At 34.2% G+C, this 268,295-nt stretch overlaps 10 protein-coding genes and 1 long non-coding RNA gene across 26 annotated transcripts; 3 read left to right on the top strand and 8 right to left on the bottom strand.

The window, feature by feature from the left end:
- Nucleotides 1–8,545: 8,545 nt before the first annotated feature.
- On the bottom strand, nt 8,546–9,252 carry LOC145312832 (uncharacterized). The gene is made up of 2 exons (XR_013877140.1): nt 9,034–9,252; nt 8,546–8,823 (listed from the first exon to the last, which is right to left on the bottom strand). It is a non-coding gene; the product is annotated as an uncharacterized LOC145312832 (long non-coding RNA).
- Nucleotides 9,253–83,041: 73,789 nt separating this feature from the next.
- On the bottom strand, nt 83,042–131,178 carry LOC145312031 (uncharacterized). 4 transcript variants are annotated; one of them, XM_080151131.1, is made up of 33 exons: nt 131,084–131,178; nt 130,614–130,730; nt 130,205–130,326; nt 126,337–126,439; nt 125,932–126,042; nt 125,484–125,553; nt 125,310–125,352; nt 124,733–124,830; nt 123,395–123,479; nt 122,927–123,001; nt 122,443–122,516; nt 121,921–121,989; nt 121,282–121,395; nt 120,443–120,507; nt 119,914–120,025; nt 119,108–119,167; nt 118,753–118,803; nt 117,286–117,342; nt 116,904–116,999; nt 115,410–115,455; nt 112,612–112,653; nt 111,976–112,069; nt 106,680–106,767; nt 104,921–105,001; nt 101,026–101,191; nt 100,542–100,764; nt 99,951–100,004; nt 99,811–99,867; nt 93,918–94,056; nt 86,641–86,756; nt 85,791–85,937; nt 85,073–85,175; nt 83,042–83,246 (listed from the first exon to the last, which is right to left on the bottom strand). In XM_080151131.1, exons 1-33 carry the CDS (start codon nt 131,176–131,178, stop codon nt 83,169–83,171), a joined length of 3,051 nt encoding a protein of 1,016 aa, XP_080007257.1. In that variant the 3' UTR covers nt 83,042–83,168. The 4 variants fall into 4 exon arrangements, with proteins under 4 accessions (XP_080007257.1, XP_080007256.1, XP_080007259.1 ...); XM_080151130.1 differs by lacking the exon at nt 99,811–99,867 and adding an exon at nt 99,645–99,701; XM_080151133.1 differs by lacking the exon at nt 99,811–99,867 and adding an exon at nt 99,562–99,618.
- On the bottom strand, nt 131,140–137,629 carry LOC145312032 (uncharacterized). The gene is made up of 13 exons (XM_080151134.1): nt 137,525–137,629; nt 136,557–136,637; nt 136,028–136,135; nt 135,089–135,186; nt 134,774–134,969; nt 134,185–134,451; nt 133,948–134,027; nt 133,546–133,603; nt 133,361–133,445; nt 132,625–133,033; nt 132,214–132,310; nt 131,717–131,854; nt 131,140–131,358 (listed from the first exon to the last, which is right to left on the bottom strand). Exons 1-13 carry the CDS (start codon nt 137,627–137,629, stop codon nt 131,326–131,328), a joined length of 1,755 nt encoding a protein of 584 aa, XP_080007260.1. The 3' UTR covers nt 131,140–131,325.
- Nucleotides 137,617–149,110, bottom strand: LOC145312033 (uncharacterized). Its single transcript, XM_080151135.1, has 10 exons — nt 148,875–149,110; nt 148,433–148,546; nt 148,030–148,089; nt 147,655–147,771; nt 147,159–147,314; nt 146,713–146,814; nt 145,935–146,227; nt 145,522–145,669; nt 140,607–140,752; nt 137,617–140,255 (listed from the first exon to the last, which is right to left on the bottom strand). The coding sequence occupies exons 1-10, from the start codon at nt 148,971–148,973 to the stop codon at nt 140,153–140,155; spliced, it is 1,338 nt and encodes a 445-aa protein (XP_080007261.1). The 5' UTR covers nt 148,974–149,110; the 3' UTR covers nt 137,617–140,152.
- A 4,126-nt stretch (nt 149,111–153,236) lies between these two features.
- Nucleotides 153,237–167,703, bottom strand: Karybeta3 (karyopherin beta 3). 10 transcript variants are annotated; one of them, XM_080151120.1, is made up of 25 exons: nt 167,455–167,703; nt 166,546–166,658; nt 165,936–165,975; nt 165,379–165,617; nt 165,013–165,148; nt 163,813–164,085; nt 163,429–163,527; nt 162,817–163,073; nt 162,392–162,630; nt 162,028–162,145; nt 161,347–161,485; nt 160,903–161,121; nt 160,576–160,691; nt 160,065–160,260; nt 159,579–159,750; nt 158,790–158,881; nt 158,219–158,381; nt 157,779–157,918; nt 157,268–157,428; nt 155,454–155,673; nt 154,515–155,225; nt 154,308–154,386; nt 153,976–154,090; nt 153,556–153,631; nt 153,237–153,441 (listed from the first exon to the last, which is right to left on the bottom strand). In XM_080151120.1, exons 1-21 carry the CDS (start codon nt 167,527–167,529, stop codon nt 155,142–155,144), a joined length of 3,291 nt encoding a protein of 1,096 aa, XP_080007246.1. In that variant the 5' UTR covers nt 167,530–167,703; the 3' UTR covers nt 153,237–153,441; nt 153,556–153,631; nt 153,976–154,090; nt 154,308–154,386; nt 154,515–155,141. The 10 variants fall into 10 exon arrangements, with proteins under 10 accessions (XP_080007246.1, XP_080007241.1, XP_080007240.1 ...); XM_080151115.1 differs by having other exon boundaries at nt 153,556–154,090; XM_080151114.1 differs by having other exon boundaries at nt 153,237–153,700.
- Nucleotides 167,704–168,067: 364 nt separating this feature from the next.
- On the bottom strand, nt 168,068–180,423 carry LOC145312025 (uncharacterized). The gene is made up of 22 exons (XM_080151121.1): nt 180,281–180,423; nt 180,085–180,150; nt 179,578–179,679; nt 179,279–179,403; nt 179,039–179,115; nt 178,201–178,343; nt 177,579–177,709; nt 176,603–176,693; nt 176,054–176,111; nt 175,897–175,939; nt 175,623–175,716; nt 175,178–175,317; nt 173,026–173,202; nt 172,843–172,920; nt 172,355–172,447; nt 171,037–171,364; nt 170,795–170,866; nt 170,394–170,500; nt 169,547–169,890; nt 169,208–169,479; nt 168,836–168,937; nt 168,068–168,602 (listed from the first exon to the last, which is right to left on the bottom strand). Exons 1-22 carry the CDS (start codon nt 180,326–180,328, stop codon nt 168,501–168,503), a joined length of 2,793 nt encoding a protein of 930 aa, XP_080007247.1. The 5' UTR covers nt 180,329–180,423; the 3' UTR covers nt 168,068–168,500.
- A 1,111-nt stretch (nt 180,424–181,534) lies between these two features.
- Nucleotides 181,535–186,077, top strand: LOC145312026 (uncharacterized). The gene is made up of 8 exons (XM_080151122.1): nt 181,535–181,651; nt 181,974–182,104; nt 182,551–182,686; nt 182,895–183,133; nt 183,392–184,028; nt 184,836–184,929; nt 185,505–185,677; nt 185,798–186,077. Exons 2-8 carry the CDS (start codon nt 181,975–181,977, stop codon nt 185,946–185,948), a joined length of 1,560 nt encoding a protein of 519 aa, XP_080007248.1. The 5' UTR covers nt 181,535–181,651; nt 181,974; the 3' UTR covers nt 185,949–186,077.
- Nucleotides 186,078–186,435: 358 nt separating this feature from the next.
- NHP2 (NHP2 ribonucleoprotein) lies at nt 186,436–206,177 on the top strand. Its single transcript, XM_080151128.1, has 6 exons — nt 186,436–186,586; nt 187,161–187,301; nt 203,801–203,870; nt 204,227–204,297; nt 204,751–204,822; nt 205,837–206,177. The coding sequence occupies exons 1-6, from the start codon at nt 186,539–186,541 to the stop codon at nt 205,888–205,890; spliced, it is 456 nt and encodes a 151-aa protein (XP_080007254.1). The 5' UTR covers nt 186,436–186,538; the 3' UTR covers nt 205,891–206,177.
- Nucleotides 187,724–199,988, bottom strand: LOC145312027 (rho GTPase-activating protein 17-like). Of its 4 annotated transcripts, none has more exons than XM_080151123.1 (20): nt 199,970–199,988; nt 199,791–199,859; nt 199,402–199,494; nt 198,926–199,002; nt 198,810–198,861; nt 198,585–198,710; nt 197,817–197,861; nt 197,371–197,430; nt 197,062–197,142; nt 196,868–196,919; nt 196,437–196,565; nt 195,979–196,059; nt 194,987–195,087; nt 191,696–191,735; nt 190,992–191,059; nt 190,724–190,793; nt 189,747–189,835; nt 188,526–188,584; nt 188,066–188,128; nt 187,724–187,886 (listed from the first exon to the last, which is right to left on the bottom strand). In XM_080151123.1, the coding sequence occupies exons 1-20, from the start codon at nt 199,979–199,981 to the stop codon at nt 187,838–187,840; spliced, it is 1,416 nt and encodes a 471-aa protein (XP_080007249.1). In that variant the 5' UTR covers nt 199,982–199,988; the 3' UTR covers nt 187,724–187,837. The 4 variants fall into 4 exon arrangements, with proteins under 4 accessions (XP_080007249.1, XP_080007251.1, XP_080007250.1 ...); XM_080151125.1 differs by having other exon boundaries at nt 188,070–188,128; XM_080151124.1 differs by having other exon boundaries at nt 188,535–188,584.
- Nucleotides 199,970–202,111, bottom strand: LOC145312028 (uncharacterized). The gene is made up of 6 exons (XM_080151127.1): nt 201,982–202,111; nt 201,535–201,575; nt 201,355–201,416; nt 200,893–200,956; nt 200,561–200,658; nt 199,970–200,307 (listed from the first exon to the last, which is right to left on the bottom strand). Exons 1-6 carry the CDS (start codon nt 202,032–202,034, stop codon nt 200,137–200,139), a joined length of 489 nt encoding a protein of 162 aa, XP_080007253.1. The 5' UTR covers nt 202,035–202,111; the 3' UTR covers nt 199,970–200,136.
- Nucleotides 206,178–244,502: 38,325 nt separating the features above from the next.
- Nucleotides 244,503–258,037, top strand: LOC145312022 (uncharacterized). Its single transcript, XM_080151109.1, has 5 exons — nt 244,503–244,813; nt 250,069–250,198; nt 250,338–250,428; nt 250,732–250,859; nt 256,720–258,037. The coding sequence occupies exons 1-5, from the start codon at nt 244,804–244,806 to the stop codon at nt 257,729–257,731; spliced, it is 1,371 nt and encodes a 456-aa protein (XP_080007235.1). The 5' UTR covers nt 244,503–244,803; the 3' UTR covers nt 257,732–258,037.
- The last annotated feature ends 10,258 nt before the right edge of the window (nt 258,038–268,295 follow it).

Genomic DNA, 268,295 nt, shown 5'->3' with positions numbered 1-268,295 from the left:
AGTTTGGTCTTTGTCTAATTAAACTTCTAAAAGAGTATATTTTCTGAACCTCTAAATAGTGCCTGTAAAAAATGAAACTATACAAAACAAATGATAGGCCAATACACAGACTAAATTACCAATGACAGGCCAGTATACATTTGATGTGACCATTGGTAGGCCAGTATGACATCGTTTTTTATAAGCTTCAGATCTATTTATCTATTATTTCATATGGTATGTTAGGTTTCGCATTTATGGATATTGAAAATTTTCATACTTGTTTTAATCAATATACAAAACAATTATAACTTATCTAAATAACAATGGAACACTTGTATTTACTAAAAACATAACATTAATATATCGATTATTTTCGTCTGTTGTATTTTTTTAGATTGCAATCTTACTGTTTTATTAAAAAAGATTCAAATTAAAATGACATTGTTATTTATTTCAAAAATCTTTCTTTGAAAGTCAACAACTTAGCTTAAACCATGTCATTTTTATTACACATTTTTTGTCCTTTAAATTTAATTTTTAAAATCCATTTACTTTATTTGCTTAATAAGCAATTAATCTATATTATAGAGTGCTTTGCAACGATATTTAGAATATTTGGCATGGATATTTGTAGTGCAGCTACTCAATAATTTTTAATCCACAAACAGTAAAAAGTATGAAAAAAAATATTTGCATTGATACTTAGAATCAGTGTTGCGGAGCCAGAGCCGAGAGCCGTGTAGCCGCCATATTTTTCTGGAGCCGGAGCCGTAATTTTCGTTAAAACGACTCCGGCTTCGGGCTAGATAAATAAAGAGATTTATTATAAATTATAATTTGGTACATCTGTTTTGTCATGTGCAAATGCCCTTTATAAGTTTTTCAAGTCAATTTTTATCAAAATTTGGACTTTTAAAACCTTCAAAAGTCAAAAATAGACGTGAGGGAAAAAAATATGTCGAGTTTTTCTTGATTTTTAGTCGGAGCCGGAGCCACACCAAAATCAAACGGCTCCGCAACGCTGCTTAAAATAATTAAAGTATTGGCACGTGGCGCGGATACTCTTCTACAGAGCCATGTATGTATGTCAAAATTCTGAGCATATACACATCGTTATTAATATCAAAGTTTCTCTTAGATTAGCCCGTTGCCAATACAAAGTACATATCGATAAATCCATACGACCATCCTTGATGGTTAATAGTCAGAGAGACTGTTTATTACACTAGTCCCCAAAATTAAGAGGGTGCAGATAAATAATTAATTGACTTGCTGATTAACATATTAATAGTAAAAATTATTTATCATTCAACTCAACATTTGTATTCCTAACCTTAAGTAACAAATTCTGGTTAGAAATATTATTCAAAAAAGTTTTATATTTTAACCTAAGTTTAGATGAAGAATAAATATCTTGATTTACTTGGAATTTGGTGGAATCTCTGCCTGAGAGAACTTAATAAGTGCATTCAACAATCACACCTATGTGCAACAATAATCTGGTTATACGTGGATATATGATATTTGTGGATATATATACAGGGTCAATTTAGCTTGGCAATATGGACCTCATTTGATAGTCAGTTCATTGTCCAGTAGGATGGGAGGGGATGTTAAAAAGGGAGTGGATGGGGGTATCGTTATTTTCTTCAGCTTCGAACATGCCTTTGTCAGAGAACATGAAAACCTGTTGGAACAATTAAATAATAATATATCGCTTTGTTCAATCAAATTTATTTTTAGGTTAGCCAAAAGTAATTTCATAATTAACTGAATAATATTCAAATCATTTTTTTATTTTAGGATTTCTATGATCATGTTTTAATATTTTAGCAAAGTGTTCAATAAAAAAAATAAAACCTTAAAATTGTCCAGGTAAATGAAAATTATATTCTGAAAGTTAGAGTTTTAAAGATAACCAAAGAATTTTAGGTTGTTATTTTTCATTATCTAGTTGTATTATTAAAAGATTAATTAAATTCTAATAATAATTTCAATAACTTGAACACCAATAAAATGCCAAGTGAAAGATTATTTCCATAGCTTTAACAATAACATACTTAGTGAAATAGAGAAGTTTTGTGACTTAAACTGTGCAAAAATTTCTAGAAATGCTTATTACACAAAGTATTATCTATAAATAAAATAAAAAAATAAAACAATTAAAGTGGTTAGTCTATGGCCTACTCCAAGGCTTAATTACTTATTGCTATGCAATTTGTAATAGGATTTTATTATGTATAATCAATATTCATGCGCATACATTACTTGATAAATTCTATCAATTTAATTCAGGTTTAGTCCTTTTGGAGAAAATTACTTTCAAAATATAAAATTCGTTTTTCAAAATCCCATTTTTTGTTGAGGAGTAGTGTATTTGTTACTTGTTAGAGAAGATATATAGTTGTGGGTGTGGGGGTGGTGGGGTGTCAAGATATCAAGGTTAGGAAAGGGCAGGTAGCTAATTGCAGTGGAACTGTGTGGAAACTAATTATTGATTCTGCATCATATTCATTTATGTCAAGTAATTGCTTTCACTTCATAGATAAGGAATGTAGATATCATTTCAGTCAATATAGGATTTCATTTTTTTTAAATACTTGAAAGATTAAAGTAAAACAATAGAGGGGAAAGGGGTTAAATCACTGCATTTTCTAACCCCGTGTTCCCTGTGCCGACTTTGAATTGGGTCTTTGAATATCAGCCAATAGCGTCGGGAATATTAACACACTCAAGTCGCCACTAAAGTGCAGAAAGCAATTTGCTAGTAGCCGATATATAAGGTCCACAACACTGGACCCAGTTAGTTGTCTGGGTTATACAATATACATATTATTAATAGAATTATAGGGTAGGTATTTTTTTTCGCACAATTGCTTTCATGCATAAATAAATATAGCTTAAATGAGCAGGTCATGTCAGGTAATGTAAAGCTTATTTATTAATTGCAAATGCCTGGTTATAATCCTGGTTTACAGAACAAAAAATCACTTAATTAAATGAGGTAGCCTTTCTGATAAATAATTATTCTATTAATATGTAATATGTATTTCAAAGTTTGCTTGCTAATTCTCCTCCCCTTACATCTGCCTGAATAAACATGAACCAAGATAATTATGCATGGGTAACCTGTTTCAAAAACTGAATGCAATGAAATTTTTTAATTAGCGACAATAAGCATATGAAAAAAATACCCAATGATGACTTAAATATAAGTAAAAATACCCCTTAAGTCTGTTTGTAAATAACAATTAATCCAAGATAACTTTTTGATACTAAAAAGTCGACAAAAACTATTGAAAGTTAAAGTTACCAGATTGATTAGCAATCCACCTAGTAAAATTTTGTGAATGGGAGTAAAGACAATGAAATTCAATTTGCTTGGAATCATTTAAAGCAAGGAACCAACCCAAAATAAAAAAAAAATGATATCTTGAAATTTTCAAAAACAATACTAAAAACTAATTTAACAATATACTTAAAAAAGGATAAGGAAAGAAGTTTTTAATACAAGTTTTTTTTAGAGGTTTAGACTAAATCTCAATAGGTGATGTAATTAAATTCTGGAGAAGGAAGGATTAGAACCAATGCTCGAACAGCACAATTTTTTTATTGCTGCGTTAGTTATGGACAAAATATTCCTTGTTTTATATACATGACCTTTACTTTTTACTTTTTTTATTATTTCAAGTGCAATGTGTGAGCTTAAAACCAGACGAGAACAATAAAGTCCAAATGTTATTTATGAGCGTTGTAATTTGATATCTTATATTTGCAATTATTCATTACCACCCACTCAACTCGAGGATAGTGATAAATTTTAAACAATTTTTGTGGAAATACTTAAATTTTATGCTACATTGTATTTATTCAAACAAGAAGAGACTAAAAAGATCCTTTACTTGTCCAAAAATTTTAAAAATTAAACACAATCTCACATTTTTATTAAATCTTGGAAAACCAATGATTTTAATCTAAATAAGGATTATTCTAGTTTATAGTATTAGTTTTCAGGATGTACAAAGATTCATTATATGTTGTTTTATCCCTAATTAAAACTACATAATGTCTGTCCCTCTCCTTGGTATAGTTTGCAAGCCAAATGTTTTTCTTATTACAAGAATGGTCAAAGAAAAGGTACCAAATATCAACAACAAAAATTGCCGTCAACTTTTCCATGTGTCTACATTTTTCATAATTAAGTAAAATCAAATGTTTAAATGGGAGTATAACTTTTACAAATAAAAGATCAAATATTTCTTCAAATAGTTTTCTTTGTTTTTAATTTACTTCTTTTTTTCTGTATAAGGACAAACAAATAATTATCAAATCTTGATGAAGGATTTTTATGACAAATTACTAGAATTCAGGAATATGAGGAGACGGAGCCAAAGATTATATTTTCCGGTTAATATCCGCTAAATTAGAACCGATTCTCAGCCATAAGAAAAATCATGAATAGCATCGTAATGCATACAATTTTCCACGAACAAAACTGGTTTTAATCTTATAACTTTTTATTTTTATATCCGCGGAAATATGTCTATAATACGATGCGATGAAAAACTATTATATGAATCGGACGAATTTACCTATGTTAAAGTATAATATTCGGAAAATAAAAGCAATTTATCGCTGGCAAAATATATTGATGATTGAAATTGATTTTATTCTTGACCACAAATTTTTCATTGGAATTTGTCAATTCTGTTTTTGTTACGATAACTGTTTTTGATGTTTAAAAATCCACATCTAACTTGTAACTGCTCTGTTGTTTGGTCTATCAGTTAGTCAGCCAAGAAAAAAGCAGAATAAATAAACTGAATAAATAAATGAATGAAAAAAATTTTCACTATTTTTTGCTTGCATTTATATAGATTCGCTTGTTTTAGCGTTTCTGTATAAAATACGCAATTACTTTACATAAAGATAAAAATAAAATATGATGTCATATTTTATTTTTATTTCATTGATTTTTAAGGTGCGATACAGCCAGACTTAAAGGATTCATTTATGACTGCTTTTAATCATTATCTAAGAATGTACTTTCTTATTAGTAGCTAATCTATAATTCCCAAAACCATATGTCTGTCCTTCCGAATTAAATGTAAGAAATTGTATATTTCTCGTCTGCTATCTTAGATAGAAAGCTGAGTTTTTATGTGTATGATATTGCTATCCAATAGAAATCTACTCTGTTCATTACTTGGTTCCGTCGGGCTGTCTGTAAGACTCTAAGGGAACAAATGGCATCCCAGAATTCTCAGATATCAGTTAATTTTTAAAGACGAAAAAAGTCGCTCAAAAATCAACATGTTACGTCATAAAAATGAGGGATTATCCATCACTTTTTAGGGGTTTTCTTTCCCACTCCTATTCTCCTCATCTCTCATTTTTAAGACGTCAGAATTTTTTTTTTTGAGCGACTTTCTTCGTCTTCTTAATTTTTATTACTGCGCTATTTATGGACATTATTGTTCTTGTTAAATTATTTAAACAAAACATTTAAAATCCAATGACTCATAACTTTAAAGCCATGTACTTTAGATAATATATAACAAAGGACAGAGAAATATAATCAACAATTTTGCTGGATCAATAAATCTTATGTTATGTTAAAATAGACATTGTTCAATCATTTTAAAACGTCCAACAAAAATAAATTATTTAAGTGTCTTTCGAAGATACAAATGCTTTAAAATCACCATAAAAATAATTCAAAATTTAGAATTACTAAGAAAATCTTCCAAATTTAATATTGATTTCCTTAATTATTGTTTACTTTAGTTTTAGCTGAAATCTTTTTTGAAAAGGTTTTAGAAATATTAAAGTAAAAGAATGTTAAAAATAAAAAAAAGTAACCCGATGCATCAAACAGCTGAATTTTGAAAGCAAAGTTTAATGAAATTATTGTTCGTCTGCTAGCAAAAGGATCTCCGCGATTTGGGCAAAGTAGTCTGGAATATTCATCTATACTAATACATTTATTTTAAAAACCATGAATTTGATTGTAAAATTATACTATTATAATACATTTCCTTATCCCAAATAGTAACAGGTTTATATGTGTATTTGTTCAAAAAAAATACTATTGCATGATTAAACACCAATTATCTCGTTAACATTTAACAAGAACAAAATAAAGGTTGGACCAAAAAAATCAAAATTATGTTTTAAAGAAATAACTTTGTAAAAGTTTGAAAAAGAAATATAAAATGAAAAAATCCTATCAACATATAACAACTATTATATTTAGCAAAAAAACATAAAATATTACTACTAGTGTTATGTATCATATTTATAATGCTTTATTTAACCTTCCGAGATAACTGATGATGTTTTTTTCTGAATCTGCATGATAAAATTTCTCATACATTCATTTGACCCGCCATAATCACTTACACCCACCTTAGATACTAACCAAAAATGTATAAATTATATGGATATAGAACATACGTAGACATATTGACAGAGGAAAATTTGTCGTTAATTTAGCTTGCTAATATGGAACTAATTTATTTGTCAGTTCGTTCATTCAGTTGGAAGAAAGGGGATACTGTAAAGGAGTTGGAAGGGAGGTATTATTATTTTAGCCAGCGGCGTGCATCACTTTATCAAGGTACATCCAAGTATCAATAAATCACCTATTATCATAGGCTTCAAATAATTTTTTCTTTCTTTTTGTAATTAAAAGGGTTACCAGTCATGTTAGACAATCGTATTTTCTGTATCTTTTGTTAAAATTCGCTTGTAATGATTTTTCATCCCTGTTTTAATATAATTAATTAAAAACAGATTACATAAAATTAAACCAGCCTTTTTTAACCAGGAAGGAGGGGAAATTGGGCTGTTTATTTTATCAGTCCCTAAAGTTGATAATAACGTTGACCTAACAACTTTGAGGACTTTTATTAAATTTTGTTTCGTTGGTTTATTAAGTTGAGGTTCCAAACGTTTCAACCAATAATAGTAATCTAAAAAGAGGTGATTTTGTAATCATTGTTGGGGATATATAATAATTTATCGGCCAATGTTTTATCAATATATCGCTGATTTTAAACTCTTTTCAAGGAATAATAATATAATCCTACGAGTGGTTTATTTTATACCATTAACATTACATTGTGTGGATATTATAGATAATATTGTTATCAGGTATAAAAATATTTATAAATGATATGGAATCATATCATTTTATCATTCGCCAACCAATAAAAAGAACTATACATCATTCTTTCATCTAGAATAAAGGGAATGATTTTGCTTGTCAGAAATTTCATGCTATTTCATTTTTGGGTGAAAAATATCTATAAAACTATTAACTGTTTAGAGCTGGTTTTCAACCAAATTAAATCAATCATATTCTGAGCTTAACTTGATTTAATGGATTTACAGAAAACTAATTAATATCAAGCTCCTAAAAATGCCATAATAGATAACTTTTTTCAAGAAAAAATAAAGCTTAAGAAAAAAGTGATCTTTTATTTCATAGGTATTGGAATAAAAAAAATTTCTCTACATATAATATCTTTTACAACAGATTTATTGTTCCTTGGATCTTAATACACCAGATTATCATGTACTCCGCTAAAGTAAAACTAGTAGCTGGCTTAAATAACAATCCCCCGATCCAACCCCTTTACCCAATCCCCTTCCTTCCTAAAGGATGTCCACGTTAGCAACCTATATTGATGACAATTTTTCCCCTTTCATAATATCCACATATATTCTATATTCATTTCTCTTACACACCTTCTTCCTAGACCTCTGTCTTTAGCCTCATTTATCCAATAAATTTACTATTGTTTTTATTTTTATACTTTTTTTCAAGACTCGACAGCCGTCAACCAGCCGCCATTTTTTAAGTTTTGCTACTTTAAAGGGACTCGTTTTTCTTTATCATTTATTTAGAAGTAAAGACGAAAAATATTAACGATATTACCATTTGTAGCATTTGTTTAAAAATGATTTAATGATTGTGTATCAAAGTGGTAGACAAAAAAATTTTGTGGCGGCTCTACGTACGGATAGCAATTTTGAAGTCATACTTTTCATATTCAAAATCTAATAAATATCTAACGCATCGTATTATAGACAGCTTTCCTCGGCTATTTACCAAAAATTATAAATTTAAGATTTACTAGCCCCGAGGGATCGAAGGTCCGGGCTAACAAAACTGGTAATAATCTTATGATTTTTATTTTAATATTCGTGAAAAATGGTCTGAAATACGATGCAATTATTAATTAAAGGAGCATTACCGACCGCCAGAGTACATGGCGGACTGCCATTTACACATCCAGCAAATTTACAGTGGATGTGTTTTTGCCAGTGCATTGGATGTATTTATGACAAACTGAATTTTTACTGTATAAATGACAGTAAAATCGATTCTCATGCCATAAATACATCCAACACTGGCAAAAACACATCCTATATTTTTATACATATGTCAAAAATACATCCGACACTGGCATTTACACATCCATACTTTTTCATTTATATGTCATAAATACATCCAACACTGGCATTTATACATCCATAGCAATTTAACACAAAATAATAAGAAAACACACTTGTATATTATTTAAGTTATGATATATTTGTCAGGTTAAAATAAAAAGCATTTTAAAGATTTAAATTAAAATATATTTGTCAGGTTAAAATAAAAAAAAACATTATGTGATGGATTGTTGTGACGATCTTGACCTTGTCACAATTCTATATATTGGTCTACCAAAATCATCAACCAACAAGTCAGACATATCCCCACTTCCATATTGATTGTGGGGTCTTGGATGTCCTGTCCCTTGAATCCCTGTACTTCTATTGTTAAATCTCCTTAATAAATAAAAAAAAAGATTAGTTTTTATTGTTTATTGAATTTGATTATTAACCCTAAACTTTATTTTATACCAATTAAATATTCTCTTTTTTAAGAAGCGTCGATACATTTATGATGAAAATACTAGATTATATATTCTATATCTACATATTTTATTCTTATTTTATACAAAGTAGCTTCGCTACATATAAAATGAAAATACTCACCAGATGTTCTGATAGAATTCAGTGTGGTCGCGACACAGGCTTCGTAAACTTGGGTGATGAAGGAGAGCGGATCGGATTCTATAGCTTCCCGGATGGCAAATTTGGTCTCTGTGACTTTTGATTCAGCAGGGCTAGGTAGATGTAATCTCCCATCACTCATTATATGCACAGTTGGAATACTAAAAAAACAAAACGCAATTTACAATGTGCAAAGGAATAATATATATTTTACAAATAAATAACAAGATCTGATGTAATTGTTTATAACCCCCAACTGTTTTGATATATAAGTACATATATAATATATATATTAATTAAAATACAAAACGTAAATTACAATTATTTTAATCCCAATATTATATATTTTAAATCGATAACAAGATCTAATGTAATTGTTTATAACCCCCAACTGTTTTGATATATACATTTTACATATTTATATATATACAAATATATATTAAACATAAAAATGTAGTAAACTTTTACCTAATAAATTGAGATTCTTCATCAGTCTCTTGGGCGGCTTCTTTTGAAGTATAACGTCAGCTTATCGTGGCCTAACAAAGTGCCTCACAGCAACTAAAGGTTCCCAGTTGTTTTTGTTGTCACAAAAAAGTAGCCTCTGGCTCTGCCATAATAAAACAATGAACTAACATAAATATCTAAATTATAATATTATACAGTTAGGGAGTTGAATCTATTTTTATAGAAGCAGAAATATAATCTATGATTATGGTTTAGACCCTCTAAAACTGTAATCTACCCTTCCACTTTCCCCTCTCATGGTGAAGATATCTTCAACGCCGAAACGATTTTTGAAATATAAGATTCCACTTTTGTCTCTCTTGTTGAAGATATCTTCACCAAGAGAGGCAAAAGTGGAATCTTAAATTTCAAAAATCGTATCGGCGTTGAAGATATCTTCACCAAGAGAGGGGAAAGTGGAATCTTACATTTCAAAAATTGTATCGGCGTTGAAGATATCTTCACCAAGAGAAGGGAAAGTAGAATCTTACATTTCAAAAATCGTATCGGCGTTGAAGATATCTTCACCAAGAGAGGGGAAAGTGGAAAGGTAGATTACAGTTTTAGAGGGTCCAAACCATAATCATAGATTATATTTCTGCTTCTACAAAAATGGATTCAACTCCCTAACTGTTATATAGCAATAATTTGACCACCTGCGGAAATGTATTGATGTTTTGTAGGGAGCATCTTGAGAAAAAGGGAAGTAAATAGGGGAGAGTAACTAAAATAGGGTAAAAAGTTTAAGACCTATACATACTGTACAAAATATAATTAATTGTAAATAAATATTCATATAAATTAATTTAGATGTGTATTTGCCAGTGTTGGATGTATTTATGACATATCATCGAAAAAGTATGGATGTGTAAATGCCAGTGTTGGATGTATTTATGACATATAATTGAAAAAGTATGGATGTGTAAATGCCAGTGTTGGATGTATTTATGGCATGAGAAAAAGTAAGAAAACATTTTGCCAAAAATACATCAACTGTAAATTTGCTGGATGTGTAAGTGCTATAGCCCCGAGTACATCTATGCAACTACGATATCTTATTTTTCAGCCTAAAAAGGTGGGATTATATACAGATGCCATTGAAATGGTAATTTTTTCTTTGAAATATATTTCGTTATGAAGCAGCAGTAGTTACTAATTTTAAATGTTATTTATTTAGATAGATTTATAACTTTTAAAAGTGCAGCTAAAAAAGGAAGGTAGTAATTAAAAAATCTTAAAATTTGAGTAAATAAGATTGTTAAAAATTATGCATCAAGTCCATAAAAAGACTTAAATTTGATTTAATGTTATAAATATGGACATATGTATCATGAACTTGCCCTATTATGGTAATATTTTTTGATGGTGGTCCTAAGTCAAAATAAGATTTTTTACAAAGAAAATATTAAAATAAGGCACTTTTCTACATTTTAAAATTATTCTATTCTAGGACAGGACACCCTGGGCCTGCAGGGATAATTCAAAATTAGGGGAAAAGGGGCTACAGCGCTCTATAAGCACTTTAAGGGGAATCAACAATTAAAATGTGATTAAATTAAATCTCTAAAATACCTTAAATTTTGTTTAATATGTACAAAAAAGAATGTCTAACTAAATGTTTATTTTATCTTGCTGTTACCCATTAAAATGTCTTGATTTGTTTTAAAAATGGTGTATTTAACTTTATACCATATTACATTTAAATAACTACATATAAATGCATGATCATACATGGCTTTTATGTTTAAAATACATTTGAAGAGAAGCTACTTGATAACTTCAATTTACTGTGAAAGGTTATTACAATATGGTACTATTAGTTTTTCTGTCAGCCTAAATTATCAGATTCGTACAAGCATTGGCGTGCGAAAGGGAGGTGTCAACACCCTCTTTCAGATAAAAATAAGAAAGGCCTGTTTTACCCTTTTATTACCCACCTCAAGGCTACACCCACCTGACAAAACTCTCTGCATGTCGTTGCTTAGAAAAGTTGATATTTTGTCATTTGTGATAAAAATTGCAACATATTTTTTTTTTTTAATTATATTCATAGTTAATTACTTAGCTCTTACAAAGCAGGTTAATAATATGTCAATAAATGTCAAGTGTTCGACATAAACTAATGTCATTGTATAGTATATTATATCTACAGGGTAAACTGCCGTAAATATTTTGTTTCTTGTTACATTATACATATATTTTATGTTATGGGTTGACCTATAACCTTAGTATATGCCAGGGATCTAAAGGGATAAGAAAATGGCCGATAAATTGATGTTCATCCTCAATAATGTTACTTAGAAATACCTCGTCTGTAGATTACAATTAGTGATTGAAACATTAGGGCACTCAACTTAATGAACTAACCAATAAAATTAACCAAAAGTTGTAAAACTAACGCATAAGAAAACATATTATAAAACTTTGGGAACTAGTATAAATAAGAACCTAATGTTCCCTTCCTCCCTGATGTAATACCCACCTCATGAAGTCGCTGTTAGAATTTCGGTGCTATTATTATATCGACATATTTTAAGAATACCAACATATTGTTGATATGGATATCTGGTCATACCGAAAAATCAAGAATCGCATTCATAAGCTTGCGGATTTGGGTGTAGGAAATTGCCAATCTCTTCCCCCCACCCACCCTCCTTTTATATTGCACCTTATATTACAATTTAAAATTTAGTAAAAGTAACTATTGTACATTCTTATATAAAAGTAAATTATTTTTTATCAAAGCAAGCTAGATGAACGAGGAAAACACAGTTTAAATAGAGGCAAATTACAGAGGCACTGCATTATTATGTAAAAATATTGTTTTATCCTCTAAATTGAATAAAATATGCATTTATATATAAAGGTGCGCCAATGTTTAAGTATTATTGTATAATAATTCTATATGCATGGTGTCACTCGTTATAATAAGCGTAGTACCTCTATAATTTAATGAAATACTATGTATTCAAAAAACATAATTGATTCTCCATGTTATATTTGATTTTAATAACTTTTCTATAAGGCTTCGAAACCGAAATATCTGCTGGATTAAAACCGGTTCTCAGCCATACTGAAAAATCATGTAAAGCATCGTATTACAGACATAAAATGAATAATCATAAAAGTAATACCAGTTTTTACTATAGGCTTTGAAACTGGTGAACGTTATCCTACTTGTTTTTAAAAACCATGCCGTACAAACAACAAAACATTGAAAAATTTGATATAGAATATACGTGGATATTATGACAGGGCAAAACATGGATATCCATATTGGTAAGTTCGTTCATCAAGCAGGAGGGGATGGGGTAATATGAGAGTAATCGTTATTTTAGCTAGCTACTTTATTAAAGAACATTATAATCTGGTGTAAGATCCAAGTAATAATAAATCCATTATTTAAAAACCACATAAATAGTGAAGTACAATACATTCTAAAATGCAATACAATAATTCTAAAGAAAGGTTATCTGATAGTTTATTCTTCAACTTAAGATATGTTTATATTAACATTTAGTGCTTTCCATCAAAGTGTGTAGCGAGCACGAAGCTTATTTTATGTTTATAAATACCTGTGGTGCAGCAACCCTGCATGGCTAACCTATATCAAATATAACCTAACCTAACCTGAAGTATCAAACTAAAACACAGGAAAATCACCCCCATTTATCTTTTATTTTAAAATTATTTCAGAATATGTGGAGGGGGGGGGGGGGGTAAGCGCCGAACATTCCCTGTATGAATTATGGTTTCGTGTATCATTTTATTTCTAACAAAATTAATTTATTGTTTATTATAGTTGCGCTAGTTATATTTTGTACTATTCTTAATTAGATATGCTTTGATGAAGAGATATAAAGGGATAAGACAATGACTGATAAATTGATGTACATCTCCAATAATAATACACAACATTACCCTTTCTGTAAATTAAAATTAGTGGTTGAAACGTTTTAGCACTCAACTTAATGAAACGACCAATTAAAATTTACTAAAGACCCTAAGTTGTTACACCAACGAATAAGAAAACGTTATTATGAAACTAGGGGGACTAGTGTAATAAACAGACCATTGTCCCCTCTCTCCCTGGCTTTGATGACATCATTCAACTACGAAACCATGGGTCATTATGAATGAGTCATACCACACACACACAAAACAATATACTACATGTAAACTTCTAATCTTAAACCCTTTGTATAAGAATCATTACTATAACTTAATTGTTTGATTTACTAATCTGTTTAACTAAAAGTCACTTGTTTTTTATTCTTTTAACACTTGTTTGAACATTTTAAACTGCAAAGGTGTGAAATAAAACTAAAATAATAAAATATTTTCCGGTGCCCCAAAGATACAAACACACACACAAACACATGAGTAGATTGAAGCGCCCCCGGCGCGCTCAAAAGCGCTCAAACAAACACACATTCACACACCCCTTTCATTGAAGAAAGAAAGATATTGGTTGATGATTTACAGAAATAGAATATAGATGCATAGACCACTAAGACAATCTTGCAATGTTTAGAAATATATGGTAGAGTCTCTTCTGTAAGTGAACACAAGTTGCTCCGTCCACAGCCTCTTGGGAGGGGCGAGGGACGCCAGAAAAAAAAACAAAAATGTTGATTTCCGAGATCTTAACGTAACCAAAAACCTTACTACTTTATATCATAGAGTGACAAAAAAAACTTAGTTTGACTATTTAAAGAAAAGGTTTTTAAATAATAGCTTTTAAAACTGAATTAATGTTTCCTGGTTATATTATTTAACACAGGGACGTCCAAGCTTTTATTTTCAGGAGTTACCTGTATTTTTTTAGCCCATTAGGGGGGGGGGAGGATAAAGAATGCAAGAATAAAAATATTGTTGATACACCAGCTTCCCCCCCCCCCCCCCCAACACACACGCGTGTGTACATGGCTTTACAAAGTCTAATATGTAAAAAGACCAAAGTACACCTACGTGGGACACCATGCAAATATATACATAAACAAGGACAATTCAATACAGTTTTAGGACTTTAAGGGATAAGACAATTGACGATAAAATTATATAAACCCCTTCAATTAGATATACAAAATTACCACTTCTGCAGAGCTGGATCTTTAAATCATTTTAGTGGTGAGCCAGATCAGGGTGAGCCAACTTTCCACCAATGAGAGCACAGCATTTTATGAAATGCCGCGCTGTGATTGGCTAAAATTCGGCTCACCCCGATCTGGCTCACCACTAAAATGATTTAAAGATCCAGCTCAGATTAAAATAAATGGTGAAAAAGTTTGGACCAACCAACGTTACGCTTTTTAAATAGTAGCTAATTGTTACAGAAATCCCCATGCAAGGTTTCCAATGTATAGGAAAATTTAAACATACCGGAAGTAACGTTACGGACGGACAGACCCTAATGTAAAAAGCTACGTTTATAAAAATGTTAAATATTAATTTTAACCATTTATTAACACAAATCTACAAATCCGCCAAACAAAGAGACAGATCGACAGACATATTTATACTTATAAAATCGCTATACTATTAAATAAAAACGTAAAACCATGTGACAGAACGAATAATAAAAAAAAACGTATGAGCTGAGCATATATGGCTTTTTACTGCCAAATACCCTTTCAACTTTTTAGTTGTGATGATATTCTATGTTTAGGGTATGACTGTACGTCTGACTTTTTGTGCATATGACTATAAACTATAGAGTTCATATTAATCTATGCCAGTCAGAGCTAGGACAATGGTAAATTATTATACCTACTAATTAAAAAGAAACAGAATTACTACTTAAGTAGATTGAAAAACACAGAACAAGTTCTTTTTGCAATTTGGGTGGAAGAATCAATTGCTGATGCACTTGTCATTCAACAGTCCCGAAACAGCATAAAATGCCGCCAAAAAAATTAAGTCTTACAATAAAATGACTAATGATAGGCCAGTATACATTGTAATTGACCAATAGTAAAATTTATACTGGCCTTTTATTGGTCATTTCATTGTATGACGACATTTTTTGGAGGCACTTTACGATGTTTCAACAGGCCCGTAATCAGACACACTCGCCTTCTACACAGATAATGAGAATACTGTAACATATTTTAATGTATTGTAATTATCTTTTGATTCCCTGTGCTTTTATTTTCATGAACAATTTTATTCGGGGAGGGAGGGGACATTGATTTGTTTATTACAAAGTCCCCAAAGTTTTATAGTGCCGTTTTCGTATTCGTTGGCTGAACAACTTTGGGTACTTTTATTTTGATTTGTTGGTTCATTAAGTAGATTGTCCAAACGTGTCAACTACTAATTGTAATCTACATAAGATATAATTTTGTGTATCATCATTTGGGATGTACATTTATTTATCGACCATTGCCTTATCCCATTACGTCCCTGAATACTATTAACTACTGTTTTCAGTTTCCTGTTCTATATTATCTAAAACAACCTTATTTGGTTGTTACTGCGCCTTTCTTAAATGTTATCATCCTTGTTTTACTTCTTGCTATCTGAGTTTTGAGTTGTGAGTGGGTGTTTAATAACCAAGGCGAATGTGAAAGTTTTCTTATAAATCTCAAACCCTAAAACCTAAGAACCCTAATAATAGAATCCCGTTCACGCCCTTGTTTTTCTTTGAATTTTCTGAGTTATGACTTTACAATTTAAGATTTTTGGAACCGAAGATACTCTGCATGATTTATCTACAATTTCAGCTCTATGCGTCTTCTTTTTTAGAAACCTAGGGTCATTTTTTTCGCCTAAAAACAACAGGCGCGTTTCGTTACAATGTACGATATGGACTTTTAATAAAATCTAGTTTTGATAAAGATACCACATAATTAGGAAAATGAAAAACTATAGTGAACAAACGTCGTTAAATTTATTTGTCTTTTACAAGAAAGAATAAGTTTAGATGTAATTTTCCACATTTTTCTGTTTTTTTTTTAATTTTATTTTAACATTTAATTCTTATTATTGAATAAATTTCAACAATAATAACTATTTTTTAAGATGATTTCGACATAAATATTAGCCCCCAAAGAATAAATTACAAAGGACTACGTCTGTAACATGAAAGGCATATCCCCCAACATGTGCAAACAATGTAACAAATATTTGGGCAGTTTCCCTCAAGGTGCGTGGTCGAGCGCAGAACCCACCGCACACCTTATTAAACATACCATACAAATGATAAATGATAGGCCAGTGTTACATTTATATTGACCAATGGTAAAATGAATACTGGCCTATCATTGGTCATTTGTATTGTATGACGTCATTTTTTACAGAGTTTTCGAAGGTTAGGTAAGGTTTTATTGGGTATAGGGTAGCACAGCCGTATATGACCAACAAGGGTTTGGCATGAAGGAAAATAAAGCTTTTTAAAGTATTATAAACATCAATTATATAAAATTTGAGACGCTTTTGCTGATTTACTAAAACACCATCTCTGGTTTAAAATGAATCAGCATGACCTAATATGGACAGGACTTGTCTTAACCACAAGACTCCATAAGAAAACTGATCTATATACATACAATTTAAAGAAGGTAAAATTACTTATATTGAATTATGAACCACCTAACCCCCACCCCTTACTCTAATCCTTGTGGTTTAAACGTATAAACGAAATCTTTTTGGCCTTACTAAACTAAGCTTAAAATGAAAGAATCATAATAATTATTTGTTTAAATAATCGATACATGATTACTTGGATGTTGCACCAGATTTACTGTGTTATTTAAAGTTATGCTCACAGCTGGCTAAATTAACGTTTCCCATTTCCACCCCCTTTACCCCATTCCCTCCCCTCCTACTGTATGAACGAATGACCAATAAGTGAGGTTCATATTAGCAAGCTAAATTGACAACAAATTTTTCCTCTTAATATATCCAGTGATCCACCTTTATCCTATATCCTTTGTTTAAATTTATGGGGGGGGGGAGATAAAAGTAGTTTTATAGATTTTAAAAGGCTCTTACAAAAAAACATTGTAAAATTAGTTAGAAATAGAGCAAGGACGATCACCTAATATATAGAAGCTAGGCGATTTTGACAAATAAAACTTTGTTTATAAAGTAGTAAGTTTTTTTTGTTTCTCCGAACTGATAAAATAATCTATTTTAGTAAGGCTTCATATTGGTGTTTTCAGGCTATATCATTTTTACACCAAGTCTATAGTTTTTTACTTATTTACACTTTAACCCTTGATGCAGGTGCTTTAATATTATGCGTTACCTAAGTCCTAAAAGTCTATAAAGACGGAAAAAAATGTTCATATTTTGTTTGATAACCAGTCTCTCACATTCTATGATTAGTCTAATGTCAACCACCTTGATAAGGGCGTTAGAAATAAAAAATTGTTCAATTATTTTGACATCAACTACACGTTTATAACATTAAACAAAAGCGTATTATTTTTATTCGTTTTTAAATTGGATTTGAATATTTCGAATATTTCTTTTACCCCCCCCCCCCCCTTCCTAAAACCACAAAAGAAAAAAAATCTTTCAGGGATGTAAACACCCCCTTAACCCACACCCCTCCCACCCCATCTTGGGTGTTCTTGACAGGAATTATCATTATAAGTTTGAAATCGATATTACCCTTCTAAATTAACGATACGAGCTATTTTTTACGTATAGACAGATAGACATTCCTAGTTCCGACCGCCCTAATTATCGAAAAGCTTCACTTGTAAAAATCCAACGCTGGTGTCTGGAATATGATTTGTGCATATAAACACAGATGTGCGAATATGTGCAAAAATATGCTGATATGACCTCCTACACTACACACGCTCAAAAACGCACAGACACATACCACACACACTTACTCAAATATATATGGATTTGCTATTACTTGGATCTTAAACCAGACTATCATGTACTCTAACAAAAGGAAACTTGTAGCTGGCTAAAATAACGTTCCACCTTATCAATGCTTTTTACCCCATCCCCACCAACCTTATGAACTTACCAATAAGGGATGACAATATTGGCAAACTAAATTGACGACGATTTTTCTCCACGTATAGTCTATATCCATTCAAATACTAAATTTCTCCGACCTGTCAAAAAGGAGAGAGGGGAAGAAAATGCTCTCCTTAAATTTTAAAAATTGTATGGTTATATGAGCAGTGGGGACGTTGCCGTTCCTGCAACTGGCAGAAATACAGTGGATGTATTTTTGTCAAAATTGTTTGTCTGGATGTAAATTCGACAGTAATTTGCCATATATCGAAGGTACCCTGACAAATATACATCTAACACAGGCATTTAAACATCCAAAAATTGTCAATTATACATCTATTTCTTGCCAATTTCACATCTAATTTTTTTTATATGTCAAAAATACATCTTGTACATTTTTATCAATAATAAACAATAGTAAACTTTATAGTAGATATTTATACTACAAGAATATACATAATTAATATATTAGATTATGGCTAAATGTTTAATATTTTTATTCCTTTTTCTCTGTTTACCCATTTCACGAATTATTTTTAGAATGTCATTTATTAATTAGTTTGATTGTATATATTTGTATTTTTTTATTTAATTTATTTCATCTTAATATTCATGTCAGAAAATGTACAGTACACAAATTTCAGTAATTCGTTGTATTAATTGAAAATTGTCTAATTTGAAAAAAAGCAAAAAATAATCGGCGGGAAACGGCGGTTTTCGGCGAGAGCGGCGGTTCCACTGCCGTTTTTTCACAGTTTCAAAACTAAGAGCTGTAACTCTTTATTTATTTGAGTTCCTTTGACTTTTAGTTTTGGTTTCAAAAAGTGTCACTTCCGCCCCCTCCCTTTTTTCTATTTAGGAAGTGTAGCAATTCTATAGTCTTAACCGGAAATTCCATTCCTCCAAGCAACACATGCAGATATTTAACTTTTTAAAGCTAAGCTTTTCTATGATTAGGGTTGGTCTGTCCGTCCATTTATAAAGGTTAGCTGTTTTCATTAACTTTGACATGTTCAAATTGTCTTTTGAATTCAAACTTTGCCAGATGATTCCTATAACTGATAGGTGCAATTTAGAAAAGGTGCAAATAACATTGTATCATATCGACCCTAAAACAAACCTTGTATGTCTGACTACTAAATGTGTATTACCTTGTAAAATTATATTTAACTCACATTTATACATTTAATAATGATCAATGTCAAGGTCATCACAATCATTAACTGTATAAATTCAATTTTGAAGATTTTAAACATTTAACTATAATTTTAATATAATATGTACGCATGTTCTTGTATTGATAATAAATGTCTACTATACAGTTCACTATTGTTTATTATTAATTAAAATGTATAGGATGTATTTATGACATATAAAAAAGTTTAGATGTAAAATTGGCAAGAAATAGATGTAAAATTGACAATTTTGGATGTATAAATGCCTGTGTTAGATGTATTTATGGCGGTTACTTTAAGTATGACTGTATTTTTGGCAGAGGTTTTTACATTTTGACAAAATTACATCCAGTTGTAATTCTGCCAGTTGCAGGAACGCCATGTACCCGAGCAGTGCCTGTCTTCGAGTCAAGGCATTCTTTTTCTTTTAGAGGCACGCATCTGGTGATTCAATAAAATTATAAAATGCATTTACAGACAATAACACAGAACATGAAATGAAAGGATAAATATTAACCTTGCTTTTGACAGTACCATTTAACTGCAGAGAACTTGAGTGAACTACTTCTTACTGAATCCAGCCATATACCTCACTATAAAAATTACATATAAACTAAATATTAAGATGAAGTACACTAAAAAATGAAGATTAAGTTCACTAAAGTCGAGTCATAAACCTCACTGTTTTAATTACATATTTGCACTTAATATTTATTACAATTAAATACACTGTAGTCCAATCATAAACCTCACTTTATAAATAAAATATTTGATCAAAATATTAAGATTAAGTACACTGAAGTCTAGCCATATAGATATACCTCACTGTTTAAATTACATATTTGAAATTGATATTAAGACTAAGCACACTGAAGTCCAGTCATAGCCCTAACTGCTTAAATTACATATTTGAACCAAATATTAAGATTAAATGTATTAATGTGAACTCAACTAACTAATACAATCTGCGGCGTGCTTAGAAGTTTTCAAAAGGGGTGCACAAATTTTTATTTATTCCGTGCCAACAATTCTTTATATTTTTATTGGGCATTTATCCTAAGAAACTATTAAAAATATTAGTTGTATGTATGTATATGTGTTTATTATGATCTCGCAAACAGCAAGACCGTTTTATCCACAAAAACTTGAGGAAAACATACATAGTATTGGCCCAATCAGGCTTTCAATTATTTAGATTGGTTAGTGGAATGACGTCAACCCCGTTTGTAAATTTATTAGTCAGGTAAATTTATGTAGGATTGGGTACTGGGTAGCCTCGCAGTATTAGTGCATTGCTTGCATCCCTCCCTCCCCCCTCCCCTGGATGGATATGATTAGGCATAGGAAATAGACTTCCCCATCCTAATTTATCCTTTATTTCAATAAAAAAGAGGGGAGGATTCAGTGCTTTATAGGTACTTTCAGAGTAAACACCATTACTTTGGTTGTTTGCCTAATACCACCTTGTAGGATGCCCCCCTCCCCCCGAATACAATATAAATCTACAAGGTCAAGTAAATATGTCCCACGCCATCCTGTGGCACGCCCTTTGAATACAATATGAATTGACAATGTCAACCAAGTTAGTTTCACACCACCCTGTGGCACGCCCCCCCCCCCCCCCCCCTCCGAATACAATATGAATTGACAATGTCAACCAAGTTTCAACTTTCTGTTGCCAACTATACGGATGCAGGGATAAGAAAATAGAAGAGAAAAAATAATACCCCCCTCCCCCATAATCATCATTTCAGTATAATGTTGTAGAAAGAGAGGATTGTAGATTATTAACTGTTGCTGTCCTCCTACTCTCTGTCTGACAACATATCAAAGTTATTCAAAGTTTTCTGTAAAATTTAGATATTTTTTGTCTAGGACATCTTTCTTGGCTTGTGTTTGTAATAATGGATCTAAAGGGATATGACAATGACCGATGAATTTATGTACTTCCCCAAATTGGAAACTTAACTTAATGAACCAAGCTCTCAAAATTCAATAATAGTCAAATAATAATAATTGAGCCAACGAATAAAAAAACGTTACATAAAACTTTGGGGACTGGTTTAATAAACAGACCAATGTCCCCTCCCTCCCAGGTTTGTAATTCCTGTTTAACTAATAGTGTCGTGTTGACACTAGAAATCTTAATGGATAAGACAATGGACTGTGATAAGATATACATCTTCAAAAAGGATAAACAACATTACCCCTTTTCTAAATTATGATTATTGGTTGGAACAGTTTGTAACCAACCAATCAATAATCCATAAAAGTTTTTAAGCCAACTAACAAGATAGCGTGTAATAAAATTTTCAGTACAAGTATAATGTCCCTTCCTGTATTGACATAAAATGAAACCAACAACTAATATAACCATTAGAAACCCCCTTCTGTAAATTACAATTAATGGTTGAAACGTTTGTACACACAACTTAATGAACAAAAAAAATAAAATTAATAATTGTTGATGTAATAACAGCAATAAAGATTAACAGCACAGCTTCTTTATAGATATTTTTTGTCTAGAAAGTGACTTTCATAATTTTAATTAACGCAGCTACTCTACATATTTGAACATAAATTTTATACAATCTGAAATATTTTCATATATGCATAGTCATTAGTCACGTATAATCCTGATATAAAAGATGTATTACATTTTTTTTGTATGTGAAGATCTGACTACCTGCTGTTTATAAATTTCAGGAAAGCGCGATATATGTATTGTTAAATATGGTACAAAAAAATGTCTAAAAATCAAGGAAAATTAATTTAACTCTATTTACTTTTAAAATAACTAGCGACGACGCCCCTAGCATCTAGGGGCTCTGTAATCAAAGGGATAGGGGTGCCATAAAATAGATTAAAACCATTCCAAGATTGTAATCTGAAAATAGCATAGCCTATAACCATCACAACCTATAAAACCTTTATAAATATTACTTAAATAGAGAACCTAATTGATATAGTAGTTACGAAGATCTTAAGCTTTAAACATAGAGAAAAAAATAAAAGAGAGGAATCGAAGCAATTAGAAGACGAAAATAGGCAGTGGGCCCAGGGGCCTTATTAGCGCTGTTGCCGCGCTAAATTTTATTGCTATTCCACCACTTTTCAAATGGGAGGATTACAAAATTAATATGTAAAGTTTTAATAATTAGAATATGATATTTAAATTAAAAATAAAAAGAAAATTTTGTTATTAAATATAAAAAATACTAAAATAACAACATCTAAAAAAATATTTTTTTATACTTTTTACTTTTAGATATTGTCGTTTTAATGTTTTAATTAAAAATTAAAAAGAATTTATTTTTATTTTAAAAAATTGTTGCATGAAAGATGAATCCTTTCATTTCTAAAAAGGGGGAAATTTTTTTCATAATAAACATTCAGCTGATTCTGACCGCCCACGGCTGTTTGCTAAATATCGCTTTTCTTTTTATTCACATTATTATTTATGATTGACATACAAAAAGCCCTGGGCGGCTTTTGATTTTCGTCTGCTAAATCATCTTTAAAAGTTTAGGGATGGGGAAGTAGTATTTTAGCATGAAAAGGGGGTGAGTATTCATCCTCTTATCCTTTTTCCTTATGGCTTTAAAAATAAACTCTTATTACTTAGGATTAAACAAAAGATATTTGAATGTAAAGAAAAACACGTTAAATGTAACATAATATGTCTTTTTGTGTGTATATTTTTGTTGGTTTAGCTAGCTAGATGTATAATTGATTATCCTTATAATTAGAAGACTCCAATCTCTCTCAAAACCTCATATATAAAATTACAGTATGACTCAAAAAAATACTTTTTTTACGATTATTTACCAATTGTAACCATTATAAAAAAATATTTGTGATCAAATCTGTTTTTTTTTAGTTCAGAAAGCTTAAATCTGTCTGTTTTTAATATCTCGACATACAATTTTAAAAGTTTTATTAGCTACATGCAACCCTCCCCCCCCCCCCAAACTTTTAAGCAAAAAATTATTCTTTAACATGACTTTTCAGGAGCCATGTCCTATCAAAAACTTTTAAAAGAAATACAAAATATGAAAAACAATATTTTTTACAGCATAACATGATTTTTAACCCATTAGTGATGAACCGGCTATTAACACCCGGTTCCAGAAAATGCCGAAAAAAAACGGTTTTCAGTTTCAGGATTGCATCATGCTCAGTTTGAATCCCCCCTCTACTACCCTGGTTTTCATTTCCCCCTGGAGCAGGCAGTTTGGCTTACTTCCCTTTGCCGGTATAGCTCAACAAAATTTGAAAACCAAGAAAAACGAGGTGATTTTAAAATACCCCTCCTAACTTTTTTGTTTATGAAGAAAAGTTAGTGATTTTTTTCGTGAAATTTAAAGTTTATTGGCAACTACATTCATTTGTGAAATCGTTTTATTCAAATTATTATTTTTTATATGATTTTTTTATCGTTTAATTATGTTCTATATATAACTCCGGTTCGGCGCGAGTAAAGATACCCGCTAGTTTTATTGCCCGGCTCGGCGCGAGTAAAGATACCCGTCCACATATAATATCAAAGTTTTAAAACTTCTAGGAAACGGGCTTTTTTAACTGAAAAGGGTGGCACCTATAGCCAAAACACTAAATGTGATATAAATCGTTTTGTATCTTACTTGTAGCTCTATCAATTACATGAGGTTATGTAGTTTTCTATTGCGGATCGTATCGTAGTATTAGCTACTCTACAACTCACTTTGGACGTTCAAAAATTACATTTTTAATTTTTTGGGCCAAATAACCGGGTATTTAGGTCGAAAACGGGCTTTAATGCCGGGGGAAAGCACCAAAAAAAGCCAAAAACGGTTATCAATACCAAACGGTTTCTTTACTCGCGCCGAACCGGGTTTTATTGCAACTTTCCTGTGCACGCCACTAGAGCAAAACAAAAAAATTGGAATTCCGTTTCTACCATAACAAAGCTTCCCTGAAATTTTCAGCTCGATCGGTCCATAAAAGTGGCGCTGCGCACTAATGGGTTAATGGGGCCATGCTGTGTCATATATACCACAACCTTAAATATCGTTATTTATCCCTTAACAAATTATTTTGCATTTTTTAGCTGGAGAGGTAAAGGTTGAAAACTAGAACAATTAATCAGAATCAAAATCCAGGAAGGGCGAGGACATTAGGCTGTTTATTACACTAGTCCTAAAAATTTTATTATGGCGTTTTCATTTGTGGCTTAACAACCTTTGGGACTTTTATTGAATTTTTAGTGCTTGGTTTAACGTTGTCCTAACGATTCAACCAATAATCGTATCTACACAAGGGATAATTTTGTGAATCATCATTGGAGATGTACATTAATTTATCGGCCGTTGTCTTATCCCTTTAGATCCCTGATCAAAATCATTTTCCACAGAGGAAGGAATTAGCTAAAGATATTACTTTCTTGCAATTTTTTTAGCTACTCTATAATTTACTTTGTTTGTCTGTCTGAACGTAACTCTATGGGAAAAATCTAATTTTCTTGGCTGCTATATAATATATATTGCTATATATGTTTTGTTAACTACCTCTTTTCAAAGAGCATCCAGAATACAACTTAATTTGTCTGTCGGTCGTTGGTCATGCAACAAAAGACAAAAGTAGGTTTTGTGATTTTTATCATTCATTTGTCTTCTATTTCTATATCCTTCTTGTTTTACACTCTATTTTGTGACCTAAGAAAAATTTCACACTTTGTTTGTCAATCTATAAGTTTATTTAATCCCCTACCTACTAATGGAATATGTTATCCTTGTTTTGAAGTTTTTATTATCATTAAAAGCAAAGCAACGCTTCTTGTCTCATAGTCATGAAATAATTGTTTATTTTGAATGACAGATACTCTAGCAAAGATACTCTAAAAGAAACCAAAAAGGTATGTCCTCTTCCAATTTCTATGCAATTCTGAACCAATGCAGCTTCACTTTGAATTTCGCCATCCTTGTTTTCTGAAATCAACATATTGAAATTGGAAAGAAAAAGTAGATAGTGTTGCATCAATTTCTCATAATCATCAAAATATCCATCACATATTGTATAATATGAATCTTTGTTTATATTTCCAACGCTATTGTCTGATTTCCTAGACCCAAAACAAAATCTGGACAGGATCCCTGACCTGTGGACAGAGTTAATTACATATAGCTCGTGTCACCTCTATTCTTTTACTTTAATGTTAAAATGATACTGATTTTAAACTAAATTCAATTTCAAAGCTAGATCTAGCATTGTCGTTTTTCTTTTTCTCAAATCCATTTCTCCATGGTTAGGGCTGAACTTTTCATTGAGAAGAGGATCTATAGAGAGAGAGAGAGAGTAAGAATGAGGAAAGGGAAGTAGATAAAGTCAGGGAGGGAGGGGACAATGGGCTGTTTACACTAGTCCCCAAAGTTTTATAATAACGTCTTCTTATTCGTTGGCTCAACAGCTTTGGGGACTTTTATTAAATATTGATAGGTTGGTTTAATAAGTAGAGTTTCAGAACGTTTCAACCACTAATTGTAATCTACAAAAGGGGTAATTTTGTGTATCATCATTGGGGATATACATCATTTTATCGACCATTGTCTTATCCCTTTAGATCCCTGAGATAAAGTAGCTGGGTAGAAGGTAGATAGATATTTAGGTAGGTAGGAAGGTAGGTAGGTAGGAGGGTAGGTAGGTGGGTAGGTAGGTAAGAGGAATTCCATTTCATTCCAAATCCAAGATTAGAAATATTTTTGTTTCAAGTTTCTGTGCCTCAACGCAAAGGTGTACCAACTTGGGATCAAGTGTATCATACGATCCATAATATTTAGCAAATGTTGAAGATCAAGTGTACAAAACAACCACCCTGTACAGGTTTGATTAATAAGTATACAAAACAATCTTATGAAACAAGTGTAAAATTCACAATAGAGAGTTGAATCAGGGCTCGGCATCCGCGTCCTATTAAATATTATCCTTCAATTCTAGACAGATAAACTATACAAAATATAAAAACTATAGTCAAATAAATAGTAGTCATTTAAAAATAAAACTTCTATCCACTTCTTCTCACAAGATACTTATAAATTTTTCCAAACTTTAAGTTAGGTTTAGCATTTGATAAAGCTAGATGTCATATATTTCATGAAATTAGCAAAGCAGTTAATTCAAAATGAGTCATTGTTTTAACTACTTTTTTAGATACTATAAAGTGCAATTAAAAAAATGTATTTATTAATGATATATTTAGAAAAAAGTGAACCAAAAATCAAATTCCTATGCAAATATATTTTAATATTTTCTTTGCTAATATTCTAGGTATATAGATTAACAAATAGTTTCATAAATTCAATATACCTAAACCTAAATATATACATCAATCATTAAGGTCTAAAGATTTTTTTTTTAAATGTGATTTTTTATGCTACTTGGTTTGAAAGTTTTAGTGAAAGTTGCATCAAAACTTATCCTTCAAGGACAGAAAGAGAGAATATACTTTACAGATATATAGATGGGAAGATAGATAGTAAGATAGAAAATATATATGTTTTTGGTCAGCCAAAATTGGTAGGTCAGTCAACATATTACAAATATAAAATTGATGTGATGTAATTATAGTTTTTTTTTTATTTAAAGAAGTTACTCTTAAAGTATTTTTGTATGTTTGTCTTTTACATATTATTTGAACACTTCCAATATTTCCATCTATAATACAAAGTAGAATGATGTCTGTCTGTCTGTCCGTCTGTCCGTCCGTCCCTTAAGATCTCGGTAACCTCTGAACCTATCGGATTTTACTCTTCGGGGAATATACCTACTGGTCCTGTGGTGGTTTTAGGCTATTTTCTTGGGGGGTGGGACACCCCCAACCACCCCAAAAACAAAAAAATCCCCCAAATTTTTTTTTATTGCTAAAGATTTCCTTGGTCCTCTTACGAATTTCACCTTAATTTTTTTTATCACCTCTTGGGGAAAAGCCCCTAGAGGCTAGGGGCGAAGCCGCTAGTAAATATATAATACATTGTATAACTTAATGAGTCACAAGACTTAGATGTCTTTTTTGTAAAGAAAAAGGTCTTCTATCAGCTCGATAACATAGTTTAAAGAGATTTTAATTGATTGATATAAAGTCAGACGACCTTTTTTTCTTGAAAAAACTACTTGATTCTATCAAAAAAATAGCTTTTTAAAAACTAACCAAAAAATTTATAAAGCATTGAGAAATCTTTAAAATTTTAATTGAATGGCACTTCCTATTCAAATTTGTACTAAGGATCATTTAAATACTTCAAAACAGGGATTTTTAGAGATAAGACAATGCACCTTTACGATAAACAAAATTATTCCTCCTGTAGAATAATATTATCGGTTGAAAAGTTTGGACACTGCAGGTTTGTAACAACCAATCAAGATTAAGCCAAAGTTTTTGGGCCAATGAGAAATTGGTTTGTAAAACTTTGGGTACCAGTAAAATTTTCCTGGCTTCAAGCACAAAACTTAAGGGAGAAAGGAATTATAAATTATTAAAAGATTTAGATATTTGCACTTTTTGTGGATTTTTATATAGAAGCACATATAAAAAGGATTAAAAGTATATATGGCAGGGGGGGCACAGTAGAATTTTTGGTCATTTTTTATTTTTCCTAAATCTTGAAAAGGCTAGCATTACCATTTAAAAGTTGCCATACAACAGATTTTTTGTTATGCTACAGAATTAGGCAAAATACAGCCATTTTGCTGAACATATGGTCAAAGAAATATTTAAATAAAGTGATTTTTTTCATTAAAATCATCTTACATTGCTTTTCCTACTTTTTCCTAAAATAAATTGGTGTAAAAAGCTGATTAAATTATATGTAACAATATTACATTGATATAGACAGATGTTTCTGCTTTACAGTTCACTAAATTTAAGTTTTAATGCATTTCGTGCAACTACCCCCTTAAACATTAGATAATAATAATAATAGAACTTTTATTCAATAACTCTTCAATCCTGTTATGAGTAAATCACATAGACAATTAATTATTATATTGAAATTACATGTTAATATTTCATACTATATCGATAATAATTATATGTTTTTATTATTACTGGTAAACATAATTGCGGATTTTGATAAACTAGGTGATTTCTCTTGGCGGCCCAGGTGTGGCTGAGCCTACTTCGGGCTGGACTGTGGTTGGTGTCGGTACCACTTTCGCCGGCCGGTAACCGCCAAATAAATGCGGATCAGAAAGTTATCCGCTCGTGGTTCCACCGCTTTACCATCTGCGAGCTCGCCTTCACTTCAGCTTTGCCTGCACCTCCCTCTCCATACCCTCCATATGTCAACCTTTACAGCAATGTTAGTACGTGACCGGTCAACGAATTGACCGGCTAGCGGTTAGACAGATAGATAAATTCTGCGCCCGACATGGGAATATGAACCTAATCATGACATATAGACATTTCGTGTGACTTAATATAAAAAAGAGAAAGCAAAAGAAAAAAAGGTAAAGAAAAAGAAAAGGAATTTGCGAAAAAAAGAATTTTGATTAAAATTAGAATAAAAATGGAATAAAAATATGAGATGGTTTGATTCTATTCATTGACATTTTTATATTTTAATTGTAGTGAATTTAGTATTCATAGAGGATCATATAATTTCAACCTAACACGTTCATATCAACTCGCTATTGACGGTCTACATAAAATAACTACTATTACATAGAGTGAGCTGCGTTACTATAATAACAATTAAAAGTAAGTGTGGTATCCGCCGAGGAGAAATGGCAGACACCGGAGTTCAATTAGATTACGGCAGTGTGACAGACGTGGACACCTTACTATAGAGAAGCTACGCTTCTCTAGCTTTCACTAGATAATGATCAACATCTATTTTCAGTTGTCACTTTATTGAAGGGTTAAGAGATACTGCAGTTATATACAACAAACAATAATTACATGGATAGGAATAAATAATCATAACATAAAAGCATAAATAATACATATACAATGGTCAGTTTGGGCAATAATGATTCCCCCATCCCTGGAAAGGGTGGGGGAGAATTAAGAATACAGTTAACCATAATAAACATGACAGATTCAAATCATTAATTCTAAGCGTAGGGAGGGGGTCACTAGACCCCTTCCCCAGGACTCGGGGGAGGGCCATTGACCCTCCACCGAACCCCAGATCAGGGGTGCCATAGACATGGCTCACGGTTGCCGAATACCACAACTCTCCCCTCGGAAGGCTGGGAGATGGTTTCCCTACCAGACTTCCGACAGTGGTTGAGGCCTTCGGCCCGCTCCTTAGGGCTAAAATATATACAAACGATAATGATTCAATGGAATCCTAGTGGTGAGTATCTTCTTAGGGTTGATGGGCTCCCAATGTGGGATAGAAGGCAGAGGCTGACTTGGGTTGGATCCGTTGGTCAGCGCCGGCAGGCATCAGGTTTGCTGGTGGCACAGTTGTTGCTGGAACGGTCAGCAGTGGGGCCTGCGGGTTGTTGTTGGCAGCGGCTGGGGCACTGGCTGCCAGATTGATTGTCTGAGCAGCGGCCTGTCCTCCTGAGGGGCCGCGGGGTCTGCCAGAGGGCGGTCCTGGCCTACCTGGGCGGTCATGCCCGCTGTCCGTTGATTTCATAGACACCATTTCCTCGGCTGCTTCCCTGCCGATGGGAATGGCATCCCAGTCCACTGAAAAGTCCCGGGACTTGGCATGGTTGAGCATGGCTCTAGCCATCGCCTTCTTATACAAGGCTGGGTGGTACAGGAACACTTGTGATATCGCATTCAGGGCTGCCCGGACTCCTCCTTGTGCTGCTGCCAGAGAAATGATGGTTAGGTCCCCCAGCAGTTTGAGGATCAGCAACAGCAAACACAGGATGGCGGCGCCATCTCCCCACTCGTGGATGGCTTGTCTAAATCCTGCCCAGACATCCAGGGCTGCCTCTCCTTCCTCCGCCAGTCGGTCAATGTTGTAGGACACTATCCCATGGTCTCCTGTGGCCGAACAGCTGCCTTGCTGAACGCAGGAGCCATAGGATAGGCCGGTCAGCATGGCACTCTTGTATGCTGGGAACGCCAGCAGTTGTTGCCAGTCGTTCAACTCAGCCTGCGAATACAAACCACCTGAACTGAAGTCATCTAAGGGGTCTGTCAACAACTGCTTAGGCGTATCCAGCGGGGGTGGCCTCTTCTTGGGAGCAGGGGTTAACTCTATCCAGCCTTCCTCCGCGTGCACAGTCAGGGGGTAGGTGGAGGAACAGGGAATCTTGGTGGCGTGCTCACTGTATACCCGCGTCACAGCGTCTACAAAACCTGTGGGCTCCACTGGCACTTTGTCCCAACACTCCTTGTGTTCGCGGACAACATACTTGTGCCTTTGGCAGGTCAGCTGCAGCAGGATGTCTCCCCTCAGTACCGAGAACGTGCTCCCCTGGACACGCACCGGGTGGGCCGGATCTAGTTGCTGGAGCTTCCAGCAGTTGGCCGCTACTTCTTCTGCTGCAGTGCTTCTCATGCGTGTTTCCAGGGTAAATCCAATATAACCTGCATGGATCTGTGCTTGAAGGGGAACGTCAACATCCCTGGCCGACACTCGGGGCAGCGCAGCCGCGGCTGGGTCAGCTGCCACGAACAACGCTGGATGGTTGGTGGCATGGGCCTCGAAGTCGCAGTTCACAATTGAGGTGGGGTTGGTCATGTTGATGAAAAACTGGGCCTGATGGTCAACCAGATATGCATCCCTCACCAGGCTGGGCTGGAGGCTGCGGATCAGCCTCAAGGGGCAATCTCTTCCCAGGTGGTCCCACACGTAGGTTGCTTCCCCAGTGATACAGGACAGCTCAGAATGGGGACAATCGAGGGTCAGGTGGTCAGACTGGGACTCCACCCGTCCATCCTCCACCACATAGGTCTCCTCCTTGACCAGCAGCCGCCGCTCCTGGAGCACTAATTCATTGCGGTAGAGCTGGCCCTCAAAGTGGACGTCCTCCCCCTCGCAACCCACCCCCTCGGGGCTGTTGACGAGGGCGCCCACCATATCAATGGTGAAGAACAGGGGGTGGTTCAGCTGGAACGTCAGTGGCTGGGTCTTGCCTGGCAACGTGTATACTCGGTTCCTGGCCAGGTCTCGGCACGCTTCTGGGTCTATCTTGGTGGGCCTCATGAGGGTGGGGACCGAGGTCACCTTGAGGTGACCCCATACCCCACACCTGAATGTCCACTGGGACACGGTGAGCTGACAGCTGAACCCAGTGGTTTCCCTCACCTTGACTTGCTGCAGGACGTGGATGTCATGGCCCAGGGGCACCTCCTGGTGTAGGGGCTCCGTGTCACACATCTTTTCTTTATTGTAAGACGTGACATGGGTGGGGTTGGCACAGTCCCACCCCACCAGGACGTAGCTGGTTGTAGGCCACACGGCTGCCAGCAGGAGGCCCCACAGGACCATCCACCAATGGGAGAGGCTTCCAGGTAACCATCTTCCTCGTGCACGCGGCTGGGGATCTCCGGCTCTGGTCACGGCTGCTTCTTGGGGCTGGACACGGCTGGGCTGCTCCTGGCTAGACACAAATTTCCATTGAGCGTTATCTGTATGCGGCCGAGGCACCCCGATACCCTCCCCAATGACAGACTGGCAAGCGACTGGCACTTGCCTGGGTGTCGGCTCCCCTAGCCCTAAATGCTCCCTTCCCTGGTCCAAGGCATGCCCAGTGGGATGGGGCTGAAGTGCATGTGGCACAGGCTCGCCCTTACTCAATGCCCTCCCCTGCCCTAGGAACTCAGGTGCGTGTGGCACAGGCAAGTCCTTATTTTCCCAATTTTCAATCTCCCCAGCCTCAAGTGCAGGGGGCACAGGCAAGGCTGGGTGTTTACAAGGTTTTGGATTCAATACATTTAACAAATTCAACTTATCCTGATGGTGAGCCGCTGGGTTCCCTTGGCTGGTAGAGGGCTCTGGATGGCATGTAGCTGGACTCTCCCTGCAGGCTGGTGGCGCTGGCTGGCATGTAGCTGGGCTCTCCCTGCAGGCTGGTGGCGCTGGCTGGCTGGGGGTGACGGGTGTCACCCCTTCCTCTGGGACCGCTGGCTCGTTCCAGGACTCAGGTCTCTCGGTGGCGGTGACGGTTGTCGCCCCAGACATCAGGTTGGAGGCTGGCTCGTTCCAGGATCCAGGTATCTCGGTGGCAGCGACGGTTGTCGCTCCAGGCACAAGGTGGGGGGCGCTGGATAGCACCCCCCCATCATCCCAGGTGGCGACGCCGGGTGGCGTCCCATACATCGATGCAGAGGTGCTGGCTAGCACCTCCTGCCTCTCTCGTTCAGCGGCTGCCAGGGCCTCCCCATACACCGTCTCAGGAACGCTGGGCAGCGCCCCTCCACTCTTGCTGGGTAGGCTCAGTCGGGCAGGTTCCATCATGTTGAGGCTGAAAGGCTGGGGCCTCAGCACCTCTGGCTCGGCTATGTTGTTGGGCTGTACCAGCTCTGGCCCCAGATGGTTAAGACTGAAGCCTAGGCCAACCCGGTTGGGTTCAGCCGCGCCGCCCAGTACGTTGATCCTAGCTGGGACAGTTCCGAACTGCGGCATTCCATCGGCTCGGTCCGCAGCTCTGGGGGCGGCTGCTTGCGGTGGTGGTGCTGGGGGCGCGCTACCTTCCATATGGGCCACTCTGCTGGGCTTCCCCGGAGGGGCACCCTTGTCGGCGGTGCGCCTGCGGCTGGCTACCTGGGCCCAGTCAGCTCTACAATCGGCCGCCGTGTGACCGTCATAGTGGCAACGCTCACACTTGGCAGAACGGTCACGGCGTGGCTGGGTGCGCCTCTCCTCTAGGCTAACTTCCACAGGCGTTGGACAGTCTCGAGCTCGGTGGCCTCTCCCCTGGCAGCGGTAGCAGCGGCCTGGAACCTTGTCATCTGGAGCTACCTTCCCCATCTGGTGGAGACCCGGAGCCAAGGAGCCAATCTCCATTGGCTCCGACTCGTCATATTGGGGCAACTGGATGCAGGCAGATCCAGTCAGCCCGTCGGTCGAGTCCACTAAGCACACGCCTTCCTTCAGCTGCTTAGTAACCATGGTCACGGTGAACATGGCCTTGCGAGTGTACTCAGGTACACTCGCAATTTCATGGTTCATCATGAGGCGTTTTACATTGGCGTTACGAATTCCACGATTTAATTCGTCCACCAACAATTCAAGATCCTCATGATTGTAGGCGTCCCTATACAAGGCGCACTTTGTTGATATGTACGCCTGTATAGGTTCTGTCGAGTGTTGCTTGTAATCCCTAAACGCTTGTTTAAGCGTTTGGGATTCAAAAGCAGGGCGAAATAGCAATTCACACTCGGTCTTGACCTGTTCGTAGGTCAAGGCTTGGCCTGCCTCGCCAAACAGATGGGACGCCATTTCCGCCGCTTGCCCTACCAATGACAGTAGTAGGGCGTTGCGGCGGTTGAGGGAATCATGAGGTGGCACGCGGTAAGCCGCCCATGACATCTCCAGTCGGCGGATATGTGCCGACCAGGACTGTTTGGGCGGCCCTCTAAACTCCGGCAGATTGCTCAGCATCAGCTTGCGGTACTCGGCTGGGGCCGGCTGAGGGTCATCCTGGAGCCATCCTGGGGCTTGGTCACCTCCTGGGACTTGATGCTGGTCCATTGGGTCAACGGTGAAACGGCGGGCACAAAGTTATACAGTACTACAATGAATGGGTTGTCACTTGAGGCTTCCTAGCCTAACAGCCAACACTGTTTGTATCACTAGGTTGGGAGTTTTAATTGCAAATATATAACTTAGCTGTACTTATCAATAATTAGGTGTTGAGGTAGATAGATGTTGAGGGTCTGAACTGCTGTCAGGAACTGATTGGGTTTTCCCTTATCACACTAGAGCTAGGAGGAAAGAAACTTGCAATTCTTTATTTGCTAAAAATACCCCTGTTAAATGCTATGGAGTAGCTCCGCTCTGGTGTGAAAGTGTGTGTGTGTGTGTGCGTGGAATCTTCTGTCCTTGTAACGCGCGTTCGCGCCGTCAAATCCGCGCACACGGGGAAAACGCGCTCTCACCCCTCAGCTCGCTCTCTCATTGGTCCGCTGCGTCCGTTGGATTTATGATATTTTCCGCACTCTGTTGCGCTACCCGTGAATGGCGCTCTGTGTATCCGATCGCTAGCTCCACACTACAGACGGACTTAGTCTAGTGTGGGTAGGAAGGGGGGAAGCGCGTGAGGGGACGGGGGTAACTCCGTCCGTTCCCACTGTGAGGGAGGGGGGTAACTGTGTGCTGGTGTAATGGGGCCTTTGCTTCTTAATCTTAGGCTTATCTGTTATATCACCCTGATTGTATTTGCCTTCAATGGAGAGGGGCCCCTCCCCTTCCCTTGGAATAAGGGGTGTATTGTTATTGTGCTGTGGGCTTGAGATTGTTTTGATTATATTACATCTAGCTTTATTTTTGTCCTTATCACAATTGCATAACAGATTTGTTGACCAACTCTGTTCTATTTTTAGCTGTTATCACAATACACAGTAATCCAAGCCTGTTCTATTCTTAGATTTATCACAACACAACAATTTGTTTGCCAAGCTTTGCTCATAAATCTATTGTTTGGCCATCACATTAGGGTGGTAATCCCTGCAAATGTGATATAATATCTGTTTTCTAGATGGGTGGCTGCGTTGTAGCTTCTCAGGATACTCGGGGTTGACGTAGTTTTTCTCTGTTCTGGTGCACTACACCCGTATGTTAGCTCGCAGCTTGCAGCTATGTGGCATGTTTCAGCCTATCGGCGGCAGGGAATGTCCCGTCCTGCTAGCGCCACTGGTTCGGATCCTGCTATTTCTTGCAGAAAAGTTGGCCTATTTTCAGCCGTCTACACGTATTTGGCTTGTTTCAGCCGGTCCGCAGGCCTGTTTCAGCCCTTTTGGCGCTCAATTCTCCATTAGATATCAGCGCTGCTCGCGGTTATTCGTCAGATTTCGCTGTTTCGCTTCCACAACTGCCGGATGCAGAGTTAAACTGTGCTGTCCAGGGTGGGTAATTCAGGTTGCTTGCGTCAGTTTTGCCAGATTCACTGCTGGGAGTACCTTAGCCTCAGATGCGCGTCTGCTCTACACTTGTGGTTCGCCGTAATCTCACACAGCTGTCACCAAAGTTGTGGTATCCGCCGAGGAGAAATGGCAGACACCGGAGTTCAATTAGATTACGGCAGTGTGACAGACGTGGACACCTTACTATAGAGAAGCTACGCTTCTCTAGCTTTCACTAGATAATGATCAACATCTATTTTCAGTTGTCACTTTATTGAAGGGTTAAGAGATACTGCAGTTATATACAACAAACAATAATTACATGGATAGGAATAAATAATCATAACATAAAAGCATAAATAATACATATACAATGGTCAGTTTGGGCAATAATGATTCCCCCATCCCTGGAAAGGGTGGGGGAGAATTAAGAATACAGTTAACCATAATAAACATGACAGATTCAAATCATTAATTCTAAGCGTAGGGAGGGGGTCACTAGACCCCTTCCCCAGGACTCGGGGGAGGGCCATTGACCCTCCACCGAACCCCAGATCAGGGGTGCCATAGACATGGCTCACGGTTGCCGAATACCACATAAGAACAACTCTGTCTATAAGTAGCGCAACAATAACAAGCTGTAAAGATCTATTAGTATTTTTTTTAATTGGTTTGTTGTGATTTATAAATTTTAACTACCCTTTTTTTGTTTTGAAGTAATTAATTTTAAAATAGTTTTCTTGCTTTATTTTTATTTATTATAAAGCATTTATTATTATTAAGAAAAAAAATTACTGAAATCTAATAAAATTGAATTTGCATATTTTAGTTTAGCAATACCTAGCGGCAAAATTATTTACTACATAAATAGAAGTTTGGTGATTTTTATTGAATTCCTAACTTATAATGTTGTGAAAACAGCAAAAAATGCAGCCATATATTTTTTAATAGTAAATAAAGAAGGGATAGTTTCTTTTTAAATTCATAACCACTGCATGAGTCACTTTCGTGGCTACACGGACTTAATATAACCTAACATAACCTATATGAATAGAATAGAATAGAATTTATTAACTAATGCAATACATTTAATTATTAAATAAACATAATCATATTAAAAATTGCATAGCAAGGGGTAATTAAGCCTTGGAGTAGGCCGTAAATTTACCCCTTATATGAAGTTATAATCAAACAATTAATATATCTTGAATTGTTTCTTGTTTCTGTGTTTTATTATCTTAAACTAAACATTATGAATATTCCTTTACCCCTGCATAATCTTGATATTGAACTTTATATATATAATTATATATTCCTTTACCCCTGCATAATCTTGATATTGAACTTTATATATGTATATTCCTGTATCCCAGGCCCATATAGAATCTTGATATTGAACTTTATATATATTCCTGTATCCCAGGCCCATATAGAATCTTGATATTGAACTTTATATATATTCCTGTATCCCAGGCCCATATAGAATCTTGATATTGAACTTTATATATATTCCTGTATCCCAGGCCCATATAGAATCTTGATATTGAACTTTATATATATTCCTGTATCCCAGGCCCATATAGAATCTTGATATTGAACTTTATATATATTCCTGTATCCCAGGCCCATATAGAATCTTGATATTGAACTTTATATATATTCCTGTATCCCAGGCCCATATAGAATCTTGATATTGAACTTTATATATATTCCTGTATCCCAGGCCCATATAGAATCTTGATATTGAACTTTATATATATAGTCCTGTATCCCAGGCCCATATAGAATCTTGATATTGAACTTTATATATATTCCTGTATCCCAGGCCCATATAGAATCTTGATATTGAACTTTATATATATTCCTGTATCCCAGGCCCATATAGAATCTTGATATTGAACTTTATATATATTCCTGTATCCCAGGCCCATATAGAATCTTGATATTGAACTTTATATATATTCCTGTATCCCAGGCCCATATAGAATCTTGATATTGAACTTTATATATATTCCTGTATCCCAGGCCCATATAGAATCTTGATATTGAACTTTATATATATTCCTGTATCCCAGGCCCATATAGAATCTTGATATTGAACTTTATATATGTATATTCCTGTATCCCAGGCCCATATAGAATCTTGATATTGAACTTTATATATATTCCTGTATCCCAGGCCCATATAGAATCTTGATTTTGAACTTGGGTACACTTGAAATTCAGTAATTAGATTTCAGATTAAGTCTTCACAATTTGGAATTCACAACAGAGCTTCATATTTATAGACTCATCAAAAAAAAATAGTAATATCTTGCAGTAACTGACCAAAAAATGTGTATAATATTATCCTATTGTATAAAGTAGTAGGGTTTTTTTGTTTAAAGTTTAGGATTTAAATAACTAGTAAACTGAGTGAGTTCCCCTTTTTTGGGTGCTTCACATAGGTCCCGGAATTGTTTTAACTAATTCATTTTTAAGTTAAGCATTGCAATGGTTTAGGCTTTTTTTCTGCCCACTAATTACACATTTAAAAAAGATACCCCAGTTGTTTTTAAAAATAAAGGCATCAAAATAACTTAAAGCTTCAGAAAGGCACAATTTATTCGGTTTTACAATTTTAGAGATCTGAAATTCTAGAAATGAGAAAAAAGCACATAAATAATTGATTACCCATGAATTTTATGCAAGTTAGGCCTAATGATATATAATTATTCTCTGAATAGTTTCTTAAATATAAGCAAAGTTACAGAATGAAATTAGATAAAATGACAGAAAAAGAATGCAGCTAACTCTCTCTCTCTCTCTCTCTCTCTCTCTCTCTCTCTCTCTCTCTGTATCTCCCTCTATCTTATATAGATGAAAATTTATTACCCATTTCTTCTCTCTTTCTATTTTTTCTCTATATTTTCTAGGATATATGTTGTATGCACAATTTTTTTACAGCAAAACTATTCACTAAAAAGTATCTGTGCGTCAATTATCAATGAAAAAAAGCTTGAAATTCTGAAAATTTTGATTGTTAATGATTTGACTTCATTTATGGTGATCATGGATTTTTAATAAATTCATCAACATGATTTTTAAAAGTATAATAAAATTATGTAAATATCTATCGCAAAATTATTTTAATACAGGATCTTAGAATATAAATACTTACATTGTAAGACTTGATTGAATAGATACTTCGATTAACATTGTACCTCTATTAATATTTGAAAAATTATGTTAAAAAGGACAATAATGAGCATTGCTGTCAAAAAAATTTAACTTTAAATAAATTTTGGTAATGATTATGGAGTTTCTAACTTAGACTTAAATGTTACGGGAATAATCATGCAATGTTAAAATTCACTACTTTGCTGCCTCTGATTTTGAATATTTGACATATTCGTCCTTGTCACACTTTTCATAGAAGTTTATGCTTTTATGAATATTGTCGTCTTTGTTTCTTTCAACATTAAAATTTTAGTTGCATTTTTTTCCCAGGGTGATAAATCATTTTTACACAGTTTTGGAAATTATCCTATTTTCTTGTGAAATGTTTTAAATCATCACTTTTCCATTCTCAAAAAATGTTTTATAACATAAAAATGTCCATTCAGTTTTTAAAAGGGAAGCTTTTCTAAAATTAGGGTCGGTTCGTCCGCCCGAATGAAGTAGCTTTTTTTCGTTAATTTAGGCATGTTAGAATTATAGTCGTTACCAAAATGTCCATGCTGATTTTTAACTTTTTAACAACTAATTTTTATGTGATGTAATCATTCGATTAATCTCGTTTTTAGAATACTGATTTCTAGGACAATAAAGTTCAATTTATAAAGAAAGCATCTCTATAATCAAGTCATAAAAAAGTAAGTAGGTCCTTAAACAGTATCTTGTATTTATGCAGTTTTGCAACAAATTTATTTACAATTTTGTTTCGACTTCTATGCATTCATATTCTAATAATTCAGTTCTTACACTCTACGTTTGTCCTAGCGTTTCAGAGCTTCGCTTTTGTGGATGTTGTCAATCTTGATTTTTTACAAATCCGTATTCTTCTATCATTCTTTTACAACAAATATATATTGCCATAAATACAAACATTTCGTTGGGATATTGCAATTCTTTAACATACATACAATAGCAATACAGAATTATAATAGTTTTAGAGTATACACAAAAAAATATTCTAGTTTTAGTCTTTTAAGATTGCTCTATCTTTATCTCTACGTATATAGGCGGCGGCACATGGTTGGAAAACGGGGGCGGATTTTTACCAAATTTTAATATGTAATGTAGACATGATAGTCTCTAAGCCAAACATTGCGTTCACAGGAGTTTAAAGGTTAGTGGAGACCTGGATGATGAGGACCTGCTAGATTATACCTGAAATCTGAAATTTACTTGAACACCTATATATCATATTGTCTTTTTATATTATAGGATAATTTAGTATTTTAGCGACACATAATGCTTTGTTTAAGTCAAAAGAATATTTTACTCTTTAGCTGGATGACCTTGGCTAAAAACTGGAGGGGGCCGTTTAACGTTCTCCCCTCCCTCCCCCGACCGATAAGGGTTAAGTAAGGGAAAGTTTGGGCAAAGAAAACTGTCTGCAATTAAATTTAGGGACTATAAAAAATAGGGATACCTTTAAAACCTTTTGGCAGGTCATATTAGAATAATGGACTATTCTAATATAACGTCATTTTTTAGGCATTTTATTGCTACAACTCTACAACTAACTCTATGCAACGTGAGCACATCTGAATTGAGTAGATACAATTATTATTTGCCTCTCTCACCCCTGTGGTGCCCTCTGCTGCCCTTGGCTGCCTTCCTATGAAATTGAATACTTGCACTATTTTCATATCAAATATTTACTTACCATCCACGGATAACATGGATTATACCTGGAGGACAGAAACATCAGGATATAATATAAAGAAGTAAGTTTTTTTTTCCGATGCTTAAGATCTCAGAATTTGCTGGTTCTGTTGGGTTGTTTTTTCAGGAAGCCCTATAAATGGATAGTTTTAGGTTTTTCTGGCCTGTAAACCCTTATAATCTAGAACGAAGCTAGTCTAATCATAAAGTGCACTATGATATATTTTGGTATTTTAAGCTTTTGCAACGGCCAACCCAGATAATGTAAATACCTAACAATGCATAAAATTTGATAATTATATAATTTTTTTGTATACTAATGTTAAAATACATATCTATCTAAAAAGTGCAGCATTATTAGAGGAGCAGACACATTAATTTTGGAGCATTGCATGATGTCATATTTTTAAAGGCAATTAAACAGCTTCACAGTAAAATGAACCTGAGTTCCAAGGATCATACCTCATATCTGTTATCCTTGCAACCACCACTACAATATATTTTCATCACACAAAATCTTATATGGTGTGGAATTTCAGTTGATTATCTTACACTTTAGCATTGATCTAACCCTTTATATTAATAGGCCTGAAATTTGGACAAGCTTTTAATCTTATCCAAAATAAGAATAATGTTGATTTATAGATACTTACTCTTCCATATTGTCTAAGTTCTCTGAAAATTGGAAATTATGAAACAATTTACAAAAATAGCTTAAAACTAACAAAGGTCCTATATATATATTCTTTGAAAAGCACAACATAATCAATTCATTCGTTTGCGAGATCTTAAGGGACGGACGAACAAACGGAGTGACAAACGAATATCGTTCTACTTTTCATTACAAATTATATTCTGATCTTTGTCAACTCATCAGCTCCATTAGTATATTTCCAATAAAATATTTTGACAAAGAAATTGTGGTAAAAATATTTCTCTTAGATCTATGTTCAATTTATATGGGCTCACAAAACTAGGCCCAGTTTTTAAACAATTGTATTTTTAAAACTCCAAGTTTGTTCTATAATGCGTAGTTTCTCTTGCTGGCTTTATGTCTGTAATTATGATGCTGATTGATAGTAGTTATAAATATCGAAACTTTTCTATGATTAAGAAAGAATAGATAAAATCTAAACTGGCAGGGATTGTTATTAAATTACTAAATACAGCCTAATCATTAGATTTTCAACTGATTCTACGTTTTAAGATTTTTAAATAGCAGTGTTTGATGGTCTTTCTTACAGTGTAGGGTAAATTAAGTTTGTCCTATAGTTGTATGAATTACGTTTTTACTTTTTTTGTTTTTTAAAAACCTGCACCTCTAGAGCATTCCTTCATCCTGTGTGGATTTATGAAAAACTATAAAGACACACTTTGTCTCAATCAATTATACTTGATACATAATCATAAAATCATTTCATATTTTATGATTAAAATACTGTTTGCGGCCATAACACACTATGAAAAGTATGTATATCTTCCTATCATTAATAACTAGTGACTACGCCTCTAGGTGCATATAAAGAGGGGGGGGGGGGAAGGTGGAAGTCGACCTACTCAACTTAAAATTTTGGTTTCAAAAGAAGTAAAAAAGTTCGGGGGAGTCACTTTTTTGTGGCGATTTCTCTTGGGTGGTTGGTGGTAGCCTCCCACAAAATAGTTATAAAGCTTTCCTTGGACCTATGAAAAGCTACACTGTAAAGGAGAACCGAATCGGACACACACAGATAAAGATCCTTTTAATTTAATATAAGGATAGTATGGTCTTTTAAGCTAAAATTGCTGGTCCTAATGACTTTTATTGAAAGCTTTCAAAATGTCTTGGAGTAGTTTTGGAAAATTTATTTGATATCCTCCCTTCCCTAGAGGCTAGAGGCGTGGAACTAGCCTTTTAATAGTAGTAAGGTTTTTTTGTCTGAAGCTTAAGATTTTGAAAATTTCAGGTTCGAATGGGTTGAACATTTTAAGATAGCTTTATATAGAGAAGGTTTATATATATATATTTGGACACTGAACTTTATGAACCAACCAATCAATAGAGGTCCCGAAAATTGTTAAGCCAACGAATAAGAATTTACCCTCCCTCCCTGGAGTGGATACAAAACCGCGACAAACAAAACCGCTCCAGGGACAAAACCGCGACATAACAAAACCGCGACAATGACAAAACCGCGACAGTGACAAAACCGCGACAGTGACAAACCGCGACAATAACAAAACCGCGACAATAACAGAAATATAACTATGTAGGATTTGTAGGAAGTGAAGATTAACAGAAAATTATTTGCATGTCGATAACTCAATAATATTATAATTGAACAGGGGCAGACATACTTAAGTGCTGTTATTGTGTCGACGTACCACAAAATGTTTAACATTATTATTAGAAAAGCGTTAACTGGTATGTATAGGTTTCTAAATAGAGCTTAATGTTAGACACAAATAACTTCTAGGTTATGATAAAGAGGGTCATTTATTCTCGTGATTCCGTAATATTGGGTGTTGGGTTGTCGTCAAATGCTCTTATCAAGTCAAAGTGTTCTTAATTATAACCAAATGTATATAAATGAAAATCATCCATAAGTAAGAATAGATTGCCTTAATGAGAGCATACGACTACAACCCAACACCCAACTTTACAGAATTACATGAATATCGACAATCATCTATGAAATAGTGTGTCAACTAAATGCCTTCCAGTTGAACAGAGGAGGGGCAGGGCGTGATGATATATTCTGTCTATATTGAGACCCAGAAGAATTAGAAACCCATAAATCATCTCACCACACCCTCACACCTCCCTACATCCACAGGGATATAGAGGGATAAAATAATGGACGATAGATTTATGTACATACTTAATAATGATACTCAAAATTACCCCTTCTATAGATTACAATAAGTGGTTGAAACGTTTTGACACTCAACTTAATTAACCAAACCATCAAAATTCAAAGTCCTTAAAGTTGTTAAGCCTCCGAATAAGAAAACGTTATCATAATACTTTGAATACTAGTATAATAAACAACCAAATATGCTCTCCCTCCCTGCTCCACTCGTCTGACGTCTCAGAGAAAATATGAAAGTACGCTATTTACACGCTGTGCCTCAATGTAGTCAGGATAATTTCCATCCTAATACATAAAGTAGTAAGTAGACCCCCCCCCCCCATTTTTTTTAATTTTCTTTCCAAGACTAAAATTGAAAATGAGAAAGGGATCGATTTACTAACCCCACTCTCAAGGGCCCCTAGAGGACTCTCGGGGTGTATCCACTAGTCAGATAAAAACGGTTTCTTCTGAAGCAAATGTAACAAAATATCTTAACTAATCTTTTATAAAAAAAAAACATCTAAAGACTAGTTCATGTGCCAATATTCATATTAATATCCTAGCAAAATAATTTCGATATCAAATTTTCTGGTTTTTGTGCGGCGATTTGTAACCACAACAAAATCTGTTTAAAACAATAGAAGTAATAATAATTTTTTCATGTAAAGTTAGCTGTCTAGTGATAAAAAAAATATTAAACATTTTATGAATATACTGATAGGTATCTAGTTTAATAATGGATATAGAATATACATGGATTTTATGAGAGTTGAAAAATTGTCGTCAATTTAGGTTGCTAACATGAACATCATTAATTTAATGTATTACTAAAATAATTTGGAGCATAATTAAGATAATGTTTTGATTAGTATTAAAAAGAGTGTGTATTATTCTCTTCACATACAGTGTTGTGCCATGGCTTCCGCAGAAATGTCACAGCAATGGATAAAAATATACGTGGATATTATGACAGGAGGAAAATTAAATAACTACATATACAGATAGATGTCAAGGAATAAGGTGTGTAAGATAAATGGATATAAAATATACGTGGATATTATGACGGGGAAAATTGTCGACAACTTAGGTTGCTAACATGGAACTCATTTATAGGTCTGTTCGTTCATCCAGTAGGAGGAGAGGGAATGTGTTAAAAGGGGGTGATGATGGGTATTGTTATTAGCCCGATGCAAGTTTCACTTTATTATAAATATTATATAAATATAAATATTATAAATTTATATTAAATATTGGTCGGAAAGTGTATATAATTTGGTATGAAAGGGCAGTTACTATTTCATTTCATCCATATAATAATTCAGCTAATTTTAATGATAGTTAAATTTCTTAGGATATAGCTAGCTTTTCTGAAATTATACAATTCAAAACTTTATTCGCTCGTATTATTTGATAAGTGACATGTGACTATTTAAAAGAAATTCCACTTTAAGTTAGAAGGCTCATTATGTCCGACTGACAATCTAGAGTAATAAATCTTTTTGATTTAGTTTGCTCTGGTAGTAATTTGTAAATAGATATATCATTACCTGGATCTTACACCAGATTTTCATTCATGTTTCCTAATAAAGTGAAACTGGCAGCGGGCTAAAAACCGATTTCCCCCGTTCTCCCCTCCTACTGGATGAACGAATGACAAATAAATGAGGTCCATAAAGCCTAATTGGTGACAAATTTTCCCCTGTCAATATATCCACGTATGTCCTATATTCATTGCTTCAAGGCTTAAATTTTATTGCAGGGGTTGCCCTTCCCCAAAATAGTTAAAAACTTGCCTGGGACCTATGAGATGCTACACTGTAAAGGTGAACCGTATTAGTTCTGCGGTTAGCGAGATCTTTCGGTTCAAATAGACAGACAGACAGATATCCTGTTACTATATAGGGGTGATTGATGGAACTGGAGACTTTAAGCGTAAGTGATGGATTCCATCCAATCCTCTGTATTATTACTTTTTTTCTCAGGATATTTAAGCTTTTTTGTGATCTTCACACACAAAACAAGTGCTATTATATTCATAAGTAGCGCAGCAACAATAAGCAAGGGTATCTTTATTATAAAAAAAAACATTAAATTGTAATGCTATAAGTTAGGAAGTTTTGTTACATATGCAGTAAATGTATTTTTAAAATACTATAGCTCATACCTAAAACAAAATCTTAAAATAATCTCTTAGTGTTTGGAACTCTTTGGAACATACATTTTAATTTTGACTAAAGCCCAGGTTTGTACGTCCGAATCGAGATTTAGATAAAGTCTCTTAAGTGTTTAATTGAATCAGTGAACATTTTTATTAACCGTGTGCACCCAGGGATAAGGGATGGGAAACGTAAGAAAATATTATTCCAGGCCTATTTTCCAACTAGGCCTAAAAAACTAGTTTCGGGATGACGCAGTAGTTAGATTTGAAAACTATGAACAATGATGAAATAGCTATTATATGAATGCAAAGAAAAAAAGTATAGAATAGAATTCAGGTAGTTGATTTCACCAATCATAAAATATAATAAAAACTTTCCAAAGAACCAATATGTTAGTGGCTTTAAGTAGAATCCCGTTATTACTTCGCCAACCCCCCTCCCCCCCCATTTAAAAAAAAGTTTTTTTTGAGATGGTTAAATCTGATTTATTTTCAAACATTTTAAGGGGGGATCTACTTCACCCCAAAATTTGTATTTAGAAATAAACACCGCTTTAGCCCCCCAGCTTTAATAAATAAATTAAGTAGATTTGAATAAGTACATGGGTAACATTCTATCAACTAATTGTTCCATAGCATACATATTAATTAAGAATTTTTTAAAAAATTTATTTTACGTTAAATATTAACAGAAAAGTTCAATTAAGTGTGCAATAATTTTTACCAAAATTAATGAAAATTTTTTTTTAACAAAACACAGTACACTTTTATTTACATATTGAACTAGTTTTGTATTTGTAATCATTTAGGTGGGTTATCAATTCCACATGAAATGTAACTTTTAAATTGTCTAAAGACAATGAGTTTTTCACATTGTTCTAAAGTATAAAATGTTGAATCCTACTCAGTCTTCAAAAAACGATCTCTCATTTTATGTTTTGCTATATGGACATTTATTAATGTGTAGATTTAATAATAAGTTGATGTGATTGAACGTCATATATATTGTTGTCCTTCTGATAGCAGAAACTTTCCATTGTTGTCTTTCTAATAGCAGAAATTTATGTTTGCTTGAATTAATTTAGCCAATAATGAACTGGGGGACGCGTTTGTTATTAATAATTGGTTAATGCTAAAAGCAAGTTTCAGGCTATTGGATATTAGCCTACAGCCAATAATGAACTGGCGAAAATGAGTTGATTTTATAGGCAAAAAAGAAAAGTTGCCCCATCACTTTAAAAAGGAGGCTGAGACCTAATTTTCGGTCAGGTTTCCCATCCCTTATCCCTGTGTGCACCAGAGCTGGATTTTTAAATCACTTTAGTGGTGAGCCAGATCGTGGTGAGCCGAATTTCAGCCAATCACAGGGCGGCATTTCATAAAATGCTGTGATCTCATTGGTGGAAAGTTGGCTAACCCCGATCTGGCTCACCACTAAAATGATTTAAAGATCCAGCTCAGTATAATTTACAGTCCAATGTCACTTTCGTCTCTGCAAATATAGACTTGCTTGGGAATAAAGGAAATGAGAAAACATGTTTGATTGATATAAGATGGACATTGAGTTGACTCTTGCCCTTGTTAAATATTTTTTATCTATGTTTGTGTAATAAATGGGTGTTTGTCTGGTGGTGTTTTTGACCTTAACCTTGACCATTTAAGGTAAAAAGTATGCTAAAATTTTTAAGTACTTTTGAAGTTTTCTTTTAAATTAACCTTAACCTGTTGAATGCTTTGTTTTGTTCAAAGATACAAAAAAACTGATTTTTAAAAGAATAGTACCAAAAAGTTAGATTATTTTTTTCAAAAAAAATATTATTACTCACGTTTTTTTATCACCTTGTAAATATATTGAAAGTAAACCAATACCTTCGCTAAACTTTTGAGTTATCTAAAACAAATAAATTTTTTCTATAGTTTATGTAGAGTTATATTATATAGAGTTGGGGGCTATGATATTGCAAATTCTTGTACCAAAGTTCATGAATACAATAAAGCTATAAAGAAATAGAGGAAAATAATATTTGATCAATAATGAAATGATCATTAATCTCTTATTTCATGTAGAAAAAAAGGAAATCTGGATTTCGTAGGGTACATCTAGCCTAATATTTTTATTAATCTAATAATTTTATGATTTTAGTACATATAGCTTAATACATCTATAATGAATTCCAAGCACCATTTAATTCTAGTTTAATATATCTATTTAAAATACCATACATACTTTCTACATTTTTAGTAGTGTACATCTAGTCTAATATATCTATTATGAATACCATGCACAGTTTCTACATTTTGGAAATGTACATCTAGCCTAATATATCTATTATGAATACCATGCAAACTTTCTACATTTTGGTAGTGTACATCTAGTCTAATATATCTATTATGAATACCATGCAAAGTTTCTACATTTTTGGTAGAGTACATCTAGTCTAATATATCTATTATGAAAACCATGCAAAGTTTCTACATTTTTGTAAGTGACATCTAGTCTAATATATCTATTATGAATACCATGCAAAGTTTCTACATTTTTGGTAGTGTACATCTAGTCTAATATATCTATTATGAATACCATGCAAACTTTCTACATTTTAATAGTGTACATCTAGCCTAATATATCTATTATGTATACCATGCAAACTTTCTACATTTTAATAGTGTACATCTATTCTAATACATCTATTTTGAAAGTCATGCAAAATTTCTACATTTTGTTAGTGCACGTCTATTTTAATACATCTATTATAAATTCTATTTTCCAATTTTTTGTAGTGTACATCTAGCCTTATATACCTATAATGAATACCATGCAAACTTTCTACATTTTAATAGTGTAACTGAAAATCTAGTTTAATATATCTATTTTAAATACTATGCAAACTTTCTACATTTTGGTAGTGCACATCTATCCTAATATATCTATTATAAATTCTATTTTTCAATTTTTGGTAATGTACATCTAGCCTTATATACCTATTATGAATACCATGCAAACTTTTCCAATTTTTGCAATTCTTTGCAAAATTAATTTGCAAAGATAAAAGCTAAATCCAGAGAGATTATGTAGAATGTCACATATACATTTTCTACGAAAATTATTTTTTAATATTTTTCCTAAAAAGTTCAATTCCATTATCTTATCAAGGATATTAAAAAAATATGTTATAAAACTTTAAGCTAAAATGACAATAGCAAAATTTTGCCTTGTCATAATGTAAACATATATTCTACATTTCTATGAATAGTTTAAGTTGATAAGGCAAAGAATTTAACTAAGACTGACTGGTAGCTCCGTATCAGATTTTTAATTACCTGTTGCTTAAAATCAGTGAAAATTTTAAATATACATTTTCTAAATTGCTCGGCCTATGGAATGGATGTAGAATATACGTGGCTATAATGACAATGAAAAATATACCTTGCTAACATTGAACTCATTTATTGGTAAATTCGATCATCTAATAGAAGAAGAGGGGATTGGGTTTTAGGAGTGAGTGAGAGGGAATCATTATTTAGCCCGCTGCGTGTTTCACTTTATAAGAGAACATGAAAGTATAGTTATTTCTCGCATCTTATTATAAACGGCTTTCCGCGGATATAAAATGTACAATTATAAGATTTTAATCTTTTGATTGTACATTTTTATATTTGTAGAAAGCTGGATATAATACGATGCTAGACATAGTTTTTTTCGTATGGATGAGAACCGGTTCCTATCCACCGGATTCGAAGGAATACGAGAAATAATATATCCATTGCTTGGCAACTACAGCATCATTGATCTAGCTTATCGCGGATAAAATGCTGTTGTTCATCACAGACCGTCTAGAACTTTGACAGTCGACAGTGTATTAACTGCTATATTTTTTAATACTTTTTATCATCTGCATTCTGGCTTAATGTTTTCATTAATTAACAACCGTCCCTAACCAGGAAGGGAGGGGACATTGTTCTGTTTATTACGATAGTCCCCAAAGTTTTTATGGGCTAAACAACTTTGGGGACTTTCAGTAGGTTGAGTGTCAGCGTTTCAACCACCAATTGTAATCTACAAAAGTGGTAATTTTGTGTATCGTCACAGGAATTGTACATCAATTTATTTGCCTTTGTCTTATCCCTTTAGATCCCTGGCATATACTTGGCGGCTGTCTGTCCCTATTATGAAAGATTAGTACCGATATTTAATATTTATGCATTAAATATTTCTCTTTGTTGACTTAGGCCACTCAAATATTTGGTATGTGTGTGTGCTGTGTGTGCGAGTGTGTGTTTTGCTGGGATTTTAAGTGAATATTTTTGTACATTGTGATAAATGACGAATTCTCCCCTATCTACTAATGACAATAAATATATAAGTATTTTGTCTTCTAGCAAATTGCTTTTTGCTCTTTTGTATATATTAGTGACGTTATTGGCTGACATTCAATGACCCAATCAAAATTCGGCACAGGGTCCCCACCCAGCGTAGAGTTATTTATAGCTTGTGCCCCCTCCCCACTATATATTACTAATGACTTGCAATAAAAAAAGAAATTTAAATGGCTAGCCATTGTAAAAGCTGATTTATCTGATTTAAAAAAATATATTCGACACTTTCGGATTGATATCTTTCAAAGTTTTATAAAAAACAAGAATTCAGTTGAGAAAAAATTTAAAATAATATAAGTTAATATTTATTTAATACCTTGAAAAATGATTAAATTCACCAACTATTAGCTTTTTTATAACATTTTCTGCCTGTATAGTTCTACAAATTTATTTTTACTTATCTTTTAATATGTAAATTAAATTAATATGATTTATGTCATTTAGACTGAAGAGGGTGCAATTGTGGTAAGCCGAACGTTTCAGCTCACAGGGTTGCGAGTTCGAGTCCAACGAGCCTTAGCCTTGAATTATTCTACCAAAAACAAACTAGCAGGATTTAGTCATACAGAAATTATATATTTAACTGAATAATATTTACAATGAATGTTTACTATTTATATACAACAGATTATAACAATGGTTAGGTTTGAAGGGGGTGTGGGGACACAAGGCTTAGCCCCACGGCGGTAGACAGGCTGCGGGGGCAGCCGTGGTAAAAGGGGAGGCAGCGCCTCCCGGTTATATAATTGCGTGAGGGGCGCGTGATAGCTGCGTGTTTGTGCCCCTCCCCCTATTTAGGCAGGCCAGTTTGACCGCTGGATAGCGGGGTCACCGTCGGTCATGAGGTGAATGGTGATATAATGGGGATTAGTGCAGAGGGCTTGTTATGATAAGTCACTGCATAGCAATTCTGTAAACTGCCCGTCCGTCTGGTTGTCGTATTACCACAACCTCCCCTTCAAGGGTTGCGGGGCTCTCGAGCCACCAGGCCTTGAACCTGGGGATACGACAACCTATGTCTGCGCAGGACAGGCTCTTCCTGGGGCACAGCTCGGTGGAGGACAGCTCTGGCTACACAGGCTCCGCGGGACACTCGCTGCTCTGTCTGGCTGTGGTTGGATATCAGCATTGTCAACTCCTGGATTCCAGCCGTGGGTTAGCGACGGCCAAGCCCCGTCGCTGGAAATTTTGCCTCGTCTGCAGAACTAACTCTGTCTCGGCGGGTAGCTGGACACGGAGGCCTAGGCTAACTCTGGTGGTTCCCAAGGGGGGAATGGCGATGGAGGAAGGCGCATAAAATTCCATGGGGGCGCCTGCTTGGTCCAGGTTACTTGGCCTCCTAGCTCCTACCCGGATGGGGATGGCTGTCATCAACAGGGGGCACATTGCTTCAGCTTCGTCCTCTGGGGCTGCCTCTTCCATCGCAGTGGCCGCTTCTCCTCCTTCAGGCTCGCTGCTGGCCGGCAGGTTCTCCATGTCAGTATCAGGATTCCAGATGGCATCTCTGGGTGGCTCTGGAGCTGGCGGCGGCGGCGGTGGTTCGTTGGGTTGATCCTGCAGGTTCTCTTCTACTGGGTCACGATCCTGGCCGCTAGGCTGTGGGGCGGCTGCGGCTGGCTGGTATACTGGGAACTGCCCTGGGTCACTAGCTGGCGGTGCCGCAGCTCCGACAGGCAGCTCAGTGGCCTCCTCATCGCCGTCCAGGTCGCCTTGAATGTCTGTTGGAATCTGATGGGCAGTTACATCTCCCGTGTATTTGCGCAGTCGGCCTACATGCGCGGTGACTTCCGAGATCCTGGCTGTTGGAGAGGCAGGCTTGATGACGTAATGGACGTCTGTAGCTTGCCGCACTATCTTCCAGGGGCCAGTCCACCTCTTGGTAATCTTGGCTGCCTTCCCTGGCACCAGGCGGGGGGCCAGATACCAGACCAAGTCTCCAACCTCGTACTTGGCCGTGCCTTCGTAGGCGGCCGCGCTCCTCCGGATGGTTCCCTCCTCTCGCTGCTGGATGGCGTCATACACGGCATGGTAGCATTGCAGGAGAGCTTGGACGTTGGCTGGAACCGAGGCATACTCTGTGTCTGGTAGCCGGAGCACCATGTCCACCGGAAGTTTGGCCTCTCTCCCAAAGTAGGCCAGGAACGGGGTCACGCCCGTGGATCTGCAGGCCTTGGTGTTGTAGGCGAAGGCAATGGCAGGCAAGTGTGGCTCCCAGTTGTTGTCGTCTCTGTCTAGGAACAGACGCATGCCTGTGTTGAGCGTCCGATGGAACCTCTCTACTCGGTTGGACTGCGGGTTGTAGGGCGGTGGATGTGTCAGGCCAATCTCAAGCTTGGAGGCCACTTCCTTGGATACCTGGCCGGTAAACTCCATCCCGTTGTGGGAGTGGATCTTCAGGGGGCATCCGAACGTGGCCAGGTGGCGGTGCAGCAGGGCCTCAGCCACCGTGAGGGTGCGCTTGTTGGGAATGGCGTAGAGGCTGACAAACCGGCTGAACCCATCCTGACAGGTGAGAATATAGCGGTTTCCAGCTGGGGTCTCTGGCAGCGGCCCCACCAGGTCAATAAACAGGACTTGCTGTGGATACCCCTGGCGGGAGGGCACGTGTATTCCTAGCTTCAACCTCTCCTTGGTAACCTTCTGGACACACTCAGGGCAGGTTTGAACCATCAGGCGGACGTCACGGGACAGGTTGGGCCACCAGAAATGCATGGCGACGCGGGCAATAGTAGCGTCCATTCCAAAGTGCCCGGCCATGGGGGTCCCATGGGCTAAGAAGAACGCGTCCTGCTGGAGGGCCGAAGGCAGCAGGTATCTGGTCCTTTCTCCTGTCAGGGTCTGGTCAGTGGTGGTGAGGCAGCCATGCTCGTCAAGTCCCAGGGCTGCAAAGCGGCTGGCGTACTGCTGCTCGTCTCGTTCCTTGCCGCGCAGCTCAGCCTTAGTTGGGGCTCTGCCATCGGCCACCCACTGGCGGACACGGAGCAGGAGAGGGTCCTGTGTCTGGGCTTCTAACACTCTAGCCGGATCCAGTCGGGCGGCAGGGGGCCGGCTAGCTGCGGACTCCCCTAGCTGGCAAAGGTTGTGGATGTACTCAGCTTGCTCTGCTAATTCTTCAGCGGTAGCTGTCGGCATGTTGGCGTCCTCCCGGCGGCTGAGGGCGTCGGCGTTGGTGTTCTGGGTGCCAGGACGGTGGCAGACAGTGAAATCTAGGGCCGCTAGTTCCTCCTGCCAGCGGGCCACCATCCCTGTGGATGTGTTCAGCGACTTCATCTGTAGCAAGGCTGAGGAATCAGTGTTGATCTGGAAGCTGCGGTAGGACAAGATGCCGTGAAATTTCCGGATTCCATACATAATGGCGGCCATCTCTCCCTTCCAGGACGGGTAGCGAGTCTCGGGGTCGGTTGTCTTGCGCCCCACGGCAGCAATCAGCCTCTCCTTGCCGTCCTGGCATTGACTCAGGATGGCAGAGATGGCGCGGCTGCTGAAGTCTGTGGTGAGCTGGAACACCGCCGGCAAGTCAAACCTAGGCGGCGCTCGGATGGGGGCTTGGCGGAACTTGTCCTTGAGCTGTAGCAGCTGGGCTTCCATCTCAGGCGTCCAGGCTAGGGTCTTGGCCGTCTTCTGCCGATTCATCTCGTAGGTGAGGTCGGCATACTCTGGGATGAACAGGCGGTAGTATCCAAAGAACCCCAGGAGCGCCAGCAAATCCTTGGGGGTGCTGGGGGCCGGCCAGTCCAGGATACGGTCAATATAATCCTCTTGCATGGCTATCCCCTCACGGCTGAGGGTGTGGCCCAGATAATCCACCTTGGCTCGAAACAGCTTGGTCTTAGCTGGCTTGAGGCGGATTCCTCCCCTGCGGTGGGCTTCCAAGACCTCCCGGAGCCTAGCCAGGTGGGCCCAGGTATCCTGGTGAAAGGTCAGGACGTCGTCAAGATATGACTGGAGGTTGGCCGTACCTAGTGGATTTAGGACCCCTGCAATAAACCTGGAGTAGACAGACGGTGCCGTAGCAAGGCCAAAGGGCATCCTTTTCCATTGGTACAAGCCCCTGGGGGTGGTGAAGGCGGTGCAGGGCCGGCTGTCCTCAGACACACAGATGGTGTAGTACGCGGCCACCGCGTCTAAGGCACTGTAGACGCGGTGTCCCCCCGCTCGTTCTACCAACTGCTGGATCCTGGGCAAAGGGTAGCTATCCAGTTCCAGGCACTTGTTGAGGGCTCTGTAGTCGACGGCCCAGCGGGTGCTCCCGTCCTTCTTCTTGATGGGCACCAGGGGGCTGCTCCAGGCGGAGTCTGAAGGCTCTATGACTCCCTCTTGTAGCCAGGTGTCCAGTTGTTTCTCCAGCTCAGCCTCCTGCCGCGGGTTCAGATCCCTAAATCTCTGGCGGATCGGCTGGGTCCCTGGTTTGAGGCGCAGCTGCAGCTCTACTACGTCAGTGCAGCCGGGGGTAGAGTTGGAGAAGACGTCCCTGTACTCTGATAACAGGGTCCAAACCTCCTTCTTGAGCAGGGGGTCCTTACGCAGGAACTCGTTGTCCTCCATCTCAAGGGCCTCCCACAGCTCCTGCATATCTGGGGGCTCAACAGGCTCTTGGAACGAGTGGAGACGAGGGGTAGGCTTATCAGAAACCTCTAAAATGTCAGGCTTGACCAGCTCCCCAGCCACGGGGAGGCCAGCGTCCAGCAGGAGGGGCATCTCCCCTTCATTTACCACCAGTACTCGAAACACGCTGGCGGAGCCAGGCCTGTGGGCATACAGGCCTTCTGGGATGACAAGATCCTCCCCAAACCTCTGTTCTGGGGCAGCTAGTTGGATGGCATCCTTAGTACGGTGCCCTACTAATTCAACAGGGACAGCCATGACACCGCGGCCAGGCAAGACCACCCGCTTGGCCGTGCGGAGTTGGGGTGGCTGGCCGTCAGTTGGAGTGACAGCGCTTAGCCTATACGTGGCTGGCGCGGGGTCAGCTTCGGCTCCGGGACCCACCGGCCGTGACTTGACGGGCTCGGCCTCGGGAGGGGCTGGCGTGTCGGAGCCAGGTGTGGCTCCGAGGGCGTCCGGCCACGATTTGACGGGCTCGGTGCTGGGAGAGGCCGGGGCGCTGGGACCAGCCTGGGCTCCGTGGGCGTCCGGCCGCGACTTGACGGGCTCGGCGCTAGGAGAGGCTGAGGCAGCGGAGCCATGCGTGGCTCCGGCGGCACCTTGGGCACTGGGGGCAACCCCATGGCTAGCAGGTTGGTCCCCCTATGGGCGTTTAGCGCAGTATCCACCCAGTGCGTGCCTTTCTCGACTACACGCGGTTGCTCTGGCAGTGGGCCTGGCAGAGGCCCCTCATAACTCAACTCTCTCTCGGCGGTCTCCCGGTCGATGGGGACGCCACGGAGTGGGATGAACTCCCCACGCACCCACAAGCAGGGGGGTTGCATGTCGAAACAGAGCCTGGTTCCGAACTCCTTGAGAAAATACCCTCCTAGGTTCAGAGGGTGTGAGAGATTCCGTACCACAGTCACGTGGTACAGATGGAGTATAAGGGTGTGTGAGACTGCCATATATAATTCTTTTAATTTTCCTATTACCTGGAGGGGCTGGCCTTCCTCGTTAGCAGTCAGGATTTGGGTGTTGTCTGGAACCAACATGCGTTGCACGCCCATTGCGTGCATGAGATGTTCAGAAATTACAGCAGACCCTGGTACACGGTTGCCAGAATCGACCATGGCATCAACCTGTACATGTTGGGCAGGGTCAGGAGTGGGGAACCTCACCCTGATATGGCAGGGGAAGTGGAGGTCCTGCCCTTGAGACAAGGGGGCCTCCCGTTCGGCTGGGGTTGGCAGAAACTTCGGTGGTGGCCGAACCGCAGCTATGGTAGTATCGCTTACCATGGTGGCTTAGGCTGTAGCTTCGAATCACTAGAGCTTATCAATTATCACTGGGTCAACAATTTTATATTTCTTTTTATCACTTGGTTGACATTTATACACACTTATGTGTTGTTATCACTAGGAGCTCTAGGTGTGATTCTGGAAGCACTGGCAGCAGGGAATGTCCGTCCTGCAAGGTTCAGAGGGGTGACGGCGGCAGGGAATGTCCCGTCCTGCAGCGCCGCTGGTTCGAATCCCGAAAAATGGCGGCAGGGAATGGCCCGTCCTACAGCGCCTCGGGTTCGAATCCTGGAAGGCAGCGGCAGGGAATGTCCCGTCCTGCCGTGCCTGTGGCTCAAATTCTGCTATCCGCCGCAGTGGTAGGCCTTACTTGTGTGCTGAAGCTTCGCAGCCACACATTGCCTTCTCAGGGAGACCAGCACCTAGCTGTCCGTCTCGTAGGTTTGGCCTGGGTGTCCTGGGGCTTGTCCCAGCTACACTTGCCAATTTAGACTCAGTTCTATAGCCGTTTGAGCTAAATTATCCGATTACCGTGGCTGCGCACCTAGCGCTACTCCTACACGGTACGGAAAAAGCGTCGTAACTGGCGCTTTTAGCAGGCTAAATCTGCTTGCCGTAGGCCAAAGGCCCACATATTGCATTCAAAATGATGGAAATTTGACCTAAAAAGGCCGTCTCACGGGTCAGTTGGCTTCTCAGTTGGCGGCTGATTGTCCCCTTACTTGCCAAAGGGTCCAATCAGAGGTAGAATAGGCTAATTTCTGTAAGGCTCGATTGAAACACGCTGACACCAAGATGTGGTAAGCCGAACGTTTCAGCTCACAGGGTTGCGAGTTCGAGTCCAACGAGCCTTAGCCTTGAATTATTCTACCAAAAACAAACTAGCAGGATTTAGTCATACAGAAATTATATATTTAACTGAATAATATTTACAATGAATGTTTACTATTTATATACAACAGATTATAACAATGGTTAGGTTTGAAGGGGGTGTGGGGACACAAGGCTTAGCCCCACGGCGGTAGACAGGCTGCGGGGGCAGCCGTGGTAAAAGGGGAGGCAGCGCCTCCCGGTTATATAATTGCGTGAGGGGCGCGTGATAGCTGCGTGTTTGTGCCCCTCCCCCTATTTAGGCAGGCCAGTTTGACCGCTGGATAGCGGGGTCACCGTCGGTCATGAGGTGAATGGTGATATAATGGGGATTAGTGCAGAGGGCTTGTTATGATAAGTCACTGCATAGCAATTCTGTAAACTGCCCGTCCGTCTGGTTGTCGTATTACCACACAATGTCCACCGAAATATGTTTCAATAAATAACTAAGAAGTATCAAAGACTTTTTCACTCAGTGAATTTATCATTTACAGAAAAAGTTTTCAAATATTACCCTTGAAAGAAAAACAAACTTATTTTAATCAATATAATCTTTTTTTATTTATTTGCTCCACAGTGTGTTGTAGAAAAGCTACAAAAAACTAAAATATCATGACTTAAATTTAAAGACCTCGCAATATAAGGATTTTAAACGACTAGCCGTTATAAAAGCTGGTTTATCTGATTTTTTTTATCATATTCGATACTTTCGAAATGTTCCATAAAGAAAATAATAAACTAGAAAAGGTATAGAAACAAAATTAGTTCGTATTTTATTGATACCTCGATATATTCATAAATTCATCAGCCATTGGCCTTTTTCAAATTGCAGAAAAGTTTTAAAATGATAAAAAAAAATTATTTTCTATATATATCACTACCACAGGTTATTAACCAATATAATTTTTTCTCGTATTCATTCAAATTCGATGTCTAGTATCGTATTATATCCAGCTTTCTACGAATATAAAAATGTACAATCATAAGATTAAAACCAGTTTATTTAGCCGGTGCCTTCGGCACATCGGGGCTAAAAAAAACTAGTTTTGATCTCATAATTGTACATTCTATATCCGCGGAAAGCCGTTTATAATACGATGCGAGAAATAACTATTATTTAAGTGCCCCACTGTGAACTGTATAAAAGCTACAAAAACAAACTAAAATATCATGACATAAATGTAGCGTATGAAACTAAAGTTATAGCAAACTATAAAATACATTTTTGGTGAAGGTTAAAGATTTAAATCTAGTATACAACATACTTTTATGTGAACTTTTGGGAAAATACTTTTTTTTTACCTTTGAAGTGAAGCCCCTACTTATTTGTTTATAAAATTTGAAAGGGACAACTATATGGAATCAAAATGGTCATTGCTGACATAATAATACTATTAATCCAATGATACTATTGTGTTAAACCTATAGTATTCATTGTTTATAAAATAGTTTATTTAATGCAATGTAATTATCATTTATGAATGTTGAATATTAAATGTATATGTTGTTTTGTCCCAATAAATATTTGAATTTGAAAATATTTGAATTTGACTATTGAAATTTATCGACTAATTACATAAAAATCGTCCTAACTAACATATTATCGACATATATTAATTTGGCATTACATTATATTTCTAGCGATTATATGGAATGAAATGAAAGTAGGGGGGGAGGGGTGACTAAAAGCTTTAAGAGATTAAACTATATTTTATGTTTGATGTTTCCATATAACAGATTTACATGTCTAACAAAAATAAACAATAGAGTTTTCTAGAACTCTTAGAATATGCACCTTAAAATATGCAATAATAATATTTCTAAAGTTCATTGAATGTCTGTCAGTTTGTGCTTGCATATGAAGTAAAATGTCTGTAATTGTCTTATTTACCCATTATTTGAAAATATCATTATGGCATTATGCTGAACACCTGCTATATAACTTACTTGTTCCGTTTGTCTAGCCATAATTTGTACTTGGATGTTCTCATTCTTGTTTTTTTTATAATAATTTTACAGAATTTTATGCGCAAATTCTTTTTCTAAACTATACTTAATTTCGCGGAGGGTGTGACTGGTGACTTGTTACACCCCTTAGCTGTATTATGGTGGTGTATCAGGGGGTGTAGACCAATGTCAAGGTGTATCAGGGAGATGCAGAGGGTGTATCCACCACTCCCAATTTTGCAAGGGGAGTGGATAAACTGCCCTTCTTCACGCCTCTAAAATCAAGTTATAAATAGTATTAATTTATAATCAAAAGTTTACTGTATTGCGATTTCTATGAAATTTGAACTATTGTATATGCAAGCTTAACTGATATTAAGAATATGTAAATATAGAAAATAGGTCAAATTTGTAGTACCTATGGACGGGATTATAAATATCAAAGTACAATAGTATAAACTGTAAAATCAAATAGACTGTAAAGTTTCACATCATGTGTATACTTAACTTATTTATGGTCGGTTTGTAACAATTACATATCTTCACTTCATCTAGTTTGACGTTTCAATTCAAACATCCATAAATAATTTGGCTTATTAAGAATATAAAGAATTATAAGATTTAAATCTCTTAACAAAACAAAATCACTCCTACTTCTTTATTATTGAAATTAATGATTTACAAGTTTGGACACTGGTGGTTTGAACCAACCAATCAAAATTCAATGAAATTAAAAATGAATTTGAGTCAACGATTGTTTTATTTCAATCTGGTCAGATAAAGGGATAATACAATGGTAGATAAATTAATTTACCTATACAATTGAGGATATACAAATTTACCCCTGCTGCAGATCAAAATTGTTATTTTTATAAAAATAATATTATTTTCGGTCCAATATATCCTTCCTTCCCGGTTGTCAGCTGACCATTTGACCTCTCATAAAGTATTTTAAGCAACAAAATTTTGTATTTACCCATTTATTTGTCTAATTAGTAAAAATGTCTCAATAGAGTTAACTTAGATAAGACGGGAATTTTGTTGAATTGAACCTCAATGCATTTAAATAGTTTTTATCCATGAAACGTGCAATTTTAAATGTTTAAGACGACTATTTGGTAACATATTATGTACCTATTAGTATTCAATTTTCTTTTACATTATAAGACAAAAATAATTTTTAGAGATGTACATTGTACATGTCCACACAAGGTTAATCCTGGTCTAATATTTGTATCCACAATCCTCGCCAAATAGGCTCAAAGTGTTTTGCATAATATTATGATTTGCCAGGATATTTGCAAACTAATACATATCATACAGGGTGTCTAATAATATTCTAATTTGCCAGGATATTTGCTCACTAATATATATCATACAGGGTGTCCAATAATAGTATGATTTGCCAGGATATTTGCACACTAATATATATCATACAGGGTGTCCAATAATATTAATTTTTTTTTTCAGAATAGTTGAAATATATATTACTTGGATGTAATAGATTTCAAGATACATAAATTTGGACACCCTGTATTTATACACATATCATATATTGTACATATCATACATATATTATGTATTTGAGTCTTTTATACCTAGTGCTCAGCTCACCCAAAACGGTAATTTTAGATTCAATCTCCATAAATTTTTATCAGTCAAATATATGTTATCGAAATCTGATTGAAAAAAATTAACTATAGGGATAGGGCAACAAAATACAGGACAATAATACTCACCTCAGAAAACTTTAAAAATTAATATGACTTTATTTTTTTCAAGTAAGGCATCGAATTACAGACAATTAATCACGAAATAAAAATCATAAAATAAATACCAGTTTTGTTAGCCTGATCATTCGGTCCCTCGTTGCTAATAAATCTGGTTTTAATCTTATAATTTATAATTTTAATATCCACTGAAAGCAGTCTATGATACGATGAGATAGATAACTCTGTATTTTTTGCAATTTTGCAAAAACACCATTTTAAATATGTGCAAACAAAACCATCACTTGCAAAAAGATCTTTCAAAAATACTTAAGGAAATTTTAGTTGTAGGTGTCCGGTGAATATGTTTTCAAATATATTTGCACACAATGACAATAATGTATGTACTATAATCTATAATACAAAGTAACCTCTGAACCGATTGGGCTCTACTCTTCAGGGAATACACCTACTGGTCCTGTGGTGGTTTTAGGCTATTTTCTTGGGAGGTGGGATCGACACCCCCAACCCCCCCCAAAAAACAGAAAAATCCCCCTCATTTTTTTTAGTTTTTTAAATAGAAAGTAGTGGGGGTAATTAATTTTTTTTAATTACCTCTTGGGGCAAAGCCCCTAGAGGCTAGGGGCGAAACCGCTAGTAATGGATAAAGTATATGCGTGGATATATTGAAAGGGGAAAATTTGTCGTCAATTTACCTTGTTAAAATGAACTTCGTTCATTGGTCAGATCGTTCATCCAAAATTTGGTCAAAAATCCAAGTAATAATGTATCGATTACTGTATTTCTATTTTTTGGGTATTTTCTTATCTTTAATTCTAAACAAATCAACTTATTATATGGCTTCAAAACCGATTAATATCCGCTGGATTAGAACCGGTTCTCAGCCATACTGAAAAGTCATGTATAGCATTGTATAACAGACAATTTTCTAAAAATATTAAAATAGAAATTATAAAATCAATAAAAGCTTTGTTAGCAAGTGCCTTTTGCCCCTTGGGGTTACCAAAACTGGTTTTAATCTTAACAATTTTCATTTTAATATCCGCATAAGGCTGTCTATAATACGATACTATTTATGTAAATGACTTTTCTACAATCATGAAGACAACCTATTATAAGTATATGTATTATGTAGTACAGTTGCAGGTTTATCAAATATTAATAGCTATAAAAGACATTAATACATAAACATGAACAATTTTATTATATTCCAAAGTCATGTAAACAAGGATGACAACATCCATAAAAGTAAAGCTCTAAAAACAGACATCAAACGAACTCGCAAATCGAGGGGTTTGTAAGATTAAGGAGGGTTTAAAAAGACAACAAGAAGGGTGTTATTTCATTGTCTGGGGGGTGGATGATGCACCCCTTATGTGGCCACCCCCTAAATAATAAAAAAAAATAAGATAAAAAAGTGCACTTTTTTTTAAATTCGCATGAGTATCTACAACTATAATTACATTACGTAAATTACACTTTACATTAACATAAATTTGGATTTATAGAGTAGCTTTGCAATTTTGAAGATATTAAAAGAAGATTATATCTTTCACATATTTGTATTTGAAAGCCATATAAATATAACATGTATATATATATAATATATATATGTGTGCTTGTATTGCGTAAACATTAATATTTAATCACAAACTACTGCAGAGAGCAAATTTAGATGACAAGTTTTCTAGGCTTTTGCGGGGATCTAAAGGGATAAGACAATATCTAATAAATTACATCCCTAATGTAATACACAAAATTATATCTTTAATAGATTACAACTAGTGGTTGAAACGTTTTGACACTTAACTTCATGGACTAACAAATCAAAAGTCAATAAAAGTCTCCAAAGTTGTTGGGATAACGAATTAGAAAACTTTGGGGACTACACTGTTAAAAATAATTTTTTTTTTAGCATCAGATAATACTATATATTCTTCACATTAATGTATAGTATTAATCCGTACGTTCTAGGAAAAAAACCTTATTACAATACAAGGAAGATTCCAATACTGTATTGAGTAGTACTTAGTGTTCTATGGAGTAACATTTAGTACTAAATAATGTATTTGTCTGTATAGTATTATCCAATACGCTCTTTGGAATAATATTCAATACGGTAGAAGTAAGTTTTTAATACTCTCCTTCGCAATTTTTGATACCCTCTATCATAATTTTTGATACGCTGTAGTGTATGAAACTGTTTTACTTTGGATGAAAGAACAGTTCATAATATATGATTATTATATGTACATATACATTTTATTATATCAACAAACATACCAAGCAGAGCCATAAAACATTAATTTAAATGTAAACTTAGTAAAAAAATGACTTTAAAGATGTTTAGGACTAAACATGATCCTTAAAAATAAAAACTATGGTCAGCCATAATTACAAAAATCAAAACTATAAATCTGAGCATAAATAGTAACATTTCATCTTTGTCTAAAACGACCAAGCATTAAAACACTTCCATGAGAGGTGTGCACGAATGGTGTCTGTTTCAATTATTCTTTACAGTACAGATTCGTACCCTAGAAGGTATGAATAGTTACTATTTTAATAAACTATTCTCTTGCGTATTGTCTGATACTCTACAGCGTATCAAATAGTACTAAATTAATAAACATTTCTACAGCGTATTTTCCAGTACCCTAGAGTGTATCAAATAGTACTATTTTAATAAACATTTCTGTAGCGTATTTTCCAGTACCCTAGAGTGTATCAAATAGTACTATTTTAATAAACATTTCTGTAGCATATTTTCCAGTACCCTAGAGCGTATCAATCGATACTAAAAAATGTATGGGTTCTGTATAGTAATAGTTATTGTGTTATATAGTATTACATAGTGTTATATATTAATTATATAGTTGTAGCGTACTTACGAGTCCAATACTCTCCAGAGTATCAATTGATACTAAATAAAAAAATTATTTTTAACAGTGTAGTGTAATAAACAGCCCAAAGTCCCCTCTCTCCCTGAGGCTTCTGAAAGTAGATATAGCAAGAAATGGGTACTTTGTTATAATTAGACAATATAAAAATATTTTATGATTAGATTAAATTAAACTTCATCTCATTTTGTGGCATGAATGTCCAAGCTCTTCATCGTTTATAAGAGGGGAGGGGGGGGGGTTAAATTATTACCACCTTCCCCACTTAAAATTTCCTGGTTTAGCGATAAATGTTCCTTTTAATTTTGGGGGGAAGTCAATAAAAAAAGTTACTTATTTAATGGATTCTCTATTACCTTACTTGGCTTTATCTTATTCCTGTTTCAAACCTATCTTTATATAATCCTAAATAATTTAAATTTTGGATTAGATTTAAGAAATGAAATAAATGCATCCTTTAATATAAGGTCTACTTTTAAAAAATGGGATAAGTAAATGACAGGTATTAAAAAAGGTTGAAGGAAATATTAAATTTTTGGGGGGAGAGTTTGTTTAAAAGTAAGTTGTTTTTAATACTTTTAAATTTTGTGGAAAATTTAACTTAAAATGACTTACGCCTGAATAAATTTTCTAAAATCATGAAATACATTAGGAATTGAAAGAATCTAAATTTAGTTATAGTAGCCACTCAACATGGAAATAGATAGATAAAGTGACAGGTAGCTATATCTTTTCTAGATATGGTTCTTCTTTACAGTGTAGCTTCTCATAGGTCCTAGGAATGTTTAGAACTATTTCGAGAGAGGGTATCATCCTCCTCCTAAGAAAAATCGCACCTTTAAAATCAAACCTTATCTTTTTAAATCTACCATTGAAAGTGGTGTGTTATCAAGTTTGCAATGGTTACTTTAACTTAATGCATGTCTGTGGAAAATATAACATCTGTGACTACTTTTATTTAACGTCATCTAGTCGACATAAATATATAACATGTTTTGGTCGAATTTATTGTCAGTGGAATAAGGAATTTCTACTTTAAAAACGTAACTTCTCTATAAATATTGGCCTTTTTCAAATGTTTTAGATTTGAATGTACCCAGATTTGAAATCTTAAGTATCATAAGTTTATAAATTTTTACTTAAAATTCAGTTTATTTTCCACTTTCCTATTCCACCCTGTATCGGCCTGAAAAGTATATATTTTTACACTTGAAAATTGAACTTAAAAGTAAAACTTGAAACATGAAGCGAGAGAGAGAATATATATCACTAACTTGCTTTCTCCCTGTTCAATATTATTGCTGTTATTATATCAACGTAGCACTAAAAGGATAAGACTATGGCCGATAAATTTATGTACACCCCCAATGATGATACATAAAATTATCTCTTCTGTAGATTACAATTAGTGGATGAAGCGTTTGGACACTGAATTTAAAGAAGCAATCAAACAAAATCTCCAAAGTTATTAGGCCAACGAATAAGAAAATGTTGTTATAAAACTTTGGGGAATAGTGTAATGTCTCCTCCCTCCCTGACTTATTGCGTCTATTTAAATTGAGTGATTTGGTAGATGTAGTTTTCTAGTATTAATGCCTAATATTACACATACACCCTCTGTTCGTCCGTTAGTGTTCCAGTTCGTAACGATATGGGATAAATATGATTTTCTCTGCTGCTTTTTAAGAATGGCTGCTTATATTAATTTCCTAGAGCATCTAGTATGCAACACATCAGTTCTGTATGTCTGTCATCATGCTTAAAAACATAATCAAGCTTATTTTAGAAGAAGTCAGAATCTCAATAGAAGGGGGTAATTAAATCTAACAAAACCCCAACTAGTTTGGGGGTGGTAATCCGCCCTTTAACCACTCCCCCACCCGCTCCCTTCTTTGACGTCCCTAGTGAAAGATAACCTGTATTATGACAAACAATAAAAAGTAACCCAAAATTATTTTTGAACCAGATGTTAATATAAAACTGCTTTGTTTAACTGGGATATCTCTTTCTATCTGTATCTGCTTGAAACTTATATTCTAGTAGCTAACATACTCAATAATCTAATGTAAATTATAACTTGTATGTTTTTTCAATTTTTAAAGAAAATTTAAATTATAAAATTCAGCCTACTAAGCTGAACAAATAATGTATCATCGGCTACAGTTGCTACTGAATAATAATAGGGGTTTGTGGCTGCGTTGGCAGTTTCAAAAAATGGCGGGCTTTAAGGTGTTAATGCTAAAGCAGCGACTGTCGAGCAAACTTAATTATTTCAAGAACTAGAATAATAGTTTTAAGGATATATCATAACTTGGATCATACGACAGATTTTCATGTTCTCTAATAAAGTGAAACACGCAGCGGGCTAAAATAATGATACCCTCCATCCACCCTAATTACCCGATTACCTCCCGTCCTGCTGGATGAACGAACTGACCAATAAACAAGTACCATGTTAGCAACCTATTTTTTTTCCTGTCATAATATACACAGTCTTCATCCATTAATATGTTATTTGCATTTAATTTTTAATGTTGCTGCGCAATTTATAAACAGTATTGTCCTTGTTAAGATCTATCTTAGGTGAAATATAGGATAACTTAAAATTCTGCTTTTATGAACGCTTGTCTTCCTTGTTCATGGCGCAGCTTCTCTGTAATTAGGGCATGTTCCTAAGTTTACCTGTATGCAATAAAAATTTCTACACCATTCACTCTCAGCAACAAATAAAACTGTTTTAGGAAACGCCAAATATCTCTCACTCAAAGCCCTTAAATATCTAAGAAAATTTTTATTTAACCTAATAGGAAACTATCTCTTTTTCTTTCTCTTATTTTACTAAATTTTCTCCTTCTTTCTAGCTGAATATATAAACTAATTTTAGATTATAATATGAAACAGCTTTGCAACATAATCATCCTTGTTTAGATGTATCTCTCTCTCTCTCACTTGTAAGTTTTCAAAACTTAAATACTGATCTTATGTAAATGTTCAGAAAAAGATAAAATTCTTTAAAACAAGAATAAGGAACATCCAAACGTTAAATGTATATTTTATTTGAAGCAAGAAAGCACAGAAATGTATAAAAATTTATCAAGAAAGCCGTACAGATAACCAAAGCAGGTTAAAGGTTATAAAATGACAATGTGTATTGTGTATGACAATAACATTTTTAAGGGATTTCAGAGGGCTCCAGGACAAACGCAGAAGTCCCAAACGTCGGAGTGGACAAACGCAGGAGTGCTAATATATTAATTTAAGTAAGTATTTCTATACATGTTAGGTTAGGTTAAGATATGAATATACAAATAAGCCCCCCGCAGGGGTTATGCATTTAAAAAACCCAAACATGGTTTAAAATAGATTAGGTTAGGTTAGGTGTCCACTCCTGTGTTTGTCCACTCTGACGTTTGGGACTCCTGCGTTTGTCCTAGGACCTTTCAGAGAACATTACCAATTAGTGAAAAAAAATAACAATTCCCTAAGGAGGAAGGGGACATTGGTCTGTAAATCAGATCAGTAAAATTTTTTAAAAAATCTTTATAAGTTTATATCATCAAAGGGCTTTTTTTGTTGGATATTTTATATGTGTCTTACTTTGCCTTATCTCATATGATGTATTCGTAAATGCTAAATGGCGATAAACAAATTTAACCCTTCTGTAGACGAAAGTAGAAAAGTAAGAACACTTTCAGTTTGGAACCATAAACATGTAGTAGGAAGGTGTTTACCTTAAATATGATATATAGGATTCCAGGACAAACGCAGGAGTCCAAAACGTCGGAGTGGACAAACGCAGGAGTGTTAAAATATTTATTTTATTAAGTATTTCTTTACAGATTAGGTTAGGTTAAGATATGAATGAACAAATAAGCCCCCCGCAGGGGATTAGGCATTTAAAAAACCTATAAGATGGTCTAAAATAGGTTAGGTTAAGTGTCCACTCCGACGTTTGGGACTCCTGCGTTTGTCGTAGGACCACCTGCCCCTTTTTCTTAAATTTTACCCCCACAAGACTTCATACCCCCCTGGTGAATCCCTATGCACGCCAATGTTTGTAACCAACCAATCAGAAAAAAAGTGTACACTAACGTGATTATAAAGTTTGGGTACCAGAGTTATTTACATTCCAATGTCCCCTCCCGCCCTGGGGATTACTGTAGCGGATAAACGACAGAAACAATTGAAAAGACCATCCATTTTAACTAAGCACCACGTATCGACAGAATTAAACGAAAAATATTGGAACCCACTCTAACCCACCTCTCTCAACACATTAAAATCCCCCCCGCCCCCAATATCCTGAGATAAAAGAAGACAATTGACTAATTCCTTTTTCGTAAAGGCAAGCACTCAAATTCCCCAGAGATCTGAAGGAATAAGACAATGGCCGATAAGTTGATACACAAAATTACTCCTTACTTATGTTACAATTAGTAATTGAGACGTTTGGACACTCAGCTTAATGAACCAACCAATTAAAATTCAATCCAACGAAAAAGTAAACGTTACTATAAAATTTTGGGGACTAGTGTAATAAACAGACCAATGTCCATTGCCTTCCTACTTATTCCCCTATTTTATTTATAGTTAATTGTGTTTCTTCAAGGATCAAACAAAGTTTCTAATTCTCAAGGATCAGAAAACAAGATATGACATAAAAAATGGATGCAAATTATGGTCAGGTTAGGTTAGGAATGAAACCCCGCAGGATTAGCTACCCCAAGAGGCTTGAAACAACGGATGTATTATTACTTGGATCTTACACCAGATTTTCATGTTCTTTAATAAAGTCAAACACGCAGATTCCCCCCTTCCACCCTTTATACTGGATGCACGAACTGACCAATAAATGGGTTCCTTGATAGCAAACTATATTGGCATCCAAGTATATTCTACATCCATTCTTGAAACAAGTTAGGAAATAGGGTGGGGGGTAAGGTGCTTCATTTTGAAATGTAGGATTTTACTGAAAATATTGTATTGAAAATAAATAGTGAAGCAGACTCAGCTAAATATAGTTTTTATTTATGGTTATACATTGCACACTGAGTGGAAATAAATTAAAAATTATATCAAAACATTTACAGAACTTGGTGTTCTAGATCATTTCCATTTTGAATAGAAATTAGTCCTTTGTTTTATTTTATTTATACCGATAATACGATGAAATAAATAACTATTTTCTAACACTGACCTATAATCAGTGATGCTTAAAATATTGTGTATTGGATCATATACAATATATTACATCATGATTCATGTAGTCATAAAAATATATTATTTACTTCCTTATCAAATACTTATTCTTTGCAGAAGACATATCCTATTATAAAAAAGTAGATTTTTTTTGTCTGTAATTTAAGTCTTCGAAATCTACACAACCTATTGATTTCTCCTTTATATAAGATGGTTGTTTCTTATAATTAGTATAACAAAGGGTTTGATACACAAAATAAGCATAATAAAAAAATCCAGGGATAACACAATGGCCGATAAATTGATGTACATCCCGAAATTACACCTTCTCTAGATTTCAATTTTTGGTTGAAATGTTTGGACACTCAACTTAATGAACCAACCAATTCAAGTTGTTAAGATAAACATTATCATAAAATTTTGGGAACTAGTGTAATAAACACTAAACAGTAAGCTATAAAAATTGGAAAGAATTTTAATGAATATAATAGATTTGAAATCTGCATAAAATTTTAAGGATTTTTTATAAAATTCGTTTTTTATATAATTCATTATTTAAAAGCGCAAATCCAATTTAAGTTTATAAATTTTGACCAATAGGATAGGTGGATTGGAAACTACCTGCGCTCTAATTGGTTGAATGATGTACATCACTTAAGCTTCTCCAATCAGGGCGCAGATAGTTTTCAATCCACCAATCACAGATGTCAAAATTATTTAACTTAATTTATATTTGCGCTTATAGATAAAGAATTATACAAAAAAAACGAATTTTATAAAAAAAATTCCTTGAAATTTTATGCAGATTTCAAATCTATTATATTCATTAAAATCCTATCCAATTTTTATAGCTTAATAAACAGCCCATTATCCTCTACCTCCTTAGCATAAAGAAAATGGAAGAGAAAATAAATCTGACTGTTTTTATTTAGAATGACTTTCAAGAAGAAACGTGCAGAAGGGGTGTTTCAACAACCTTGACAAAACGCCTCTGAAATAACTAAGGAGTGTGTCAAGCTAAAAAGTCGCACCCTTTTAACTAAATGCCCTGTGGTGCACGCTAATGCTTTTAATTATATACATTATACATGGTTCCAAGGCAATAATTATGCTCTAAATACATTATTTGTACGTACTGTATTTTTTAAAGTAATTAATGATAGAAGATTTTTGTCAATTCATATTAGATTATGTATAAATAGTTTTAAGGCAACAAAGTAAATTAAGTAAACAATTGCATAGTATGACTCAGTAGCCACAGCGCTGGTATTCTAAGGCAACACCTCCCATCCAAATTCGAATTATATGACAATAGCCTTTGATGACAGGATTCACAGGGATTTCATATTTTTAGTGCATCTTTGAACATAACCTTGCTTAATAATGCAGGGCGACCACTCCAAAACAAAAAAAATATAGTATTTTTATAGTATATTTTTAAAATCCATATAGTATATATAGTATATTTTTTAAAACTCATATAGTATGATATAGTATCGGACTTAGAATTATTTAGTAATACATAGTATATACTATACATCAACAATAATAACTCAAAGCATAGCTGTTATCAAAGCAATTTCACATATAAGGGGCTTACTATGTGATTATTAGGCAAGGTATCAATGTTTCTGTGAGACTATAGGTTATTTTGTATAAAAGTTTACTTTTGGTTAGTATTTCACATATATTTAATCATTTTTTGGATAGGTCTCAGGTTCAGGTGCTGCAGGCTATCTGGACAAGTAAAAAGAATAAAATTTCTGTTTGAAGAGTTAGAGATCAACTTATAAAACAAAATATGCATATTTTTGGATGTTATTAACATAAACGAAGAAAAAATTAAAATAGGCCTCCAAGTTCTAGTCTTGCAGGTCTCCAGGTACATTCTGGACAGGTTATAGATTTTTTTTATTTGAAGAGTTAGAGGCCAACTAATAAAACAGAATATGCATCTTTTTGAATGCTATTAACATATCTGAAGAAAAAATTAAAATCGGCCTCCAAGTTCTGGTCCTGTAGGCCTCCAGGTCCACTCTGGACAGGTAGAAAATTCAAATTTCTTATTTAAAGAATTAAAGGTCATCTTATAAAAAAGAATATGCATCTTTTTGGATGTTATTGACATAACTGAAAAAAAAATTTTAAATCGATCTCTAGGTAAGTTCTGGTCCTGCAGACTCTGGACATGTAAAAATAAAACTTTCCTTAATTGAACAGTTAATGGTATATTTTTTAAACAAAATGAGCTTTTATTTGGATGTTCTTTATAAAATTGGCCTTCTGGTTTAGGAGCTGCAGGCCTCCAGGTGGACTCTGGACACAAATGAAATAAAAATTTTAAATTCAAGGAGTTAGAGGTTTATTAAACATCATAAGCATCTTTATAGATGCTATTTATATGTTTAAAGAAAAAATGACAATCGACCTCCAGGTTTTGATGCTGCAAGCCTCCAGGTGGACTCTGGACAGGTAAAAATCTAAATTTCTTATTTATGTAGTTAGAGTTAGTTTATAAAACACCATAAGCATCTTTTTAGATGTTATTTACATATATGAAGAAAAAATACAATTGACCTCCAGGTCCAGGTGCTGCAGGCTTCCATGTAGACTCTGTCCAGAGAAAACCTGGAGGCCTAAACTTGAACTCTTCAAATAAGAAATTTGAGTCTTTTACCTGTCCTGAATGAACCTGAACTTTGATCCCGATATGTTAATATTATCCAAATAAATGCATATTCTGTTGAACTCTAACTCTTATAAGAAATTTGATTGTTTACCTGTTCAGAGTGGTCTAAAGGCCTGCAGGACCTGAACTTGGAGGCCGATTTATATATTTTCTTCAGATCTGTTAATAAGATCCAAAAACTACATATTCTGTTTTATAAGTTGAACTCTAACTCTTAAAATAAGAAATTTGATTTTTTTACCTGTCCAGAGTGGACCTGGAGGCCTGCAGGGCTTGACCCTGGGGGCTAATTTTCAATTTTTTCAGATATGTTAATAACATCTAAAAAGATGCATATTCTGTTTTATAGGTTGACCTCTAACTCTTCAAACAAAAAAACAGAGTGGACCTGGTGGCCTGCAGGACCAGAACTTCGAGGCCAATTTTAATTTTTTTCTTCAGATATGTTAATAACATCCTGAGAGATGAATATTTTGTTTACTAAGTTGATCTCTATATTTTACAATTTTTTTACCTGTTCAGAAACTGAAAACTTATCCAAAAAATTATTAAATATAAGTGAACTACTACCCAAAAGTAAATTTTTATCCCAAATACCCTATAGTCTCACATTAATACCTAGCCTAATAATCACGGAGTAAGCGAAAGTGGTAAAACTTCCCCCTCACCCTTAAGTTAATTTTATGAAAACTAACTGATATTTAAATCATATCACAAACAAAATATATTTTACAGGATTTTCTCGTATTCATTCGAATCCGGTAGATAGGAACCGGTTCTCATCCATACGAAAAAACTATGTCTAGCATCGAATTATATCCAGCTTTCTACGAATATAAAAATGTACAATCATAAGATTAAAACCAGTTTTTTTAGCTCTTGCCTTCGGCACCTCGGGGCTAAAAAAATGGTTTTAATCTTATAATTGTACATTTTATATCCGCGGAAAGCTGTTTTTAATACGATGTGAGAAATAACTATTCTTCATCTCTTTTTTACTGTAGAGCTTTATGCAATTTTGTCGTATCACAGTATCTTTTGAGCCCCCCGCAGGGGCCAGAAATAGGAGAAAACCTACTGTGAAAATAAGACAAAACGCTCCTTAAGAGGCGTCGTCACAAAGCTGACAATATTCGTTTTTTGTTATATAAATGAAATATTATATAGTATATATAGTAAATTTTGGTCAAGTAAAGGTAATAATATATAGTATATATAGTAAATTTTGGTCATATAGTATGATATAGTATCCAAATTCATCCTATATAGTATAAATAGTATGCAGTGGTCGCCCTGATAATGTGTTTAGTTATATAATCATACGTCCTTAAATCAACCAACCTTTTGATTAAACGAACATTGTCTGCAAGTTTTTACTGGGCATGGTATTAAGTTGCACCTGTTTTGGGCTAAGGCCTTCCAACTATTTTTGTTGTGCACCTGACAAAGCAGCAAAATGAAAAATTTTAAAATCTTTAGTCATGACGCGATGTCGGGCCCGACAACGAGCGGATACGGTAAGTGTCGCTGATCATTACAATACAACAAAGATTTGCTGAGATTAAATAATAGCTGGTCAGAAAAAAGCTAAAATTAATTGGGGCCAATATTCGGCCATAGTCGCTAAATTTGGCTTTTTAGAGTCGTTAACTCAGCTGTTAAACAATTTACCGCCACAAGTGGAATAACTAGCGGACACACTAGACTTTCATTAACAATATACAGCCGCCTGATATAAGATTAGCGGCTGTAGTGAAATGCCTGTCTAAATTTTATAATGATTATATCTGTACTGTACTGTATAAACAAAAATTAAAATGTAAGATTGACAGTTATTGGTAATTTATTGTTTTACTATAAAATTTGATACAAAAAAAATCACAGTTGATTTATTTAATTATAAATATTTTAGTTTATAAGGAGTGTCCCTTTTGATAACTAAATTTTTATATAAAAGAAAATAATCTTTATTTTCGCTGATTTTGAATAAATTGAAACAAACTTATTGGGTTTTTTTAAAGTTCACCAAATATTTTCACTTTACATTGGTAAAATGTCTGAACTATAAAGATAAGTTTTTCTCGTATTCATTCGAATCCGGTGGATAGGAACCGGTTCTCATCCATATGAAAAAACTATGTCTAGCATCGTATTATATCCAGCTTTATATAAATATAAAAATGTACAATCATGAGATTAAAAATAGTTTTTTTCAGCCCGTGTATTCGGCAACTCAGGGCTAAAAAAAGGGTTAGGATACAGAAAGCCCGACTCAGAAAGCCAGTAATAAACTTTTTGTTTCAAATTTCAGAAATCCCATAAATCTCAAGGCAAATTATTGAGGTTGAAATTTACACTTTAAAAAGGATTTTAAGGGTTGGGGAGGGGGTATATGAGGTAAAGGAAATTGATTTAGAATTGATAAAGATAGTGTACTAAATAATGCCATATCTCCCGGACATACGCCGTCATGCGTCAGGTTGGAAGGGTGACGCAAATTTCAGATCCCAGATTTCGCGATTTGAAAAAAAATATCTTTATATTATAGCGAATTAAATAATCTTGCAAGCATCGTTGTTATCTTACAGAGAAAAATAGTAAATCAAATAGCAAAAACTGAGATCTGAAATTTGCGTCACCCTTCCAATATGACGCATGACCGCAACGACCGCGAGACGTGGCATTACTATATCGAGGAAGATGGGGGGGGAGGAAAGAGGTAATAAATGTGTCATAAACCCAACTAAGGTCACCGGGCTATATGATAAATAAACTGCAGGGATTTAAGGGGATAAGACAATGGCCTATAAATCAATATACATTCACAATGATGATACATATAATTACCCTTCCTGTAGATTACAATTAGTGCTTTAACCGTTTTAACACTCAACTTACTGATATAACCATTAAAAATTCACTTTGTCCCTCAAAGTTGTTGAGCTAACGAATAAGAAAACATTATTACAAAACTTTAGGTACCAGCATAATAAACAGCCCAATGTCCCCTCTCTCCCTGATAAACTGTTTAAGATGGGGAGGAGTTGTATTATAATTCATAACAACCTCACAAAAAGGAGGAAAATTCTAACTGAAGATTATATTGTTTCTGCAGTGCCACTACTATATAAATAGGAATGGTAAAATATTGCAATTACAAGTGAAATAAGACAAAGTGGTTCTTTGAAAATTTATATAGAATTTGGAAAAAAATTTGCGTTAGCAAGCTATGTTTATAATGGCGTACATATGATTAAGTATTACATTTGTAATACATAGAATAATCCCTCCTGTTTTATAATTCCCAATTTAAGAAATAAACAACAAGGAGGACAATATCTATAAGTAGCAATAATATCCATAAAAAGGCAGAAACATAGCCCAAAAGATAGAAGAAATAGTGAAGGAAAAGTCAGCAGAATAAAACAAGGATGACAACATCCATAAAAGCAAAGCACTGAAACAGTAGGACAAACAAACATGAACACTTGTATAGTGTCAGAACTGAATAATCACTATGTAAATAAACTTGTTGAAAAACAGATACAAAAAAAAACTTAATACAGGATAATGTTTATGGACATACTTACATTTTTAGGACTTGATTATAGAGTTGCATCGCTTATTACATTATACTTTTTTGTCCCAGGAATCAATATATCAAAAATCAGATCAATCCGAAGATTAGATCACATAAAACTTTGTTGTTAAAAAGTAAAAAAATCAACATGTTTAAAATGGACTTACGGACATTTTGGTAATGATTATAGAGTTGCTACGCTTTTAAAATCGTACCTAACTACTAAAGGAATCACCATGCAAAATTTGAAATCGATAGGACAATTCCAACATTCCTAAATTAACGAAAAAAAGCTATCCGTTACGGACGGACGTACGGACGGACCGACCCTAATTATAGAAAGGCTTCGCTTTTAAAAATACGAAACACAGCATAACATGACGGATATAGTGAGTTGAAAAGAAGCTCTGTAATATTATGAGCGGTGAAAATTTTTCTTTGTTCATTTCCTGTGAAAATTTGGTTTATTTCAGAGCAATACAAACTGACCGACAAATTAAAAACTTTTTTGGAGTAGATTTGCAATGGATGCTCATCTCAGTAAAGATAATATTCAGTAAAAAATTAGCCGTCTATCATGAATAGCAGTAAAGAAATTTCCCCATACTGTTTCAATGGACAAAAAGACAGACAGACGAATGGAAAGATGGAAGGAGATTCTGTAACAGAAAGCAGCTTCGCTATTAAAACAAAGCCTTCATTTCATCTATTATTATCTTTTAACCATGCATAATATTAATATTACAGCTTTTACAACGTTATTGATCAATTAGTAACTTCTGTAACATAGAGCAGCTTTCCTATTAAACCAATGCCTTTATTTCATATTTTATAATCTTTAAACCATGCATAACATTAATATTGCAGTTTCTACAACAACTGATTTTTTAGCGAAGCCACTCTGTAATAAGTCTTTAATAATAAGCAAATTTACTCTATGATCGTTACATTTATAGCAACAGTTTTTAAGTGATAAAATAACATTATTTATATGATTATTAGAATACTGATTCCTACCGTTTCAGAGTTTTGCTTTTATGGATGTTGTCATTCTTGTTTTATTTATAGATGTATTAAAACATTTCAATTACTAGCTTAGAAGTTGAAAATATTTTTCTCTTCCTAAAATGCTAGTTTTATGTAGTGGGGAAAATGGATACAATATTGCTAGCTTGCTGATACCCTTGAGGCCTCTAGGAGCACTTGCATTATGGAGTAGGGTTTTTTAACGGGCGGATTCTTTAGAGAGGGTGTTACCCTACCCTTAAATTGTAATAAACCTATGAGAAGCTTCACTATAAAAGAGAACCATAGTTAGCGAGATCCTTCACTTCACACACCATGCAAAGCCACTCATTAATTATAAATTTTTATTCTTTGATTTTCTTGGCTGCTATGCAAGAGCTACGAATGGAATTTTTTTTTGTAGAGATTTTCTATACCAATTGGCATCCAACATTTAATTTACTTTATCATTAAAGCCTTCCCTTTTTATGTAATGCATTCAAATTAATCAAAATTAAAATAGTGGACACAAGGATCTTAAGGGATAATATAATGGTCAATAAATTGAAGGAATCCCCAAAATACGAGAAAAGTTAGTTAGCGCATCGTATTATAGACAGCTTCCCGCTGATATTAAAGAGAAATATCATAAGATTAAAACCAAATTTGTTATTCCCGAGGGGCCAAAGGTCTCGGTATTTATTCTATGATTTTAAAAACGAAGCTTTTCTATAATAAGCGTCGGTCCGTCCATCCGTTACGTTTACCTCTTTTCGTTAAATTAGACATATTAGAATTGTCTTCATATTAAACTTTATATGATGATTCCTATAACTGTTAGGTATGATCTGGTAGCAAATCTATAATTATTACCAGAAAGTCCGCATGTCTATAAAATATGCTGATTTTTTGACAAAAACATCTTATTTATATAGGTACATTTAATATTTTGAATAATGAATCCTAGTACAATATTATGAGCAATGCGTCTCTATAATCAAATTCTAATAATGAAAGAAAGTGATTTTACTGTACCCTGTATTTACACCATTTTGCGACAATTTTCTGTACAATTTTTTGGGGCTTATAAATTATTGCGTTGCTTAATAAGTGCTGACACTCTACAGGAGTTATTGTTCGTTTGTCCTTCCTTCTGATTTTAGAAAATTACTTTTATGGATGTTGTCATCCTTGTTTAATCTGTAAGTTAAAGGTGTGAAAAGGATTTATGGAAGCCAAGTGTCACTAATTAGTAGTACTCTCTACCCAATCACACTTATTAAATTTAACCAACCAAAGAATTTTTTATCCAATCTTAACCAGACAAATGCCATCTAGCTAAAAAAGATGCGTAGATTTCATATCTGGCAACCAGAAAATCCGCAGAAATCGAATTAACAAGATCCAAAAAAGTTTCATTAAAAAAAACCTTACACCAAAAAGAACAAACAATAAATATAACGACGACTTAGTTTCTTTTTCCTGTTTAATACAAATTTTTTAAACTAATTTTCAGGCATGCATGTATTTTATAATATTCTTTTCTGAGAAACATAAAAAGGATTTTTAACATGAACAAAAAGCTACTTTTAGTTCTAATGAAAGATACTCTTTTTTTCTTGTAATAAAATTACTTTTGTACATTAAAAAAACCCGCATTGTCTCTATTTTATATTTAAACATGCATGTCGTAATGATTAAAAAATCCAGCCATTTGATATACCTAGAAAGAAAAAAAAAGAATATTTTCTCCCTGTGGGCAAAATAAATTTTTAATTGTAAAGGTGAAAAAAAGGTTTTTGAAAAATATAGTGAATTATTAAAAAGTGAGGTGACATAGTAATATAAAAATAATCGGGTGTAGTCCTTTTCATAACATCGCACCTTATAGGGCGATTCTTTGTATTTAAAACAGTAGCTTATCTCCTATTTCTAGTCCTTGCGGGGGGGCTCTAACCCTGCGGAGCCAATTACCTAACCCTGTGGGGAAATCACCTAACCAAATATAACCTAACCTAACCTATAAAAAGCCATTTTAAAAATGCAACGAATCACCCCTTATGGGGCCATGTTACGAAAGGGACGATTCCCAAATAATTAAATATGTTTTTTTTGTGGGACAGTCATTCATTTAGTAGCGAAGCATTGTTATGAAAATTAAATGCCTTTAATTTTTTTCAGCAGCTTATTTGTAATGGCTCCAATACTGTATACTATGTCTGTATGTTTATAAGCTCTCTCCAATTCTTCTTCTTGGTATTAAATCTTGTTAGATAAACTTTTTTTCTGTACTGAGAATTTTTAATTTTTGATTACTTTGTTTCCAAGTGACATAAAACAGGCCTTTAATTACTAATTAAAACTGTGTCTTATTTATGCATAATTTTTTTCACTTTGGGACACCCTAAAAAGGTTAAAAATGAAAATACTTTGTTTTGTCAGGTATGTCCAAGGGTGTGTTTATTGTTTACCCCCCTCCCACATACACACACCCAAAGCGCATTTGGGGATGTCACAGGCACCATGTATATTTAAGAAGAAAAAAATGTTATTTTACTCATCCCCCCCCCCCCAACCAAAAAATTTACCAACAACCATTTTGGTGGAAGTATTTACCCTCCCTTCCCCAAATAAAATAGGATTTTAAAGAATTTCGTCTTTTTATCTCCCCCACCCAAATAAAAAAGCTTTGATGTCCATGATCATGGCTCTGAATACAATATAGTTCCACCTGATAAAAACAAGATTTCTATTATAAAAGAAGTTGTATCAACTTTTTTGCTTTTTATTTAAGATAGCTAGCCGGTTCTTTCAGTAAGTAGTAGATGTAAAATTTTTCATAGAATTCAGATATGCAATCGGTTTTTTTGTAGACCTCTTATTTTTAAAGTAATTTAAGTTTAAAAAAAAAATAATTAAGTCGGTTTTAAGGTACTAAAACGCAACAAAATAAAAGAAGAAAATGGCCAGTATGAACAAAAATAGTAAGATCTTTAATTTGACACCTTACTTTTAAAATTCTGTTGAGTAATTATTGAAAAAATCTATTTTTTTAATCTCGGTTTAATAAAAACTTTAGACCTAAATATTTTCTCAAACAGACATAAAAAACATGGGTTCATATATACCTTTAGAATCAGAAAAATATTACGAATCTATTCTAAGCAAAATTGAAAAAGTTTTATAAAACTATTATAAAAAAAATAAGTTTATTTTAAGAATCATAATTTTCGGCTTTAAAGGGTTAGCTTGAACCAAACCTGAACCAAACCTAAACAAAAGACAATGCAATGTAGCAGATATTTTTTAAAAACAAGAAACAATAATGTATTTTTAACTGCATTGTTTTGAAGTTTATAAACAGACTAATGCATATTTGTTCATATTTTTTCATTCTTTACATGTTCTTTAATATCACTATATTTATTGTAGTATCTATTGTATATATTGTATGAACGTTCTCCTTTTTTTCTGGCAATTCTATAGGTTAATTTTATAGATTAAGCTTCCCGATTTGTCAATTTTTGCGATTTGTGATTGGCTAGTTTAGTAGTTACAATTCTTAAAATAAACTTTTTATTTTTCCTATTTTTTATTACAATTTTTTAAAACTTTTTCAATTTCGCTTAGAATGGATTCATATTATTTTTCTCATTCTAATGGTATATACGAACCCATATTTTTTATGTCTGTATGAGAAAATATTTAGGTTTAATGTTTTGATTAAACCGAGGTTAGAAAAATAGATTTTTTCAACAATTACTCAACAGAATTTTAAAAGTAAGGTGTCAAATTAAAGATCTTACTATTTTTGTTCATACTGGCTATTTTCTTCTTTTATTTTGTTGCGTTTTAGTACCTTAAAACCGACTTAATTATTTTTTTAAAAAACTTAAATTACTTAAAAAATAAGAGGTCTACAAAAAAAACGATTGCATATCTGAATTCTATGAAAAATTTTACATCTACTACTTACTGAAAGAACCGGCTAGCTATCTTAAATAAAAAGCAAAAAAGTTGATACAACTTCTTTACATAAAAATAAACATTGTATGAAAAAGATAAAAAAGGACCTACAAACAAAGGTTATTAACCCTTAATGGTCGGGGGGGGGGGGGGGCGTTAAACGCCCCCCCATCCGGTTTTTTCTATCTCATTTTCTGTGTGTGAAAGATAAAGAGCCCAAACTGCTTGACTTTTTAGTATGGGTATGACACACAACTGAGAGTTGGAATTTTTTGAATATCTCCATCCTGGCGGGCACAGGATGCCAGCAAACCTGGCAGGGTCATCCAGATAAAGAGCAAAAATATTTTTTTGACTAAAACAAAGCATTTTATCATACCAAAATACTAAAAAATCCTCTAGTAGTACATCCTTATATGAAATACAGGTGTTCAAGTCACTTTCAGGTTCCAGGTATGATCCTGCAGGTCCTGATCCTCCAGGTCTCCAGAAATCTTTAAAAGGCTCCTGTGGCCGCAATTTTTGACTTAGAGACTTCAAATTTTAAACTTAAGCTTTTCTTACATGTCTACATAACGTATTAAAATTTCATGAAGATCCGCCGCCGTTTTCCCGCCGACCGCCGACTGCGGCGGCTGGCAGCTGCCAAGTACAGCTGCGGCCGTTGAAATTTATATTTTGGTATTTCTAATGTAAAATTTACATAAAAATAAACATTTTCTGGGAAAAAATTTTTCTTCTAGCTTCAAAAATAAGAAAATTACAGCCGTTTGAAATTTTTAAACAAAAAAGGACCTAAAAACAAAGGTTGTTAAATAAAAGGGTAAAGGAAGCGAAAATTGACTTAGACTTATAAAAGGTCGGAAATTCATTATCAAACAGGGGACTTGCACAAAAAAATTTAGCCCTCTAGCATTAATAGGAACTGAGATAATTAGGGGGGGCGTTGAACGCCCCCCCCCCCCCCCCCGACCGATTAAGGTGCGGCAAGGGGCCCGACTGTAAAGGGTTAAATAAAAGGGCGAAGGAAGCGAAAATTGACTTTCACTCACTTATAGTCGGAAATTCATTATCAAACAGAGGGCATGCACAAAAATTTTAAGCCTTTTAGCTCTAATAGGAAGTGAGATAATAGGGGGGGGGGGAGGCATTGAACGCCCCCCCCCCTCCCCCTGGCCGATAAAGGTGCGGCAAGAGGCCCAACTGTTAAGGGTTAAGCTTTGGAAGGGGTCCGACTGTTTAGGTTAAATTAATTTTAATTTATTTATCTCTAGGGGCTCTGTTTTCTGAAGGGTTAAGGAAGGAAGTAAAATAGCTTAAACCCATACCGGGAACAATGTAAAGTTTCCCTAAAATGGAGAACTCAATCAGTTTAGCAGTATCAAACCTTAAGATACTGACAAAATATCTTACTAAGTTTATATAATAGGATAGGCCCAATAAGTGTTATTTATAATTTTAAATTCTATCAGTCTAATAATAAAAGCGGAAAGAGTTTATAAAGACGACACAAAAACATTGATAAAAATTACTTATTTTTTTCTTTTTTTAGATTCTTTAATGATTTTAACGTTTTTATTCTGTAAATGAATAAAGTTTTATTCAAACTTAAAGGATTTAATCTTTTTCTTTGAAATTTATATGTCTAAACAGTAAAAATATGAAGTTCTTTATTACGAAATCTCAAATCATTAGATTTTAATTAAGTTTATTTATAAAAATAAAGAATAAATTTGGCAAAAAATATAGCTACAAAAAGGATTACTGCTTTATAAAACTACCTTGATTGTAGAATTGCATTGATTTTGTTTAATATCTGTAAAAAAATAGTTTTTATGTGATGCGTTGCTTATAATCAAACCTAAAAGTGCATTTTATTCAATGATAGAGTGAAAAAAACATATACCTTGTTTTATAGTTTTTTTTCTCTCTCTTTTTATTCATTTATATAATATGTATATTAAGAATAAAAAGTATTTATTTCTTTAAATATTCATACTTTGCTAAAATGCCCTGGTAACTTTTTGCAATATATTCGCTCTAAAAAGGATTCAGTATCTGACTTTTGCATTTAAAATGAGAGATTTTATACCAATTATTATGTTTACTGCAGAAAAAAAATATTTTTGTGTTTATATGCAATTTTCTATAATTAAATGTGAGAAATGCCTTTTTTCACACGTAGGGCGAAAAAACTAACACTGAAAATAAAATGTATGTCTTGAACATGTCCTAAACTCATAGATAAAAACTTTCATAAGAACATTTATTTCAAAATATGTCATTTAAGGCATGAAATTAATTTTGCAAATTAACATTGCAAATGTTTGCAAATAACTTTTGAAAATGGTTTCTGCGGATTTTCTAATTTACATAGGTGTTTTCTGCACATTTTCCCCTTTCCAAAAATACCTTCCTCGTTAAGATTGGCTTCAAGAAAGTATTTACTTTCTAAAAATGATATGTGCAATAAAAGGAAAGAGTTTGAGAGGAGGGGGGGTTTATTAAACAAGGTCAAAATAGTCCAAAATGTACTATAAATAAAATAAGAATTAGATGTAGAATTAGAGACGGAGAAAGAAGACATTTTCACCAATGGCATCAAGTAGAACTAAAGAAACCATTTAAGAGGTAGAAAGGAGAAAAGAAAGGAATGAGGTCATTATGAGGGATGCTACTCATGAAATATGTTGATTTTTTTATGTTAAACAAGTTGTATATGTGCACTTTTGTTTGATTTATAGTTTTTGATATGCAATTTACAAATTGTGAATTTTGATTGATCTTAAGTAATAAACTACAACAAGAGAGAAAGACAAAGTGTATGAGGGAAGAAGGGACTTATAGAGATACTACATATCTAAAAAACATATACTGGTGGGGGGGACAAATTTAGAAATGTGATACTTCCTATTTCTTTGAAGATTGTGTGATGAACGGGAATGAGGGGGGGGGGAGACATTAGGAAAGGATTATAAGGAATGGATAAATTCTCATAAGGAGGGTGGGGTAAATATCCCTTATGCTTTAGTTTTATAATAAATTGACTATTTTAGTATTTTTTTTAATGAACATTTTTGAGTACTTTAATTTATTTTTTTAACACTCAACATATTTTTTATAAAATATTTGTATTTTTTGGCACAAAACAACATAACACATTTTGTACAAATTCTATCTATAATGCTTATGAGCGCTATTCCGGGTGTTCAACCCCAATAATTAGCCTTGAGACCTTCAAAATGAGGTGTGAAATTTAAAATCCCCTATTGCTGGGTAACTCAGGCCCGGGGTATCTGATACCTCGTCCTAAAAAAACTGGTTTTAATCTTATAATTGTACATTCTATATCCGCGGAAAGCTGTATAGTATATAAAACGATGCGAGAAATAACTATTCTTTAACACCCAATAAAATATATATCATATGTATATTTTATGGTATAGTATGTAGAGCCACAATTTGACCGCCATCTTCGCTAAATTCCACCACGTGACCTCCAATCATAGTAACCTGAAATAAATTTAATGATTATAAGTTATAAACAATTTATTTTAGAGTCTAAAATTAGCATAACAATCAAACCAGGCAAATATAACATTCTTGAAGATTTTAATACATTTATTTGACTCTAATAGCATGAAAAAGAGCTTTAGATTGACATATATGCGGACGTTATAATCAGAAGCTTTAAGATGATTAAATTGATAGCTAACTAAACAACAAAAAGCGCTAATTCTATTCTTTTTTCCAAGTCAATTTTCCCATCTAATTTGATTAAACCATTAAGCCTAAGAAAATTGCCTGCATGTAGAGTAACTGAACTTCTAAAATATTCCTATGAACTGCATAATAAACAAGGATGACAACATCCATAAGTAGCAAAGCACACAAACTATAAACATTTTTAAAAATCATACAAATCAGACAGACATGGAAAAATATTTGAAATATAAAAGCAGCTGAAAAAGCTGCTTAAAATCAGTCCGACCACAATGGACGTTTTATAGTGAATTATGCCTCAAAACCATGGAAATGTTGACAAGAAGTTTTAGCCGTCTATCTTAGATAGGAGCCGAAAAAAAATCACGTTTCCCCCCTTCCATTTCTAGCAGACTTACGGTTATTTCAAATTATAGAATAGCTTTGCTACTTATAATGACTGGTATGAAATACTAGGACTAATTAAGAACTGTCCCACTGTGTTACTGCTAATAATGTTAATCTGATAATCGGATCAATTACATACATTCAATGTTATCGTCATTGGGAGCGTTGAATCCTTGAGTACTTTTACACAAAGTGCCTGTTCAGCAGTAATATACCTCCCTCCCCACTTTATTTTTAAACTAGCGAGAGTCGAATTTGATAACCCGATTATAATTTTAGATTTTTTTTTTTTTTGGGGGGGGGAGGTTTTTTTCTAGGGGCGATTTCTCTTGGGATGGTGGTGGTACCCTCTCCCAAAATAGATATAAACCTTCCCGGGACCTATGAGAAGCTACCCTGTTAAGGAAAACCCGATTGGTTCAGCAATTAGCGAGACCCTTCGCTACAAACACACAGACAAACATCCTGTTACTTTAGTATAAGGATATATAAACTTTTTTTTCCTACGCCTAACCCCTGTGAGAATTTAACCTGCGATGTCTTAACCATGAGATGCTACCAAGTGCCCAATATTTAACATAACCTAACTTAAAGTAATAAAAAAACGAAGATACCCACACCTCTTATTTTCAAAAAAATTTAATAGGGCTAGGGATTTCAGTACACAACTAGGTACTTTGTGTAAATCGCCTATCTTTGGTTGTCTATACACGTTTATGTAACGTTTTTTTACTTTTTATACAAAACCAATAAACCTTATCAATTTTCCTTTCAACATTTCTTTATTTGTTTTTAATTCACTATTTGAAATTATCATTTTCTATTATAGAAATGTGAAAATTGTAGGATCTAGTGCAGTTCACGGTAAAATGTTCCTGGTAACGATCATCTCCATAAATCTATGGATATATATGTATATGGCTGCTAGACGGCTGAACAAACGTGTCATGCCCGCACATCCTGTTAATCTAGAATATCCAAGTTCCCATGATGCACAGGGAAAGTCTAACTGAGAAAAACGAGTAAAATAAGTCCTTTTCGTGCATTTATGTGCACTGCGAGCATAATATGTATTATGTACCCACCGTTTGACCGTTAAAAGATATTTGTTATCAGGAACATTTCACTGTGAACTGCACTAGAGCCAAATTGTATAACATGCAATGCATAAACTTTTAAGGCCCACAGATATTATAGAATATATTGACTATTAAAAATATTGTACAAACCTCCTCTAATTCTGTACTACTGATATCAATAGTCTCAAGTAGATGATTGAATCTGATATGAATAACAAGCTCTTGGTATAACACAAATCTGCCACCACAATACCTAAACAAAAATTTTGAGATGCATGATTGTAAATCATAATAATGTTTATTTAAAAGGGGTAGTAAGTGAAGAGGATTACAGGGGAATAGTCCCTTTCGTGGCAACGCACCTTAAGGGGCAATTCGTCGTATTTTTAAAATAGCTTTTTATAGGTTATTTTAGGTTAGGTTATATTGGGTTAGGTGGTGATTGCCCCACAGGGTTAGGTAATTGGCCCCTAGAAATAGGAGAAAAGCTACTGTGAAAAAATACGAAGAATCGCGACTTAAGGTGCGTTGCCACGAAAGGGACTATACCCGATTACAGAAAGGGGGAGGGGGATATTCTCTGAGGCGGTGCAAATATACCTGAGGAATCTTACTAACCGTTGAACTGATATGACTTTTCCTTTATAGTGGAGCTTCTCATACGTCCAGGAAAGATTTAAACTATTTTTTTTTTTTGGGGGGGGGGAGGAGGTACCGCTACCCTCTAAAGAGAAATTGCCATTGGATAAAAATGACTAACCATTCAAAACTTTTATTGAAAGGGTCGGCTTCCCCCACACTGCACCTCCCTCACCCTCCCTCTTTCAAGTCCCCCTAGACTAACAAAAAACGTGTCTAAATATTTTACCTGCAAACGGCCTGTTCTCCAGCAGTAGTAGGTGGGGGCCCAAGTATCTGTTGATGATTGGCAGCCAGATGGTCGTGGAATACACCATCAGTGGAGAAAGTCTCCTTGCAGATAATACAGGTGATTGGGGTACCTCGGTGCATCTGCCTAAAAATATTGAGGTAATAAATTTGGTGTTTTTCCACAATTTGCCTCTTGAGCAATGAAACACCCTTCACAAGTTCACATTTATAATTTAAAAAATTTTAATAAGTGCTTTTTCTATACCCAGCTTTTGCTGGGCTTGTATTGGAGAAGCTCTAACCCTGCGGGGCTACTCAATATCTGAAACAACTAACCTAACTGGACCTAAAGTAATAATAACAAACAAACAAACCCCCAACCTAATTTTTAATTTATTTCTAAATAAGGGGGGAGAGGGTTATTTGTGCTCAACAAGGCACTTTGAGGGATAACTCTGGTTATTTTTCGTACCTGACAAAATCTTGCAAGTTCATATGGCAAAATGACCTACTTACGATTAAGTCTAAATTGATTTAACGGTGATAATATATAGTCATATAATAACGTTTTCATTATTCGTTGGCTTAACCTTGGATACTTTTATTAAATTTTGATTGGTTGGTTCAATTAATTGAGTGTACAACGTTTCAACCACAGATTAATTTTGTAGATTAATTTGGGATGTAGATCAAATTATCGGCCATTGTCTTATACATGCATAAAATATACATAAATAATATGCATAAAAGGTGTAAGAGGTAGAAGGTATACCTGTGATGTGATGCCTTCTACAACCTTGAAGAGTAACAAGTCTAATCTCATACTCAATAAGAGTTATAAAGTGTACCTGTAATGCCTTCTACAACCTTGCAGAGTAACAAGTCTAATCTCACACTCACTACACTGAAACCTGGGTACACCTGGCTCGTGCACAGACATCAGATGCTCAGACACACTCTCACCCTGCAAAATAAAGGGGGTTATTTTTTGTGCATTTTTCGTAAAATTGGGTGCAAGCTTTCAGTAAAATATTCTTATTTAGTCAATTATACATTTGGTCATAATTAAGAATAGTTTGCTTAATAAGAGCATTTGACTGAAAGGTTATACCCAACGGAAAATACGCGAAAAAAGATCCCCTTTTCTATAGTTGATACATATCAAACTTTGGGTACAGGAAAGTCCCAAAACTGTTTGAAATGAGCCCTATGGAGCTCTACAAAACTATACTACACCCAACCAGAGTTGACGTCATTTTTAAGGGTAAGGAATGATCTAGTTATGAAATAAGAGATTTTACTGTAAATTATCAGAATAATTGAAATTGTTTATGTAATTTTTAAAATTCTTGCAAAATATTTTAAATAATCCAAATAATACATTAATAATTTTTGAAAATAATGAATTTTGATACTTTAATTAGTCAAAATTTTAACATCATATTTTGTTTTAGGTAAAAGTAATATTGTTTGATATACTAAGTATAACATTGTTTGTCAGTCCGTCTGCATTTTTAAATTCTCAAAAACTACTTGACCGATTAGGTTTAACTTTTCTTTTTATGGAACATGTCAAATAGTCATACGATGAGGAATATTGATACCTCCATTGACAAAATATCTCCCCCACGATTTTTTTGGTTAAAGAAATATTTTTTCTTCAAATCAATTCTGTGTGTTACATTGATTTATAATAACTTGAATGTTGCACCAAATTTTTATGTACTTGAATACTGAAGTAGCTAAAGTGATATTCCCAGCTGGCTAAAATAACGAAACCTCTCACTACCCTTTTTACCCCATCCCCAACGCTCCTACTGGATGAATGAACTGACTTGAGGTCCTTATGAGCAACCTAAATAGACGACAAATTTTCCCGTGTCAATATATACACATATTCTATATCCATTGTTATTGTGGTATTCGGCAACCGTGAGCCATGCCTATGGCACCCCTGATCTGGGGTTCGGTGGAGGGTCAACGGCCCTCCCCCGAGTCCTGGGGAAGGGGTCTAGTGACCCCCTCCCTACGCTTAGAATTAATGATTGAATCTGTCATGTTTATTATGGTTAACTGTATTCTTAATTCTCCCCCACCCTTTTCAGGGATGGGGGATCATTATTGCCCAAACTGACCATTGTATATGTATTATTTATGCTTTTATGTTATGATTATTTATTCCTATCCATGTTATTATTGTTTGTTGTATATAGCTTCAGTATCTTTTAAACCTTCAATAAAGTGACAACTGAAATTAGATGTTGATCATTATCTAGTGAAAGCTAGAGAAGCGTAGCTTCTCTATAGTAAGGTGTCCACGTCTGTCACACTGCCGTAATCTAATTGAACTCCGGTGTCTGCCATTTATCCTCGGCGGATACCACAACTTTGGTGACAGCTGTGTGAGATTACGGCGAACCACAAGTGTAGAGCAGACGCGCATCTGAGGCTAAGGTACTCCCAGCAGTGAATCTGGCAAAACTGACGCAAGCAACCTGAATTACCCACCCTGGACAGCAAAGTTTAACTCTGCATCCGGCAGTTGTGGAAGCGAGACAGCGAAATCCGACGAATAACCGCGAGCAGCGCTGATATCTAACGGAGAATTGAGCGCCAAAAGGGCTGAAACAGGCCTGCGGACCGGCTGAAACAAGCCAAATAAGTGTAAACGGCTGGAAATAGGCCAACTTACTGCAAGAAATAGCAGGATCCGAACCAGTGGCGCTAGCAGGACGGGACATTCCCTGCCGCCATCAGCCGGATTTGGATCAGCGGCGCTAGCAGGACGGGACATTCCCTGCCGCCGATAGGCTGAAACATGCCACATAGCTGCAAGCTGCGAGCTAACATACGAGTGTAGTGCACCAGAACAGAGAAAAACTACGTCAACTCCGAGTATCCTGAGAAGCTACAACGCAGCCACCCATCTAGAAAACAGATATTATATCACATTTGCAGGGATTACCACCCTAGTGTGATGGCCAAACAATAGATTTATGAGCAAAGCTTGGCAAACAAATTGTTGTGTTGTGATAAATCTAAGAATAGAACAGGCTTGGATTATTGTGTATTGTGATAACAGCTAAAAATAGAACAGAGTTGGTAAACAAATCTGCTATGCAATTGTGATAAGGACAAAAATAGAAGCTAGATGTAATATAATAAAGACCCTGATATACAATCAAAACAATCTCAAGCCCACAGCACAACAACAATACACCCCTTATTCCAAGGGAAGGGGAGGGGCCCCTCTCCATTGAAGGCAAATACAATCAGGGTGATATAATAGATAAGCCTAGGATTAAGAAGAAAGGCCCTATTACACCAGCACACAGTTACCCCCCTCCCTCACAGGGGGAACGGACGGAGTTACCCCCGTCCCCTCACGCGCTTCCCCCTTCCTACCCACACTAGACTAAGTCCGTCTGTAGTGTGGGGCTAGCGATCGGACACACAGAGCGCCATTCACGGGTAGCGCAACAGAGTGCGGAAAATATCATAAATCCAACGGACGAAGCGGACCAATGAGAGAGCGAGTTGAGGGGTGAGAGCGCGTTTTCCCCGTGTGCGCGGATTTGACGGCGCGGACGCGCGTTACAAGGACAGGAGATTCCACGCACACACACACACACACACACACACCCACTCACACCGGAGCGGAGCTACTCCATAGCATTTAACAGGGGTATTTTAGCAAATAAAGAATTGCAAGTTTCTTTCCTTCTAGCTCTAGTGTGATAAAGGAAAACCCAATCAGTTCCTGACAGCAGTTCAGACCCTCAACATCTATCTACCTCTACCAGCCTACCCTACAACCTCAACACCTAACTAGTGATAAGTACAGCTAAGTTATATCTTTGCAACTAAACTCCCAACCTAGTGATACAAACAGTGTTGGCTGTTAGGCTAGGAAGCCTCAAGTGACAAACCATTCATTTTAGTACTGTATAACTTTGTGCCCGCCGTTTCACCGTTGACCCAATGGACCAGCATCAAGCCCCAGGAGGTGACCAAGCCCCAGGATGGCTCCAGGATGACCCTCAGCCGGCCCCAGCCGAGTACCGCAAGCTGATGCTGAGCAATCTGCCGGAGTTTAGAGGGCCGCCCAAGCAATCCTGGTCGGCCCATATCCGCAGACTTGAGATGTCATGGGCGGCTTACCGCGTGCCACCTCATGATTCCCTCAACCGCCGCAACGCCCTACTACTGTCATTGGTAGGGCAAGCGGCGGAAATGGCGTCCCATCTGTTTGGCGAGGCAGGCCAAGCCTTGACCTACGAACAGGTCAAGACCGAGTGTGAATTGCTATTTCGCCCTGCTTTTGAATCCCAAACGCTTAAACAAGCGTTTAGGGATTACAAGCAACACTCGACAGAACCTATACAAGCGTACATTTCAACTAAGTGCGCCTTGTATAGGGACGCCTACAACCATGAGGATCTTGAGTTGTTGGTGGACGAATTAAATCGTGGAATTCGTAACGCCAATGTAAAACGCCTCATGATGAACCATGAAATTACGAGTGTACCTGAGTACACTCGTAAGGCCATGTTCACCGTGACCATGGTTACTAAGCAGCTGAAGGAAGGTGTGTGCTTAGTGGACTCGACCGACGGGCTGACTGGATCTGCCTGCATCCAGTTGCCCCAATATGACGAGTCGGAGCCAATGGAGATTGGCTCCTTGGCTCCGGGTCTCCACCAGATGGGGAAGGTCGCTCCAGATGACAAGGTTCCAGGCCGCTGCTACCGCTGCCAGGGGAGAGGCCACCGCGCTCGAGACTGCCCAACGCCTGTGGAAGTTAGCCTAGAGGAGAGACGCACCCAGCCACGCCGTGACCGTTCTGCCAAGTGTGAGCGTTGCCACTATGACGGTCACACGGCGGCCGATTGTAGAGCTGACTGGGCCCAGGTAGCCAGCCGCAGGCGCACCGCCGACAAGGGTGCCCCTCCAGGGAAGCCCAGCAGAGTGGCCCATATGGAAGGGAGCGCGCCCCCAGCACCACCACAGCAAGCAGCCGCCCCCAGAGCTGCGGACCGAGCCGATGGGATGCCGCAGTTCGGGACTGTCCCAGCTAGGATCAACGTACTGGGCGGCGCGGCTGAACCCAACCGGGTTGGCCTAGGCTTCAGTCTTAACCATCTGGGGCCAGAGCTGATACAGCCCAACAACATAGCCGAGCCAGAGGTGCTGAGGCCCCAGCCTTTCAGCCTCAACATGATGGAACCTGCCCGACTGAGCCTACCCAGCAAGAGTGGAGGGGCGCTGCCCAGCGTCCCTGAGACGGTGTATGGGGAGGTCCTGGCAGCCGCCGAACGAGAGAGGCAGGAGGTGCTAGCCAGCACCTCTGCATCGATGTATGGGACGCCACCCGGCGTCGCCACCTGGGATGATGGGGGGGTGCTATCCAGCGCCTCCCACCTGGTGCCTGGGGCGACAACCGTCGCCGCCACCGAGATACCTGGATCCTGGAACGAGCCAGCCTCCAATCTGATGTCTGGGGCGACAACCGTCGCCGCCACCGAGAGACCTGAGTCCTGGAACGAGCCAGCGGTCCCAGAGGAAGGGGTGACACCCGTCACCCCCAGTCAGCCAGCGCCACCAGCCTGCCGGGAGAGCCCAGCTACATGCCAGCCAGCGCCACCAGCCTGCAGGGAGAGTCCAGCTACATGCCATCCAGAGCCCCCTGCCAGCCAAGGGAACCCAGCTGCTCAACATCAGGATAAGTTGAATTTGTTAAATGTGTTGTATCCAAAATATTGTAAACACCCAGCCTTGCCTGTGCCCCCTGCACCTGAGGCTGGGGAGATTGAAATTTGGGAAAATAAGGACTTGCCTGTGCCACATGCACCTGAGTTCCTAGGGCAGGGGAGGGCAGTGAGTAAGGGCGAGCCTGTGCCACATGCACTTCAGCCCCATGCCACTGGGCATGCTTTGGACAAGGGAAGGGAGCACTTAGGGCTAGGGGAGCCGACACCCAGGCAAGTGCCAGTCGCTTGCCAGTCTGTCATTGGGGAGGGTATCGGGATGCCTCGGCCGCATACAGATAACGCTCAATGGAAACTTGTATCTAGCCAGGAGCAGCCCAGCCGTGTCCAGTCCCAAGAAGCAGCCGTGACCAGAGCTGAAGATCCCCAGCCGCGTGTACGAGGAAGATGGTTGCCTGGAAGCCTCTCCCATTGGTGGATGGTCCTGTGGGGCCTCCTGCTGGCAGCCGTGTGGCCTACAACCAGCTACGTCCTGGTGGGGTGGGACTGTGCCAACCCCACCCATGTCACGTCTTACAATAAAGAAAAGATGTGTAACACGGAGCCCCTACACCAAGAGGTGCCCCTGGGCCATGAAGTACACGTCCTGCAGCAAGTCAAGGTGAGGGAAACCACTGGGTACAGTTGTCAGCTCACCGTGTCCCAGTGAACATTCAGGTGTGGGGTATGGGGTCACCTCAAGGTGACCTCGGTCCCCACCCTCATGAGGCCAACCAAGATAGACCCAGAAGCGTGCCGAGACCTGGCCAGGAACCGAGTCTACACGTTGCCAGGCAAGACCCAGCCACTGACGTTCCAGCTGAACCACCCCCTGTTCTTCACCATCGACATGGTGGGCGCCCTCGTCAACAGCCCCGAGGGGGTGGGTTGTGAGGGGGAGGACGTCCACTTTGAGGGCCAGCTATACCGCAACGAATTAGTGCTCCAGGAGCGACGGCTGCTGGTCAAGGAGGAGACCTATGTGGTGGAGGATGGACGGGTGGAGTCCCAGTCTGACCACTTGACCCTAGAGTGTCCCCATTCTGAGCTGTCCTGCATCACTGGAGAAGCAACCTACGTGTGGGACCACCTGGGGAGAGATTGCCCCTTGAGGCTGATCCGCAGCCTCCAGCCCAGCCTGGTGATGGATGCATATCTGGTTGATCCTCAAACTGCTGGGGGACCTAACCATCATCTCCCTGGCAGCCGCACAAGGAGGAGTCCGAGCAGCCCTGAATGCGATATCACAAGTGTTCCTGTACCATCCAGCTTTATATAGGAAAGCGCTGGCTAGAGCCAGGCTCAACCATGCCAAGTCCCGGGACTTTTCAGTGGACTGGGATGCCATTCCCATCGGCAGGGAAGCAGCAGAGGAAATGGTGTCTATGAAATCCACTGACAGCAGGCATGACCGCCCAGGTAGGCCAGGACCGCCCTCTGGCAGACCCCGCGGCCCCTCAGGAGGACAGGCCGCTGCTCAGACGATCAACCTGACAGCCAGTGCCCCAGCCGCTGCCAACAACAACCAGCAGGCCCCACTGCTGACTGTTCCAGCAACAACTGTGCCACCAGCAAACCTGACCTGCCGGCGCTGACCAACGTGTCCAACCCAAGCCAGCCTCTGCCTTCTATCCCACATTGGGAGCCCACCAACCCTAAGAAGATACTCACCACTAGGATTCCATTGAATCATTATCGTTTGTATATATTTTAGCCCTAAGGAGCGGGCCGAAGGCCTCAACCACTGTCGGAAGTCTGGTAGGGAAACCCCCTCCCAGCCTTCCGAGGGGAGAGTTGTGGTATTCGGCAACCGTGAGCCATGCCTATGGCACCCCTGATCTGGGGTTCGGTGGAGGGTCAACGGCCCTCCCCCGAGTCCTGGGGAAGGGGTCTAGTGACCCCCTCCCTACGCTTAGAATTAATGATTGAATCTGTCATGTTTATTATGGTTAACTGTATTCTTAATTCTCCCCCACCCTTTTCAGGGATGGGGGATCATTATTGCCCAAACTGACCATTGTATATGTATTATTTATGCTTTTATGTTATGATTATTTATTCCTATCCATGTTATTATTGTTTGTTGTATATAGCTTCAGTATCTTTTAAACCTTCAATAAAGTGACAACTGAAATTAGATGTTGATCATTATCTAGTGAAAGCTAGAGAAGCGTAGCTTCTCTATAGTAAGGTGTCCACGTCTGTCACACTGCCGTAATCTAATTGAACTCCGGTGTCTGCCATTTATCCTCGGCGGATACCACATTATAAATAACAGATTGAACAAATTTGGACAGTCTGACACATGTCAGCAACTGCTAGACTTAAGCTTTGTTTTCAGGAAAGCATCATCACAATCATTTAAAAACTAATCCTACCTGAGCTATTTGTTGGCTGCATTCTGGACACATTTCTCTGTCTGGCTGGTGGCTAGCACAAGAACCGGTTTTTTCTAATTCTAACACGTGATGCAGGTAGGATTGGTCAACAAATTTCTCGTTACATTTGGCACATTTCCTAAAAATATATGTAGATTTAACGATTCATTTAAACGATATCTTCTTAGTAAGTTTAATTCCTGATAAAGAACTTTCTTTATTTAAGCAATTGTATGTATACAAAAGCTTAATAAAGCTTCTTAAAATGATAAAACTACATTTGAAGCAAATCATTTGTATACTAAATATTGATTAAACCTTACCATAATTTCTATTTTTATTATGAATTTCTGAACATTTTCCCGCAAACACACAAAAAAATCATCGAATTATCCCAAGCCAAGAACCACCCAAAACATGAGCTATTCCTGTCTTTCCATTTAAATTACAAATCCGTAGACTATTTATATAACAAAATACTGATAATAGTTTTTCATCACGATTACAACAGGGATAGTTTAAGGCTAGTTTATTGTCATTCCTTTTTAATACGCTAATGAGATGAAAACAACATTAAAACTAAATGTATGAACTATAGATTAGTATCGCTTCTAAAAAACAGGGAGGTAGGGGACATTGGGCTGTGTACACTAGTCCCCAAAGTTTAAATAATGTTTTCGTATTCGTTGGCTTAATAACTTTGAGTATTTTCATTAATTTTTGATTGAATGTCCAAGAGTTTCAACTAGTAATTCTAATCAAAAGAAGGGGTAATTTGTATTTCATCATTGGGGATGTATATCAATTTATGGGCAATTGTCTTATCCCTTTAGATCCCTGTGTAAAAAGAGTATGCCCTAGAATTCCACAATAAAGGAAAATAAAAAGTAGTTGGCACACAAATTATATAAACCATTATTAACAAATGCTTCCTTCCAATGGATATATTATTTCATGGACCTAACACCAGATTATCATGTACTCTAATAAAGTGAAACTTGTAGCTGGCTAAGATAAAGATACCAATCCCCTCCTACGGATGAACAAACTGGCCAATAAGTGATGTTCATGTCAGCAACCTAAATTGACAAAAAAAAATTCCACTTTCATAATATCCACGTATCTTCTACATCCATTTTCCTTCCACCTTCACATTGGAACCCACGCCATGTCTTGGTCAATACAAGATATTAACATTTTTAAACAGAATATGAGAAATAACAATAAGACGACCTAAAGTTTTCAGATATCCAAAACTTTTGGAGTTTTCGGCTTTAGGCGTTTAATTTCATTGGGCCTTCTAAAACCTGTCACAAGAAAGCTTTATTTAAACCTATAGCTTTAGGATAAAAATAAATGAACTAGATACCTGGGTTAGTAATTCCTCCTCCCCCCCCCCCTCATTTTTTTAAAAAACAATTTTAAGGTATGGCGTAACAAAAAGAAATAATATACAATATAAATGAACGAGTTTAGACTGAATTATGACAGTTTTATGGCTTTAATTTCTAATAAAATGTGGTGGGCTAACAAACATTTGTATTAATTACATGCGCCTTAGCTGCATCAATATTTCATTCATGAATTTATTTAACGCAATGTGTTATAGACAGCTGTCCGTAGATATTAAAATGAAAAATTAAAACCATTTTGTTAGAACCGTAGGGCCAAAGGCCCAGACTAATAAAAATGGTTTTAATTTTTAATTTTAAGATTTTTCTTACATGGAAAATTGTCTGTAATACGATGCTATTACAGTATGGCTTAGAACCTGTTCTAATCCAACGGATATTAATCGGATTAGAAGCCACGATGAAATATATTATCTTTTTGAATTTAAGAAAAACCACACATACGCACCAAGATTTAAATGAAAGGGAAGTCAATTAGGGTGAAAAAAAATTTAAACCAAAGCAAAAATAATAAATGTTGTTTTGACTTTAGAAAAACATTTAAACCCAGAAAAGAATTATTTGTATTCATAAAACTCTTCTATTAGAAGCGCAGCTATCAAAACTTAGAGCTTGTGCTGTCAGCCTGTTCAAAAGTAACTCCGTTATAGTACTTTCTACTGTAGATTTCAAGCATTGAAAGAAAGCAGTAAGCGCCATTTCAAAAATATACACAGCCAGATAAAGAGCTAAAACTCTCAATGACTACCATGGTAAAAGTTAACATACTTGAAGGCATACTATCTTGACATATTTGAAGGGATATAGGGGGATAAGACAATTGCCGATAAATTGATGTACATCTCTAATTTTGATACTCAAAGTTACCTTTTGTAGATTATAATTAGTAATTGAATCGTTTGGAAACCCATCTTAATGAGCAAACAAATTAATCTTTAATAAAAGTCCCCAAAGTTGTTAAGTCAACTAATAAGAAATCGTTATTATAAAACTTTAGGGTAATAAAGAGCCCAATCCTTCCCTACATATTTGTGATTCTGTGTAATTTTGGGATAAAATTGTACTTGTTTATACTAAGAAATAATAAAAAGTGTAGAGGCTACGCAACTGAAAATATAATTATCGTCTAGTCTCTACTAAATATATTCCATATAAATAAATATGTTCAACACATCTTTATATAAGAATATCATGGATAAAGTAACGATTAATCATATTATAGGTATTTAAAATATCAAAAACGAGTTGTAAAGAGCCGAATCTAATAATCTGTTATTTGTGTATTATGCAACCGTGAATTCCTATTTTAGAACTACGCCTCTAGCATCTAGGGGCTTTGTGTTCGAAGGTGCAGGTAAAACCATCCCAAATCTGAAAAAAAGCTTAAAACCTTCACATGACCTATGTAATACTTGTCTAAAATATGAAACTCAACTCAGTAGCTATTGAGATCCTAACCTACAGACAAAAAAACCTACTAGTTTACATAATGGGATTGCGCGAAGCTCACCTGAATACATTGAAACCTCAAAATCTAGGGGGGTGTACTACAGACGACAAAATAGGTAGATAAGATATACCCACCTATATGATCAACCAATATACTTAAAAGCTAAGAAAGAATCCTTTGAGTAAATTGATGTGTTATCTCCCCTTAAATGTTTTTTCTAACTTGGCACCCCAACTGCTGTTTTAGGGGAGTGTAGACCAGTTTCTTCAATGGTTGTGTAAAGCGTAACAAACCCTTCACTTAGACACATTTTTCAACGATTATAGGTACTTTGAAGATAAAATACTAGTAAACTTAATTTAACATTAGAGTAAAACACTAGAGGGAGAAAGGGTTAAATAACTGTATCTCCCCATCGCAACCGCCTTGTGCAACCTTTCTATTGGGTCATTGAAAATCAACCAATCAACATAGCCAATTAGCAGAAAATAATTTAGAAGCAGACGAAAGAGGTCTTTGAAAATGGAAGGGAGGTAGTTGTCTTTATATACATCTATAATATAGATCTGTTAATTTAACTATGTATCTTCTCCCTGCAACTCAATATATAGAGTATCAGTGGTGTTCAATCCCTTTCAACAAAATAATTTATTTTAGATTGGCAAAACACAAGAGACGGCAAAATCATTTTGTCAAAACCTCAATATAAACAAAAAAATATCACGAGAAAGAAACATTTTTTATTAGAAGGCTTTTTTTATCTGTATTTTAAGTGAGAATAAAGGGGTACTTTACTTAAAGTGCCCAGATAAGCACAGAAAAACAAATTGAAGGTGGGGGGAGGAGGGGGTGGGGGGTATATTTATAAGTTAGTTTGTTTATTACTTCACGTAAGGTAAGATTAACTTGCATTAAAAAACTTAGTAGGACCGCAGGTGAAGCCAACTCCCTCCTATATTTTGAAATAGTTGAAATCAGTACTCAACAGACACTTTGACAGAAAGCACCGAGCTTTTGGAAGTTTTCTGTATTATTTAATTAAATAAAATAACTAGTAGATGCGGACCTAGTATGTAGGAGCTCTGGACCTACATGAAGCTTCCACAAAGTTGAAAAAGTGTAACAATCGAAATCTTAAGCTAAAGACAAAACACCTTACCACTTAATAGGATATGATAAATAGTCATTAGAGTAAAACACTAGAGGTAGAAAGGGTTAAATAACTGAATCTCCCAATGGCATCAACCTTGTGCAATCTTGCTATTAGGTCATTGAAAATCAACCAATAGTGTCGCTTATATTAACACATCCAAGTAGCAGAAATAATTTAGAAGCAGACGAAAAAGGTCTTTGAAAAAGGCAGGGAGGTAGTTGTCTGAATATACATCTATACTATAAATCTGATAAATAGCCTACATTCTTTTCCAACCCAAAATAATCCATGAACTAGTGAATGAAAGATGTGGAAGTGGGAAAATAGCCTGGTATATATATGTACATAGAAAGTAATTGGTTTATGTTATATGAATAATTAATGGATAATTAACGAGGAAATATATTATGTTGCGGATACAACATACCCTCACATACCAAATGATACAGTGATAGAACAATGGCGTTTATAATCAAAGACTCTTGTTGAGCAAAAAACCTTCTCCCACATTTCATGAATAAAGTTGAAAATACGTGGGGGGAGGGGTCCATTTGTTTGTAAACAGATTTTAGGCATTACAACATTATTTTCAATGTGTTCAGAGCTCGACAGGCATTGTGAGGTAGGCACAAAAAAACTTTAAGAATTCAAGAATACCCTGCTATAGCTAAATCTTACAACAAAGCAAAACTTAAAAATGAAAAATATGAAAAATGTTTCACAAAGAAAATAAAAGAAAGAAGATTGAAAGTAGAAGAATATATTTGAATCTTTGCTTAATATAAAATTCTGTTTCTTCTAGGTACATGAAATATGTACAATAGAGTGGTATAATTAAAGGAAGAATATGCTCAGATAGCAGATTCTAATATCCACCTACATGTAACTTTTCACAGTAGCCTTTGTTAGGTTATTGTAGGTTAGGTAAGGTTAGGTTATGTAAGGTCAGGTGACTGCACAGCAAGGTTAGGCAATTGGACCCACAGGGTTAGAGCCCCCCGAAAGGGCTAGAAATAGGAGAAAATCTACTGTGAAAATACAATTAAACGCCCCTTAAGAGGACTATACCCTAAATTTTTCAATCATTGATTCTAAGATTCAGAGGCGTGCCAGAAAATTTCTGTGCACGCTCTAATATAGATTAAAGTTAATTGTACTTGATCTGACTTTGAGTAAGGCTTGATATCCAGTGTATTGATACATTTCATCTTGTCAACTAGAGAATGTCAATTGAATACAGAATATGTAAATAAAGGAGACTACATAAAGAGAATAACTTTACCAATATGGATTTGAAGCCGATTAATATCCGCTGGATTAGAACCGGTTCTTAGCTATAATGAAAAAACAGCATCGTATTACAGATAATTTTCTACAAAGATTAAAATAAAAAAAACATAAAAAATACCAGGTTTGAAAGCCTAGGACTTTGGCCCCTCGGGGCTAACATAACTGGTTTTAATCTTATAATTTTAATTTTAATATAAACGGAAAGCTGTCTATTTTACGAAGCGATATATAACTATTATTTAACTAGAATTATTTTCATTAAAGGACATTTTTTACAGAAAGATTTAGAATATATCTGTAAACTAGCAGCTGCGCCCTTAAAATCTCCTATAATTATACCTGTGTGTTTGTACAGTAGATATAATCTGGTTAGTAGGAGAAACTTCTGGATTAAACCTCCTATGAAATAACTATAATTATACCTGTGTGTTTGTACTGTAGATATAATCTGGTTAGTAGGAGATACTTCTGGATTAAACCTCCTATGAAATAACTATAATTATACCTGTGTGTTTGTACTGTAGATATAATCTGGTTAGTAGGAGATACTTCTGGATTAAACTTTCTATGAAATAACTATAATTATACCTGTGTGTTTGTACTGTAGATATAATCTGGTTAGTAGGAGATACTTCTGGATTAAACCTCCTATGAAATAACTATAATTATACCTGTGTGTTTGTGCTGTAGATATAATCTGGTTAGTAGGAGATACTTCTGGATTAAACCTTCTATGAAATTCAATATTTCTTCCCGAATGATCTCCAGTCATTACGATTCCTGATTTTTAGAGAAATGTTTACTTTTATTTATTAAAATTAGAAGCTTACCTAAGGATTTTTAAATGATTACAAAAATTGTTTAAAATGAACAAAATGAGTAAGAATTTAAAGACTTAAACCTTTAAAGAAACCTTACCATAAACCTTACATCAACCGTTACTTTATAATTACTTCTAGAAATATGACAAGAAATTGCCGTTTAAATAACTCAAAAAGTACAAAACCAACCCTAGAACACCCACCACTAAACAGGAAAAATAATGGAAAATAATAAGGATCTAAAGGGACAATGGTCGTTGTTCTGTATATAATATATTATAATTTCTGATTGAAATGTTCGGATACTCAACTTGATGAAACAACCTATCAAAATTCAGTAAAAGTCTCCAAAGTTGGTTAGCCAACGAATACGAAAACGTTAATATAAAACTTTTTGGAGGGACTAGTCTAATAAACACAAACAGCCCAATATTCCCTCCCTACCTGGAATAATGTACAGAGAAAGTAAAAAAATAGAAAATAAAAGCAAACATCCCTTCTCTTTGATTCAAATTAATCCTAAGTTGTTGCTCCTGGCCACCAACAACCTCCTGTCCAGCCTCCACCCTTGCCAGGGCAATGTGTTGCTGTTCACTAGCGCCCGCAGTTGCCAGCCTTACTGTACTACCGCCGACTGCTATCACCATGTGTTCCTCAGGTCTTAAGGTAGTTGTGTCAGTGGTATTTTGAACACCTCGGCTACTTAAAATGGCAGGTACACCTAATAAAATGTTCCACTATTAGTTTTCATTGAAATGTTTTTTTTTCTTTCAAATAGTAGTTTTCCAAAAAGTTCTCAATCGAGTACAGAATCCGCCCCTCGCCCCTTATTTTAGAAAAATAAAATAAAGTGGGGGGGGGGGGGGGGGCAGGGTGGAATTTAGTATTTTACTTTAGGCTAGATTATAACAAATTAAAATCAAGTGATGGATTGGGGTGCTCATAGGCAACTTGGTACCTTAATGAAAGCACCACATTATACCTGGAGTTGATACAGAAGCCAGATGACCGGTCTCATGTAGCCGCAACTCCTCAATGCTGGAACAGACCAGGGCACATTTGAGACATGTCAGTGGGAGGTTGTCCTCACTGGGCGACACTGAGTGAACTTCTCGCAAGTGCTGCGTCAGAGTTTCTCGATTCGAGATCTTAATGTAATAAAAATCATTAGTATACACTCTAAACCCGAAGAGTCGACCGACTTGTGACCTAACACGCTTTCCTTTATATATTTTTCTTTATTTTTCCTGTATATTTTGCCCTTGCTTAACCAATATTTAACCTAAATAAGCAAAATGAGTTTGGTTGTAATCAACTTCTGTTCAATTGTCAAATCTCAATGCAAAAATTAACACAGTTTCTGTCTGACCAATTAAAGCTAAAGCTCTCAGCAAGTGATGGACCTTATGTGTTATGCTTTAGGGAATATTTATTAAATGGACTATAAATAAATAATGTGCAGAATCATGATTGTGCCGGGCTATAAGCGCTCCTTTAGTCCTTTGAGTCGTGCATTATTGAAAATCCCCATATCCTTTAAACCTTACACCAAAAGTGCAATGACGACGAAAGAAAATGCACGTTTGCTATTAAAAATCTCCCATACGGCTGTTCTGCTTACACGGAATTAAAACAAGGTACGATTATAATTGTGCGAACGGATATAGGGCCAGTTATAGAGCAGCTTTCCTTAAATAAAACAAATAATTGATTTCAAACATTTATTGAGAATTAATCATGTTGTATTATGTATTAACAGTAATATCATGTTATAATGTATTGATCTCGTAACTATGGATGTATTTTGTACTTGATTTAAGCAAGAAGTTTGGAGAATTCTGTAATTTATTCGGATTATTCGAATATCTTCATTATCGTATTATGCTGAATTTATATGCATTTATCTAATGTTTTTTCTATTTTTTTAAATGCTCGGTTTTCATTGCAAATAAACGATTTGTAAACCATCTGTGCTATCTCCTTTGAAGAGTCAGTATTGGGACTATTGTCTGACAGCAACGAAATGCGTAATAAGATCTCGTAAGACGAAACAATCATAATTTGCTATGAATTATTATACAAATCTGTTTGCCAAATAGTTGAGTCTAAATGGCGATAATGAAACATAACTATCTTTTTTATGACTCTGATATTAGCATGTAATATCAATAAAATATTTCTTCTCTATGCACATAAAACATAGAATATGTAGTAAGAATATAACCTTAACAAAATTGAAGCATTTTTTAGCCCGGGCTTTCGACTCCTTACAAAAATGGTTTTAACTTCTAATTTTCATTTTAATATCCGCGGAAAGCTGTCTAAAATACAACGCGACAAATAAGCATTCTTTGTTTATTACTAAGAAGTTTAATCTTAAGAATTCAATTTAATTGCTAAGAATGTTTTAATTCATGTATATTAGACTTTACCAAAGCATTTGGTTCAATAAAATTAATTGTCAAATATAGTCAAAGTATTGGAATCTCAGAAAACAATTCACAGGGTGCCTGAACACTGAACAGTAAACATAGGTCGAAGCATTACCCTTCTTTTATCGGAGACAGGAGTTTGAAATGAATTTCAAAACCTTTTCTATAATTTACTTGTTCTATGTTAAAAAGGATAGCATAATGCAAAAAGTAAATATTTTCCTATTCACAAGTAAAACATATAAAAAAATAGTAAGGTACATGGATAAACCAATGTGTTTTGGTTGATATTGGGTCAGTATTCTATTACATGAATATTGAATTTGTACTATTCAATTTTCGCCAAATAACTTGGGGGGGGGGGGGGGGGGCTATAAACCCATATTTTGGGAGCAAATGTCAAAAATCACTTGATTTGTAAAAACTATAAAAACGCCAAAATATTTCAAAAAATGGTATTAAAAAGTTTGTTAGATAAACGAGTTTTAAAAGAGTGCATTTACAATACTCTAACGTGCTTAGTGTGACAGACTAACGTACTGCTGAAAATAACATCAGCAACAGTACATTGCCAGATATCCATTCGAGTATTGTAAAAATTGTAAGCAAATACACATTTCAGTTATAATTGAATTCACAAAATATCCACCTCCTCTCACTTTCAAAATACACAGGGATGGGACAATGGACGAGAAACTAATTTTCCTACTAACTAACCATGCATGAATTCTGTTATAAGTTAAAGTATGTAAATATTGGAGGAAATGGTTAATAAATGCCACAATTGACCCCTCCCACCCTGAGCACTTTCATACAGAGATAGTCAATTTACTTGGTACACTTGCAAGAAGCATTGCTATTTTGCACCTAGGGTATGTCAGTATGTCCATCCTTAAGTTCTGCGTTAGTTAGCCGTTTTCAACAATTATTGCCTCTTAAACCTGTTTTTTTCATGGCATTTGATTTTGGAAGTATTAACGAACCAACACCAAATTTTAAGGTTAATATGCTAACTAAATAACTTTAAATGTATTTATCTCCCAATGGGCTTGCAGCTCAGTCAGTGTTTATCATTAGAACCGAGATTAAAAGGTCTAAAAGAAATCTGCAATAAAATTCATATGCTATAGAAAAACATTGGGGAACAGTCCCTTTCGTGACATCGCACCTTAAGGGGCGATTTGTCGTATTTTTAAAATGGCTTTTTATAGGGTATTTTAGGTTAGGTTAGGTTATATTGGGTTAGGTGATTGCCCCACAGGGTTAGGTAATTGGCCCCGCAGGGTTAGCGCCCCCCACAGGGGCTAGAAATAGGAGAAAACATACTGTGAAAAGTACGAAGAATCGCCCCTCAAGGTGCGATGTCACGAAAGGGACTATTCCCAAACATATTGTTTGAAAACTGCTAAACATTTTTTTTCGATACAAAACTCTCCAAACCAATGAAGAAAATAAGATATTGATGAATAATATCTGTCAATGCTAAGTGGTTTAAATTAGGCAATACTTTTGTTACATTAAAACACACTGTAAATACATATATATTTATGCTTTTGCTAATAAGTATAATTGTCAATTTACTGAATATGTCAGAAGATCGCTTTGAATAATGAATTTTAATAATTTACTTTTCTTCTTTATATTTCATATTTTGTCTTATTGATTATGAGCTACTTATGGACAAAAGTATCCTGTGTTTGTGTTTATGTATGTGAGTGAGTGTGTATTTGTGTGTGTGTGTGCACTTTTTATTGGAAAATACATTTGCATAAGAAAATATTCAAATAGAAAATATTATTGAGAGCACAATATATAATTTTTAAATTGAAAAATAGTAAAAAAAATTTTATATAAAATTATCTAGGTATTTGGTTTTGATGAACTTTGATTTTACAACGTTGATTTGTTGTATCTATTTTCTTCTTATGAAGGCAAAGCTTACTGTAACAATTATTTAGAAAGTAAATCATAGTTTCTTACTAAAAGTTGCATAGTAAACGCATCCAAACCTATACTGCTTAAATAATTTTAAAAAATATTTTAGACCTTTTAGGCATTAGGTATAAATAATCTGTTTTGAAGGGAAAATATTTGAATTTATATTTGAGAAATTATCTTTTATCCTATTCTCAAATATATTGTCTTCATAGTAATGTAGTTTAAAATTTTTTGTTATTGAAGTTCATACTTCAAACGTTGCAAAGATACCTACCCTTCATCCGAAAGTCCTATTTCTCATTGGATTGTAAATTTTACCGGTACCCTAAGTTTTATATGCGCGTTCTCTAATTTGTTGGCTTGGCAACTATGGGTACTTTTATAAAATTTAAATTGATTTGTCAAAAGTCCAAATTTTTCAACCAGCGGGTACAATCAACCAACTATTTAGTTCCAAAGACTAAGAAATTATGGCTACACACACACACATCTATTTGTTATGTTTACCTTGATATCACAGAGATGGCACTTGACTTGATACTTTTCTCCTTTGTGTATACTGTTGATATGGCGTCGCATTGTGTTGGCCTAAACATTAAAAGGGTGGATCAAAAAAAAATGTTAACACTATGATTAAAATCGATTTTATATTTCGCTTGTATCCCATGTAAATGTAGGGAAGGAGGGAGGTAGGGGACATTGGACTGTAAATAACACTTGTCCCAAAGTTTTATAATCAAATTATCCCATTAAAAGAATAAAAAATTGGGTTCTTGAATTTTAAATTGGTTGATTTCAAACTATTAGTATCCGAACTTTTCAGCAAATAATTTGAATATTTGGATGAGGTAATTTTGTTTATCATCAATGGGGATGTATTTCAATTTATCACATTATCCCTTAAAATTCCTGTTCATCTTATTTTATTTCCCGGCTCAAAACTGAACCCAAACCTCGGTAGACATTGAGGCCCTAAACCTTGCGATAGCCTAACCATTGCATGTGGCTGACCTAACCTAATTATCTAATAAGTAATAACCCTAAAAAATGTCTTAACCTAATGAGAATTTTATGAAATTAGTGCATGTTATCAGGGATAAGGGATGGGAAACGTAAGAAAATATTATTCCAGGCCTATTTTCCAACTAGGCCTAAAAAACTAGTTTCGGGATGACGCAGTAGTTAGATTTGAAAACTATGAACAATGATGAAATAGCTATTATATGAATGCAAAGAAAAAAAGTATAGAATAGAATTCAGGTAGTTGATTTCACCAATCATAAAATATAATAAAAACTTTCCAAAGAACCAATATGTTAGTGGCTTTAAGTAGAATCCCGTTATTACTTCGCCAACCCCCCCCCCCCCCCTTTAAAAAAAAAGTTTTTTTGAGATGGTTAAATCTGATTTATTTTCAAACATTTTAAGGGGGGATCTACTTCACCCCAAAATTTGTATTTAGAAATAAACACCGCTTTAGCCCCCCAGCTTTAATAAATAAATTAAGTAGATTTGAATAAGTACATGGGTAACATTCTATCAACTAATTGTTCCATAGCATACATATAAATTAAGAATTTTAAAAAAAATTTATTTTACGTTAAATATTAACAGAAAAGTTCAATTAAGTGTGCAATAATTTTTACCAAAATTAATGAAAATTTTTGTTTAACAAAACACAGTACACTTTTATTTACATATTGAACTAGTTTTGTATTTGTAATCATTTAGGTGGGTTATCAATTCCACATGAAATGTAACTTTTAAATTGTCTAAAGACAATGAGTTTTTCACATTGTTCTAAAGTATAAAATGTTGAATCCTACTCAGTCTTCAAAAAACGATCTCTCAATTTATGTTTTGCTATATGGACATTTATTAATGTGTAGATTTAATAATAAGTTGATGTGATTGAACGTCATATATATTGTTGTCCTTCTGATAGCAGAAACTTTCCATTGTTGTCTTTCTAATAGCAGAAATTTATGTTTGCTTGAATTAATTTAGCCAATAATGAACTGGGGGACGCGTTTGTTATTAATAATTGGTTAATGCTAAAAGCAAGTTTCAGGCTATTGGATATTAGCCTACAGCCAATAATGAACTGGCGAAAATTAGTTGATTTTATAGGCAAAAAAGAAAAGTTGCCCCATCACTTTAAAAAGGAGGCTGAGACCTAATTTTCGGTCAGGTTTCCCATCCCTTATCCCTGCATGTTATATTCAACGTTTCACCTAAAATCTAAAATTTTGAAAAATAAATTTACCTTAACAAACTGTTTTGGACAGGCGGGACATTTATATTTGAGTTCAGGGTCGTGTTTCATCTTGTGGCGTTGCAGTTTGTATAAACCTTTTTCAGTGAGACAATCATTAAATATTATCTATTGGTTGGATTTTATCTATTGAGAATAGATTAAAACTATTTTATGTTTAAGATGAACTTGTAGTGGTGATAAAAAATGTACATTTGAAAATGTTAAGTTTTATAACCTAATAACCGATATCTGATTGTTCTAAAATTAATTTATCCTATAAATAAACACTAATACCACAAGAAAAGAATGACCAAAATGCTGGGATACAAGCAGTGTTGCGGATCCAGAGTCGGAGCCGCATCCGGATACACTTCTGGAAGCGTGGATCCGGGGGTGGCTAAACAATATCTGAAAAAGTGCTCAAAAAAAAATTTTTGAATAAATTTTTTCTCAAAAATTGGACTTTAAAAACCTTCAAAAGTAAAAAAACATGAACTTAGGTATTATAGAATATATTATAAACGATTTGCCGTCATGATTAGAACAAGCTGGTACTGTAGGATCTTTACTTTAGGTAGGATCCTTGGTCGGAGCCATATCCACTAAATAAAGAAGTGTAAGAGCAACACTGGATACAAGGATAGGTAATATGACTTCTTCCTTATACAACTAAATATGAGACTAAAGATAATAGAGAATAATAAACTTCTATCATTATAGGATAAATATCACAAGAAAACCAACCTTTAGACTAGGTATACTATACAGCCTTTTTTTCAAAAAGTCCTATCTGTATGATATAATGGCGCATTTTTTTTTATGGAAAAGTAATATGATAAAAAAAATTCTCTCAATTTCCCCTTGAGCTTCTAGTGGCGTAGCCGCTAGTGTTTATTATATATAACAACTAGCCAAAACAATGTCCTGAGTCTGAATCAGATCAATTAGGATCAAGTTAATTTGATATCTGTACGTTAGAAGCAAATGGCCTATTTGAGGTAAAAAAAGTACCCTTCCATTACCCTATCACTGTAACCATATTAAGCACATGTAATTATTTGTAAACAAGAACTAGGTCATTTGTCTCCGTGTTCAATAACACATTTAGTCTACACACCAACATTTTCAATTTTATACATTAAATTATTAGAGTTACAATAGAGTGTTTTAAAAGGATTTTCAAGCATGGCTTTGAAACCGATTTATATATCAATATGGTCTAAAACCGATTCTTAGCTATACTAAAAACCATGTATAGCATCGTATTACAGACAATTTTTCCAAGAATAATAAAATAAAAATTTAAAATAAATACCAGTTTAGTTCGCCAAGGCCTTCGGTCCCTCGGGGTTAGAAAAACTAGTTTTAATGTTATGAACATATATCAGCCAAAGAATGCCAACTGACATCTAATTACACATGTCATGCAACCCCAAATCCTTTAGTAATCTAAAGTGGGGGGGGGGGGAACTTACCCTCTCGAACCAGAAAGGCCTCTAGGGTCGTAGTCGCTAGTAAACGAATGATATGCTGTAATAAAAAGGTTAATGTTTTATCTTAAAATTCATGGTGTAATATCCTATAATAACCCACTATACATGTATTGTGTACCTAGGTTAATGTTCTATATACACACTACAGTGCTGCTATACCTCAGGCTTGTACCGAATTTGGATATTTTGTAATAAGCTCTCTTTTAAGTAGCGAAGCTACTTTATAATTTTTTACTTTTTAATAGCAAAGGTACTCTAAAATTCACTTTCTAGTATTGAAGCTATTCTATAATTCACTTGGTCCGTCCGTCCATCATTCCTTAACTTTATGAGGGAAATGAGATTTACTCAGCTGCTATTAAAGCTATACCTCATTCCATAAACACAACTCACACTTTGAAATATAATAAATCGTACTTAGGGTTGGCAATCCGTATCCGGAATCCGGAATAAGGAATCCGCCCAATTTTTGGCCAATTTTGGAATCCGAATCCGGAATCCGTTTTTTAATAGCGGATTCCGGATTCTTATTTGGTAGGCTAAAATTAGCGTCTTGAGTTTTTTCTTTCAACTCCTCCTCTTTGAAGGCAAAGATTTTCATCCTTATATATAATATCTTTTAAAATCTGGTTCGATTCTCGGAAGTGAAATATAGAGAACACCAAGAACATTGATTTTTAGGGCATATGTAGCACTTAATTTATAAAAAAAATTAAAAATCCTTTTAAAATATTGCTAGAATCCGGAATCTGAATCCGGAATCCGCCAAAAATAAGAATCCGGAATCCAAATCCGGCCCAAAAATTCGACGGATTGCCATCACTAACTCATTAGTAATACCTAGTAATGTTAGAGATAAAATACTCACTATTTTTAAAAACTAGAATTTAAAGCTACCAAAGATAATTTCTTGAAACAAAGTAGATAACGACAAATATTTGCTGAGCCTTTAACACATACATCGTAAGACCTTGACAGCAATATATAATTTTGCGTTACAGAAAGACAGACAAACAGAGTTACTTAAATTTAAGCTTCTCTATATAAAAAAAAGAACAAATTAAACGTTTTGCACTTTCTTTAATTAGGATAATCTATACAATTAAAGAAAGTTTGGATAATAATTCTGTGTGTAATCCAGGTAAATAAGTGTGTGTGTGTGTGTGTGTGTGTGAGGGAACCTATTTTGTTAAAACCCAAGTTGAATTAAGTGTAACAAATGTGACAGCCACGAGAAATATTGCTCATTTATGGGATGCACACACACACACACACTCACAATACACCTACACTGACACACACAAACACACACAAACAAACAATTCACCTACACTGACACACACAAACAATTCACCTACACTGACACACACACAATACACCTACACCTACACTGACACACATACAAACAAAATACACCTACAAACACACACACACACACACACAAACACACATACACACACACACAAATAAATATAACTTAAATAACAAGTAAGAAAAATTCAAAATAGCTATCAAATTATGACAAACCATAGAGCTGGCAATTCTTGTTTGACTACGCTTGAAATAATATTTAAAAGTAGGTTAGGTATTGGTTAGAAGGCCACTTTAGGGACAAGGTTACGAAGGGTTAGAGCTCCCGGCAAAGGCTAGAAACAAGCTTTTAAGAATTTGAAAAAATGATATGAAAAACTACAAGTTTATATCTAAAAATGCAACCCATTGTCATTTAAAATACATTTATTGAGTTCAAAATTATTAAATCAAACAATGAACAATACAAAGTATTTTAAAATATCTATTTTTCATAAATAGACAAACATAGCCTACTTACAGAGTAGCTTCACTTATCAACCCCGCACAGCATACAATTATCATTAAGGAAGATTTTCACCACTTTAAAATCTGTGCAGCAATCATGAACAGGAATCAACATACATCATTTTTATTCATTTTATGTTTTTTTTTAATTTTTTCAAGCAATGGATATATATGTTGATATTACAACAGGGGTAAAATAGTCGTCAATTTAGCTTGCTAATATTGAACATATTTACTGGCCAGTTCGTTCATCCAATAAAAGGGGGGTAAAATGGGGTAAAAGGGTGGAGAGGGGTGGTTGTTATTTTTAGCTAGTTACAAGTTTCACTTTATTAGAGTACATGATAATTTGGTGTAAGATCCAAGTAATAATAAATCCATTTGTCATGCATAAAATCATAGGATGTAAAGAATTTCTTTTTTTTCAAAAAACATCTCATAAAATGCCTACTTACTATATTTTTAAAAATAAATCCTTGTTTTATGTCCAGAAAAAAAGATATTTTACATTTACATTTTTCACCAAATACCAAACAACCTACTAATTACCACCAAACCCTGGGGCCATATTATGGCAAGTGTCCTACTTTAATCCAATCTAACTGTATGGCGCAAGATGAATTCAAATCATACCACACTTGTAATGCTATGGGTTGGGTAGGTTTCGACTAATGACCCAATGGAAATAATGAAAATTATTGTCAAAGTAAGTTGCTAACATTGAACTCATTTATTGTTCAGTTCGTTCATAAAATAGAAGGGGAGGGTATCTTTATTTTAGCCCTCTGCAAGTTTTACTTTAAAAGAACACGAAAATCTGGTAAAATATCGAGATAATGATTATCCATTAATAACCCACACCAACAAGGTTGTCGTAACCTTCAAGGCACTAAATATTTGTGAAATAAATTAAAACAAAATTAATAAATTCTTATCTCTGTCGCTGTGTATTTGTGCAACATAAAAAGTTTGTCAAATTTCCATTTCCTTGTAAGTTTTTCAATTAAGATTAAACGACATAGAAAATGGTAGATGCTCCCACAAGTATTATTTCAATTAAGATTACCCAACATAGAAAATGCTCCCAGCAAGTATTATTTCAATTAAGATTACCCGACATAGAAAATGGTAGATGCTCCCAAAAGTATTATTTCAATTAAGATTACCCGACATAGAACATGGCAGATGCTCCCACAAGTATTATTTCAATTAAGATTACCCAACATAGAAAATGCTCCCAGCAAGTATTATTTCAATTAAGATTACCCGACATAGAAAATGGTAGATGCTCCCACAAGTATCATTTCAATTAAGATTCCCCGACAGAGAAAATAGTAGATGCTACCAGCAAGTATTATTTCAATTAGCAGACATAGAAAATTATAGATGCTCCTAACAAGTATTATTTGCATACTTTTTACTTTAAAATAGAAAAAATCTATCAGCACTTTCTTACGAAACAACATAAAAATGCATTAGTCTTTTATCGTATCATATTACAGTCAGATATACGCGGATATTAAAATGGAAAATTATGACATTAAAATTACTTTTGTTAGACCCGCAGGACCGTGGGAAATTGGCTGTGATATGATGCTATACATGATTTTCCGTATGGTTAAGAACCGAATATTAGCCAGTTTCCCAGCCATACTGGAAAATATTTTCTAATCTTAAGTTTGTTTCTATGATTTTATTAAACTTAACCTGTACCTGAAGATAGAAAAATAATTATTCCATAATCTACATATTTTCCAAAGTAGTCATGTGAATGTTTGTTTGTGTGGTTGTTATTAGGATCTGTAGTTCTACCTAAAGTTTAAGAAAAAGAGAGATAATCTAAAAACTACCCAATCAAAATATAAAAAGCTAGTAAAAATACTCTACATAGTACACAGCCTATTATTTTAAGGAACAAAAACTGGAAACAGACAAACATACGTACAAAAATCAAAATCTTTTATATTTCATTATTAAAATATGATTGTTTTCCTGTGACTATTGTATTACAGACAGGACATGGAATATTAAGTGTTCTTTTTCCCTCGGCATCTGCGGGTATTGTCAGAGACTGACCCGCATGTCCTGGGTTTCAATGGATATCAAATTTCTATTGGTAATTAACAGGGCTCGGGAGCCGGGTCTCAGCCGCGTGTAAGCCTCAGTGGGGACGTTTTATAATCCAAAAATCTTCTAGATGTCTAAAACTGTTCCTAATATGGCCAGCTGCCCATTTAATGATATCATTTAAGTACCAGGGCGGGTTTAAAGTTGAGGCTTACGCGCGGCTGACAAGCCTTGGTAATCTATAAGAAATTGCAAGTATTCTTAAATGAATAGATGTTGAGGGCAAAATAAGGTAAATTACCAAACATATATGAAAGGAAATAAAATATCATTTTTTAATTTAATTTTAAAATATCTATTTTACCTATGTTTTATTAAACCTGTATATGCCTCATTTCTTATAAATAAAAAAAATTATTGGCGATGATTACAACTATTGGATATTTTTTAAGTCACTCAACTTTGTACCTACTAAGTTTATATCTAACTTTAATTCATCTATTTATCCATCTTTAAAAAATGTCTACAATGCTGTATCCATATATTTGCCACATCCATTCCTGCATAATGAACAGCAAACTCTCCAAGCTTCTCAAATATTTCCTGTCACATCACAAACAACAGTTTAAACTTTTTAAATATATCTTTAAAGGGTTCTTTAGCCGCCAATCAACTTGCCAAATAAAAAAACTGGAGTCATAAACTCAGAGTGAGAAAGAGGGGACAATGAGTTGTTTATTACACTAGTCCCAAAAGTTTTACAATAACGTTTTCTTATTCGTTTGCTTAATAACTTTGGGGATTTTACTGAATTTTGATTAGTTGGTTTATTAAGTTAGGTGTTCAAAAGTTCAAACCACTAAGTTTTAACAACAAAAGGAGTAATTTTATGTATTTTTTATTGGGAATATACATCAATTTATCGGCCATTGTCTTATCCCTTTAGATCTTTGATTTTACTTCAGAAATGAATTTAATGACCTACTTTTTACGTCTACATATTAACTATTAGTCATGTTTTAAAAGCGGCAAGATGACTAAATTGTGTCTGTCTAACCTTTTAATTTCTAATATTAGAAACAATTTTTAGTATGTCTAAAATTTTAAAAACAGTTTCAATATATTTTTGTCTATCATATAAATATGTTTCAAATAAAGTTTTCAATGAAAGACAATTTACAGCAAAATTATGCATGAAATACAGTGTTTCAATAATGATTTTTTATTGAGCTAAAAATAAAGATAACAAAAATTCTTAAATTAAAAATATAATTGTCTTATAAATGTTTCAGGATAACTAACTAACTCTTTAGTTTGATGAACTTAATATATCGTTCATTGCCCCATCCTTGAAACCCTATGAAATACTATTTTACATAAAATCTATCTTGGACCTAATTCTAAAAATAAAATAAAATAAACTTTACCGCAAAGTTAAGCCGCGACATAAAGGGGACTGTGTACGAACGAGAGCAAGTGATATTAAGAACCTTCCAGCAGTGATGTTAGGCATATTATTGGTATACTTGGTTTCTGTTATATAGGGCTAAGAGAATTTAAAAAGTAAAGGTATAAAATGGCCATGACAAAAAATGTTAAACGAGTTTAGATTATAAACCATAAACCAAAAACTCAAACAGAATACGTTTCGATCAAAACTGAATAATTAGCAGAAGTGGTGATATTTTTGTGTTATATATATTTATCCCTGTAAATCTGGTTTTTGATGGTTTTGTAGTTTTGGTGAGATCAAGTTTGTACGCTGATAGTCAGTTTGGATTTATTTTAGCTAGGTTTTGAAAGCGTAGCTTCTTTTAATTGATTTGTTAGGGAGTAATAGGTATAACATTATTTATTTATTCTTAGGATAAATAAATTGAAATAAAGTATACAGTTTGATTAACTTCTTTAGCATTTTACATCATTTGTTTTGCCTTGTTATTCTATTTTGCACTTTGAACATTTTTTAATATTTCGTGACATTTCAAAGTCTTTTTTTTCATTATATAAAACCATGGTAAAACTCATTAAAAAAATTATTTACTAAGTATATTTGCGATAACTTTTATTTAATGAAATCTTCCAATTTTTAACATGTACAAAACGGCCTGCTTACTTGCTTCAAGATCCATGTCAGATCTATATAGGAAATAAATGTCTATAAACGAGCTCAAGTTTTCCAAGGAATATATGACTAAAACTCATAGTGCTCCAATAATCCATAATAAACTCTCATTGCCCAGAACGATAAGACTCATTATTTTACTTTATTAAAAATAATTTTTTTTTTTTTATTTCATGTAGCTATTTACCTTATATTGATGTATTTAATTTCTAATCATAAAAGAGAAAATTTAAATTTATAATATAATAAATTTAAGAAAACTCTGTTTTAAAAGAATTCGATTGTGGCGACATTTTGTGTGGTCAAATATTAAACTAAAATTGTAATCAGCATCATTAACCCTTTAGTGATGGTAATGTAAAGAAAAAAATATAATTTAAAAAATCTTTTTAAAATCATTTAAATTATTAAATATTTACTTTCTTTTAGATAGTAATGCCGGGTGAGGAAAATAGATTTATTGAGAAATAGATATGCATATAGAAAACTAGCCAATAGGGAGATAATTATATCGAGCCAACTCTAGTATAACAATATTGAAAATAAATTCACCAATTAAATACTTAAAATCACTGAGGAAAGGTGCTTAAAATTACTTGCTCTCGTTCGTGCTTAGTCCCCTTAAAGTGCATTTGATGTGGCACGGCCAATTTGATAAACGGTTAAAATTCCAAGCTCTTAATGCTGGTTTACAGTAATATCTTCACCATACACCTCTCTTTAAATTTGTAAAGATGATTTTATGAGAAAAATATTACTTAAGATAACCAAGATTATATTACAGCTTAGTCAATGGTTACTCTTCACCAGACAAGGTAAACATGGGCGGGGGGGGGGGGAGGGGTGCTTATCTCCTAGACTACTTTACTAAGTAACTAAATTATTATCATTAAACACATTACACATTAGCTTTAAATTTCAATAACTACTGAACCGATTGAGTTCTCCATTTTATGGAAGCTCTAATATGTCATTGGATGGTTTTAGACTATTTTTTAAATCTAAGTTTGATTTTATGCTATTTTCCTACTTTTCAAAAGAATATAGAGCTCCTAGATGCTAGGAGCACAGCCGCTAGTGATTATAAAAAGAAACACTTAAGAATTGTCATCTTAAAATAAAACTATTAATTATTCCAATACCTTTTTGTCTTGATACATTTAAATATTGGCGTGATTAGCAACTATTCTGAACGCTGTGTAACATAAGTTGTAAAAGTTTAATCTGTCCTTTCCTTGCAGTTACCAAAGTTACAGTCAAATGTTTGAGTTCCGAAACTATTCTAAATAGAATTTATATTAGGAATTGGGGGAGGAGTGTGGGGTAGCTAGAAGTTTCAACCAGTTCTACTTGTTAGTAGCGCACCTGCTCTTTATTCTTCTTAGATGTACGTCCAATCAAAGCAATACTAAATTTTCTATGCATGTACTAAAATTGATTGTAACAAAAAAAGGGGAGGGGCAGGATAGTTTTTTCTTCTTTGTCTATCCCTTGCGGGGTCTCCAACTGCGGTACCCTAACGAAGCAGGGCTACCCAGTACACAACATAACCTAATCAAAGCTGATCTAAAGCAATAAACAAACAAACAAAACAAAACTATCCTCCCTAGTCCTTTATCTTTAATTTATGAAATAATAAGGAGAGGGGTTATCAGAGCTTAACAGTTTACTTGGTGCGAAAGAGCCATTAAGGCATTTACTCTTATAATTTTACACACGACCTAGCATTAGGATTTTAACTTGGTTTAAACCACCTGGGTCTCCATAACCATCATAATGAACGCAATTACACTAGCCAAGCCATACAATTTCTTTATAACTGTAATCTTGTTTTACTATGCCAGTTATGATTATGATTATTCTTGTTGTAGGAGTAAGTTTGTGTAAAGAGAATAATACAGATTCATCAGTTAGATACTCAAATGGATTTTTCTGTATTGGGAACTCTAACATTAACATTTAAGATCCACAAAACTCTAGTATTGAAATACAAATCATTTGAAGTAAAAAACCTACAAAATCCCCTAAATATAATGCACAATCACATAGTCTGCCAATTCAAAGTTATCCATTCGTGTACCTAACTGATTATTCAAGTTGAGTTATCTTGTTCTCAACCTTCTGTTGTTGTGTGTTGTTGTTTGAAGGGGAGGAAGATAGTGGAAAGAAGTGGAACTGAGGGAAAAGTCAAATTTAGAGGTTCACAAATGAATGTTATATAACTTAGATATTATTAAAATAAATTTCAAATTGGTCTGTTATATTTGAATATTTGATCATCAAAGTTATATAAAATAATTCGAGTCATTTATCAAACGTTATTCTTAAGTCCAAATATAAATAACAAGAATACAGTAAAAGGTATAATAGGAATATTTGTCTGAAATAATCTTAAGTCTAATAATCATTATCTATAAGATAGGAAAACAGCGTTGAGCTCATACCTAAAACATTTATTGCCTCCCTATGGTTGTATCTCATCCCTATACATTACAGTATAGTTCATAGCAGGGCTCGGCAGCAGCGTGTCAGTCGCGTCAAAGCCTCAAATTTAAAAGAATGCTTTGAAGATGCGTTTGAAAAAGGGATTGCAATATTTGGGTCAGGTTAAGACTTCAGGTGCTTTTCAAAAATTGTAAAAGGTAGATTTCCCTGAGGCTTACAGGCGGCTGCCGAGCCCTGGTTATGACAACATAAACAAAAATAACAAGAAACAAGGACAAGTATGACCTGATGTCCCCAGAGCTCCATGGCAGACTCAAAACATTTGTTACATTCTCCACACTGAAAAGGTTTGTCCAAACTTGGCACTTCGTTTTCACACTCCTATAAATTTGATAATTAACCGATGATTTTTTAAAAATCTTTAGGTAATACATAATGGTATACATTAAAATTTTAAAGCATGAATAAAAACATTCAGTAAGTCTGATCGACAAAGGTTGTGCAATCAAAGAGTTGGTTGTCTGATGGGCGTTACTTAACCTAAGACTCTTGGTGTTTGGACGGAAAAGGAGATATTACACTCCTCTTAGTTATCCTGGTTTGTTGGACTTGACGTCAAAGTGTCATGGCCAGCAGCCTCACCCGTATGAGGTAATTGATGAGGTACCTTAAATTGTGACTTATGCATAAATGCTCTGAATTTTCTCCGGCTTCCTCTAACATCCTAAATTAAGTTATACTTTAATATAAAGTATTAAGATTTATGTCTGAAGCTAAAGATCTCAGAAATTGTTAATCCAATTGGGTTGTATTTTTTAGTGAAGCTTTATAAATGTCTTATAAATTTAGCCTTCCCTTAAATTTTTTAGGTAATAGTATAAATTAATCGTACTTTTATTCCTTTTTCTTTTCTTTAAAAAATAAAAATTGCTCTTTAACAACTATTTTTTCATATATAATTTTGCAAGTACAAAGTGAGTTGGAATTTTTATGTCAAAAATACGGAAATTACATTTATAGTTATTTCCTCGCAGAAATCAAATGTTTCTAGAATATAGAAAGACAACATCCATAAAAGCGAAGCTGAACGACTCTGACAAAGGGCAAAATTCATAGTTTATTATTAGATAGAGCCTAATCGTTCTGTGAATCAAATTTTCATGTTTTATACCTACCAAAAGAATAAATGTGTTGTGTACAAACTTTCTGTAAATCAATGGACAAACTATCACTTTGATGAACTGTATAGCATACAGGGTTGTCAAATCGGGCAGGCGGTTTTTGACCGCCCTTTATTGGTCTTTTTGGGCAGATTTAGGCACACCCGGTTTGGGGAGTGAAAAAAAAGGCAGGGGGTGAAAAAGAGGGGGGGGCCGGGCCTATTTTTTTGGGGTGATATTAACTATTGTATAAATTAGTAAGCTTTTTTTGTATCTAGAAAAGGATTTTGCTAACCGCTGAACCGATATGGTTCTCCTTTCCAGTGAAGATTTTATAGACCTGAGATGGTTTTAGGCTATTTTATTTCTAATAATAAGTCTCTGTATGGTTTTAGGCTATTTTATATCCTTTTTACGACATTTGCCCAAAACCCTTTTGGGCAATTGGGCGGCCCGTTTTCGAAAAAATTCCAAATAGTACAACCCTGATAGCATAACAATGAATCTTTTTATTAGTGTGATGGATAGAACCTCTAAAAAAATCTGTAACTATTTAGAAAAACTTTGCTTTCAAAAAAATTATATTTCCAAGTTGTACTCTTTTTTAGAATAAAAATAGATTCGTTGTAATTTCTTGTTTATGACTTGCGGCTAAAACATTTTCTCGTATTCATTCAAAACCGATTAATATACATACAGCATTATATCATATCCAGTTTTCTACGAATATAAAAATGTACAATCATAGATTAAAACCAGTTTTTTTGGGTTCTCTAATAAAGTGAAACTCGCAACGGGCTAAAATAACGATACACTCCCTTTACCCCGTCTCCTCTACTGGATGAATGAACTGACCAATAAATGAGTCTCATATTAGCAACCTTAGTTGACGAAAAATTTTTCCCACGTATATTCTATATCTATTACTGACCGTTAGTTCTGTTCTCTTTACATTATTAAATTTATTGTAATACCTGTTCTGTAGCTTCTTGGTGGTTCATTCTTGCTTTAGTTAGCTTTAGTTTCTAAATATAAAAACTGTATTAAATACATGGATTAAACATAAAAGAAGGATGACAACATCCATAAGTAGCGAAGCACAAAAAATCATAGAATGAACAAACAGACAAAGTAAGTTATAGAGCATAAGTTCAGTTGTTATAGCAATGAAAAAATATAAATTCACATTTCTTCCATTGCGTTACGGACTGACTGGACAGACGGACAGACGTACATTATAGAGTAGCCTCGCTACTAAATATTTTAATAACAGATTTTTCATAACAGACAACATATTTGAACTGTTTGACTGAATGTGTATATTGTTACCTGATTTATTCTAAGTAAAGAATCAGTTTCCTCTGTATTACACTCTGTTTCTTCATTTTCCTTGATAAATAAGTCACTTTAAAAATTCTTATAAAACAAGATGTCTAAGTATCTGTCTGTCTCTCTGAAAGGTTTATAAATATCTTGGGGGAGATTACTACCAACCACCCTCAAATGTAAAATCTCCCCTAATAAGAGATCTATAGTATAGTTGTATATACAGATAACTACCTCCCTCCTTTTTTCAATGACCTATTTCGTCTGCTACTAAAGTGTTTTCTGCTACTAGGCGGTGTTAATATTCTAAACACCATTGGTCGATTTTCAATGACCCATTGACAGTCAGCACAACGGCATTGTGATGGGGTGATACAGTTATTTAACCTTTTCTCCCTCTAGTTTTTTTTATACCTATAATCCCTTAATAATAAAAAATTAATCCACAATATGTATCTATCTCTTTTTTAAACTAAAATAATAGCCACTAGTTTCTAAAAAAAACAGAAATAAAATAACCTCATTGTTTCTAGATTATTTATTAATTCCAGTATTTTTACATTAACACTGCTTTACTTCCTTCTAGTTCTCATTATTAAATCTTATTTTTTCCTCCAAAAAAGATATAACTTTCCTGTAAGAAGAAAATCTTTTTTGACTGATTAGTGCCCTTAGTATTGAATTGAATCATGTGGACAAATATAAAAAAAAAATTAATAGAAGTCGGCAAAAAATTCATTAATAAGTTAGACAGATTATTGTTTGATTCACCATCTAGGGCAATACATCTATTCTAATAATAACTATACCTGAGTTGCACCTGGAGATAACTGGTGTTCCATATAAATATTATTATCATGTACATTTTGTCTCCGGAATTCAGGATCATGGCCCTCAGTATGGGATAGCAATTCTGTTAACCTAAAACATAAATCAATATTATAATATTAGTTGTAAGCTTATTTGTCATTAGCAAAGGATCTTACTAACCGCTGAACCAATAAGTTTCTCATATACAGTAAAGCTTACTACAGGTTCTGAGATGGTTTAAGGCTACTTTCTATTCTTCAATACTTCTTCGAATATAGAGCTCCTAGAAGCTAGGGGCGCAGCCTCTAGTCCAAATACAACTTGTAAGGCCAATCTTAATTTTTTATCTTTTGATATCTAGGTGTAATTTTGTTTAATTTAGAATGGTAAAAACTAGCAGTGTCTATACATTTACATACACAGAAGACGTATTTTTGGTTATCATTTCAAGAGATACATATAATTGTATCTCCATTGTCCCATCCCTTCTGATTCCTGATTCTTTTTAATGATGAACTAAATTGTAACCTGTTGAAAGAAGCATCACAATCAAGGCATAGATAGGTATGTTGTCCCAGGTCTGTACAAACTCCCTACAAAATAATAACTAGATTAAGAGCTTTCGCAATATGCCTTATTTTAAACAAGCTTCCAGCCAAATGCGCTTATTAAGTCTAACTGTTCTTAATGACCAAACGCATAGTAGTAAGCTTTTTTTGTCTGTTGCGAAGGATCTCGCTAACCGCTGAACCGATATGGTTTACAATGGAGCATCCTATACGTCCAGGGAAGGTTTTTAACTATTTTGGGGGAAGGTATCTTATTCTTCACCCTCCCAATAAAAGATAAAAAATTATTACTTTTTCTGTTCAAAAATCAAACTGAGCTGGATCTTTAAATGTGTAGCCGTAGCCATGGCCGTAGTCGTAGCCGTAGCTGTAGCCGTCGCCACTGTCAGTGTTGCCAATAAAACATGGATTTTTAATTTTTTAAAGTTTTTACGTACCTATTATTATTATTATTATTTAAATTTTTTTTACTGAAAATTCAAAAAGTGGTACCTAGTGATATAAAGATCGCATATAGCCGAAGCCACGCGTAGCCAATTAGATTTAAAGATCGCTATTAGGTTAGTGGCTGTACCTCTGACAGTGGCAACGGCAGCGGCTACACATTTAAAGATCCAGCTCTGAAGAGGCAGGGGGGGGGGGGGGATAGGCTTCTAGGAGCGTATCCGCTAGTGTATAATTAAGACCTTTGCAATCGGTGGCCGTATTCTCTGGACTATATAGTCAAATAGAGAGACGCGCCGGAATTGAACTAAAGACCTTTCTTAAAACTGACATAATTAAAAAAAATATTGAAACCTGTGAGAGTAAGAATTTAGGTCTAGTAGCTCCAATAGCCGCACCTGCCACCAAGGACTCTGGTACCTGGACCTGTCCATCCCACACAGTCAGCCCGCTGCTCGCCCATTCCTCCTAAAAAATAGAAAATTGTTTAACAAAGACAATTTAATTGAACTGGTATTTATATTCGTACATATTAAGTTACAAAGAAATTTAACTGCACTATTGGAACATTAAACATTTCAAACAAACCTTTGTACAGTAAAGAACTAATATAAAGAAGGTTGACAAGGATTAGTTGTGATTTAATCGAAATATATTCCTACAAATTTAGCTGTGTGTTTTTCCTTGGATAGTCTCTTTTCATAAACGTTGCCGTGTATTATTCCATTAAATATCTTTTTAAAAGAATAGAATGGGAACGAGCTATATGTAACACTATCAACAGGGTGGGGACCCTGTGCCGACTTTCAATTGGGTCTTTGAATATCAGCCAATAGTATCGGAAATGTAAACACAACCAAGTCGCTACAAAAGGGCAGAAAGCAAAAGACAAAAAAAGGCCCCCACCACTTGGGGCCAGGTAGTTATGTTATACATCTATACTTATACATTTATTCTTTTAAATATATTCTTTTAAAGAACAGTAAAGAATACCTGGGTTAAGAATAGGCAGGAAACTTCTTCCTGTTGGCCACGTGACTCATTCAAGTTTAATGATTTCACCTAATACAAAAAAATTTGTTTATATAAAGAAAAAACTAATCAGAAAATCAAATGCTTGTAATAGTTATTTATCGAATCGTATTATATACAGCTTAAAATATTTGTGGAAAATTGTCCATAATACGATGTTACACATTTTTTTAGTATAGCTGAGAACCGGTTCTAATCCAGCAAATATTAATAGGTTTCGATGCCATACTGGAATAATAGTTATTCTTTTGTAATCACTATTGTTTTACCCTAACCTATAACAAATCCATGAACTAAATAGCGCTTCTTGAAATAAATCTTTACATTAGTTAATAACGGCAGCTAATGATATAATGGACAAACTTTAAGCAGCTAGTTTATGTAAATAAACTCTAAATCAATTTTTGCCTTTCTCTTTTATGATTATTGTCAATCGCCTGACATAAAAGCCCATATTTTATCAGGAATAAATATTAATGAGACCTGTGACCCGTCGTCTTCCTTTGTATTTCTCTCATTCACAACACATCCATGAAAACTTCGTCCCAGTGTGAATCCTAAAACAAATTCATTTCAAGAATAATAAGAAGTTTGTCTATTAGACAAATAAAATAGAAGAAATTCTAAAAAGTCTTAAGTTAGCTCCCTAACCCCCCCCCCCCCCCCCACCCATCTACCTTTTACATGTACAAAATGTTTTATAAAATCTTCTAGGTCTAAATATATTCTTTATTTCTTTTACTAATAGCTTAGGTCATATTTTCTAGGGGATTCACCCCTACAGGTAATTTTTTAAAAAAAATTAGAGGGGGGCATTTGACTTTTGGTGAGAAAATAGGTTAGAACCACGACAGACCCAGTCGGATTAATTCGCTAAAAGCAATATATCGAAGGTTCAGACAGAAAGACGGACGTACAGTTCGACATCACACTACTTTGTATTATAGATTATGAAACATTAACTAACCTAGGTTTCTGAGTTCCCTCTGAGGTTGTGTCAGATCATGCACAATTCTGACACAGGTTGACCTTTCTATCAAACCTAAAATGTTTGTACAAATAATGGCTTTATTAAAAGAAATCTAATAATAATATCAATCAAACATTAAATAAAATCTACAGGGTGTACGAGAAAAATGTCTCTTTTAAAAATTTTGCATAGAAAATAAAACAATTATATAAAATGCTTTATATACCTATTTGGAAAACCTGTTCTGGGGCATTTATGTTCCAAATAGATATTTAGAAATGTTTATTTCAACAAATTATGCCTTAAAAGCCGGTTTTTCCAAAGGCCTTTATTTTCGGACTTATGGATTTAAAGGTTGTGTAAAAAATGCGAACATTTTAAAAATTTAAATTGAATGGCTTGTATTAATGGTAGAAAAATAATAAAGTAGCTACGATAATAAAATTGATTAGGTATCAGCCTTACCTCCTTCCTCTAAGTCAGCCTCTAGAAGAGCCTGGCCTCTCTGGTAAAGATCTCTTAGTCTGCTTACAGCCTCATTTAATTTTTTCTAAATAAATTTAATTTATTTTAATACTGATATCAAAAATAAAAAAATAAGACAATCGGACAAACGAACATACTAGTTGTCAAATTATCCTACCTGTAATCTTAATAGTTGTATCCTAGTATGTCCAATACTAGTTGTCAAATTAACCTACCTGTAATCTTAATAGTTCTATCCTAGTATGTCCAATACTAGTTGTCAAATTCTCTCACCAGTAATCTTAATAGTTCTATCCTAGTATGTCCAATACTAGTTGTCAAATTCTCTCACCTGTAATCTTAATAGTTGTATCCTAGTATGTCCAATACTAGTTGTCAAATTCTCTCACCTGTAATCTTAATAGTTATATCCTAGTATGTACAATACTAGTTGTCAAATTCTCTCACCAGTAATCTTAATAGTTTTATCCTAGTATGTCCAATACTAGTTGTCAAATTCTCTCACCTGTAATCTTAATAGTTGTATCCTAGTATGTCCAATACTAGTTGTCAAATTCTCTCACCTGTAATCTTAATAGTTATATCATAGTATGTCCAATACTAGTTGTCAAATTATCCTACCTGTAATCTTAATAGTTGTATCCTAGTATGTCCAATACTAGTTGTCAAATTAACCTACCTGTAATCTTAATAGTTCTATCCTAGTATGTCCAATACTAGTTGTCAAATTCTCTCACCTGTAATCTTAATAGTTCTATCCTAGTATGTACAATACTAGTTGTCAAATTCTCTCACCTGTAATCTTAATAGTTCTATCCTAGTATGTCCAATACTAGTTGTCAAATTCTCTCACCTGTAATCTTAATAGTTGTATCCTAGTATGTCCAATACTAGTTGTCAAATTCTCTCACCTGTAATCTTAATAGTTCTAACCTAGTATGTACAATACTAGTTGTCAAATTCTCTCACCTGTAATCTTAATAGTTGTATCCTAGTATGTCCAATACTAGTTGTCAAATTCTCTCACCTGTAATCTTAATAGTTATATCCTAGTATGTCCAATACTAGTTGTCAAATTCTCTCACCTGTAATCTTAATAGTTCTATCCTAGTATGTCCAATACTAGTTGTCAAATTCTCTCACCTGTAATCTTAATAGTTATATCCTAGTATGTACAATACTAGTTGTCAAATTCTCTCACCTGTAATCTTAATAGTTCTATCCTAGTATGTCCAATACTAGTTGTCAAATTCTCTCACCTGTAATCTTAATAGTTCTATCCTAGTATGTCCAATACTAGTTGTCAAATTCTCTCACCTGTAATCTTAATAATTCTATTCTAGTATGTCCAATACTAGTTGTAAAATTCTCGCATTCAGAACAAACAACATTACTTCCAGGAGACACTTCAAAACCTAAAACATTCATATTAAATCGTTTAATACCTAACAATAAAAATATCAAATAGATATGGTTTTAAGGGGTAAACACTAAACATATAATTGTAACTTAATGAGCTGCCAGTGAGCCTCAATGAAATCAACTTTTTACAATTTTGAAAATCAGCTGAAAGTCTAAACTTGATTATAATAAAGCAATCACCTTTATTAAAAATGTTTTCAAATCAACCAAACAGGTTTTAATTTGAGGCTTAGTCGCGGCTGACGCGCTGCTGTCAAGTTCTGGTTTTTAGTAAGGTCCTTCCAATAGATAGTGTACCGAAAGGTTTCCCTAAAGGGTCTGGGTGCTTGGGTTAAGTTTATTGATGTAATTTCATATATAGGCAGAATTATAATCAAATTCATTTGGAAGAATGTTAAATACAAACAATTTAATCTTGAACTGATATCTAAGATGTTTAAAAACATTTTAAAGGATGAAAAATTTCATATACCTAATGATACATTGATGATAGCTCTGTAGGTTTGCCCTGCAACCTAAAACAATAATAAACACAATCAGATGAATCCAGAAGCGGGGTGTATCTCCCCAAAAAGCAAAATGAAGGGGGTTAGGATATTACGCCAATTACCCCCCTCCCCACCTTGGACTTTCTTGACATTGCTACCTGTAATTGATCCACATGTCCTGCTTGATCGGTCTCTACCTCAAGACAACAAACTCCGCAATGTTCTCTTCTAAAAAAATAAGCAAATATTTTTTTTAAAGTTAAATGAACTTATGAACAATTTTAGCAATTTCACTTTTACCTAAAGTGGAGAATAAACTGAATTTTTGATGGAAAAGGGACTGTTTTAAAAATTATTTTGGGTTTGGTTAAGTGAGGGCTATAAAAATCCACGCCATTAAAAGACTAGTAGATAAGAACGATTACCATTCAGACAATATTTACTTTTAAGATTACAGTTGAATGCTCTAGGTGGGCATTTATCAAAATGAAAAAATAAAGTTTTTAAAGGGATTTTTGATTTGGGATTGTTTAAAATATTTTTTTCAGGTTCCATATTCTATATCAACAAGCAATGATTTAATAAGAGAAAATCTGTGAAACTTACCCATGAACAAGAATATTATGGACAGGAGGTTGATCCTCCTGGTTGGTCACTTGATTAGGATCAGACTCCATAGAAAGAGGATCATCAACATTTTCTTCAGCTGACACAAATCTATGAATAGGATTTAGGAAGTCTTTTAGTTTATTTGCAATGCGAAATTGTAAAGAGGTATTAGGACAATCATAATATTAGGATGAAAATGTTAGTTTAGTAAAGAATAAGATGATTTTTAAAATAAAATTTTTAAGCAAAAAAAAAGATGTAGGTAAGGTTCTATTATCTTGTAGTGTAGCTTCATTTTGTTCAAAGTTTTTATTTGTTTTGAACGAATACACTTGTTTATTGATAAACCTTGTAGGTGACAAAAAAATATAATATATGTAGTTTAAACATAAAAAAGCTTACCTGTGAAATCCACCATCTGAAGGATCAAAGATAACCCTCTTCTGTCTCTTCCTCGGGTATGATAGAACAGTTTGACCGCCTTGTAGGTTTAGACTTCTTTTTCCTACATTACAATATAGAATATACGTGGATAGTATGAGAGGTGAAAAATTGTCGCCAATTTTGGTAGCTAATATAGTAGACATCACTTATTCGTTTTTTCAGTAGGCGGGGATGGGGATAGGTCCATGTATGAGTTCCCCATACTGATTCTCACCTGTATCTCCACCCTTCTGTGTATCCACACCAAGCTAAATATCAGGTTAGGTCCATGTCTTAGTTTCCTATACTGATTTTCACCTGTATCTCCACCCTCCCTGTGTATCAACACCAAGCTGAATATCAGATTAGGTCCATGTCTTAGTTTCCTATACTGATTATCACCTGTATCTCCACCCTCCTGTGTATTAACACCAAGCTGAATATCAGGTTAGGTCCATGTCTTAGTTCCCTATACTGATTCTCACCTGTATCTCCACCCTCCTGTGTATCCACACCAAGCTGAATATCAGGTTAGTTTTCAGGTTAGTTCCCTATACTGATTCTCACCTGTATCTCCACCCTCCTGTGTATCCACGCCAAGCTGAATATCAGGTTAGTTTCAGGTTAGTTCCCTATACTGATTCTCACCTGTATCTCCACCCTTCTGTGTATCCACACCAAGCTGAATTTGAGGTTAGGTCCATGTCTTAGTTCCCTATACTGATTCTCACCTGTATCTCCACCCTCCTGTGTATCCACACCAAGCTGAATTTGAGGTTAGGTCCATGTCTTAGATCCCTATACTGATTCTCACTTGTATCTCCACCCTCCTGTGTATCCACACCAAGCTGAATATCAGGTTAGGTCCATGTCTTAGATCCCTATACTGATTCTCACCTGTATCTCCACCCTCCTGTGTATCCGCACCAAGCTAAATATCAGGTTAGGTCCATGTCTTAGTTTCCTATACTGATTCTCACCTGTATCTCCACCCTCCTGTGTATCCGCACCAAGCTGAATATCAGGTTAGGTCCAGGTCTTGGTTTCCTATACTGATTCCAGACAGGCCAGCCAATTTTGAAAATAAAAAACGTACATAACGTACACAAAAAAATACGTTACGTACATAAAAAAAGTAAAAAAACGTACAAAAACGTACATTCCTATTAAAAATAAGTTAAACAATTTCCTAGTTACCTATTATCAATACATTTAAGTCTACTAGCAGCTACCTGTAAAGGAGAACCATAGCGAACTGACAGACACAAGATATCCTCTTACTTTATTTAAAAGAACTAGCGTCTACGCTCCTAAAGGCCTCTAGGGGCACTTGAGGAGGGGAGAATTGAATTCAATAAAAAAAACATGGATGACAACATACATAAGTAGCGAAGCTCAAAAGTTATTTATAGAGATCTGGAAAAAATTAACTTAAAATCAGTGAGCAATTAAAATTCATTTTTGGTGGGAGGAGGTAGTTTTTTTTTCTAAAGTCAATTTCTCTTGGGAGGGTGGATGGTGACACTCTTCCCCAAAATAGTTACTAAACTTCCAAAAACCTATGAGAAGCTATCCTGTTAAGGAGAACCATATCGGTTCGTTGGTTAGCGAGATTCTTTGGTACAAACAAACAGACATCCTGTTATTATGTACAAAGTATATCCTATTATAAGGACCAGCGACTACGCCCTTAGAGGCCTCTAGAGGAACTTGATTAGGGGGGGGAGGGAGTTGAATTAAAAACCCATTTTTTTATTTAAAAATAAAAAGTAATAAACAAGGATGACAACAAAAACCTTTAAGTAGCGAAGCTCAAAAGTTATGAATGGAAATCTGGGAACTATATAAACTATAGAGTAGTGTCGTAAAAAATAAGCATTTAACTTATTTAAATAAATCACAAAACCTTTTAAAAATATATAATAACGTGAAAATCTAGAAATAAATTCAGCCCCCCAACCAATAAGCAAATCTCAATGAAATTTAGTGGAAGTATTAAGAATGAAAACTAATACAATCCCTGAAAATTACAACCGTCTATCAGGAATATGAGTAGAGAAAATCACAAAAACCTATACATCTAGGAATCGATCTAGCACTGCAACAAATAGACAAACCTTAAAGAAACTTTTTGAAAATATGTAGAATGTGAATTTATTTATTCCCTGAAAATTTCAGCCGTCTATCTTGAATAGAAGTCGAGAAAACCAAGAAAAAAAGAAAATCTAGGAATAGATCTTCTAGCACCCCAACCAAAAGGCAAATCTCAATGAAAATATGTAGAATGTGAACTTATTCAATCAAAAAACAGGAGCCGAGAAAATCACGTTTCTCTGATAGCATAACGGACTGACAAAATGATTATAGAGTAGCTTCGCTAATAAATTTTTTAGTGAGGGAGGGGGGAGTAGACCACCCCCATTTCTGATTTCAATTTTAAAAAGAAAGATAAAATAGGGGAAGGGTGGTGATTTTTTTCTAAGAGTAATTTCTCTTGGGAGGGTGGTTGTACCCTCTCCCAGGACCTATGAGAAGCTACCCTGTAAAGGAGAACCATATCGGTTTAGCGGTTAGCGAGAACCTTCGGTACAAATAAACTGACAGAGAGACATACATCCTGTTATTACGTACTAAGTATATTCTATTAAATAAAGTAGTAAGTTTTTTGTCTGATGCAAAGTAAATCAGTGCCTGTCTGTCTAAAGCTTAAGATCTTGGTAACCACTGAACAGATTGGGTTCTAATCATCAGGGAATATATCTACTGGTCCTGTGTTAGTTTTAGGCTATTTTCTTAGAGTGTGGGAAACCCAGGCCACCCTCCAAAAAAAATCAACCACCCCTCAATTTATTTTTATAAACTAATGCAAATCAGCGAGGTGGGGGAACCCCCCCCCCACACCCTGGGGCGAAGCCTAAATGAAAAAAATAATCACAATCTTTTTTTATATTTTTTTGGGGACAAATTTCCAACAAACGATTCTATAAAAGAGGGGACGAAGCCTCTAGAGGCTAGGGGCGAAGCCTCTAATCCTACTAGAAAGTAAAAAGCTTTAAGTGTCCCTCCCCCAAAGAAAAAAAAGCAAAACACCATCACAGGACTATTAGGTATATTCCATGAAGAGTAGAGCCCAATAGGTTCAGTGGTTACTGAGATATTAAGCTTCTGATATACAGACGGACAAGCAGACGGACAGACATCATTCTACTTTGTATTATAGATAGTATACTATTTTTGTAATTCTTATTGTACAAATAAATATACAAATACTTTTATACTTATATTTGATTCTTATTCTTTAAAAACTGAAGATACCAAAAAATAAGACTTCTTAATCCTAAACTGGGCACCATATGATATCTCGGAAAATTTACCCAAGTATATAAAGAATTTGAAAAAAATTATCGTATAATCTATTAAAGGGGTAGTTGCATGAAATGCATTTAAAATTGAATTTAGTCAACTGCATATCTCTTTCTGTTCAATAGTTTAAACTAAATCTATAGGACATATATTTCAAATCCATAAATTTAAACTGTAAGTTTTAATAACATATATGCATAATTTACCTACATATTTTTGTTCTATGAAAATTTAAGATAATATTGAATTTATTTAATATAATACACCTATAGTTTTTGTTAAAATTTTCGTACAAAACATACAAATTACTTTTCTGCTAATATTTGATTCTTATTATTTTTAAAAAAACGTAAAACGTACAAAAATACAAATTTCAAAATACGTTACGTACACATATCAAAATAACGTCCAGAACGTACACAGATTCGATGCGTAACGTACAAAACGTACAAAACGTACACTCTGGCCAGTCTGTGATTCTCACCTGTGTCTTCACCTTCTTGTTTATGTTCACCAAGCTGAATATCAGAGCTGGCCACAGCTTCAAGTTGGGAATGATCAAGAACAAGGATACGTTTGTCTGGATGTTCTTCTGTCATATGCTTCCTGAAAAAAAATATCAGTTGTTAGTGAATAAGTAAAAAAAGCCTTGATTTTATTATTTAGAAAATTATAAATCCTGTTACTCGATCCATGAACTAGTTTTTAACTTTTTATTTGACAAATTGACATAGAGTCAATAAGTTTAATATAAAAATAGACTAAACAAATACTAATCACATAAAATAAAAACACTTTATTCAAGTCAAACTAACAAAGATGCAGAAAGTTAGAAATTAGAAAATGTGATAATCAATTTTTTAAATAGTATGATGTCCAGAACTAAAACAAACCTTAGTTTAAATGAATTAAAGAACTTGGAGCTGGCACAAAATGGACAGGTATAAAATCTGGTTCCTTGTCTGTAGTCAGGTCTGATGGTGATAACTTCATCCTGGCGTATACCACCACTGACATAAAAAAATGAATGTTAAAATATTCCAAATGAAAAAATTAAATACAATAGGATGACAACATCCATAAAAGCAAACCCCTGAAATGGCAAGACAAACAAACATGAACACTTGTAGAGTGTCAAAAATAAATTAACAAAAAGAGGTAACTGTGTCACGAAAAAAGCTAATTGTCCTTGACTGACGGAACGACACTAATTATAGAGAAGCTTTATAGAATTGGTTTAAAAGAATAATATTATAAAAAGAAAACTTTCAAGACAAATCCTATAAATATTACTAAAAAGGTAAGTTCAACGTCTTTTCACATTCCATTTGTTTAGTAGCAGTCTTGCCAATTTTAAACTTACTGAGCAGGTGTTCCTAGTGATTCAACTTCTATCTGTTCAACTATTCCCATTGTACATTTGTCTGAAAAATCTATAAATGATTTAATTAAAAACATTGAATTTACCAGTTTTAATATGCTCGTATCAGATAATTATACAAATTAATAATATTCTGATTAAATCTATATCTGTTCATCTTTCCACGTCCTTTCTTTCTTCAAAATAAAAACAATTGTCATCGGAAATTTACTTCTAATGATGTTTCAATCTGGTGGTATGTCAGTGTTTAATTCCATCTGAAAATAATATAAATCTTTATTTCAACACATTAAAAAATCTTTAACAAATCAAAATAATTGATTACTTAACAACTATACCAAAACAATGGATATAGGATATACGTAGATATATGTAATGACAGAGGAAATTTATTTGGCATATCAACTTTGGGGACTTTAGAGAATTTTGATTGGTTGTTTCATTAAGTTGAATGTCCAAACTTTCCAACCATTAATTACCTAATCTACACAAGAGTTAATTTTGTGTATCATCAATGGGGATGTACATCAATTTATCGGCCATTGTCTTGTACCTTTAGATCCCTTAATTTAACAAACTTGACGATAAGTAATCCTAAAACTAATGTTGCATTACCTTCGTTCTCTTATTAAATATAAACTCATTTTGAATTATGGTGTTAGTGATATCCAAACCAAGAAGGGTTTTATGGCAGGGCTTGGATTGTGAAGCCGTCAAATGTTCAATCACATCAGAACGAGATAAGAATTTTTCCTGCAACATGCAAAAAAGTTAATAATATAATAATTGTATTCAATCTGAATATTTTAATTCTCCATAGAACTTTTTATTTCATTATGATAAATTTGTTGTTGATATTGCAAGGAACGATAAAACAAAAAACTATAGAAGTCTTATTCTTTATTAATACACTAGTGGGTGTTCCAATAACATATAGGAGTTATGTATTAAAATAGATACTAAGATGTTAGTAAAATAGCTTTACACCACCACAAGGCTTAAAAATAGCTAAAAGTCACTCCATAACCAATGTAAAGCTTCCTTAAAAAAAGAGTAGCTCAATCTTTTAAGAGAAAAAAAACTTACTACTTTATATATTTTCAAATCCTTACCTTACAGATTAGACACTGCCAAGATTTTAGTTGTTCATGTTCTTTTTGAATGTGATTCTTGAGAAGATAGTTTCTTGTGAAAGATTTATTGCACATCCTACAAGAATTAAACTTTATAAATGATTGACAAACTATACATAGATAATAGAAAAGTATTTATAAATGTGACAAACAGTTAATGGTGATTATTGTCGAGATCTCTTAAATTAAGGTATATAGGGAGATCACTCAAAAAAAATTACAGAAATCATAGACAGGTAGGAATTAGATGGCAAAATTAAAAAAATTATCATAGCAGTTTAAGTTTTATTTTTTATTTCTATTTAATATTTAGTGGATAAGAAAGGAAAAGTTATTGATTTAGATTTTGTTTTTTACAATTTTTTTGATTTTATTATAAAAATGACCAACCTGCAAGGAAAAAGGTTGACTTTAGTACCCACAGCTCCTTCCAGATGACTAGAGGCATGCCGGAGTAAGTCTGACTTGGTGTGAAATTGATTTGGACAATAAGCACAGCCAAAATATCTTTCATTAGAGTGACGAATTCGGTGCGAAGTCATATTACTCTTTTGAATGAATGATTTGTTACATATATCACATGTGTACGGTTTATTTTGGGTATGTATGTTCATGTGGCTCTTTAGTGTGTTTCTTTGTGTAAACTTTGCATTACATATTGAACATGAGAACGGCTTTTCTCCAGAATGAATTAATTTGTGAATTTTCAAGTTTTTATTTGATGTAAATGTTCCACTACAAATGTCACATGTAAAAGGTTTTTCTCCTGTGTGCGTTCTACTGTGTCTTTTAAGATTTCCTAAATTAATTTTTCAATATGGCTTCAAAACCGATTAATATCCGCTGGTTAAGAACCAGTTCTCAACTATAGTGAATATCATGTAGAGCATCGTATTAGAGACAATTTTCCACAAATATTAAAATAAAAATCATAAAATTAATAACTTTGGTCTCTATGGGCTAACAAAACTAATTTTGATCTTATATTTTTTCATTTTAAAATCCGCGGAAAGCTGTAATAAATACGATGTGATTTAGAATTATCATTTATTTATTAGTAAAATTGCACAAATTATTTATCTACTTAAAATAACGAATTTTTAAAAGATCTTTTTTTAAAAATTACCTGGGGTGCTAAAAGTTTGTTCACAACTATCACATTTGTATGGTTTGTCACCTGTGTGCCTTCGCTGATGAACTGTAAGACTCCCCTAATCAAGCAATTATCACTAAATTTGATTTATAAAATACCTAATAGTTTTTATTCTTCAAGTAAAATATATTTTTTGCAAGAAAAAAAATGCTCTTTACCTTAGTTGTAAAAGCATCAAGACAAACTTCACAGATAAATGACTTTTTATGAACTTTACTGAAAAATAAGTTATTAATACATAATAACACACATTTCTTCATGCATTCTGTAAATATATGTTTATAAATAGCGCAGCAACTAAAAACTATAAACATTTTTAAAGAAACGATTTGTAGGTTTCATACGAAAATAGTTAGGTTAAAATGTAATAATTGGTACGAAGTTATATTTCATGGACACAGGCAATGCAATGTTCAGTACAATTTATACATAAAGACTTCGACAGAAATAGGAATAAGGTAATGATACTGGTTCTATTGACGTCAGTAGAGATTAAAGAACGTACGGACATATCCTTATAGAAGAGTAGCAGAGATACTAAAAGTAAGAAATATGCATACCTGTGTTTCACTAAAGAATCCAAACATGATAAAATTGTAGAGCATTGTACACAATTGAACTCTGTTTTTTCTTCCAGATTCTATTGAAATAAATTCTATTTAATTTCGTTTTTAAAACTTGAAAGTTATGAAACTAATAAAACTAATGCTTAAAAAGTGTCAAAACAGTAAAAAATTACCAATGAGACGAAATGTATTGTTTTTTTTGCAAGGTAGTGTTATCAATTTGAAAATTACCTCCTTGAAGCCAATATTTGTTTGTTGCTGTTGATCTTCAAGGTCTACATCCTCAGAATCCTCAATCATCACTGTATCCTCATTAGATTCAATGATTTCAATAAGTTTACCATCTCTGTCAGTGCTAACAGTGATTATTTCTTGTGTTTCAATCATTGTTTCATGCATTTCTTTACTTTCATCATTTTTTGAAAATTTTGTTATTGTAAATTGTCCTTTTGATTGGTTGTTTACATTGGATGTCTGTATTTCATTGTTTTCATTTACCTTAATATAAAAAAAATAAACACAACTGAATCATTATTCCTGTTCAATAAAAAAAAACTCTTTTTATAAGGTATAATCTAAATTCTCAACCACGTAATTTTAAAAATATAAAGACATGAAAATCATACTCTTGTGATATTTGTAACTTAGACGAGTGTCATAATTTCACATAATCACAATGAAGACCAATTTTAATTTTCAAAATAAGGTGGAGGGATTGTTTTGATGCTTGATAGGCAGTCTGGCCTTCAGGGAAAAACTTTCAATATAAAAAGTACCATTTTGGCAAGAGACCAAAATCAAAGGTAAAAATAAATTTAACCTGTTCTATCACAATTTGATGATACACTGTCGGGTCATTTTCAATTTGAACACCTTGCATCATCTGATTATCATTTATCATAACAGTTTTCTCTGCGGCGGTGGGAGCTTCACCTTCCTCTCTGTTGCTCTCTGAGTTGGCCTTACTTTCAACACCAACTCTGCTATGCTTTTCAAGCTTTTCTGCCAATTCATTCCTAAATTTATTTTGTATAGGTATCAAATTTCAGTTGGCCAAAAAGTTAATTTCATACCTAGGTTATATTATCTATTATATTACACTATATGTCGTAAAGGATAAATATATAAATAATACCTGTTTATGCTATTTCTATCTTGATTGAGTGATATTGTAATCTGACTAGAAATTGGTATCTCACCGTAAATCTGGTTATCCTTGTTTGCTTTTTCAACCTAGTTAAAATATTTTACAAATGAATCCTCATTCAAGTGATTTCACTATTTACTTTTAAAATTTATCACTTAAAAGGACTCTCCACAGAAAAATCAACTTTAGATTTTTGAAAATCTAACCTGAAATTATTATTCTCTGTTCAATTTTAGGCATTTTTTGTTTTTGTGGCATCGCGATCGAAGCCCTTTGAAATTTTTTACCTCCTTTAAGTGAATCCTCCCGCCATTTAATTTGTGCTGCTTTAGTGATTTTTAGCTTCTATTTTTGCCGCCGTTGCCGCATTCATCGCCCTTCTCCGCCGCTACTCCGCTGTACGTCGCTTTTTAATACATGCTTCCCTCTCCCTTGTTCAGAAATTAAATGGAGGCTGGGGGTGTTGTGTATAGCTACGTACGCAATGTATAGCGGAGTAGCGGCGGAGAAGGGCGATGAATGCGGCAACTGCGGCAAAAGATGGTTATATTTGGCGGAGGCGAACACAAAATGGAGGCGGCAGGATTGTCCAGTCAAGGAAGAGGATAAATCGTAGAGCGGCCGGTTGCAATGGAGCAAATGTTCTTTAGCGGCGAACACATATTGAGTGGAGGAAAGTGTAGTATATATTGTTATAGCGGCAGTACAAATAGGCGGCGGACAAAATTTTCAAAGGGCTTCGATCGCGATGCCACAAAAACAAAAAATGCCTAAAATTGAACAGAGAATAATAGTTTCAGGTTAGATTTTCAAAAATCCAAAGTTGATTTTTCTGTGGAGAGTCCTTTTAAGACGATATAAATTATTAGTGTGGCTCTAAATGGAACACCTGCCATACTCGATAAAACTCAAATCAATAATTCGTACCTTCTCTTTAATTATAGCTTGTAATGAAGTTTGTACCGGTAAAGATGATATCCTGTTGAGGGTAACTGAAACTGGACGCTCCAGAACCTTTTGCAGTCTTACAGACACCTGCATATTAACAGTGATTTTTATACCTACCTAATAAAAGTTTTACAATTGGTTATTAAGTACCTTCGTAATTAGAATCTGGAAACTAAAGAAAAACTTTGCTTGATGATCCCCTGACAGTTATATTTCTTTGAATTAGATTATTTTCTACTTTAATAAAAAACTAGAGGCCACACCCCTAGGTCTCTAGGGTCACTTCAGACAAGAGGTGGGGTAAGTCGATCCTCAACTTTTTATTTTAGTTTAAAAACAAAAAAAATTTGGGGGGGTATTTTTTCTAGGGGCGATTTCTCTTCCTATAGAGAACTTCTACGGGCCTATAAAGAAGGTCTGTATATGACCATAGGTTCTACAGTTACCTAGATCCAACACTATAGACAGAGAGACATCCTGTTTTTTTCCTATAAGAAATTTTTAACACCTGATTCCAAAAGATGACAGCCTGAATTCTATCAGATTGGTCCATACTGCATACAATACCAATACAATCACATATCTTTTCCTGAAAAAGAGACAAACTTAAAACTCGCGACCGTGGCTCAGCACGTTGTGCATCCACTCGTCGTCGGGGAGGTGATAGGTTCGAATCTCGGCTTAACACCGCGTCATAACTAAAGACGTTAAAAATGGTTCCTACTGCTGTTATATCATGTGCGCGACATAAACAGTTAGGGAGAATGCCTTGGCCCAAAACAGACGCAACTCGTTACGAGGTACAGTTAGGACTTCCTGTTTATTTTGTCTCAAACGTTTTCCAAATAAACCCTTTTGAATAAACCTAAAATTCTTCAATAAATGGCGTAGAAATTCTACATATCGTAATATTAAATGTAAGTACGTCCATATCTAAATCTATAATACAAAGTTGCTTGATGTCTGTCCGTCTGTCTGTCTGTCCCTTAAGATCTCGGTAACCACTGAACCGATCGGATTCTACTCTTCAGGGAATATACCTACTGGTCCTGTGGTGGTTTTAGGCTATTTTCTTGGGGGGTGGGACACCCCTAACCCCCCCAAAAACAAAAAAATCCCCCCCCTTATTTTTTATTTTGCTCTGCTACAGGCTGTCGCAGGCTGCCCTTTATTATTTTTTATTCCAGCATTTATTTTGAATGAAAGAATAGCAACATTCTCTCACTAAAAACAATAAATATTAATTTTTTATCACCTCTTGGGGCAAAGCCCCTAGAGGCTAGGGGCGAAGCCGCTAGTTCTATATATAAAGTAGTAAGGTTTTTTTTGACTGAAGCCTGAGATTTCAATTACGGTAGAAGTTTAAAAATAGCTTCACATATATCCCAGAAGGTTCTAGGCAATTTTTCTGCCGTATTCTCAACAAATTGAATACAATTACAGAGCCCTATATGCTAAGGGCGCAGCAATTAGTACCTTAAATTGGGCTAACAACGTCACCTCCGCTTCCATCTTAATCTGAAATATCTTAATTATCAACAATAATATAATAATAACACAAAATAGGATAAAATTCATCATTTATTGTAAATAAACATGATTGCGTGTACATATTAACAACTTCAGTAATTTCATAATAAAATTTTTGGCAATAAAAATGGAACATACTCGAGAACAGGGACAGATTTTTAAAAGGTTTAAATCATGAGATTTATCATGTGGGGTTGGAGATTAAAAACCTCCATAAAAAAACCGTGAAAATCTGTCCCATTTTCTCCATAAAACTAAGCAAATGATGTAAAATGTACATTTCATTATTTGTATATAAAAATTATTTAATAATATCATTTCATTTCATGATTCATGTCACTGGACTTGCAACTTATTTTTAAATAATATTTTATGAAAAAAATTGAAACAAATGTTTTTTTTTTGAACTATAGGATCTAGTGCAGTTCACGGTAAAATGTTCCTATTAATGATGATCTCTAATAATCTATGAAATTTAAAGGCTGCTAGCTGCCAAACGGCTGAACATGCTCTTACATCCTGTTAAGCAGCATAAGAAGGCCTGAAAATAGCAAAGATCCAATAATGCACAGGGAAAGCTTCACTGAAGAAAAATCGCGTAAAGTAAGTCTTTTTCGCTCATTTTATGCACTACGAGATAACTGTGCATTATTGAGTAATGACTTTTCTAGATTATTTGAAGGCATTGTTTTGTCGGTTAACATTTTGTGTGGGCATAATCTATACGTTCCCCGTTAACTGCCTTTTTTGAGATTATCGTTACCAGGAACATTTTACCGTGAACTGCACTAGATCCAAATCATATAACTATTTGTGTGAGTGTTCTTGCTTGTAAGAGTATGGATCAAGATATGTAAGGGGTGATACAGGAAAGTGGATTAAAACAAAGGCAATTTTAAATAAGAAGTTGATTACTATAACAAAATATGTATATCATGATTAACAGTTTATTATGAGTAAATAAGGTACATATATTTTAATTAATAAATGACCAAAAAGAATTAGTTTTCATGATCTTTGTTTCTTAAAAAAGCATGAATTTAACATTTAAAACATTTAGAATTTTATATTTTAAGATATTACCTCTAAAGCATATAACAGCTTAATTTGTTGACTTGCTGCTAAAAATTAAAGGCAAATGAATTCTTGATCGGAGGCAATAGTTCTAAAATTCTATTTGAAATTTTGACAGGCAAAATAAAGTTTAAATATTATAATTGGTCTGCTTTTCTTTACTGGCAATGTTAAATAAAGAAAAATGAGCAATTAATACATGAAATATAAAGAACGAGAATAGTTAGGTAAAACATTTAAAATTGTAAATTTTTACATGCTGTAAATTAAAAATTAGAAGAAAAATGTATGGGCAGGGCATATTTGTTTGACAATTTGTGATTAAAATGAGAATAAAATAAATTTTATGGCTTCAAGATAAAGGGGGAGGTAGGTTGTGCTAAAATTCCGTAAATGTGTGAGTTTTAAGGCTTAAAAATAGTGTTAGAACGATTAAATTTATGTTAAATTAAAAAAAAAACATTTTTTGTCTATAGTTCTTTTCAATATTTTGTGAATATTATCGTTCTACTACTGTTTTTAAGCCTTAAAACTCACTACTTTACGGAATTTTAGCACAACCTACTTCCCCCTTTATATAACAAATGTGAAAATAGTGATAAACGGTTAAAGATGCCCAAATTACTTTCTTTTAAAATTTTACAAAATTTATTTGCTATCTATTGATTATGCATTGAAGGCCATTGAGGGATAAACACTATCTTTCTTTTTTAATCTAGTAACTAAGTTTATCATATTGTGCTTGATTGTTATCAAAATATCATTAGTTGTAAAATAATATAATATTAAGGTTTTACTATGCAAAGTGTAAATTACTTAGGTAAAAGTTTTTTACAGTATGCTTCAAAACCGATTAATATCCACTGGATTAGGACCGATTCTCAGCCATACTAAAAAATCATGTATAGCATCGAAGTACAGAAAATTCTCCTCGAATATTAAAATAAAAACCATAACATTAATTACCATTTTTTAGCCCAGGTCTTCGGCCCCTCGGGGATTATAAAACTGATTTTAATCGTATATTTTTCCATTTTAATATCCGCGGAAAACTCTATAATACGATGCAATAAATAACTATTATTGGGCTGAAATAATTGAAATTTTTCTTTATACCTATCAGTTCTATTTCCAATTCTTTATTTATTTTTGTTTAGATATTTGGGTAGTTTTGTATTTAATGTGAAATTCAAGCTCCAAGCCATAACAATTTAGGCCTATGGATGGGGCGGTAAGTGGGTGTTAAAATCCTATTCAACTTGGAAGTAAAATCAATTATATTTTAAAAAATTTTGTAACATGGAAACTCTTTACCCCCCCCCCCCCCCTAACGCCCTTGGCAAGCAAGGGCAGGACAATATAAAAGATTGATTATGCATTTGGTGATGAGGTTGTATAATTCATTAACTCAACCGAAATTGTCCCCTTCTTTGTTGTTATAAAACTGTTGTAAAACAATTCTGAAACCAACCAATACTAACAAATCTACTGGGTCTACTACTATTGATGGGAACTCCTTCCAATGCTAAGATTAATATTTGATATGGCCTCTGTTACATCTTCTGCATCTGAGAAACAACTGCTACGCCGCACTAATCTGGTTCTGAAAACAATAATAAATATGTCCATAGGTAGCGCAGCTTTAAAAATAAATAAATGACTCTTTCACTCAACATTTTTGTTTTTAAAATAAAATTATCTCTCATAACTTATCCTCTTAGTCCAAAGATCAAGCCTATGCAGATGCTCACTGTTTACGCAAATGTGTCAAAACTTATCCCCCCCCCCTCTTATAAACCTTCAAAGGACCTGTAAGAAGCGATACTGTAAAGGAGAACCATATCGGTCCAGCGGTTAGCGAGATCCTTCGTTAAAAACACACAGACAAACATCCTGTTACTTTTATATATAGGATGTTTGCAGACAAAAGCCGGAAAAATATGAAACTACTGACCTGCTGCCAACCATATGACTAGACATTTCTGTGTTCGGACTCGAATTTCTGAAAACGGGCCGTCTCACAGTCACGTGACTTGATGGTGTTGTAGGCGTGTGGACTTGCCCTCCCTCCCCAGGTGGAGAATAGGGAGGAATGTTACCCTAAAAAAAAAATTAGTTGATTTCTTTTTGACTCAAATAAAAAACATACCTTCATATCATATAGCCGTGTTACAATTTATAATTATTTTTTAGATGAAATTTTTTATAAGCCTCTTGTGGGTTCGCTACCTAATAACTTAATTTTCCCTTTGGCTTCTAGAGATAAAATTCGACCAATTCCAACGTTCTTTAATTTGATAAAATATTCACTGTTCAGTTCATTGATATTCTTTCAGAATAATTTGGTAATAAATAAACTTCAACCTTATATAGTCTAACTTTTCACCGCTAGTCGTCGCATTAAAATTTATTCTTCACAAACAAATTAATCTCAATGCATATTGAAATTAAAAGAAAAATTTATCAAGGCTTAAAATTGTTATTGTCTTGTAAACTACTGAGTTTGATCAAGTTTAAAATATATATTTTTTCATGAGTAATTTTCATGTTTTATATTTTAGTTCTAATAATACTGTAGTTCAAATATTATTCGTGCCGGCATGCTGGCGCTAGTGCACGGGGAACAATGCGAGTTAGTTTCAGCTGTGCCTAGCGCCTTGTGAGGCGATATTTCAGCCCCTATTCATGTTGAAAAGCGTGGGAATAAAATTCCAAGGTTTTGGCCCAATACTCGTTACGGCAAAATCTCTATATTTGAAGCTAATAGTAAATTTAGCACTTTCAGAAATAGAAAGAAATATGGTGCTTTTTACTCATAATAATTTATATAATGGCCATTGTAGTACCAAGATATTATAATACTTAATATATAAGGACAAATATCTAAATACAATATGGTTGTTACATTGTAATGGGAGGTGTCTCACATAAATATGAAAAATTGCTTGTCCAGTCTTCTTCTTTTAGCCCAGTGCTATCAACCATGATCATCATCTATTGCCAGGTTGAGGAATCTGGCGGTTGCTGGAGGATTTTTCCAAAGGTCTCGGACTGTGAGGCTAGTTGGGTTATTGTGACAGTTGAACAGGTGTTCTGTCGTATGAGAGCTGTCGCAGTTAGGACATTTATCTGCGACTGTTCCAGTTTTATCTACACCGGCCTTGAAACTGTTGAGATAAACACTGTAACCTGATCGAAGTTGAGATAAGGTGGATCTTGTGAAACGAGGGAGGGCCTTCTCAGTTTTATTAATTTCAGGCGGGCGGGTTCTAAGGACCTTGTTAGGTTCGTTGTTGCGAATCACAGTTTTAACTGTGTTTGTGTGGATTTTCTTGAGTTTTACTTTATAATCATTCTCAGAGAGATTAGGATATGATAAATCCTTTATCTCCCTTCCGAATTTTGACTGTAAAGTCTCGTTCATCTGGCGTCCTGGGGCTGGAGCATTCAGGTCAATCCTGTTAGGGTGGTCCGGTTTTTGTGTTGCCAGCAAGAACTGCTTGCTTAACATCTCGCAATGAGGTCTCACTTGCATAACTTTTGTTTCTGTATGTAGATGGTCTAGATCAGTCATGATGTGACACCCTGTGGCAGATCTTAGGGCAGTGTTTTGAGCTGTTTGCAGTTCTTTCCAGGATGTGTCGCTGAGGGCCGGCGTCCAGATGGGGCAGCAATAGTTCAGTAAAGATTGGCCAGTGGCTTTATAGGTATTCACAATAGTTTCTTTGTCCTTTCCCCAGGAGGTTCCAGTGAGGGCCTTGAGGATGTTGTTCCTGGACTGGATGTTGGTTTTAAGATTCCTGGTGTGTTCTCTGAAGGACAACATGTTATCAAATGTGATACCTAGGATCTTTGGCTTCTTTACTGTGGGTACCTTCTCGCCAGCAATTTCAACGCCTAATTCTTCACTGCATTCATTGGAGAAAGTTGTGAAGAGAGTGGCGGAGGACTTGGAGGGCGAGATGAAGAGGTTTCTGCTCTTGAACCAGTTGTCCAGTGTGTTCAGATAAGAGTTAATTTCTGACACTACTGGTTTGATCTTGGGTCCAGAGTTCAGAATGTTACCATCATCGGCATAGGAAACCAGTACAATGTTACCTGGTGGATCTGGCATGGAAGACATGTACAGGTTAAACAGGACGGGGGACAAGACTCCGCCTTGTGGTACACCCTGCTTTACCTTTCTGTATTTACATACAGAATTCCGGAAAACTACGTAGGTTTGTCGTCCTCGTAGATATGCACATAGAAATCTCTTTATGTAGCTGTTCAGATCAAGTTTATTGATGTCGTCCAAGAGGATCTGGTGGTCGACCGTGTCGAATGCACGGGACAGGTCTATGGCTACAGAGACTGTTCTATGGGATGGCTTCTTCCTGTTTAGGCCTGTATGCACATGATTTATGATGGCTTGGAGTGCTGTACAGGTGGACCTTCCCTTTCTGAAACCATGTTGATGGGGGGCAAGTTGGACAGCGTCGTTGATTGAAGGAAGTAGGAGTGCTTCAAGGATCTTAATTGCTGGAGATAGGAGTGAAACAGGTCGATAGCTGGGTCCAAGGTTAGAAGGTTTGCCGGGTTTCAGTAGGGGAATGATCTTAGCTGTTTTCCATATGCTTGGGATGATGGACAGCTCCATGCACCTGTTGAAGATCATGGTGAGGAAGTTGATGGCTGTAGGTCCAAGATTCTTCAACATTATGGGAGAGATGTTGTCTGGTCCCAGTGCTTTGGAGCTCTTTGCTTTCTTTATTGCTGCCAGCGTCTGAGCAGGGGTGAAGATAATTTTGCGATGTTTAGTTTTCTTCTTCATGTTGCGTAGAATCCTGCGCAGAGGCTGTTGAGGTTTCTTGTGCGGGTCAGGGGTGTATTGCCTGTTGAACTGGTCTGCAATGTGTTTGGCATGTGTGTATGTCTTGTTGTTAAATTCAATGCCTTGATTGTTGGGTTGTTGGGGCTGGTTACCAAGGCTCTTAATGGTGTTCCAGAGCTTCTTGGAACCAGGATCACATGTTCCTAGATGTTCCTGCCATTTTTTCTTCTTGTGTTCGTTTATTAAGTTGTTGATGTTTTTGTTTAGGTCAGGAAGTCTGGCATCCGCAGGGTTGTTTTTCTTCACCTCATCACGTTCGTCGATAAGTTTAGCTGCTTCGGTTGGGAGGGCATTGTAGATGGTAGGGATCCGTCCCGCAGGTATGAATCGTTTTGAAGCTTTTTGTAGGGTGGTACGAAAAAATTTTTCAGCTTCATGAATGTTGTCAACTTTCTTGGCTTTTGAAAATTCCTTTTCTGTGAAAGATTGAAATTTTGGCCAATCGGCTTTAGAGAAGTTGATGAAAGTTTGCGGTTTAGAGTTGAACTTTTTCAGTGTGGCTGAGACACTGATAGTGATGGGTAAATGGTCAGAATTAAGTTTATTCTCGACCTTCCAGTTTGTTGTTGGTAACAGGCTGATTGAGGCAATACTTACATCTGGAGCAGTAGCTGAATTGTTGGCTACTCTGGTTGGCTGGTCAAGGTTTATGATGGCACAATCTTGATTAGATATAACGTCAGCTAAGGCTTCGCCCCTAGCGTCGTTGGTGGCTCCAGAGTGCCAGAGTGTATGGTGTGCATTCACATCCCCTAAAACATAGTAGTTGTCTCCAAGTCCAGTAGTTAATTCATTTAGGGGTGGCACATAGTTTGGTGTATTACAGCTGCTCACTGGTGGAAGATACACATTTCTGATGTTGAGTGGAGATTGCTCGCCAGGAATACTGATGGTTAATGTCTCCAAGTGTGGATCTTGTTCAAGAGTGGGAGGTGTTTTTAACAGTGTGAAGCTTACGTCCTTGTGGACCAAGAAACCAAGCCCTCCACCTTTATTTACACCTCTGTCTTGTCTAACAAATGTGTAGTTGGGGGTTGTTGGTTGTTTAGACTTCGATGTAAGTTTTGTTTCTTGTACTGCAGCTATGAGGGTTTTACTTTTCTCCATGTGATGAAGAAGTTCTGCTAAACTCGATTGTATGCCGTTTAGATTCCACTGCAGTATTTTTAGGTTGTAGCCTCGGTTATGGAGGAGGTTGGGATTGGGTGGGGGAGAGGGGGGGTTACGTGGGGGGCGGGGGTTACGAGGGGGGGGAGAAGATTTTGAAGGGGGTGAATTTTTAGGAAGTGGGGTTTTAGTTTTGAAAGATTTGGGGTTTTTTGAAATTTTTGATTTTGAAAATTTTGGGGGGGAAATTGTTGGGGAGGGGGGGTTGGGGGGGGTGTTGATGCAGCATGGTCCAGTCCAGGTCTTGAGTTTTTGCCTTTCTTTCGATGATTTTAATCCAGAGCATTTGACATGGAGCCATTTGAAGCAAGTAGAACATTGTATTGCTGTTGGTGATAGTTGTTTGACGCACAGTGAACAATACCAGATGGGACCAGGGTTTTGTTCGATTCCAGCTCGAATAAGAAGGAGCCGAATAAGACAAGCTGGAGATGTCTTATTCCTTGTCAAGCATATTAAAAACCCAATTTAGCAGAGGGGTGAGCCTCATTGTCGGAGTTATTGAAAAACCTCCGGGTGTTGATGATGATCTCCGTTGATAGCGTGGGAGATTGTGTGCGTTGGTTCTTGGCTCCATGTGCTGCTGGTGTTGTTGCTGCTGCTGCTGCTGATGGTGTTGCTGCTGCTGCTGTTGGAGGTAGATACACGGCGTAGACGTGACCAACATAGTATCCAACATAGTGTCCAGTAATAAGTTTTCCCGCCTAAATTATACAATGACAGATGTCCTGCCTAAGCAATGAAATAAAACTACACTTTATGTGTCCCGTCTTAATAAATACAGTTACTTAAATAACGGCAGTTGTACTAACTAGACACATCTATCTACCTGGTACAAATGTTGGTCTGGACTATTGAGCACTGGATACAGAGGTGGATGGCCTAGGGGTGAGTATTGTGGGACATTGGCAGCTGTAGAGGCGGTGTGATGGCTAGGGGGGAGAACTGGTGACACAGTACCCACTTCATCTCTGTGACATTATGATTTATTATAATGTTTTCAATTTGAAATGTACACTTTTAATTCGGAGCACATCTATTAGATTGCCAATCAAAAAAGCTGTATAGTTTAATATAGTATTGTTAGTTAAAGGCCAAATTTTGCTTTGCTAACTGTTTTGGGGTCATCTGCCATGGTAAAGTTCTAAACCTCTTATGTACTTTAAAGTAGGTATAGGATTGAAGTATAAATATCCAAATTTGAAGTAATCAATGGTTTAGAAACACAATAAATCCCTGTGATATTCATAATCAAAACTTCTACTTCTATTGGCCACGCCACCACCTCCACCAAACCCACTCCCGCTGTATTCATTGTAAAACGGATTCAATGGCGGCGGATTTTCTGTGTAAGGCGGGGGCAGGTCACTGGCATCGTGGTGTGAGTCGTGGCGGTCACTATGGCTGTGGCGGTGATTTGGATGGTGCAGAACGGAGCCGGTCGATGATGTGCGACGGCGGAAGCGCTTGATCTTGTCCTTGGCTAGCGACACGGCCTGCATGGTCGCTCCAGAGCCGGTGTACTTAATATCCTGGTGGTATTATAGACATAATATTTTTTTCTCACTAACTTTGAAACAGACTCAGCAAACTATTTGATTTTGAAAAGGGAATTGACAGAAGTCTGCAGTTGTTAAGATTAGGGGGACTAGCTTACATTCGGAAGGGAAAGGTTTGATTGTTGATTGCATAATCAAAGATTTTATCATTAGAATTCTTCTTTTGCCTTATTGTTTCATTCATTGGGTTAGATTTAAATAGGATTCTTGTATCACAAAGGCTTGAGGCCAGGGTTATGTAATAAAGAGTAATCTCAGAAAAAAATAATCGAATTTCTGAAGTTGAAATATTTATCTATCTAGTAGGGCAAGGAGCTAAAATAAAATCCTATTGTTGTATCTAAAACTCACAACAAGAGAGGACACTTTAATCAATAAAATACAATAGGTAACAAATGAAATAAAAAAAATACCTAATATAATAATAGAATATAACTTTGTAAATATTATGTAAATTCCTGAATGTCTTGGTCGGTAACATCTGGAATCTGTAGTGCGATATCTCGTTGGGCTTTGAATATTACGTCACATTTTTGCGCATAGTCGATGTAACCTTCTGCCATCTAAAACAAACAGACTTACAGTAAAGAAACCATATTTGTCAAGAATGATGACGATTTACAAATTTTTTTTGATCAATATTATAGTAACATTGGGTTCAAAATTAGAAAGGACAGAATCTTATTAAAATAATAAAATTACTAGGTACCTAGGTAGTAAGTCAGTATTTTCATTAAAGCCGTTGAAATTGTACCTAGTTATAAAACACTTTTTACATTATAGAACTATTTTTTAACATTCTTTAATCGACATCTTTCCTTGGACAATTATACACCTTGCACACTAACTCCATATTTGTTCTGTTGTTTACTATATAAAGATATGTAATTGTTCATTTGATGTTTACCTTAAATAAACCTTCTTTGATACGTATAAGCTTTACAACTTCATGTTCCCGTACCCTCTCTACCACCTCCATTTGAGCAATATCTTTTTCTCTCTCAGCCTCGGATAAACGCCCAGACAATTCTCGAATTTCGTCTGCTGTCGCCTTCTTCGATACCTAACATGAAGAAAAAAAATATATGTATTTAAATTAAAACACAAGAGTATCAGGAAATCTCATAAACTGAAAGTGGATTGCAAAAATACGTTTGAAGGATGTACTTTTGAGGCTTAGTTATTAGTTAAGGTTAGGTTAATTCAGGATCTCCTCGTAGGGTAAAAAATCTTTCTTAAAGTCGGGTTCTGTAGCTTAAAGAAATTGTTTTAATTATCTTTAAATAAGCTTGATTTGAATCGTATAATATGTAAATTCGATTTATTTACCTAAGAATACTTTAGGTACTTTACCTCATAGTTTCAATCGTCTAGTTTTGTTTGGGTAAAAATCACAAGGCTACCTTTTTCAATTCTTTCTTGATCTTATTTTCCTTTTGTTCAGCACCTTGCAGTGTTGTTCTAGCAACATCAAGCTGACGAGCACCTTCTAGCACCATCTCAAATTGATGTCGAAAGTCCTAAAAACAAGATAAAAATCAAAGTAACTTTTTAAAAACTCTTGGAAGAGAATAAATATTTATACTCTTAACTTTTAAAATTTCTACATTAAAAAAACAACATCTCGGCTAATTTAATTTATTTTGTTATAAACCATTCCTCTAGCCCGACTATAGCCAAAGTTAAGACTTTTTTGCGTTTTACTAAAACGAAGGGACGAACGCACGGATATACGAATGACAGGATGCAGACGTTCATTAAAGAAATGAAAATCAAACCTTCAAATTATCAGCTAATTCTCTTTGTACCTCGGCCCAAACAGAAAATAACTCATCGATCTATAATAACAATTTAACTTATTAATTTTCTACAACCTAGATGTTGTATTTTTGTTAAATCGCAGATAGAGAAAGAAAATACAATATTATAAATTCTAATGTAGAAGAAACTTAGTAAATTAGAGAGAAAAATTAAGATACAATGAAAAATCATATAACAACAATTTATAATGAGATCATTTCACGCCAGGTACATAAAACTAATAGGATTACAAAGTTTAAAAATATGATTGATATATCAAAGTTACTAGGGAGAAGAATATTTGTTGCCAAAGAATGATTCTAATGGATAAAGATTGGTTAGAAAGAAGATTCATTCGACTTCCCTAGACCAAGTTCCTACCTGAGTTAATGCATCTTGTATTGCTCTGTTTTCATCCTTCATTGACCACTTGACAAGATCTTGCATGGCAACACACTGTGCTGTAGCAAAACCTTTAGATGCCAACCGAACATCCTAGTTGATTCATTGTGTTGCTTCAATGTAAATTTAATAACAAATCAAATTATAAAAAAGCTACCTATTTAGGTTTTAAGAATAAGATTCGATTTAAAGAAGGGTGGCAAAAGTGACATCCAATCAAAAAGATCTGGTTACGTTACGCTTTTAGCTCATCCAACTAATATTGCCTGAAAATCTAAATCATACCACAATACTCAGAAATGTAATACACAGGTAGAAAAAAAATCGTGTTACAATTATTTTATTTCGCGCATTTGAGTTATGCTTCCTGTCGTACATCATTTCACAAGTAGAAAAACAATCTAATTAAAGCAACACATGCCTTAAGCTGTGAGATAACCATCTGAATATCACTATGTCCACCCGTGATAGACTTTATCATGACTCCACTCCTCCGCAGAACCTTGCTCGCCTTGTCCATTTTTACAGTTGGATTCGTTTTCTGGCGATTTTAGATATGTAATTTATCACTTGATTTTTCTATTGCCTCAAAAACCTTGCTTAACTATTTTAATTCATTTCACACAAGTTTGTATTTGTATATCATTCTTTACATCTGAAAAAAAATCGTTAGGTAATTATAAAAAAAAATCATTCAAACACAAATTTGGCGTTATCCTCTTTTTTTCAATTAGGTTAGGTTATATGTCTAAGGGCCGAGCGCCCACGGCTCAGAAGGCTATGGGGCCAAGCGCTGCGGCCATGGTCAATATTTTGTCCTAGAAAGGGGGGGGGGGAGGGTATTAAATTTTTAAAAATTGAAAACAAATTCCTAAGGATTATATATATGCTACAAACTCTAACAAAAAGTGAGAATAAACGCGTAAACTTCTCTTTAGTAGGTAAAACTATTACTACATATAAAACACATATCCGTATACTAATGATAATGAAAATACCGCAAATATTTATAATATGTACTCTTATTGTAATGATTAGGCTTTGACAAAATCATCTTTTTTGTCATTGGAACCTCATCAAGCCCCACGGATAAGATTTTTTTTGTAAAGATGTTTAAAAAAGATAACTTTACCGGTGTGAAAAATTGTTTTACTATTGAATAGTTTTTTTTATAGATATACACATTTCTGTGAATTCTACTACCTCTACAGTCTAGTACAGTGTAGCAAAAAGTTAAATATTATTATATGGTTTTTTAGAACTAAGATGGAAGGCTTAAAGCAATTCACATGAGCAAAAACTGGAATTCAACCACGAAAAGATAAGAATATTTACATTTCTTTCAGTAGGTTCTTTTAATATATATCCTAAATATATGATTATATTCATGACGTCAAATTTATAATAATCGAAAATTTCACACGTTTGAATGTCCGTCTGTGAAAAAGCAGTTAGCTTGAGATTGTAAAATTAGCCAAGTATGAATAGTCCTATTAAAATTAAACATTAATTCTTTAAAAATAAATAAAACAAAATAAAAATTAGAAGTTTTCATTCTTGTTTTGGTAAATTCAAGACTATTAAAACAAAGAGTGGAAGAAATATTAGGATCTACTGCAGTTCATGGTAAAATATTGCTGGTAACGAATGCTTCCTGGTTTCTGGCAATATTACAAGATTCCTGGATCCAGCAGCACGCATATTCCCCTAAATTCTAGGTTCCTGTTAGCTGGCAATCTGCAAATTTTCCAGGTTACCAGCAATGAGAGAAGATTACTGGCTTACAGAAGTTTTTACCCCATAACCCTTATCACATTTTCTTAGGGGGTAAACAGCAATGATTAATAAGGGACAGTTGCTTCAATTATTTTATTAATAAAGGTGAGGGAAGGATAAGGAGAGTTGGGTCTTTACCTATAAATTTAACTGTTTCTATCTTAATATCCACTTTCGCGCCAAATTTTGGCGCGCCTTTTTATTTTTATAATATATTGAAAATTGGGGGAGATAAATTCGTAATTTTCATCGTATTAATAAATTAATTTTTTTCTAAGTGAGGCTCAGAAATCAAACAGTAAAACCAACGATTTTGAACGCCTATACAATGCAAAACTTAATACCAGCCCCTGTAACATAAAATAACCTAATTATAAAAAAAGTGCTGCGGCCAGGATTGATGGTTTAGTTGGGGGGGGGGGGGGGGAGGGTGGGACCAAAATTTTCAAAATTGAAAAAAAAATTAAGAGGATAACACCAACAATTCTTGTGGCGTAACTGTGACATACAGACCATGATAAGAAAAGCTTCACTCTTAATAATTCATATATTGGTAGATATTGATTTAAGTGAAATTATGAAGGTAATTAGATTATGGCAGGAGATTTTTATTTCAAATAATTCTATTGCCTCCCAGACTTCCAAATCAACTAAAATAGTTAAAAACTTTCCCAGGACCTATTACCCTTAAAGTTTTTCCTGACTACTTTTATATTTTTACTTTTTATGCCTACGTAAACGTTGTATTATTAACTGTAGATAAAAATCAGAAATACGGAATATTTGTTTATCATATTTGTCTTGTCTCACCCCACACCTCTCTCTAATTCATTATTTGTATTTGATCAGTTTACGGTTTTTAATTTACTATAAATTGTTGTAGAACGGAGCAAAATTTATACCTTATCCTAACTCCCACAATTAGTACAGGGAAACACCATTACCCTCCCTCCCAAATCAGACAAACATGCCAAAAAGCCACTTCGAGTAGAGTGAATCTTATAAACCTCTAATTGTGGGGTAAGTGTATTAAAAGGGCAATGGGAATTAAAAAGGGAAATATTGCTTTTTAACAGGAATATTTCAAACATGCCAGTGGCCAGGAATATGCATAAATTGCTAGCAACCAGGAAAGTTAAACATTGGTAGCTTCAGCAATATTTCTTGTTATGCTAGATCCAGGAAGCTTCTAATATTGCCAGGAAATAGGAAGCACTCGTTACCAGCAATATTTTACCATGAACTGCAGTAGATCCAAATATTATCCTTAAATAGTTTTTTTATACTATAATTGTAAAATATTAATACAGACTTTAAAATGCAACTCTTTTTTTTCTTCTCAAAATTGCTTTTTGAAAGTTTCATATCGATTCCTAACTATTTTTCGAGCTATATTTTCTATATATAAACGATGAAAAAAAATAGAACTTTAAATTTTTTTTCTTAAAAAAAAACAAAGATTCAGAAATCACAGAGTAGCTTTGTTTGTTTACTAATTTTATTGGATACTTGAGTCTAGGAATACATATGACGCAATTATTATTATAAAAATTGTTTACATACGCATATAATGGCGTCCATTTTGTTCCCTCAATATGGGACAATTTTTGCTGCCACATTTCTTCCCTTTTCCAATGACAATATTTTAAGAATCATACTTTTTATCATTTTAAAGAAAAAGAAAATACGAATTTGAAATGTTAAAAATGAAGTACAATTTTCGTTCAAAAACAAACTATGAATAATTTGAGAGGTTATTATGAAAAGGGAAATATGTCTAGAGAGAAAATTGTCACATTTTTAAAATAAAACGCTAAGGGAAGGAAAAATTATCAATCATTATTATCTAGATCTTAGTTTTTTAGATAAAAAAATAATTATCAAATCTAGCACGGGCCAATACAAAGCTTTCATGAAAAAAAATGGTTCAATCAGTTCAGTGATATCTACAATGGCCAGGCAACTTACAGCTTTTTTCTACCTTAGGGCCGGAGTAGAGATTATAATAATCCTTTCTGGAAAGACCTATTGAATTCTCCTTTTTAGGGACGTTTCACTTAGATATCCCTGGATGGTTTTAAGCTATTCTATTTTAGCTCTTTCTGCCTTCTTTTAACTTTGTATAGAACAGACACTATAGATGTTTATCTACGCCGCTTGTCTATATACAAAGTAGAACTTTGTATTTCCGAACGAAGCTAAAGATCTTGTTCACCGCTGTAACGATTAGGCCCTTCGGTGGTTTTAAGCTATTTGGTTATATTTTAGATACGTCAATTTGGTATTTAAGAAAGAAGATAGCATTAAAATGAATCTGTAGTGTAAAGCTAACTTTGAACAATTAAAAATATTGATGTTATTTCTGAAAACCTATAATGAAAACATTGAAGAAAGCAAGGATGACAACATCCACAAAAGCAAAGCACTGAAACGGTAGGACAAACGGAAATTAACACTTGTATAGTGTCTAAACTGAATTATCAGAATATAAAAGTATAAGAGTCGAAGCAAAATTGTAAGTAAATTTGTTGAAAAACTTCTTGATACAGGATAATGTTTATTGAGTTTATGGACATACTTACATTTTTAGGATTTGATTATAGAGTTGCTTCGCTTAAAATATTGTTCTTTGTTGTCCCAGGTAACAATATACAAAAAATAAGATCAAACGGATAATTAGATGACATAAAAATTTGCTGTTAAAAAATTAGAAAAATCAACATGTTTAAAATGGACGTACGGACATTCTGGTAATGATTATGGAGTTGCTACGCTTTCTAAATCGTACCTAACTACTACAGGAATCATCAAGCAAAGTTTGAAATCGATAGGACAATTCTAACATGCCTAAATTAACGAATAAAAGCTATCTATCTCGGACGGACGGACCGACCCTAATTATAGAAAAGCTTAGCTTTTAAAAATCTACATTTAGGCAATTCGCAACTTCGACAGACTACAAACACACAAGCTATTAAGTGTAGCTGCTATGAAACAAGAATACTAATTGAGAAAGAAAAAAATGTATTCAAGAATAATAATATATCAAAATATAATTTAACAGCTCCATAATTAAGATTTGACGTGCAATAAACTGTGTTGCAAGAGAGAACTAAAACCTGTTTCTTTTTGTATAAAACTATTAAAATTACGACCAGAACAACACGAATATGATTTAAATTAATCACATCAAAAACAATTTTGAAAATGTCCTGACATTATAAATTATTTTCTTTCAGGGATGAGAAGTAAAAAAAATTGTAATCTTTTAAAATGAATTTTACAATTGAATGAACGCAACTTGTCAGCCCTGAAATGAATCCTACGAAAGAAAATACAATTTTTTAACACGTGCAATTCCTTCTTTACAAGTTAACATGGTGTGTTGACATGACGTGAACACTTTTAATTATATAATATGCCACATTAACCAGGGTAGATTGGAGGGTGGGGGTGTAGGGGCAGCTCACACTCTCAACAAATAAAAATTAAGTTAAAAATAATAGCTAAAATTTCTATGTTAGATTAAAATCCTTCAAAATATTTTGAGGATTGAAAATCAATAAAAAAAATCGTTGTACATACTTTTAACATAACTTTTGTTGTTGACGAATGTGATTGTTACACAGTGTGTCCAGGTTCAGGCCGTGGAGCTATTCCAGCCCGTACAACTGTACACTATCACAGTTAGGTCCAGCCCCTACCCGCCCGTGTCTACAGTCTAGTCCTGGATATTTCATCATTACCATGGCGAGATTACAATTTTGTTTTCCTGTTTTTGCTCACCAATTAACATATTTATTAATATGCTATTAAATCGCAAACAGAATAATCTTTTAAAAGGTGTATCAAATAAGATTTCTAGCAATATAGGTACATTTTAACAGTAAGAACACCATAAAAACACATTGGAATAAGGATTTTTGAAGAAAATCATTTGCCGACCAACTTTTTCGCCATTTAAAAACGTGTCATTAATCTGCATTATAGACAAATGAGCTGAAATTTTGTTATAACGAAAAATTGATAGATTTTTTTCTAGAGCCAAATCCATGTAAAGTGATCATGTTTTTTATACCATTAAAATGTAAACACAAAATATAATTTGACTTAACCTTCATAAAAATTACAATTATGATATACATAATTTTACATAACTGAATTTTTGTAAAATATTTTTGAATTTTTCCTTAATGCCTTTTCAAAATCAACCTAGCCTCTCAAATAAAAATCTGCTAATTAATTTACAAAAAATTCCCTTAATTAGACAAAATTAATAGGATACTTTCTTCAACAAATATTTTACAAACAATCATATGTAACAAATTATTTGATGATACAAATAGGTAGAATATAAAACAATGGCAAATAACTAAGAATTTTATCTACTGGAATTTTAAGCCTAGAATATGATAATGCATTTGATAAAAAAAGATAAAATATATAAGCAAAGATTGTAGGCGTTCAGTAAATGCTAAATTTACAAGATAAATAAATGTATTTTTTTGTTCATGCATTTACATCATTGAATAATCCAGTTTATAAATGTAATTAATTGGGTCTTTTTTTTCATTTTACAATTCATTTAGTTATACAAAAGAATTTTAAGTTTCATAGATTTTTGCTTACTTTAATATCATAAAATAATGTTGAAAGATTCTAAGGATAAGGGAAATAAAATTGAGATATTGATTTCACTAATGGTTTTAGAATCACGTAGTAAAGGATTTTTGATATAATATTCTCACGTTTCACTTCCTTAATCCAAAGAATAATTCAAAACTTTAATTTTTCTTCAGGGACACAAACAGGAGTGATTTAACAACCCGGGATTTTATAAAGGATGAATATTATTATTTCAAGATGTGATATATAAAGTGGTTGAAAGATTTTTTTAATCATGTTGATGGCATCATGAAGATAGCATTTCTTGAATGGCAGTCTTCTGTGGTTGGGAAAGGTTAGCCACGCACGCATCAAACACACTCGCGTTACCCTGAAAATATAAACACACTTTACAATTATACTAAGAACGTAAGATGTCTAAACGAACGTGTAGGTCTATTTACAACATATATCTCAAATCGGATTACGGTCTCTTTTACATGGAATATTAGTATATTAAAGGGAAGGTTCGAAAAAACTGGTTTTAATCTTTAAATCTTTCATTTCAATATTCGCGGAAAGCTGTCAATATAAATTATAATGCGATAATGACTATTACCTGAATCTGCTTGACGATCTCAATGACCCTTCTTCTCTCCTCCGACTCTGTGGGGAGGACGTCAACGGCCACCGCCTCGGCAATTATGGCGACAACACGGGGCAGATTGGCATTGTTCTCTCCAAGGATGTGGGGGTTGTTGGCCTGGACCAGATCGGCCAGGAATCCGTACACGTAGGGGGCCTCGTCGATGTCCTCCGTTACTGGCAACCAGTTTAACCTAAAAAGAATTTATAAATTTGATTATTGACATACAAAATGCAAAAATTCAGACAAGTCCTAATTTAGTAACAGCAAATCTGTTTGTCCAATAAGATCATTTAGACCGATAGCTCCAAGATCATCGGGAGTGATTAATATTGGTAAGGTAACGAGAATGTAAATTGGTTTCATTTAGCAATAAGTAATTTTTAAGTGGTTTAAAAGGGGGCACTTTGCTTTAGGGGGGGGGGGGGGGGGGGCATTAACTTTATTTGAGTGTATTTATTAGAAAAATTGCAAAACACAATTTGTAACGTATTAATTTTCTAATTGGAATGGCGGCTATCTCATACGTTTCAACTACTAATTGTAATCTACAGACGGGATAATTTTGTGCATCATCATTGGGGATGTGTATCAATTTATCTGCCATTGTCTTATCCCTTTAAATGCTTGTAACATTTGACATATTTCAAACTATAAAGGTATCTATTTCGTCGTGTTTAGCAGCGTTGCGGAGCCGTTTGATTTTGGTGCGGCTTCGGCTCCGACCTAAAATCAAGAAAAACTCAAAATATTTCCTTTTGGGGGGAGAGAAAAAGGGGAGGGGTTGAAAAAAGAGGTGGGGCGGGCCTATTTTTCAGTGACATTAACTATTATATAAATTAGTAAGCTTTTTTGTATCTAGAGAATTTCGCTAACCGCTGACCCGATATGGTTCTCCTTTCCATTGAAGGATCTTGCTAACCGCTAAACCGATATGGTTCTCCTTTACAGTGGAGCTTTTATAGGTCATGAGATGGTTTTAGGCTATTTTATTTAAAATAATAAATTTCGGTAGATTTAAGGCTATTTTGCTGCCATCTTATAATATTAAAGAAAATTTTCGAGGAGTAAAACTCAATATAAAATATAAATACATATCCAGGGTCCAGGGAGGTTCTGTATTGTCGTTGTTAATCAAGGTTTACCATAAATTTTCTGAGTACGGTCCTTTTGGGTAGATATAGGCACCCCCCGTTTAGGGGGTGAAAAAAGGGGAGTGGCTAAAAAAAGAGGGGGGTGGGGCTGGCGTATTTTTGGGTGATATTAACTATTATATAGATTTGTAAGCTTTTTTGTATCTAGAAAAGGATTTTGCTTACCGCTGAACCGATATGGTTCTCCTTTCTAGTGGAGCTTTTATAGGTCCTCAGATGATTTTAGGCTATTTTATTTCTAATAAGTCTCAGTATGGTTTTAGGCTATTTTATATCCTTTTAATATTCTTTTTACGACATTTACCCAAAAATGGTGCCCAAAACCACTTTTGGGCGCCCAAAACCCTTTTGGGCAATTGGGCCGCCCAATATCAAAAAAAGTGCCCAATATGACAACACTGCTTTTGAAGGTTTTAAAAGTTAAATTTTTGATAAAAATGGACTTGAAAAACTTAAATGGGGCATTTGCACACGACACAAAAGAGTTAACAGATCATAATTAATAAAAAATCTCTTTTTTAGTTTACCCGGAACCAAAAATTACGGCTCCAGATCCGACTCCACAACGCTGGTGATCATTGAATATTATGAATATTTTGTGATTTTTTAAAATGATAACCTATCTTGACTTACCAAACGGGCAAAATCTGATCCATATTGCAGGCTGAACCGTTGAACTTTAGAATCTTGGTAACAGCAGAAATAGCGTTCTCTGTTGGGTTGATATTCTCTACGGCTCTAGCCTCAGGGTGTTGGATTAATTCTACTAGAAGGGGCACTGCTTGACAGCATATCTGTAAAAAATCAAATTTAAGAACATATTAAAATATGAAATTGTCGTCGATTTTGTTTAAAATTTAAGGCTTGTATTAAACTGATCATATAATATGATATTCTACAAAAGAAGCAAAGCATTCAAGGATTTTTTTTAAAAGTGTCAATTTCCCGCATTTATAGTGGTCAAGAATTAAATACAAATAGATAATGGACAGTGACACCGTATAAATATCTTTCCATGATGCAACTTTATAATTGAATTATTGACTTTATAGGGTATAAGTTGGCATTTATGGTTTAAATAAAGATATCTACAATTAATCATTAATCACCCTCTTGCTGTTACTAATAGATTGATAATGAATACCTGTGCATAACCAGGGCCGCCATTCTGTCCCATGACACCGCAACCGTAGGCAGCCGCCTGCCTAACCTCCGGCTGTGTGTGTGTCATGCTTCCCATAAGGCGGGCAAGGAAAACTTCCTGATATTTCAAGCTGGTACCTCCTGAACATTGTAAAGTCAGTTACTAGAGGCAACCAGTTCTAAAGTCATATCTGTTTTGAGTACAGGCTATTCCCAGCAAAATGAGGCAAGATAATGCAATAAAATAATGTTAAATATTTTTCTTTTAATGTTCAAATATTTTAATTATGCTTATCCAAATCTAATAAGGATTGGTTTAGCTAAATTAATGGAATTTTTCTAAGTAAATCAGGTTTCGAAGATAGCGAGATAGAGCTATAAAATTAAATTAACTGCCCTTTGTCCATTCCTGTATCCCTAAATTCACAAATAATTCCGCACCTGTGTATTCAATCAAATCATCGAAAATGCAGAGACCCCACTGTAGGTCCGACCAGGGTCTGTTAGGTTCTAAAAGTTTGCTGAACTGTGGCAACAGTTTCTCAAATGCGGGTAAGAAAGCTTCTCCGTGGGTTGAAAACATGGCGTGAACAAGGTCTCCCACCTGAAAATTGTTTGATTTGGCTATTAATAATGTAATTCTGTCAGAAAAGAGAAAAAACAAACTGTTTGTAAGGGATTATATAAGGTTAGGTCAAGTACAGGTTACAAAATTCCATCTGGGAATTAGACACATGGTTTTAATATTTCATCCTGAACATTTGTCATAATAAAGAAAAAATATGTTTATGACCCAATGTTATAGCTTGCCAACATGCAACTCATTTATTGGTCAGTTCGTTAATCCAGTAGGAGGGGAGGGGATAAGGGGGTGAAAGGGGGAATCTTAGCCCGCTTCAAGTTTCACTTCAATACACAAGAAGAAAATTTGGTGTAAGATCATAGTAATATTATATTCAATTAAAGTGATGAGATATACACTAATAAAAATGTGATTTTATAAGTAACATACCTTGCTGAGAATATAAACATCTTCTTCATTTTCATCCTCTAGTTGTTCCTCAACACCTTCGTCGTAATCTTCCTCTCCACCAGCACGCTTACCTAAAAAGAAATTATTACTAGATTTTTACATCGTTTTTTAACTATTGATATTTGAGTTTAGGCAAGTCTTGATACTTTTTTCAGGGGTGTATATTCTGCATAAGATTTATTTTTTTTCCCCGGCTACAAATTTTTTTATTTTTTTTCCCCCCCCTAATTTTTTCTCTCCAAGTAGGGGGGAAAATGAAAAAATATTTAAAGAACTCTATATTTTATTTATTTTATCCCTCATACCACACATTTTATTAGTTTTTTTCTCCAAGGAGGGGGGGAAATGGAAAAAATGTTTTCAGTTTTCTTAATTTTTACATTTTTTTTTCCCTCCAACCACTTATTTTTTATTTCCCCCCCCCCCCCTTAGCCGGGGATCCCATGCAGAATATACACCCCTGACTTTTTTTTATATTTGGGGTGTATTATATACTGAATTCTATTTTATCCCTTCCTTGCTGGAAAAAAACTAAGGGGGAAAAATATAAAAAATTTGCAACAGGGTAAAAAAAAATCTTGCGCAGATTATACATCCTTGTTTGATAAGAGAAATCTATATACCTATATCTTATTTCTTACAATTCAAACAATGTCATAAGAATGGACTATCATTGTTCATCCCACCCTTCCCCCTCTATTCCCTTTATATTCAATGTTTTTATTTGGACATCCTACCCATAAAAACAAATTATCGTCATTATATTACCTGCTCTCTCCTCGGCCCTCTTGAAGTGTTCCACCATAGTCTTATCCAGGAGGGTGACAGCCTCCTCCAGTCCATGAGGACCCAGACAATCCTTACCCAGTAGCTCGACACACCTGGACAGGCTGGCTAACAGCTCGGCCAATACGTCGTTCTCAGGTTCTGTCTCGATGGACTGAATTATAGTTAAGTCATTGGTCAAGTTATCAAGAATTTATCATAATGGAAATAAATGGAATTTCTAAATCTGAACTTAACTCAGTATCTAAAATAAAGGTTAGGTTAGAGTAGCGCACTGTATACTCCAACATGAATAAATAACTAATTCTACTTTGCCATCAGCATTTAAGCCAATTAAACATGATATTTTATTCATCCATTTATTGCTCAGACTTACAGCATATTTTCAAGTTAGTTTCACAGATGATTTAATACTTAGTGGTTTACTTGAGTTACTGAGTCACTATCTCAGTTTGAAAATGCTCTAACCTTAAGAAGTTCGGGGAGCATGAAACCCCACATTTCTTGTAGATATTGAGGACCTTTGATCTTAGCGCACTCCAGAAGGAAGGGGAGGGACTCAGCTGCAGCTGTACGGACTCCATCGTGGAAGTAGAATTTCAGCATGGGGACCATAAGCTTCACAACCTCTTCTGTGTATTCAGCAAAATGCTCTTTTAGTTCCCTAAAATTAAACTTATTAATGTCTTATCTTATAACAGAGATTTTAAAGGAAAAAAACATGACATGAATGTCCCTTTCTTTACATCTGAAAGATTTTATACATCAGTCGCATTGGTTCCATATGATATTAGGTTGACTAAAGTTAAGTTCTTATTTCCGATATTGAATTAACCATTTCAAATTGAGAAGTGTAGCATTCTTTCTTATCCTACAGTTGTAGTTCATCCTTGAACGCGAGAAAACAATAGTCTATATCACATCTAATACAATAATGGTCATCTGTTCTATAGGCTTATCAAGATTTTAAATATATTACCTGGCATAGCAGACCAACATCTGACAAGCTGTAGCTTTGTCCTCAAGTCCGGCTGTTTTAATGCCAAAGTTTTGTTGTTCGCCAAGCTGCACAAACTGCCAATCTTCAGTGTCTTCCTATAATTTACAATATATAAGTATTCTTTATTAGAACTAGTAATCTTGTTCATTATTATTGTATAATCCTAGAACCTAACAGGGATGAAAAACATTCATTGTAAAGTATGATATATATTTAACAATTTCAAGCTCTTTGGGAAACAAGATGCTTGTATGTTGATTTTAGTTCATTAAAGTAATCAAGATTTTGCAGATTTAAATGAATTACCTCAACGCCAGTGAGTTCATCGTTGTCAAGCAGAGCAACCTCCGGCTTCATGCTGGCAGTCTTCATGACAGGAGCCATCACCAGGGGAAGGTAGGGCGCGAACCCAGCACCCAGAATCTTACAGATCCTTGCCCAGGCTGAAATCATGTAGGACATCTGGGGATCGTCCTCCGCCATTTCTTCGCCCTTGATTTGGCTGGATAATAGCAAGTCCATAACCTGAAACATTAAATTTATTAAGTGAGTAATGTATTTTGAAAGTTTCGCCACTAAGAAAAACAATCACTAAAAGTTAGTCTTAATGTCTAAACTAAATGAGAAAGGAATAGGATTGTTGTCGATAAGGAAATAACGGACATACTATAATTATAAAGCAAGTGAGTTACTAAAAAAAGCGGAACAAAGTTTTTCCAATAGTTGGAAGAAAAATAATTTTGTCTATACCTCGCTGGCATCGGGGCTGAATTTTTCTCCACCGACGGCAAGACCAATGAGAGACACGCACTCAATTGTCTTTCCTCTCAAGAGTCGCAACTCAGGTGTGTTCGCATTACTGATCATAAACTTCAGCAGTGGCATAAACCTAAAATAAACAGTTTGTTATGTAATGGATTCATTAATACTTGGATCTTACACAAGATTATCATTACTCTAATAAAGTGAAATACGTTGCGGGCTAAAATAACGATACACTCCCCTCCTACTGGATGAAGAAACTGATCATAAATTATATACATATTAGCAACCCAAATTGACAATAATTTTTCCCCTGTCATGATATCCACATATATTTTATAACCATTTTTAATGTGTATTTATTCTTTTTTATTTTATCAATGTTTAACCCGTCGTTGCGTGGGAGGTTGTGGCATGATTTTTTCATCGTCAAGTATACATTTTAGAATTATTTCAAAACTGTGACAATGTCCCCTCCCCAACAAATTAAAAAAAAAGAATAAATGTTTTAAAATGTAAACATTCTTGCCTGAAAAAATGATAAATTCAAAATTCTATTATAAAATAACAGACGATGGTAATTTCGAAAGAAATAAAACAAAATAGATAAGGCAAGATCTTTTAACAGCTATTTCTTCCTGAAAGCAAGGTCAAACTTAAAATGCCTACCTATCATAATGTTGAATAAAGTTATCTTCCGCTGTATCTGCGACACTGGCAATTGTAGTGATAATTTGTTCAAGTACAAGCTTGGTTCCCTTCTGTACCAGCTCATCAAGTTTACTCTGTACATTTGGGTTATTTTATAAACAAGTTTTCGAAGCAATGTATTTATCACTAGCAGCTGTGCCCCTAGAGACCTCTAGGAGCACTTGAGGATAGTCGGAGAAGGGGCTATGTATTTGATTTATTTTCAGAAAAAAGTATTTTTTTGGGGGGGGAGGGGGGTACTTAGGAAGGTGGAGGTAACCTTCCCATAAATAGTTACATTCCGAATCGGTTTAGTTTAAACTTGTTAATAAAATAATTTCCTTAAGAACAGCTTCAAGCTTGGACATAATATCAGGCAGATACGGCACCAAAATATTCTTGGGACAATCCTCTGAAAAGTTGACCAGCGCAGCTCCGGCATGCGCCTGCACACGAGGGTTTGTTGTGTCGTCCATCAGCATCAGCAGGCCAGGCACCACACGGGCGTGGAACTTCTTCTCGAAAATTGGCGCAAAGTCTGTTGCCATTTGACCAATTGCGTTACAGCAGGCATATCTTACCCTAAAACAGAAAGCTAATGTAATTCTTATTTCATTTCGAACATTTTCAGTTACTAGGCCACTTTATTCAATCGTTTGTCCGGCTGTCTGTGAAAACACAGTAGGAATACATCTAAATATTCTCTAAGCACACCAAATACACACGGACATGTAATAGAATAACTTGTTTTAACAAAAAAAATCTTACCTTGGATGAGGATCCTGAATAAAGTTGATGACCCCATCCATAACCTGTGGCAAATACGGCTCCATCTGTTTGTGACAGCCCTCGCCAGAGGCAGAAATAGCCATAAGAGCAGCGTGTCTGTGCTTCCAGTCTGGGGACTGCAGCATAGTCGGGGTGATAGACATTATGTGAGGGAAAACTGACTTGCCACCGAGTCCGCAGGCAAGACGGTCAAGGGCGCATTCTGCCACAACAGCATTAGAATCACTGTCTTCCTCCTGATAATAAATATTTTGAACAAATTAATTCATTAATTTACAGTAAAAAAGATAAATTAGCTAGGTATATATTTAGTAAAGGTTATGTTTAAATATTAGTCTTCGATTTATATTTGATGCAAAAGTATCCCACAATAATCGAAGCACTCTGTATTTTGATGTCTTGTCAACTGTTTAATTAAAGTTTACGTAATAAGTGACGTAGGTATAGTAGTTTCATGCTAAACTAAAAGTAAAGCAAAGCTGTCCTTAAACAAATGAAAACTTGGCGAATTATGTCATTTCTACAAGCTAGTAACATGATTTAGTGAAATAATAAACTTAACATTTTGGAAAAAATGGCCGGAAAACTTACCTCAGGATCGTCATCGTTGACCCAATCCTCTTCTTCATCGATATCAGTCATCAACTTGAGACAGGACTGTACAACCTCACCAATATTATCACCACAAACCTAAATAAATATTATTTCAATATATCTAAATAAAAAAGGACTGTACTCTATTTTTCTCATTTACATTAAATGAAAGAAACTTTCAATAAACTTAAAACGATAAAAAGAAAATATATTGCTTGTTAAAAATAAAATATAATATTATCAATTGCTAGATTTTGGATAGTTGCCACACATTAGCATTGAATGATGTCGATGAATTATCCGTATTATATGAGGATCACAAAGCATATATTATATCTCTATGTATCTAATCTCTAGGCATCAAAGAGCTAAAGGTTTTACCTTTCTGACCATTGCAGGCGCAGTTTCAGCAGTGGTAACAACCAACTCCAAGGCAAGATGACGCCAGGAGTCACCAAGCTCCTCGTTAGTCACCATCTTCAGGCACAAGGCGAAAATCTCAGCAAGCTGGGGGCGCAGGAATTTGGGCATAGCCTCGGCGACGTCAATTAAGGATTTGAGGCAAGCTTCGTCATCTTGGTTTTCAACGGATTGAACTGTGACTTGCATGATAGGGCCCAGAAGGTCTGCAAAGTGTTTCTGGATTCCAGTATCCTGTTTAAAGGTTTTGTTGAATTTAACTTATCAAAAATGCAAAAGAAATAAGACATTCATCTTCAATTTAAAAATAAATTAAAAATTGGGGTGCTGCCGTTTCTACAAATAGCAGAACATAGTCACTGTGATTATGACAGTTTATAAGAGTAAGGGGGGGGGGGGGGTTTAATGCAACCATCTCGTAATCAGTGAGCAAATGGCACTTAGAATTCGAATTTCCATCTATAATTTTGCATGAGTAATCCTTGGTAGGTCTATTTTCCCTAAATCGAACAAAAAGTTGGAAAAGTAACGGCTAACGGCTCATCTGTTTTACCATTTGTTTGATATCTATATTGCAAATTAGTCACGAAACCTCTCTCAACATGATACTCTTTTCTACTCCAAAACGCTATCAAACGGTTCTAGACGGTAGCTGTTGGTACTAGCTAGAAGTTTTAAAATTAGTTATTGCTATCATTTAACATGAATGAAATCAAAAATATGTTTTAAAAAGTTGATTCCTACGTAATTGATGATGGATTTACCCTGAAAATAGGCAAAAAACGGCTGAACGGCTGAGCCGCTAGCCGTTACTTTTCCAACTTTTTGTTCGATTTAGGGAAAATAGACCTACCAAGGATTACTCATGCAAAAGTTCAGATCGAAATTCGAATTCTAAGTGTCATTTCAATTGCTCACTGATTACGAGATGGTTGCATTAACCCCCCCCCCTCCCCGTTTTGTCAAAATCAGTAACAAAACTTTACTGTCAAATTAACCATGGTTAGATTTTTTTAGTTGTAAAAATTAAATACACTTACATTTCTAAAGCAATCATAATAAATATAAGACAATATGATATTGTTTTTATGGTAAATAAAATATTAAGTAAAGAGTATAAATTCCTCTATTGTTCGCGAATTCAATTCAACACAAACATGCCTTGTCGTGAAGTAAAAGGTAATTTCCAGCGGCCCTAACAGCTGTGAACCTGACATCGTAGCTTTGATCTGTAAGGCTGGCCAACAACATTTGTTTTATAACATCGATGTATTGTTGCTCTTGACTTCCAAAAACACTAGAAATAAATACATATGTCATATATTGAAGCAAGAAAAAGGGGACATGGAAATTATTTATATTGAACATCGACATGAAAGAACGTTCCTAGCAATTTTAAACTTTCGATTCCATAACTACTATTACTCAATCAAATAAGTACAATGTGAATTTGAAAACATCATGATCCCATTGTTATTTTTTTTGTCAACTGTCTCTGTAGCACAACCAATCTACATATATACTTACTTTGGAATGCTGGCGAACATATGCAAAGCGACTTCTTTAATTTCAGGATTGGCCGAACTGGCACAATCAAACAAAAACTTCAAGAACTCCGGCCACAAATTATTTCCGTCCTCGTCGGTCAGGTTCCTGGCCACCTCGGCAGCTAAATCTGCGCATTTCCGTCGGCAGTTTTTGTTGGGCTCGTTTTGCACACAAAGGATGATTTGATTCTTTAATTGGGCTTTTTGTTCATCTGGTAACTAAAAAGGTTACAGAACATTATAATGCCAATTTTTCAATGGAAAATATATTATAAATTGGTGATTTCTAGAACGACATGACTTTATATATTATGTTTTTAACGACTAATCTACTTGTTGACAAAATTCTGAAATAATATACTACAATTGCTATTATCATCGCTGTTTTAAAAATATGCATATTGATAAAATATCTTTTTTTCAGACAAGATTTTCATTTCAAAATGGTCAGATTCACTGAAATGAAGACATACTAAAAGTAAAGCGATGTTGTATTATTTTCACACGAATAAAATAATAAATAACATAATTTTCTACCTTTCCGAAAAAATCTTCAAACTCTGTTGAAAACAAGCGCCTGAAATAACAAATGAGAGAAAATATTGGATTAATTTCCGGTTAGAAAACGAAGTAATGTTCCAAGTTTACGTAACAAAGTTAATATAAAATATTAATAAAAGTAACTCTAGGTTTGTTATTGTTTGTTTGTCTATCAGTGTCTTATTAATTATGTTTGTTACCCTTGTTTATATTAAATATGTAATACAGCAAAAATGTGTTTTTACTATGTATTCTATATATAAACGTAGTCCACTAAGGGCGCAGCTACTATTTTTAATTCTACCAGCAGCTAGAGACCTCAATCTTTTAGCGTTTTATAAAGGAGAGATGTAGAATTACAATCTAGTAACAATTTTTGTCAAGTACTTTCTCTCAAAATTATATCAAACTTATAATCAGCTGCTCTGTAAAGAAGAGCCATAACGGTCCAACTATTTAAGAGATCTTTTGTTACACACGCAGAAAGGTCTCATTTTATAAGTATTGAATTTATTCATATTATCAAAAGTTATTCATCGAATACATATAAGGGGAACGATCAATAGTATCTTAAACGTCGGGGAAAGGCTTTAGGAAGCGAAATTACCTGAGCATAACAGCACTGAGCTGCCTGCCATCCTCTGCCACATTAACATGGTCAGAAATTGCTCCAAGGAGGAAATTTACTTTTTGTTCGGTGGCAATTTGTTCATAAGTTTCCTGAAAAGAAAGCCATATTAAAATCATGGAATGAAAAGTATGTAACTAGTATATATTTTCACAGTATCTTTAGTTATTTTAGATTTGGAAAATGTTAATTATTGCCACGCAGGGTTAGGGCCCTCCGCAGGGGTTAGAAAATAAGAGAAAAGCTCAAATGAAAATTCCAATATGATCCCAATATATATATATATATATATATCCAGAGAACGACAAAGTAAAACAATGATATAACAATTTTTATACAGAATAGCACAGTGACAAGTGGATGTTAATTTGTCACATGGATCATCTAAACTAATGTTTTATTATCTTTAGAAGCATGGCCGTCAGGCATACAGAAAAAAACAATGTATAGACTGCCTAGATGCGCTTTGCAAAAGAATATATCCTGAAAATTTTAGCTGTCTATCATAGACCGCGGCCAAGAAAATCAGTAATAAAATCTAATTTAAATTGAAATTAATTGGGGCGCGGCTTAAAAATGTGTCACATTATATGTACTTTATTATTATATGTACAATGTACATATAATATATATGATCCCACGTGCGCTAAATACAAACATTAAATATAAAAAATTAAATATTAGTGTTTTTAACTTTTAATCAGAACTTTAGACTTTTAATGATAAATAATTAACCTTATTTACGATTAATGATATTCTTTGACTTTCATAAAAATAATGTCATGACAGCTTCAAAGACAAGACAAATAACATGGACCATTTTTGGGGACCAAAAGTATAATTTTAGAACCGTTATAAAGAGTAAAAACGGTAAATCGTTAATTTTACCTCGGCTTTGCTTCTGATGGCGTTGTCTGTGGACAAAAGAGCGGCTAAAAGCCCTGAAAATTCGCCGGCCGCCATTTTTCACTTCTGCATGTGCTTGAAAAAAATTCAATTAATGTTTCCCTCCTTCCTCTCACTGACTTCTCGCTCGCTCTCCTTCCCGCGTTTTGAAAACACGGTTGCCAGATACACAAATATGGAAAGGACATTTTGACGTATGTTTGATACAGGATTAAATAATTTCTTTAAAAATTCTATTTTATGCTATTATGTAGGATTCAAATGCCTGCAAATAATTATGACCCAAAATTTTACTGAACACAATTATTTTTGCAGCACAACTTCTTAATATTTGGTAACCCTTGCACGGCTTTTAGTAAACTAATCTTTTTCTTTAAATACTTTAAATAAAATTTTTAATAAATTTGAGACTTTTTACAAGAAGCCATATTTTGTGACTAATAAAAGGAACAAAGTGGTAGACATCACGACGTAACAAAAACAGACGGAGGTATAAAAAACAAGGACATTAATTTTGAATAAGGATTGGCTATTAATTGAATATTTTCAATTAGTAAGTAATTTAATACAAACCGAAATATGATGACCATAACAGTAAAAAATAATTTTTTTTATTATGCAAAAACTACAAAATTAACATATTAGTTACATAACAGCCATTTAAAATTAATACATATAATCTTAATTTATTCCATTGATACTAAAACCAAAACTTCGAAGTTTTTAGTTTGTGCAATATAAAGAAAAATCCATAACCCATATATTGGCTTACAGAGAAGGTTCGTGAATTCAATTGAAGTAGGGTTATTGAGGCCCGGTTATTGATTTAAAAGAATACATGGGCTTGAACTATATATATTGCAACCTTAGTCTCTACAAAATAACAAAAGGCAATTCGCTAGCTGGCAAAAAGGGTCTCTGCCACTTGGGGCAGGTTGTTGTGTAAATTATTCATCTTTACTTATACATTATTGCAGGACTAAAGGCTTAAATCATGGTAAAAACAAATAAAATTTTCTTGAACTGATTCAATCTTGAAAAATTCTGACAATCTTTTCCACATTTCTGTTGCAAACAGGACAACGACCTTGTTCTCTCCATACTCGTTTACCACAAGGATAACAACAGATCTAGAAATAGCAAGATATTTACTAGTAATGAAAAATGACAAGTGGTGCCAAATTTAATAATATATCATAGTGTGTCAAACATAGACGCCAAAGAGTGAGGATAAAGGGGTATTTACCACCCTCAAACCTTTGGAAGCACCAAGTTTTAACCCCCTCAAAATGAAAAGCTGTCCCTAACAAACTAAATAACTTTTTTTGTTTTAGATGCCTTCTTTGTCAAATTTAATTAGTACCTGATGTCCAATTTTTCCATGAATGAGTGAAGTATCCTTTTTATTAGTGCAACAAAACATACACAAGTTGTCAGAGGAACTTTTACCATCTTCCATGATTCCCTAAATATAAAAAGTGTAAGATAATTGAAATCGAATCGTTTCTATAATTAAAGAAGAACTAATATTATGCATGCACAGTTGTTCGTTAGGCATATGCAGAATTTACATAAGACTTCTTAATCCAGACATATTTTTGTTCTTTTTTAGCTTTTTTTCACCAGATTTTATAGCTCATAAAGTTTTGTTTTGTCTTAACTTCAAAATAATATATTTATCTGATAAGCTTTAATATATGGATCATAACCTCATCCATTTTTATTATTAAAATACCTGAATTGTTTTTGTTTTAGAACCATGACTCCCTTCCATTTCATTAGAATCAGAGTTTTTTGCTATAGAATTTCCCGTTGCAATTTTTGTAGGCTCATTTCCTCCATCGGTTTCAGTAGCTTCAATTGTGTAAGGTATATTTTTCCTCATGTATAATTTTCTGGAAGATTTTTCACTTGAAAATAAATTTTCTTTGGAATTTGTGGAACAAAATCCAGAATCTCCTTTAACAATATAATCTGGCTCCTCATTAGAACTGTCAGCAGAATCTACTAAAATGTTTAGACTTTATTAGTATAATTGAAATTGAATGAAATAATGTTTTAACAATAAACTTACCTATATCTGTATCAGGAGTATTGGATCTTCTAATTTTATCAAAAGTACTATTAATATTAGTAGAACTTGAAGGTTTATTACAATCTATTCTCAAATCACCAACATTGCTTGTTATAGATGAGTCTGTAGCTTTATCTTTATTTTCATTGGGGATTAAAGTTTTATCATTTTGAGCTTGGTTCAAATTTATGGTTTGAATGTATTGCTTTACTTGGCTGTAAGGATTATTTTCATTTTGTAGTTTTCTCTTTTTGGGAGGTTTTGGTCTTGGTGGGAGCCAGTCAGATCTTTGCCTCCAGCAAGGTATACAATACCACACTCCTGGCATTTGCAATGAATTACACCTAAATAATGATAGAATTTTTTTGAGTAAGTAAATAAGGAGTTCAAGGGTTCCTAAAAATAAAATAAAAATCTAGGTTAGGTACAAAACAGTAAGATTGCAATTTAATATTTCCCTTAATTTTTAAAAAATGCTTATGCATAAAATTAATATGTTGACATCATTAATTTTCTATTTTATTTACCTCTTTATTAGTTGTGATATAATCAAAGAGACGCTTGATCACAAAGCTATAAATTGCATATTATAGGAATAAGACCTAATTAACCAAATAAGCGAAATAATCAAATTATTAAAGTAGCCATGAAGGCAAAGCTAAAATGAAGGCAAAGCTGTTTTTTGGTACTTTGAATAGGGAGATTTTTATGCTGCTTTCGTTATTTCTCCTTACGAATAAAAAAACCTAAAAAAACTGTTGATTTTAACACTTTGAGTCTTTTAAACCCAAAATTATTATTAAAATTGATAGCTTGTTGACTTAAGCTGATTTAATTATATCCTAACCTGTAACAATGATAAGGCATTTTGGCCTTCACCATAGAAACATCCTTGTCAAAGTCATCCTCGCTAAAATCTGCTAAATTGCTCTCATCTTGAGGTATAGCAACAACCTACATAAATAATTCATTAATTTAAATGTTTGAAATGACGAATTAAAAGTAGTAAGGCTTAATTTAGATAACCGGGTGGTTTATTTTATTTCTAAATCAAAGTCATAGGATGATTTTTTTCTATTATTAGCAATCATTCTCCCCTTAAAATAGGATCCCCTAGAAACTAGGGGCAAAAACACTAGTAACATAATATGCTAATCTTTGCACCTTGTACACAAAAATTTAAATGGCCAAAAATGTATATTCCTCCATTCAATCCTGAAGGTAACAAAATGTGTATTGTATACTTACTGGTCTGACAACGGTAATATCAATATCTGAGTTATCACAACTTGAGTCACTATCAGTTCCTCCCCCACCTGCCTAAAACAAGTGATTGATTCGTTATTATTTGTATGCAGTTAATGTATACGAATAATAACATGAAAACTAGCAGAAAATTTATTCTTTCTCTAATATTTCAAGAAGAATTTCATAAGAAGTCATATTTGTTACTTTGTAACAGAATTAGAAACAAATATGATAAATCTTACATGTGGAGGTCGAATTTTTTTCTTGTTATCTTCCTCAGAATCAACTTCATATTCTTCTTCACTATAATCATTTTCAACCTCACTTTCCCCAGAGGACATATTTTCATGATCACTTGCTGAGCAAGATTCTTCATTGCTCCTCTCTCCACTTTCCTTCCCCTCTACCTTCTCACTTTCAACCTCATTAGATTCTTTGTTAGATACATTTTCTTCGGTTTCTTTTATATCAGGTAAATCATTGTTGGTTTTGACAAGGGCTTGTGTTTGATTTGCTTCTCTAAGGTCAGACAGAGAAGCAAGTAACACAGCAGGATCTTTTTCATCAAACCTAAAATAATCAAAATAACATTAAATGTGTGTGTGTGTGTAGCCATAGTTTCTTAGTGTTTGGACCTAAGTAGTCATGGAGGAGGACGAGACACTTTTGTATAGCCACTGGGGCTATCAAGCTCCACGCCCAAGTACATTATGCCTTGACCCGCTGTCTCAAGGGAGCTACTCTTTATTACCTCACCCTCGCCGAGTATGGCAGGTGTCCCAAATCAAGTCACCGTAATGAATGACGCTCTCCGCAGAGGAGCTTGGGATAAGGGTTGTACAGATATTATGTACGTGACTATTAAGTATCCAAACCACTTAATAATCACCCCTCTTACACAACCAGGGGAAGTTGTGTGAATATGTTCAACTGAGAATTCGAGTTGCCACATGGGGACTTGAACTCGAACTCTCATCACCGTAACTCAGTGCGTTACCACCTAGCTACGACGCCCCTGAAATTAAATTGATTATATTAATTAACGATTCACCCCATTTACCCCATCCCCTCCCCTCTCACTGGATGAGCGAATTGATTAGTATGTGATGTCCATTTTAGCAACCTAAGTAGACAACAAATTTTTTTCTGTCATAATATCCACCAGAGATGGTCAAAAACCAGTTTGTTTTTTTGGTTTTTTAAATAATATCCAAATTATAGGCCAGCTCCCCCCTTTTTTTTACCCCCTCCCCCTTTATATCACCCCCAAAACGGGAGGTGCCCAAATCTGCCCAAAAGGACCCGAAAAAGGGCAGCCCAAAACCGCTCGCCCAAAAGCACCCCATTGATTGGACAACCCTGGCTGATAGGTAATTTAGGTTTATGACAGTTATTTATTGTATTATTTACGTTATGAAAAGATATAACTGGAAAGATAGGCCTTTGTATAAATATTTTTTAAAAAACGATCCCCACCTTGGTTTTTTTAAGATTGTTTTTTTTGGTTTAAGCCATTCAAACAGATTACTTTTCAAACGTAGAAAATAGTAAGATTTTAACCTGTTTCTTTTACTGCAAGCTTGGACACCTCCGGAGGCCTGTCTCTTTCTTGTACCACTTTCAAGAATGTCAACAATGGAAAGATTTGATGATCTAAATTATAATAAAATGTATATTTTTATATGATTTTCTATACACTGAAAATGTTTTTCAAAATACTAAGGAGAATAAGAAAAGAAAAATAATATTGTTACATTTTTATACTTTTAAAGTTCAAAATAATCAGGAATAAGTCAACAAGCGAAATAAATCTAAAATAATATTTCGGGTTCAGATAAAAAGGTCGATTTTACTAAGCAGTGTTGCCTCCAAAATCGCGGAAACATCAGCTGAAATTTTTTAGAATGAATTTAGTTGGTTTTGGTTACAGCTGCAAAATTATGCCTTTTAAAAAAAATAAAAAGAAATGGGTATTAGGTATAATTCCAACAACATAGAAATAAAATGAAAATCTAAGGCATTAATTGTTTATATGTGATGTTACTTACCTTGCAGGCATGGAAGCAGATTTTCTTAGTATGGGCACCATTCCTTCACTGTGTCCATCAGTTTCACAACTTATTTCTCTAAAAGTTAACAAAATATAAAACAAAACTTAACATATAAAATTACAATATATGATACTAACTGTTTATTTCGTAATCATTCTTTAAATATTATGAACACATTACCTACAAGAAACATCTGTTATATTATTTTCTTCTTTTCTGTTTGAAATTTCATTTTCTTTTCCTTCTTCTGGCACTTTTTCATCTTTATTATTTATAATTTCACTATTTAAAGGAATATCAGAATTTAATTTGATAGACATCTGCTGGGATAAAGATAAATGTTTGGCTGCAAAAAACCTAAAATAAAAAAAAATTTAGTAGCACAAATGGTAAAAAGGCATGGCTGTATTTCATTCCATCTCTGTATACTAGGGTTGGGCCGGATATCCGGTGTGGCCGGATATCCGGCCATTTTCAATATCCGGCCGGATATCCGGCAATATAATCTTTTATATTTTACAACAAAAATCTTAAATGGCTGTAATTTTTTTTATTACCTATTGAAGCTAGAAGAACAATTTGTTGTGAATGTGTTTATCTTTATGTAAATTTGATATTAGAAATCTCAAAACATAAATTTTGGCGGTGGCAGCAGTACTTGGCAGCTGCCAGCCGCAAACCGACGGGTGGCAGGTAAATGGCAACGGATTTTATGAAATTGTAATATGTCATGAAGATATATAAAAAAGCCTAAGTTTAAAATTTGAAATCTTTAAGTAAAAATTTGCAGTCACAAGAACCGTTTAAAGATTTCTGGAACCTGAAATCGACTTGAACACCTATATTACATATGAGGATGTACAACTATAGGGTATTTTAGTATTAGATAACATGAAATGCTTTGTTTAAGTAAAAAAATAATTTTACTTCTTACCTGAATGACCTTACCAGATTTGCTGGCATCCTGTGCCCGCCAGGAAGGAGGTATTAAAAAAATTTCAACTCTCAGTTATGTGTCATACCCATATTTTGAAAGTCACTCAGTTATAGCCCTTTACCTTTTATACACAGAAAATGGGATAGAAAAAAATAGAGAGGGGGGGGGGCAGGCATTCAACGCCACCTCCCCGCCCATCCTCCAACCGTTAGGGGTTGATATTAAAGATTGAGCAATAGTTAATTAGATTTATTTGCTAAGAAGAAAGATCATTTAATAGTTACTTAATTTTTAAGTTTTAACCTTAATTTTATCCTATCCTTATACTAAAGTAACAGGATGTTTGTCTGTCTGTGTGTCTGTACCGAAGGATCTCTCTAACCGCTGAACCGATCGGGTTCTCCTTAACAGGGTAGCTTCTCATAAGTCCCGGGAAGGTTTATAACTATTTTGGGGGAGGGTACCACCACCCTCCCAAGAGAAATGACAAAAAAATCGAAATTTTTTAAAATTTAGGGGAGACTTCAACGTCAAATAAGGTGGTATCGTACATAAAAAATTAACTTTAACAAACAAAGTGCCACTAGAGGCCTCTAGGGGCGTAGCCGCTAGTTATTGTATAAAGTATTAAGTTTTTTTTTGTCTGTAGCGAAGGATCTCGATAACCGCTCAACCGATATGGTTCTCCTTTACAATGAAGCTTATTATAGGTACAGGGAAGGTTTTTAACTATTCTGGGGGAGGGCATCTCCACCCTCCCAATAAAAAATGACCGCCCTTTTTTTCTTTTTAAAACTCAAATTAAAAAGGGTATGACTTTTCCCCTCCTACCTAGATTCTTCTAGGGGCGTAGCCGCTAGTCCTTATACTAAAGTAACAGGATGTTTGTCTGTCTGTGTCGGTTCGCCCCTTAAGGTGCGTTGCCACGAAAGGGACTATATCCTTTTTTGATACTTTAATATGTTGTAATTTGGCCGGTTATCCGGCCGGATATCCGGTAATTTAGCCGGATAACCGGATATTTGCCGAATACCGGCGTTGGCCGGATATCCGGCCGGATACCGGATATCCGGTATCCGGCCAAAAAAATATCCGGCCCAACCCTACTGTATACACCAACAGAAAAATACAGGGAGGGAGGGAATATTGGCCTGTTTATTACACTATTCCCCAAAGTTAAAATGACGTTTTCTTATTTGTTAGCTTAACATTTTTGTGGACTTTAATTATATTATGTTTTGTGGATTCATTAAGTTGAGTGTTCAAACGTTAACCACATATTGTAATCTACAGAAGGCACAATTATTTATTACATCATTGGGGATGTACATAAATTTTTAGGCCCTTTTCTTATCCCTTCAGATCCCTGAAAAAAATAAGATTGTTGACACTCACCTTAGCTGAGAGTTGTGCATAGAATTAATTCCTAAAACTTTTCCAATGGGATCTTGTCCAAACAGAAATATATCACAAATACCCGCAACACAAAATAATGATTTCTTCCAAGTGAAATATTTTGAAAACATCATGAATACCTAAAAAGTACAAGATTATTTTGCATGAAAACTGATGTCTTTTTGAGATGAAAAATATTGCGATCCTTCTATGTAAAGACATAAAAACCCTTAAACAACTAGAAATTATTTTATTAAACCTACAACCTAAAACACTTCCTTAAGCTAAATATTATAAAAAAAAAGTTTTAAAAGATAAAAACTTTTCAAGTTAAAAAGATATTCGGCATAAAATAAACAATGTTAAGTAGCTTAATATTGCTGCAATACTAATTGATATGTAGTTGTTGAAATATTTAGAAACATAGTTATTTTCATTTACTTACCTCTTTTATAGTGTAAATTTGGGGATCTCTTAAGAATTGTTCAGTATTTGGAGCCATCATTAAAACTTCTCTGAGGCCGGAGCTTATTTCAAATCTATGAAAATATCGTTAACAATAAAAAGTAGAAGAATTACTGTTCGTTTGACCGGATGAAGCTTTAGATCTAGCTTACCAAGAAATAAATGTACAACTGATACGCTCCCCCTCCCTCCAAACTTTTGTCAAAGTGTTACAGTAACGTTGTAATTATAAAGTTGAAAGAAATAAAACTTACTTGGCATTTGGGTTTTTTAAATTTTCTAACACCAAGGAAAATTCTGAAAATAAATAGACAAATTTTAAATAAATAAAATAAAAAATGTATAAAAATAATTTTATAAATTAAAACTTAAGGAATTCAAACAAAACAATGTATATTTATAATTTGTTACCGTTGTTAATATTTAACAAGTGTGTTTCTGGTATCAAAAGTCCATCCCAGGGTTTGATCTAGAAAATAATACATTTAAAAATGGATAGGATAGAATATACATGGATATTATAACAGGGAAAAGATTAGTGTCAATTTAGGTTGCCAACATGAAACTCATTTGTTTGTTCATCTAGTTGGTGGGGAGATGATGAGAAAAAAGGGAATCGTTATTTTAACCATCTACAAATTCTACTTTTTAAGAGTACATGTTGATCAGGTGTAAGATCCAAATGATAATAAATCTATTATAATGTGTAAATGTTGTCTCATAAAAAGATATAGTAACTATGAATTACGCAGGGATATATTTAACATCAATGTCGTGCACATGGTATTGTCAGGAGGATGCGCGAAGCGCATCCGAAAATTTTAACGGTCACTTTAAAACTCGAAGAGGGTGTAGTGGTTATGAGCTTTGAGGGGGGGGGGAAGGGTGTTATACAGACAAGAGGGATGTTATTTTAGGTTTGGTGTTGATTTAAGTAAAAAAAAGACAAAAATTACCTACCTTTATGTTTTCTGCCATGTAATGAAAATCAATATTTCCGCAGATTCCGGGCTGTCTTCCGTTTCTTATCAATTGCTGAAGAACTTTGCGACTAAATAAAAACAAAGTGCGTAGTCAATATTTAAGCCGTTATTGTCAATAAATGTAAAAACTGTTTATTTTGAGGGAGTTGGGAGAAAACCGCGACAAACAAAATCGCGACAGGGACAAAACCGCGACAGGGACAAAACCGCAACAGTGACAAAACTGCGACAGTGACAAAACCAAGACATTGGAAAAAAATCTTAATGCTAGAAGGTCATTGCCGCAGAGCTCCCCCTGGCCCCCGGCCTGCCTAGCCGCGGGCGCTCGGCCCCCTTGCCTATAACCTAACCTAACCTAACCTATATGTTTAAATGTTTAATGTACATTAACTTATTTATAGTTTAGAATTTCGTAGATTTTACAAAAAGGGGTTGGTAGATTTTTTTCAAATTTTTAATATTTTTTTACAATAGTTAGGTTAGGTTATGGGCAAGGGGGCCGAGCGCCCGCGGCTAGGCAGGCCAGGGGGCTGAGCGCTGCGGCCATGTATTTCTACAAAAAATCCTATATTATAGTTATATTTCTGTTATTTTTTAACTGTCGCGGTTTTGTCCCTGTCGCGGTTTTGTTATGTTGCGGTTTTGTCCCTGTCGCGGTTTTGTCCCCACTCCATTTTGAGGGATGTATAATATAATTTAAAGCAAATTACTTTTGCCAACATATATGTACAAATATCATTAAATGCCCTAGATAAATATAGTAGCAATGCTACAATTGATACTAAAAGCTATTTTAAAGAGCAAAGACAAATAATGAGGTTACTCATTTTTTTAGGTTGTGTTAGGTCAAGTTAGGTTCAGATGAACCCCGTAGATCTAAATTTGGATAAAGTCAAACAAGAGAGGAGAATGGTGATCTTAAAATTTATATAATTCTAGCCAAAAATTCTTACCATAAATTTGAGATATACAAAGCTCTGCAACCAAGAGCCTTTGCTAGATTTGGATCACAAATTATCACAGTTGGGTTGGTGGCGTCATACATACAGTTCGAGGTTATTCTCTCTTTCAACACAGCCAGTATCTAAACAAATTAAGTTATATTAACATTATAAGTCTATTGATTGATTATTATCCATAGTTTCTTAGGGTTTGGACCTAAGTAGTCAATAGTCATGGAGTAGGCTGAGACAATTTTGTATAGCCACTAGGAGCATCAAGCTCCACGTTCAAACACATTATGACTTGACCCGCTATCTGATGAGAGCTACTCATAATTACCTCACCCTCGCCGAGTATGTCTATTGAATATGTAAACTAAATATATTTAACCATTGTAAAGGGGGATAAGAATAATATTATGTTCCGATCTCGTTATCCTTGTATTGTATCTTTTACATTTTAAGCACCAAAAACCTTTTTTTGGGGGGTGAGGGAGTTGCCCTCATAATGCCTTACCCCCCCCCCCTTCACATCACCCCGCAAAATAGACTAAAAACTGTAATCTCAACGATGTTTAAATGAAAAAGTGCAAGTTAAGTATCCTATCGTAAATGAATTACGGAGCTAACTAACCTCATGCAGTGTGTATTCATGTTTGGTAATTCTTGTGGTTCTCTGTAGGTAAATGTGAAGTTCAGAATTTGGTATGAAAATAAAGCTTGAAAACATGTCATTACTCTTCAGCTCAATTCTATTAGAATTCACTAAAGCTTCACCTAAAATTAAAAATATAAGAAGTTAATAAAATAAAAAATTATCCCTAAGGTAAAATTTATTGGTGGAATCTTTATACACTTTTAGTTTGTAACCTAATCAAGTTATATTATTAAACTCTCAAAGTTCCTGAGCTAGCTAGCAGAAAGAGTTGATTAACTTTGGGGTTTTATAAAAAATTTAAATTCGGTCCAATGTCTCTCAATCCTCAAGTCGGTTATTTTAATATCCATTTAGATGACTGAGGTTTGTATAGTGATAGCCTAACTAAAGCTAATATAATCAAGATGCGAAGTTTGTCATAAATAGGGTGGGTTCATCCCTCCATAAAGATAGCTCTTATTTTAAGATGTTAAATTGGCCTATTGATTTCAAACACGGCATGATTGCTGTAATACTTAGTTATGTACGATAAGAAAGCGTAGCAACTCTCAGCATTTCTAGAAAATATTTTTTTATATAATTTCCTTTACAATGATTTCAAAGTCGAATGTTTAAAGGGAGTTTTTTTTAATACCTAGAGATTGATAAATATAGAATGCAATTTTTCTATATATTTCTTTATGTTCGTTTGTCTGTCTGATTTATTAAACTTCTTTTTTTTTAAGTTGTCATCCTTGTTTTATTAAATCTGAAGTAAACCATTATTTCTTTCGGCGAAGGTCAAATTTTAAGATTACTGATCAAGATAACTTACCTAGATTTGTATTTTCCGAAGGATTACAATTTTGAGGAGGTGAACCCAAACATTCTATTTGATTACCCAACAATTTTCTAAACAAAAAATGTTTTCTTTGTATATACTTAGATCATAATCATTATCTATTATGTAACTTGAATTATGACACAACAAAAATAAAACGCAATTTATTAAAAAAAGCACAAATTTAATTATTCACAGCTTAGGTACTTACTAACTATTTAAATTAAAACTTACAATAAATCTGGAATTAAGACTGTTGGACGTCCAAAGACAGGTATAAGATCAGGCGGACACAAATGGGGTATTGAGTTGTCATCGCCGCGCTTGTAGGTGAAACAGCCACTCAAAATTTTCAGTAACTGAAAATAAAAATAAGTTATTTCATCGTTATTTAATTTAAGGTAAGTAGGTTTATAATCTTATAACCTTACTAATTACTTAAAATTACCTATAAACTAATGATTAGTAGATACATACCTAGTTATTTTTAAAAATCTTTCCTCTTTTTAAACTTCTGAAACTTTTAATCTTACCTCTTCAAGTGTATAGATATCTTTCTTTAGTCCTCTGTGTGTGAAAAATTCATCAAGGGGACAATTTTCTTTAACTCTGAATTTTAAAAGTAATGGTGACCTAATTTTAGTGTTCTAAGTTTTATAAAACTGAAGAATAAGATTTAAGTCAAAAAGAATTGCATAGTAAATCTTGCCTTTCGGCAGCGCAGCAATAACAAGTTCTAATTTATTTAAAGAAAAAAGTATAGGTAGTTCAAGTAAGTATTAAATATTAGAGTTTTACCAAAAAATCATAAAAGGGCTGTTGAACAAAGAAGGTTGAAACGTTGAAGCAGGAAAAAATTTTTTTTTGTCTGGGGCTAAACATCTAGCTCTAAAATCAATAATATACAGCAGTTAGAGTTAAACCTTTTAGGGTGGTTTTGAGTTATTTTCTAATCTTTACACCCGGCCCGATCGCCCTCTTCTATAGGCTAAGAAGAAGCAACTAGTACATTCAAAAATAGCAGATTGGAACACTTTCCTTGAAGGCAAATTTAGAGTTTGTCTATAAACGTTTGAGGGGCCCTCGGCAGCAGATATACTTCGCCTATATAAGTGGATAATATTGAAGCACATTAATTATAATTAACAATAGTAAAAATATGCTATAAATACATCAAGTAAGAAAATATAAATATTTTTAAAGTATATAAATCAACTTTTGTGCTTTAATATTCCTGAAAATAGGTGCATTTGAAGTAGATGTTGGATTTGGATGTTGATCCATATTGTTATATTTAATTTCAAATTTTAATACAAATTAACTCCTGCGATCCATTTTTCCTAAAAAAAAGACATAACATTTGACTAAGATAATAACATTAATATATAAACAAATATGATTTTTTTAAAAGAATCAAATAAGATGAACTTTTAATACAGTATTTCCATTTGTTTCTTTTCTGTAAACTGTTTATTTATATTTCATCATGCTATGCAGACAGAAAAGGAAAGGCGGATCTTAAAAAAGATAACAAAATTTTCATAAATAGGAAATAATTAAAATACTCAAATTTGATTGGTTCTAAATTTCTTTGACCAATCAAAGTTCAGAAATTTTTTCGATTTTATTCATGTTGAATCCTGCTATTTCACAATATATACGTTGCCAGATTATCTTAAAGGGGACATTTATTATTTTATTACATTTAGTCTTTTTATATTATTTTATTAAACGGTTAGAAATTTAAGACGATGAGCACTTAACATAAATATATGATTTTGGCAAAATAACCAAAATTTGGCCTTTTTTTCAGATGAAATCTGGTAACATTATTATAAGTTCGCATTTTGTTATAAGGAAATTTGGAATAATTTTGAAATGACGTTTTTATGAATCATTTCTTTTCCAAGTTGTAAAAAATCAAACCGTTAGAATGGCGAATGTTCCTATGATAGCAAAATATATAAATTTTATTAAGTCAGATGTCAAATAACCATAATAAAAAGGGTGAAACATGACCGACTTTATCAATGGATCAAGTAAATTATATAAATTATGATATGCTTAGACATTTGCATATCTCTAGTTTCGTTCCTTACAGACATACGGAAGGGCAGACGAAAAGATGGCGTTTTGAATTATAGCGTAGTTTTGCTATTAAAAATTTAATTTCCGCGCTTTATTCTTTTTCGTAAAAGAATATCTAAATGTCGTCTTTTTAATATAAGAAACCGCGGCATTGTAGCACCACGCCAATTTTGTAAACAAACAGAATTTCCATGTGGTATTTCTTGAGAAATTTGAATTTTGCCGAAAATGATTATTTCGGCTACATTATGCTTTTCATTGAAGTTTTGAGATATTTTAGGGACTGTTTTAGGCCATTTTTACGTATGGGTTAAAGCCATACGTTCTGCTGTGCTTCCAGAATGTTTAAATAATGTATTTTGCTGCATAATTCGTTATTTCTATAACCCTATTTTACATTGTTTTTATTCATTTTAATGTTGAAACGTATATATATTAATATTAATATTTATTCAGACATAACATGTTAATGAGGTTTCGGCTGATATCAAGTTTTGGAAAGATCATGTAGAATGTGAAGTAAGTACTTAGTATTTTTTACGTGTATATATTATTTGAGGATTTTTTTATATCGCTCGTTTTTTTCTCTCTAAATTCTCCCAAAGTAAAGATCATTAATTAATTAATTTCAATGTAAAGATCTAAGGTTGTTGTATAACTAATATGTAGCAAATACGTACAAAGGTTTATGCCAAAACTATATACCGGTTAAAATATTTCTAAACCCCGCTCTATATAAATTCCATGTAATCTATTTATCTTTGAGAGGCTAGTCATAAATGTAACTTAACATATACTCAGCTTGTTGATATTTTACAAATTCATAATATTAAATTATTAGAATGGAGGTAGAAACCGAGGCAAATCCTGTAAAAGGGGAAACAAATGAAAATCTAGAACATGTGGGTGGAAGAGCAAAATATACAGCTGATGATAATATTGTTATAGATGATATTATCGCCAATTTTGAAGGTACAATTCATATTATATAAAGATATTTTTAATAACTAGATTTAGAAAAAAAATATAATGAATAATGGAGATTGTGATTTATGGTGATATATCATACATTGCAAGTATCTAGCATACCGGCCTACGGGTATTATGGAAGTTTGAATTCATAACATTCTTTATCTTCCTAACTCTATAATTAATTCATAATGGTAATTTGGAAAGAAAGCTCACGCCCCTTACTAAATAAAAAATATAGAACAGACTAAAGAATTAAGATTTCATCCCATTGTTTTTTCTAGAATTTCCAAAAGGGGAGGTAGGTTGTGCTAAAATTCCGTAAAGTTGTGAGTTTTAAGTTTTTAAGCCTTAAAATTCACAACTTTACGGAATTTTAGCACAACCTACCTCCCCCTTTCTCTCCATCTGACTTCTAAACAAATATTATAAATGTGCACTTTATTAAGGAGGTTGGATTCAGAAGGAGTTGAATACGTCTAACAATGGTATTCAGATTAGGAAGAAGAGGGTCTGGGCCAAAGTAGCCAATGAATTTTACAAAAGGCAAAAAAAATCTATAACAGCAGATCAGCTCAGAAAAAGGTAATGTTTCCTCCCATCAATACTTGATGCCTTAATTAATCATTATATTTGGGATATGATCTAAAAATAACGAAAAATAATTATGGCTTAATTTTATTTCTTAAGCAAGGTAGTTTTACAGGCTTTCTCTTTAAATATTTCTATGAGTAAAATACCTAAAAATCAAAATTGAGAATATTACTTAGGGATTTAAAACATATTTATATAGGTATAACTGCAATAAGAGCTCCAATAAGAACAAAGTTTCGATGTCAACATTACCAAACTCTCAATCTCACAATGACGTCATTAGTTTTATTAAATCACAGAAGACTTCGCCCATAGATGTCTTAGAACTATCCAAAAGCCCTGACAGTTTATCAAATGAAAGAGCTGAATATTTTATATCAAAGTCAAATCTAGAACCTGTCAGTGTTTGGTCTGCCCTGCTTATTCATGTGCTGAAGGGGCACTCTTTGTTTATAATAATATTCTAAAGGATTTGTAAAAAAATAATAAATATTTCCTAATGTTCCATGGACATCTTTTAAATAAATGCCTAATGATGTCTCTGAATATAAAAAAATCTAAGTTAACAATTTAAATTTTGTTTTGATTAATAACTCTTTTACTACTAGCTAGTGCATTAAAAAGGAATCTTTTGTTCTCCAATACTTGATAAATAGGCATAGCATTCCCATAAACAATGTGTGTCAATGAAATAGGATTTGATACAAGCAAGATATTTAGTAGAGGATGGGATATTAATTCTTATTAACAGACAAACTCAGGAAAATAAGAACATTAGCATTAAAAATGAAGATTCAAGTGAAACTCAAAACAATATTGAAAATTTACAAGAAGCAATAGACAAAATATTAGAAGGGATAAAAAAGTATACATTTGTGGAACAATTTTTGGATAAAAGTATAAGACATGAAGATGAAATTATTCATTGTTCATTTGAAGTAAGTGATATTTCCAATGATATAAAGTCAGAATCCACCAAATATACTTCCACTGAAGTTATTAATAGTTCGCTTTATGAAGATGTTCCAATAGAACTTATGCCAGATATTGATTTAAAACAAGATATTGATGAAGTTAGAGAAAATCCTGATAATCAAATCAAAGAAGAAATAATTCCACCGAAAGTTAAGTTAAAAAGAGACAGAAAATTACCTAAAACTTTAAACAAAAAATCCTCTATGCTTGGGGTGAAACGGAGAAAGTTTGGGGAGGATGTTTCCTCCATAACTTGTGAACACTGTGGAGAAACTTGTGATACTAAACGTAAATTTTACAATCACATGAGAAAACACTTGCAAGATAATGCAATTTTTTGTGATGTTTGCAATAAAGGAAAGTATAAGGGATGATTTATATAAAAGAATGTTTACTGCCTTGTTTCAATTTTCAAATATCCTTCACTTTTTCTTTAAGTTATATCTTTTTTTAGATAATTTAGACTTACTTTTAATTGTATTAACTCACATTTTGCTTATAAATAATTTGATTTTTATCATTCAAATTACACACCATGTTATATTGGATCCAATTTGAATTTGATTGTCAGTTTTTTGTTATAAGGGGGGGGGGGGGTTATGCAACCATCTCGTAATCAATGATTAAATGACACTTAGAATTCGAATTTCGATCTAAAATTTTCATGAATAATCCTTGGTAGGTCTACTTTCCCTAAATCGAACAAAAAGTTGGAAAAGTAACGGCTGGCGGCTCAGCCGTTTTACCATTTTTGGCTATCTTAAGAGCAAATTAGTCACGAAACCTATCTCCACATACTTTTTGTCACTCAAAAACCTTATCAAACGGTTCTAGCTGGTAGCTGTTGGTACTAGAAATTTTAAAAAATGGTTAATGTTATTGCCATTATTTAACATGAATTAAACCAAAAATATTTTTTTTAAAGTTGATTCCTACGTAATTAATGATGAATTTGCCCTATAAAATAGGCAAAAAACGGCTAAACGGCTGAGCCGCCAGCCGTTGCTTTTTCCAACTTTTTGTTCGATTTAGGGGAAAATAGACCAATACTCTTGAAAAATTTCAGATCGAAATTCGAATTCTAAGTCACGTGGCATTGATTACGAGGTGGTTGCATTACAACCCCCCCCCCCTCTTTTTTATTCCTTACTTCCTTCTGATCAGGCTTTCAATACAAGAGTCAGTATGAGTTGCATGTACGTAAGCATACAGGGGAACGGCCGTACAGATGTCATATTTGTGCTGCTGGCTTCACTCAGGTAATAACATAAATGTCAGCGTTTCGGAGCCGGGAGCAGCAACATTATTGGTGGAGCCGGAGCCGTATTTTTCGTTAAAAACGGCTCCGGTTCCAGATTAGCTAAAAATGATTTTTTAAAGTAATATTATAATTTGGCAACGGTCTATTTCCATATTATAAACTGAAAAACTATTGTTACTTAACAACTAGACACACATCCTTCTACTTTTATATAGCTTTAAACAAATAAAAGCAAAATATTTTATATTATTTATTTTATTTTATCAAATTCAATATGTAAAAAAATTGATATATTAATTCTAAGGTAGGAGCCGGAGCTGGAGCCTAACTTTGTTACTCATGATTTGGTTTTTATATAAAATTAACTCTTGTCTTGCCCTTTAAGAAAAATAGCTGAAAATAAGATTCATGTTTGTGTTACCAAAAAGACAATCAATTTTTTTGGTATGGCGATTCAGTTTTTTAAAAAATTTATTAGGTATATCATTAGGGTTTACATGGGCCAATCGCAAATGTATAATTATCTTAAATGTTGATTTTAAAGTATGTCTTGTTAAATATGTTTTTGTTTAGAAAAACGTATTAGTAGACCATCTACGAACCCATACTGGCGAGAAACCATTTAAATGTGAAGAGTGCCATCTAGAATTTACCCAAAGATCCAACCTGAAGTCGCACATGACTATACATAGCGGCGAAAGGCCGTTCAAATGCGAGATCTGTCACAAATCTTTTAGACTCAAGGAATTTTTCAAATACTGTATATGTAAGAAAAATCTTGCTTATTGAAGCCAAATTACGCTTTTTAATTCTTGCCCTTGCTTATCGCAATAGAACTAGTATTAGAAAATATTTAAAATCCAGGACAGCTTACGGGAGCACGAATCTCTGCACACTGGTGTCAAAGCTTACAAATGTGATCAATGCTTGAAAGAATTTAGAGTAAAGGGAAAACTTAGAAAGCACATGAGGAAACAACATAACATTACTGACTTTTCAAAAGCTAATGTAACCTAAAGTATTTTATTCACTGTTAAAAGAATTGATTTAGAATACTTGGATATTGTTAAACGGGAATATTTTGTAAAACATTTTATCAGGGTACACAAGAATTTCTCAATATCCACGTATTCTATATCCATTTTAGTCTTGTACCTTTATAACAGGTAGTAAATATGTACTTCTAAAGTATTAAAAAAAAATATTTATGAGGAATTATAGTACAAATAACAGGTTGGTTTTAGAAGTAATTATCTCCAAACCATTGAGCAATAACTCATAATTTTAGTATCTTATTTATCTCATCGTAATATACAGTTTTCCGCGGATATTGAAATAAAAATATAAGATTAAAACAAGTTATGTAAGCCCCAAAGGGCCGAAGTCCCGAGGTAACAAAACACTGTTATTATTTTATGATTTTTCTTTTAATATTCGGGGATCTGTAATACGATGATTTTTCAGTATGAGTGAGGAACTGGTTCTAATCTAGCATTTTCATTTGCTAATTGTAACAGCTCTTCACTTACCTATCCAAATTGTTGAGATATATTTACAATTACCAAAATTTCAGATTACCTTACCACACACAAACCTCTTTAACAAAAATGGGTGCCGATACAACCATGGAGACCAGCCAGATTGAGAATGGAGAGGTAATAAATAGTTATTAATCGCATCGTATTATAAACAGTTTTCCGCGGACATAAAAATGTAAAATTTTAAGATAATAACTTAAACTAGTCTCCTCAGCCCCGAGATGACGAAGACAAGAACTAAAAGAACTAGTTTTAATCTTAGATTGCATATTTTTATATTCGTAGAAAACTGGATATAATACGATGATATGCTATAGATAATTGTTCAGTATGGTTGAGAACCTGTTCTAGTTCACCGGATTCTAATCTTTTTCGAAGCAATATGGAAAAATATTTTATGTTTCTTGACAGGCAGGCTTGGTACAGACAAACATCTTGTTACTTTATTATAAGGATTTATCCATATATTTAAAATCCCTAGGTAATAATCTTTGGAAAACAATAAAACCCCCAAAAAAAACGGGTTTTATTAATAAAACCCACTGGGTTGGGTTATTTTGAAAAAATTCGGATTTTTACCAACCCTGTTGAGAGGACTGGTTATTGATATGAAAAAACTTCATCGTCATTATTTTTGATTTAAAAAGTGAACTATTTTTTGCCATGCATTTATATCTCACAAAAAATTAAGGCCGAAGTTAGCTATGAGGACAAGTTAAAATTTGTGTCTGTTGTTGCCAAGCCCATGGCAACAAAGAAGTTCTCAAAGAAGATTTATAAACTCATTAAGAAGAGCTCAAAGCAGAAGAACTATTTGAGAAGTGGCCTCAAGGTATTATTTTAAAATTACAGCCTCGTTATAAGTATTGTATGTTCGTAAGTCTTTACTATAGCGCTCATAAATAAGTAAATACCTGTTGAAGTAAAAACATTCTTTCTTTATCCGCACTCACTTGTTAAAAAATAAAGAGCGTTATTTTTTCCGTAAAGTTATGCATTCCAAGACTTTTCCTACATTTTTCTCGCTAAATTGGACAATTTTGAATCATTAGACGAGATTAAATTACTTTTTAATAAAGTTGACCTTACATTTGCACTAGACACTTGCGATTTTGTTGGTCTGTTCTTCCTAATATTTTAAACATGATCCAAATCTATAAAGCCACCGTTTTTTTTTCACAAATCCACGATGTATAACTTTTCATTAGTAAATATGAATTGAGAATAAAATAAATAGGTTATCTAAGAACTATATTTTTTTTAGTAAAGGATTTTTTTATTAAATAAAATTAGTAGGTAATTAAGGTAATAAACAGAATTTAAACATTTTAAAAATAAATCAAATCAGCATTAATCATTAAAATACAGCTACGCATCATCTAGACTGCTTACTCTTGCGTATGTAAACTTCCTGGGCCTAAGATTAAAGTTAATAATGTTGAAAGCTTTTTCTAAACTTAATTTACATTGTAAATACGATAAGTTTAAGTATCAACCTATTAATATGTAATATATCATTGGTGGTTCTAGGAGAAAATTACTTTAATCTCCTTTTTTTTTTTAATATGACGCACTTTTCCCTGGAATAATCCTTACCTGCCTTTAGGGGTTATATCTCCACCTTCCCCTTCCTTGGCTGTTCCATGAAAGCTTGAATTTCTATTAGAAGAAGATAACTTCATATTGTATTTTATAACGGCTCTATTTGTGTTGGTACGTTCCACTTTCAGTAGGTAATGTGTTTTTAGTAATGCCATATTATAGTATCACTTTTTTTTGATAGGTGAAAAGGATTCTTAGAAATATTACGGTTTGTTGGAAGGTATTCTAATTATAGAGTCGCTGCACCATTAATAATGAAGTGAAATAAGAGTGTGCAGTCGGATTGTGCCACCCCGTAAGGAAATGGCTAAATAACATTCTATGATCATTAGATTTATACTTTTAAACCAGAGTTTGTTCTTTCTTACGGTTACTTAGATTTTAAGCTTCATCCGGACAAACAAACTGACAGACATCGTTCTTCTTTGTAACATTGATATGCTACCTACTTTACCTTACTTGCCTGATTCTACTCGATCTCTTTTGTGTCATATTATAAGTTGATTTTCCAGCCTAAGAAATGATATTGTAGATGAACATAAACCTATTTTAGTACCTACTTGTAAATATATTTATAGTATGCTTAATTGGACAGTTACGGAGAAGTACAAACTTTTTAGTAATAACTCATGTATTGTTACTAGGAATATTGGACAAATTACACAAGACTTATTAGTGCTTTCCTGAAAAGAGCCTGTCGAGAACTGAACTCTAATTATTTTCTTTTAAAAATACATTATAGGGAGGGATATTTTTTCAATTCCCAATCCCTAAGATAATCCCTAACCCTGCGGGACTACCCAGTTTCCATTATAAGCTATCATAACCTTATCAAAATCAATAAACTTAACAAACGAAACTAACCCCACCTCCTCATTTCTCATTTAACATAAAAATAAGATGGATGGGCTATGTTCAACAAGGCATTTTGGGTTTAAACGCTGATCTATTCAATACATCCACATTATTATTGGGGGATTTTTTCCCCGGCTTGTTTGAAATTCAAGTAGTGCAGCTGCGATTATTATGCCTTTTGTTGAAAAACACTTGTGTAAAAAAATTCCATTTTGGACAATTATTATGGCTAGTAATTGCACTTTGAAATTTTGAGGTCCCCTTATGGGGGTAAAAAAAATCAATGCATCAGAACTGTGGCTTCATGTTGCTTCCTGAATAGGCCTTGAGGAGTATTTGAAATTTTGAAAATATCTCGTTCCTAGCCTGAGAAAATCTCAAAAATAACTAAAAAAAACAATATTATTGAAAAATGGCTAGGAATGAGATATTTCATTCACAAATAAATCCTGATTTTATTATTGTGATGTTATAAAGTGTAGCCTCCTTCCTAGTTATAATTGTGAAGTTTTATCACTGTGATTTTTCCTTGCCTATTGGAAAAACATTCCCACTACTCATCAAGGCCTATTCAGGGAGCACCATGCCATAGTTCTTATGCAATGATTGTTTGACTCCCAAAAAGGGGGGCCTCAGAATTTCAAAGTGAAATTACTGGGCATAATACTTCCCCAAAATGGTTAAAATTGTTACACAAGTGTTTTTTCACCAAAAGGCATAATAATTGCAGCTGCACTACTTGAATTTTTAAAAAAAGCCGGGGGGAGAATCCCCTACTCTTTATTACTTTCTCTATATACTTGCTATTTTAAATTATTACCTCTGATCTCATATTACGCTTATCACTAGCTCCTTTCATATCTCTTCTCAATTGGATAATTGATGGAATTCTGGTATCGTCATATTTTTCTAGAAATAGTATTCTTAAGGATAGGAAAACTTATATTAACATAAAATTTTTGAGGTATGCTTAAAAAATCTAAAATAGAAAATAGAAAGACGTCACGCTGTTCATTTTTTTGTCTTGTCAATTTGTCTGTCATGTTGCTAACTGCTGAACCGATAAGTTTGTGTGCTTTTAAGAGAATATACCTACTAGTCCTATAGGCGTTGTAAAAAAATACCTACTCTACAAAAGAGTTTGTTTGCTTTTAAGGGAATATACCTACTAGTCCTATAGGCGTTGCAAAAAAAGACCTACTCTACAAAAGACCTACTCGTCGGTTCTACAAAAGACCAACGCCTACAAAAGACCTACTCTACAAAAGACCTACTCTACAAAAGACCAACGCCTACAAAAAACCTACTCTACTAAAAATCGTAATGCTAGAAGGTCATGGCCGCAGAGCTCGGCCCCCTGGCCTGCCTAGCCGCGGGCGCTCGGCCCCCTTGCCTATAACCTAACCTAACTTATATGTAATAATGTATGAATGTTTATCGTACATTAACTTAATATTTAGGTAAGGTTAGGTTAGGTTATAGGCAAGGGGGCCGAGCGCCCGCGGCTAGGCAGGCCAGGGGGCAGAGCGCTGCGGCCATGTATTGATTATGTATTACTTTATTAATAAATTTGATGTTTATATAACAATATATATTCGTAGGTCTTTTGTAGAGTAGGTCTTATGCAGGGGTAGGTCTTTTGTAGAGTAGACCTTTTGTAGGGGTAGGTCTTTTGTAGAGTAGGTCTTTTTTAGCAACGCCGTCCTATGATGGTAAGCTCTAAATGAGTAGGAAAGCCCTCTCCCCAAAAAGTCTATCTTTACACTTATTTAAATTGATTATCAATAAAAATCTTACTAGCTGGAACTTGAATGTCATGTGGGGGATCAATAGGACAGGTTGGTAAATCTTCTAATTCTGGTTCTTCCTGTTTGTAAACAAACCATTAGGAGATAAAGTCAGTTTCATTTTCCTTTTGATTTAATTTATGATATCCTGTAGTTGAATTATTATTTTTGGGGAGAACTCTTAATAGTAAGAACAACTTTTTAGCTTCCCATCAAATATTATTTTGATTATGTTGTTGATTGGCCTTACCTCATATGATTTTAACAAAAATTTATACCTTTAAGCATGCATTCATTGATACTACTATTGATGGTATTGCAGCACTAGTAATTTGTTTCTCCATTACTAAAAATACATTTCATAAAAGCATGATTTTTTAATTGAATTTTCTCTAAGGGGGGGGGGGGGGTTTTAATGCAACCATCTCGTAATCAGTGAGCAAATGGCACTTAGAATTCGAATTTCCATCTATAATTTTGCATGAGTAATCCTTGGTAGATCTATTTTCCCTAAATCGAACAAAAAGTTGGAAAAGTAACGGCTAACGGCTGGCGGCTCATCTGTTTTGCCATTTGTTTGATATCTATATTGCAAATTAGTCACGAAACCTCTCTCAACATAATACTCTTTTCTACTCCAAAACGCTATCAAACGGTTCTAGACGGTAGCTGTTGGTACTAGAAGTTTTAAAATTGGTTATTGCTATCATTTAACATGAATTAAACCAAAAATATGTTTTAAAAAGTTGATTCCTACGTAATTGATGATGGATTTACCATGAAAATTGGCAAAAAAACGGCTGAACGGCTAAGCCGCTAGCCGTTACTTTTCCAACTTTTTGTTCGATTTAGGGAAAATAGACCTACCAAGGAATGCTCATGCAAAAGTTCAGATCGAAATTCGAATTCTAAGTGTCATTTGCTCACTGATTACGAGATGGTTGCATTAAAACCCCCCCCTTAAAAGTTAACAAATTGTAACCTGTTAGTTCTTGTTTTTCATCTTCTATTACTCCTATTACCTATTACAATGATAAAATATATTTTATACATGGCAGGATATAAGGGGGGGTTTTTTAATGCAACCATCTCGTAATCAGTGAGCAAATGGCACTTAGAATTCGAATTTCGATCTGAAATTTTGCATAAGTAATCCTTGATAGGTCTATTTTCCCTAAATCGAACAAAAAGTTGGAAAAGTAACGGCTGGCAGCTCAGCCATTTAGCCGTTTTTGGCCTATTTTTAGGGCAAATTCATCATTAATTACGTAGGAATCAACTTTTTAAAACATATTTCTGGTTTAATTCATGTTAAATGATAACAATAACCATTTTTTAATATTTTTAGTACCAGCTGCTAAACGGCTAGAACCGGATGAAAACGGCTGGGAGCCGCCAAGAGTATGAAGGGTAGATAGGGCTTGTGACATGTCTAGGGGTAGGTTTCTATGGGTGCTGAGCTCAAAAATGCCACTAAAAATAGTGACGGCCAATCCATATGGCAGCTGCAGCTCAGCTGCGAGCGGCCAAGAGTAGAATGAGTAGATAGGGCTTGTGACGTGTCTAGGGGTAGGTTTTTATAGGTGCTGAGCTCAAAAATGCTAACAAAAATAGTGGAGGCCCATCCACATGACAGCTGGGTAATGGACGCAGCTCAGCTGGGTAACGGCCGCAGCTCAGACGAGATAGGCCAAGAGTAGAATGAGTACATGAGGCATGTGACGTGTCCAGGATTAGGTTTTTATGGGTGCTGAACTCAAAAATGCTTCTAAAAATAGTTTCGGCCAATCCCTATAGCAGTTAAGTAATAGCTGCTGCTCAGCTGCGAGCGGCTAAGAGTATAATGATTAGATTGGGCTTGTGACGTGTCTAGAGGTAGGTTTTTATGGGTGCTGAGCTCTAAAATGGTACCAAAAATAGTGGCAGCCCATCCATTTGGCAGCTGGGTAACGGCCGAAGCTCAGCTGGTAGAGGCCAAGAGTAGAATGAGTACATAGGGCATGTGACATGTCTAGGGGTAGGTTTTCATGGGTGCTGAGCTCAAAAATGCTACCAAAAATAGTGGCGACCCATCCATATGGCAGCTGAGTAACAGCTGCAGCTCAGCTGCGAGTGGCCAAGAGTAGAATGAGTATATAAGGCTTGTGATATGTCTAGGGGTAGGTTTTCATGGGTGCTGAGATCAAAAATGGTACCAAAAATAGTGGCGACCCATCCTCATTGCAGCTGGGTAACAGCTGCAGCTCAGCTGCGCGCCACCAAGAGTATAATGAGTAGATGGAGCTTGTGACGTGTCTCAGGGTAGGTTTTTATGGGTGTTGAGCTCAAATATGCTACTAAAAATAGTGGCGACCAATCCATATATGGCAGCTGAGTAACAGCTACAGCTCAGCTAGGAGCGGCCAAGAGTAGAATGAGTAGATAGGGCTTGTGATGTGTCTTAGGGTTGGTTTTTATGAGTGCTGAGCTCAAAATGCTACCAAAAATAGTGGTGACCCATCCATGTGGCAGCTGGGTAATGGCGGCAGCTCAGCTGGGAGCGGCTGAAAGTAGAATGAGTACATAGGGCTTGTGATGTGTCCAGGGGTAGGTATTTATGAGTGCTGAGCTCAAAAATACTACCAATAATAGTGGCGGCTCATCCATATGGCAGCTGGGTAACAGCTACAGCCCACAAGCCCTATCTACTCATTCTACTCTTAGCCTCCCCCAGCTGAGCTGCAGCCAGCTGCCATATGGATGGGTCGCCACTATTTCTGGGAGCATTTTTGAGCTCAGTACCCATAAAAACTTACCCCAAGACACGTCACAAGCCCTATGTACTCATTTTACTTTTGGCCACTCCCATCTGAGCTGCTGGCCGCCACTATTTATGGTACCATTTTGAGCTCAGCACCCATTAAAACCTACCCCTAGACACGTCATAAGCCCTATTTACTCATTCTACTCTTGGCCTCTCACAGCTGAGCTGCGGCCGTTACCCAGCTGCCATATGGATGGACTGCCACTATTTTTGGTAGCATTTTTGAGCTCAGCACCCGTAAAATCCTACCCCTAGACACGTCATAAGCCCCATCTACTCATTCTCTTGACCGCTCGCAGCTGAGCAGCAGCTGTTACCCAGCTGCTATAAGTATTGGCCATCACTATTTTTAGTAGCATTTTTGAGCTCAGCACCCATAAAAACCTAACCCTGGACATGTCACATGCCCTATGTACTCATTCTACTCTTGGCCTCTCCCAGCTGAGCTGCCGCCGTTACCCAGCTGCCACATGGATGGGCCGCCACTATTTTTGGTAGCATTTTGAGCTCAGCACCCATAAAAACCTACCCCTAGACACATCACAAGCCCTATCTACTCATTCTACTCTTGGCCGCTCGCAGCTGAGCTGCAGCTGTTACCCAGCTGCCATATGGATTGGCCGTCACTATTTTTAGTAGTATTTTTGAGCTCAGCACCCATAAAAACCTACCCCTAGACATGTCACAAGCCCTATCTACTCATTCTACTCTTGACCGCTCGCAGCTGAGCTGCAGCTGTTACCCAGCTGCCATATGGATTGGCCGTCACTATTTTTAGTAGCATTTTTGAGCTCAGCACCCATAAAAACCTACCCCTAGACACATCACAAGCCCTATCTACTCATTCTACTCTTGGCCGCTCGCAGCTGTTACCCAGCTGCCATATGGATTGGCCGTCACTATTTTTAGTGGTATTTTTGAGCTCAGCACCCATAAAAACCTACCCCTAGACATGTCACAAGCCCTATCTACTCTTCATACTCTTGGCCGCTCCCAGCCGTTTTCAGCCGGTTCTAGCCGTTTAGCAGCTGGTACTAGAAATTTAAAAAATGGTTATTGCTATCATTGATTTAATATGAATTAAACCAAAACTATGTTTTAAAAAGTTGATTCCTACGAAAATAATGATGAATTTGCCCTAAAAATAGGCCAAAAACGGCTAAACGGCTGAGCTGCAGCCGCCAGCCGTTACTTTTCCAACTTTTTGTTCGATTTAGGGAAAATAGACCTACCAAGGATTACCCATGCAAAATTTTAGCTCGAAATTCGAATTCTAAGTGCCATTTGCTCACTGATTACGAGATGGTTGCATTAAACCCCCCCCCCCCCCTTTAATGGTACCAATAGGATATTATTTTTATTAGTTTCCTAAATCTTGTTTATATGAAGCTAGCATATAGTTATGATTTGGAGTGTTTAGAATTAATCTAAATACCCATAAAAGATATTTGTAATAACATATTGATTAACCTCTATCTCTTTTGGCAAGTATTCATCAAACTTTTCTGGAAACAGCTGGTGAGAGTGTTTTATCATGGTAACAACACATCTCATTACCATCCCACCTTCACCTAAGTTAGAGTGTCCGCATTTAAGCAACAGATCTATAGTATAGATGTATATAGAGATAACTACCTCCCTCCAATTTTCAATGATTTTTTTTTCTTTTGAGTTATGTTTTTGATATTATTTATTTCAAATAATCTTCTTAATATAAGCTTATCATTTCTGCACGTTTTTTTTTCAATGGATTAGTTGCTCTTTGCCCAAATCTTTTCAATGGATTAGTTGCTCTTTGCCCAAATCCTTTCTTTCCAATATGATTGAACTTTACATAAAAAAGTTGTTTTAAGGGGGGGGGGGGGTTAATGCAACAATCTCGTAATCAATGTGCAAATGGCACTTAGAATCCGAATTTCGTTACGAAACTTGGCATGAGTAATCCTTGGTAAGTCTATTTTCCCATAATCGAACAAAAAGTTGAAAAAGTAATGGCTAACAGCTCAGCCGTTTAGTTGTGTTTTTTTTTAGCTATTCTTAGGGTAAATCTGTCTTAAATTATGTAGTAATCAACTTTTTGAAACATTTTTTTGCCTTAAATCATGTGAAATGAAACCAAAAACCATCTCTTAGATTTCTAGTACCAGCAAATACCGGCTACAACCATTTAAAAATGTTTTGGAACGGCAAGGAGTATTATGTGGAGATAAGTTTCGTGATGGATTTGCCCTGAAAATAGCAAAAAAAACGGCTATATGACTGAGCCGTCAGCCTTAAGCCTTTACTATTCTAACTTTTTTTAGATGTTGGGAAAATAGACCTATCAAGGATTACTCATGCCAAGTTTCATTACGAAATTCGGATTCTAAGTGCCATTTGCACATTGATTACGAGATGGTTGCATTAACCCCCCGCCCCCCCCCCCCCCTTCCCTTTATTAATTGAAACATGGAGTTTCTTACCATCTTTGCATTTCAACAGATTTGGAGCAATAACAATCCCAATATTGTCATAGGTCATCAAATTGATAGAACACTTCTCAACTAAAATTGTTAAGACTTAGCCTTAAGATGTAGGGGGCGGTGTGGGTGTATCCTTATATATAAAGTATTAAGGTATTTTTGTTTGTAGCTAAATATCTCGGAAACTGCTGGTCTGAATTTATTGTACTTTTAAGGGAAGCTTAATAAATATCTTTTGTTGGTTTTAGTCTATTTTTCTGACCATATCTGTCCTTCCTTAGAGGTTAGGGGTGAAGCAACTAGTTTCTTTGTCAAAATTAAAATTGTCAAGAAATGGCACTAATATCAAGATTTAAAAGCTACATGTTTATTAAGTGATAAAAAAAACTTATGCAGGTACATGATTATATATTGCTCCATTTTATTAAAAGATTTTATGTGTTCATAGAAATGATTACCTAATCTTCTAAGAAATTGCATGAGAAAGCTAAGATTGTCTCTATGTTGAACTGGCATTTTTTCTAAGGTTTCTTTGATATGATCCAGCTGAATCTCTTCATTTTGAATGTTTTCTATGTTTAACCATTCTAATTAAATATAAGTAGGTAATTTAAGATATGTAAAGTAATCGATTTGAAGAATGTATTTTCTAAATAATTGAAAGGAGTAAAAATAAAGGAAAGGAAGATTAGAATGTGACTATATATATATATATATAACGGGAAAATATTGAATAGGGACCATGCTGACCGGAGATACATGGATTAGCAACTTCCATCTGTGAACTCCAGCTTTTATATTGGATTATTGGCTTCTGTAAAATGTATAAAAAAGAAACCTAGTACATAGTCTAAATAAGCTAGAAATCACCTTTTAACCAGAATCTTACCTTTAGCTAACTCTTTTGTAAGTAATGGATCAGGAAGATCTCTTAAATAGCTCTAGAACAGAAAGTCAATTTTAGAGAAAAACTTGTCTGATATTTATATGTTCACTATAATATGACAATAAAATTAAAATCAACCAATTTTTTGCTGTTTTGGTTTTTCAAATATTCACAGTTTTAATACATTTTTGATTTACCTTTATGATTGCACTGGCTACATGAGGATCCTTTAGTTTTATCTTTTCTTGTGGTAGTCCTGAATCAAGCTGAGCCTTTACCTGCAAGTAAATCGTCAATCAAAATGAGGGACATTATTTGTAAGCCTCAAAAATCACATATTTGGTTTATTTCCAAATCATGTATGAACTTTTGATTTCATAAAAAAAATCTACTTTTTTCAAACAATGGCGGTGTACTACATTAATTTTTCGTCTATTGTTCTTTCTCTTTAGATCCCTCCATTTTTATTAGTTAATGTGAAAATAATAAACTATTATCAAGATCACCTTTTTCAAAGTGAGTGCACTAGGACCAACTCTAAATATGCCTTGTTCTTCAAGATTTTCCTTAAATAACAACTCTGACAAATTTTTTTATGATAAGTCAAATATGATCCAATTCCATAAAACGAACAAAGAATTGTTTGTAGTGTATAATGTCACTCTGAAAAAAATTATTATGAAAATTTATCTATATTGGTGACTAAAATGATAAACTATTCTTCTGTACTAAAATATGTAAACTTTCTATCCATAATGTTTTCAAATTGTTCCAATTCTAAGTTATTAGTATTTCAATGATAGGATTGATAGAAAGTAATATATTCTCAGAGATTTTATTTGCTAATTCTTACTAAAGATTTTGTTACTGTTATTTGACCTATTGCTGATGCTGTTCTCGCCACTATTGAACAAAATTGTTCTAGTTACAAAATTCACAAATCGCTGATTACCTCTAAAACAGCTACTCCACACACTATTGGCTTGGCAATTCTAGTCTGTAATAAAACATTGTTAAATAATGGATTATATGCGCCATTTTTTTGTATTATTTAATTTACCTCTCAACTCAATGTGTAACATGTGACAGCTGTTAATTAAAACATATGACTTTTCTATAATTTGGGTCTGTCCGTCCGTCCGAGATAGTTAGCTTTTATTCGTTATTTTAGGCATGTTAGAATTGTCCTATCGATTTCAAACTTTGCATGGTGATTCCTGTAGTAGTTAGGTACGATTTAGAAAGCGTAGAAACTCTATAATCGTTACCAGAATGCCCGTACGTCCAGTTTAAACATATTGATTTTTTAACTTTATTAATAAAAAATTTTCATGTGATAAAATCATCCGATTAATGTGATTTTTTGATTTCTGATTCCTATTACAATAAGGTACAATATTATGAGCGAAGCATCTCTATAATCAAGTATTAAAAATGTCATTATGTCCTTAAACAGAATTCTGTATTTAAGAAGTTTTGCAACAAATTTACGTATAATTTTGTCAAACCTTATATGTTCATATTTTGTATATTCAGTTCTGACACTCAACAAAAGTTAATGTTCGTCTATCATATCGTTTCAGAGCTTCGCTTTTATGGATGTTGTCATCCTTGATAGTGAAGATTTCACTTATGAATGAGCTTTAACTCTCATTCCTGTTTATAATTCATTGCTATTGTGAAATATTGCTATAAAAATATATTAATAACATTAGCTTACTTGATCTCTTTCTAGATGTACTCTCAGGTCTTCACCAAAGACTGGTCTCACTTTTATATTTTCCATTAATGTAAATACTTTATGATGAGACTCCTGTAATATAGCTTGCACTTCAGCTGACCAATTCTGTAGGAAAAACAAAAACTTGTCATATAAATTGTCATAGATTGTTAAGTTTTTTTTTTTAATTCACATGGGCTAATCTAGTGTTTCTTAAATAATTACCTCGATGACATTTACATACTGAACAAGATTTTCTGCCAAGTCTTTTTCTGAACTAAAAATATGTATAAGCTTAAATGATTGACATGTTCATGTTCTAAAAGAGCTTTTCTATCTACCTTATTACATTGTACATGTTGAAACCAAGTTTATCTTCAGTTATTGCTAGGGCTGTTGCACATTGATCTAATTCAGCCTGCAAGCAATAAATAGTGAGAGTTTTACATGTTTGGTCATTAAACAAAATGACCTCCAAAGTTATTCTTTTATTAACCGTGTTAGGTTTGTATAATACCAAGATTGTTTTTTTTTCATATTTTTTTTTTTAATAGAACTACATGGAACTCCATATATTATAATTATTTTATTTAAAAAAACATATAAAGGGTATAGAAGCTTGCTCAATAATCCGTAAAATTGTGAGCAAGCTTCCAGTCAAATGCGCTTATCTTTTATATATCTTTTAAATATGCCTTCAATTATACTATGAGTTTGGTCAACATTAAGAACAGCTATACTTAATGAGCGCATTTGACAGGAAGGTTGCACACAATTTTACGGATTATTGTGTAAGCTACTATTCCCTTTAATTAACCTGCAGTTCGTCTACTCTTATTTTATGTTTTTCATAAAATTCTGGATCATATTTAGTTCTTTCACATCTTCTATTTTCATTTGATAATCTATTCTGTAATATTGGATTAATCATTGTTTTTCCAAGATATTTTCAGCACTGAACATTTATTTGGTATTTCATATATCTTATTAGTGGTTTTGCCCCTAGCCTCTTGAAAGTTAATAATTTTTTTGAGGTGTTATTTTTTTCTTTTTTCCATCCTACTTCATATGGGGTCGGTGCCCCTCAACCTCCCCTTTTGATAACAATCTAAACACATGTCTGAATATAAATTGTAGAACGATTATTCAGCCGTTCATGAGGTCTTACTGGACTTAAAAACAACCTATTAGTAAATGATAGAATACCTCTAAGTTTGATATCTCTCTTGATTGTTTCTTGTAAGTGTTTTTCTCTGTATCAATAAGGGAAAATTCCTAAGAATTTTTTGGGATTATGGTAGGATTTTAAAAAAGAATGAAGGCAATTTGTAAAAGAAATATTTCTTGTATGTACAGCTTGTTATCAAATTTATATTATTACTTACATTTGTCTCCATTTTCCTATTTGATAAGTCATCATATTTTTTTCCTATTCTTAATCGCTGATTTGAGCCCTAGCCCTGCGGGGCTGCCCAGTACCCAATACAACCTACACTGACCCGAAGTAACAAACAAGCAAATGGAAAACAAACCTCCTTATTTTCAATTTATTTCAAAGTAAGGGATTTGGTTGGGTTGGATATATATCAGTGTTCACTAGGGTACTTAAAGTGAAAGTCCCTAGACCTATAATATGAAAGACAAAAGTGCTAATAAGTAATATGATGACTTTCTTTATTATTCCATTTTCCACTAGTTGTACAATCTTTTCATCTCTATTTTTCTGTAATAAAAAAACTGCAAGTAGATTTTCTTAAATAATTTGGAAGATTTTTAGCGCATTAAAGGGGGGGGGGGTTAATGCAACCATCTCATAATCAATGAGTAAATGGCACTTAGAATTCGAATTTCCATCTAAAATTTTGTATGAGTAATCCTTTGTAGGTCTATTTTCCCTAAATAGCCAAATATAATACTTAGGATTCCTCCAAGAAAAATTTACATTTTTATCTGCTTTCTTGTTCTACATTGTTTACCTTAGACTTTTCAATATCATGTTTAAGATCATGAATAATATTTAGCATCCCGCCCACAGCATTTTCCCCATCCTCGCGCATAAATTCTACTGGACTATCTGAAATTAATTTTTAAAGATTAAATAAGCCTTATTACATACTAGCGCCGGTTCTCATAGCATCTATGGGCTCTGAATTCGATGGGGGGAAGAAGGAGGTCAAAAAGTAGCAGAAAACCATCCCGGGACCTATATAAAGTTTTTCTAAAACTTGAAATCAGTCTGCTTGTTTATAAGATCTTAACAGACAATCAAAAGCCTTCCTTTTTCTAAATATAGGATTACTTAAATTACCTTTTTCAGTGAATAAAGACTGAAGCTTGTCTGAAATTCCACCTGGCTTTGGACAATAACCTTCCTAGTACAAAGCATTTTAGTCGTATAAGCTAATCTTTCTATAAAAGTAATAGGATTTCAGTCTGTTTTTCTTGTCTGTACCGAAGGATCCCACTAATCGCTGAACTGATATGGGTATCATTTATAATGTAGCTTCACATAAGTCCCGAGAAGGTGTACAACTATTTAAGGAGAGGGTGCCATCAACCTCTTAAGAGATATCATCCTCCCCTCCAAAAAAAAAAAAAAATACTTTTATACCTAACTAAAATAACTATTTAACTTCCCTTCACCTCAAGTGCCGTAAGGAGCCACAAGGGGCAAAGCCGCAAGAAAATGTAAAAAAGGAATGGAAGCAAATAATGACATCTTTGCTGTGGCTAATTTTTTTTACCTTTTACTTTTTTTATATTTCCTAACCTTGATAAGTTTAACAGCAGCTTTGCAATTTCTTCTCATTCTTGCTACTTTAGTCCAAGCTTCTGAAATGATAGTTTATATCTACATGGATATATTATTTATTACTTGGCTGTAATACCAGATTTTCATGTTTTCTAATAAAATGAAATTCACATGAATATATTTGTGTTTGAAAATTACCTTCATATTCTGGATTATTGGGGAAATTCACCATGTTCAAGCTAAAAATTAAATGGCTAAATCCTGTTAGAATTGGCAGAATAATAAAATAGAAATTGTTTGTTTTTTTCTAGGCCCATAAAAAATCTACAGATAGCAACAGGTTCTGATCTGTACGCTGCAATAATATCTGGCGGCTTAAACGGCCTTTTGTTTACATTTGACACTTTTCCCAAAGAAAGATAAAATATTATTGTTATTCGGTTATATAAAAGTAACTAATGCTTCACTAGCAGTTGCGCTCCTAGAATAAAGGGGCTCTGAATTAGACGGGATAGGAAAGTGCAGAAAAATAGCAGAAACTAATGCTAAGCTTCCCATTAATGGTGAACTCAATCGGTTCAGAAATATCAAAATCATAAGCTACGGACAAAAAAACTCATTTTTATAATAGGATTGTTAAGTTACCTTTCTGGAGTAATATTCAGGGTTATTTTGCTTTTACTTTTTGCTCTTCTCATTTCTAATCATATCAAGTATCTGAAGAAGAAAAATATTTCAATATTGTTAAGACTGTTGGCATGAAACTAAAATATCATTTTAAATATTTGATTTGATAATATTTGGAAAATTGATTTTGTTTTTGATAAGACAGCTTCCTTTCAAATATTTATAATCCTTATACTAAAGTAACAGAAAGTTTGTTTGTCTGTGTGTCTGTACCGAAGGATCTCGCTAAGCGCTGAACCGATCGGGTTCTCCTTAACAGTGTAGATTCTCATGGGTCCCGGGAAGGTTTATAACTATTTTGGGGGTACCACCACCCTCCCAAGAGAAATGACAAAAAAGTAGAAATTTTTTTAATATATAGGAGACTTCAACATAACATAAAGAGGTATCGTACGTAAAGAATTATCGTAGAGACTTTAACAAACAAAAACATTTAAAGTGCCACTAGAGGCCTCTAGGGGCGTAGCCGCTAGTATTACATATTGTACTTTGACGAGTATTGTTTGGTACCTCATAATATTATTTTTTTCTGTCTAAATAAGATACATATAGACTTAGCTTCAAGTTGATCATCAACTCAGTAGTATAATGTACCCCTCAAAAATTGGTAGTTTAGTGGTGATTTTTATTTGGAGGGGGGGGGGGGGGTAAAATACATCTATCAAAAAAATTGTAAGTCTTGCGGGTTACTATCCCTGCGACTACTTAGAATCTTCTCTATAATTCAGAGATTAGCCAGATCTTAGGCATATAATCTCATTAAGTGGGTAAACAAAAGGCCAATTAAGACTTCACTTTAAATCAGGGTTGGCATAAAAAAAAACCAAGTTGGGTTTTATTGGGTTTTTTAACTCAAAAAAAACCAACAAAAACCCGGTTTTTAAAAAAAATGTAACCTTTGTCGATAATGTTAATTCTATTTTGACTCCTAAGGAGTACTATTTTCAAACAACTAATACCTAGAAATTATAAAAACATTTTATTTTAACTATTGTATAACTGCATTTTAACTGCTTATTTTTTATAAGTAACGGAATGTCTGTCTATATGTACCAAATTAACTCCCTAACCACTGAACCGATATGGTTCTCAATTACAATTAGCTTCTCACGGGTCCGTTGAAGATTTTTAACTACTCTAGGGGGATGGTACCACCACCCTCTAAAAATAAATTGCCCATAGAAAAAATACCCCGCCAAAAAAAAATACGAGCGATTACGCCCATAGGGCTTCTAGGGGCACTTGAGGAGGGAGGAGTTGAATTCGGTAACCCAATTAAGATTAAAAAGAAAAATATTTTTTTGAGAGGTGAGGAATATTTTTTTTTGGGGGGGGGGGGAGATTTCTCTTAGGAAGGTGGTGGTACCCTCCTGGACCTATGTAAAGCTACCCTGTACAGGAGGACTATACCGATTCAGCGGTTAGCGAGATCATTACAGACATCCTTTTACTTTATAATAAGGATTTAACCTTTTATCTTAAAATCCCTAGGTAATAATCTTTAGAAAACAAAAAAAAACAAAAAAACGGATTTTATTAATAAAACCCACTGGGTTGGGTTATTTAAAAAAAAACCCGGGTTTTTACCAACCCTGCTTTAAATTACTGTTACCACTAATAGGAGACCAATAGTAAATATTTTTTTTTAGCCCTGTAAGCTTAGGATTAAGAGGCCAAACATTTTTTTGTATGTCATTTGCAAGCGTAGTCGTAAAAATGAGTTATACAACTCCTTCCCGATTTGTAGTTCATTTTGTGACGTTTACCCAATTTTTAGGATGTACAGAGACGCATCAGGAAGGGAGAGACTGGAATTGTCGTCTTTGCTGGTGACGTCACACCTGTAGGTAAGTAAAAAAAACAGCATTAAAGTTGTAATAATATACTAACAAGCTTAACAGTTTACATTTCTCAAGTTATGAACGATTTTTAAGATGAAAAGAGTGGTTTCCTCAAAGTGACTAGTCGTATACAAAAAAAACCTCCCCATATTTTGAATTAAAAATTGAGGGGGTATTGTTTTTTTCTGTGTTTGTGTTAGGTCGGGCTAGGTTAGGTTTTATTGGGTACAGGGTGTAGCCAGGTACGATTTGTGCACCGCAAGGATAAGGCAGAAGTATTAAAAATGTCATCCCACACTTTGGAAGAGCACTATGATATATAATGTTTTCAAATCATGATTTAATACCTACTGATTATTTAGATGTTATGGTCCACATGCCCGGAGTTTGCGAGAACAAGCAGATGCCATACGTGTACACTCCTTCCAGAACAGTAAGTCTTATATTTTTACAGGGGTGAATATTCTGCACAAGATTCATTTTTCCCCCTGCTGCAAATTTTTTTATCCCCCTAGGTTTTTACACTAAGGAGGGGGGGATGAATGGAAAATATTTTAAGAACTTTTAATTTTATTTCCATTTTACAGAGAATTTTTACCAGGTATTTTTCAAAATTTACATGACTTGGAAATCTTAACTAATTAAAAATCCTTTAGGAAGGTGAATTTTTAGACCAACCATTACCTATTCAGCCCGCGCACACCTTAAAATTTTTCCAGGACTGTCATGGTGAACACTCTTGTATATTATTACGATAACTACACTTGTCAAAAATAAAACAGGACTGCGAGAAATAAAAGTAACCTTTGAGAAAAATATAATGGGATTGGTTTTATGTTTCATCTAAAGCAAAATTACAGTTTTTCCAATAAAGCCTGTGTTTTAGGATCTCGGAGCTGCTATGGGAGTGAAGCGTGGAGTTCTCATGATGTTGGTCAGAAAGCACGACGATTATTCGGTAAGTATACAAGGACACATGGTTGTTGTTTTGACAAGTGTGCACTGATTGTATATTGTATATTATAAATACAGCCTAATGTCCCTATCTCCCTGGATTTTTGTAATTTTCGTCTCGTTTTCAAGACGACATTTCTCACATTCATTTTAAAGATTTTGGTTACAAAATTAGAAGAAAAAAACAAGAAACTTAGATTTGAAAGTTGCAAGTTGAAATGGACGCACAGACATTTTTGTTGTGCTTCAAGTGTAGCTTTACAACAAATTATCGGAAAACGCAATATGAACAATTTTCCAATAAGGTGGGGGGGGGGGTTAATGCAACCATCTCGTAATCAATGTATAAATGGCACTTAGAATTCAAATTTTGATCTAAAATTCTGCATGAGTAATCCTTGGTAGGTCTATTTTCCCTAAATCGAACAAAAAGTTGAAAAAGTAACGGCTAACGGCTATTTTTAGGGCAAATCTGTCATAAATTACGTAGGAATCAACTTTTTGAAACATATTTTTGCTTTAAATCATGTGAAATGATACAAAAACAACATTTTCAGATTTCTAGTACCAGCAACTACCGGCTAGAACCGTTTGAAAACATTTTGGAGCAGAAAATAGTATCATGTGGAGATAGGTTTCGTGATGATTTGCTTTGAAAATAGCCCAAAAAATGGTTAAACTGCTGAGCCGCCAGCTGTTAGCCTTTATTTTTCCAACTTTTTGTTCGATTTAGGGAAAATAGACCTACCAAGGATTACTCATGCAGAATTTTAGATCAAAATTCGAATTCTAAGTGCCATTTATACATTGATTACGAGATGGTTGCATTAAACCCCCCCCCCCCCCCTATTTACTATACCAACTTTAATATAAAACAATGACTAAATTAACTCGATCGTACTAAAGTTTTGACATTCTTACATAATACACACCGACCCTCATTGCCGAAAAGCTTCACTTTAAAAGTTGCCAACATCATTGAAATTAAATATTAAAAATTATAAAATATTTTTTTCAGGATTTGTACGATGAAGTTGCTAAGGAGATCGCTGCTCTAGATATCGAAATCTAATCTCATCAAAATCACCATCCATCATACTATATATAGTCACCATGTAATGAGATTCAGCACTGTTAAAGTCGTCCTATTAAGGGTTGATATATATATAAAGAGGATCTCTATATTATTGTTCATGAAAGAATTTCAATCTTTATGTAATAAAATATTTTTTTTTCTTAAGAATATTAGCTTGGTATTTGTACAGATAGATTTGAAATTCTGAAATAATGTATACCTATTGTTATTCATAATGTATATTTTTGCATTTTTTAGAAGTGAATAAATTTTTTTTCTAAAAATTTTTTAATTGTTGTGTAATGTGTACTATTAGCTACTTTACAAATAACATAATGTATGTTCTTACCTGTGGTATCGTATCATTATAATAGTAAGCTGTTTTTGTCTATAGCAAGGTTCTCGATAACCGCTGAGCCGATATGGTTCCCCTTTACAGTGAAGCTTCTCATAGGTCACGGGATGGTTTTAGGATTTTTAAAGTTTGGGTATGGTACCTATGGTTTTTGGCTATTTTTCTGCCTTTTTATAAACCCTACGAATATAGAGCTTCTAGATGATGGGGGTCGAAGCCCCTAGTTGCCTTTATAATAAAGATGGGGATGTCTGTGTGCTTCATTCATGCATAACTTGGTGGGCAGACATCCTGTTACTTAAGATTCACATGATCTCAATCCAAAGCAACCAAAATTTCTATTTATTACAAGTTTTACCCCTTTTTTTCATTTAGGGTTGACCCATTAGTTCCAGAAAGCGAATTAATATTTGTTTGTTTCTGTCTCTTAAGATCTCGCAAATAGTTATAATATAATTATATAACTTTTAGGGAATGTTATGAAGATTTTATGCTTAAACGCTATCCCATAGAAAGAGCAAGATTTTTTTATTTATTTAACATTGTCTTAGTGTAAAGTAAATAATGTAATAGTAAATAGTTGAATTTAACCCATATAACTAAATACCTAGTTGTAAGAAAATTAACATTAGTCTATTTGCATTTCTTCACAAGTAAAAGGAAAGTAAAATTGTTTGTAAACTATTTTGATTTTTAAAGCAAAATATTAGTCAAAAATGTGGGTGCTTTCCCTCAAGTGCCTAGCGAGCACAGAACTCTTTCCCACCCTTTATTCTAGAATTATTATATTAAAGATAAGAAAAGTTCTTTTCTTTATACCTTAATAGACTTGCTAAAAATTGAATTCCTTTGAGCACAGCCATTTAAGAGATAATGTAAAACACATGTAGCATAATGAATATAGAATATGCGTGGATAGATATGTCGCTAATATGGACATCATCTATTGGCCAGCTCGTTCATCCAGTAGGAAGGGATGTGGCATCGTTATTTTAGCCAGCTGCGAAAATCACTATTAGAGTACATTAAAATCTGGTGCAACATCCAAGCATTAATATATCGATTTGTAGCATAGATCATCAACTACTATTGGAAATAAGTTTCTTAGCTATCATTTATATCCTACATTTCTGCTTTAACTCATCCATCTCTCCCTTTCTAGATAAAAATATACCCCCCCCCCCCCCTTCCAAGAAAAGAGCCCCAAGCCCCTCCTTTTTCCATCAATATTAGAATATATGGTCTCGTCCCCTCACCCGTAATTTTCGGGTCGTTAAAACAAATTTAATTCTGTGTTTGCTTAAGGAAAAGGTTAATGTGTTTTAATACCTACCCTGCCTATAATGGTGTGCATAGAAAACTGCTAAAATTGGCGAATTTTAGATGAAAAATTATTTTAAATATAGCTTTTTTCAAATTGACCATGTACAAGTAATGTTTCTCACTGATTTCTAATTTTAAAAAGTTGTAGGATGTCGGTGTGTATGTCCTAAGTAGAGCTTTCAAAACGATAAAACAAATGTATCTTTACAGGGAAGCTTTATATTGGGTTTCTTATTCCTTGCTCACCTTATTTTTATCTTATTTTCTGAATGCCATACAACTTTGTACATACAAATCTTATTCATAATTTCAATTATTTTTGCTTGATCATAGGGTCACTCATCCCCCCTCCTTCATTTGTACCTAACCTAAAATTACTCGGAGTCCCTGCTCTAATTTTACGGCCATTTTGTGTGAGTCGATTTTTGGCGCATTTTTCAAAAGAAAAATCTTAGCACAATATCTAGAAGCAGTATGTCCTAGGTTTGATAAACTTTTACAAATGGTTGTGGGTAATATGTGATTTTCTCAGCTTCCACTAATGATAGATGTCAAAAAATATATTCAAGGGCTAATAAATAACAAAAATTTCAATAAATTGTCAGTTTATTTGTTTCCTTCTAATATTAGATTGTTTAAATGCATAAAGCTTCCCTTTTTATGAATCTTGTCAACAATTTAAAAATCGAGTTTCCTTACACAATTGGCAGTTAACTAAAACAGCTCTAATAAGGTTTGCCTGCTAAATATACATAACATATATTTATATATAAATACACCAATTTTAATTTTAAACATGCTAAATGTGTTCTATAGACCCTAGTTTCCCTCTCACATAATCAGCTTTATAAAGATTAAGTTGAATTTTGGATTTTTGTCAGTCTGTTTGTTCACTAAGTTCTCGTGAACAGATGGACGGAGCATTCATTAATAGAGCTATTTTGGTCAAAATGTATGTACAATTGTCTAAATTTCTTGAAATCTTATGTTTTTGATCTGACGATTAATAACATTTTCGTCCTTACTTTCTGCTTTGTTTTAAAATAATTTGTATATCATTTATTTTGATACTTTAACACTTCATACCAAAATAATATATAATTTACTTAAACTTATCACCTTACTTTTAAATTACTTCACTTAAAAAGAGTGATTTTAAATATATAGAATTTTTATTTCGATATAATTTTTCGACATTCTTACCAAACAAACTTTATATCAGGGCAAGATGGCTAAAATTTGTGCATTTCTGCTGTTTGATAGATAGTTTCAGCGAAGGCTGAGAACGGCTTTAACTAAGGCACAACGGCTGATCCTGACATCGACAAAGAGCTGCTGCTAATAAATTTAATTTTACCGGATGCGACTTGACCTAAGCAACACCGGTAAACTGCTACTTTAGACTTTTTAACCTGAACTACTAGAAATGGTGCTGGTGCTAGTGCAAAACTCAGTTACATAAAAAATATTTCTTTTAGTTTAAATTTAAAGATTTTTAATGTTCAAAATATAATTTTCCCCTTGTTTTATCAAACACATAGATTAGCAGTTACAAAATTTATAACATAAATATTCAAATGATAATTAGGAAGTTAAATATATTTGAATATGCAGGGATAAAGAAAAAAAAAATAAATGAAAATTGTACTCTGGTTAAAATATTTTCATTAGGGATTTAGAGTCTGAGAAAAAAATAGTACAATTTTTGACATCTTTTGTGTTTTTGACAAGATTTTAAAGACAATAACTACCAGTCTTTAACTAGGGGGATTCTCTCTAGAAATGGATATAGGAAATACTAAGATATATTAAAGGGGAAAATTTGTCGTCAATTTAGCTTGCTAATATAGACCTCATTTATTGGTCAGTTCGTAGTAGGTTGGGAGTGGATGTGGAGGTATCGTTACTTTAGTCAGCTGCGAGTATAACTTTATCAAAGTACAAGAAAATCTGGTGCAACATCCAAGTAATAATATATCAATTACGCAAGATTAGCAGACTTGCAAAGGGCTCCCCCATCCCTATAACCCTGAAAACAATAAATATGTCATTAAAATTTTGAGAAACCCAAATGATTTGGTTTTAAATATGATTTTAATTAATGTTTTATTTATAAGTTAGGGAGCGAAGCTTCTTTATTATTAGTTGATGTGGGCCAACCCAAAAAGGAATTTTTGTAAATAGAGGGAGAGGATATTGGACTGTAAATCATACTTGTACCCAAAATTTTATAAACATAGCCTATATTTACTAAATCTTAATGGCTAGTTTAAACTAGCAGTGTTTAAACTTTTCAACAGAATAAACATCAAAGAAGTAATTTTGTTTCCAGTATGGCTTCGAAATTTTTGCTGGATTAGAACCGGTTCATAGCTATACTGAAAAATCATGTTTAGCATTGTATTGCAGACAATATTCCACGATTATTTATATAAAAATCATAAAATTAAACTAAGGGGCCGAGTGTCCAGGCTAACCAAACTTGTTTTAATCTTATAATTTTTTATATTAATATCCGCGGAAAGCTGTCTATAATACGATGCGATAAATAACTATTATGATTGTTTGGATGAATAAATGTAGATAAAAAAAAAGCACAAAAGTTGACAGGATATTTCTTTGAGACTTTTTTTTACGTATTTGTTTATTCTTGTAAATCAATGTTTTCTGGTTTCCTTGTAAAAATGATATAAAATGATATTATTAAGTTGTAATTAACAACTCATCAAATGTATAACAGACAAACCAACGTACATATTTATGGAGTAGCATGAGAGCAATGTTCATAGATGATAATTTACAATCCTAAGAAAATCGTTTCAGAAAGTGTCTAATGATAGGAAATATAGTAAGATCAAATGCCCCTTCAAAAGTATTACCCCTAATGCAACTCCCTTGGACAAAATTGCTGTTTAAAAATCTAGCTTTACGGGTAGGTTTTCTTCAATAAAAAGTTTAGAAATTTTGCCTTTTTTTGGGTTGTTTTATGGGTGAGCCTCATTAAAAATTCAGCTAAGAATTCAACAAGTCTACCTTTCCAATTTTATGTAAGCCAAATCCTTAAAAATAATATTTCTTGTTTAAAAATGGATATCCGGAAATATGAACCTCAACATCAGAGTATAGAATACCTTACAATAAAAATTTCTGCGAGTAAAAAAGTAGAAAACATTTAAAAAATATAATGTCTTTTAATGCTAAAACTTATTTTTTTCTCCAGGAACAATTTTCAAGATATTTTTTATAAATCTACTGGCTACGCTCTTAGCCTCGACGAATGGATTCATTGTGATTAGCCTAAAAAATAAAACATGACCCATCCAATAATTTTTGAGAGATAATTTGCTTCAAACATGAAAAAAATAGCCTTATTACAAGCTATGCAATGCGTGTCTATTATTACAATGTAATGGATATGGAATAATCGTGGATATATTGACATGGGAAAATTTGTCGTTTATTGGTCAGTTCGTTCATCCAGTAGACGGGGAGGGAATGATGTAAAGAAGGTGGATGGGGGGAATCATTAGTTTAGCCGGCTGCGAGCAACACTTTATTGCAGTAAATCCAAGTAATAATATATCGATTTTATAATGTAGGATATCGACTTTTTTAAGGATTGAGTTTTTGTTACAATTTAGATATTATTAATAGTTTTAAAATGTCTTTGTTTCCCATTTACTATTTGTCTTCTTAAATATTATTTAGATATTATAGGGTGACACAAATAGTGGAACAAAACGGAAATAGATTAAGGCCCAAGGGTGCTGTAGTTATTATAACAGGATAGCAAGTAATTTAAGATTTAATAACTTGGTATCTAAATTAAATGCAAAAAAATGCAAACAAAATTTCGTTTTTTATTTTATATACATTTTAAAAATAATTTTGAAAATGTATCTAAATTATGAAAAAAGTGTAACACTTTAGAACACTAAAGTTTAATCTCCCACCCATAATTTTCTAGTAACATAGAAAAAATAGTATAGAATAAAACAATTCACAGAAAATCTTTTTGGAGACAGTCAAGTCTTATTTTTAACTGAATATTTTCAACAGTTCTTCTTTGTCAAATATTACACATTAATTGAACTTAATGATAAAATTCATTTAAATAAAAAAAAAATTTGTTCTTAAGCCATTACCTAAAGTATCTCTAGTAATCTTTCTAACAACCTATTCTGAGGCTAAGATTGTAAACAAATTAGTTTAGCAACTTTTGGCCATTCTATTTTACACATTCAGTGTTACCTATTGCTGAAAATAAAATATACCTGTATCTTTTCTTAATATATTTTTCTGTGTCAACCATTTATAATCCGAATTGGTTTGGGAAATCTTAGCCTAGATTTGCATTAATTAGTCAACATAATTATGATAACAGTTTCATTAGGACCGTTCTTTAACTGGTTAAGCCTGTAAAATAACAGTATAACTCAAGTCATATTTATATGTTGTTGAACTGTTACGCTGTTGCAATTAAAATCTATGGGACTGTTTCCCTATCTGTCAACCTAATGTTGTTTTAATATCTCTGTAGCTTGGTGGCGTTTACCTCGAGGCACATTATATATCCACGGACAAGGTACTACAACACTACTAAATTGCTAAATCTTAAAATATTTTCCAGTATGGCTTCGAAACCGATTAACATCTGCTGTATTAGAGCCGGTTCCAGCCATACTGAAAAATCATGTTTAGCATCGTATAACGTACAATTTTCCACGAATATTAAAATAAAAACCATAAAATTAATACGCGTTTTGTTAGCCTGTTCCTTTGCCCCCTTGGGGCTAACAAAACTGGTTTAGATCTTATCATTTTGATATCTACAGGAAGCTGTCTATATCCGATGCTATAAATAACTATCTAGAACCCTATGTTATAACTCTGGAATGGTTGATCCTCTGAAAGATTGGGTAGTTATATTTTTTCATACCATTTACCCATCCCTCGTTCCTGTAAATAAATTTAGCTAGGTTTAAGATTATTAAAACTTATTAAATATCATTTACAGAACTTAATCATTATATTTAGATTATTTACATATTTCATTGTGTATAGTTGTGTGATGTATAGTCCCTTTCTTCCTGTCTTGAGAGCATTATATGTATTTTGTATATTAGCTTTCAGTTCTTGTGTCACCCGTCTCGGAGCAAGACTTTGCTCTGCGACTCGGCACGAACCTAAAAGTGAATACTTGCTATTATATTTAATATTATTATTGTATGTTTAATTTGTCTTGAATTAATACACTTTATTAGAATATTTAGCTGTTTATTCTTACTATTATTACACGTCATTTTGGCGCAGTAGTGTAGTACGAATCTATAGCTCAGATTTTCTTTTGACTGTATTATTTCATTGTTTTGTTTTTATTCAGGATATTTTTGTGAGCGATGAAGGTGGACATTGCTCATTTCAGGAAGCTGTCTCCGGAGGAGAGGCTCGAGTACATCTTCGAGTCGATTGCCTCGTTGCAGGGTAATATAGCCTCGGTGCAGGGTGATATTGCCTCGTTGCAGGGTGATGTTCAGTCCAATGGGAATAAGCTGGATAATTTGACTGGGCGAATGACGCCACTGGAGACGAAGGTTCAGGAGTTGACGGATAATGTTGATACCAACAGTGCTGCGGTTACTGGACTAGCTACTCGTCTGGACGATTTAGAAGATCGCCTTAATAAGGTGGTGGTGCCTAGTGTTGATAATGATATCAAAACCGAGAATGTGACGGTTGTTGATGAGTTTATGACTGGCCAGCAGCGAATTTTGGATAGAATTGCCCAGCAGAATAGTTTGAATACCCAGCAGAATAGTTTGAATAACTCTATGCCTTGGCAGAGGACGGCTGGAGGATCTGTACCAGAGGAGAAGCCTAAATTGTTTGTTAGTGGTTCTCGAACTATTTTTGGTGGAATGCAAGATCATGAAGATAAGATCATAAAACTTTGGGAGTTGTCTAAGGTTGATGCTGTGGATAATATCTACAATGGAGTTCTCATGTGGTGGCCAGCTCTTTCTGAGGTTAAAGCGGAGGATTTTAATACGCTTCATTTCAATTTAATTCACTAAAACCTTATTCCATTTTCTACATGTTACGCGGCATTGTTTTGATTTATGCGCATTGTAAATAAACAACAACAAAACAAAATTAATGATAAAGAGTGAACGAAGCAACTCTAATACTGTGATAGTTTATTTGGATGGTTTATTTTGAATTATGAAAAGATAACATATTGTTTATTACCGTATATGAAGTTATGAGATTATGTTATAATAGAAATCAAAATAATTAATTTAGTTTTCGATTATGTTTTGTTGAAATTAGAAAAATTCATTTTTGTTTCAGACTGTTGGGGAGTCTAACAGAGATAAGAATAATAAAGAAGTGAAAATGGAATAACGAAATAGGAATACAATTTTGTAAAATTGCTATTGAAAGAATATTAATTTTAATTTAAAATTGAATCAAATTTGATAAAAATGTGAAATTAGATATTTGAAAAGTATTAAATTTTGATGAAAATGTGAAAAATTGTTTTAAAAGTTGAGTCAGTTATTGTGGTTTTAAGTATTTAATTTTAAAACAATTATATTGCGATTTAGTAATGTTGATTCAGCAAAATTTTTTATGAAGCTTAGAATTTCATGAAGCAAAATTGTTATAATGCATTAGAGATAATCGTGGAGTAGCCTCTCTCTATAAAGGTAGGGAGGGGTTGGCAGATATTTTGCGCTGTCTCTCGGAGTTGGTATGCGCAAGAATGGTGGAGCTGTCTCTCTTTTGAGGAGAAAGGGGGAGTGAACATATTTGCAAAGAAGTTTGCACTATCTCTCAGAGCTGGTATGCGCAAAATGGGGTGGTGTAGAGAGGTAGCTGCAATGATTAACAGGAGTGGGGCGTTCCATGCGCAGAAAGTTGAGCTGCACACAGAAGTTGAGCTGCGCAAGAAGGTGCTCTCAGGTATGGAGATATATAGTTAGTTGAGTTTCGACTTTCAAAAATTTCATACATAAAAGTAGTGTGCAGGAGATCAGTTATTAATCTGATAATAATAGTATTATTAGGTAATATTTTATTGAATTAAAAAAGAATTGAATTTATGGCATTCAGAAAGATTAATTTAGTTGCTTGGTGATTGATAATATTTGATTAATATTATATTTCTTAATACAATCTCTTTTATTAAATGTGTTGCAAGTTTATTTGTTCAGTGATAACATTTAAGTATGGCATCTAAAATAATTGTATTTTATTTTAGATTGGTCGGGAAGAGTATTTGTAGTGGTTGAGATATACTATTTATTTGATGGTGAGTTGTTAAGATTTTTTTTATGTTGTTAATATTTGATTACTATTATATATATTGCTGTTCGAAAATCAGTCTTGTAAACAATTAGTTATATATATTAATACCGATATTAATTCTTATTTAAAGTGATTTATCTACTAATTGGCATCTAAAATGTTTGTAATATTTTAGATTGGTCGGAGAGAAGTTTTGTTGATTGTGGATTGAGATATTTTGGACGTTTCTGTTGGAGGAGGAGTTTTGTTGATTGTGGATTGAGATATTTTGGACGTTTCTGTTGGAGGAGGAAATATTGTCGGTGAGTGATTTGTTTTATTCTGTTATTCTGTTATTCTGTTATTTTGTTGCAAAAAGATAGATAGTTATTTGATAGGAAAAATTGGATAGTTACAACCTCATAACTGCTGGTGTTGGTTAGATAGCTGTTTTCTAATTTTCATGAAGATTCTGAGATGGCGGCTGGAGCGGCTGAAGTCTACGTTCCAACGAAGATTGGTGGCATTGAAATCCTGGCCTTAGTTGACAGCGGTAATGCCCGTGGCTGCCTGATCTCTCAAGTGTTAGCTAGAAAACTTGAATGTACAATTGAAGAGACGGATTCGAAAGCAACAGGCGTGCAGGGTTCCAGCATCAAGATTGACGGTGTTGTTCGGAATGTTGAATTTCAGATTGGAGGCCACAGTTTTAAAGAAGATTGCTTTGTGATTTCTGGCATGACTGTACCTATGAATCTAGGCAGTCATTGGCTTAACAAAAATCACGTGAAGACGATATTCGGGAAAGATGGTAACAGGATTGAGATGCATGGAACCAGTGTGAATTTGGTAGCTAAACGAAAGATTGTAGTGAAGAATTTGGTTCATACGGTTCTGGAGAAAATGGAGAAGGCAAGAACTAAGAAACCTGAGATTAATGTAGCTGAGTTACAAGATCAAAAATGGATTTGTTCATTGAAAGATCGAATAGAAATTCCAGCATTAAGTACAGTTGTGGTAGAAGTTTCAACTAAGGGAAATATGCCTGAAGGACAGTTGTGTTATATAGCTCCTAGACAAGGTTACTGTAGCCGGAATAACCTGTTGATAAATGAAGGAATTACGGAGGTGGGCAAAAACGGTAAAATTATGACTAAAATTACGAATTTTGAAACTTTTAAGAAATCTGTTCCTGCTGGTACTTTGGTTGGAAATTTGTTCTTAGCGGAGAAGATAGCGATGTTGCAAGAGAATAGAGTTAAAGAAGATGTGTCAACAACATTAAAGAAGATTCGTTTTATTAAAGATAAATTGAAGTTGGATAAAGTTCCGTTTTTAAAAGATAACGTCTCTTTGAAAGGTAGAATAGTTGGTTTGTTTTTAAAGAATTTTAAGGCGTTATCGCTTGACCCTACGGATATTGGATCTTGTACTTTGGAGGAGTATGATATTCAGTTAGTTCCTGGAGCTCAACCTTTCAAAAATAGAATGATTAGACTTAATCCTCATCATGCAGAGAAACTAAAAGAACAGATTGATTTATGGTTGGAGACAGATGTAATAGAAGAATGTAATTCACCGTTTAATTCTGGGATCTTTGCTGTTAAGAAGAAAGTGGGAAACACTAACGAGGTGAAAGTCAGGTTTGTTCTGGACTATCGCTCGTTAAATGAGATAACTGAGAAGATATGCTATCCTTTGCCTAATATTGGTGAGTTATTTGACAAACTTGGAGGAAAGAAGATTTTTACGTCTATTGACCTTACTTCGGCGTATAATTCAATGCATTTAAAGGAATCTGTCAGGAAATATACAGCATTTTGTTCTAATGGACGGCAGTATTGCTTCAAGAGGCTACCGTTCGGATTGACCAATGCTCCAAGTGCGTTTGTAAAATTGATGGATAGAGTAATGGATTTGAGTCCTGAATTAAGAGCATTTTGTCTAGTTTACTTAGACGATGTTCTCGTGTATAGCATGAATGTGGAGGAACATCTGGAGCATCTGAATACACTACTACGAACCTTCTGTGAAGCAGGCCTCAAGATTAATCTTGGAAAATGTACATTGTTTGCAGAGGAAGTGAAATTTCTGGGTCATATTATAAATGCAGAAGGCATATTCATGGACAAAGCATACATTGAAAAAATTAAGAATTGGCCAGTACCTGAAACAGGTAAAGATATTCAAAGATTTACTGGTTTCATAAATTATTATGGTTCATATTTCAAGAATTTTTCTGATATTACGGCACCATTGAACAAATTCAGAAACAGTAGTAAAATAGAATGGGATGAAAAAAGTATGGAAGCTTTTACAAAGACTAGAGAATTGTTCTGTGAAGAAATAAGCAAATCATTTCCAGATTGGAGGATGGAGGCTGAACCATTTGTGTTGGATACAGATTGGTCATCTACAGCTATGTCTGCAGTGTTAAGTCAAAAACAAAATGGTCAAGAGAAAATGATATCGTGTTGGTCACGTGTTTGTTCAACTCATGAAGCCAATTATGCAGCGCATAAAGGAGAATTATGTGCATTAGTAAATGCTGTTGAAAGATTTGAATGTTATTTGAGACACAAGAAATTTATTGTTAGAACTGATTCAGCTGCACTGAAACATCTATCTACTTGGAGACAAAACGGATATTTTGTTGGCCTCACCATAAGGTGGATAAATTTTTTATCCACCTTCAGCTATGAGGTTGTACATAGGCAGGGCAAGATGCATACTAATGTTGATATATTGTCACGTACTACATTAGAGGATAGTAAAGATAGGATATCTAAATTATCGATGGACGAACAAGGAGAGTTAATATTGGATACTGTATATCAATTAGAAGATCCTAAATTATGTCTTATTGCAGGTATTGGAGCAGAGACGGCCAGTCAAATAGCGTCAAGATTGAAGGCGAGAGAATTCAGTCGTAGTCTGGAGAAGGATCCTGTTCTAGTGGAGGTGAGGAAATTTATTGTAAATAATGTCAAACCCACGTCCAGAGAATTGTCTCAAATGCCTTATCGTGGTAAACAAATATTAAAGTTTTTCGAACATTTGAGTTTTAAAGATGGTTTAATTATTTTGACTTCACCTATGCGGCTCCAGAAGGAATTTCAATTTATAGAACGGGTAGTGGTACCTATTGGAATGTACAATAAAGTTTTTTTGTTGGCTCATGCAGATGTTACAGCGGGACATAGGGGTTACCTGGAGACTTTGAGTAGGATTAACAGGCACTTTATTGTTCCCTATGTGTCTAAATATGTAGCTGCGGCAGTTGCAAATTGTGTCATTTGTTTGAATAGGCGTAAAAAACCGAAACATAATCATAATATAGAATTTTCACCTTTGGCTGGGGAGGCTATGGCAGAGTTGGCTATAGATGCGATAGGTCCTTTGAATGAGTGTGAATATAATGGAGTCATTTGTAAGCATATTTTAATAGTAGTTGACAGTTGTACTAGATATGTGTGGTTGTTTGCTATTGAAGATGTTAAAGCTGAAACAATTATTGAATGTTTGAAGTTTAATTTATTTTCTGTTTGGGGATTGTGCGAGAGAATCAGGACTGACAATGCACAAAGTTTTAAATCGAAAGTTTTTAGGGAAGTTTGTTTAAGGTTGGGTATTGAACAAATTTTTATCCCTCCCAGATCAGCTAATTCTAATTTTAGTGAAAGATACAACCAATCGGTGTATTCGTTTCTTAAGACTGATTTACGTTTTCAAGATGGAGATTGGGCTCATAAGCTACACAATTTTGTATGAACACTTCTTTTAATCGGAGGTTAGGATGTTCCCCGTTTTTCAAGTTTTTCCTACGAAACCCTAAACTTCCACTCGACGCATTTGATCCTTTAACACGCACAAAGATTAAATATATGAATTTTTCAGAGTTATTGGATTGCCTTGACAGAAATTGGAGAACTGGTCAAGAGAGGACTGAGAAGTATTTACAGGTAGAAAATACAGAAAGGATAGGTAGGCCGATAGCTATAAATTCCTATTGTTATATTTATTATGACGTCACAACGATTGGTGTAGCTCGTAAACTCTGCTCGTTATGGGTGGGTCCGTGTCTAGTGACAAAAGTAATTTCTGACAGTTTGTTTGAGGTTCAACCCCTAGAAAAGTGTAGATTGAAAGACAAAGGGGTTAGAATTGTGCCAAGGGATAAAATATATGTTATTGAGAGTACTTTGGACTTGACTCCAGATGAAAAGATTGACTTAGTGGTTACAGATGAATTCTTCTCTGTGGACAATGACTTGAAAATAAACTATGATTTTCCCAATACTTTAAGAAATTTATCTTGTTCAGGCGTTACTGAAGAGGGGAATAGTTGTGGCGCTAGTCCAGAGGTGGTTGGAAGGCGGAAGGATGGACAGGTAACACCAGATTTTTTGGAGGATTCTTTTTTGGGTGTTGGCTTGTCACAGCAAAGGTCAAATGTGTCTGAGGATAATGAAAATGTATCTAAGGATAATGAAAATTTAGATGATTTAGTTGAGGATCTTAGTGATACTTTGGAAAGTACTCATATTTCTGAAAATGTAGATACGAATGACAAAACTAAGTGTCTCAACCATGACACTTTGGTTGAGCTTGACTTCCGAATTAGCGGGAAGTTCACGAGATCAGTTGGCGAACATACAAACCCCCAATACCAGGAACCATCAAGTTTCAACAGCAGGTTTGAATATAGATTTATTGATGAAATTATTTCAAAGACCTGAAATTACAATATCAATTAGTTCATAATTCCAGTTATTTATAACCACGTAATCTTATTTGCTTTTTAGAATCATTTTTCTCTACGGTAAAAATCTTTGGAAACTTTGGCTTTAAAGGAAAATTATTTGGTTTAATAAATCATTGTTAAATGCAACAATAAGGCACATAAAAATTACTAAAACATATATTAATCATAATTAAGTTTCATGCTTAGCTGGCTAAAGCCTTTTTAAAACTACATATAATCGTCCTATACACCATTCTTCCTTATAAAATTAACAAATTCTACCTGAAGCTCTTATGGTTTCAAATCCCTGGTATACTAGGGTCGTTCACACACTATGAGACCAATGATAGGCCCAATTTTGTTCTCCGAAATCTTCACACACTCATGTCTCATTCAAAAGTGAAAAACGTGGGCGCATATAAACAATCCATGCTGCGTCACTTTATGAAGGGAAAGTCAAAAAAGACGACATTTGCGCTTTGTTTTAGAATTAATGATAAGGAATTTAATTTCGAACTTGATAAACACAAAGCTTCCTCGAAAAGAGGTTAAGACACACCCCCCGTTTGAAAGTCAAATTAACTTCCTTAACGAGATTCAAGGTTTTTTTTGCGCTGAGCACTAGCAACATTTCTCACTAAACTCAACTCACCATAATCACATGAGAATAGCCACATCCCGAAAAACATGACAATTTCTGCTCCTAACTAAATGAAACCCCGTGAAATGCATACACAATATTATACTCCTCACTAGGACTCATAATACCTCACATTTTAGGATAGAAGGATGGGGATTGGTTTGTACCATACAACATTCCATGCACATGACAATCACAAGATCACATACACAAATCCTAAAATGGATAATCCTATTAATCATGATGTTGTAAATATAACAACTTATACTAAATAATAATCATTTCATAATCAATAGGTAATAAATCATTATTAATAAATCAATAAGTACCTACGAAATCAGGTCGAAATGTAAACAAATAATGGTAAAATAAACCGAAATAAATCTTAGACAAGAAAATTAAGATTTATAGGTACTTAAAACTAAATTTGTTAAGCATCAAAAAGAGTAGTAAGAAAAAATATTTCAAAATCCTTGGGCAGAAAGTTTTTCAAACTTAATGAATAAGAACTGTACTATCTTAATCAACAATAAACTTTTTAATACTTAAAGAATAGCAAAATAATAATATCTTCGTTAGAATTCTCATCGGAATTATGAAAAAAATACCAATTTTTCTTTGTAAAAAATATGAGACTTTAAATATGAATTTTCAATCATTCCTTGATCTGAATAAAAATGTTTTACTTGATTGAAATTCATATATAATTTTAAAAAAATCTGCTAAAAAATACTTGATTTTTTTCTTAGAATAAATATCGAATCACGCAACCTCGACACATTTATTCCTTTTTGGTAAACTTTTCAGGTAAGTTTTATAATGAATTGTACTTTTGAAAAGAAATTAAACTCAATAAAATTAAATTTGAGCATATGAAATAGAATAAAAATTAATCGCATTTCGCTTGATTCTTATTTTAGGCATAAAAATAGGCATATGAAAAATGTGGCTATTTTACTAAAAAAAATCTCAATTTCCATAAAATAAGAATCAATTATTAATCATAATTTTTTATAACCGCTTTTATTTTAATATCTGCGATAAAAATGAAGGAAAGGTTAATTTAAAATATGCATAGTTTATCTTAAATTAATTCTGTGATATTCATATAAATAATAATCAATATCTTAATAATATCATACATCGTGTTCATTATTATAAATGCTTATCTCATAGAAAATAGAGTTTACATTTTTACACATGAACGAAAATATATATGTACCTAAGAAAATAATTGCTATAAATACTTTCTCAAGGTTTAAAATTGTCCGAAGTCGCTAGGTACATATATTACTACGAATCTCTGCTCTCGGAATGAAGAAAAATCTTTACGCGTGGATTATTAGGAATCCTTGCCTCCGGAGTGAAAGAAAAAAAACTTTATTTGCTTACAAATTAAAACAAATATCTTGATTTTTTTGCGATAATCTTTTTTAAAATAATATCAGAAATATTTTAAACATCATCATAATAATTTTACATGTTGTGTTCTTTACTTTAATGCATTATCTCATATGAGAATCTGAGAAATAACATTTTTTTTTAAGCAAACGTGAACCATGAAAAAAATACCTCGAAAAATAATTTTGAAAAATCTATTTTTCCCAATCTAAAAAATCTGCAAAAATCATTTGGTAGTTGATACACACAAACTTTTGCTTTTCAAAATCATACTTAAAGAAACAAAATCTTTTAAAATCTGCTTTAAAAGTCTAAACAGTTTTGTAGAATTTTTGCTTAGGTATGAACAATAAAATTAGTTGAATAATGAATACTTATTCTTTACAGAACCATTTTGGTTCCCTTCACAAGCCTAATATATAACTTGTAATATTCTTTCTTTAAAGATCATTTTCACATAAATAGTTTATGTTGTAGATTAGATATGTGTGGTTTGAAATTTTTCAATGACTTTCTGGCGGCAACACCCGCCATATTTCCACCCGCTATTTGCAGGCCTCTTACCCTGTGTCGGGCGGCAAGGTTGGCAGCAGCCAAGTCGATTCTTGATTCATGACAGCACCAGGGCAAGTAATAAAAGTGTGACTGTCATAAAACTTAGAATCATCTACCGGCTTTTGTCCGGCCGGAACCGAAACTCCCGTCGGCTCTTGTCCGGCCAGAACCGAATTTCTTATTGGCTCTTGCCCAGCTGGAACCGAAACTCCCGTCGGCTCTTGTCCAGCTGGAACCAAAACTCTGATCGGCTCTTGTCCAGCCGGAACCGAAACTCCCGTCGGCTCTTGTCCGGCTGGAACCGAATCATTCAGCGGCTCAATACCCGCCGTAACAATATTCTCAACGGCTACAGTATCGTTACCAATATCATCAGGAATAACTGCAGCACAACTAACATCATCAGAACCGGCTGCAACACAACCAATTTCAGCATCATCATTGTGAACGGCTACAGCCTCACCCGCCGTAGCAATGTTATCACCAGCTACGGCAGTATCTTTAACATCAGATTTGACTGCAACACAAACAACAGCGTCAACTGCAGAAATAACAGGTTTCTCAATAACAGCATCACAAGCAGAACCAACAGGTTCATCATTAACAGCTACGGCAGACCCAACCGGTTCATTATCAACAGCTACGGCGGTACCAACCGGCTCATTATCAACAGCTACGGCAGTACCAACCGGTTCATTATCAACAGCTACGGCAGTACCAACCGGCTCATTCTCAACAGCTACGGCAGTACCAACCGGTTCATTATTAACAGCTACGGCAGTACCAACCGGCTCATTATCAACAGCTACGGCAGTACCAACCGGTTCATTATCAACAGCTACGGCAGACCCAACCGGTTCATTATCAACAGCTACGGCGGTACCAACCGGCTCATTATCAACAGCTACGGCAGTACCAACCGGTTCATTATCAACAGCTACGGCGGTACCAACCGGCTCATTATCAACAGCTACGGCAGTACCAACCGGTTCATTATCAACAGCTACGGCAGTACCAACCGGCTCATTCTCAACAGCTACGGCAGTACCAACCGGTTCATTATTAACAGCTACGGCAGTACCAACCGGCTCATTATCAACAGCTACGGCAGTACCAACCGGTTCATTATCAACAGCTACGGCAGTACTAACCGGTTCATTATCAACAGCTACGGCAGTACCAACCGGCTCATTATCAACAGCTACGGCAGTACCAACCGGTTCATTATCAACAAAGAAGGTACAGGGGCTGGGTGCAGAACTTGACTTGTAGACTGTATTCACACCAGCACTAGCCTCATGGAGCAACCTACGACTATAATAACTGTCGCAATTATTGGTGCCACAGACACCAAGCTTATCCGAGTTAGATGAACGACGTTCCATCTCTCTAAGCCTTCGGTATATATCACGTACTTCTTGGCGCAACTCCATGGAAATTTTAAGCACTCCCATGTCCATCCTCACCTTCTCAACGACGTCGAGGTTCCTGGCGACAGTGCTCGACCTCGCGTCGTCTGAATCATTGTCAAGCCAGTGCAGAATTTTCGTACACTGCTCCAACGACGCATAAACTTTAACTGCAACAGTTTTCTGTTCACTAGCTTCATACAAATCACGCTTGAACTTGCGCATCTCACTAGTCTCCACGGCAGATTTTAGACTTTTTATTAGGTCAGATTGGTCCTTGACCTCACTAAAAATGTCACGAATTGATTTTAAATTCACATTTTCACATGAACTAAAACTTTGGCAGGCTTTTAGATTTTCATAAAACACTTTTATCTGTTCGTCAAACACCTCTAGCCTTTCATTGCCAATAGCGATAGCTCGCTCAATTTTCTGCTTTTTAGTGAGCACCATATTGATTCACTAGGTAATTATTTCACAGAAAAATTGTCAATGTTTTTTTTTTGCATTAATACACTATATGCTATTGATTTATTGAAGAATGCTAACGCCTATTCTTCAGATTCTTTGAAGAATGCTAATGCCTATTCTTCAGAACCATTTGAAGTTGCTTGTGCAGCTCCTTCAACCATCAGGTTATTTGAAATTTGCTAATGCCTAAACTTCAACCTTCACTTCTTTGAAATTCGCTTGTGCAGCTCCTTCAAACTCCAATCATCCGAAATTGCTTGTGCAGCTCTTTCTTTTTTGCATCAATAATCTAGATGCTATTGATCTCTTGATGAATGCTAACGCCTATCCATCAGATACTTTGAAATTGCTTGTGCAGCTCCTTCAAACATCAGGCTATTGAAATTTGCTAATGCCTAAACTTCAAGTCCTTTGAAATTGTCTCAACCATGACACTTTGGTTGAGCTTGACTTCCGAATTAGCGGGAAGTTCACGAGATCAGTTGGCGAACATACAAACCCCCAATACCAGGAACCATCAAGTTTCAACAGCAGGTTTAAATATAGATTTATTGATGAAATTATTTCAAAGACCTGAAATTACAATATCAATTAGTTCATAATTCCAGTTATTTATAACCACGTAATCTTATTTGCTTTTTAGAATCATTTTTCTCTACGGTAAAAATCTTTGGAAACTTTGGCTTTAAAGGAAAATTATTTGGTTTAATAAATCATTGTTAAATGCAACAATAAGGCACATAAAAATTACTAAAACATATATTAATCATAATTAAGTTTCATGCTTAGCTGGCTAAAGCCTTTTTAAAACTACATATAATCGTCCTATACACCATTCTTCCTTATAAAATTAACAAATTCTACCTGAAGCTCTTATGGTTTCAAATCCCTGGTATACTAGGGTCGTTCACACACTATGAGACCAATGATAGGCCCAATTTTGTTCTCCGAAATCTTCACACACTCATGTCTCATTCAAAAGTGAAAAACGTGGGCGCATATAAACAATCCATGCTGCGTCACTTTATGAAGGGAAAGTCAAAAAAGACGACATTTGCGCTTTGTTTTAGAATTAATGATAAGGAATTTAATTTCGAACTTGATAAACACAAAGCTTCCTCGAAAAGAGGTTAAGACACTAAGTTAGATTCTACATATTCTACTATTTGTAAAGATAGTGTTTTTCATGGAGATTATGCGACTGATAATAGTTTAATAGACAATAGTTTGGGTGTAGAGGATATTAACATGGAATCTGCTAGAGAATTAGAGTCTCGAATGAGTATTTTAGAAGACACTTTTCCAAAACTTCAGAGTAAAATTGTAAACTTGGAACAAAGAAGGGGAAGTGTTAAACGGGGTAGGGATGTTGAGGAGGATGAATTAGATAGATCGTTAGATAATGCAAAATCGCAAAAAATGTCTGAAACTATTCCTGTGAAAGGTCGTCCTAAAGGTTCTACAAATGAAGTACAATTACAAAAATTGGATGAGGATAGACAAAATAGAGATAAAGATAGATTAGAACGTTATTCTGTAGCAGATGTAGTAACTAGGAACCTCGCAAAATTGATTAAAAAGTAATATTTGTAATAATTTGTATAATATTTGCAGGAGAAGAGATTACCATGATAATCGTCGGGAGCGTGACGACAAGCAAGGAGGCGGCGGTGGTGACAGACATGATCGGAACCGACGAGAGGGAGATCGTGGTATGCGAAAGAGGTCACCCGACGCCTGTAGTTCAAAAAGTGGACGTTCTGGACCAATACCTGTGAAGAAATCCAAGGATGATAGAGGAGTCAGGTACTTGGATATTTTGTTATTTGTTGTTGTGATGCAGACCTATTGTTTTATTATTGTTGGTGGTATGTATGCGTCACAGGATCCACGGTTAGCGGCTTATGATTGTTCTCAAATAAGTGCTGTTGAGCTTAGATCGGCTGCCTGTTTGCATGATAGGATGGAACCGGTCAGATCTATGGAATTACTGGGGCTAGCAGAAACTGATTTTATATTGTCGGAGGCTATTAGTTGTGAGGTTAGGCTAAAGTTGGAGCGCTGGTTTTGCGGCACTGCGAGTCATGTGCACGTGTTAGACGTGCCACATGAAACACAGGTAGAGTTGAGTATGGATGAATGTAGAAGGGTTTTCCATTCTGGCAAGTATCAGCATGATGGTATTAGTTTTAAAGTGAACATAGATTTGCCAACTGTTCACAGCTTTACGGTTAATGGAACATTGTCACCTTTCGGTGATGTTGGTGGTGAAAACATTCAATGCAAGACACTGGGAGTATACGCGCACAACATGTGGTTCAACTTAGGTTTTGCTATTGGGACTTTGCATATTTTAGTAAAAAATACTCCAGTGTTGATCAAGGGAAATGTTGTTATGGATTATGATAAAAAGACGATTGTAGCGAATTTTGAAGAAAATCATTTGTGGGCAACATCAACTTCACGCTATTTTCCGTATGTAGTACGAAAACCGGCCAGTAATTTTAAGGTAGTTTTTCAAGATACATTCAATTTAACTACGTGGAATGATCAACTTTTTGTTTCTAACTCGGAAAGGAATATTTTAGTTAAAATTATGGGAACAGAGAAACTTGTTTTGCAGCATCTGGATTTTAAGATTTTTGTAACAGAATTGGAGTGTATCAAGTTTTTAGAGGAACCGAAGGCGGCTGTTAGAAGTTATTTTGGGGATTTGTTAAAACAAGAAGCCAGGTTTGATTTAAATGCTATGTTTTTGGCTAGTAGAGAAAGGAATGAAAGGATGATGGAACTTTTCAGTATTTCTAGATGTGCTCAAACAGAAGTTAGATCAAATGTACAGCGGTTGAAATTCCAGTAAAGTTAGGTGTGGATTATGGATGTGCTGTAGGACATTTGTTGGTGGAATATAAAGGTGAGACAGTTGGGGTACAAGAATATAGTAGAATGATTGTTACAGTAGAGGATATAAAATTGTTGAATTGCTCGCAAAGTCCGGTATTTTTGAAGTTGACAGCTAATTTGTTCCTTGGGAATCAGGGGCAGGGACTCGAAATTCTTCACATTGCCAAAAAATTTTTCTGAATGATGAAAAGGTGTTTATTGCTGATTTTAATAAGACTATTAGATATCAGGGCTTAGAGGATTTTGAGGATTTTAATGGACAGGCTTCTAAGTTGGATTTTGTTGATCATAAGTTGTCATTTTTTGAACAAGTTACAGGTTCTTGGTTTGGTTTAGAACATTTGTTTAAAGATATACTACCATTGTTTGCTAAGTTTGTATTGATTGTTTTGATGTTGTTGTTAGGTATCAGTCCCATGTTGGTAGTTTTGTATTGTTGTTGTTCATGGTGTTATAAAAAAAGATTTACCGAGGAAGAATTTAATGCTAGGTTTTAAATTCTTATGCTGAAATTTAATTATATTGTATTTTTGCAGGTTGGTTACGGCGGCAACAATGAATCAACAGTTATTGAGCAACGAAGAAAATGGTCGCCACAAACAATCTGCTGATGAAGGAAATCAAGTCAAACCTGGTCTACCTGTGAGCGCGTTGGTCAGCAACTCTGCATCTCGGCTGGTGTTGATAATGTCGCGCGTCGAGCTGCCGACGTTGAGTGTGGGCAGATCGTCGAGGAATGTGTTTATGAACAGTGAGGACATGCCACTTGCAGATTTAGTTCGTCTTATTGATAATGAACCAAGGTTTAAATTGAACTTAGTAAACATGCTTTCGTTGCAGTTAGAGATGGGGAGATGTATCAACTCAATAGACTGGGCTTTGGACAGGATCCCTATCTTTACCAGCCAGAACTCAAGACACTTGAACTTGGTAGCGGCTGGTGAGCATTCTAAAGCCATAAACAGAAAGTTGTACTGGAACGAGACAAACAATTTGAATAAATTGAGTGCAACTATGTTTCTCTCCAAGCTTGTTTGTGAAATGTTACCAAGTTTGGTGTTGCTTGCCAAGATTGAGTACCTGGATGGAGATGAGAGAAAAAGCTGCCAAACGTTGGGAGAATTGTTGCCTATAATCAAGCACATGGGGGAACTGGATGATTGGCATCAACTTTCCAGAGTTGACGTCATACCTGCAGATGGTCGAATGAGTCTTCAGACGGTGCTGAGAACGGTGGGCAATAGCATTGATGCGCGGTTGAAGACGCAGGTTGTATCAGCTATCCGGCTCCTGGCACATTGGAGAGACGTTGTGAATAAAGTTTCCTTTATTCTGAAACAGATGCCTTCCACAACTTTGTTCGAGTTACAAAAAGAGTGGCTTGAAGGAAAGTCTGAACAGGATTTGAGTGCTAAAGTGTTTATTGACGCTATTCATGTGAATGAATACATGAACCTATCGGTTTTTATTCCACGCATATTTAACGTGAATTCGGTCAGCTTAATTACCAGTGGAGAGATGCCAGCTGAGATACGTTATGTTAGATTGGATGGGCAAAGAGAAATAATTGAAAATCTTGTGAATGCTACATATACAGGTAGTTTGGTGAACAATAAAGTAGACGGAAGAGTTTTGACCTGGGAAATGCAGATGCGCTGCAAACGTCTCCGTCCGACTCTAGCCAAGCAGACGTTGTTATGTGAGCCAGGTACTACTTTAGAGAATGTAGTAAAGGAACTTAGATTGGAGTTGGATGGAAAAGTTCATACAAGTTTGTTGGCAACCAATCTCGAGTGGAAGTTCAATCCTGAACACAAAGTAAATGAGTGGTTTGAGGGTGATTTTAAGTTGGTTACTCGGTTTGGGGGTCCTGTTTGTGTCCAGCAGGATCAGCCTTTGGATCAGAACATTCCTGTTTGTCTAGACCTTGAATTGTCAGGTCAGCAATGGCGTGTTGATGAACAAGCGATGGAGGAAATGAGGATGGAACACACGCCTGGAATATTGATGGTGCTTGATAAATTTGGGGAGGAGGTTAGTCGTAAGCATCAAAAGATTTTGGATAATCAAGAGGAGGTTGATAGCGTTGCAACCTCGATTTCAGTTGCGGTTAATAGCGGATTTGAAAGATGTTTACATATGCTTGGTGATACTGAGGCAAGGATGCCTCAAGACGGCTTGTGTGATGAGACCGCAAAACTTGGAGTGAATGATGATGAAGCTACCATTCCTATGGACATTGAAGAATCTGGCAAGAAAGGAAGAGCAGCTGGAAAAAGAAAATAATAATTATAGTTTACTGTGTATTAATTCATATTTTATTTTATTTTTATGTATTTGTATTTGTTGAGGCAGTAGTAGTCTCGAAAAGGTTCAATATTAATGCTTTTATAACAATGCATCTCTAATGACATGTTTTTAAATCAATGCATTCTGATGGTTATATGTTAATCAGTGTTTTTATTTATCATGCATTTATAATAACTATGTTAATCAATGCATTTTCAATGTTTGTATGTTAATCAATGCATTATATGTTAATCAATGCATTTTGCAATGATTATATGTTAATCAATGTTTTTTTTTAAAAAATAAAAAAAGAGAAAAAAAAACACATAAAGAGAAAAAAGGAACATATAAAAAAAAAACATAAAAGAGTTCTAAGGAACCAAAATAAAAAGAAAAAAATGAATATGAAGTGTTTAAAGATCTGGAAATAAAATAAAAAAATATAAAAAAATATGGCAGGTGTCATACCAGATCAATTATTATCTATTTAATATGCATTCAATGCTATTTATAATATATTTGATAATTAACATGTAATAAACATATTGTTATATTCAATCTGTAATGTTACAGTTTCGAAATTTATGTCCATGTTAAAGCCGGGGAGAAATGTGATGTATAGTCCCTTTCTTCCTGTCTTGAGAGCATTATATGTATTTTGTATATTAGCTTTCAGTTCTTGTGTCACCCGTCTCGGAGCAAGACTTTGCTCTGCGACTCGGCACGAACCTAAAAGTGAATACTTGCTATTATATTTAATATTATTATTGTATGTTTAATTTGTCTTGAATTAATACACTTTATTAGAATATTTAGCTGTTTATTCTTACTATTATTACACGTCAGTTGTCTGTCTGTCGCTTTATATATTATACTAGCGGCTGTGCCAAAGGACCTCCAAGCCTTTTCTTGAGGGGTTTCAAAGGTTTGAGAGGGTAAACACCCTTTATCCCCCATTGGACATCTATGGCTGTACACCTAGCATCTAGGGGTTGTGTACAGGGGGGGGGGGTGTTGAACCTATTAAAACATTTATTGAAATGAAGAACTCAATCGGTTCAGTTGTTATTATTTTATAAAAATACTAGCGGCTTCGCCCCTAGCCTCTAGGGGCTTTGCCCCAAGAGGAGATAAAAAAGATTAAGGTGAAATTCGTAAAAGGACCAAGGAAATCTCCTGCAAAAAAAAAAAAATAAGGTGAAATTCGTAAAAGGAACAAGGAAATCTTCTGCAAAAAAATGGGTGTTTTTTTTTGTTTTTTTGGGGGGGTGGGGGTCCCACCCCCCAAGAATATAGCCTAAAACCACCACAGGACCAGTAGGTATATACCCTGAAGAGTAGAATTCAATCGGTTCAGTGGTTACCGAGATCTTAAGCTTCAGACGGATGGACAGACGGACAGACATCATTCTACTTTGTATCATAGATATTTTCAATTATTTTCAACCTAGATTCTTTTCTGTCAAAATGACTTCAAGTGTCAAGTGTCATAAAAGATTAAATATTTTCTATTTAGTAAAAATTAAAAGTTTCTTACAAATTTCACTTTTTACATTAATCATTAAGGAAATGGGATTTTAAAGGGCAAAGGACAAATGTTTTAAAATATATAAGCCTATAATTTGTAGGCTGAGAACAGAAAAAAATAATATTGCTATCTAATTAGTTGTAGAGCGATCATAAACTGTTTTTTTAATATATAAATTTTTCCATCAAAGTGTTTTTCACTTTTTAGCTTCGTTATTAACAAGTACATCAAAATTTAACAAGGATGGCAACATCCATAAAAGCGAAGCTATGGAACGGTATGACAGACGAACATTAACCCCTGTAGAGTGTCATAACTGAACATATGTATAAAATATAAGTTTTGAAAAAAATATACTTAAATTTGTTGCAAAACTTCTTAAATACAAAATTCTGTTTAAGAACTTACTGGCATTTTTAGGACTTGATTATAGAGATGCTTCGCTTATAATATTGTACCTTATTGTAATAGGAATGAGATCAATCGGATGATTATAACACATAAAAAATTCTTCCTAAAAAAGTAAAAAAACCAACATGTTTAAAATGGACGACTATAGAGTTGCTACGCTTTCTAAATCGTACCTAAGTACCACAGGAATCATCATGCAAAGTTTGAAATCGATAGGACAATTTTAACATGACTAAATTAACGAAAAAAGCTATCCATTACGGACGTAAATTATAGAAAAGCTTTGCTTTTAAAAAGTTTGGGATTTATGAATGCTTAGCCAATATGAGCTGTAATGTAATTCTTAATTTTGTGTTTTTATGCTAAGAAAACCACTCTATAGCTCTATTGTTTGTTGAATATGACTTGTGGTTACAATACTTCCTAGCATTTAGGTTTACAATATTATCGATTATCATGCTTAATATTGAGCATTAATAAAAAGTTGAGTATGTTTTAAAAATATTTGCTCCTTTTTTTAAAGTGCTTAGCAAGCACTTAAACCCTACTGAAATATATATTCCCATGCGCGTCAAGTACTGCTTTCCTATCTATAATACAAAGTAGAACGATGTCTGTCTGTTTGTTTGTCTGTTTGTCTGTCTGTTTGTTTGTAGCGAAGGATCTCGCTAACCGCTAAATCGATCGGGTTCTCCTTTACAGGGTAGCTTCTCATAGGTCCCAGAAAGGTTTATAACTATTTTCTTGGGGGATGGGACACCCCCAACCCCCCCAAAAATGAAAAATATACCCCCCCCCCCAAAAAAAAAAAAGGGTATAGTCCTTTCCACGACATCCCTCCATAAGGAGCGATTCTTCGTATTTTTAAAATTGCTTTTTATAGGTTATTTTAGGTTAGGTTAGGTTATATTGTGTTAGGTGATTGCCCCACAGGGTTAGGTAATTGGCCCCGCAGGGTTAGAGCCCCCCGCAGGGGCTAGAAATAGGAGAAAAGCTACTGTGAAAAATACGAAGAATCGCTCCTTATGGAGGGATGTCGTGGAAAGGACTATACCCAAAAAAAATTCTTTTTCAAACTAAAATTAAAATAGTGGGGTCGACTACCCCCCCCCCCCAAAAAAAAATTTATTTTTTTAAAATCTAAAATACGAAAAAATTGGTTTTATCAAACTCTTGGGGCAAAGCCCCTAGAGGCTAGGGGCGAAGCCGCTAGTTATATAAAATAGTAAGCTTTTTTCTTTCTGTAGCGAAGGATCTCGCTAACCACTGAACTGATATGGTTCTCCTTTACAGTGAAGCTTCTTAACGGTCCTAAGGTGGTTTAAGGCAATTCCATAACTCTTTGAATATAGAGCCACTAGTTGCTGGGGGCACATCCGCTAGTTTTAAATAAATAAATAAAAGTATGTTTTTCTTCATTTTTTATTTCTTTTACTGTCATACAAGTAACGATGATAGTCCCCCTACTAATTGCTACGCTACTGTCTTATCCACAGTTGAAGTCACCGAAAATAAACAATCCCTATGTTACAGTAACAGGATGTTTGTGTGTGTCTAAAGTTGTTCCAAAGGATCTCGCAGCTGGATCTAGCTTCTCATAGGGCATAGAGAAAAAAATTACCAAATTCCAAACCAAATTTTTTTTGTTCACTTTTCTTTTTAAACTAGAATTAACTTCCCCTGGAGGCATCTAGAGGCATAGTCGCTAGTTTAAAATAATTCGATAAAGCTATGATTTCTGAATAAGTATGATACTTGTTAATAATTTTACTAATTATGATACATTACACTAATAATTTCCCGTTGATTAATTGGATTTCATTTTACATTTTTGTACATTTTTTTCACATAACAAGGACGATAGCAAAGTTTATGACATATTAGAACAATTACAATTTCGGTATGGTATACTTAACAAGAACAAATATTTTATAAGAAGTGTAACCTTCTTTAAAAACAGGAAGCGATTTCGGTGTAATCAAAACCTTAATACTATCGACATGCCTCTGATGTAAGCTATAGGGTTCTCCTTAACAGTGTAGTTTCTCATAGGTCTTGGAAAGGTTTATAAGTATTTTGGAGAAGGTACCACTACTCTCCTAGGAGAAACAACCCCTAGGAAAAAATGACCCCCTTCAAAAAAAATTTTGGTTTTCAAAGTGAAACTTAAGGGGTGGGGGTCGAGTTCTATCCATCACACCTCCCCCCCCCCCACCTCAAGTGCCGCTAGTTCTTACAAAAGTGTCAAAAGTGGTGTCAAAAGTAAATCAAAATGTAGCTATCTTTCTTAATGTAAGGTTTATAATTTCAACTTTATATGATTATAAATATGTAATATTGTATGTATATTTAGTTAACCAAGGGGAAAATTAATATAATGTTGATTACAATAAAATTTCAACAGCAAAAATGTTACCAATCATTTTTAGCGAAAAGTAAATGTAAAATGTTTATGTGTTTTAGAAGCAAAGGAAACAATAAACTTTGCACAGAACTAAGTAGAGAGTAAAAATCCAATGATATATAGTATTAATTTAAGAAGAATGAACTCCATATATAAAAGTAACAAGGATCTGTGTGTCTGTCTGTACCGAAGGATCTTCCTCACGGGTTCTCCTTAACAATATAGCTTTTCTTAAAGGTCCTGGGAAGATTTAAAACTATTTTGGGGAAGGGGACCATCACCCTCCAAGAGAAATCGCCCATAGAAAGATATTACCCCCTCTCCCTTCCTCCAACAGTTGTTTTTCTTTTTAAAACTAAAATTAGATTTGGGGTGTGATTGATTCCTTCCCCCCCCCCCGCCCCCCCCCCAAAAAAATATAAAACTAACTTAAATTTGTGACTTTTTTTACAAGTTTTAGTATTGTATGAATCATTGAATACTATGAAATCTGTAAATTGTATTGGCTTATCATTTGATAAATCACATCATTAGACATCCATACACCGGTAAAGTTAATAATTGTATTGTCCTTTTATGTTGTCACAGGAATCAGAGGGGGTATTTTTATCTATAACTAAACCCTACGTGGAACCTGGGCTTCACAATACAGCACACAATATAACCTAACCTAAATTATAAGTATCTAATAACAATCCCTCTCTTGGAGTTTTTTAGATACTGGCACAACAAGGAAAACTATAGATAAAGATAAAAAATACTTTTTATTTTTTTTTTCATTGCATTGTGATTTATAAACAAGAACTATTCTTATCCACATTAGCTAATTTTCTAATTGTCTCATAATATTTTTTAATGTAAAAATGTAAAAAACAACTTCCTTAAGTCACGAAGTCCATAATTTAAAAAAATATCAAGTAATCTAATAGACTAACATAAGTTACATTATTGTATATTCTTCGAAGGAATTTCGGGAATAGTCCTTTTCGTAAAATCGCCCCATAAAGGGCGATTCGTCGTATTTTTAAAATGGCTTTTTATAGGTTATTTTAGGTTTGGTTAGGTTATATTGGGTTAGGTGATTGCCCCACAGGGTTAGGTAATTGGTCCCGCAGGGTTAGAACCCCCCGCAGGGGCTAGAAATAGGAGAAAAACTACTGTGAAAAATACGAAGAATCGCCCCATAAGGTGCGAGGTTACGAAAGGGACTATACCCGGAATTTCTAGTTTAAAAAAAAATTCTCCAAGCATTACTGGCTGACCTAAGTTGTTCTTTATGCATGCTCAGTAGATTACAGGCAGACTGAGTGGCAGAAATATAAAAGAGCATCGCTGCTAAATTTTACAATTTAACTGGAGAGTTTTGAGACAAAAATTCAAATGATGTGTCAAACAGTTCTTTAAGAATTAATATTTTATTTATTGTATATCATAAAAACAATATTTTTCATTGATTTATTTTTCAATAATTAAAACCAAATTAAAGTATTACAAGCTAATGACAGATGGATGCTAAAATCTAATGAATGGTCGCCAGACGTAATTATTTACAGAGTGGCTGCACTACTATAAATATTGTTCAAAGATCGGCTAGACCAAATATAAAGTTTGTACAGCATTTTGATATGTTACATCTTTGTAAATTATCTATACTAGTGACTGTGCCCCTAGCATCTAGGGGCGTAAAGGGATATAGAGGGGGCAGAAAAATAGCATAAAACTGTCTCAAGGCATAAATAAAAATCATCCCAATCCGTTCAGTAGGTATTGAGATATTAAGCTTCAGACAAAAATATCTTACTACTTACTATAATACGATTATTAAGTAGATGGATATCTGAAGTTCTGCATGAATTTCATTGATATCTCATAAACGGCTTAATCGGTTGATCCATTAATTTCAAGGATTTTTTTATTAGGTCCAGGGCAGGTTTAATTCTACACAATGTAACAAAATTGTATTCAAGAAAGATTCTCATTAGTTTTAAGTTATGCTTGTAAATTACAGTGTTTTTTGTGTTGAAATATTGGAATTAATATTTTCGGCCGCCAATTGAAACCATTCATCAATAACAATTCAATAAACTAATCATATTTATACCTGAAGCCCCCCTTTAGTCTCTTAAAGCAAGAAGAGGGAGGGGGCAATAACTTTTTAATTGGGGGAAAATTGGTGATAAAAGTGGGAGGCAAATGGGGGGGGGGGGGATATTTTGGAGACATTAAGAAACCACAAAGTCCCCTCCCCCTTAAAAGTTCTTTCCCTAATTGACTGTGAGCATTTGTGTGAATTGTGCCCGCCCCCTTCCTGTCTCCGATATAGTGAAGGGGGAAAGGGGGGGGGGGATAAAAAGGAAGAGGTTGAGGGGTCAGTTGTTTCCACAATGAAGTTAAACTTTAGTAGAAGCCTATAAATGCATATTTTTATTGCTATGGGTTAGGCTGGAGATATTTAGCAATATGAAAGACTTTATTACAATCCACTTTCCTTCAATTCCCCCTTTATATCCTAATGAACTAAAGACTATGCCCCTATATAAATATAGATACTCTGCTAACATAAAAAAACATTACACATAACAAAATTATCTGATACATAAATCAAATAAAAAGGTATATATTCTTTTTTGACTGTTTTATGAAAAGAGGGGAGGGGGAGAAGTTGGTAAAGGAGACGGGTATCATAGAGTATCACGTGGGGCGTGCTCAGTAAAGAAGGGAGAGGGGTTTGTGGGTGGGGTGGGGAGTGGGGGGGGGGGGGTAATTATCCTGGTAATAAACCACAGAGACGATATCAATAATCAATCAAATTAAACATAATATTCACTTTTGCCCGTCCCTCAGATATATAATATCATTTTATCACAACAGAATCTAATAATTAAAAGGTATAAATCTGAAGTGTTTTGTGTCTGGGCCTGGAGAACCTTGGATCGAGTCCCAGATATTGACTAGACTTTCCCACTAATCACAGGAAAAACTTGAATTCAATCAGAGAAACTAATCATAATTAGATAGATATCTATCTATCAACCTAGATAGCGATAATTATGAATTAGTTATCTATCTATGCATCAAGATAGCGATAATTATGAGTTAGATATCCAACAAAATAGCGACGAATATTATATTTCTCTCAAAATTCCAGCATTTAATTAAAAATCTATATTTCTATCTACAATTTCTTTAAAAATCTTCCAGCTGTTTACTAGATCTCATTGGAAAAACATATTGAATAAATACAGTCGGATATTAATACTGAAATCCTGAAAAATTGTAGACAAAATTGAAATAAGCTGGGTAATCGAAATTGGTTACTGATCCTTGATATAAAAGTAACAGGAAGTGTTGGTGTCTGTTGCGAAGGATTTTGCTAACAGCAGAGCTGGATATGGTTCTACTTTAAAGTAAGGTTACTTACAGCCCAGGAGAAGGTTAATAACTATTAGGGGGGTCTGGTGCCACTACCATCCCAAGAAAAATACCTAGCCCTAAAATGTTTCCTAAAAATGGTGGGTCGACTTCACCTCCCTCACCCTTTCTTCAAGTATCCCTAGAGGTGCGTAGCCGATAGTGTATTTTACAACAGTATATGACGTGATATTGATAGATGTGAATCTAAAAACTAAGTTAATCCATTAACAAAGAGCTCTCGGTGCGATTCTAACCCATCCCGATGACAATTTCTAATTATCCACCCAGCTAATGGCAATTAATCATTAATCATTATTGGTTTTTAATATTGTTTGCTGGCGCTACCATGGCTCTTATTAAGTTATATGCTTAGGAAAATAAACAATTATATTAAACTGAAATCATGAGAAAAAGTTTTTGATAAATTATTGACTTGCTTAATTCTTAAAAGCGAAGCTTTTCTATAATCAGGATCGGTACTGTCCGTAATGGATAGCTTTTAAATATGTCCACGTTCTAGGTTTTTTAATGCTACCGCACTCTAGGTTTTGAGCTATTCTTTAATTGAAAAAATCTGAATTAACCAAAGTGTGTACTTAAATTTTCAATCAAAATATAAGTCTACTATTTAAAAAAGCAGCACACTTCTTGGCTGACCTACAATTTGATTATAAATTCATCTTTTTAAGGTCTACATTTTTGTTTTTATATTGGATATTTTGTAACAGGGATGGAAAAATCCATAGGTTAACATTATTGCTGTTATGTTTAAATGCATTACTTGTATGGTTTAAACTGTATGTCATGCTGTTATTAGGTTAAATAAGACTATAGTCAAGTCATTTTTCCCTATATATGACTACTAGTGGTTATACCCCTAGTGTCTTGGGGCCCTGTATTCCAAGGGACAGAGAAGAGGTAGAAAAACAGCTTAAAACCATCTCAAAACAAAAACATCACAGGACCTATATGAAAATTACCTCTAATTGTGAACCAAATCGGTACAATACTTATTTAGATCTTAAGCTTCAGACAAAAAAATCTTACTACTTTTTTGATAGAATAGGATAGAATTGCATTATGTATTATGTCTAAAGATGTATGTCCATGTTTACAAATAAGTCAAACATAAGTCAACATAAACTAAAGTCTTTATATTATACAAAATTTGCAAAAACCTATTAGAAAAATAGAAGTGTTTGTATGTACATACAACACGCCTAAATCTAGAACAGATATGCTTTGTAAAAATGAAATTCAGTAAAGTCTGAGTTGGAGAGATGGGAGGAATATTTTAAACTTGAGGTGTCAACACGGGGCAACGCTAAACTAAAAGTTACAAGTTAGAATGCTTCCATTTTCTTTGCTGGTAGTTGCGCCTCTAGCCACCAAGGAATACTCCTATACAATATTTTTATGATAAATATTTTCTCTTCTTTTGACCTAACTTCCACAAATTGATCAAAATTTGTTCATTTAGAATCTTACCTAGAATTTTAGAAAGTGTATTTTTAGGGGTTAAAATTCTGAAATTAAATTACTTTAGAGTATACAAGCAACTTCATAATAAATAGAACAGTAGGTTCTGCGGTTCCTGAGATCCTTTGCTTCAGAAAAAAACTTCTTTATATGGTTTTAATAAAAGTAAAAACATAAAAAATTAAAGGTAGTTTAAATCCTTAGATAAGATACATTTTTTTAAAATTTGCCATAAGGGAATCTAATATATTGCAAAAAAAATATGATAAAGAAAAAAAGGGAAGGGTAGGAAAGAATATATTAACAAAAAGGAAAAGAGCAAAAGGGTGACATAAGTGATGAAGGAGGGGATGTGGGGGTGGGATAAAAGGGTTGTGAAGGTCGCGTGTCCCTTGTCAGCATAATATTGAGCCCACATTTTCAACTGAATATTTGGTTAACTTGTAAAACTGCAAAAGGATTTGTTATCTAAAGAATAGACAATTGTATCAGCATTAATTTAAGCTTACAGTTAAAAGTTTAGTAAAACATATCAATAATCATTCAAAAAATTTGATTTTTTATATTTTCTCAAAGAGGAAGGGGATATTGGACAGTTTATTACACTAGTCTCCAAAGTTTTATAATACGATTTCTTATTCGTTATCTTAACAACTACTTGTATTGAATTTTGACTGATTGGTTCATTAAGTTGAGTGTCCAAACGTTTCAATCACAAATGTAATCTACAGAAGGGATGGTTTTGTGAATCATCATTGGGGATATACAATGTACATTAATTTATCGGCCATTGTCTTATCGCCGCATATTTTGAGCACGAATCTTTTGGTGTATGTAGGGCAACACTATTTTAAAATGAATAAAACTAGGGCAACAAGGGTGAACGAGGGTCACTTGGATCCCCCTGGGGATATCAAATTTTGCAATATAGTTTTTATCATCCCATATTTTTTGCGCAAAATATTGATTATTGCATTTTTATTTGTGCCATGATTTTATATTATTAATTTTTATGTTTTTATTAGCAGTAACCATAAATTAAGATACCTAGATGAATTTTGAATTTTCCTTTCTTCAGATATTTCCTGTATTTTTTATTTCCACCTGAACATAAAATGGACCTAACTTCTTGAAGTTTTCTTTTTCAATGTAAAATTGAACGAGAATTTGATACATTTAACCAACTGACTTTTCAGAGAAATTAGGCATTTCCACTGCGAGCTGAAATCTTTTTTTTGTTATTTGGGTATTAAATGACAGTCACCTGTTCATTATTATTATTGGCTGTGCCCCTGAATGTAAGTAAAATTGAAAAAAAACCTGCAATGTACACTTATATTAAGGATACTAAACTTCCCCTAAATTTTCCAGAAAATTGATAAAACGTTTACGAGGTCTTATTTTACATAGATGCATATATACATATAGATTTGTAAATGTGTAAATGTTCTTCATTTTCTAAATTAAAGGGAATTGGGGATGGGGGGGAGAGTATGAACAGTAACACCCTGCACACATCTTGTACACGCCACTACATGTACATCAGGTAAGTATATTCAATATGGTTGAAAATTATGTACACAAAATTCCTCTTTTTCCTCTGTTTTTACAACATCCTGTTAAAAATAAAATTTACGGCTGGAATTTTTTTTATAGATTTTACATGCATGTTTATTCAAAATTAAACTTTATGAAGCTGTTGAAAGTGCCTATACAAAATGACGCCATACAATACAAATGAACAATAATAGGCTAATACACAGACTAAATTACCAATGACGGGCCAATATACATTATAATTTACCAATGGTAGGCCAGTATGATGTCATTTTATAGTGACTATAAAAAGTTCAAACTTTATCTATAAGGCTCGGGAAAAAATTTCGTCTTTAAAATTTTAATAGAAGTAAAGTCGATGTAATGCCAAAATTTTTTTAACAGGATAAGAGAAAAGCGTAGCTAAAAAATCATTTCACTGGTCGACGCTGGCTATAGGAACGTGATGGTTGATTCAGCTAGAAATAGTATAATCGCCAGAACTGGTTATGTAAGCTATGAAATAGAAACTAATTTGACTTGTTATATTGATATAAAGGACATTTTTAAACTAGGGAATTTGGTTATGTACAGAAAAGGGTCATTTTTAATGCATTCTTAATCCATTGTCTTTTTAGTAGAACTGATACATCAAGCATTATGTTTAAAAATTAGGCCATATGTGTGTAACTTATTGAAACCTTGTTTTTTTTAAACAAGCTAGCATTATTTACTAAAAGGTTGAAAATTTAAATCTGACCAATTTTGCAGTTTGATGCTTTATTTGTTAACCAACTATTTGATTCTTCTTCTTTTTTATAAATATTGTCTAAATATTCACATTTTGTCAATCAAGTGATATTAAAAAATAAGACAATGGTCGATAAATTGGTGTCATCTACATTCATGACAACAAAATTATCCCTTCTCTGTAGATTAAAATTATTGGTAGAAAAGATTGAACACTGCGAGTTGTGCAACCCAATCAAGATATAATTAAAGTTCCAGTCTTTCAGCCAACAAATATGAGAAAGTGTCCATGAAACTTTGGTAACTTTTATCATTTACAGTCCCCTATATCAAAAGGTATTTAAAAACAATGGATTTATTATTACTTGGATCTTACACCAGATTATCATGTGCTCTAATAAAGTTTAATTAGTACCTAGCTAAAATGATGATACCTCCCATCTACCCCCTCCCCTCCTACTGGATGAACGAACTGACCAATAAATGAAGTCCATGTTAACAACCTAAATTAACAACAATTTTCCCCCTGTCATAATATCCATTTTAAAAACTTAAGGTGGGTCATGCCACCGATTCGAACCTGTGACCTTACCAACAACCTGTGGAGGCATTTCAAATTTCTCACCTTTTAAATAATGTACAGCAAGCAATGAAGTATTGGTTTTACAAATGTCTATTTGTCTGCCACTAACGACTAAAGGCAAAGTGATTTAATTTAGGAAAAAACCATCAAATTAAAAAATAGAAAATATATTTATTAGAATTTTCGGAGTAAGGATAGGTATTCTTAAATTTTATACACGGAAGTAACAGGATGTCTTTTTATAGATTATACATATATGTTTGAAAAGATCTCGTTAACGGCAGGACAGATTGTTCCAAAATTTTCAAGGAAGATATTGGTTCAGGGAAGGTTTTATGCGAGCTCCTTAACGTTATGTTACGTGGCCCCTAGCCGATTTACCATTATAAGAGAGGTGGTTTGAATCTACTTATATCAAAAATACCAATTACTATCTAAGATTAATACTTAGCATATGTTTTTAATGTTAAACATACGGACGAATACATTACAACTTAAAGAGTAGTTATGCTTGAAACTACTAATCTAGTTTTCTATAGAAAAGCCAAGTAACATTTGTCATGTAAATTCTATTTTTCAAATTTCTATTATTTCATTTGCATTATCTATTATTTTAAACCATTGCTTTACCGCAATAGGTTAATATTGTGCAAAAACTTTTAAGATTTCAAAAAAATTAAAATGAAAAAAAACATATTAACATATGGTCATTTTTGCTATCTATAAATTATTTTTAAAAAAATCTTTAAAAACTCAAAGGTTCCTTTTACTTTTTATGCTTGTTGAAATTGTCCTATCGATTTCAAACTTGGTATGGCTATTCAAAATTTTTAACAAAAAAAAAAACTTTTTAAAAATATATTTAACGTTTTTGTTGAGCGCATTGTGAATTTCAATTTTAAAACCAGGTGTTTTTTCTCTCTTGTTAGCCTTGTTTATTCAATTTTCTAAACTCATTAACATTTTAAATTTGTAACAATTTAGTTTTACTGCTAATTTCCAAAAAAAATGTGGTGTTTTCAACTTAAATTATTTTTTAAGCATAGCTTTTCTAACGGGGATCCAAAAAATCCAAATTGCGCAGCTTGTGTTAGAACTCAATTTTTTTTCATTCAATTTTCTTATTAATCTAGTAGTGGTTTTAGGCTATTTCTCTGTTTAATTCAATTTTTCAAATTCAAATGGTCTCCTCTATATTTATTTACTGATTCCTTAGGTAACTAAAGAGCAAACCTTTAGAAGATTTTCAATTATTTATAAGTAACAAAAACAGTCAGCTTCAACAGTAGTATAAAAAAACAATTAACATCTTATGTGTTAAGAGTATTTTGAACCGATAAAATAGAATCTTTATTAGTACATTAAGACGGTATGCATGTTATTAAAGCATGTTATAGACTTGGCTACAGATACAAACACTCAAAACACACTCAAAGTGATGCTTTTTATACCTTCTTATAAGGGCTGTATGATTTAGATTTTACAAAAGATGTTTGTGGTAATTTTATTAGCTTTATTATGATATAGAAATAACGTGGATATTATGACAGGAGAAAAAGTTGGCGTCAATTTAGGACATCACATATTGGTCAGTTCGTTCCACCAGTCGGTGGGGAGGGGTTGTGGCAAAGATAAACGAAATCGTGGTAGGAATCCTACATAATAGGATATCCATATCTAACTTTTTTCTTTTAATTCTAAATAAAAACTCACAGTGAAATTATTTGTTATAGCAATACCTCCTGTAATTATTCAATTTAGAAAAAATAATGTTTTTAATGCACGAATACTGTTTGTTGGACTGGTTTTAATTGGTTTTAGCTAAAAATGATAATTTAAAGACAACCTTAAAACATAATAGAATGAAATTAATAAAATTAGCTTATTTTGCATAACTTTTCATCGTCATTGTTGATTTTGAAAATTAACCTATTTTTTAAAAACTAGTTAAAACCAAACTTCGTTTGTGTAACACTTAATGATAAACTATAAAAGACAGTCCTTTTAATTAAAACTTCTTTATGGCTATTATGATATCTTTTCATTTTAATTTCCCTCCCCTTCCCCTAAAACTGTTCTCCTATGAAAAAAAGTAAATAAAAGTGGAGGTGAAATTTTGTATGTACATGGCAGTTAGTTAATTGAAACATCCATTGGAGTAAGATTAAATTTGGTTATCGTGGCAAATTAATACTTTTTTCCCATTGGTCGGGCCAAATTAATACTCAATTTTCATTAGTCGAAAGAATAGAGAGCAAAGCCAGAATGAGAGACAAGAAGGAGGGGGGGGGGGGGACATCTCTCTATGTTTCTAGTAATTTGAGTGAATATGACTCAGCGAGAGGGGGAAGGGGAGGGGGTGGATCATTGACTTAAAGGAACACTAACAATAAAACAATCAACATATTGATGACCTAAAAAAAGTCTTAATTTTATAAAAGGAATGTTATAAAAAAATAATTGTTTAAAATTCAAGATATCCAATTAGTCAACAATGAATGCAAAATACAATATTTATGAGTAATTAAGATCTTTCAAAACAAAATTTTCGTTGAATGGAACTACTTTTTAGATTTATTAATCTTTAGAGATCAAAAATATGGAAAAAATAGCAATGACAAAAGTACAACTAAAAACCATTGGTTGCTAAGTCTGCCTTTCACCAACAAATTCATCAGGGGGGTTTATTTGCTTAAGAACAATCAACGTGCTTGCAAGGCAGAAAGGGGTAGGTACAGGGCGCGCGGCGGCAATGGAAAAAGGGGAGTGGGGGCAAATTAAGCGCTTGCGGGTTTTCCTTCGGTTTGCCGCCATCTTGATTTTACTAGATGGATTACCTACCATGCACTCTGAAGTGAACACAAATTAACTTAAAAGAGAAGACAGCAAAAGGGAAGGGGTTGGTGGAAAAGGAAGGTGCAATGGTGAATTAATGATGATATTGGGCCACAAATTGGGGGGATGGTGCAACTGTTCGCCATAGAAAATGGAAATATTTTAAAATAGGGTAAATTATACTCCATGCCCTTGTGGGCCTTGCCCTTTATTTGACGATGGTATATCACACACACGCACACACACACACTCACTTTTCTGTGCTCATCAAAATTAACAAAATCATTTAGTTTTTGACAAACGGTTGCCAGTTATTATTCAAATCATTACAAACTCATAAAATAATAAATTCCCCCATCATATAAAAACACTTCCTTTTGTATTAACTGGAGTTTTTATGAAATATTTATGATATAAAGACAATAAATATTAAATTGGTTATCATTAAAGTGCTAATTGTCCCGACGTATGAGTGTATGTATGTATGGACATACATCATTATAGTATCAACAATTTTATTTATTAATAAAAATTGTGGACTTTTTTAATATTTGTGAGGGCTGATTAACAGCCAACGGCTAAGTTGTGTATGCATACAGGTAAGATTTTATTTTATATTGTAGCACCGCTTCTTTTAACTAAGTTATGTCCGTAAGTTTAAGAGGCTCTTTCTCAATCACATATAGGACGATTGTTGCGTTTTTTTTTGCCAATCTTTCTAAATCTTTTAATGGTCCCTTTTGAATTATATTAGGTTTATTTTAAGTTAGTTTATGCTTAATTTCTTAAAGAATAGATACTCTACAACTAAGCCATGTAAGTATGAATGTATAAAATTCCCTTTTTTTCAGAAAATTTAGTCAGAAAATTTATTTGTCATAAAATAAAATAGCTTTTATTTTATATCAACTTTCAGTTATAGGATCATTATTAAATTTTATTTTAATTACAAGATTTAAAAACATTATTTTAAATTATTATTACAATAAATGTAACAATTATAAAATTGTACAGTATTCTAATAAATAAAAACTTCTTTATTTATTTGTGATTTATGGAAAAATCATTTCTTTAAGAAATGCAATAATTTTATTCTCATGTAATGATAATTTAACATCAAAAGAGAATATTAAGACGACGCAATATTAATAATGCTTATTTATTAACTATAATGCTTCTAAAATATCTTGTTTTCACAAAACTTAAAAGTAATACGCTATTTAAATCTATTATATTAAATATATCTGTATCAATACTTAAAAGCATAAAGTTACTTAAATCAAATTAAAGAAATTTATATATTTGGTCTATTTTACATATGGTAAATTTGAATATCCTTTTATATGAAGTAGTATGTTTTTTTTTGTCTGTAGCTTAAGATTTTGATAACTACACCAACAGAACTGATTGAGTTTTCAATTTTATGGAAGCTTCTTATAAGTTTGGTTTTAGGCTATTTTCCTACTTTCCTTATTTTTTTTAATACAGAGCTCCTAGATGCTAGGAGCAGTCGCTAGTTTATGAAAAAAGACAACTGAATGCTTTCTTACTAAAATGTAACTGCAATTATAATTCTGAAATACTTTGATAATTAATCAAAATTAAGTATTATGCATTTATTACCTTAATTGCTGCGTGCAAATTCTTTGTGCAAAAAAAATGTGCTAAATTATGAAGATTCTTCTTATTATTTTTTTTTAATTTGAGATAAAAACTAATGACAATTGTACTTTAATATTTAAAAAAAGACCATTGAACTTGGGATTTAGATTATAGGAATATTAGTATATTTAGTTTCTAAAAATCTATAGAATTAAAGCAAAAAGTTAAAATAAGCATTAATTGGTGAAAATTTTCTCTTTTCGTGAATTTTGCTTTTTCCCTATATCTATTTAAAAACCGGCGTTAGCGCCAAGGGGGAAAACGGTGGCTATGACAAAAAAAGGAAGTGGGGAATACAAGAGGGTGAGTATGTGTAATGGTGAGAGAAGGGAGGGAGGGGGGGGGGGGAATTATTCATCCATGCATATCCTAAACTGAATATTAAATTATCCAGCATAAAAGAAAACACTAAAACGCCACTTGTCTTCAAATTATTCACTTGTTAAACATTATTTATACACAAAAAAGTTTGAAAATTTTCTGTTGAGTTCATTGTTTTATTTCATGAGTAGTTTTCAAGCTTTTTTACTTTTTTTTTGTGTCAGTAAGATTTGTGTGAATCTTATTGTCATACTTTGAAGGAACAAAACAAGCTAATAATGAAGCTTTTTACAGCCTTTAATTATATTATTTACTCTTTTTTTAGAGCTCTATTTATCCCTTTTTAGCACCGTCCTACAATAAATCTAAATTTCTTTTCTTTTCCTAACAATACGCTGGAATTTGAAAGTCATTGAAACCATGCTTTACATAGAAACTAATAAAAACTAAAAAAATTGGACAATTTTTCTATTAAATTTGTTCAAGAAAGAAATTAAAACTAAAATGCTTTGTATGACTTTTAGTAAAGTCAAAGGCGTTATAGTTGTTCTTAAGTTGAATTATCCTTTTTACTTGGGTATCTTTATATGTCCTGTTCTAATTACATTTTCAAATACATGTCTCTATCTTTGACAAGAACTCAAGGAGGGAGGGGACATTGGGCATTACACTAGTCCCCAAAGTTTTATAATAACGTTTTTACGTTGGCTTAACAACTTTTGGTACTTTGATTGAATTTTGATTGGTTGGTTAATTAGGTTGAGTGTCCAGACGCTTCAACCACTGATTGTAATCTACAGAAGGGGTAATTTTGTGTATCATCATTGGAGATACACATCAATTAATTGGCTATTGTCTTATCCCTTTAGATCCCTGCAAGAACTACTATATCTATAAAGTAAAATGAACAAAATTACCTAATTTTCTTTTACTAACACAATAGAGCTCTTTTTTATGGATAAAATGAAAGAAAAAAAGAATGAAATACCTTTTCTTTTTTTTCATTCATTTGCTGAGTAAATTGGAAGATTTTTCAATTAAGTTTCAACATGTTTATGTGCAATTTAAACATTCTTCTTTTAATTAAAATTGTTATTGCAACGATATGTTTTACATTAATTAGGTTGGGTTGTGTTGGGGATTATTATTGAATTTATTTTAATTACATGTTTTGATCATTATGGATTGATTAAATTATGATAAATATTTCAAATGAAATAAAGATTTAAAATTTTTCCAAAATCACTTTCTTACATGTAACTTTAAAAATAATTTTTTTATACCTTTAATAAAACTTTCCAAGCTTTGATAAGTGTCAAAAAAGGAAATTAATGTATTTTTAAAAAGTATGTGACCCCATACATGCCTACACATGCAAAAAATAATGAAAATTTTACTTTAATTATAAAGTGAAATTTTTAAAGTTACTGCTAGCGATGATGGCACAATATTTGAATGAAAAGAGTGTTATAACAAATTTCTTCATATAAAACTTGGATATATGGATAGTTAAAATACTAAAACTTTTTGACAGTAGAAGATTAATTTACTATCAAAAGCCAATTTATTTAACAATTTAATTTACATAGTCAATGGGGACAAAAGTGCTAAGACAAATAAATAGAAAAAAAGGAATTAAAAAACTATGTCTTAAATTTACTTTTTACATTTTAATATCAAAATTAAACTTTCTTTCATAAAGCAAATTGCTCTCAAAAGAACCCTTCATAAAAAAAGTGAATAGTGTATATTCATAACAGTAAAAAAGCGTTATCAAAGATATGCGATGATAGATTGTATGTCTTTGTTTGTTACTGCAGATCTCCTAAATTAATTTGTCTATTAAGCTTTACTTTTGAATAGATTTTTAGACACTTTTAAATTATCTATTTAGCTGTTTTCTTATGGATATTCTATCCTGTTTTCAATGGAAAGTCAAGTGTGTAAAATTGACTAAAATTCTTTGCCTAATTACTTTTATAATTGAGTAATATCATCAAAAAAATATGCTCTTCAAAAAATGACTCGACGTTTTGTCTAATAATAGATCAATTTTGGCGAGAAATTACATTTAAGTTTTAATGATTGTATGTGTACGTACTTTTAATATGTATGTATTTTAATAATTAAAGCAGAAATGTTTTAATATATATATAATATACAAGCTTTGCCCCTAGTCTCAAGAAGACTGAAAGTAGGAGGATTGGGGAGACAAAAATATAGCCTAAAACCACCCCATGACAATTATAAAACTACCTTACTATCATTATACCATATACAATGGCAAATTAAGTATTCATATGGGACACACAGAAAACTGTCCCGAATTTGTATTAATTTTGAGGAACAAGACTCCAGTTACGTCATATTTTTCTTTCCCGAAAAAGGGAAGGGGGAAAGAAAAAAAGGGAAGGGGGGAAGAAAGAAGAGATGGGAGAAAAGGGGGTTTTCCCCATCTTTTTTGAAGAGATTTTCTTCCCCCCTTCCCTTTTTCGGGAAAGAAAAATATGACGTCACTGGAGTCTTGTTCCTCAAAATTAATACAAATTCGGGACAGTTTTCTGTGTGTCTTCATATGGCTTTAGATTTAATGAAGATAACTTAATGAGTAAATTGCTGTAACTTGTGTCTTTGGTTCTAAAAAGTGCTAATGACGGTAGAATTTTAGACTTTTATAGTCTATATTTCTGTGGTGTTATTCTACAGAGATAGAAATCCAACCATATCAATAAATTGTTAAAATTTTCAGACAAAATTATCTAATTGTCCATCTATACATATTATTCAAGTAGTCAATATACATGTAATGAGACATACATTTGCAAAGGCCAAAAATAGATTAAATAGTAATTTGTCTTAATAATGATCATTTCTTATCTGCCGAAAAGTCAGAGGCAAAATAATTTTTTTAATATAAAATTTCCCTTATGGCTTCAATCTTCTTGTCTTACATAATTCTGTTATATTTTTATTTTTCCAAATACTCATGCCTCTCCAAGATAGACGTTGGGCTAGAATCATTTATGACTGTAAAAGTTTGAATTTTCTGATAATTTTCTCAAATTGCTTTGGCGACATTCACAAATTTGGGTCCCTTACAACTTACCATTCACGAAAACTAACATTTTATGTTGGTGTTTCTTACATCAATAAATCATCAATTGGTTTACTTTTTAATTATTAACCCTTTTTGAAACTGTAACGTTAAGAAAAGCAAAAATCTAATATGCTTTCTCGAATAAACTGTAAAAAATAATTGACTTTTTTTATATCTTTTAAAAAATATCATAAATTTGTATTTAAATGAAAGATATTGACAAAATTCTATATAATATTACAATTAAATTTAGTTTAATTTAATATTTAAAATTTGATGGTAACTCGGAGTATTGCGTTGTTGTTTAAAGGTCCCCTGAAATTCGGTAGTCTTGGTTAGTTGATAAAAATTTCATCAGGTCTCCAGAAATTAACTTTGTCGAAGATAAAATTTCTTTATACTCAAATGGTTCACATTATATGCTTAGATGTTCCCTCAAAATTGTTTAAAATCTTATAAATAGCTTAATTCAGCTTTGGTTCAGATTCTAAGAGGACTTTGAACCAGAACTTGAAATATTATTGTTTATATATCAAGAACTTCACATGTCTCATAATTTTTTGTCAGTAATTTGACCTTACATTTCAGCTTTTGCTGTAAAACTAAACATAATTTTAACAGTTTTACTAAAACACCATATTAGGCTACTAAGATTTCAGTTTGAAAGATGAAATTAATGATTGGTAAATTTTTAGGCTGATGGGAATTTAATCTTTAGACGATATTTTGAATTTTTAAATTTTAATAAAATTACTTAAAAATTAATTATTTTAGACTACGACAGAAGAATGACGATTGGGATGGATAGCACTCCGGATGGCGGACATACTGGATCGGCTGCTGCCGCTGCCGCGGCTGCAGCTGTCTGGCGGGCGGCTGGCGGTCATACCGGGGGCGATGATAGGTAATGACAAGTTTTAGTCTTAAAAAGTAATTTTTTATGTAAAGCTTAGGTATTTCAGTTACTTTTAAAATTGATATTTAGTATAGATAAAATGATAATGTTTTGAAAAGGACTCCATAGTAACTCCATTTATTTTCAGGTGGGGAGTACATGATGATACAGAGGAAGAAATTAATGTTGATCAAGTTGATGATATCAATATCAAGGAGGAGAATAATGAAGGAAACCAGGTACAGACAAACATTCTTAGATTTTCAGTATGCCTCCGAAACCGATTTAAAATAGTTGAATTAAAACAGGTTCTAAGCCACCATGAAAAATCATGTATAGCATCGTATCAAAGACAATTTGTCCACGATTATTAAAATAAATATCATAAACAACTATAAAAGTGTTAGTATTAGCTGAAGGAAAACCCGTTTAAAAACGTAACAATGTGTATTAGTACAAATGAACAATTATAGAAAACTTTATGAATCAACAGACTCTTATTAGATATTAGCGCATCTTCTCAATAATTATATCTTTTTCAGAGTCCTGATATGGATTACGCCATGCAGCGTAGAAAACAGCGCAGATACAGAACAACCTTTACCTCCCTCCAGCTGGATGAACTGGAAAAAGCTTTCTCCAGAACTCACTACCCTGATGTCTTTACCAGGTAAAAAACCTTTCCGTCAATAAAAATCTCATGTATTATAAAAAAGCTTTGCTTTTAAAAACTGCCTAAAATTAGCAACGATTTCTATGTTCATATTAAATAACTGCTAAAAAAAGGTTCAGAGACTGTTAAACACAGAAATAATGGCGTCATTGCCCCACCTTCTTAAAAACCACATCCCCCTTTATTTTCCCTTTTTGCATAATAGTACCCGTTTCTACCCCCCAACCCTGCACTGAATAGCATTTAGTTGATTTTTTTGATTAACTTCATTATTTTTGATGAGTTCACAAGGGTCAAAAGATTGCCATAGTTGAGCTTTTATTCAGGAATGAAAGGATTGTTATTTTAAAAAATCATAACAGAGAGACAGAAAATGAATAATATGAAATAATTCATTAAAAGGTCTTAAATTGTTTTTAGCAATTCATTTAAACTTTTTAAATTGTTTAATTATATACTTATTCTCAAAAATTAAAAAAAAAAAAACTATCTAGTTTTAGAAAACTATAAAAATCACTTTATTTGAATACTATAGCGTAATCTATAAGGGGGGGGGGGGGTTGTAATACGGTGCACGCCCCAACATTGTTTTAATTTGAGTATGAAATTACACACAAACATACAATCTACTTTAATTAAAATATAAACAGTTTACTGCATATTAAATTAGTTCAACCAAATTCAATTTTCTTTTACTTTTATGTTGTTTAATTTAGGAAAGTTAGGCTTTTTATGAAATTAATTAGGTTTATGTCGTTAGCCAAAATTAGAAAATAAGACAAAATTTAACCTGTCATTTTATAGGAAAGTACAAACCCAACTTTAGAAATGCTTGACTGTCCAACTAAAATATTTAATATATGACAACAAGAGAACTAATTTAGCCTACATTAAACCATTTTATTCAATTTATGAAATAATTCAGAGCAATGGAAAAGAATTATTGAAAATAATTTTATTATACCCATTAATGTGAAAATTTCTTAAAATATTTAAATTAGTATAAAAATTTTAATTTAGATAATTTTTTTACACTTTTGCCATCAAAGTTACAATTTCTTGTGATCCTTTTTCCCTTTCCTTCATATTAAACAACCTTTTTATATATTTGATTAATCGCCCAAAGGCTAAAGAGAGATAGAAATGACATTTTACTTGGTATACGGGGACATGTAAATTGAAGAAAAACCAAAGTAGTTTTACTTACAAAGAGATTGTTAGCATTGATTGCAGAAAAAAGATTACTGAAATCTTTGCATATTTATCTATCCAAAGAAAAAGAGTAAAAGCAAATATGGTAATATTTATAAAATGTTAAGCATACAATGGATAAAAAGGATGGGTGAATAAAATATATAGATAAAATGCTTAACTTTATAAGTAGATGCATAACACATGTATGTATGTAAAATGGGGTATAAAATTTCAAAATAAGAATGTAGGTGCGAAAAGGCCCACGGACAAGTAATCCGAAGAAAAAACATAAGATTTTTTTCATATAAATTTCTAATTTTTTAAATATGATTTTTTAATGATCAGTTTTTATCTGATTTTTGTAAAAAAAATACTGGAATTCCTGTATATTTTTTATAAAATATATTATCCCTAGACCTGGTTAGCCTGAACAAGCTAGGAATGTAAATAATAATCAAGCCCCTCTCTCTCTTGATTGAATAAAGGCAATTTTATGGTCGTCCTGTCTATTTGTTGAAAAGCCTCACTAACACACACATAAACACTCACACACATACACACATACCCTTAACAACAATAGCCCATATCATTTGTAAAAATGGTGATTCACGAATATTGAATTTTATAGCCCTTCTCTCTCACTTTCTTTCTGAATACCCCTTTCTCACACTTGCCCTTTTACGCTATCTCTCTTTTTTGGTAAACATGATAATATGTATGTAATATGGGGATGATACATGGTAAAAGTGTTGTTAATGGTATAAATTGCGGGGATAACTTGCACCTAGATGATAGTGGTGGTAAGGGCGTAACAGGTCAAATATTAAAGGCGGGTACAAATGGGTGTAGAATATACGTGGATATTATGACAGGGCAAAAATTGTAGTATATTTGCTTGCTAACTTGGAACTCGTTAATTGGTAAATTCGTTCATCCAGTAGGAGGGGAGTGAATGGGATAAAGGGGGTAGAAGGGATAATCGTTTTTTCAAGCCCGCTGCAAGTTTCACTTTATTAGAGAACATGAAAATCTGGTACACATAAAGTAGAACTATTTTTAAAAAGGATATTAGTTTTTGTGGAGATTATTAAAAGTAATCTACTTTCTTCTTACAAATATGTTAAAGGTTATCATCATCAAATTTTGGTGGATTTATTTCGAGTTTTAGGTGGTTTTTCGAGCACACCTTTGTAAGTGCCATCTTTTTGTTTTCAAATTAGATGTAATTTTCATCTTTTTAACCAATATGAGAAAGAGAGAGGGAAAAAGGTGGAAGCAGAGAATGAAGGAAAGAAAATTAGGTAGAGAAAAACGGGGCGGTTGAAAATTGCGGGCCCCAATTTAACCTTTTACGGGCGTCAAAATTGGGGATGAAATATGAAAGTTTTGCCTAATATCGAGTTCATTTATGCTAAAAAGATATAATTTGTGATATATTTGGATTCTAATTTGAGGTGTTGGAAAAATATGGAAATTGATTTTTTTACCATAAGCAAATTTGATTTAAGCATATTTTTGAAAGGCCTCCAAAAAATTTGTATAAAGTTAGCCAAAATTAGGTGCGAAAATTGGCTGACTCGTCTTTTTAGAGATGGTTAATTTTTTACAATAAAATATGGTTTTGTTTTAAGGTCATACATACATTTTAAATTTTGGGCACTTAAAGTGTTAAATCATTTTCAACAAAATAAAACATACGTTTTTTTTTAATGGTTGAAGTTTTGGCTTTTATTGTGACTTTGGCTTTGAAAAAAAAAAAATGGGGAATTTTTTTTTTATATAAAACTAATTATCAGGAAACCATTAATAAAACTGATTGTCGAATTAACTAACAAAATGAGGATATGAATGACCCTAGCCTATTATTAAAAAATGAAAAATTATTTTTTAATGAAACGTTATAGTCGGGTTAAGTATAGGAAGAAAAATTAACCTTTACATCATTTATTTACTTTGTTAGCACTAATTTTATATAGTTTTTATAGATTGTTTTTTTTTTTGGGGGGGGGGGGGGGGGTAGTGGTGTTTTTTTTTTTTTGGGGGGGGGGGCAAAGTTTTAGTGTATAGTCCTTTTCGTGGCAACGCCTCTTAAGGGGCGATTCGTTGTATTTTCACAGTAGCTTTTCTCCTATTTCTAGCCCCTACAGTGGGCTCTAACTATGTGGGGGCAAATTGCGTGACCCTGTGGGGCAATCACCCAACCCAACTTAACCTAAAATAACCTAAAATAACCTATCAAAAGCTACTGTGAAAATGCGACGAAATACCCCTTAAGAGGCGTTGCTACAAAAAGGGACTATACCCAAGTTTTTTTTATACTTGTTTTTATTTGGCCTGATTTAAAGAGTGATATAGGGCTATTTGATTGCCTCACTAATACCTATTGTAAAATATTTGAAATGTATTATCTGGGTGTAATAAAACAAACATAACATTACCATTGGAGCCCCCTCTATAACTAAAATCCAATCTCCATATTAATTCCGCCTAATGTATGCTTTTTTCCAGGGATAAACGGATAGGTATATAGAAAATTCAGAAAAATGTTACATTTAATGGTCTGCATTTACGATGTTCTTTTTGTAAAACTACCATTTTATAAAAAGAAATTTTAAAATTTTTTATGTTCTAATTTTTAATTATCCATATATTTCTTTCATAAAATATATATATTAAATAGAATAGAAGTTACTAAACTTAAAACCAACGCCCCGATTTGTTTATAATATGGCCGTTCTTAAAGATATTTTTAACTATAATATTACACTTTTGTAACTATTTCAAGCACAGTCTGAAACTTTGCTGTTATGAAACAGTTTTTAATGACTTTAAACAATGACTTAGTAATGATTAAACAATACAAGGGGTCCGCCCTTTGGAGGTAGGTTTCATTATATACATAACTATTGGTAGCATAGAAATGGACTGCTTTTGTACTGATCTTTTTTTCATTTAAATCTTTTTTTTTTTAAATACAAAAATAGTTCATTTTTAGTACTTTTAAAATGTATGATGTACATTGTACAACACAGTACAAAAAGTTTAACCATTTCTACTCCATCCAAGCAACTATACACTACATTAATTCTAGGTATAATGAAGTGGCTTGAATTATCACACTCCGCTGTAAATTTTTGTTTCTATAGGCTAAATTTTTAACCTTTAAATTTTATTCAAAAATTTAACCATAACTCGATAATACAGTTTGATTCTTTGGTATCAAAATAAATCCGCGACCCGTGATTGTATGGGAGGAGTCACAAATATAAAGTTTTACATATGTAATTTCATTACAATTTGGTTTCAACATAATTTTATACAATTCTGCTATTTGTAATCATTAGGCTTTTCATTTGGATTTACTTCATACTTTTATTTTTATGGCTCCGAAATCGATAAATATCCGCTGGATTAGAACCAGTTATCAGCCTTTCTGAAAAAATTATGTATATCATCGAATTACAGACAATTTTCCACAAATATTGATATAAAAATCATAAAATTAATATCAATTTTGCTAGCCCGGCACTTTGGCCCCTAACAGAACTGGTTTAGTAGCATATTTTTTCATTTAATATCCGCGGAAAGCTGTGTAATTGTATAATACCCTTCGAATTTTATAACTATTATTATCATTTTTTGTAGTGTATATACTATTCAAGGAATTTGATTGTAGTAACTGATAAAAAAACTATGAAATGAATTACATGAAAACATGCAAAATAATTAAATACTTATCAACATTTTATTGCATTAACAGGGCTTAATATTCTTTGAAAATAGAATATGGTTAAAATTAGATTAAATTGCCATAAATTGGTATATATCGACTACATTCTATTTAATAAAAGTGTCCCTAGCTTTAGAGTAAAACACTTGAGGGGGAAAGGTTTGAATAATTGTATTCCCCTATCGCAATGACCTTGTGCCGACTCTCAATTGGTTCTTTGAAAATCAACCAATGCAATGGTAACGGGAATATTAGCCAAGACGCAAAAAACAATTTGCTAGCAGACGAAAGACGTCATTGAAAAAGTTGGGAAGGGTAGTTATCTGTATATACATTTATACTAAAGATCTGTTTAGTATTTTGTTGATTCTAACACTTATACTAAAAATTATCTCTAATGCTTGTATAATTACATGCATTGTTGAAAAATAAAATAATTGTATTATATAGAAATTATTAAAATTTTACCACAAATCAAATAAGAATTTTGCAGTTTTGCATGTGTGGTATTTACACATATGTCAAGTTTTTATGCTAGTAAAGTAAAGTAATTAGAATTAATTTTCTTTTGTTTTAAATTAGATTATTTTATATTATAATTTGTTATTTAATTCTATTGGTGCTAAAATTAAATTAAATACTCATCCAATCGATTACGGACATCCGTCGGACATCAAGACATCAAGTAGGTTATCAAAATCAAACTTGAATGTTCTCTTTTTATGTACTCTGATAAAGTAATAGTCGCAGCTTACTAAAATAACGACACTTAACTTCCACTTCTTTTATCTCATCCTCTCCCTTCCTGCTTTATGAACGAACTGACCAATAAATAAACAACCATATTAGGAACTTAAATTGACTACAATTTTTCCCCTGATATCCATGAATATTTTACATCCATTTCAAGACCTAATCATATTTTATTTTCAGAGAGGAGCTGGCCATGAAAGTTGGACTGACCGAGGCAAGAATCCAGGTATGGTTCCAGAACCGCCGGGCCAAGTGGCGCAAACAAGAGAAAGTCGGGCCCAACGGCATGCCCTACCCCCCGTACCCCACGCCCCTGGGACTGGCCGGCCCGTCTTTGCCGCCAACTATGGGCAATCCCTATGCATCGTTGTTACCGCCGCCCCGCCGTAGTTTTGACTCACAAACATTGTCATCCTTGTTGAATCATTCGAGCATTGCCTCATCCATCGCATCGGCCATGCCTTCACTACCCGGGGCACCTGGCTCCAAGCCCCCATCATTGCTGAACCTGCACTCCCTGCTCCCAGGCTCCCCACTGGCGCCTAGTATGGGGGGACACCTGCCTCCTGGCCTGAGGCCACCACCATTTTTACACTCCGTGATGCAGCCGTCTTTCCAACAGCTTCTAGCTGGTCTTTCTGCCGCCCGTCCCCGCCTCGAGGCGCCAGATTACTCCGCACTTCTCCTAGGACAAGCCTTAGGCCACAGTGCAGCTACTAACCATTTATTGAACCTGCCTGGAGTATCTCCACCCCCTAGCAGGACCCCGCCTCCACCCACATCCTCCAACCAGTCCATGTCCTCTCCGACACACTCAAGTGGAGCCCCCCAAATGCCCTCCTCTTCCCCTTCCCCACCACTGGCCCCCAAATCAGAGCCACTTTCAAGCCCCAAGGAATCTACAACTGTAGTCTCTTCAGCTCCGCATCCTTTCTCAGTATCATCCTTGTTCAAGACAAACTCCCCGCCAGCCTCTCCCAGAGAAGCATCACCGCCAATCCCCGCAGCACACCAATCCTCCTCCCCGCAATCAAGAAGCCCCTCATCGCATACCGAAGGCTCTTCACCGCCGACTTCGCTCGCGTTTGCCGCAGATTTTGGCCGCAAAATAGACTCCATCGCGAACCTGCGTATGCGGGCGGCCGCAGCTTTAACACAGCAGACTGACTTTCATACCAAAATTTCAAGCTAGAACATTTTCAGTTAATTTAACAAAATAAAAAAAGAACAATATTTATTTAGTTATAAAAATATAAATTGTACAGTGATATTAAAAAATGATATATTTAAACAATGTAAGAATTTATAAACTGTTATATGTCATAACAAAAAAATTAGCGCCGAAATTCTTCTAGAAAGATAAAAAAACGGCGGTAAAAAAAACTCCTCTAGTTAGAAAATTTTGTCTAAATACTTGTTACTGTTACTTTAATGGATTCTAATTGTAAAAACTAGTAAAAAAAGTATGTTTTTAGAAATATATATTATTGCCTTTTAACCAATGATGTTTTAGTATTTGTTTAAAAAGGTGGACCATTCTTTAAGATAGAGATTAGTTAGAGGTTGGAGGAAAAGGTCACTATAGAAAAAAAGTTGGCTTTTCAAAGGTTTGTTAACCAAGTTAAACTATATTTATACAATATCTTTGTAATAATTTTATTAAAATCCAACGTTTAAAAACTTTTGATTGACAAATAGGTTAGAATTCCAATTTGAGTGTTATCACTTAAAAACAAACTTTTCATCGCTGTATTTCTTTAAAATAAAATTATCTTCAGGTTATACATGACATAAAAGTTTAAATATTGTTAGGTTTGTAGGTAAGACCAATAAATGATTAAGTATACACGTATGACCCAGACAACTACCTGGTCCAAGTAGTGGGAACTTTTTTCGTCTACTAGCAAATTCCCTTCTGCCTCTTTGTTGCGACTTGACTGTGTTTATATCTCCGACGCTATTGGCTGATATTAAATGCCCCAATCGAATGTCGGCACAGAGTCCCCAACCCGTGGGTAGAGTTACAGATAGCTCGTGTCCCCTCTATTAAAAAAAACATCTTTCGATAAGCTCATACTGCATTTCAGATCAAACCACTGTTGAACATATTTCTGTTGATTAAAAGTGACTACAGGCTTTGAATGTAACGAATTGAAACAAAAAGAAAACTTTATTCTCAAGGAAGCTTTTTTTTGAGGGGGGTAATATGAGTTGTTTCAAAGGTTTGAGAGAGATAAACACCACTTTACACCCCCCCCCCCCTCCTCCACTCCTTTGTACGTCTATGTAACTCTAATTAGAAAATCTGATGTTCCTATAGTATCATACAAAAATTAAAAGATTTGCTTTAAAAGAATGTTATTACCTATAAAACTTCCATGTCATATATTTTTTTTTAACTGTGTATTTGTGGGAGGAAGGGGGGGGGGGGGAGGTGTCCAGAGAATCTTAAGTGCCAATAGTCATTGTCCCTTATCAATAACCAATTTAGGGGACACAATAGATATATACACAATTAGATATACAATATGATACATAATAGTCATTGTCCCTTATCACTAACCAATTTAGGGGAGACAATAGATATATACACAATTAGATATACAATATGATACATAATATTCATTTTACCTTATTAATAACCAATTTAGGGGAGACAATAGATATATACACAATTAGATATACAATATGATACATAATAGTCATTGTCCCTTATCAATATCCAATTTAGGGGAGACAATAGATATATACACAATTAGATATACAACATGATACATAATAGTCATTGTCCCTTATCAATATCCAATTTAGGGGAGACAATAGATATATACACAATTAGATATACAATATGATACATAATAGTTATTGTCCCTTATCAATATCCAATTTAGGGGAGACAATAGATATATACACAATTAGATATACAATATGATACATAATAGTCATTGTCCCTTATCAATATCCAATTTAGGGGAGACAATAGATATATACACAATTAGATATACAACATTAAATATACTGAATTTAATTCATATTGTAGTCTATTTTATTTGATCTATTATTTGTACAAAAGATGCTATATAAGCTTAAAAGATCCACCCACTATTAGACCCATACCACCATCCACATCCCTATCGACTCGTTTAAGTAACCCCCATAAATAAGGGACCCCCATTTAAACAAAAGTCCTATGTAATATAAATTGTCCGCAGTAATTTTAAACTTAAGAAATGTTTCAAGCGAAGCATCTCTAAGACTAAATTAAAGAATGTTGTTTTGAAAATCAATTTTAAGCAATTTGATTTCTAAGGAATATTCTGTTTCTTGACAAATTTAATAATTTAAGTTTTTCTGATCAATTCGTTTTTCTCAATTTTATCATTCTTGTTTTAAAATGAATGTTCATCCCCCCCCCCCCTGCTAAAATATATTAACTTAAATAGTTAAATAACTTAGATAAAAGATACTGCTACCTTTAGATCAAATAAATCTTTATTTAAAAAAAAAATAATTTTAGCTTATTTCGGTAATTCTTAATGGTTTAGCTGACTCTATATGTAAACGTGTCTGTCCTTCTATCCTTTTGTTAGAAAAGCTTTTGTAGGTAAAAATCTCTAAATCCCCCTCCTTGAACGTCCAAGGGGTTTCCGTTATCATAGTTATTTTTTGCTGATTATCTATTAACACGGTCCAAATCTATGAAAGACCAAATGAAGCTTTAGTAAAAGAAAATGCTAAAAATACGCATAATATGATATTAGCCATAGAAATGGACATAGAATATACGTGGATATTATGACAGGTGAAAAAATTGTCGTCAAATTAGGTTGGTAACATGGACATCATTTATTGGTGCATTTCGTGCATCTAGTCGTATCGGAGGGTATGGGTAAAGGGGGAGCATGGGATGGAACGTTTTTCTAGCCAACTAAAGTTTCACTTTATTAGAGTACATGATAATCTGGTGATAGATCTAAGTAATAATAAATCCACTGCAATAGATAACTTTATCTAAATAACCTTTCATCAATTATATCTGCTGTACACTAATTTAACAGCGCTACCTAAATATCAAACAAGAATAATACAATCCAAAAATTTCAGGACTAGCGGCAAAAAATAGCGACTGTGCTCCTTGCATCTAGAAGCTCTGTAATCGATGGAATAAGTAAAGTAGTAAAATGCCTAAACCAAACGTATATATAAAAATTAAATTATAAAATGGAGAACTCAATCAATTAGCGAAATCTTAAGTTACAGCCAAAAATACCTTACAACTTTATATAATAGGATTGGAAAAGAACAAAAAGGGGATGAGAGAGAAAGATGTAGATAAACACGGAGGAAAAAGGATCAGAACGAATGTAGATAGTAGAATCTTAAATAACGCAACGACTGCAATAGACAAGAACTATGAATCAACATGTGAGTGCGAATGGGGCGTTTGTCCAAATTTAGGTATGGAGACCGCTCTTCTATGAGTACTACTAAAAACCTACTTTTACTGCAATACACATAGACATTCTCATCGTCGGTTCGTTTATTTAGAATGCTTAACCCTCTATTCCCACAAGTATAATACGAATTTGGTTGAGCTGGTGGAAGCTCAACAAAAGACCCACGCGAAGTATTATATTGCTTTAATCTAAGAATAATTGGTTGGTTTTGATATTCGATCGGAATTATATAAGTATATTAAGTATTAAGGAAGGAAAATGTTTTTATAAAGTGTATTTATATTACAAGTGAATAAGTTAAGTATGAAAATATTTACAGGATAAGTGTTAAAATCATAAGTAGTGTAGGACAGAAAAGTGCCCTAAGTCCCAAGCAGTGAATTGTGCTAAGTGTTAGAATTCTATCATAAGGCCTAAGCTCAATTCATGCTAAGTACTAAGGGTCCTAAATTTAAACTACAATGCATGCCAAACAACTAAGTCATTACCTTTTAAAGCCAGAAGAGAAGTTAATGGTAGGAGAGTCAATGAATAACTAACTTATTTTAAGAGGTACATGCTATAACATCAGTTTAGAACCAGGATCTTAGTGTTTGTCTGTGCAATTAAGTGTCTGTATGTTAATTTGTGATGTAAATCAGACATGGTTGTAGGCATACATATTTGTACTGATTGGTTACATGGTTACTTTAACAATAAACATAATGTCTTTAATAAACATATAATATTATCAAATCACATACAAATTACCATGAATAGACTAGCATTACCCATATATGGTGTTATATAGGTAGAGATAGGCCTATGAAAGCATAAAAGGATACAAATAATGCCTTGGGCCTAGCTAAAGTAATTGTGTCTTGTGCCTGAGTGCTACTTGATAATTGCGGGGCACATCAATCAAATATTCAGATTCTACTCTATATAGTGTTAACTTTATATCAAGCATAGATAGATAGTTTGGATGCAAAGCATTTCTGTAAAAGTCTTATTTGTACGTTCAAAGAATTTGAAAATTGAGGATCGCATCTCCAAACATACAAACAGTTTTACTTTTAGAAGATTTTTGCTACGAAAATAAAACCCTTTTAAATATTTTGGCACAAAGGTTCGTAAGTGTCAGATTTAGCGCTAAAAGGACATCTAAGGTGTGTGTGAGTGTGTGTGTGTATGTGAGTGTGAGTGTATATGTGTGTTTATAGAGGGAGAGCGTGAAAATGGTTTAAGAGCTTCAAAAAAAGTCTCTGCAATGTAGCCAATATTTGAATAAATTTTAGATGTACTAACAATTTTTACTAAAGTTCAATTGCAATGTATGTCTATAATTGTATATTGTCTATAAGCTGCTTCCCCATCTCTTCTACTGGATGAACGAGCAGACCAATAAATGATGTCCTATAAAAGAGTTTCATCTTATCAAAATAAATTGACAATTTTTCCCTTAATATCCACGTTTATTCTACATCTGCCTGATGTGGCTAATATTACAAAATTATGCTTCTTTGAAAAAGCAGCAAAAAAGTATTTTATATTTTTTTAAGGGGGGTAATTTTTAGAGTAGTGGGGGGGGGGAGATTGTATTGTCCATATTTTTGTTGGAGAAGATGGTGCGGGGGGGAGTAGTATTATTATGTCCCATGTGTGTATTGGGTGTTAAAATCTTGTAAAAATATCTACTCTCAAAGGACAGAGAGATGTGTTTTTTTGCCCAATTCACAATGTTTTCAAAAAGGACAAAATTTAGCTTTACATTAAATTTAAAATACAATTTTAATAAGAAGAAAAGGTTTATGTTTGTCAGGTAAAATCTCGCTGACCACAGAACTAATTGAGTTCTACTTTTTAAGGAAAGCTTATAATACCGGAATGGTTTAGGCTATTTAACAAAATCTAAATCTTGGATTTGTTTTCTGCTATTTCTCTACTCTCGAATATTCCTCTTTTAATAGTTATTTATCGCATCGTATTATAGACAGCTTTCTGCGGATATTACAATTAAAAATTATAAGATTAAAAACAGGTTTATTAGCCCAGACCTTCGGCCCCACGGGGTTAACAAAACTGGTATTATAGTTACAGGTTTATTTTAATATTTAAGGAAAGTTGTTTTTCAGTATGGCTGAAAACTGGTTCTAATCCAGCATATTGATCTGTTTTGAAGCCATACTGGAAATGATTATAAAAGAAATCAAATTCAGTGTTTATATTTTGTAGTTTAATTAGATTGGATAATTCATGAATTTTTAAAGGATTTTATTAAAATTCGGCACTTTTAGAGATCCTAATGGACACATTAATGTACATTACACCCATGTCATACCATTGTTAAAAGCATGAGTGGACAATGGACATTTGGGGGATAAAATTTGCTGCCATGGACTCTTGCAAGCTTATTACGATATTTGAACATGCAAATTTTATGGCCTTTAAAGTAATCTTGGATATTACTTATGTTTTTCTAGAGCATTGCAGTAGTATCGTTAACAAAATGAAATATAAAAATACAGATTTCGAAATAATATTAGGTTTCTTTAATATTTAAAGACACTCTATGTTTGTCAATGTTCGTTTATAGGTCTAACTTATAGAGCTATGCTTTTATAGATGTTTTCATCCTTTTTAAAATACTCTAACATGTATCTTAAAGTACATGTTGTATAAACCTTCAAATAAATCTAAGCGGCCGGCAATTTTAGGTAGAATATAATAGGGAACTGATAAGGACTCTCTTTACATTATACTGAGTTGACAAAAATCTTTCTAATTCTGACCAATCCTGGCCATTGCTGGATTATGCCTGACAATCCAGCAAAATTAAAGACCTGGAATGAAAAATCCATTTAGAAAATAAGTCAAATGTTCATTCGTTTGGAAAAGAAAGAGGGATGTAACACTGGGAAAAAACTCTAGTTCCAACATTTTTAAGACGCAAATTTATCAATAAAAAAATTATTTGACATTATAACATAAGACTGGGGATTAAAGTAAAATAATAGAGGGGGCACAAGCTATATGTGACGACCTTGTGCCGACTTCTAATTGGGTATTTGTATATCAGCCAATAGCGTCGGAAATATTAACACAGCCAACTCACTACAAAAGAGCTTAGGGCAATTTGCTGGCAGACGAAAAAGGTCCTTATCACTTGGACCAGGTAGTTATCTAGGTTATACATCTATACTTATATATGTATTGAAAAGGCAATGATTTATTTACTACATTTTAAAAACACCTCTAAGAGGTGTAAAAGCTTAAAGAGCCGAGCAATGGAATAGAAGGGCACTTTTATTACTCCTCCTCAAATAATAAAAAAAAGAGGGGGTAATGGGGGAGATAAAACCCCTGGCATACCAGGCCGCCAAAAGCAGCGAGTGGGTGTAAGTGACTTGAGTGTCCTAAACTCAATAAAATGCAAGGACGGTCATATTTATCTTTCACTTCATCCAATTTCAACTCCCATTCTCAGCAAGAATGAAAACTTTTGACGTTTTAAAGCCCTTTTGCAATCCACAAACTGCAGCTGTACAAAGCAGTTCTTTTTAGAAGCATCTTAAAGTGCCTGTAATAAATGACGTCATACAATACAAATGACTAATGATAGACCAATATACATTTGAATCGACCAATGATAAAATTTATACTGGCCTATCATTTGTCATTTGCATTGTATGATTTCATTTGGTATAGACACTCTAAGCTGCTTTTCTTTTTTAACACTGTTGAAGTGCTGCAGTTAGAATAAGCGGCTGCTTATTTATTTGAAAAATGTGCAGAAGTTTAGATCATGATTTAAAAATTCTATTCTTATGCCAATGGATATATATACGTGGATATATTGACAGGGAAAAAAATTTGTCGTCAATTTAGCTTGCTAATATGGACTTCATTTATAGGTAAGTTCATTCATGTAGTAGAAAGGAAGGGAATGAAGAGAGATAATGAGGAGTAGGTTATTTTAGCCAGCTTTGAGCAACACTTTATCAGAGTACAATAAAATCGGGTGCAACATCTAAGTAATAATATATCCATTATATTAACTATTCATAAAACAAAGATGTTAAGTTAGAATATAAATCAAACGAATATTTCGGAAAAGTTTGTCCGTTGTTATCAAAGTTCGGACATACAGACGACACTTTATATTTTATAAAAGCTTTGCCTAAAAAATATTAATTAATTTTTGATGAAAATTACTTACTATACTACACCTCTAATATAATAAACATGAAATATTATTATATTAATATTCAGTAACTAACTTTAGATCTTTAGATTAACAAAATTAGATAGATAGTATATTGATAAATATAATAGATAGATAGATAGATGAATTATCTATCATAATTAGATAGATAGATAAACATTTGAAAATGGAGAACTCAAGCGGATCAGTTATTACCGATATCTTAAGTTGCAGATAAAAAACCTTACTACTTTTATAGCTATGGCCCTAGCATCCAGGGGCTTTGTATCCCCAAAGGGACAGAGAGTAGCTTTAATACCTTTAAACCATCCCAAGACTCAAATTTGAAAATAATATAGCCTAAAACCATCTCAGAACTATTTAAATGTAACCTAAAATAGAGAACCCAATCAGTTTGGTATTTATTGAGATCTTAACTTCAGACAAAAACCTCACTACATCATATAATAAGAGGATGATAGTAACTATTAGGTATATTAGATAGATAGATAGATAATTAAATAGATAGATATACATATGTTTAGATATTATGTTATGATAGTAACTATTAGGTATATTAGATGGTTGGGCCCCCCGTGGACTTATTCATTGAGACTTGCCACCTAAAATAATGGGTAAGGATAGGTTTTCTCAAAATATTAAAAGTTTGGGTCCTTAATAAGTCTTATTCTGTAAGATTTTTTGTCTGAAGCTAAAGATATCTATAACTACTTAACTTATTTCATTTTTGTAATTTTAGGAAAGTTTGAAATAGGTCCCTGTATGGTTTTAGGGTATTTTTCAGTCCCCATTTTTACCTTTATACAGAGCCCCTTGATATAAGCGTAGCCGCTTGTTTATAATATCTTATAAAAAGAATTTTGACAATCCTAATCATTAAATCAAGTATAGATAACTTTTTTTAATAGATAGACAGAAAAAAAGGTTAGGGTAGGGGAGTAAAAAAGGAATTTTGTTTAGATTGTTACAACATTTTCAGGTTGGTTAAAGTCAGGTAAAACTAAGAAATATCTATATCTATCTATTTCTATGGAATCCTTATGATGAAGTAAAAGGATCTGTGTGTGTGTTTGTGTGTGTACCGAATGATCTGGCTAACCTCTGAACCGATATGGTTCTCCTTTAAATATAATGTAGCTTCTCATAAACCCTGCGAAGGATTATAAGTATTTTGAAAAGTTTACATTTTTTCTTTTCATAACTAAAATTAAAATGGAAGGGGAAGGGGGTTTTGTCCCAATCCCCCCAAAAAACACTCTCCTAATTTTTTCTACAACTTTTTAAATTTAAAACTAAAATAAAAATAGGGTTGCCGAATTCAACCATCCCTCTCTTAAGTGCCCCTAGAGGTTTCTAGGGGCGTAGCCGCTTGTATATTACATTACTAAAGTTGTGGGACTTGATATTCTTAGAAAGAAAGAAATGGGATTAGATAATTGCAACCCTACAAAGGTCTGGGCTTCAAAAAAATATTTTTCTTGTAAACAAAAAAAAATCTTTTAATCTAACATCTTCTTATCTTGAATAACAAGAAAGAAAATATTATTTAATATTTAAAACAAACAGACAGACGGACAGTCATACATTTAAAGTTATAACGGTGGTAAAAGTGATAAATGTTTATTAAAACCCAACCCATCAGATCTGAAATGACGGACAGTTGACTTTTTATTTTTAACAGCTCTCCAACAGTAATTAACTTTTTAGAGTAGCCACACAAAACTGTAGAAAACATGTATATTTTTATCAAATGCTAGGCGCGTTGTGTGTCTTTTTCTGAAATTTTCGTTAAAGCTATTGGTCCTGTTTTTAGGTTATTTTTTAAAGTAGAACTACCCAACCATAGAATAGTTATTTCTCGCATCGTATTATAAACAGCTTTCCGTGGATATAAAAAGGACAATTATAAGATTAAAAACAGTTTTTTAGCCCTGAGATTCCGAACACGCGGGCTAAAAAAACTGGTTTTAATCTTATGATTGTACATTTTTATATTCGTAGAAAACTGGATATAATACGATGCTATAAATAATTTTTCAGCATGTCTGAGAACCGGTTCTAATCCACCGGATATTAATCGGTTTCGAAGCGACACTGGAAATATAATCATTCCTTGGGTTGCAAACCAAAAACGCTAAACAGTTAAAACATTTTAACTTTTATTATGTGGCTATTAATTTATATCACTTTTTTGGTTTAATTGAAGAAACGTCAACTTTTTTTAGGGGCAACAGGGTCAAATTTAATACAGGGTTTAATAAATACTACAATATACAAATAACAAAACATTTTAATAACAAAGATTAACTGTTTCAACATTAAGATTGTGAGAAAATATAGTTTTAATTAAGTATATTCGCTTTAGATTGCTAAGAGCATGGCTTCTCTACATTGCGTGTTTGTACTTCTTTTTGCATGTTCTCCTAACTTTAGCAAATCAAGGCAAAAAAAGCTTGAAATGGATGTAGAATACACGTGGATATTACAACAAAGTTAAAATTGTCGTCAATTTAGCTTGCTAACATGGAACTCATTTATTTGTCAGATCGTTCATCCAGTACTAGGGGACGGGATAGGGTAAATTGGGTATAAGGGGGGAATCTTTATTTTAACCAGCTGCAAGTTTCACTTTATTATAAAATAGTAATAATATATCCCTTATGCTTGGGATATTATATCCTTGTTAAATTTTAAATTTGAGCAACATAAAACGTAATCAAATAATTCTAAAATTTTCTTTTTGTTTTTATTTCTAGTTAAATTATCTAACGTCTTTCTAATTTAGGAAGAATTATTTATATTTAAAAGAACAAGGAAAATCCAAAGCAACGAAGAAAAAATAATAGTTTAAATGAATTTACCCAACCATGGTAAAATGCTTTCCAGTATGGCTTCGAAACCGATTGATATCCACTGGATTAGAACCGGTTCTTAGCCTAACTGATAAATCATATATAGCATCGTATTAAAGACAATTTTCTACGGATAATAGAATAAAAATTATAAATTAGTACCAGTTTTGTTAGCCCTTTCTACTCGGTCAAATTGTAGAGTAGCTGCGCTGGTTAAATACTATTGAAGTAATGCTATTTGAT

The sequence above is a fragment of the Acartia tonsa genome, chromosome 2, assembly GCF_053477335.1.
Source record: "Acartia tonsa isolate MP-2025a chromosome 2, ASM5347733v1, whole genome shotgun sequence".
Taxonomy (NCBI): domain Eukaryota; kingdom Metazoa; phylum Arthropoda; class Copepoda; order Calanoida; family Acartiidae; genus Acartia; species Acartia tonsa.
Note: the sequence above shows the minus strand (reverse complement) of the source record. Positions and strands in the feature narration are given on the sequence as shown.

Excerpts from the sequence above, each read along its gene's own strand:
- LOC145312028 (XM_080151127.1), bottom strand. The coding sequence starts at position 202,034 with ATGAGAAGAGCAAAAAGTAAAAGCAAAATAACCCTGAATATTACTCCA. Across the intron at positions 200,957-201,354 it reads CTGCTGTTAAACTTATCAAG|GAAGGTTATTGTCCAAAGCC; the intron begins GTTAGGAAATAT and ends GCTTTGTACTAG. Across the intron at positions 200,659-200,892 it reads GTCTTTATTCACTGAAAAAG|ATAGTCCAGTAGAATTTATG; the intron begins GTAATTTAAGTA and ends AATTAATTTCAG.
- LOC145312027 (XM_080151123.1), bottom strand. Across the intron at positions 198,711-198,809 it reads AGTATGTAAATGTCATCGAG|AATTGGTCAGCTGAAGTGCA; the intron begins GTAATTATTTAA and ends TTTTTCCTACAG. Across the intron at positions 191,060-191,695 it reads TGAAAAACAAGAACTAACAG|TAATGGAGAAACAAATTACT; the intron begins GTTACAATTTGT and ends ATGTATTTTTAG.
- Karybeta3 (XM_080151110.1), bottom strand. The coding sequence starts at position 167,529 with ATGGCGGCCGGCGAATTTTCAGGGCTTTTAGCCGCTCTTTTGTCCACA. Across the intron at positions 165,976-166,545 it reads CTCAGTGCTGTTATGCTCAG|GCGCTTGTTTTCAACAGAGT; the intron begins GTAATTTCGCTT and ends TTGTTATTTCAG. Across the intron at positions 160,261-160,575 it reads ATGTTGGTCTGCTATGCCAG|GGAACTAAAAGAGCATTTTG; the intron begins GTAATATATTTA and ends GTTTAATTTTAG.
- LOC145312033 (XM_080151135.1), bottom strand. The coding sequence starts at position 148,973 with ATGGACAAGGCGAGCAAGGTTCTGCGGAGGAGTGGAGTCATGATAAAG. Across the intron at positions 147,315-147,654 it reads TCAAGAAAGAATTGAAAAAG|GTATCGAAGAAGGCGACAGC; the intron begins GTAGCCTTGTGA and ends TCTTCATGTTAG. Across the intron at positions 146,228-146,712 it reads ATGTTACCGACCAAGACATT|CAGGATATTAAGTACACCGG; the intron begins CAGGAATTTACA and ends CTATAATACCAC.
- LOC145312031 (XM_080151129.1), bottom strand. The coding sequence starts at position 131,178 with ATGTTTTTAATTAAATCATTTATAGATTTTTCAGACAAATGTACAATG. Across the intron at positions 130,731-131,083 it reads TCACTAGGAACACCTGCTCA|TGGTGGTATACGCCAGGATG; the intron begins GTAAGTTTAAAA and ends TTTTTATGTCAG. Across the intron at positions 105,002-106,679 it reads GTCCAAAACAGTTTGTTAAG|GCCAACACAATGCGACGCCA; the intron begins GTAAATTTATTT and ends TTTAATGTTTAG.
- LOC145312025 (XM_080151121.1), bottom strand. The coding sequence starts at position 180,328 with ATGGATCAACATCCAAATCCAACATCTACTTCAAATGCACCTATTTTC. Across the intron at positions 175,318-175,622 it reads AAATTTACACTATAAAAGAG|GTATTCATGATGTTTTCAAA; the intron begins GTAAGTAAATGA and ends TGTACTTTTTAG. Across the intron at positions 168,938-169,207 it reads CTAAAACAAAAACAATTCAG|GGAATCATGGAAGATGGTAA; the intron begins GTATTTTAATAA and ends TTTTATATTTAG.
- LOC145312026 (XM_080151122.1), top strand. The coding sequence starts at position 181,975 with ATGGAGGTAGAAACCGAGGCAAATCCTGTAAAAGGGGAAACAAATGAA. Across the intron at positions 183,134-183,391 it reads GCTTATTCATGTGCTGAAGG|ATTTGATACAAGCAAGATAT; the intron begins GGCACTCTTTGT and ends CAATGAAATAGG. Across the intron at positions 185,678-185,797 it reads AAATCTTTTAGACTCAAGGA|CAGCTTACGGGAGCACGAAT; the intron begins ATTTTTCAAATA and ends TAAAATCCAGGA.
- LOC145312032 (XM_080151134.1), bottom strand. The coding sequence starts at position 137,629 with ATGATGAATTTTATCCTATTTTGTGTTATTATTATATTATTGTTGATA. Across the intron at positions 134,452-134,773 it reads ATCAAATTGTGATAGAACAG|GTAAATGAAAACAATGAAAT; the intron begins GTTAAATTTATT and ends TTTTATATTAAG. Across the intron at positions 132,311-132,624 it reads GTCAACCTTTTTCCTTGCAG|GATGTGCAATAAATCTTTCA; the intron begins GTTGGTCATTTT and ends TAATTCTTGTAG.
- NHP2 (XM_080151128.1), top strand. The coding sequence starts at position 186,539 with ATGGGTGCCGATACAACCATGGAGACCAGCCAGATTGAGAATGGAGAG. Across the intron at positions 187,302-203,800 it reads ATTTGAGAAGTGGCCTCAAG|GATGTACAGAGACGCATCAG; the intron begins GTATTATTTTAA and ends CCCAATTTTTAG. Across the intron at positions 204,298-204,750 it reads TGTACACTCCTTCCAGAACA|GATCTCGGAGCTGCTATGGG; the intron begins GTAAGTCTTATA and ends CCTGTGTTTTAG.
- LOC145312022 (XM_080151109.1), top strand. Across the intron at positions 250,199-250,337 it reads CATACCGGGGGCGATGATAG|GTGGGGAGTACATGATGATA; the intron begins GTAATGACAAGT and ends ATTTATTTTCAG. Across the intron at positions 250,860-256,719 it reads TACCCTGATGTCTTTACCAG|AGAGGAGCTGGCCATGAAAG; the intron begins GTAAAAAACCTT and ends TTTTATTTTCAG.